This window comes from Schistocerca serialis, chromosome 3 (assembly GCF_023864345.2).
Source record: "Schistocerca serialis cubense isolate TAMUIC-IGC-003099 chromosome 3, iqSchSeri2.2, whole genome shotgun sequence".
NCBI lineage: Eukaryota > Metazoa > Arthropoda > Insecta > Orthoptera > Acrididae > Schistocerca > Schistocerca serialis.
This window is the reverse complement of record NC_064640.1, coordinates 673,600,990-673,852,577: the sequence shown is the minus strand read 5'-3', so window position 1 is coordinate 673,852,577 and position 251,588 is coordinate 673,600,990. Positions and strand designations below refer to the sequence as shown.

Genomic DNA, 251,588 nt, shown 5'->3' with positions numbered 1-251,588 from the left:
GGCTCTTGTAGAAACGATAACAATTTGCATTTGATACCTGGAATAGACTAGGCTCTTAGGTTTAAAGAGCAAAATGAGCGGACATTTCAGTTTTATGGACGTATCACAGCTCAGATGTCCCTAATTCCTTTCTTTTTTTTCTTGGGGTCAGCCACAGTTAGTTTTGATCTGGTCGAATATATTTTTTGTGACCGCAAAACAAAATGACAACAGTAAACCAGAGCATTTGAAACTGTCTCGAAAACACTGAATTTGGCCACAATGCGTGGCGATGATACATCCTACTTCTTCATTACCTTTTCTCGATTTTTCGTGTATTTTTTTCGTCGACTAAGTCATAATTTTGCCTATTGGTAGCTCTCTGATGTATATATTTAGCGCACTCTGTCTACAGGGTCCGACTACTCGGTAAAATAAGTAACAAATGGAGAAAAATCAAGCAGCCGTTCAGTATGCTACGAATATTAAAAATATGTATGACATGTTTCACTCGCCAGGGCACACGTACACGGATAGAGAGAGAGAGAGAGAGAGAGAGAAAATAGTTTACATGAATTTGCAATACAGTTAGTCGTCCCTTATAAAATTTATGTTGAGTGGGCAGTACGATATGATACATGAAGAAGTTAGCTGCCATCTATTGTGTTCATATTTTATGTTTGTTAATCAATAATGGTAGCCACAGTAAACAGAAGGCAAAACCCAACAAAGCAGCTAAATCAGCACTAAAATGTGTGCACTATGTGTTTGTGTGTTGTTTGCTCCTTTCTGTTCCCCACTGTTATGAAACATATTTAATCTGTTGACTTCCTACTGACTTATCTGTAAAACAGAATATAGAACCTAGGTCTGTGGCTGTTAGTGTTGTAACACAAATAAACAAATGCAGTAATCTGTACCCTTATCGTACAGAAAATGTATTTAAGATACATGCTCTAATTTCACTCAACACTGCAGTTCATATTTTGTATCTTTATACACTTCATTTCGCATAGCAATTAGCACATTTCTTATTTACTTTCAGTTCTCTGTAGTGTAAAGGATATACACACAGAATTGTGCCATTTTTCTTTTTTATTGTGAAAAACATCCCTTCAGACAAGATTGAAACATTTCTCTTTTGCATAAAATATATAACTGATTCTTCGTATTACACAGTACCATTGGTATGAATATTTCGGTGTCAAACAAACTGGCCATACATCACGCAGATGTGAGCTACAACCTAAATAATTTTTTTCAGATATCTGACCTCGTTTGTGCAAGAACAGTCAATGGAAACAATATCCAAGTCATCATCGAAAATCTGCCACGAAAACAAAGTATAATAATAAAATAAAAATTAAGAATACAAAAAAAGCATAAAATCCACAAGTATAACTGGAGTGGACGCGGCGAAAATTTAACTTTGCAACCTTCTTCCCTAGAAATCTTGACGTGCCGTGACGTGACGGTAATTGACGGCTTCTGTAAATGCTACCATTTGAAATGCATTTTGGAATGCTTGGCGTGACGTGATTTGGCGTGTGATGACGTGACGTGACGCGACGACCAATGTGAATTGACCTTACACAAACAGCTTCATCTTAGCGACAATTCTCCGGCAAAAACAACAGTTAGCGAAGAACAAGTTCTATGATTAGCTCAATTTATACTCCACTAAATATTTTTAATTCGTCACTACAGACATACCATGTGTGTCAAAGCTAAAACTTAGTTATGTTTCAGAATTATTCTAATTTTGACTATTTAACACGTCACAAATGTTTATGGGTAAAATTAGAAAATAATGGAAAAATGTTTGATCGTGAACCAAATGGTGCACGTCAGTGATAAAAGTATAAATAACATTAGGGAGAAGCAGGAGGTACCAAACTGGAATAATGTAATATATACTTTCAGCAATGGTGAGGAAGCTTTTGGTAGCTTTATTACTCCTCTAACTGAGATACCTCCTGATAAATTGTTACCAAACGAAAAGAAACTAAGCAAGCAAACATGGCCAGACCATTCTACATAGGTGGTTCACACCGCACTTACAGAAGCTAGGATTGACGGTTTTGATCAGCCATGATAAGCAAAAAGTGAAAGAGTTGATAAAACAGCATATACACAGAAGGAAAAAAATCCCAACATCTACATCTGAAAAACGATGTCTATTTAAACTTCGCGACACTCGCATAAGAGTGGCGCTAGTAGTGCTACTATGAGGATACAAATCAGGTTTGGTTTAAATACACACTGTCACATGAGCGTTAATTACCTTTGAGATTGATGTTGTTGAGTTGACGTTAGTCAAGACTCCCTTTAAGGCGACAAAGACGCCATTATCAATACCTCATTGAGTTTGAACTCTGTGAAGCAGGATGTTCCTTGTGCGAAACTGCAGAAAGACTTGGCACGAATGTAGCCACCTAACATGACTGCTGGTAGCAGTGATCACGAGAATGTACGATCGCTAGAAGGCAGGGCTCCAGACGGCACTACTGAGAGGGAAGACGATTGTGCTCGGTATGTGGCTCGAGAGCATCTTACTGCGCCTACAACAGCAATTTGAGCAGCAGTTATCGCAAAAGTGACGCTCCGAACTGTTACAAATCGGTTGCTTCAAAGACAGCTCCGAGCTAGACAGCCTGTAGCGTACATTCCACTGACCCGAAATCACCGCCATTTGCGACTTTAGTGATGACATGCGAGAGTTCATTGGAAGGCAGGGTGGAGGTCTGTTGTGTTTTCTGATGAAAACTGATTCTGCCTCAGTGCCAGTGATGGCTATGTATTGGTCAGAAGGAGGCTAGTTGAAGGTCTGCAATCAACCTGTCTACATGCTAGACACCCTGGACCTACACCTGGAGTTACAGTCTGTGGTGCAATTTCATATGACAGCAGGAGCACTTTCACAGTTGTCACACACACACACACACACACACACACACACACACACACACACACACACACACTGATTGCAAGTCTGTATATCAGTCTGGTGATTCAACCTGTTGTGCTGCCATTCATGAACAATATTCCAGGAGGTTTCCAAATAGGATAATGGCTGCCCACATACCGCTGCTGTAACCCAACATGGTCTACAAAGTGTCAACATGTTATCTTGGCCAGCTCAATGACCAGATCCGTATCCCACTGAGCACATATGGGACAAGATCTGAAGATAACAGCAGTGTCATCCACGAACAGCATTAGCTGTCCCTACATTGACCAACTACTAAGTACAACAGCCTTGAACTCCATCCCACAAATCGACATCTGGCACCTATACAAAGCAATGCAAGCATGTTTACATGCTTGCATTCAACTTTCTGGCAGTTACACTGCTTATTAATGAACCAGCATTTCACTTTTGCAGTGACTTATCTCATGCTTACATTAACCTATGATCTTGCAATGTTAATCACCTATGTATGTCACCTAGACAAATGCATTCCGAAATTTAATTACTCTATACTAATTATTTTTTTGTGTTGTGATATTTTCTCCATCAATGTATTAGCCTTAAAAGACAATACAGGTCATAAATCTGATCAGCCAAATGTAGAGCAAATGATAACTGCATCAGAAACTCCAATAATAAATGTAAAGTTGTTTGGAGTGTTTTTAAAGCAGAGTCAGGCATGGAAACACTCTGTGCAAAAATTACAAATAATGTTAATATCTCTTCACTTGAATTTATCAGTACTGTGAAACATAAATCCTCATCTCCTCATAAAAAGAGTTCGAAAACTGATTCACACTCTGTTTATACGAACCAGTGTCTACAAAACTTTGCTAATACAGTGTCAACCTTTAAGGGAAGAAAAGTGGAAGTATGTCATGTAATTAAATCAGAAGCAAAATTAAATAACTCAAGATCAAAAGACATAGGTACCGTCTCAAATTTTGTGATTAAAAATGTATTGGACTTAATATCAATATCTCTCTGCAATATTGTAAACTGTGTGTTTGTTTGTGGTATTTTTCCTGAATGTTTGAAACAGACAGTAGTTATTCTATTACACAAAAGGGTGAGACATTATAGTCTAAGAATTATAGTCCAGTTTCTTTGATACTTATATTCTCCAAAATATTTGAACATCGTATAAAAAAGCGAATTTAAAGCATTTGTCAGAAAACAATATGTTGACTAAGTCTTAACGTGGTTTTAGGTTCCAGTTATCAAGAGTTCAAACTATTGGAAATGTTATTTCTTTTGTGCAGCCTTCTTCTGAATCAAAATTATCTGCTGAGGACACACTAGTCTACTTGAGCAAGGCATTTCATTCTTCCTATCAAAGTATTGTACAATATTATTGGTGAAACTATGGTGACATAACATTAAGAACCTGGAACTCTTCCTCACTAAATCCTATCTCAGTAATAGACAGCAAATCATAAGCTACAATGATCAAAAGCCACAGATTCTGAATGTTCCCAAAGGGTCAGTTCTTGGACCATTACTGTTTATAATATTTATAAATAGCCTACTCAGCAATATGTCTTGCAAATCTGTGTTTTATACAGATGATACAACTTTCATCAGTTCTGGAAAGAACACATGCAAACTGAAGGTGGAAAGTAAACTACTGTTTATAATATTTTTAAAGGACTTGCTCAGGAATATGTCTTGCAAATCTGTGCTTTATGTATATGATACAGCTTTCATTAATTTTGGAAAGGACACAAACAAACAGGAGGAGCAATGTAAGTACTACCTCAAATTACCCAGTATGTGATTTCAAAACAATGAGTTAGTTATTAATTACTGAGTAATTGTGAATATTTCTTTCAGATTGTCCAATGTTTATGTTTAGTCTAATTCCACCAAACTTTTTGCTGTGCACCTAAAAGTTAACTGGAATTTCTTGTCTGCAAGGCACCATTGCCTTGCTCACACTGCTTTGTGTGCTTTGCTCCCATGCACGTAACACTGTTGCTAGAGTTTATCCTAATGGTAAATCTGCACACTGCTGGATTCCAGGTGTGGCTCGCTTTGTGCTGGCTGTAACTAGTTCTGCACAGGTGCCACACAGATCCTCTCTTGGGTAGCAGAGCTCGAGAGCTGCAAGAAAGTTCAGGCATGTGGGCAAGCTTGGCAACATGGAGTGCGATTCCAGAGCTCAACAGGAAAGCAGACATGAAAACTAGCACAGAAGTTAGTCCAACGTCAACGCCCCAGACAGACATGAATTTAAGTCCAGGAGCTGTGACAGACCAGTTACTGGTTAATGTGACGTGGTTGGTGGTGTACAGAGCTTGACTGGAAACGATTTCCCAATGACGTGTCCCACTGGAGACAGTGTCTCTACAGCAGGCAGTGTCTGGGGCACCTAATTCTTGTCCTTTGCTAGGGAGGTTCGCAAGTGGGCTGTGTCACATGACAGGACGATGTTATGATACAGCTCGGGCGTTTGAGCATATGTGGCAGCCAGGGCACATGACTACACTGGCAGCTGTGGTGGGGGTGGCCTGGGCACCTGGTGTGTCCACGGTCTGAGCTGCTGTGCTGGCTGGCAGGGCGAGGCGGGGTGGGGCTGATGTGTGTATGGCAGTGAGATGGAAGCTGATGATGTGCGTATGTCATAGGCAGCTACGGGTGTGGGCTCTGCCTGACCAGTTCGACATGTCGAACTAATGAATGGTTGCTGAGCAGTCAGGACAGTCGACGCCTCGACTTGGTTGATTGAGACATAGACTGGCTTGATGTTGCACTCAATGCCGAGCATTATCTCATCATGGGTGATCACATTGTGAGGCACTAAGTAGAGCAGCTAAAGTGATGGCTGTACTACTTGTGTGTGACACGACATGTGTACATTGCTGTAGACTGGCATATGCAAACACTTTGTCAGTGTCATGCCATGTCGACATGTGCAGTCAGAAGCCAGATGTTCTGCCAGTAGTGGGGCTGAGGCATCAGAAGGCACTTCCTCCACAAAATCGCCAGAGATGATGAGAGATTGGTAGGTGAGGTGCTGATCTCTTTTGTTGGTGTTAGTTGTTGGGCAAGGAGTACCACCAGGAGTGCTTTCACCCAGGTGGTGTCATGGCAAGTCAGGGAGGCATTCAGTGTCTGACTGAGCTGCTCAACCATGCCATTAGATGCCAGGTGGTAGTTGGCAATCCTGTGCAACTGCATACCACAAAGCTGGGCGATGTGTGTAAAGAGCACACAATATAAATGGCAGCTAAAGAGTGTTTTTACATGACTGGGGCAGACAATTCGCGCCACTCGGGTGTCAATGAAGGTGATAGCGACAGTCAAAGCTATAATTTCCGCTATGGGCATCACCTCCACCCAGTGAGTGAAGTAGTTCACCATCGTGAGCACGTAACCCTTGCCATGGGAAAGGGGGAGTGGGTCCACAATGTTCAACACAGACATGTGCAAAGTGGCGCGTCACATCTGAAAAGGAGCTGATGGGTGTGTGAGTGTATCTTCCAACTTTGGCTTGCTGACAAGGAGTGCAACTACGTGCTCACTGATGGGAGCCCTTTTGTAGCCCTGCATAGAGAAAAGCGTGGCCATGAGCGACACAGTGTTGTTGACCCCAGAATATGACAGTCAATGGATGAGGTTGGAAACAATGGACCAGAAATTTTTCAGAAGGAATGGGCAGTGTGTACCCATTGAACTGTCTCATAAGATCTTATGGGCAGGGCTGGGAATTGGCAGTAGCTCGAGTTGTAGACTGCTGGAGATGATTTGGTGGAGTGTTTCCAGTTATTAATCACTCCCTTGGCCTTGGGCGATGTCCTGAAAGTTCACAGAAGAAGAGATAATGGCACAAGCACGGGGTAAGCAGTTAATGACGATGTTGTCTATCCCCAAAATTTGGTGGATGCCTATGGAAAACTGTGACACATACTAGAATTGCCAGAATTGGAGTAGTGAAAACTTTGTGTGGTTGTTCCAAAAAGTATAAGTGACAGGCTTGTGATAAGTGAATATAATGAAGAGACAGGCTTCCACAGAAGGGCGGAAGTATTTCACCTATTGAAATACCACATGTCACAACCATAAATACTCCAAGCACGTTGCAACTCTGACAGCTCCTGCAGGAAGAACCAAAATGCCAGCCAGCTACTGCTTATGCATTGTTAAAGCACTGCACCTATGAGGGTCTGGCTAACATCCACAATCCTCGCTAATTTGGTGTCATGCACCAGGTAAGAGGGCAGTGTTGCTTCTGCAAGTCTGTGTTTGACCTCTTTAAAAGTTTTCTCCAGTGCATCTGTTCAGATCACTGGATTCCTTCCGTTGGAGGTGGAGCTGTGAAGAGTTGCGATCAAAGATGCTAGTGTAGCAGTGGCATTAGGCAGATGGTGCTGATAAAAGTTTATCATGCTGAGGTGTAATTTTTTGTGTGTCTGTGGACACTGTAAGCCTGTACCTTGTCCGTTAGTGGCGCAGATCCGGTTTGGGCGATTAAATACCCAAGAAATTCAATTTCAGTCACCTTAAATATGCTCTTCAAGGGGTTAATGATAATACCTGCTCTGTTCAGGTAGTGGAAGATGGTCGTTAGGTTGTGGTGATGGAGCTTGGATGACTTTGAACATACCAGGATGTACATGAAATGTTTTATGATTTGCGAATGTCGACAACCATCAGCTGTGTAATGAAAAGATGACAATGAAAATTTGTGCTGGAACAGGAGCTGAAGCCGGATTTCCTACTTATTGCAAATGATCACCTTACCACTAGGCTATCCGAACACAACTCACAGCGAGACCCAAACTTCCATATTTTGTCAACCGTGTCTACATTCTGCACTTGTACAGTCATTACATATATTCTTGTACAGGGGAGACATAATCCAAAGTCACTTGCCTGGTGTTGACAGATAAATATGATATTACAGAGCCAGTGTTGTTCAGAAGTACAATGCAAAGTTGCTTCGGACATACATGAATGCATACATGATTGCACGAGTGAGAGTGGTAGACACATGGTTGACAACATATGGAAGTTTGGATCTGGCCATGATCCATGCTCAGATAGTCTAGTGGTAAGATGACTGCTCACAATAAGCAGGTTCAAATGGTTCAAATGGCTCTGAGCACTATGGGACTCAACTGCTGTGGTCATAAGTCCCCTAGAACTTAGAACTACTTAAACCTAACTAACCTAAGGACAGCACACAACACCCAGCCATCACGAGGTAGAGAAAATCCCTGACCCCGCCGGGAATCGAACCCGGGAACCCGGGCGTGGGAAGCGAGAACGCTACCACACGACCACGAGATGCGGGCAATAAGCAGGAAATCTGGGTTCGAGTACCAGTCCAGTACACATTTTCACTGTCGTCATTCCATTACACAGCTGATGCTTGTCCATATTCACAAATGCAAATATATTTCATTTATTTCACAATGGATGTCGTCGCCACAGTGTCTATACCTTCAGACGTGCATGCATGTCCAAGGAAACTTTGTATCGTATTTCTGAGCAACACGGGCGTTGCAATATCGTAATATTGTACCAGGATGTGGTTGAGGTATGCAAAACACCAAGGTAGGCTACACATGATGCCATCCAGGAAATGCTGCCAGGTCTGGGCAGCATTCCAAATGTCTATACCTTCAGACGTGCATGCATGTCCAAGGAAACTTTGTATTGTATTTCTCAGCAACACGGGCGTTGCAATATCGTAATATTGTACCAGGATGTGGTTGAGGTATGCAAAACACCAAGGTAGGCTACACATGATGCCATCCAGGAAATGCTGCCAGGTCTGGGCAGCATTCCAAATGCCGAACGTCACGTACATGCTCCCAAAAAGCCCAAAAGTGTATGATAATGGCCATTTTATGTATGTCATCAAACGCCACATGAATCTTAGTGAACACCCTCGTGCAGTGTATTTTGTTAAATATGACTGAGTCTGCCAAAGTGTGGCTGCAGGTGCGGTATCAGGAACTCATATTGGTCCAGTACTGTTTGTGCAATAAGGTACAATAGATCCCATATGTGTGCCACAAATTGTCTTTCTTGGGGAATAAGTGCAAGGCAGAGGAACATGGGCTGCTTGATATTGAATAACGGCATGTCACAGCATGGCCTCAAACTCAGTCTTTGCTACTGAGAATCACTCAGGCGCAAGTAGACGAGGAGCGCATGAGATGGGTGGGTCAGTTGTAGTCATGATGTGATGGACCTTGATGCACCAGGTGGGCAAGTGAGTTCTAGAAGTTTGCCCACAACAGTGCAGGGCACTCCAGGAGTTATACTGTAGAAAGTGGCTTGCCATTGATGTCTCCCCATTTTCTAAGTTGTTACCGAATTGATTAGCTTAATGTTTGTGATATCGGCTAGCTGAGAAAGTCCACACCCAGGATTGGTTCATTGATGTCAGCCACCGTGAATGTCTACAAGTATGTGCAGTGTAGTCCGAGGTCCAGATTTCAGTGATGTGTGCCATAGGTTATTATGGTGGGGTTGTTTGCAGCTGAAAGAGACAGTGCCTCATTGGTCCTGTGGCCCTCTGGCGTGGTGTACGGCAATACTGAGAGGTCAGAAAGTGTATCAACACGGTAACTGACTCTGCCAGCCTGTTCTGCCATGAAGAGACACTATGGTACAGCACTGCAGCTGGGTGCATCTAGATGCAGTTGCAGCTGGCATTTGAGTGTGCACAGTGTAGCCGGCAATTAGCATGGGCATGGTACCAGCAGAATTGATGGCTGCTCTGACATTGGTGGTATATGAGAATGGCTGATGATGCATTGCAAGTTGTGCACACTTGGCTGCCTGTAGCTGGATAATCTGCTGCTATGGTGCCCCCTGTTATCTGTCCATGAGAGCACCAGCTGGTTGGCCCTGTGTGCTGCCACCTAGGTAGCCTTGCAGTAATATATAGTCTAAAGATGTATTGAATAGTAAGCTACATGCTACCACACTTTTCAATACAAGATCTGTAAATTAACTGCAAATGCTTGAGAAGCACATCATTTCACAATGTCTGCAATATTATGAACTATGAAAAGGTACATGGTTTATTAAGAATTTAAGATGTTACAGTACCATGTGTTCAAAATCAGAGTTTTTAAAGACATACTTTCTTCAAAATCGAGTGGGAAACGTAATGGAATCAAAAACTCATGACAACTGGTAAGTAGGTGCTTCGTTTTTTCACAAGAAAGGTACGGATTTTAAGGAAAATGTAAGTTCATAAAATTGATATGCATAACCTAATATGTCCTCAAGTGATTTTACAGTGTGAAAATTAGAGAAATGGATTTTCCCACTCTACCCCATCCTGGACTATAGTATCAACAACCTGGACAGCAACTTCAGCTAGCTACACATGCACCAGTTCAGTATGCCCCATCCTGGTGTGCAGTGTGAATGCAGCCTAAGGGTACATTTATGCTGCAGCCTCGCTACTGCCACATCGCTGCTCATATCTACATCTGCATATACAAGGATACTCTGCAAATCACACTTAGGTCCCTACAGAGGGTTCATCGAACCACCTTCACAATAATTCGCTATTATTCCACTTTCGAACAATGCACAGGAAAAACAAACAACTGTACCTTTCCGTGCAGGATCTGGTTTCCATTATTTTATTATGACGACTGTTTCTCTCTATGTAGGTCAGAATCAACAAAATATTTTCGCCTTTGAAAGAGAAAGCTGGTGATTGAAATTTCATAAGAAGATCCCATCGCAACGAGAAACACCTTTATTTTAATGATGTCCAACCAAAATCCTGTATCTTGTCCGTTACACTCACTCCCCTATTTCTTGACAATACAGAACACGCTGCGCTTCGTTGAACTTTCCCTATGTACTCCGTTAACTTTATCTGGTAAGGATCCCACACTGTGCAGCGGAACTCCAAAAGAGGACAGACAGGGAAGTGTAGGAACTCTCTTTAGTAGATCTGTTGCATCTTCTAGGTGTCCTGACAATACAGACTTTGGTTCACCTTCCCCATAACATTTTCTGTGTGTTCTTTCCAGTTTAAGTTGTGAGCCTTTTTACATATATGCAGTAGCCTCACCGCTGGCTAGGAGTAATTACTCTGCAGCATAGCCAGTGGGATGTTAGCAGAGTCAAACATGGCATGGCTGGAGTGACCTTGAAGCAGCCAATTATGACTGAAGTTTCAGGATGTATGGTGATGGTTGTGGCATGAAACAAGAACCAGCTTGATATCATCCCCTAGTGAGGATCACAATTGGCAGTGGGGCAAGCAGTGATGGTGCGGATTAAATCAGCCTGTAATACTTAGTGTGCTGCTTTCATCATCAGCAGGCCATGCCAGTGAGCAGCGAGGTGGCAGCTCGTAACAAAGAAAGCGGTATTCCCACACATATATTCGATCTGATGGAGACACTGAACAAAACCACTTTGCCCAACATAACTGCGCTTCACAGTAATCTTACAGGCAATGTCGTAATGGATGCGGAATATGGGCATGTGGTGAATGTTTGGCAGAAGCTTAACAGCTCTGATTTTAGGGGGCTATGCAAGAACTGTTATGAAAATGGCTGCATGCTTACTTGGGACATTTTGGAGAAATTCCGGAACGTGCGCATGGAAACATATACGGTGAATCCTGTGCTCTACTACACCATACCAGGGCTTTCGTGGGACACAATCTTGAAGAGCACAGATGCGAAATTGAACTTTTAACAGACATCGATATGCTGCTGATTTTTGAGTACAGGAACTTTGGCAATGTTTCAGTAGGTACGCTAAGGGAAATAAACAAACAGTTCAGTGCATCCAGCAATTTGAGTTACATCCAATATTTGGGGGTACACAATTTTAGTGGCATGTCATACAAAAATCCTACCAATTGGAGGGTTCCAGTTACTTTCCAACAAGGAAATCGTCAGATTAAGTGTTTTCAGTGATGTGGCAGTGGATTCTGATGTAGGATATGTAATGGAGGCGGACATGCATAACCTAATAATCTGCATGCACACAGCGATTTGCAGCTATGTTCAGAGTACCAAGTTCTACAAAATGGTTCAATCTCCAAGCTGATGAGGACACTGGGAGATAAAAAGGATAGATACTGCTTTATAAAAACCTCCAGCAATGTTGCAGTTTGGGAACAAAACAGATTAGAGACATCCATACAATTAAATTCGATCAGTCAGTCTGGTTGAGGAAATATATGAAGTTCATTGAGAAGGCTTCCATGACGTGTGATTTTGAGAAAGATTTTTACAAACTTATTAATAATGCAGTTTTCGGGAGAGCAATGGAGAATGTTAGAAACCACTGTGAAATTCACTTAACTGGGTGGGTTGGATGGCGCAAAAAGTTATGTCGCTATGCCAAATTCTAAATAGCTCGCAGTCTTCACCAAAGAATTCCTCACTCAGGAGATGGCCAAGTTCCTGGTAGAGATCACAAAATCAGTTTATGTCAGTATGTATATATTTGACCTGTCCAAGCTCCACATGTACCAGTTTTGTTATGAGTACGCAAAATTATATTTTGCAGACCCAAAATTACTGTAGATGGATACAAACAGCTTCATCTACTGGGTAAAAATTTGGAATTCATAAAAAGTAATAAGGCGCCATTCCAATACATTTGATATGTCTGGATATATAGTTGATGATTCTTATGACATATTACCAGCAAACAACAATGTTATTGGTGTAATGAAAGGTGAATGGATTGCAGATTGAGGCCTTAGATCGAAAATGTACGCATGCCATACAGTGAGAGGTGCCACCCAAAGTTGGGTGACAGGTGTGTGGCATGTGGGCTCAATTGCTCTCACCACTAACAATTACTTGAGCAGTGGTGTTGGCAGTGCTCCAACTCCTCTTTCACACATGGTTCACTAAGTTCAATATTCTACATCTACATAATTACTCTGCAATTCACACTTAAGTGCCTGGCAGAGGGTTCATTGAACCATTTTCATACTACTTCGTTACCATTCCACTCTCGAATGGCACGTGGGAAAAAGGAACATATAAATCTTTCCGTTCGAGCTCTGATTTATTTTATTATGATGATCCTTTCTCCCTACGTAGGTGGGTGCCAACAAAATATTTTCGCATTTGTAAGAGGAAGTTGGTGATTGAAATTTCGTAAATAGATCTTGCCACAAAGAAAACCACCTTTGTTTCAGTGACTGCCACCCCAACTCACGTATCATATCAATGACACTCTCACCCCTATTGCGCGATAACATGAAACGAGCTGCCCTTCTTTACACTTTTTCGATGTCCGCTGTCAGTCCTGGGTTTGTCGCATCTTCTAAGTGTTCTGCCAACAAAGTGCAGTCTTTGTTTCGCCTTCCCCACAATATTATCTATGTGGTCTATCCAATTTAAATTGCTCGTAATTGTAATTCCTAGATATTTAGTCGAATTGACAGACCTTAGATTTGTGCGATTTATAGTACACCCAAAATTTATCTGATTTCTTGTAGTACCCATGTGGATGACTTCGCACTTTTCTTTGTTTAGTGCCAATTGCCACTTTTCGCACCATACAGAAATTCTCTCTAGATCACTTTGTAATTGGAATTGATCATCTGATGATTTTACTAGACAGTAAATTACAGCGTCATCTGAAAACAATCTAAGGGGGCTGCTCCGATTATCACCTAGATCATTTATGTAAATCAGGAACAGGAGAAGGCCTATGATACTACCTTGAGGAACGCCAGATATCACTTCTGTTCTACTTGATGATTTACCGTCTATCACTACGAACTGTGACCTCTGTGAAAGCAAATCACGAATCCAGTCACACTACTGAGACGATACTCCATATGCATGCAGTTAGATTAATAGTCGCTTGTGAGGAATTGTATCAAAAGCCTTCTGGAAATCTAGGAATATGGAATCGATGTGAGATTCCTTGTCGACATCATTCATTACTTCAAGGGAATAAAGAGCTATCTGCGTTCCACAAGAACAATATTTTCTGAATCCATGTTGGTTACATATCAATAAGTCAGTTTCTTCAAGGTGATTCATAATGTTAAAGTACAGTATATGCTCCAAAATCCTGCTGATAATTGAAGTCAGTGATATGGGTTTGTAATTCAAAGGGTTACTCCTATTTACTTTCTTGAATATTGGTGTGACCTCTGCTACTTTCCAGTCTTCAGGAACAGACCTTTCGTCAAGTGAGCGGTTGTATATGATTGCTAAGAAAGGCACTATTGTGTCTGCATACTCTGAAAGGAACCTGAATGGTATACCATCTGGACTGGAAGACTTGCCTTTCTTAAGTGATTTGAGTTGTTTTGCAACATCTAACATATCTTCCTTTATGTCACTCATGCTAACAGCTGTTCTGGTTTCGAATTCTGGAATATTTACTTCGTCCTCCTTCGTGAAGGAATTACAGAAAGCTGTATTTAGTAACTCCGCTTTAGTGGCACCATCATCGGAAACATTTCCATCGCTTTTGCTCAGTGACAGTATTGACTGTTTTTTTGCCACTGGTGTACTTTACATACAACCAGAATATCTTTGGGTTTTCTGCCATATATTGAGACAATCTCATGAAGCCATGAGATGCATACTCTGTCTCAAAACTGCCCTGTCATCTCATGTTGATAAGTGGGTCATTTGTGAGGATGGTGTAGTGGATTGGGGATGCTGTGACTCCTACTAGTTGGTGGGTTGTGTTGATTCGTTGGGAGACAGGAGTGACATTGTGGGAAGCTGCAGTGAATATAAACAGTCCTTTATTAATCAGCTCAACGGTAATAGACATTAGAGTATTCCATCATATCTGATGTTGTTTCACATTGCAGTGAATGAGACAGGCAGCCAGTGGTCCTTTGCAAGCAGCTGAGAGACAATCTGGTTCCATGGGAAGGGAACGTGCTGACTCAACAGTGGCATCTGGCCACAGGGTGCGACTTTCGTGAGGACATGAGGTGGCCAGTGACATCCTCTAATGTTGTGGCATGGAGGTGAAAGTCCGTCATTTCGTGCATCAGACCAAGGGGTGGCAGCATATATATCGGTGAACAGTCTTGTGGAGACAGCAGTATAGTGTTAGCTGTCACAGGCTTGGACAGTTGGGCAGTGGCCGTTGGGTGAAACCAGGGTTTGGTGATGGTGGCTGCCTTGTGGTTACAGCATAAGCTCCAAGGCAGCAACCGACGCCGGATGGGTGCAACAGAATTGCCCAGCCAGTCAAGCACCAGACCTGACAGATAGCTTTTATACACACTTTAGCATACCTCGTTGCAGTGATCATGTATGTGGCCTGCCAAGGGCCATCACAATGTCGTAAAATACCAGTATGGCCTCATCAATGGACGGAGCTTCAGACATGGCGTAAGTGCTAAGCTTGCAGTGTCAACAAGAGTTGAGATTTCGCCATTGGGCCCAAGCTTGTGGCTCTGCAACTACATTCCTCCCCTCCAGGGGTATTTTTGGCCCACAGAATTCTTGAATTGCTAAAATTTGGCTGCAACAAAGGAGCTGCTCCTACAGTTCATATTTTAATACACTCTAGTCTGGAGTACAAGTTCTGTCAGCTACCTGTATGCATGTTTTCTTTGTTTGCCTACTTACATTTATACTGTTTTCACTGTTCCAACTTCTTGGGCTGAAATACAGTTATTAATGGTAACAAGTCTGTCTATATTTCGTGTCAATGGCTGGTTCTGTAAACTATAGACAAATGTCTGAGGCTACGACACTGCTATATCTGACATGTGTTACTACACTTGACTTGACTTGTTCCTCTTGTCCACACCATTCATGCTGCAGTTCCCTTTTCAGAGGCCACTCACTAGTTACTGCAAACTTTTCTATGGTGTCCCACTGAGTCTCTACGTGAAGCTAGTTCATAAAACACGCATGACCCATGACATTCACTTGTCAATTCTACAGTAGTGTTAAACTATCTCATACGGATAAGAGTACGGGGATGTGGGAGGCATCCTAATGCTTTAAGAAACTATGTACCCACTCTTATTCATGTGCTGTCCTCTTTGGCTCTTATACTTAACCTTAAAAACTTACCACTTATCCTGATCTACCAACATCACACTCCTAACATGACCAATATGTTACAATACACAACATCAATGCTTCCCTACCAAACTAAATTGAACATGCTAAAACACACACACACCAACACACCAACACACGAACACACACACACACACACACACACACACACACACACACACACAGAATTATATGTTCAAAAGAAGAGGTGAACCCAGCCTATTCACAAGAAGTAAGTAATCCATGGTAGAGTTACTACTATTGCATTATAATGCTCATTGGAACTGGAGAACTATCACTTAAACCTTAAATTGTATCTCTCATCCTGGGATACTCGTCCAGTGTATCATGTTCAATGAGCCTTGCAATCTCTCTGACACATTTCACTACAGGCACTTTCCAAGCTATAACCTGTGTCCCTTAATACTACTCAACAATACTCGATAATCCTTCTTCGTCATAACTCCCAAATAATCACCTTCACTGTCAGTCCTGAATACTTCACAATAAACCTCAATGTCTCAACTCACATTTATGTGAGAGACTAGTCCAGCATATTGTGATGCATGAACTCCTCTTAATACACCAACGATAGTTCAAAAACCTCTTAGTACATAATACAATCTCCCTCACTCTAATTCTAACAGCTATCCTATGCGGATTTTCTGCTATCGTGTGCACAGTTTCTTGCCAAACATAGAGTGGTTTTATTTATGAACTAAGAGCCATTGTCTTGTCTCACATTCATCTGTGGCCTTCTGTATATTGCTGCTTTGAGTCAGTGCCACATAATGCAAAGACAAAAACCCAAACCATAGGAAACTGTTGTGACACTGATCTATGTTTCAGCTTGTCGGTGCTGTTGTATAGTTTTCAAATATCTAACTAGAAAATGAAATAATCAATATGAGTGTGGCACAGGAACAAAAAGGAAAATGAATTCTGCTCATGACTCAGGCACTCTGTCGATGTGAACCACATATCTACTGGTGAAGACCACTGGACAAACCTTTACCTTGTAACCTACAAGGACATGCTGAAAAGTAATGCCTCCAAATTTCTTATGTGAAAATTCTTAAAGCTTTTCAAATAGAACAAATGTTATTAACATTATGCATCTTTATTCTTCATGTCAACAAATTTATTTCTCAATATAGGCACCCCTGGCGACCAACGCATTTCTCCCAATGAGAGACCAGTTTGTTGATACTGTCACTGTAGAATGTTTGACTCTGTTGACAAAGCCACAATGACACCTCTGCTTGCACTGCTTGGTCATTATCAAAGTGATGTCCTAGTAGGTGCTCATTAAGTTTTGGGAACAGTTGAAAATCGGATGGAGCCAAGTTGGGACTGTCAGATTTTGCAGGTGTTGCAGCGCTTGTATGTGGTTTAGAAATGTCATGCTGAAAATGAGGGTGTTCCATGTATGGATGAACTCTTCGAATTCGAAACTCCATTACAGCACGCTGTTTCTCATGCACTGAAATGGTTACGTTACACACCGCCATGTTACACAGTACAATTTGGAGCCTTCTAGCAGTAGAGATCTGCAAATACGTAGACGTAAATACACTCCTGGAAATGGAAAAAAGAACACATTGACACCGGTGTGTCAGACCCACCATACTTGCTCCGGACACTGCGAGAGGGCTGTACAAGCAATGATCACACGCACGGCACAGCGGACACACCAGGAACCGCGGTGTTGGCCGTCGAATGGCGCTAGCTGCGCAGCATTTGTGCACCGCCGCCGTCAGTGTCAGCCAGTTTGCCGTGGCATACGGAGCTCCATCGCAGTCTTTAACACTGGTAGCATGCCGCGACAGCGTGGACGTGAACCGTATGTGCAGTTGACGGACTTTGAGCGAGGGTGTATAGTGGGCATGCGGGAGGCCGCCGAATTGCTCAACACGTGGGGTGTGAGGTCTCCACAGTACATCTATGTTGTCGCCAGTGGTCGGCGGAAGGTGCACGTGCCCGTCGACCTGGGACCGGACCGCAGCGACGCACGGATGCACGCCAAGACCGTAGGATCCTACGCAGTGACGTAGGGGACCGCACCGCCACTTCCCAGCAAATTAGGGACACTGTTGCTCCTGGGGTATCGGCGAGGACCATTCGCAACCGTCTCCATGAAGCTGGGCTACGGTCCCGCACACCGTTAGGCCGTCTTCCGCTCACGCCCCAACATCGTGCAGCCCGCCTCCAGTGGTGTCGCGACAGGCGTGAATGGAGGGACGAATGGAGACGTGTCGTCTTCAGCGATGAGAGTCGCTTCTGCCTTGGTGCCAATGATGGTCGTATGCGTGTTTGGCGCCGTGCAGGTGAGCGCCACAATCAGGACTGCATACGACCGAGGCACACAGGGCCAACACCCGGCATCATGGTGTGGGGAGCGATCTCCTACACTGGCCGTACACCACTGGTGATCGTCGAGGGGACACTGAATAGTGCACGGTACATCCAAACCGTCATCGAACCCATCGTTCTACCATTCCTAGACCGGCAAGGGAACTTGCTGTTCCAACAGGACAATGCACGTCCACATGTATCCCGTGCCACCCAACGTGCTCTAGAAGGTGTAAGTCAACTACCCTGGCCAGCAAGATCTCCGGATCTGTCCCCCATTGAGCATGTTTGGGACTGGATGAAGCGTCGTCTCACGCGGTCTGCACGTCCAGCACGAACGCTGGTCCAACTGAGGCGCCAGGTGGAAATGGCATGGCAAGCCGTTCCACAGGACTACATCCAGCATCTCTACGATCGTCTCCATGGGAGAATAGCAGCCTGCATTGCTGCGAAAGGTGGATATACACTGTACTAGTGCCGACATTGTGCATGCTCTGTTGCCTGCGTCTATGTGCCTGTGGTTCTGTCAGTGTGATCATGTGATGTATCTGACCCCAGGAATGTGTCAATAAAGTTTCCCCTTCCTGGGACAATGAATTCACGGTGTTCTTATTTCAATTTCCAGGAGTGTAATAAAGACATAGGATGTTAATAACATTTATTTTATTTAAGAAGCTTTTAAAAGTTTTCACATAAGAAATTTAGAGGCATTACTTTTCATGACGCCCTGGTACATGACAACAATAAATAACATCTCCTCTCGCCTACTATTTACATGGTACTCTCCTACTTACACTTAGGTATACTTCATCAACATACCCTTACCTTAATTCACATCATATTATACACAGAAAGGAACAAAAAGGAATGGATACAAAACTAAGAAAAATGGAAACAAGAACCTCATGAGTGATTACAATAAACACATGTTTCTACTTAGTTGTGGTGCCAATGATCATAGCACTTTTTCCTGGCCCGCTGCTGTCATCAAATGTAGTGGTGCAGCAATATGGATAGTTGTGTGTGCGTGTATGCCCCATATTGTGTGCCAAAATGTAGCAGGTCGTGTTTGCAATGATCACTTCTGGTTGGTGGGTTCTCTTGATAGCTTGGCAGGCAGGAGTGACATTGTGGAAAACGGCAGGCAAACAATCAGTGAACAAAAACAGTTTGTTATTAATGCATTAAGCCCAAAAATCATTTGGGTATGTCCTCATCTCTGGCACAGTTTGTCACTGCCTCATAACATCTCCACTCAGTGTGGCAAATGAGGCAGGTGGCCAGTAGCACTTTGAACACAATATGGAGGTGAGCTGTTTAAACAGGAATGTGCTGATTCAGCAGTGACGTTTGAGCATTGGACGTGACTTTACTACAGACACAACGTGACCAGTGGACTCTTCCGATGCTGTGGTAGGCCACAGCACAGAGTTGAATACCCATCTGTTCATGCCTCAGGCCAGGAGATAGTGGCAGATACATCAGCGAGCTGTCCCATGCATACAATGGTATAGTGCTGGCTACCGTGGGCCGGACAGTCAGGTATTGGTTGTTGGCTCAGAGCAGTGTGCGTGTGTGTGTGTGTGTGTGTGTGTGTGTGTGTGTGTGTGTGTGTGTGTGTGTGTGTGTGTGTGTGTGTCTGTGTCATTTAGTTCTCACCCAACTTAATAATAGTTTTACATTATCTTAAGTACACAAAAAAGTTTGAAAAAATATTTTCGTCTACTTTTTTCATACTTCTGCTTAAACCAACAGAGGGATTGGCACCCGTACGATTCCAAAGTACAGCGTGATTGTAAATATTATGTATCCATAAAGCCTTCTAGATGCCTTTCATGTAAACAATTGTGTCTATATGATCAAATATATCTCAGTAATTTATCCTGGGATCATTCCAACGTATTCCATGAAAATTATGCATCAACCGTAATGCAGTTTCTTGTGTCTTGGCACACTTCATTTCTCTGTATGGTTACTGTCAGGTAATTATTTGGGGAGAATGTTATGATAACATGTCAAAAATTTGTGAATTCGATCAAGGCTGTATCCTTAAATACAAACTGTCTGCATTAATCACAGAAACCTTGATTGTCTGTAATGATGATTGCACCTTGAGGCATCATCTTGAAATGCTTCAGATGTGATGCAACACCTGTTCCTTCACTCAACTCGTTGCACAGTTCCAGTGAGACGTGAATAATTATTCACACTGGCATGTACTGTTAATGTGTACACTGCAATATCACTTTGGGGGAAATTTTCTGAAGATTCAAATTATCTATGGAAATCTATCTGTCCTGATTTCACAGTTTTATTCTGCTTTGAGCAATCCATGACAACAATAGGTGCTAATACCTTAAATTTCTGTGGGCTCAGCATGCAGCCAGGTTGGTCTTCAGTAACACTCTCATAGTAAGAAGGGTGAAACCTTGCATACATCTCAAACAATAAGCTGTAAACGTTATTACCACAGTTCACCAATTAATAATCATATGGGTAGGTCTCCGAATTGAGGTAAATTTGAGTACTGATTTGACTACAATAGTCGAATTTCCTTGAATCACATTTCGAGCTCAACTTCCTGTCAGTCTGCAGGGCTAGTATAATGAATCGATGCATTTCTAATTGAACAGCTGTTCTAATAGCCCATGTCTCTAGGGCTGTAGGCGGTAGTGTGGGGTATCCAAACACTTCCTATGAATTAAAAGTTAATGGCTGTTGAATGCTGGCATTCAAAACCTTTAAAAATTTTAAACAAACTTTGCCAACTACAGAAACAGGAGGTATTTTCCATACTGGTTTTGCAAGCACAATTGTATTCTCTTTAGGATCACTTTGTTGTATCTGTATGTATGAATTATTATCTGAAGTGGATGCAGAAACGATTGTTTTACGAGTTGATGTGATTCCAACATTTCTTACATGGTCAATGTCGACACAGTTCACGTGGTATCTTACTTTTTGAACAGGGAGATGAAAGCATTATGAGTCAGTTGTGATGTCACTGTAGGGTGTCAATCCATTTTCGCAAATTATCCTCCCAAGTATGGAAAACTACTGCTTGGAATTGTTAAAGCATCCTGGTGCTGAATGAGAATCCTAATCTCATTATTATTATTATTATTATTATTATTATTATTAGTCGTAAAGCTCCCAACATGGAAGACGCTAAGTAAAGATGGTTCACTTCTGGGGCTTCTTATTCTTCTTGTTTGCCCACCAGGTCTTCATTCTTTGCGAGAATTCAGCTTTTCTTTCTTCGCTCCATTTTGTTCCAGTTCTCGGCGCTTTTGTCTCTGGTTTGACCTCCCATTTGTCAACTTTAAGTTTGAAATTGTTTCTTTTGTTCATGTCTTCAGTAGTAATGTTGGCTAATTCCAGATCTTTCTTTACATTTTTGATCCATTCTCCTCCATTAACAAGGGATGCTACGTATCTTACTATTTTTTTTGTAAGTCTGTGATCGGGAAGTCTCATTATGTGGCCATAGAATTTTAGACGCCTCTTCCTCATGTCTATCTCTATGTTAGAATATTCTTCAATTTTAGAATTTTTCTGTAATCTATATCCCTCTTTGGTCCATCTTGGTCCCAGAATTTTCCTAATGATTTTCCTTTCCTCTTTCTTCAGGTTTTCCATATCTGTTTTCCTTTTAAGTGTCAAGGTTTCGCTGGCATATAGCATTATTGGTTTAATTACCGACTTATAATGTTTAATTTTTGTATTTATAGATAGTCATTTTTTATTGTAAATGTTTTGGACCAGCCCTAGACCCCTACGAGCTTTTAATATTCTTTCTTGTTGTGAGTATTTTTCAGAAATTATTATTATTATTATTATTAAATATCGTTACCACATTGTGTGTTCACTGGAAAGTGATGTACTGATGGCTGTGTGCATTTACATCCACCCTGCTCGTGCTTTTTATGTAGGTGTATTGTGATTTTTTTCGTCCCCAAAAGTCAACTACAAGCCCTTCCTGCTGTACAATATTCAACTCAAGTTGGTTTACTGTCTGGACAGGCACTAGAATGTGCATCAATGAGCCAAAAACGTTATGACCACCTATTCAATAGTGTATTGTTACACTTCTCAAACTCAGTACAACAGAGATTTTGCTTGGTATGGATTCTGCAAGTCCTTGACAGGATTCTAGAAGCATGTGGCACCAGATGTCTATGCCTAAGTCAAGCAATTCCTGCAAATTACAGGATGGTGGTTTAAGGGAACGCAGCTGGTGCCCAATATGTGTTCCAGTGGGTACAGATCAGGCACATTTGCTGGCCAAGACATTTATTTATTTATTTACATTTTCTTTGCGTGGAGCCATCATAATGATGGCTTTTGCAAACGTCAGACTTAATACTATGGTTATATTTACACTTATAAAATAAACTTTATTGTGTAGCTGTTGCTTCTTATGTCTATTTTTTTACACTTATCACATTACAACTGAATGTTCCAATCACTATCTTAAAATTCGTTGAAAGAATATAAATTTTTTTCTATTAGAAAAGATTTTAATTTTGTTTTGAAAACATTTCCTGTGTACTTTCTTTGAGAGTTTGGTAGCTTGATATACCAAATCAAGCCACTGATATATGGAATTCTATCAGTCATTTTTAACATTGTTCTGTTACGGAAATAGTTACACTTTGTTCTAGTGTTGTGATCATGTACATCACTGCCCTTGATAGATTCTGTATTTTGACTTATAAAAAATACAACTATTTTGAAGATGTTCAGAGAATATATTGTCAGATATTTGTGCTGCACAAACACTTCACGACATGAATTTCTATGTCCCATACCATGTATATGTCTTATTGCTCTTTTCTGTAGTAGTAGTATTCTTTCTAAATATACATCAGCTGCACTGCCCCACAGTTCAATTCCATAATTGAGAAAGGGGTAAAGTGTTCCATAATATACTAATTTCAGTGCTTGGCTAGGAACTATCTTTGCGTGCTAGATGAGGAGATATATGGCACTACTGACTTTTCCACATACGAAATTAATGTGGTTTGTCCACCACAAATTTTCATCAACATACACACCAAGGAATTTACAGTTACCATTTTCTGTTGCAGAGATATTACACACACTACTCATATTGTTGTGGTGAGAACTGCCTGTTTCAAATGTCAGTAGTTGAGATTTGGTGACATTCACCTTGAGCCCCCTGATCATTGAAGTATTTTGTTACTTCTGTTACACCACTAGTAGCAAGACATTTTAGCTCATTAGATTCACTCCCATAGAATAAGATTGATGTGTCATCTGCATAGCTTACAATATGGGAGTTAATGGGTTGTGCAATGTCGTTAATATATATAAGGAAGAGAAAGGGTCCTAGGATTGAGCCCTGTGGTACACCTTGTAATACAGGTTCACTGGTGGACTGTGAGTTCAGGATTTTATTATTTAGTTTGTATGACAATGTAGTGCTTTGCTTAGGATTCAGCAGATATGTGGTTAGAAGATTCATGGCTCGGTCCCCAATACTGTAAGATTTTAGTTTTTTAAGAAGTACCCTATGGTTTACCGTATCAAATGCTCTTGTCAGGTCCAAAAATATACCTGCAGTCTGCATCTTCTGGTCCAACAGACAGTAAACTTCATGGATGAACTGTATAACTGCTGTGGTTGTACTTAGCTCTTTTCTGAAGCTGTGCTGCAAATCTACAAGCAGTTTATGTTTTGTGGAAAAGTAATTTAGATGAGAAAGGATAATGGGTTCGAATATCGTACTAAAAGTGGGAATTAATGATATTGGTCTATAATTGGCGACATCTTCCTTACTTCCCTTTTTACACACTGGTTTAACTACACTTATTTTTAGAACCGTTGGATACATGTTTTCTCCAATGCTGCAATTAACCAGGTGAGTAAGATGTTTAGTGATTTCTTTTAAGCACTCTTTAGTAATGGCGCTGGATATGCCATCCAGTCCAGATCAAAATTTTTTCTTTTGCATGTATGTTGCCCTGCAAACCTTCTGCTCATTCACTTCCACAAATTCAAATTCGGTGAGATGGCATTGGGTCTCTACCTGTGAATCTACAATATGGGTTGATTGTTCACCAGAAATGTACCAGTTATTAAAAATATTACATATAGTATCTGGTTTTTTTTATAATGTTACCATCATGTCTTATGCTGAGTGGTTCCATGTTCATCTTGTTGGGACCTTTTCAGTGTTTGTCAATCAGCTTCCAAGATGCTTTGCTTATGTTGTCAGACTGTTATATTGTTTTGCTATTAATCTGCTTCCTTAGGTTAACAATTTCAGTTTTAAAAGTTTGCTTAGCCCTGTTGTGTTTTTCCTTGAAAACCTGCATAGTAGTAGCTTTGTAAAGCTGGTTTAGATCATGTACTTGCTGCCTAAGCCTAACCAGATTTGTTGGGAGTTTTAGTCTAGGATTACTTCCATTTTGACATTGTTTAACTACCTTCTGGTTTTCTCTGACTGGACAAGTATATTCATAATGATGCAGCAGGGTTGAGTAGAATTCATTCCATTTCTCATTTGACCCTTTTACCTGGTACACAGAATCCCATTTCTCCTTCGCTAGTTTCTCTTTAAGAGCATTAATATTTGAGGTATTCAGCATTCATTTCTGTAGCACCATTTTTGTTATTTTAGACACAACTGAATTTATGTATTCTATCACCTGACAGAAGTGGCCAGAATAAAGGAAATCTAAGTTACTGTAATTTACCTTATCTATAACATATTTGTTGATTATAGCATAATCTATTCTAGTGGAACATATGTCCGTCACTCTGGTGTCAGAGTTCACTATATTTACAAGATTGTATGAGGTCAGTACATCATTGAGTTTCAAGTTTACTATGCTATTTGAGTTTGCATCTGTATTAAAGTCGCCTAATATACACTCCTGGAAATGGAAAAAAGAACACATTGACACCGGTGTGTCAGACCCACCATACTTGCTCCGGACACTGCGACAGGGCTGTACAAGCAATGATCACACGCACGGCACAGCGGACACACCAGGAACCGCGGTGTTGGCCGTCGAATGGCGCTAGCTGCGCAGCATTTGTGCACCGCCGCCGTCAGTGTCAGCCAGTTTGCCGTGGCATACGGAGTTCCATCGCAGTCTTTAACACTGGTAGCATGCCGCGACAGCGTGGACGTGAACCGTATGTGCAGTTGACGGACTTTGAGCGAGGGCGTATAGTGGGCATGCGGGAGGCCGGCTGGACGTACCGCCGAATTGCTCAACACGTGGGGCGTGAGGTCTCCACAGTTCATCGATGTTGTCGCCAGTGGTCAGCGGAAGGTGCACGTGCCCATCGATCTGGGACCGGATCGCAGCGACGCACGGATGCACGCCAAGACCGTAGGATCCTACGCAGTGCCGTAGGGGACCGCACCGCCACTTCCCAGCAAATTAGGGACACTGTTGCTCCTGGGGTATCGGCGAGGACCATTCGCAACCGTCTCCATGAAGCTGGGCTACGGTCCCGCACACCGTTAGGCCGTCTTCCGCTCACGCCCCAACATCGTGCAGCCCGCCTCCAGTGGTGTCGCGACAGGCGTGAATGGAGGGACGAATGGAGACGTGTCGTCTTCAGCGATGAGAGTCGCTTCTGCCTTGGTGCCAATGATGGTCGTATGCGTGTTTGGCGCCGTGCAGGTGAGCGCCACAATCAGGGCTGCATACGACCGAGGCACACAGGGCCAACACCCGGCATCATGGTGTGGGGAGCGATCTCCTACACTGGCCGTACACCACTGGTGAATGTCGAGGGGACACTGAATAGTGCACGGTACATCCAAACCGTCATCGAACCCATCGTTCTACCATTCCTAGACCGGCAAGGGAACTTGCTGTTCCAACAGGACAATGCACGTCCGCATGTATCCCGTGCCACCCAACGTGCTCTAGAAGGTGTAAGTCAACTACCCTGGCCAGCAAGATCTCCGGATCTGTCCCCCATTGAGCATGTTTGGGACTGGATGAAGCGTCGTCTCACGCGGTCTGCACGTCCAGCACGAACGCTGGTCCAACTGAGGCGCCAGGTGGAAATGGCATGGCAAGCCGTTCCACAGGACTACATCCAGCATCTCTACGATCGTCTCCATGGGAGAATAGCAGCCTGCATTGCTGCGAAAGGTGGATATACACTGTATTAGTGCCGACATTGTGCATGCTCTGTTGCCTGTGTCTATGTGCCTGTGGTTCTGTCAGTGTGATCATGTGATGTATGTGACCCCAGGAATGTGTCAATAAAGTTTCCCCTTCCTGGGACAATGAATTCACGGTGTTCTTATTTCAATTTCCAGGAGTGTAGTAAGGTCGTTAGAACTGGCCTGACCAGTAACACAACAAAGTTTATCCCCTATATACTCCAATCACGTTATGCTTTGGTAACTTAAGATCATTACTGTGGAGTACAATACTTGTCATTTCAATTGATCCTTCTTTGGTGTGGTGTTCAAGAAAGGAAATTTTTTAGCTTCTATATCCTTATTAACATAAACTGGCACGCCACCACCTTTATGGTTTTGCCTACAATAATTATTTTCTAGTACGTAACCTTCTAATCTATAATATACGAGGGCCGTTCAGAAAGTAACCTCCGGTTGATTTAAAAAAATACACCAAGTTAAATAAAAATATTTTAATATATACATCTTACGACTACATCTTTGCACTATTTTTCTACATAGTCTCCATAGCGATTGAGGCACTTATCGTATCTCTTCACAAGCTTTGAAATTCCTTCTGCATAAAAATCACCCGCTTGTGCCTGGAGCCAGCCTGTGACCGCATCTTTGAGCTCTTCGTCGTCATCAAACCGCTGTGACCCGAGCCATTTCTTCAAATGCATGAAGAGGTGATAACCACTTGGCGCCAGGTCTGGGCTGTAAGGTGGATGGTTGATAACGTCCCACTTGAAGGACTCAAGAAGGGCCGTTGTTCCGCGAGCAGAGTGAGGACGGGTGTTATCGTGCAAAAAAACGATACCGGAAGTCAGCATACCACGGCGTTTGTTCTGTATAGCCCGTCGTAACTTTTTTATTGTTTCACAGTACATGTCTTGATTAATGATCGTACCACGTTCCATGAATTCAACCAACAACACCCCTTTGGCATCCCAAAACACCGTTGCCATCAATTTTCTGGCAGAAAAATCTTGCGAGGCTTTTCTTGGTTTGGTAGGCGAATTTGAATGTGCCCACATCTTTGATTGTTCTTTTGTCTCAGGGTTCACGTACTTAATCCAGGTTTCGTCACCGGTCACGATTCTGTTTAACAATGGTTCTCCTTCGTCCTCATAACGTGACAGAAAGTCTAATGCAGAGGCCATTCTTTGAGTTTTGTGGTGGTCGGTAAGAATTTTGGGCACCCATCGTGCACAGAACTTACGGTAACCCAATCTTGCTGTCACTATCTCGTACAAGAGAGTCTTAGAAATCTGTGGAAAACCAGTAGACAACTCCGACATTGAGAAACGTCGATTTTCATGAACTTTTGCATCAACTGTCTGAACGAGTTCGTCAGTCACCAATGATGGTCTACCACTCCCCTCTTCATCATGAACGTTTTCTCGTCCACTTTTAAATAAACGTACCCATTCACGGACAACTCCTTCACTCATAACTCTTGGTCCGTACACGGCACAAAGCTCACGATGAATAGCTGCTGCAGAATATTCTTTGGCTGTAAAAAACCTTATGACAGCACGCACTTCACATTTGGCGGGGTTTTCTATTGCAGCACACATTTCAAACTGCCACAAAAACTAAACTAGCGCAGGTACGACGTTCACTCGACCACGGCTTGATGCCGACTGACCTGTTGAGTGCGTGAACACACAGATGGCGTCGCTACTCCCCCCACAACCCGCACTGTGACCAATCGGAGGTTACTTCCTGAACCGCCCTCGTATTATTTCACTGCATTTTAGCCCATGTTCCGTTATTACTAGTACATGTGGCAAGTGTTCCTCTATGAATATTTGTAGAATGTCTAGTTTGTTTCTGAGATATTGCACATTTAAGTGCATTAACTTTAAGGGTGTTATCCATTCTTGTTTATTTACCATCTTGCACGAATAAAAATTGTTTGAGTTACACTTTTTACATACACTGTTTTATTAGAACTGTTATGCAATGACTGATCACTTATTTCACAGCCTGGGTTTTCTTTGCGCGAATGGGACTCAGTAATATCCGAAATACATCCCTGAAAACTATTATTATGGCCCTTTATTCTAAAAAAAGTCTCCTGGTTGTAGCCCAGAGCAATTGGAGCTTTCTCCACACTGTCTTTCTCGCACAGTTTGTTTATGTGGGAAACTAGCTTGGCCTTTCCTTTCCTATTTAAGTGGAATCCGTGTTTTGTGTGTTCATCATGACCCATCTTACTTAAGTCTATCAAATGTACATGGCTAAATTTATCACACAGTTTTAGCTCGGAATTGTAGTATCGAATCTCTTTGTTTACAGACGACCACAGAGGTAAATCATGTCGCACTAGCACGTTTGTGTTGACAATGTTCGTTTGAAATAGTTTTGGTAATATGTTCATGAACAGCATCGCAGGGCTGTCTTGCCTTCGTTTTTGTATACGTCGTTGCCTCCGCCAATAATCAAAACGTGAGCGTCTTTGTTCAATTGACTTGTTTCTGTTGTAATATTCTCCACCACTGCATTTAACAATGCACCAGGCTTGATTTTCGCAAAAACTGAATGCTTTGAAGGCTTACATTCGCGAAAACGTTTGGATAGATCTTTTCCATGACTGTCAGTCGGCATACAGGAGCCGTTTGGTGCATCTTAAGGTTGGCAAGTTCTTGGTTCTTTAGCGGGAGTTTTGTGATTACTTTCTGGTTCGTTTGTATCTGTTGTGTTACCACAATCAGCTACTAGTGCTGAGAATTTGTTTGATAATGTTATCACTGAGGCTGTACTTACTTGTAGTTTGTTTTTTTTTCGGCACACGCCACATTTTCTGCGCGGAATGACTATTAACAATGGGCGTTGTCTTGAGTTGGGCGATAATTCCGATCCACTGCTTTATGTTTAGTTTCCAGCTCTTGATATTTTGTGTTGATTGACACTAAATCTCCTGTTAACACGCTTATTTATTATTTTTTTTATCTTTAGCGTGTTCGTTATTTTGTTTTCCGCGACACTTACGAAGCACTGTCGGCATGTCCAGTCATGTTCGTCTTTTATGCATTTATCGTGGTACCAGTACTTGCAGTTGGCACACAGGATACCTCTTTTGATTTTCTTCACGCAAATATTACAAACCTCACTATCACTTTTTAAAGAAACTAAGACATCACTAGACGAAAAATGTTCACTCGACGCCATCTTACTCGAGTCAATGTGACTTCACTATAATGCCCCTCAAACCACTGTAGCACGATTCTGACATTGCAAACATGGATATTTATCCGAATGAAAGATGTCATCTCCATATGAGGAGACTTCAAGCAAGAAGCGATACAGGTTGTCCGCAATAATGTTCACATAGTTCACTGCTGTCATGATAGTTTCAGTTACCACTATAGATCCGCCGGGAGTCCAACTCAATGTACCCCATAACATAGTTCTGCCCTCACTGGCTTGCATCTGTGGGTGGTGCATGTTTTGTGGAGCCATTTGCCTAGATGACGCCATGTAAGAACCCAACCATCAACCTGGTGTAACAAGAAATGCCATACATTCGACAGGCAATGCGTTTCTGCTGATCCACAGTGAAAACTTCAATCATAACTGGCAATGTCACTGGGTCAACACAAGAATACATAGGGGCTGCGTAATGTGGAGCTCCACATTCAACAATGGTCTCTGAACGGTGTTCTCCACAACACTTGTGCCTGCACTAACATTGCACTCTATCATTAGATCTGCTACAGATCGCTGCCTATCCTGGTTTACACAGTGGGGGATCCTCTGACCTCTATGTTTTGTGATGAGACATGGTTGTCTAATACCATATGACCTACTCACTGTTTCACCATCCTACAACCACTTTCCATAGGTCCTCACAACAGCAGTACACCAACAGATGACCAGCTTCGCCGTTTCAGAAATTCTTGTATCCAGCCACAACACGACAACAATGTGCCATTTGTCAAAATCACATACATAAGTGCGATTTCCGCATCTGCGGTCCATATCTCCACTATAATGACTGCCAATTCATCCCTCTTTCGTTCACATTGTTTCTTTATTCCATCACGTGCCAGCAACACCACCTCTACCAGTGGGCGGTGGTCATAATGTTTTGGCTCATCAGTATATACGGCATCTCAGTTATTGTATATCCTGGACCCATTACAGGGAAGAATCCATATCTTGTGAGAGTCAGTTTACCACAGAAAAACCCAGTTGTTGCAATATTACACTTGACATGAGATGTGCTAAGCTGTATCATCTCTACTAGTTAAGTTGAACCATGAAATTTATTAGAATTCTTCTCCAAAAGTTGATGTCTTGAGGCACCTAATAGTTGGCCTATTGAACCTTTATATCAAAAGTCAGTTGCCTGTTCTGCTTTTTTTTTAAACTCTGTTTTAAATGTACAAAAAAAAAAAAAAAAAAAAAAAAAAATCGCAGCACCAAGAAAGAGCTGTGAGACATAAATGAAAGTTGGTAGGGTGTTTCTACATCTGAAAGATGATGTCGATTCATATTTTGTGTCACCCGCATAAGAGTGGCACTAGCAGCGACACTAACTGGATGCAAATCAGGTTTGCTTTAAACACACGCTGTAATGGATATGAGCATTACTTTCAGATTGGACATAGTGAATTGATGATAGTCAAGAATGTCCTTAAGGCGACAAAGACGCCATTACCAGCACCTCACTGAGTTTGAATGGGGTCATGTAACAGGGCTACAATGATTGCTGGCAGTGGTGGTCATGATAAAGTATGGTCGCCAGAACATAATGCTCTAGGTGGCCACATGGCTCTACCGAGAGGGAAGATAATCGTGTTCAGCTTATGGCTCTGGTACATTGTACTGCATCTGTAGTAGCAATTTCATCTGTAGTTTTCACCACAGTGACACAATGAAGTGTTACAAATCAGTTACTTCAAGGACAGATCCGAGCCAGATGCCCTGTAGTGTGCATTCCACTGATCCCAAACCACTGCAATTTGTGACTTCAGTGGTTTCAAGTGAGAACTCACTGGAGAGCAGGGTGGTCTGTGATGTTTTCTGATGAAAGCTAGTTCTGCCTGGGTGCCAGTGGTAGCCATGTGCTGGTTAGAAGGTCAGCTGAGAGCTTGTAACCAACCTGTCTTTGTGCTAGACACACTGGCATTGCACCTGGAGTTATGGTCTGGGGTGCAATTTCATATGACAGCAGGAGCACTCTCGTAATTATCACACACACCCTGACTGCAAATTGGTATGTCAGTCTGGTGATTCGACCTGTTGAGCTGCCATTCACAAACAGCATTCCAGGGGTGTTTTCCAACAGGATAACATTTGTCCACATACCTCTGTTGTAACCCAACATGATCTACAGAGTGTCAACACATTGCCTTGGCTTGCTCGATGAGCAGATCTGTATTCAATCAGTATTGGACAACAACTCCAGCTTCATCGATGAACAGCATTATTTTTTGTGTATTGATCAACGAAGTGCAACACGTGTGGAATGCCATCCCACAAACTCACATCCAGCACCTATAAAGCACAATGCGTGCACATTTGCATTAAATGTTCTGGTGGTTACACCGTTTATTAACATACCTGCATTCCACATTTGTGCAATGGCTTTTCTCACACTTACATGAAGCTGTGATCTTGCAACATTAATCACTTAGATGTATGACCTAGACAAATGTATTCGTGAAATTTCATTACTCTACATTAATTATTTTTTGATGTTTTGATTTTTTCCATCAGTGTATTAACGTTTGCACAAAATTCAAACCCTTTTACAGATTGTTTTATAAATGCATTTAAATCATTAATATTTTATCAGCAAGGAGGTATTCCCACAAATTTACCACTTTCTAGACTTAGTTTGTTGTTTGCCTCAGCAGTATTACGAATGTTTCCAGCCCTATGAGTGCAATACACCATTCCTCTATACTTAAGTCAGCTGATGTAAAGTAATTCACACACAGAACTAATTATTGTTTTTTTAAAAGTCAGTGTGTACATCACATCTAATCATCAAATGATGCAGTGACATGTATGGTGCTCGTTTTTATGCACTCATCAGGACGACGAGGCATAAATGTACACACAGATAATGCTGTGGTTCTTCAGGCAGATATAAGTACCTGAACGAATCAAAGTAACTGGCATAAGGTTGTTTTTTTTTTATTTTTTCAAAAAATAAAATATTCAACCTAGTCAGCTCCAGGTCATCCCACATTCTTAAATTTCCAGAGTCATAGGCATGTACGAGGGTCATTCAGTAAGTAATGCTCCACATCTTTTTTTTCTCAGAACACATTTATTGTTAAGAGTCAGAATTTGGTGACAATATACATCAACATGTCTTGTCCATGTCCTATTTTTCTATGTAGTCTCCATCACGTTCTATGGTCATACACCAACATTGTGGAAGAGCATATATTCCCTGCTGGTAAAAGTTCCTGTCCTGTAGGCATAGCCATATTTTCACTGCATGGCTGACACTCTCTTCATCTTCAAAGTGTTTTCGGCGTAGAGAATCTTTAAGTGGCCCAAAGAGATGGAAGTCCGAGGGTGCTAGGTCTGGCCTGTAGGGTGGATGAGGCAATGATGTCCAGTCCAATTTGGCGATGTGTTCCCGGGTTCTCATACGTGTGTGTGCATTATCATGTTGGAGCAATATTTCTGCTGGATTCTTGTCTGATTGAACATGTCAGAAACGATTCTTGAGTTTATTCAGAGTCTTCACATATGCCTCTGAATTGATGGCTGACCCTCTTGGCATTACATCCAAGAGAATGACGCCATCACAATTCCAGAAGACTGTCACTATGACTTTACCGGCAGAGGGGGTTGTCTTGAACTACTTCTTTAGTGGTGAATCAGGATGATGCCACTCTGTGGACTGCCTTTTTGTTTCCGGCACACAGTTTATATATTCCTTAATGAAATTTGTCATTAAAAATATATAACTTTTTCAAACCAACAGTTCAATTCATGGAATCAATACTGGAAATAAGAATAATCTTCACAAGGATTTAAGCGTGCATTATTCAGGAACACACATTTTCAATAACTTGCCAGCAACCATAAAAAGCTTAACAACCAATGAAATTCAGTTTAAGAGAAGCCTGAAGGATTTATTGGTGGCCAACTCCTACTCCATTGATGAATTTCTCAGTAGAACCAACTCGTTTGTGTGTGTGTGTGTGTGTGTGTGTGTGTGTAAGTACAATCTAACTTCTGCACCATTTCAGTGCAGTAATGTGTTCATTGTAAATAAGTGTTATAGTAGTTATATTACATGTTTATTACCTTCTAAGTAAAAAATAACCTTTTTTATTATAAATTCAGTGCATTTGTAAAATGATTCTTTCATACAGTGTTCATTAAAAAAGAATTACGATCATTCCACTTGGGACCTGTGGAATGGTACATAGCTTATTTGTTTGAGTTGTAAATATTTGTCATGTATTATTCCTTTTCTGACATGTTCTACATCCTGGAGAACCTCCTCACTATGGATCAATTTGAATGAAAGCAAATCTAATCTAATCTAAAAGTAATTCATTCATCTGGGGGTATTCTTCCTAAGTACGTTAGTCAAACTTAATATTTCAGCATCAGAGGTGTACACATCTCACTGTTAATCTGACCAAGCTTGTGCGTTAGCCACACAGGCAAGTTGCTGCACCTTATCAGCAGGCCCTCTACTCCCAACTGAGCCAAGCTGTGCCCAACCCCAGCAGGCTGCAGAAGTCTTGCTTGCCTGCCAGTTTTTCCGCTGTGGTACACTATGTAGCAGTTTATTCAGTATGCATTCATTGTAGTGTATGAGTGGGGTTTGAAAGCTGATGGAAAGTCTGTTTTTACCTAAGTATCACAAGACGAGGCTCAATGAAATACATATTAATTTTATGTCAATGTAGATCAGAAAATGGTGGATTTTATTTGTTCTTTTTTCCTTTTTGACATATTTCAGGATTATTTATTTATTTATTTCGATATGCACAGTTTTCTCTGCAACTTCACCCTCTTCTGACTAGTACTGGATATTCTCAATTTGAAACATCATCAGGTCATCTCTAATACATGTTTTCTGTAGTAATGAGAACCACATCTGAAAGTCGAGATACTTTGAACCTAAGAACCTGAAGATGTCTATTTTACTGCAAGGCTAACTAAAGTAAGGTTTGGAAGTCTAGTTTCTGTAACCTTAGTGTGATCCAGCCACATATGACTTCAGTTACACCAATTTAATAACTTTTTCTGGATGCGTATTGCGGTTTCTCTGAATTCATATTAAGTAGCCATTTTTAATTCCCCAAATGCATTTCAGCAAACACAAAGTTAGTCTTTCATATTATTGTACAGGATGGGCATAAGGGAAGGCGGTGGACATTATGGAATGAATAGGATAATTTTTAGATAAAGGCCATTTATTGGCGAAAGCATATTATAAAGGGGTCACATAGCCAGGCCGAGGGAGGTGAGGGTGAGCGAGTGTAGAGTTTGGCGAAACATAGTTCGCGAAGCTAACGAAAGTTGGCGTCAGCCAATCGAGACAGTCCGAGCGGCATGTTGGCTGTGAAAACTAAGTCCCCGGTGCCGCAGCACCGGGAGAAGCAGGAGATGTTCACTGCTACACGGCGCATATCCGATAGAGCGGGCCTGGCGACGGACATCTTCAACAAACCATGCGGCTTCCTCCGCCCTGATTGGTCAGGACAGAGAAACCCGCGGGGGTGGCAATGGAACTTTCCAGAGCAACGCCTGCTATGCTCCGCATAGTGTACCCTCGTCAACACACGAGAGAGGCGTGGTCAAGGTGCCCTTCCTCAGTGCTGACTTCCTGTTACTAGACCGTGGGATGAAAGAATTTGCAGGGAGCCGACTCTGCTGGCCGAGGCTTGGCCGTAATAGAAAAATGAAGTTACCTCTGGGAGCTAATAAAATAAATTAAAATTTCCCTACCAAATGGCTCATCCTTTATACTCCTCCCCCTTCCGTGGGAGCGGAGAATGTAATTGAATTCGCTCAATGTAATTATTATTTAAATGTAAACAATTTTAGTTTGCAAAACATAGTACACATTACTTGATTATGAAAGGACCTCACAGACGATGGCAGGGGTCTTAACATATGGGAGGGAGTAGAGACTCTAAAGACCTCCCAGGGGTCGCAAAGGGACTTACGTACTTCAACAATATTATATGTTTTCAAAAACAAGAACAAGTATTAAAAAACATCAAAACAAAATTACAAGTGTAACAAAAACGCAAAGAACAGGGTATGAATATTCTAAAGTAAATAAACATTACAAAGCATCACTTTAGCGTGAACCTGAAACAAGTGTCTCCGAGTGTGAATCAACGGATCTAAACAAGTGTCTTCAAGTATATTCAAAGATACACAGAGTTCACCACTGATGTCACACGTGAGAAATACGTTGAACAATACTAATAGTTTGTATGTAGCATTTATGCGAAAAAATGTTTTTGTTTTTCCCTTTTAAATGAGATTCAGAGATACATATCCCACTGGTGAGTCACTGCAGCGGCGAGTGGCGCAAGGCAGTGTTGCATTGTGTTGTCCTCAGGGGGAAGCGCACAAGCTGCCGGCGAGAAGGGGGGCATGGTTGTGGCCAAACCGGCTCACTGGAACTCAGTGCAGGGGGGAGTATGAGGGGAGATTCATATGTTTGCACACATTTAGAAAGGGAGTTATCACTAAGGTAACACTTCACTATGCTATGCTATACTAGTTTTTCCACATCAGTTGATATCAAAATTGCACTCTTAAAACTAAGGGAGGGGACATGATTGATAGGTTCTTGTTTTCTCTCTCTCCCTCTTTTTTCTTTTTAGGTTCATATCAGTACAATAATAAGAACAACAGTGACTGGGGTTACCGTGGCACAGGGTATAATGGTTGTATATAGTTTAGTGGCTGTTTGCCATTCATTTAAGTGTGCAAACAGGCGAACGTAAGAAATTTGTCCTTTTTCATGTTTTAGCAGGTCATAAATTGACAATAGGAGGTGATCATTTGATACATTAGACAAAACCAGCAAGTTAGCTGACAAGGAAATCATGAACAAGCTTCCAGGTATGAAAAACATGTGAATATTAGGTGAATAAGCCACAGTGGCATGAAAGGTTATTAGCAGCAGAATAATATCACAATAAGAATGGTTGTAACAAAGTAAGGCAAGTGTGTAACGCTGTGGTAGCATTAATAAGGCAGGTGGGAGTGCGGCAGCTGACTGCAAGGCTACATTGTGTCAGCCACGACAGCTGGCTATAAGGCTGAATCTTGCGCTACGTCAGATGATTTCCAAGGCCAGCGTGGCAGCTGAGAAGCGATGCTGAGCATCAAATGGGAAGCGCACGTACTGTGCTGTGCGAGGAACACAACACAACGCTGCACAAAAACTTCTGGATTGGAGTAGAGATTTATGGGATTCAGAATGGGTAGTGATGAATATAAATGTCACAAAAAGGGATATACATTACTGAATAAAGGGGAATAGATGTGCGTAATTGATATGGTTTATTCAATGGTGACCAACAAAACAATAATTATGGCGCTACGTCAGAGCGGCACGCGGAAGAAGTTGGATTATGTGTGACATCACACTAGACGTGTTGTTACAGTGGGTTCTGTTTAAAATCACATTATGCATTAGTAAATTGGTTCATAAGTGACAGATATGCCACAACAATTATGTAGTTAGGTGTTATGCATAAACATATTCAAATAAATTCAATATTTTCAATAGCGCAGATATGCTAGTTTGTAACCCGGATTCTCCTATATAATAGGCTGTAGTCACTTCAGAAAGGTGACACGGTAAATGGGAAGGCTCTCAGCAATAGAGACGTATGCATGTGGACAGAGGGAAGGATAGCTTGGTACTCTGACGAGAAGTAAGAAATGAAATAGAAGATTCGGAGTGTTGACGTTGAAGAACAAAAGATGACAGACCCCAAAGACAGGAAACCCCCACCCCAAGATCCCCTACTGTTCCAGTACTTCACTGTGGTGCCGGAGGGAGAAGTGTGTTCAGCATTCCCTGCAGAATGGACATGTCACAGCTTCACCTTCCTAGTCCCCGAAAATTTACCCCAACACTCCCTATTATCTGACCACTGAAGGGTGAACAATTAGAATTCTGCAAGACTAAGTAATTAAAGTTTTTAACATTATGTCATCCCGTAACAAAAGTTCTATGAAATCCATTTTAGCCTAAACATAATTGTTACATAAACATGAAAATATAAAAATGAAGTACACTAATATCATATTACATGGCTGCACATTGCTAAAAACTCTGTCTATCCTTGGGTATATCGCAGTGTCCTGAGACATGTCGTACAGTTAAATGTTACTACTTCAGTAGTCGGCATTCCCTCGGAAAATGCAACACAAAAACAATTTCAAAGAAGGCTCAAGGTTTTGAACGGCGATTTCCGCTTACTGGCGGTTTAGCTGCAGGCTAGACGCGGTTCATGTCTGATGATGCCTGATCAGCTGTTGTCAGAGAGCACAGAACACTATTCTCGTGAACTCTTCTTCAACATGAAAGATTAAAGTCTAACTGTGTTAGTACACATGGGCTGGGTAGTTTTGTGTTAGGATATGCCTGGATAATAAACTCTAAAAGGCGCTGTTCTGTTGAAAGTTGGCAGATGAAAGTGGTTAGGATAGTCTAGGCCGCGAAACTGAAATGTGAAGGAACATATTTAGACAGCTAAGGGTCCACACAGGCGCCAGTCGCGTCACGTAAGGTATGTGCCCCTGCGGGTGTGGTTCTCTTGTTCATCCAACAGAATAGGTATATGGCCAAAGCTTGCTCATTCTGTGAGCGTGATTCACTTAGTTTAAGTTCCTATCATGGGGGTAGGCATGTGGTATGTCCCTCCAGATAAACATTCAAATACAAATGAAATAAAACATGGTTACATCTTAAATTACTCTTCCAAAATAATTTATTACCTAAGGCATCATTACTACTAAATACTTAAATAATTGGCAATACTCGGGAACTTATTCTAGTGTACTTGAAATCCCACAAAAATAATTATCCTCATCATTCTAGTAACACATGGAAACACTAGGTTGATACAAATACTAAATGACTGGTGCTGGCGAAACTTTAGTACAATTCTCTAACTGCTTGGTAATAAAACTATATTCAAAATTAACAATAATAAAATGATACATGGACCTAAGTAATTGGACGCAAGTAATTAGACATAAGTAATTGGCAACTTGTCAGTGATGCAAGCGGTGGCAAAACCGCAACAGAAACAAAAGTACAAAATATCATTTCCTTTACACAAAATTCCCTTTTCCTCCAGTTGCATTTCATAGCAGAATAAGTGTAAGTATTCTCTGTTATTCCCTTATGCTCTTCTTTATATTTCCATACCAACTGATAGTCTTTGGTTCTCCTACCTACATGAAAACTGTCGTTAAGTCATGGTAATGTTATGTATAATGGTGTGGAATAGTGTAATGTCACGTTAATACTTCCTTTAATAAGATTCTGATGAAAAGTGGTTTTATGTCTCCTTTAATGAAAAGACCAATAATTATTAAACATGTGATATGCTGTTTCCTGTGTTGATTTGTATTTGCAAATATTGGTGATTATCAGTCTCCCAGTCAATCGTTCAAGGATATGATTGTTGTTCCTTTTGTTAATTCTCTCACCTACCTGCTTCCATATAATCATTATTGGTGGCTCGACGAAGCTAGTTGCACCTCGAAGACGTCGATATGACTTACCTGTCGGCGCTTTTATTTTTAATAAAATTAGAGTCCAATTGTCATGTGTAAAGTGTATAGGGAGGAAAGTAATTTTCTTAGTACTGCAAATGGGTGTAAAGTTTGTCAAAGTATTCATCATATAATGGTTAAGAATTCTGTGTTGAGATTCAGTGCAGCTGGAGGTGCTAAGGTGCGACAGGCGTCGCCCTCGTGAGATTGTAAGTTGCTGACACTACAGCTGACAGTACGGCTGCATCCGGTTTCAACTGGCTCAGCGGCAGAAATGGCGTTGACGCTGGGTCTGTCCTCTTGCTATGTGTGGAGTTTAGTTCCTCAGTATGGTCACAAAATTTCTTTCCAGAGTTAGCTCATGTTGTTCACGACAGTTATGCATGGAAGATGTTTTCAAGGAACTCAGATAACTCACTCGTTAAAGTTCACAAAACTATCATGATGCATTTATTCACTTAAATACTCTGTTCTTCTGAAATGTACCTAATTTATGAATTTTTATACTTCTGTATGAATTGTGGGGATGATTTTGGTCTCTCAGAGGTCACTTACTCGAAACTAGTGGCTAATAACTTCTGAACTAGACACTAATGTTAGGGTTGTTACTCTGAATTAACATTAACTTGTTTTTTACTGGTCTTTACTTTATGGTACGATGGCATCTCAAATTTGTTCCTTTTGCTGACGTGGTTCCCACACAGTGGTCACTTACAGAATAAATATCACGGCAAGGGCTGGCTTCCTTGACGCCATATAGACCTGTTTATTAACCGCGAAAGTGGTAATACAACACAGCTGGAGACCAGTTTGAAATTCCAATGTCTCCTACTTCTGGGCGGTGTAGGCAATGTTTTCAAGGAAAAACTTCTTTTCTCTCTTGATTTTGTTCTTTACTGAAAATTAAAATAAACGACACGAATAGATTTTCATAACTATCTTCCTGGATTTACAAGTTACGTTGCAACCGTAAGATCGCAGGTACGGGAACACAGCTGGGTAGCTTACTTCAGCGTGACTGAGGCACGAGGCCTGCTGGGCGGGTGGGGGGGGGGGGGGGCAGGTGGTGGTGGCGGCGGTGGCGGTGAGGAGGGGCGAGGGGAAAGGTGCAGTTGTTGCCCACGCCAACAGCTGAGGTGGTGGCCGGGGGAAGGCGAACTGTAATGGCCGCTCACTCATCTCCATCTACATCTACTCAGCGAGAAGACGTGTGGGGAGAGGAGTGGGGGGCGCGGCGTCGGTAAGCGGTGGGGAGCAGGGCTTGCTGTATGTAAACAAACTGCATTGACTGGTGTTAACCGAGTGACTTCCTCCTTGGCATTTAATATGCAGTAACATATATTATCATAAAAACTTACCTTGTTGATTCTCCATCATTGTCTTATGATAACATTAAAATACCACTTAAGGAAGATTCCTTCACTTTTAGAGTAACATATTTGTTGTTTAACTTGGACCTACCCATTCTTGTTATTATCGTTGTGTGATCATATTCTTGTTACTATCGTTGTGTGATCATTTAGCAAAACATACATGTAATGGGGCGTATTTCAAATGGCAGGTAGATGGCAGCATGTAGTCACTGATTTACTGGAAGTTACGGCTCTGAGCACTATGGGACTTAACAGCTATGGTCATCAGTCCCCTAGAACCTAGAACTACTTAAACCTAACTAACCTAAGGACAGCACACAACACCCAGCCATCACGAGGCAGAGAAAATCCCTGACCCCGCCGGGAATCGAACCCGGGAACCCGGGCGTGGGAAGTGAGAACGCTACCGCACGATGACGAGATGCGGGCTGGAAGTTACAAAGGCGTGTTCCTATTATGTTTTTATGGCAAAGTTTCATCAACTGTGTCAGTTCACTATTCTCTAAATCAACAGGTGAAGCGTGAATCCATTGAACATATACAAGATTAACTGATTCCTGAGTGTTCTTTTGACAAGGACAACTTCCCCCTTAATTCCATGATCAAAGAATATTTGTGTTTTTAATTCTCGACTGCTACGATAACATTACTGGAGACGTTAAATGACACAAGACACAATTATTACAAAACTTCAATCACTTCCATTAACATGTGACATCATCAATTACCAATTACCAATGGTTGCCAATTCTTATGTGTACTTATAACTAACATGCACAACATAAATAAATGTATAGTAACGACGGTGTTTTCCATCAATTAATTGCCTTACTTCACTCAGGAATTTTCCAGCTGATTACACGTCACGTTGGGCCTAGCGGCAGCGGCCGCAGATTTAGTGAGAAAATAGTGACTTTGTGGGGCGAACATTATTGGTATTGCTTACAGTCTGGCACCGTTGACCAATAGATCATCCGGCCAGGCATACGTGCGACCCACATCGTGAATATTCTCTAGGAACATAACCACATTTTCATGGAATTCCCAGAAAAGGTGGGAATGAAATCAGACCCAGGAAAATTGCTTACAGTCGCCATGTTAGTAGCAATTGTGACATTTGCATTAGAGACAGAATTAGTGTTGGCACTGTTTGAGCATTTGTTACAGGGGTGGAGCTAGCCACAGGTACGGAAGTTCGCACACTAGCTTCCAGCGTCTGTTTCAAGACGCAGTTTTGTTCAAGTAGCTCCTGATTTTGTGGGAACAACTGGTGCATTTGTGGCTTCAAGTGGGTCTTGCGAGGTTGGTGCCTCTGCGGGAGTGTCTCGTTCCATCACTCGTGTTCCCATCGGCATGTTTACAAATTTAAATATGCGAGTGAAAAAAAAAAATAATAATAAATATAAAATAATAATAATTGTTACAAAAAGGGGTGGCCACAAAGTTTCCTAATACAGCGGCGGACGATCGATGAAGTTAATGTGGAAAGCATCGCGGCGACTTACATAGTAGTGGAGTCGGCGCACCTGGCGGCGATGGTGTGATGGAGTGGCGGGTGACAGTGGGCAGTGGCGGCATCCAGACCCTCGTCAGCACACGAGAGAGGTGCGTGGTCAAGGTGCCCTTCCTTACTGCTGACTTCCTGTTACTAGACCGTGTGTCAAAAGAATTTACAGGCAGCCGACTCTGCCGGCCGAGGCTTGGCCGTAATGGAAAAATGAAGTTACCTCTGGGAGCTAATAAAATAAATTAAAATTTCCCTACCAATTGGCTCATCCTTTACATTATGTTAATCTAAAAAGTACATGTTTGAAAGAAGAAGATCTTCTTTCATACTAAGGTTTCTTTGCACTATGTTGCATACCACCAGAATATGGTTTTTGATATTCACTGACTCATACTTTTTCCATTTTCAGTCAATGTCTGCCATAATTCAGAAAGACTATATACTGCCAAAGGGTCTCAAGTCTTTAGCACAGATTTCCACACACTTGTAAGTCACAAAGTCTTTGTCTTCTTTCAAAATATTTATGGCTTTTAGGAAATTGCTGGTCAAATTTACAAACACGTCATTGGTCAAATTTACAAACACGTCATAACATACTTGAGCTTCCTGAATGAGTGTTTAGTAACTGTTTACAAAATTTACATTGTGAAAGACCTACCACTTTATCTGAAGCTGCGGCATTAAGACGTGACAACTTTTCCCCTGCGGGACTTGTTCTGTTTCATGACTGGTTTATATTCTCCAATTCTTAATTTCTCCTCAATCCCCTTTAAGTTTGGTTTATTCATTTTGCTGCTTCCGCCGTTATGATAAATGAGATGCAGTGAAACTACCTATGAAAACATACACCTGGCTGTTCTGCAGTCATGTTGGACTGATAGTGTAACCTGTTATCAGGTGCAGCAGGCTGAACAGGTCCTGTGATGCTTGCCAGACTAGTGGAAACCTGAGCTGGTCTGCTTCAACCACAGTGCTTCAGTACACATGCACTCTTGAGTTCCTGTTGCAGCAGTTTGAGCTGTTTTAATGGCTGAGGTGGAGACAGAGGTAGGCAGGCTGAGAGGAGAATTCCTACACCTCTGTTCAGCATACATTTATACCTCTCTTAGAAAATACTTGTTGGGGCTCCAAGTTTTTAAGAATATTAGATCCTTTAAACCAGTTGTTCTTTAATTCTCTAGTCCCAACCTGTATCGCATGCTTGGTTAAACTTACAGGTTACGTACCTAGCATATACAGTTCTTCCCTGCTGATCCCATATTTATGTTCTATCTAGCTCAGTATCTCTGTGATGGTTACCAATATCGGTAATACTATATGCCTATCCTCTTCCTTCTTCTCTTCTGCCTTCGCCCATCTTATCAGGTGTGTGCAGGAGTCACTTAGGGCTTTCACCTGCAAGCTTAAATGTTTCCTAGAGAGAATGAATCATTTCAACTGTCCTAATTTTAGCAGTAGTAATTTCTGCTGAACTCCATGCCTCAACAACTTTGCTCTGTTGTTTGTTGACATACTACTGCATACTGAACTCACTTGAGGTATAATCACATACACTCAGACTAACTATGTGGAAGGTCTTTCTTTATATCTTCCAGAATTTTTTCAATTTCACAAAATTCTGCATTTACTGAATTCATGTGAGCAAAAACAGCTCAGGTATTGTTCTCTTCTCAGTTTATAGCCCTAAATCTCCAAGTGATCAATGTAACCAAGCTAGAATGGGTTATGAGAATTTCAGTGTTGATTTGAATCTCCATATTATGATATTTAATATTTTTGCTGAGAGTTTCAGTGATTTGAATTTTTGTGTTACATTTTTTGATACTCTCACTCAATAGGTTTCAGAAGTTCACTTATTGAGTTTTTGGATTTTGCCTTCCAATAGTATAATTCATTATTTGCATTTCTGTAAAATGATACATTCAATTTTTGCATCAACATACAAACCCTCTCAGAATGAAACCAGGAAATTTGTGCATAATGTAATGAATAATTATGTAATTACCTTTTATTGTTAATTTCATATGTAGATTAAGGTCTGCAATATATTGATACAGTTATGCATTGGTACATTGAATTTTCACAAGAAACTCCTGGGAGTATAGTCTATATTGTCTGTCATTCAATTTTTATGTTTTATCACTACCCAGAAACCTGTAATGTGTGATTACTGTCATCTTCTCTTCACATACGGTTATAAATTAATTTAATGACACATCAGTTCCTACATGTGTTTGAAATTCATATTGTCTTGTTTGAAAGCTACAATAAAGTTCATATTATCCCTTACCAGCTGCTTCAGAAGCCTAGACTATGTCTGACTCAAATAAACAAAGTCAAACCCCATATGATGACTGAAACAGAAATATTTACTTAATTGATCCTGGTTTTCCACAGCAATGTCATGAAATATAAACAACATGTTTGAAGTTACTCTTTCCAGTGGCAGGATATCGCTGCTTTACCAGAATTTTGTGCATGTTACATCATCAATGCTGGACATTATTTCTTGTAATAGCAGGTAACTGGGCACAAGTAATGTTTTTGAAATTATACGTACATGCTCGAAACAAATGTTATCAAGGTGACTTAGCAATGACAAAATAACATTCGTCTTTCTGCTATCTGATGGATTAACAACTACTGATAGTATATAATCAGGAATGAGTGTACCATTCTTCTTCTTCTTCTTCTTCTTCTGCTTCTCCTCCTCCTGGTTTTCACTCGTATTGCAGCACCAGTCAGTTACTACAAAGTCCTTGTTGATGACTATATGTTTTCATAAGCATAAAAGTGATTTATAGAAAAAAAGCATGTACCTGTGGCTCATACACTTGATCTACGAACTGTTACATATATTTCGATATATGAACACGGGCGAATAAGAATGTAATTCAGTGCCTACATCTGGCATGGTAGGTTCACAGATATTTCCAAGTGTTAATGCCCAGCATTTGTCATAAAGTTCAACGACCATCTCTTCTGATGGATGTTTGATGCACTATCTCAAACAAAATTGGTCCTTAGTTTCCCACATAACCTGTACACATATAGTTGACGGATTAATCTTTTGTCTAGAGCATACTGGAATAATAACCAGCAGACATTAAATTTTGAACATTTAGTCTTACAGATGAGTGCAGTGTCTCTCTTTAAAAGGTTTAATTGATTATGGGAAGTTCCCTCTGAAGATCGTATGATCATATAGTTTCACAGAGGGAGTTTGAGCACTTCTGCTGAACATGTCAACAATATGCATTTAAGTATCACATAGACGAATTCACTCACCAAGGATAATGTCACTTTTGTATCACTACATTGAGGATTTTTGGAAACTACCACTGGGTAGAACTCACGACCTGACACCGCCACTGCAAACTATATGTTACATTATTTTCACATTAGACGGTTTTGAGGATTTTCCATCACCTGCACAAAAGAAAAAGAAAAAAAAAAGCAATAATGAGTTGAATATATACATACTACATACTACATTCTGCTACTATCACCATCATCACTAATACTTACATGATTGCTGTGTTTAGGAGGGGATCTATGTTGCTGCTGCAAGTCTCAATATGTTCACCCTTTGTGAGTTTTTATGTGACTGGAAAAATGCTTATTCAGCTATTGTTAATAAATATCATTCACAGCAGTTTATGCCACTTTAAAACACAGAAAATTTACAACTACACCTCTGATTTGGGTATCAGAGACACAGAGGCCAAGCTCTACAGCCAGTTCATTGCTATTGCTCCACTGTGACTATAGATACTGTTGAAAATGAATAAGGTTATGATTCTCAATGCCAAATGTGGGAAGCAGAGAGCAGTAGTATTAAACTGAAGCATGTTTCAGTATTTTGAACTCATTCATTAAGTCATTGCTAAAAGAGAATGATGACTGCAAGAAATTGGTGTTTTCATGAAATCTACTAAGACCCATCATCCCAAATATTCTGCAACAAATTATTCCCACATAGGTAACAATGCTGCAACTTGAAGACTATGGATTTTATGAGGAGGAGAGTTAATGCTTACTCGAGTGGTCTAAATCTAGGAATGTGTGTAAGCTGCATTTTGAAAAAATTATTAAAAAACTAACAGAAGATTGTCATAATTTGAATGTGATTGACAATTATTTGTTTCCTAAACAAATGATGCTGTTTTTGTATATTATTTCATGCAGCTTTCAGAAGTTACCACAAGTGTTTCAGAGTGATGTTCTTATTTGTAACTAAGATTACTGTTATAAGCATTATGATTTGAATGGAGAACGCCAAATTGGCAGATTTCCTCTTATTAAACTGCAGAGTGTGGGTTGTAAAAAATTTTTTATTCATTGTATTGTGAACGTTTTTCTTTCTTAAAATCCTTACAAAAGATAAGCAGTAGCTATAGCTTAGCCGGTGGGGACAGGATAGTAATGACACAGCCGTATTTTGAGTAAACATCTGCAGTTGCTTTACTGAATGAGGTGCGATGACTGCAACAGGATCACACAAACACATTGTCATTTGACTGTCACACACACTCCCACATGGAGAACATAGAAACAGGCATGCCTGACAGAGAGAGGCAACTGAAAGAGTTGAAAACAAGTAAGTCACCAGATTCAGATGGAATCCAAATTAGATTCAGATGGAATCCAAATTCGGCGACATCAACTCTTTACTTAGCCTGCATTTATCGTGAATCTCCTGCCCAGCCGAAAGTCCCAAGTGACTGGAAAAAAGCATAGGTGACTTCTGTATATAAGAGAGTAAAAGAAAGGATCTGCAAAATTACAAACCAATATCCTTAACATTGGTTTGATGCAGAATTATGGAACATATTCTCAGTTTGAATACAACAAATTTCCTGGAGGTGTAAACGCTTGTGCCGACACATCACAAATATGCAGCGATCTAGAAAGCATCACTCATGCAAAACTCAGCTTGACCTGTTCTTGTGATATCCTGTGAACCATGGATGAAAGTTAACAGATAGACGTTTCATTCCTAGATTTCCAGAAAGCGTTTGGCATGGACCCCCCATTGCAAACTGCTAACGATGGTACAAGCGTATGGAATAGGTCTCATATATATGAGTTGCTCGAAGACTTCTTAAGTAAAAGAAACCCAGTATGTTCTTCTCGATAGTGGGTGATCATCAGAGACAAGGGCATCATCAGGAGTGGCCCAAGGAAGGGTTATAGGATCACTCTTATTCTCTATATACATAAATGATCGAATGGACAGGGTGAGCAGCAATCTGTGGTTGTTTGCTGATGATGCTGTGACGTATGGCGAGGTATTATCATTGAGTGACTGCAGCAACATACAAGATAACTTTGAGAAAATTTATATATGGTGTAACGAATGGCAGATTGCTCTCAACATAGAAAAATGTAAGTTAATGCAGATAAGTAAAATACCTGGGTGTAACATTGCAAAGTGATATGAGATTTGAATAAGCACATAAGGACGGTAGTAGGGAAGGTGAACGGTCAACTCCATTTAATTGGGGGAATTTTAGGGAAATGTAGCTTGGCTGTAAAGGAGAGGGATACAGTGTATAGAATGCTAGTGCAACCCATGCTTGAGTGCTGCTCGAGTGTCTGGGATCCCCACCAGGTCAGATTGCATCAAAGGAATTCAGAGGCGTGCTGCTAGATTTGTTACCAGTAGGTTCGATCAGCACACAAGTTTGGAGGTGATTCGTAAACTCAAACTCAAACAAGAATCCCTGGATGGAACACGATATTATTTCAATCAGGCAGTATTGAGGAAATTTAGTCTAGTAATAGTTTGGCGAGACAGGCTCATATTTGAGAAACCATTTTACGGAGGAGTTGAGAACTTTTCAAGACAAATATTTTTTTGTGGAATATAAAACAAAAACCATATGTCTGATGTGTGGGCCTTGTTTTCAATCAACTGAACTAAATCTTTGTGTTTCCCAGCCATTGCTGGAGCACCATTCATTGTTAGCCCCAATAGGTTGTTAAGTTTCAACGAAAAGTGACTTAATGTCAATATAACTGTTTCCAACAAATCTCGTAACTTCATCGTATCCTAAGTGGATACAATACCACAATTCTTCTGTTTTATTAAAATGGCTGTCAATAACGCTGACATAAATCACCAATTGGCCGGCGTCCGCCATATCTGCGCATTCATCCAAAGTTAGAGAATAAAACAAACTCAGGTGCACGACTTGTTAAATTATCTTCAATTTGTCTTCTCATGTTGTCCACATGTCCAGTAATAGTATGGCGAGACAGGCTCATATTTGAGAAACCATTTTACGGAGGAGTTGAGAACTTTTCAAGACAAATATTTTTTTGTGGAATATAAAACAAAAACCATATGTCTGATATGCAATGAATTTGTCTCAGTTCCAAAAAACTTAATGTCAGACGGCAGTATGAGACTAAACACACAATTTCAACGACAGTCTCTAAGCATTCCGTAACTACTGATAAAGGTTTCTCGGGTCTACAGCCAGGTGGTAGTGTTGATATACTGCAACATTTCAGGAAGAGTTATACTACTCATCTTCTGGCAGAGATGGGTAGTATGATCTTCACCAGAAGATGGGTAGTATGACACTTCCCGAAATGCTACCACCCAGCTGGAGACCCGAAAACCTTCATCAGTAGTATATGCTGGGAAAGCCTAGTCACATATTCCTTAAATATTTCGCCATCTGAATATGGCTTTGATTTTTTTGCCAGTATCAGAACTACTGCGTAACTCACTTTGATACAGCATGTTGACTATGAATTTGCCCTTGTAAATATCTGCTATTCAGCAGAAAGCTTCCTTTTTAAGTTGTTTACCTGGTCTTGTTGAATTGACCCTTGTACTTATCAAACATACCTGCATGTTTAGTCTCATAATGCTGTCTGACATTTTGCTTTTTTGGAACTGAGACAAATTCATTGCATATCAGACATATGGGTTTTGTTTTACATTCCACAAAAAATATTTGTCTTGAAAAGTTCTCAACTCCTCTGTAACCTTCCTCTTCTTAGGTCCTATTTGTTTACTAATGGATACCACACCAAATTTATGCCTTGAACTGAAACAGACTTTTCCTGACAGAGAGACCACACGGTAATCAGAGTTTCATAATTTTTTATATATATGGCACATGAAGTTCAGAGTCAAATATCGGTTATCTAAAGTAGTTTGATGCAACTCTCAAAAATTCCCTAGAAAATCTACAGTTAAGTTTCCCGAAGTTGTTTAACACAGTAAAGCAAGCTGACTGTTTGGATGGGCCGTATGGCTCAGTTATAGGATGCCTGGTGGGCTTCGATTCCCAGTTTTGGTAGATTTTTAAACAAAGGTTCATGTTCCATGGGCATTTCCGTGTAGTGTAGCATACGATACATGACGATGGAAAACAATTAATTTGAAAGGTTTTTCTTTTTTTTTAAACAACCTTATATATAAAGGACCCATGATTCAGGATTTCTATCTCCAATGAAAAATGTATATTTCTGTATGATATGTAATTAAAAATAAGAAGACATGCACTTTTCATAAAATGACTATTAAATATGTGCTCATAAGCATATATTTGTATGATGTAGGTATTCGAACTGAATGTAAAAAAAGTAATGGCAGAAACTAGATCCGAACCAGCAATCCAGCAATACCAAGTCTCAAGTGCTGGCATTTTTTTCCCAATCTTTATGTATTGCACACTTCATGGAAATGCTTATAGAGCATGCGACTATGTTTAAAAATATACTTCACTATGCATCTACATTTAAAAATATAACCCACTTGGGAATTGAACCCTGACCCTCCATATGAAAGGCTAGCATCATACAACACAGATACACTGCTCATTGAGTTGTCGGTCTTTCATTTGAGTATTATACGCACTTGGAAAACTTCATAGGTTGTTCTCTTGAGAATTTTTGAGAGTGGTATTGAGCTGCTCTAGGAAATTAATATTTTACTTCTGGACATCATGTATCATATAAAATTACATATGCTTTGCTTAACTTAGCAGCCTAACTTTAAAATTTCAACCCTACTTCTTTCATTATGTTTATTTCTTAAAACTAGTCTACACTTCAGGTCGATAAATAAGAGAGAAAGACAGATGGATGAAGTTGCACTTTTATTTTATTTTGTCCTACTAAAATTAAAAGAAGGTACGGAGGCAGAAATCATTGCTAATGTCGATTGGTGTACCTACTCACCATAACTGAATACATAAAATAAATGCAAGCCTACTAAAATTAAAGACAACATCACAGATTAATTGTAAAATGATAAAAGCTGGCTTTACTTTGCTGAAGTGATGATATAGGTCTATTGCGATCAAATGTGCACCACATACACACATGAAGGGCTGTAACTTTATGGCCGGTAGTTTTTTGAGATTGCAGTAAAATTAAATAAGGAATATATTGTATATGCCTGCCACTCGTCTCACTCACGCAGTGCAACAAATGTATCCGGTTGCGCAGTCCATACTCCTGCTGATTGTTGGTTGCATATTGCCAAGGCAAACTGTATTTTCTTCAAGATGGCACGCGGGCTTTTCAAAATAAATCCAATACAGTGATTTTTTTCATACAGGAGTATAGACGAAAATTTAATGATAGCTGAACCAATGAACTGAGATATTCCTATTGTAATTGGATATTGTATGAAAGATACTTGATGGAATGCTCTTTTGGAGGTTTGATGTGAAATTTTTCTTTCATTTGAAACATATCCATGGGACAAAAATTAGTGTCCCGCGGGTCACAGCTTGGCCACTCCTGCTATGGATCATCTTACAAAATTTCAATTCATCATCAATGAACTGAACAAAACTTTTATGAAATAAATATTATGATCCTGCCAAAATACAAAGTATCGATGAATCTCTAATACACTTACGGGGATGAATTATATTCAGCCACTATTTGAAACAAAAGAGACACAAAAATGGCATCAATTAGCTAAACTGTGCAGTGATAATGGATACTGCTTTGTGGTATCCTTTCACTAAATCACTAACTAAATCCCAAAGAAATTGTAACAACGAAACTGAAACTTGTTATTTTAAACTGCAGGCAACCACAGCCAAACTTCCACATTTTCAAAGAAATAATTCACATTGGCTGTATAATACTTTTAATAAAAAGTTATGGATGGTTTTGCGCCACTAGAAGACACATCCTCAGATGATCGGTACACATAATAAGAAAAAATTCTTTTACAAGGAATCCTTAACAATGGTGCAAAGAACAAAACGATAATGAAAAGTAGTATTATAGAGCTGTGCTTGAAGGATACTCACAAAGATTCTTGTTAATAGGTCACTGCCTTAGAGCCACTACACAGCATTCATATCATGTTTCAAACAAATTGCGCTCTAAAAGCTACCCTTATTTAAAGCAAAGGGAGTACCAGAACCTATAAAAATGAAATGTGGATAAAAACTAGATGGGCCAAGCCAAGCTGTAAACTAGTAATGCACTGAGACAATATTAAAGTATGAACCCAGTAAACAAGAAGTGGTTTGCCACACCACAAGCAGGAAGGTCACTGAGCAGCAAGCAAGTCAGTACAGACTGCTATTAAATGGAGAACATCTTTACAGATAGCGTCAGAGGTGATACAGACAAAACCAATACTATAGAGGGTGTGAATGATGGGGTGGGGGGCTGCACATGTGCTAAACTAATTAAAAAAATAGTCACATTTACAAAAATACTGAAAGCAGACAATTAAAATGCAGCACATTGATAAAACCAGAGTGATGCTATAAATTCCCTCTTTCACAAATACAATTTATAAAATACTGAAAGTGATGAGTTAAAATGTAAAATACTAATAAAGCCCAAGTGGTAATACAAATTCCTTCTTTCACAACTACAATACCATATTAGCGGTCAAATGTAAAGGGCTAGTTTGGGAAACTAAGGACATGTGATTGTAAAATAGTGGCCTATAGCAATAACGTGTATGTGTCAAGAACTGGAGATAGTTTATTATAAACATTCTTGGATTGGGAGGATTTTTGTTTCTTTCCGCTCAAAAGTTGTTATCTTGTGGGAGACCACTCCCACGGTTTGTTGCTCAGTACCAGCCTTATTTCTGGCCTGACAAGAGTTGTCACTGTGAAGGACTGCTGATAAACACATACCTAGCATTCGTTTGCCTACAGTCCTCAACTAATGGGAGTGTGGGAGAATGATCAAGTGAGGACTTAGTAGATGGGAGCGGAGTGCTGGGCCCAGCTGGGCTCGCTTTCTCTGCAACCAGCTCCCGACCTAACAACACGTTTTTCTGCACCCTCTTGATCATTTAGCCATAATGGCTCCTGCCCAACTGTTGGTGTCTTTCCCAGGTGCACCCTATGCACCCCTAAAAATGAGATGCACATAGATAATTACTGAACAGTCTGCTCTTCAGCCTGACTCCTCCCATCCTGTACAATACAAAACAAGATAATATTGCCAAATTTTGTGGAATACCCAAATGTAGGTCACAATTTTTCATTTTGTGTGAATTAAGCCATACACAGAACACCTAAACTTTCAAAAATTGTAAAAAATACACAATACATATCCTAATGTCAGCACAAGGAAGGTCTGGACTCTGCTGGAGACAAATCTTTCCAATTACAGGCACAACTGAGTCATACAACTCTAATTTGATACAACTTACTCATAACACAGGGTCACAGTACAAGACTTCATAATTTCATATGTGACACACATTTAAAAATTGTAGTCTTCAAAATGGACATTGCCCATAACTTACACATGCATATTTAGGATATACTTTAAAATCTGAGCATTATCTGTATTTCATGCAGTACATAATTCAGTCTGTATCACTCTATAGCCTTGATACAATTTCATAGTCCTGCAATAAACTCAAGTCTCTATATGAGCAGGCAAATTTCGGTTTTTTCATTCATTTTTGTCAGATTACAATTACAGACAAGAAATTTCAGGACATTCAAAATAATGACATGTTTACTCAGGGTACTGAAAGATGGTGATAAAAATGTCCTGTACCAAGAATCATAACTTCAAAAAATTTTTGAGTAATGCTTTCCTTTGAGAAGATACATTAAAGCTGTACTCTTGCAGTCTTCTGGCAGAAGATTCATGCTTTCCTCTGAACCACTCACTGGGTGGGAAACATGACCCACAGATCCAGTTTGCATTTTTTGATACAGCATAACAGCCTCTGGATGCCCTGAAAATTGAAGAGAACATAATTTTCACACCACTGGCATTACTTTCTCTCTCTCTCTCACACACACACACACACACACACACACACACACACACACATATATATATATATATATATATATATATATATATATATATATATATCAGTCTGCAACACACAGAATTTGTACCAAATAATATGAAAGCTCATATAATATGGTGTACAGGCAAGCTTTGGCATCCAAAATTAGCTAAAGCCTCCTGGGTATAAATGCATGTAAATCCTGGATACAAGCCAATGGGATTTTTATATTATTTTCTACAAAGAAACTGTTTCAGTCCTTTGTCAGTTGTAAAACTATGACAATGAACCCTGATTGTTTTTGAAGTACAGAATTACAAAGTCTCCATACAATCAAAATCTGCTGATTATGGAGATCAGAGAAGATTTATTATTTTAGTGGTTGTCACAAAATCAGTCTTCGATATTTACAACCCTATGAGGAAAGGCTGTATCTTGGAAAATGCAAATTCCTACTGGGAAGAATACCACTGTCAAAAACAAACTGTTCACATAATATTGTTCAACAGACCTTTTAGCAGCAACCTCTACTTCCTGTACCACCATAAGATCAACAGACAAGATTGATATGACTGGTCAAATCATCAGAGAATAGCTACATTGTTTCACGATTGAAAAAAGGCAATCTGGATTTAATGCTTCATATGTAAACATACACAGCAGTAGATAACAATGTAGAAGCAGAGGTGCTGCTGTAGCGTAACCAAGTATCAAGACAATTACACCATGTCTCCTACCACTCACTTTGCAGGCAATCATATGTCGTAAGCAATCTACAAGCATAATGTTAGATTATTGTCAATATTATTTCTGTGTTTTTAAAATTAGAAATGTGTATTTAAATGGTTTGTTTTGTATCTGTTTCATGTCATGGGAGAGTGCAGTAACACAACAACAGCAGCAATTTTGGCGCAGCTGCCAAGTACAGAGCAGACTGTTATTGTCCCCCAGATGAAGGTCATCGTGCAGTAGAACATACTGTTGACATATGTTATCATCTTATGATTTAAATAAAATAAATATGTTTAACTGTAGGTAATTAACAAAAATGGTTTATCGATGTTGTTCAGTGTAGTTCAGTTCTTGTTCTGGTCTTGACCAGTTATGATCAACATTGCTGTTTTTATTGTAAGGGCTACGTTCTAATGGAACACACCATTTACTAAAAAAAAATAAAAAATAATGAAGTGAACATTTATGTGGAAGAAACTTATTCACTTTTCAATCTGGTTTCATGATAAGAAGATTGATTTTTCTTAATGATTGAGTTCTGTTGGGAATACTAGAATTAATGGAGTTTGAAAAGAATCAGTTATTAATATCTAAAGGCAAGAGCGGAGATAATAACCCAAATGTCAACTTTTAAGAAGCCATGGAACTTTTATGAAACTGATGTTACACAAATGATTCAATTTTGTATCTCCCTGCTTGAGGGTTAGCAGAAAGTTAATTTGACCAGTTCATTGAAGTAATTCAAATCTGTTGTGGTGCACGCTTTGGAAAAGAAGCTGGAACAGTCAAGCTCAATCATTACATGTACCTGATTGAAAGCTTTTGTCACTGGATGTTAGGTACGATGTCTGCTGATGTTGTCTATTTAAATAATAACATTTAAAATGGGGGTGTGGTGCTGCATGTGGTGACCGATACAGTGATGTGTGAGCATAAATTCAATGGATCGAAGGTCATTAGAAGAGAGAAAGCTTACGAAATGCAAGAATAGACACTGTTTGAGACATAAGTGGAGAGGAGTGAGTGTGAGTTCACGGAGAATGCTGCATTCCTTATGCGGCTGGTGAGTGATGGTGATGAGGTGCAGTGTCTTGGTGGTGCCAGCCAACACTGTGAACAGTGACCGAGAGGCACAGCGCCCTGGTGGTGGCAGCTGACATCAAGGGCAACTACTACAAAATGCAGTGTTTGTGTGGTGGCAGCTGAGTGCAGTTGATAGAGAAATTTAGCAGTCTACGTAGTAACATCTGGGGGTTGATGGCATCAAGCAGTGCATCCTAGTGAGGGCCATTACAGAGCATTGCAACTGGGTAGTAAAAACCAGTTGAACTACAGGTACTGGTAAGTTGCAGATTACACCATGAGCCAATTCACTGTCAACAGAAGTTTATTTGGTGGGTGCAATTCGTGTCAACAAACAAATGCAAGTGTTAGGTACTGTGTCAGGAAAACAAGCTTAACTTGGTTAGTTTGATTGAGGCATTATTATAACTGTAAGTCATACAGCGAATAGATTCAAGTTTGAGTTATTAGTAATCATGTTGGAAGACAGCATAGTGAATATGGATGACTGGCATTTGTGGGCCAGATTAATTAATCAAAATATAACCAGTTTAAAGACCTTTTATATAGAGATGAATCAGAAAACAGAGAATTTGAATACCGAGATTAATTCTGAATTAACTAGCTTCCGTAAGACAGTGAATATGCATTACAGGCTAGAACGCCCTATTCACAAGTCTAGGGAAGAGAAGCTGCCAATGAAACAGGATATTTTTAACTTGTCTTAGCAGGCTGGGAGTATGAAACTTGTAGTTCACGTGGAAATTAATAAAAATAATATTGTCATGTGCCAAGAGAGTGTGGATCAAACTGACCATGTACATGCTGAATTATTAATATGTATTAAGGATGCTTCTGCTGGGGATGCCGAATGCATCTATGAGTGGGGAGATAGGAGAAATCACTAATTATGTAGAAGAATAACACAGAGAAATTAAAAGCGTAAGTATCTGAAAAGTGTAAAGAATTATGCAAGTTAAAACATGATAATCATAGAGAGTGTTCATACAATGGTGGAGATCATGGAATAGAAAAGGCAGCATTGCTAGGATGAGTAGAATGGACAGAGGTGCTTTTGCAGGAAGTATGTAAACAGGTCTCAGACTTCACAGTATCTACGAACCCTTTTGCTATAGACAGTAGTATTAATGTAGAGAGGAGTGGCATTAAGTCATTTTTGATGGATCAAATGAAGTGACCGAATCAGTAGAACTTGGGATAAGCAAAATCAGTTCACTGGCTTAGCACAAACATAAAGAAGGTAAACCCTATTTGCCAAATGAATTGTGTCAGGAATTTAGTTTATCTAACATTATTCATGTGTCTCATCAGTTCCTGCATTTCAAACCAAAAGGAGAACTACACCAATAATATTTTTAAGAATTTGTGAGGGAGCTTTGCCATCTAGATGAGCTGACAGAAAGAAAACACAGTTTGTGATTGATCATGTAGAGGCTGAAGCAGCCGAATGGGTGGTATTTCATAAACATGATTTTAAGAATTGGTCAGATTTTGTACAACAATTTAAACACAAATATACTTGTCAGAAGATGAGCAGCAGAGGCCTACACTGAAGTTACTGGTTCCAGACCCTCACAGACAATGAGGTGAGTTTAGAAAATTCTTTGCATGGTATTGAAATACGAGTAAACTGATAACGAATAAGCTTTTGCTTCCAGCAGATATCTTTTGAGATGGAAATAAACAACTTTCAAAAAATGTTACAAAGTGTGACTGAGAGAAACAGTGTTTACCACAATCTATTGTTGGTATGCGGACACCGTTAAATGAATAACAACCAATCAAAAAAGGTTTTTCACAAGTACAAGGGACTGAGGGGGATGGCCAAACAACACTACTGAGGATTTGATGAGCTAAATGAAAGTTCCATTTAGTGTGAATTATATTTGTGAGTTTTGTGTATTCGATACCAGGAGAGAGAACTGATGCAGAAGTGTAATTGAGAGTATTGTGTGTTTCATGTGCAGTAGAAAGATGAAGTGCACTGATTTGATACGTTACTCTCTTATTCAAATGATGAGTGGAATGTGATTTTGGTTCATTTGGGAAACAGAATACTGGGAGTGTGCAAGATTACTAGTGAATTAAGACTGAATTAACTTCCACATTTGAGATGGGTTTATCCCCCTTAGAAACAGTAGGTAAATAGATAACAGATGAACCACTGTTATCAGCATTTCTCTGGCTGCCAATGGAAGAAGCAAATAGGCAGGTACAGGCCGAAGTATTACATAATACAATAGGATTTTTTTGAGGGGGTGGGGAATCAGGTTTCTTTATTTATGATAATATGCAGTCAAATCACAAACAAGTTTTACAAATCATTTACAACACACATAAATAGCATCATCTTGATCCACTTTACAATGTTCACGAGTCCTCAACACAAAAGGCATCACACAATGAAAACAAGACATACCAATGTCCTGTTTAAAAACTTCACCAACATTAAAAGCTTGGTAAGTAATGACATCACAGTTATCAAAACTTTCAACGCCACCAATACTCCCAACAACTCCAGAGTGATAAATAGCCATTGTAAGCCATCTAGTAGAATGACTACATTTATAATCCTTTATAAGGGAAAATTTCAAAATATCACTTGCAAAAACACAAGGACCATCTAGGACTGCATGGGAAGCAATGTCTTTCACCTCCACTTCATTTTTCTCTTTGGCCCCAGTACGGATTTCCATGTTATCAATGACCATTGGAGAAGTAGGTGCTCCCATGTCATTGTATTGTAATTATGTACATCATCATTTCTTTCGAACTGAAGTGGATTATTTACAACAAACTTCATGAGGGAATAAATATACTGTGAAGCAGTAGTCAGAATGCCCAACTCCTTAAACAGTTGTCTACTGCCACAGGCCATTGACACCCAATCTCACTGCACTGACCTAAGGGATACATTCGTTGTATGCCCCACGTTGATTTCTATGGTTATTTCAGGTAGTGTTGCTTGTCTGTTAGCACTGACAACTCTACGCAAACGTCACCACTCTCGCTCATTAAGTGAAGGCCGTTGGTCACTGCATTGTCTGTGGTGAGAGGTAATGCCTGAAATGTGGTTTCTTGGCACCCTCTTGACAATGTGGATTTTAGCATATTGCACTCTCTATCGATTTCTGAAATGGAACATTTGTTGCATCTAGTTCCAACTACCATTTCGCATTCAAAGTCTCTTAATTCCCATTGTGCAGCCATAATCATGTCGCAAACCTTTGCACCTGTGTACAAATGACAGCTCCACCAATGTATTGCCCTTTTATAACTTATGTACACGATACTACTGCTGTCTGTGTATGTTCATATCATTATCCCAAGACTTTTGTCACGTCAGTGTATGATGATATGATGCACAATATTGACTGAGCGTGGTTTAATAATCATTATAGAGGAAAAAGAGGTAGCCATAATTCTCAAATAAAGCAAAAGGAGATAGTATAGTCTTATCACCTGCCAAACTGAGCTAGCAAGTGGGGGTGTTGTGTAACCAAATATCAAGACAGTTACACCAAGTCTTCTGCCACTCAGCTTGCAGGTAATCATATGTTGTATGCATTCTGTGAGCATAATGTTAGATATTTAGTAAGATTATTGTCAATGTTATTTGTGAGTTTGTAAAATTGGAACTGTGTATTTAAATGATTTGTTTCATATCTGTCTCATGTCATGGGAGATCAGAGTAACACAATGACAACAGCATCTTTGGTGCAACCACCAAGCAGGGAGCTGACCACTATTGTTCACCAGGCGAAAGCCATCGTGCAGTAGAAGATCCTGTCGGGACATGTTATCGCCCTCTGATTCAAATAAAATAAATGTATTTAATTGTACATAACATGCAAAAAAACGGACAATCAGTGTTGTAAAGAAAAATGTAATGGTAGTTAGTTCAGTTCTTGTTCTTGCCTTGGCCACCTAAGATCAACTTCGATATTATTGTAAAGACTGTGTTCTAATAAAATACGTCATTGTAAGTGAGAAGTGATTTATTTATTTATTTATCAAGAAAACTGAAGTGAAAGTTTATGTGGAAGAAAGGTGTTTGCTTTTGAACAATGTGTTTTATTAGAATGCAGTCTTTATTACCCATTGTTACAGCTCTCAGTGACTCAGAAAAAGTGTTAAACATGCAGAAACTTGTTTTTTGATTATTTGCTCTATAACATCAAATGTCTAACAGGTAGAAAAGCATGTTTTAAATCTAATTTAAAATCATTTCTCCTGGTCAACTCTTTACAGTCCACTGATGAATTTCTGCTTAAAAACTGGTAGCCAGTAAAAAAAGTGTTGTTGCATGAGTAGGACTAAAAATAAAAATGTGTTCATTAATGGTAACACTGATTATGTACACATATCCTGTAAACTGACTGTTCCACATCATTTCGATTAAAGAATTGTTCAAATGATCTATGGAACACGTAACTAACTAACAATAACACTCATGATGATGATAAACAGTCAAGGCAAAAACAAGGACTGAACTAACTACCACGACATTTTCCTTTAGAACATTGATAGTCTATTATTTTGTTTGTTACATACAATTACATACATTTATTTTATTTCAATTAGAGGGCAATAACACATGCCACCAGCATCTTCTTCTGTGCAATAGCCTTCACCTGGTGGACAATAGCAGTCAGCTCTCTCTTGGCAGCTGTGCCGCAGATGCTGTTGTCGTCATGTTACTCTGCTCTCCCTCGACATGAAACAGATAGGAAACACACCATTTAAATATACAATTCCAAAATCACAAAGACATAAATAACATTGACAATAATCTTGCAAACTATCTAATGTTATGCTCGTAGAATACATACAACACATGATTACCTGCAAACTGATCAGTAGAAGACATGATGTATGTCTTCATATTTGGTTACACTACACTCACATGCAGTACTGTTGTGATTAAGATAATAAATAGATACTGCAATTAAGTAAGTGCTAAGTTCTTGTTTTAAGCAGAAACAATTAACTTTCTACATTATGTAGGGTGTCCCATTTATCTTGACCACCCTAAATAACTGTTTGTCCAGATGCAAATTACAAAAAGTTTCAAGCAAATTTTCTTTAGCATTCAGGGGGCATCAATCAGCAATATTGCCTTAGTTGTAGCTTTGTTTTTTACAAAGATATGAACAGCCGTATGGCTTTTTTAAATGGCACCCTGCATTTTTTATTTGGTAATTCATTTCCTCTCTTAAAGACCTATTAAAAAATGTATAACAGTGTATCATTAACTGAAACACAACGTTATTAATTACATAACACAATATTGACATTGACACTCCCAGAGCTTAGCGCAGGTACTGGGGATAATGGAACACATCCATGTGCTGACGTTGACAGAGGACAAATGTAAACATAAGTAGAATGCACACCCGACATTCCATCAACCATTGTCAGTTGCAGAGTTGTGCCAGTAGAATGTACACCAATGAAGAGAAGGTAGAAATGCTACTCATCTATGGGGAATGTAAGTTAGCAGAACAGTAACTGCAATAATGTTTTCTTACGTATGGGTACATTTAGTACAGTAGTTTAGTCCTTTTAAATACTGTTGTGTAGAGTAGGCCTACAGTAAAGGCTATCCTTCTTACAAACTGCATCAACATTACGTTTCTTTTATTGTAGTTCTTGTTGAAGGTAGGCAAAATGCTACACAGGCAGCGGAACTGTACAGAGCGATATCCTGACGAGAACCTACCTTCCCGATGGATGTTTTCTCATCTTGTTGCGACGCTTCAGGAAATGGGAAGTTTCAACCCACAACAACGCAATTGTCATAGTGCACAGACAAAGCTGTCGAAGACACTGTTCTTGCTTCCGTTGCTATGACTCCACATGTGAGTACACGACAGCTTGGGCATGAGATTGGCATTCCTAAAGCCAGCGTACATTGTATTCTTACAAGTCACTGGTTCCATCCTTACCATGTACACCTACATCAAGAATTGCATGGAAATGATTTCCAGAATCGTGTACAGTTCTGTCAGTGGGCAAGGCACCAAATCCTCGCCAACCTGAATGTCTTCTCCAATGTTCTATTTGCCGATGAATGTTCCTTCTCTAACAAACGAAAGGTAAATACAAGGAACATGCACTATTGGTCCAGCGACAACCCACGATGGCTTAGACAGGTGGAACATCAGCGTCAATGGCGAGTTAACGTCTGGCATGGGATGCTTGGCACTACAATTATTGGCCCTTATTTCATCAACGGTAGTCTAAACGGCACAGCGTACGCCAACTTCCTCAGACGAATTCTTCCTCCTCTTCTGGATGAAGCTCCGTTAAGAACCAGAATGCTTATGTGGTATCAACACGATGGATGTCCAGCACATAATGCCTTGCGTGCACGTCGTGTTCTGAACTGAAGGTATCCTGCCAGATGGATTGGTCGAGGAGGAACAGTTATTTGGCCTGCTAGGTTTCCTGATTTAAATCCTCTGGACTTTTTTCTTTTGGGATGCATTAAAGACATTGTCTATCGTGATATTCCAACAACTCCAGAGGACATGCAGGAACGTATCATGCTTGCTTGTAATTCTCTTCAGCAGGTAACACTGAAAGTAATAAATAATTCTTTCATTCAACGAGTGCACCAATGTATCAGTGTCCAGGGTCACCACTTTGAGCACCTTTGAATGTTCTACTCCTGGACAATGGTACAGGAGAGTCAAAGTCTTAATTAATAATGTTGTGTTTCAGTGAATGGTACACTGTGATACATTTTTGAATACGTCTTTAGGAGAGGAAATGAATTACTGTATAAAAAATACAGGGTGTCATTTAAAAGAGTCATACCACTGTTCATATCATTGTAAAAAACAAAGCTACAACGAAGGCAATTATGCTGATTGATGTTCCCCTGATGGCTGAAGAACATTTGCTTGAAATATTTTTTAATTTGCATCTGGACAAACAGTTATTTAAGGTGGTCAAGATAAATGGGACACCCCGTATTATAAGCCTGAAGCACAAACCAATAGGCCTAATTTTTGGTGCTCACAAATAACAAAAGTTTATGTAGGGTAAAGTGGGTACAGATTTAATTCATTTTTAAGCATCTACTCTGTGTTCCAATGTGTGATACATGTGCATATTGTTATAGGATGGTAAAAGAGGGAACGGTATGAGTAGACTGTAGATAGGAATTTCACTGGGGAACTGATTGGAGAACTCAACAAGGCTCTCCCTCATGAAACTGTAGGCTTTGCACGAAGGACAAGAGAATTACGGAGGAGGCGGCAAAGATTTGTGCCCTTCAGGCTGAATTAGATCATGCAAAATTTGAAAAAAATCTTGGGATCTTGGTAAAGGTAACAAACAATGGGCAAAAGGAAAAAAGCTCTTCAACTCCATCTACATTTGAGCTAACAATATCAAATAAATTTGACTTGTTGCCTGAAGTAGGAGGGGAAGAGCCTCATCCAGCTGTAGGTCACAGTAGGGTGCAGCAGACTTCTACAAAGAAACTCCATGTAGGTCGATACGAAAAGAGAGTGAGAAGAAGAGAGTCTTGCTGCTAGGTAGCAGCCATGGGACAGGTGTAGGCCATACGGTACAGGAGAAATTAAGAACAGGGTAACAAGTCACAAGTATTCTGAAGCCAAGTGCTAGTCTTAGCCAAGTGACAGAGGGCATAGGGAATTTGTACAAAGGTTTTGGCAACGAGGATCTGGTTATTATAGTAGGTGGAGCACAGAACAGCACAGCTAAGAGCAGTAATTGCAGCATTAGGAGTGACCTGGATGAAATAGGAGTAGCAACTACACACACAAATGTGAGTTTTGTGGAGGTCCTGCAGCACCATGACCAGCCCTGTGTCAACACTGCTGTGAGCTGTGTGAACACCAAGTTGAGCAGGCTGCTACTGACTGAATGCAGTGCCTGTTGCTACAACTGGGAGATGTAGATATACTGGATATGTCCTACATCTGAATAGGGGAGAGAAAGCTAGGGTGGCTGAACTTCTTGCACATAATATCTGGGAGGCCACCATCAGACGTAAGATTCCTGTAGTTACTAGTTTAAGAGAGACATCTTTTTTTAAGGTTAGAATCAGGATTCAGGCACTAGCCCACAAAATTGTTAACAATGCACAGAAAATAAAATTAGCTTCTTTCAGCAAAATATTAGAGGACTGAGTAAAAAGATAGGAAAGCTTCTTGTCTGTCTGGAAAATCCAGGGAGCTCTGAAAGGATAGGCATCATTTGCCTGTCTGAGCACCACATAACCAAAGGGTTAGATAAGTTACATAACACATTACACTCTAGCAGCTTACTCACGGAGAACTAATATGGGGAAAGGAGGAGTTATTACATACATTAAGACAGGAACAAGTTCAAAAACATTGAACAAGGAGATTTTCGTAGTGATCAGCACGTAGAAGTGTGTGCTTGTGAATCAATACTAAAAAATTGTTCACATTTAATTGTAACTTTATACAGATCCTCACTGGAAAATTTTGAACTGTTTGTGAGGAGTCTGGGTATCTTATTCTGCTATCTGTCAGACAGCAGCAAGCACTTAATAGTCTGTGGTGACTTCCATGTACATTTTCTAAAGGATTCTGATAGAAAAAATCATCTGGAACCCTTATTTGGATCCTACAATTTCATCTCAGAAATTAACTTTCCAACACAGGTGGATAAAGGCAGTAGGACTCTAATTGATAACATTTTCTTGGTTGGTTGATTTGGGGGAAGGGACCAAACAGAGAGGTCATCAGTCCCATCGGAGTACGGAAGGATAGGGTAGGATATCAGTAGTGACCTTTCAAAAAAACCATCCCAGCATTTACCTCAAGCAATTTAGGGAAATTACAAAAAACCTAAATCAGGATGGCTGGACATGGATTTGAAGCGTCTTCCTCCCGAATGCGAGTCCGGTGTGCTAACCACTGCACCACTTCACTTGGTTGTTTTCTTGGGTGAAGCTCAAAGTATGAAAATAACTCTTTACCCAGTAACAAATCCTCTCTCTAATTATTATGCACAATTAGTTAGGATCAAAAACGTAGTGCCTTACAGTGTGGGTACTGTTTTTAAGAATAGTTTACAGATGACCTGGTATGAAATTTATAGTGAACCAAATGTTAACATAAAATTTAATCTATTCCATGATAAGCTACTATATTTTACAGACTATATGACACTGCGGACTGTAAGATGCACCTTAATTTTAAAGCAATTTTTTAAAAAAGTAACATTTTTACCATTTTTATTATTAGACTGCACAGACCGACTACAAAACCAAAAAAGGAAAGAAATTGTAGTTTATAAAACCAAACTAACCTTAAAAGTTCCTGAAAAATCATCATCTGAATTTTCTTTTTCTTCTTCTTTCTCATCATTACTGTCATTGTCCTCTTCATATATAAGATGGTCTCACTACCATTGAGAGTGTTACTTATGCTGCACTTATGAAAGATCTAAAATTAATGTCTTCTCTCACTATAGATCTCGAATATTTTATCCACTGACACACTTGTTAGATTGTAGGTTGTTTTAAAGCTCCCTTCAGTGTGAATTCATGTTGGGTTTCATCCATTTGTTGCATTCCTCTCTCATATACACTTTACATGGTTTATTTATTGAGCTATCAAGAGGTTGCAATTGTGAAGCACGTGCTCCTGGAACAACAGCAAGCTCTCTGTTTCGCTGTCTTAATTTCTCTTTAACAGATAATTTCAAATGAGTGCGAAACTGATCTAACACAAGAGAACTCTCCTTCAATAAAGCACCTTTCCTTCTGCTTCACATTCTGTTAATCCATAATTTCATACCAGCCTTGTCTATACTCCCCTTGTCATGTACATGAACGACACCTGGCAGTATTTCAGAAGGTTTCGGCATTGCTTTGTGCTTGAAAATGATTATTGGATTAAGTTTAGTACCATCAGCACAACATGAAAGGACAGCAGTGAAGTGCATTTTTTCATGTCCACTTGTTTTTATAGTTACAGTTTTAGCACCTTTCATGGCAACAGTTCTGTTACTCAGCACATCAAATGTCAGAAGAGTTTCATTCGTACTGGCTAAATAGCCAGTTCCACAATGGTTTTCTTCCAGTGTTCAATAATAAGGAAATGGAAAGATAATATTCTCTCTTCATACTCTTGTGGCATTTTCTGAGACACTTTGGTTTTGGTTCACATGTTAAGTCCATACACTTCATAAACCAGTAGCACCAAACACCTCCACCCTTACATTTTGTTAAGTCCCACTGTAGTGCTAGCTTATGAACATATATTTGAATTTTTCTGTATTAATTCCAACGTCATTTTGACAGTGTCCTTGAATATATTTCAATATGGCATCTTATAGTTTTCGCCATTTTGCATTCAGTCCTCTATTTGCACATTTAGTCATCATTTTTTTCAGTTCTTCTTTACTACTCCATCAATCATGAACTGTTTTTTCCGCTGGTGGGGGGTCGAAATGCTGCTCAGCTGCTTTGTTTCCATATGCTTCTGCAGATGCTATTAATTTCAATTTACAGACCACATGAATAACTTTTATTTTTTTCCATTACAAAACTAACTACTAACAAAAATATTGCACTGTTACCAATGACACAAATCACTTTCAATTCAAGTTTACTGGCACCATAGACTGCAATGATGCATTATAGGTGAGACAGTGTTCTGCGTTTGCGATGGCAGGGCAGGAGGGCGACAGTGTTAGCAAACTTCTGAATCCCCATAACTTATTTTAGTCACGTTGGTGCATTGCTGCTGCCAGTTGAATCCAGTGTCGCCAGATAGATATAAGTTTCCTGTGACATCGAATATATGGCCATTTTTAAGACTGGTGAGAATTTTAAATCAAACACTGGACTTTTTTATATTAATTTAGAGTATAAGATGCACCTGAATTTTGAAGACAATTTTTTGAAGGAAAAAAAAAAAAGTGTCTTACAGTCCATGAAATATTGTAATCGAAAGGAAACTAAACAGACATGTAGGAAACTGTGGATCACTAGAGGAATCAAAGTATCTTGTGAAACAAAAAGGTAAATGTATCTTATGGCGAGAACAAGTAGAGATCCTGCTGCAGTTGTTCCACACTACAAAAACTACTCAAAATTACTGAGAAATGTTATTACAAAAATCAAGGATTATGTGAATAATGTCAGAAATCACTAATTCTGGCAAGAGATTAATGTTATATGGAATGTAGTGAAACAAGAGACAATACAACCAGCCACAGAAAAGGGTAACATCACTAATTACCCGAACGGAAGGCTATAACTGATGAGTCACAGGTAACAAATGTGTTTAATAATCATTTCTTAAATACAGTAGGAAGCATAGGGACAAACAATTGAAGAGAAAAATCACAGCAGTATGTTGAAAAAAGTAACACCCATAAAATTCTGTTATATGAATGTATCACCAACTTCTCCTGAAATTAAGAAACTTAGACATTCTCTCAAAAATACAAGCTTAGCTGGTTTTGGTGGTGTTTCCAATAGTGTACTAAAGAACTGTTCTCATACAACAAGCACTGTCTTACTGAAATATGTAATGTATCACTGACTGAAGGCAATTTCTAGAGAGACTGAAAATGCCATTGTTAAACGTCTCTTTAAGAAAGGTGATAGCAGAGATGAGAATAACTACTGACCTGTTTCGCTGTTCACATAATTTCCCAAAATTTTTGAAAAGGTGATGTATCACAGAATAATATCTCACCTTAGCGACAATAATGTCATCAGCAAATCACAGTTTTGGTTTCAGAAGGGTTACTCTATTGAAAATGCCATTTACATGTTGAGTCACCGGATTTACAAATGTTAAATAATAAAAGAGTGTCAGTTGGTATTTTCTGTGATCTCTCTGAGGAATTTGACTGTGTGACTCAGAGAATTCTCCTAGATAAATTGAAGTTTTATGGGACTGATTGTTGAGCCAAACAATGTATAATGCAGTATCTAAGCAAAAGAATGCAGGAAGTTGTACTTAGTAAGTCAACCAATATAGTCAGGGGACATAATTCTGACTGGGGAGAAATCACATATGAGGTCCACTACTGTTCCTCATATGTGTAAATTATCTGCCATCTAATATACAACATGCAGAATTAGTTCTTTTTGCATAAGACACTATTATTGTAATCAATCTAAGCATATATACAGAAACAGAAGAAATAGTAAAAAACATTCTTAAAAGTATGATTGACTGCATTTCTATAAATGGTCTCACCTTCAGTTTTAAAAAGACACAACATACTCAGTTCTGCACATCTAGGGGTACTACATTAATGATAAGGGTAACACGTGGTGGGGAAATAATAAATAGGGTGGAAACTTCAAAATTTCTAGGTGTTCATATCACTGAGAATTTAAATTGAAAAAACATTTTGGAACTTGTAAAACAACTTAGTTCAGCCACATCTCCACTAAGAATCAATGCAAATCTTAGTGAAAGACAAATAAGTAAGCTGACATATTTTGCATATTTTCATTCAATAATGTCATATAATGATCTGGGGTAATTCATCTTTCATACAGAAAATCTTCATTATGAAAAATGTGCTGTAAGAATAATATGTGGTGCTCACACACGATCATCTTGTAGACATCTGTTCAAGGAGTTGGGCATTTTGACTACCACTTCACTGTATATTTATTCCCTCATGAAGTTTGTTGTAAATAATCCACTTTAGTCCAAAAGAAATAATGATGTACATAATTACAATAGCAGAAGAAAAAATGATATTCGTTACTCCACATTAAGGTTATCTTTATCACAAAAAGGGGGTGCACAATGCTGCGACAAAAATTTTTGATCACTGACCCAATGATATAAAATGCCCGACAGACAAAAAAGTAAAACTTGAAAGCAAACTGAGAAAGTTTCTCCTAGACAACTCCTTCCATCCCATAGAAGAATTACTATTACTGTACATGTAAAAGGATAGGCCTTACTAACTCACAACATCTATATACCTTAGAAATGTTAGAATGCAACCATACATACAAATTAATTTGCAATGTGAATGTAAATGATTTGTTCCACATCATTAAGATCTATCATGAAAAATTATCCATGTAACATGGAACTAACTATGTCCCCACTTGCTAGCTCAGTTTGGCAGGTGGTAAGAATATACTACCTCCTTTTGCTTTATTTAAGACTTATGATAACTTCTTTGTTTTCTCTATAGTGATTATTAAACCATGCTCAATCAATAATGTACATCATATCATCATATGCTTCTGAAAACAGCATCCATTATCTCTCTCAGTTTACCTTAGATTCTTGAGCTTCTAGCTCATGTTTTAAGGATCACACTATATGTTTCCTACAAAGAAACATTTGGAGTTTCTGCATTCTCAGTCAAGTCAGTATCCATTACCACCTAGTTTTAATCAACCATTGAATTACACTGTTAATTAATGAAGTTATTCCAGATGTACTGACAATATTCCCTTCAGTTATAAGGTTTCATGTTACTCCTGTATCTCGTATTGGGACAGTCCTCTGTAGATTTATGAATCCAATACAAATATGATACTCTTTAATATTATAAGGTTTTCCTCAATTTTTAAAATGTCAGAACATGTAATTACGATTTTTGCTTTTACCTGGATACCCAGTTTGATCAAATAACTGTATCTAATCAGCTCTATTGAGATAGTCCATTAAAATACATCATATTACCTTCTATCTTCTTTCCACTTTTGCCATTTTAAGCAGTTGCTTCTTCACCTGCATTTCACCTACATATATTCTGAGCATTTATAATGTGATTTACAGTGCATGAAATCTTACGGTTCAACCTGTTGTTACAATTAACCTAAATAAAGCCTGGGTTAAGAATTGGTACCAGGAAACTCTACTCCCAACAATATCAAGGTTTCTCCCATACAACAATGACAATCAACTTGTAAGATCGGACGGCGACAACTTTCACATACACTTAGGTCTGACCCAGTGTGGTACTGCACTACTCTAGTACGGCTCTTAGGAAATGGGAGCTGTCTCTAAACATAACTATGAGAAACATGACAATAGTGCACAGACATTTACATCCCAAATCCCAGTGGTTCTTATTATTTTCTGCTCACCTCTCAAATTGCCTTTATAGTTTTTCATTTTGCTAAAATAGCTACTTTCCAGAACAGGGTCTTCAGACATTCCTCACCTTATGAACTAGACTTCATACCTGCATATGCCTTGTAATTACACTGCTCTATTGTATTTATTTACAGTTTATCAGCTAATACACATTTCTGATTAATGGTTTGGAGATCTTTTTCCTTCCTTTCATAGTTCTCCCCTACCCTTAAGCACTACAGGAAATCAGTTCTTACTCTTCTTGTATTAACTGCTTAGATTATTAACAAATTTTAATTATTGATGGTCAACTAACTTAAATCTATGAATAACTTTATTACTCTTCTTGCAAGGGGTATGCTTCGCACTCTTATTTGTTGAGAAATTGTTTAGCTTGGTCTACACTATACAGGCCTTTAATAACACTTAATACTGGGTCTTTCAGTAACAAGGCTTTTGGATGAGGCATCACTTGATCGAAGTTAATACAGTTAGCAGCTTTCTATTATGATTTTGGTGTTTTGGAAAATAAACTTGAGATGCAGTTCTGTGTTCCTCTGTAATGATAACATCATTCATTTTCACTGGTGGTTGGAATACCACGTCAGATACTATATTCTGCTCTCCTTTAATATACCTTATTTCATAATCAAACTCTTGTAGACAGAGCACGCATCTCAACAACCTATGGTATAATAATCGGCAATTCGTCAGGAATGTCAAAACTTGGTGGTCTGTGTATACTACTGTTTTCCTCCAGGCTAGTAGCCAAAAAACCTCTTAAAATCCCACACTATCATGAGTGCTGCTTTTTCTGTGATGTAATACACTCCTGGAAATGGAAAAAAGAACACATTGACACCGGTGTGTCAGACCCACCATACTTGCTCCGGACACTGCGAGAGGGCTGTACAAGCAATGATCACACGCACGGCACAGCGGACACACCAGGAACCGCGGTGTTGGCCGTCGAATGGCGCTAGCTGCGCAGCATTTGTGCACCGCCGCCGTCAGTGTCAGCCAGTTTGCCATGGCATACGGAGCTCCATCGCAGTCTTTAACACTGGTAGCATGCTGCGACAGCGTGGACGTGAACCGTATGTGCAGTTGACGGACTTTGAGCGAGGGCGTATAGTGGGCATGCGGGAGGCCGGGTGGACGTACCGCCGAATTGCTCAACACGTGGGGCGTGAGGTCTCCACAGTACATCGATGTTGTCGCCAGTGGTCGGCGGAAGGTGCAAGTGCCCGTCGACCTGGGACCGGACCGCATTGACGCACGGATGCACGCCAAGACCGTAGGATCCTACGCAGTGCCGTAGGGGACCGCACCGCCACTTCCCAGCAAATTAGGGACACTGTTGCTCCTGGGGTATCGGCGAGGACCATTCGCAACCGTCTCCATGAAGCTGGGCTACGGTCCCGCACACCGTTAGGCCGTCTTCCGCTCACGCCCCAACATCGTGCAGCCCGCCTCCAGTGGTGTCGCGACAGGCGTGAATGGAGGGACGAATGGAGACGTGTCGTCTTCAGCGATGAGAGTCGCTTCTGCCTTGGTGCCAATGATGGTCGTATGCGTGTTTGGCGCCGTGCAGGTGAGCGCCACAATCAGGACTGCATACGACCGAGGCACACAGAGCCAACACCCGGCATCATGGTGTGGGGAGCGATCTCCTACACTGGCCGTACACCACTGGTGATTGTCGAGGGGACACTGAATAGTGCACGGTACATCCAAACCGTCATCGAACCCATCGTTCTACCATTCCTAGACCGGCAAGGGAACTTGCTGTTCCAACAGGACAATGCACGTCCGCATGTATCCCGTGCCACCCAACATTCTCTAGAAGGTGTAAGTCAACTACCCTGGCCAGCAAGATCTCCGGATCTGTCCCCCATTGAGCACGTTTGGGACTGGATGAAGCGTCGTCTCATGCGGTCTGCACGTCCAGCACGAACGCTGGTCCAACTGAGGCGCCAGGTGGAAATGGCATGGCAAGCCGTTCCACAGGACTACATCCAGCATCTCTACGATCGTCTCCATGGGAGAATAGCAGCCTGCATTGCTGCAAAAGGTGGATATACACTGTACTAGTGCCGACATTGTGCATGCTCTGTTGCCTGTGTCTATGTGCCTGTGGTTCTGTCAGTGTGATCATGTGATGTATCTGACCCCAGGAATGTGTCAATAAAGTTTCCCCTTCCTGGGACAATGAATTCACGGTGTTCTTATTTCAATTTCCAGGAGTGTAGTTTCTTTCACGTTTATTTAGAACATGATTCACTAAAGCGTAGGATGGTGTAAACCTCTGTCATTATTTAGCTCTCTTTGAAATATGACACAGGACAGTCCGTAATCTAAAGCATCTGTCAACATACTGAAATACTGTTGAAAATTAGGGTGAAACATAATTGGTGCATCAACCAAGTCACATTTTATATTATTAAAGTGATCTCTTGCTCCTCACCCCACTGCCATATTGTTTTCTACTTTATTATATCTGATAATTTTGGGTGAGTGAGATCTGTTCCTGGTACAAAATGCCTAGAAGCCAACCATTCCTGAGAAAGATTTTAATTGTTTGCCACTCTTTGGGCTTGGGAACTGAGCAATTGCTTCTGCTTCTACATACAAAGGATCAGGTCTAATAAATGAGCTGCCAATTAAGTGGCCCAAAAACTTTACCTTTCATTTTACAAAAACAGATTTAGATAATTTAAGGGTAATCCCCTCATCCTTTAACCTCAAGAACAGTTCATCTAATTCATCAATATGTTCCTCCCAAGTTTTGGTTATAACTAATACAATGTCTATGTATAAGATTAATTAATCTAAAACCAGTCACACACTGCCTTGTGCTTTCTCTGCCACTAACAATGGACTATTAAATGCACTTCATAATCTCTCAATAATGCCCTGGTTAATCACTCCCTTGATTTATCTCACAGTTCTTCTAGTTCTACTGGTATAGGATATGGTCTCTTGAAGACTAGCTCATGATTCTTAATGTTCAGCTATGTAGGTCTTTAAAATTTGTCCCCTGTGAACACCTCTATGTCCATCATGATAGTACAGCACATAACCATGTATATCTTGGCAACTCATAACAATTCCACAGGTGTTTCAGAACAAGATGAAAATAAAAGACAATGCCATTGTGTTATAGATGAGTCAGGAAACAAGCCATAGAAACAATATGTTTACAACGGGCTGCTAGTATTATTTTGTCCAAACCCAATAAAGATATCAGATCTGTATTTTTTTTCCTTGCACAAAACAACACACTTCAATTTACTGTTATATAATAAGTGACAAGAAAATATTTGCAAATGACAAATAATGGTGTGTGTGTGTGTTCCATTTAAGCCATGAAGTGCTAGATCTACATGTCTAGTTCGAAAACCATGGAAGTATGTGGCACAGAGTGACATTAATTCTAACCAATACTGCAGCTTCTTTCCACTTTTCCACTCTTGGGACATGGGGAAAAATTAGTGCTTTCATGTCTCTGTGGAAGCAGTAATTAGACAAATCTTATAACCAGAGATTAGATGAAAGTGATATGTAGATGACTGAAGAATAATTCAAGATTCTATCCCAAATACTGGTTTTTGGGATTTTCTATATAGGTTTTTGTGAGATTTGTAAGAATCTTTCTTCAAGTGTCTACCAGCTGAGTTCTTCCGGCAGTTCTTCCAGCACTTTAGTTACTCTTTCCTAAAAGACAAACACTATTGAGCACATCCACATACCAGTCTTCTTTGCATATACTCTACATGATAGTAATATTCCATATAAGCTTTACATGTACTGTAAGAAATCCCTCATGTAGACAAACTGTAGTTGCCCAGTATCCTACCAATGAAACAAAGCCAGTCATTTAAGATCTACTAGGCCTAAGTGATTATTACACTTCATATTTCCATTATTGCTACTCCAGGCTAGTTGTTCTAGCTGCACATCAGTTGGAGAACAACATTCTGAGACCCTGGCATCACTGAGACTGAGATGTGTCAGCCTCAGATGATGCAGTGAGTTGATGGTACAGGTGCAGTTGGGATTAGAGTCCTGTGTGGGATGGGCCCTGCAAATGGGCATACAGGGAAAAGGAAAACATATTGCTGGAGACTTGGAGAGTGGTGATGTGAAGATAGTAGCCAGACAGCTGGCAACTATCAGCATGGATAGTGGCTTTTTAAAAAAAAAAATACATCATGGAGATGACATAGGGTAAGTTCAAGAGAACACCATCCATTGGGGCTGGACTGACAAAAACTACATGAAATTTTTTTCCCATGGCCTTGGTGGGACAAGCTATGCTATTGCTTGGCGCTAAACATGAATTTAACATTCTCAGGTCAGCCATTTGCACCATTATTATTGTGTGGCCAACACCAGCTAGCCAACTGCTTTGTATGGGTAACACCCAAATATCACTGATGTTTTCACTGAGTAGCGTCCCTTATAATAAAGGAAACATTGCTACCCAACACACACTGGAGGGTGACAAGTAGAACAACACTGTGTTGCATGTAAAAGTTAAAAATACTAGTCGACAACTACGTCTCTTATTTGTCTTTTTGACAATGGTCATTCCCAATGTACAAACTGGTGGACTTTCTACAGTGGTGGATTCTGATCTCTCTGTAGAGCAATCTTAGGGAAAATTTTCACACATTCAATGTTCCCTGAATGATGTGTTCTGTTCTCCCTACAGGAAAGACGACACATGAGATGATAACGAATTTCATAATTGTGATCCACTAAGATGACAGTCCACCACTGAAGATGCTAAGCCATTCATTCTGGTGCGTCTCTGACATGGTTAAAAACATCAAGCAGCAACTAGTTTTCTATGAAGAGATTAAACTCTACATCAGGGGTGATCTACCTTTTTACCTACTGCCCACTTTTGTATCTCTGTTAGCAGCAAATATTTTTAACCAGGCACCAGTTCTACAGTAATGATGACCTATGAAGTAAAAAAGTAACTTCATGTTATAAAATCCATAAAGCAGAGCTGCAGCAAATTAAAGCATATAATAATAATTATTTATCGAATATTTTATGTTAAAATTTTATGAAAAGCTCAACCCCAACTGCCTACCCTCCACCACGAAAGCTGGAACGCCGACTAGTGGGCAGTAGGGACCCAGTTGACTATCACTGCTCTATGCCATGAAAATGTCAGTGGATTTTAGTTTTGTGAGAAAATAATTGGTACTGTCTCTTTTTCAATTTGGGAATTAATATAGTGAGTCAGAGTATTTGAGGAGGAAGCAATATGGTGGTTTGATCTGTCCAGTTCACAATAGGAGACCACTACTCAAAAAAAAGTTTGTGGCTATATGCAGCTATGGATGATTTCCCAGATATGAAATGCACTAAATACAGACCTGAGAGAAACACTTGTTTACATCAGCTGTCCGTTTTTGCATTCTGTGAACCTCAAAGACAGAGCATCCTTTTAGCAGTAGCAGTTTGGTGGAGATGATGCTGTTCATGCAACTGGGATGAATTTAATGCAACTATTTGATTTGTCCATGAATGACAGGAGATCTTTTATGTTCTGTGGTGATGATTGTTTATGAGATGGCCCAGTGAGATCACAGGTATTTTCTTTGTCCGCTAAAAGAACTTATTTAACAGGAAATAGTGTCAAATTCAAATTATTTTTGTTTCGTATACTTGCTATAGTGTCCGTTCTTGTCACAAAACTGAATATTAGCATGCCAGCAGAGCTTGTTTTTGAAAAAGCTTTGTTTTAGCTGAAGTCCCAATAATCATGACATAATTCGAAATTTTGTGTGCCATAAACACAAAAAATTGTATCCAAGTTTTTTGATAGTGCAAAATTCGTTACAAAAAGACAGCTACTAGTTTCATCGGTGTCTATAGTCTCAATAAGAATGTAATTAAATGTTTCTAAATTGTGTTTAACTAACACATTTTGTATTGTTTACTAGTTAGATAGATGCAATCTAGGCCTACATTTTCCAAGTTATAAACATTTAAAAAGCTGACTAAACATGCTTGATAATGTAAATTTTCCAAAGCTGCACATAAGACCTTTGTGTCATTTTTTGTTTACATACAGCTAATCTCGCATCCTTGACACATTTAAACATTCTTTAAAGTTAATTATTCTTTTGAAACTGACAGTGAGTAAGAAATGTGGGAGCTGTCATAGTGTAGTGAGTAGAGGGATTTGTTGCCAATCTTGAAGGAAATATTTTCACTGGGGGGGGGGGGGGGGTTGAGAGAATGTTGGGAGAACAGAAGAGGCTCTCTCCTGGAACTGCAGAGTATGCAGTAGGAACATTTGGACTGGGGAACAGGAAAGGAAAATCTGTGCCCTTCAGGCACAGCTGGAGGAAGCAAGGAAGGAATTGATAAGGATCAATGGAGATAAGGGGAAGGAGGGAAGGAGGGTGGTTGGGAGCTGGCAGCTGGTAGGAGGACAGGAAGAAAGAGAATGCGATCTGACAGTTTCATCATCAATACCAAAAACAGGTATCTACCACTGTCAGAATTAAGTGGAGAAGAGCCTCAGGTAGAATGAGGAGCAGGAAATGTGTAGCACACTTCACCCGAGGCCAAGGAGCCTAGAAATGTAGAAATTGTTAGGAAGAAGAAAGTTCTGCGCTAAGTAGTAGCCATGGGCGAGGTGTAGGCCCTCAGTTACAGGAAAGTTTAGGGGCAACGTACCAGGCCACCAGTATCTTCAAGCCAAATGCACGCTAAGTCATGTGATAGGACTTAGGGTCTTTATGTAAGGACTTTACAAAAGAGGACCATGTAGTGATAGTGGGTGGAGTGGGAAACAGTTTGGACAGGGATGGGGCATATGACATAGGTGGTGACCTGGACAAGATAGCTTCCCTGACTCATGATACCAACATACACTTTGTTGAGCTGTTCCGGCATCATGATCGACCACACCTTGATGGAGTTGTTGGGTGAATCAATATGGGGTTAGGAATGGCTCTGAGGGCAGCCAACTTTGCTCATGTTTCTCTGGTGCCCACCGGGACTATCAGCAGATGGGGTTTCACTAGGCATGGCCTACACCTAAACAGGACTAGGAAGGGAAGATTGGTATAGCTGATTCATGAAAGTATATGGGGGTGGTTCTCGGGCCACACATGGTCAAATACCTGTCGTCATGGGTAGGAAAAGTAAGTCTTTTTTAGGATAAATCCAGACAACAGGTTCCCCTGCCTAAAGAGTATCTCCAGCAGTTTAAAAAATACTGAAACAATCACTCACAATACAGATTTTAACACTCCTAATACCACACATACCAGATGTCACAAAGAAAAACAAACCACTGGAAAGATTAACAAGAGGCATTTCACAGACTTAACAATACTCCATCAAAACATGCAATCAATAAAAAATAAAATACAACTATTAGAAGTTGAGCTCCAGTCTTTGAACTGCACAGTAGTTTGTGTTACTGCACACTGGTGTAGAGACACAGAAATCCAACATGTAGTATTAATATTGTACGAAAGAGCAAACTCTTACTGCAGAACTGCTTCAAGGGGTGGATGATAATGCATTTATATCAGAAAAGGAGCACAGTTTGTAACACCATAGCTTACACACTACATACCTTTTGTTGATTCATTTAGATTTCTATTTTGTTCAACATCCCATCGTTGAACTTCTGTAATTAGTGTATGATTAATTCGGTACTGTAATGAAGTGTAATCTCTGTAATATGTACAATATGAGCAAATGATCTTTTGTCTTCCTCATATAATCTCTTTGGTTATCTTTAAAATTAAATAATTTTATTTAAATAATTTTGTGTAGAACTACCAATATATGCAAATGTTCGTTTTATTTAAAATGACTGTTTGCTGTTATGTAACCTGCTGACCTTCACTTAGGGTTCTTAGTTATTTTGTATGTGAAAGGTGTTGTGGTTCCCCTTGGGAACGGAACTGTGTAGTGCGTGCAAATTGTGGTTGGCCTAGGTAGAAAAGGTGGAACAAAGAGTCAGTCGGGGACAAGCTACCAAACTATCAACTGCTCATGTAAAAGTTGTGTATTGTGCTGGTTCCGAGAGAGGCTTTTCCTGACGCTTTCCAATGCCTCGGATGGATAGATAAAGAGCTGGAACTATTCTGGAATTGGTATCTATCATCGCTACCAAGAAATGACAGAGTTCAGCAATTCTACCTGCAAATCCACCTACCAACATGCAATCGCCACCACATTGCACAATCACTGTAATGGAACACTATACTAATGTACTGTGAAGGATCAGCTCATAGGATGTTATAGTGTACCCAAATATAAGGTAAAATTTGACTGAACTCTTGTACCTACCATGATTTATCCTTAGTCACATATCCACTTAGGGTCCCTCCCACGCTACAGTGTTTGTCATGTGTCCTTTATTGAAGGCATATTAAAATTAATATGGCAATAGAGTGTGCTAAAATTAATATTGTTTGTTGAAAGGATCTTACAAATATCTCAAATTTGTGTTTCACTGCAGTAAAAGTTCAGAACTGCAACTGTTGAGAGTTATATGTTCATGCTTGCTAAGTACTTGTTTCTCTAGGGTATTGAAAATGTGTTTACTTTGCTCTGCTACAGTGGTCAAGATTAAGGGCCCCCTCCATAGAAAGTAGTTCAAATGCACCAAGTTAGTTAATTAAAGAAAGTTTTAATTACGCTTGCTATTCAAGTTAAATTCTGTACAATATTGGATTCCTCCTGTGTATTAAAAGTGCATATTAATGTTGTAACAGGATCAACAGTTTGCCTATTGTGCTTGTGCTAGGTAACAAGTAACAGAAAAACCACTATCTATGAAAACAGTAACTTCTTTATTAAAAGGACAGCGAGAAGTAATTTGTTAGTGAACTCCATTTAATTTTCATTCTAAGTAGAAACGTGTTTGGTAGTGAGAGAATTAATCTATGTGCAGTAACTAAATTTGCTGTGAACCATATCCATATTTCATGTCAGATAGGAATTTGATTCAAAAGTAATACTAAACCTATGTCCAATTTACAATTCTACAGTGAATATTAATAGTAGTGTTATTGAGACCATTCAGTTTGACTCAGTCCTCAAGGTAATAGTATGTTTTATCTGTTATATTTATGCAAATAGTTTGTTCTGATCTGTTACCTCCAAACTTAACGTGAACATATTGTCTTCAGGTGCCACAGTTCATTGCACTCACGTGTGGCAAAGTATAGGTTGTGTTTGTCCGTTAAAGTTACTCATATCTACTTTCTTGAACAAGAAAGTCAATCATTCTCTTGCCTAATTAGGCTGGCAACCATTTTCTTTATTCTTTGAACAATGTAGCTAGGTAAAATATTGTTTGTTACTGAAATATTTATGTAATTCTGACTTTCACTTCCGATAAGCCACCTCCGTTAGGTACAACACGGTCACCATAACAAAATTCCTCTCAGAGGGTAACACTGCTATGTTGCTTTATACCATAATTGCTTTAATAAGATAGTTTTATTTCACGACCCGACTCCAACTTTAAAGTTATGGTATAACAGTAGCAGACAGTAGTGTTATAAGTTCAAATCAAGACCTAACCTCAGTACAGTACGTGAAGACAAACACTTTGAAATATCAGCTATTGAATTAACAGGGCTTGATATCACCAAGAAATTAATCATTTTGTGTGTGTATTGATCTCCCAGTGGTAGTGTGGACACTTTTTTCAATAAATTAACAGAAGTTCTAGATAAAGTCTCAAGTACAAAGGTCAACATAATTCTGGGTGGGGAAATTAACATCAACACTAATATCATAAATGAATCCAGCAGCACCCTCATAAATATCCTTCAAAGTTTTGGCATGTCCCTATTGGTTAATAGTGCAACAAGGGTTACTATAATGACTGCATCAGTAATTGACCATGTCGCCACAAATATGGACAGGTAAAAATGTGATGTAGCTATAAAATAATAACAATAGTACAATCAGGCATCAAATCATTCCCTAAACTACAAGCCAACAAACGACATCTATCAGAAATCAAAATAAAAGATCTTTCAAAAGAACTAGCAAAACAAAGTTGGGATGAAGTGTGTAAGGAAACCAATGTGAGTATGAAATTCTCTAAATTATCCACATTATTTAAATTGAACTTCGAAAAGGCATTTCCAGAAGTATACATATCTGTATCAATATCTCACAAAAACAGATGGACAACAGCAGGCATTAAGAAGTCCTCAAAATGGCTCTGAGCACTATGGGACTTAACATCTATGGTCATCAGTCCCCTAGAACTTAGAACTACTTAAACCTAACTAACCTAAGGACATCACACAACACCCAGCCATCACGAGGCAGAGAAAATCCCTGACCCCGCCGGGAATCGAACCCGGGAACCCGGGCGCGGGCAGCGAGAACGCTACCGCACGACCATGAGATGCGGGCAAGAAGTCCTCCGAAACACTTAAATACCTCAGTTCCATGAAAAAGAGTCACAATGATCCAGAATTCTTAAATTTCTACCATAGATAAAAAAGATCTATAGGAAGGTGCTGATTGCAGCAAAAAAGTCATTTAATGACAAAATAATATATAATGCAGAGAATAAAAGCAAAGCAGTCTGGGATGTTATAATAAAGGAAATAGGGAGAGGCAAACAAACACAGAATAACATCTTGCTAAGGGAGTGCGATAAGGTGATAAATGATCTGCAACACTTAGCAAACTATGTAAATGAGCATTTTTCAAGTGTTGCAGAGAAGTTACAGCAAAAACTCCCCAAAACGAATATAACACCTGTAAGTAATGTTGCACTAAATACAATGATGTTATTTACAACCACAGAGAATGAAGTCAATAAAACTGTTCAAAAACTTAAAAATAAAAAGTCAGTAGGCTTAGATGAAGTACCGATGTGTGTACTGAAACAATGCATAGAGATTATACGAGGCCCCTTAACAACTATGATAAATGGATCCTTTACATCAGGGACATTTCCAGAGCTGTTAAAACAGGCAAGAGTTGTACCTTTGCATGAGGAAGGATATGCAGAAGACATAGAACATTACTGGCCCATTTCCCTGCTGTCACCGTTCTCAAAAATAATAGAAGCAATTATGAAAGACAGATTAATGAATTACCTGAATAAATACAATCTTTTAAAGTGAACCACAGTTTTGTTTCCGAAGTGGCAAAAATACGGAGTCAGCCATAGAAGAATTCAAAAAAGTTGTACTTGATACTCTTGACAAAGATGAATGTGTCACAGGCATATTTTTGGATCTGTCTAAGGCCCTTGATACAGTTGACCATAAGATTCTATTAAATAAATTATAAGCATTAGGCATAAGAGGGGTAGCTAATGACTGGTTTCGATCATACCTAGCAGATAGGGTACAAAGAGTAGAGATAACACATACTTCAAACAGATCTAAACATTTAGTAAAACACTTATCAGAACCAAAATACATTAATATAGGGGTTCAACAACGTAGCATATTAGGACCAATACTATTCCTGATATACATCAATGACTTTCCCAGTAGTGTTACTCATGGTGAAAAAATTCTCTTCGCTGATGACAGCAATATAGAGAAAGCAAATGAAACTCTCAGAGAAGTTTACGATTGGTCAATAACCAATAAAGTGACATTGAACATAAAGAAATTTCAGTTTGAAGAGGGAAAATGACAGACTGTGTACCAAATGCTAAATTTCTAGGAATGAATATTGATTCTCAGTTGAAGTGGTGTGAACACACAAAGGTACTTGCAAACAGAATGTCATCAGCATGTTATGCCTTTAGAATCCCATCATCAGTCTGTAACATGCAGTGTCTTTTAGTTACACACTATTCATATGTACACTCAATTCTTAGCTATGACATTCTTTTTTGGGGAACAAATGCACAAAATATGAACACAATTTCCAAACTCCAGAAAAGAGCCATAAGAATAATAACCAAAAATACTAGTTGAGCTCATTGTAAAGATCTGTTCAAAACACTGGGGATTTTAGCTGCTCTGTGTGAATACATTTACCAGTCAGTTGTACACATAAAAAATAACATTGGTAATTACTGCACAAACAGCTTCTGACCATGACCATCGAACAAGAGCTAGACTCAACTTACATTTACCAATAAAAAATAAACATAAAACAGCATTTTCTACCAAGGAATAAAACTGTATAATAAATTACCAAAAGAGATTAAAGAAATTGCAAAAATTTAAAAAGGCAGCTAAAAAGTACTTGTTATGCAATACATTTTATACATTGAAGGATTACTTATATAAAACAGAGTAGGGGTTTGATAAGAAAAAATGTTATAGAAATAAATAATAATAACAATTATAAAACATCCAACATTCCACATAATACCTTTACAATAGGTTATTTTCCTTCTTTTTTCCTTTTCTAGAAAAACAAACCCCCAAGTTATGCATAGCACAATACTAACATCTCTTCCTCTTTCTGAGCTCAACATCTCACTCATTATAGAGGGATGCTCACTCAGTTTTTCGGGATAGCAAATTGGAAGTTGCGGTGCAGAAAATGGCCCAGAGATCACCAGTGTGTGTGTGGTTTTGTGTGTAGTGAGTGAAGGGTTATGAAACAATGTGTATACGGCATGTGCAGTGACTGATAGTGAGATATGAGTGAACAGTGTGGCATTACATTACTTAATAGGTTATTTGCAAAAAAAAGTATTGTATACCAGGAGTAAATCTAATCATGTCTCAACTAGAAGTTAATATGAATACGAATTAGCTTATTTTAAATTGGTCTAAACCTGTAAATACTTTGACGTGTCCTATATCCTTGTAAAAAGAGATCTACGGATGAGTATAGCTACAACAACAACAACAACAACAACAACTACTACTACTACTACTACTATCTAGTTTTTTTTAAGTGTTTGGAAATTGGACAGATCCCTGTTGTGTACACAATGTGCCCCAACTACTTGGTTTCTGGGCACAAAAATGTGTTCTTAAATGGACTGCATTTCAAGGAGAATCTTGCAAGTTGTTGAAAACGTGTTCAAGATTTTCATTTACATTCTTCCTGATTGGCACTTGTGATGATGTCATTTAAATAATGTACCCAGAAAGGAACACGATGATGCCAGCTGTTTGTTAAAACTCTGAAACATTAATGGGGAACTGGTTATTCCAGCCGGCTGCTGCTGATTTGGTTTAATGGTACCCTGAGATAATCATCTGCTAGATCCAGTTTCAAAAAGCATTTTACTCTAGTGACCCCAGTTAACAGTTCTTCAAGTCATGACCATAAATCCTAAATGTTCCAAACTGTGTCTTGATAGTGGCATTCTTAATAGCAAACTGTTCGTCTTATATGTTGCTATGTCCCTTTGAGACCCCATCAGAGGTCAACAGAAAAAATGAACAAGTGTTCTAGGTGAGACATTCATGCTGACAACATGAGACAGACAAATGAATAAAAAGCAAAGAGATTCCACAGAGTGGTCAACTGAGTAACCAAGACAATCTAATATGTAGTACAGACAATCAGGAGTCAGTAAAGATGGCTATAAATATACAACAGAAACTAGCAACAGGTTGATGGATTGCTGACCATGGAGCCATATTTATCTCAGCCATGGTGAGAGATACTGGCTGCAGCATTCACATGAAGAAGTATGGATGGCATTATCTGGCCACTGTAACAGTTCACAGGTACTGCCATTACCTATTGGCCATCTCAAGTGGGCTTCCAAATTCACTGGACTGGGATACCAGAAACAGGCTGGACACTGCTTAATTGAGATATATGAATGGAAGTTCACTGTACAGTGCAGATCAGCATATGTGTTACTCAATTTGTGTAATTCTTAGAATGGAATGTTCCGAGGTACTAAATTTGCTGAGTCACAAAACGAAAATCCAAATGCTGTTAAGGCATCCATGTAAAGTGCATTCACCATATCATGTCCCTTTATTACTTAACTGCAGGCGTCTATTGAATGCTTTATACTCTGCATCTACACTTAAGTGCCAAAGAAACTGGTATAGGTATTTGTACTGAAATACAGAGATATGTAAACAGGCAGAATATGGCACTGTGGTCAGCAACGCCTATATGAGACAACAGGTGATGGCGTAGTTGTTAAGATTGGTTACTGCGGCTAAAATGGCAGGTTATCAAGATATAAGTAGTCTTAACGAGGGTGTTATAGTCGGCCCACCAGCGATGGGACATATCATCTCTGAGGCACCGATGAAGTGGTGATTTTCCCGTATGACCATTTCACGAGTGTACCGTGAATATCAGGAATTCAGTAAAACCTCAAATCTTTGACATCACTGCGGCCAGGAAAAGATCATGCAAGAACAGGACCAACAATGACTGAAGAGAATTGTTCAATGTGACAGAAAAGCAACCATTCTGCAAATTGCTGCAGATTTCAATGCTGCGCCATCAACAAGTGTCAGCGTGCGAACCATTCAATGAAACATAATTGATATGGGCTTTTGGAGCCAAAGGCCCACTTGTGTACCCTTGATGACTGCGTGAAACGAAGCTTTACGTCTCGCCTGGGCCCATCAACACTGACATTGGACTGTCGATGACTGAAAACATGTTGCCTGGTTGGAAGAGGCTCATTTCAAATTATATTGAGCAGATGGAAGTTTACGGAAGTTTACTCAATAGAGGAAAGTCCACTGGACCTGACGGGATACCCATTCGATTCTACACAGAGTACGCGAAAGAACTTGCCCCCCTTCTAACAGCCGTGTACCGCAAGTCTCTAGAGGAACGGAGGGTTCCAAATGATTGGAAAAGAGCACAGACAGTCCCAGTCTTCAAGAAGGGTCGTCGAGCAGATGCGCAAAACTATAGACCTATATCTCTGACGTCGATCTCTTGTAGAATTTTAGAACATGTTTTTTGCTCGCGTATCATGTCATTTCTGGAAACCCAGAATCTACTATGTAGGAATCAACATGGATTCCGGAAACAGCGATCGTGTGAGACCCAACTCGCTTTATTTGTTCATGAGACCCAGAAAATATTAGATACAGGCTCCCAGGTAGATGCTATTTTTCTTGACTTCCGGAAGGCGTTCGATACAGCTCCGCACTGTCGCCTGATAAACAAAGTAAGAGCCTACGGAATATCAGACCAGCTGTGTGGCTGGATTGAAGAGTTTTTAGCAAACAGAACACAGCATGTTGTTATCAATGGAGAGACGTCTACAGACGTTAAAGTAACCTCTGGGTTGCCACAGGGGAGTGTTATGGGACCATTGCTTTTCACAATATATATAAATGACCTAGTAGATAGTGTCGGAAGTTCCATGCGGCTTTTCGTGGATGATGCTGTAGTATATAGAGAAGTTGCAGCATTAGAGAATTGTAGCGAAATGCAGGAAGATCTGCAGTGGATAGGCACTTGGTGCAGGGAGTGGCAACTGTCCCTTAACATAGACAAATGTAATGTATTGCGAATACATAGAAAGAAGGATCCTTTATTGTATGATTATATGATAGCGGAACAAACACTGGTAGCAGTTACTTCTGTAAAATATCTGGGAGTATGCGTGCGGAACGATTTGAAGTGGAATGATCATATAAAACTAATTGTTGGTAAGGCGGGTACCAGGTTGAGATTCATTGGGAGAGTGCTTAGAAAATGTAGTCCATCAACAAAGGAGGTGGCTTACAAAACACTCGTTCGACCTATACTTGAGTATTGCTCATCAGTGTGGGATCCGTACCAGAGCGGTCTGACGGAGGAGATAGAGAAGATCCAAAGAAGAGCGGCGCGTTTCGTCACAGGGTTATTTGGTAACCGTGATAGCGTTACGGAGATGTTTAATAAACTCAAGTGGCAGACTCTGCAAGAGAGGCGCTCTGCATCGCGGTGTAGCTTGCTGTCCAAGTTTCGAGAGGGTGCGTTTCTGGGTGAGGTATCGAATATATTGCTTCCCCCTACTTATACCTCACGAGGAGATCATGAATGTAAAATTAGAGAGATGAGAGCGCGCACGGAGGCTTTCAGACAGTCGTTCTTCCCGCGAACCATACGCGACTGGAACAGGAAAGGGAGGTAATGACAGTGGCACGTAAAGTGCCCTCCGCCACACACCGTTGGGTGGCTTGTGGAGTATCAATGTAGATGTAGATGTAGATGTACGGGAATGGAGACACCCTCATGAATCCACGGACCTTCATGTCAGCAGGGGCTGTTCAAGCTGGTGGACGCTCTGTAATGGTGTGGGGCATGTGCAGTTGGAGTGATATGTAACCCCTGATACATCTAGATACAACTCTGACAGGTGAGACATACATAAGCATCCTGTCTGATCACCTGCATCCATTCATGTCCACTGTGCATTTCGACAGACTTGGGCAATTTGAGCAGGACAATGCAGCGCCCCACACGTCCAGTATTGCTATAGAGTGGCTCCAGGAACACTCTTCTGAGTTTAAACACTTCGACTGACCACAAAACTCTCCAGACATGAACATTATTGAGCATATATGGGATGCCTTGCAACATGCTGTTCAGAAGAGATCTCCACCCCCTCATACTCTTATGGATTTAATGACAGCCCTGCAGCTCAAAAAAGAGTTGCTGGCATCATAGGGGTGGTTTTTTTTTTGTGCCTCTTAGTATTTATACATCGAAATAAATTATGCATAAAAAATCTGAAGAGTAAAACTGAGATACGGCCAGTAAATGCAGGCAGTAGTGTAAATATGATCATTCAGCTAAAAATTAGACGTGTGCATGTTTTCCTTCATATTTCAGTAGTGGAGTATAATTTTCCAAGTCAATGCAGGAGCAACCATGTCTTTGATCAATATAGCCATTTCTTAAAAATTACACTGCTCGCCTCTGCAGCTTGATAGCAGTTCCCTCTTAGGCTGTTACAATAACACGAGTCCACCCTGAAGATCAGTCATTCTACGCTGAAGAGCCAAAGAAACTGGTACACCTGCCTAATATCGGTAGGGCCCCTGCAGCATGCAGAAGTGCCGCAACATGACGCAGCATAGACTTGACTAATGTCTGAAGTAGTGCTGGAGAAAATTGACTTTTACAATGTGTATGTTAAACAGCATGCCGACAAGTCGGAACACACGTGCAAGCAAGAAGTTAATCATTTGTGGAAGGAAGCTAGGACGAAATTCATCAGTAAGAATTCTCAGAGTGATTATACAAATCAAGATACTGAAAAACTGTGTAATTATATTGTTCAAAGGAAGGTACAAACATTCTTGTCTTTCATCTGCAAAGTAAGTAAAGGTTCAATGACATTAATGTGTATGATATATTAATAAAAGGTCAACTTTTTAAGAATCTGTCAAAACAGTTAATACCATTTTTGTGTAGCCTTTTTGTGCATCTGTCTCTGTTTGCATGTCCCTTTTCATACTACTCATAGTTGGTGTGTTAACAACAAAATATTTTTAGATATGTGTTAAAACATTTTTTAATACACTTTCTACATAAAATAAATTTTTATTAAAGTGTTTCAATTAATGTTTAAATCAAATTTTAAAAAGTAATTTTTACATACTGTTACCCGACTAAAGGGAAAATCTGACATGAGGGGTACAGAGGAGGGGTCCAACCACATGCCACCAATTGGGGAGGAGGGGCGGGGGTCCAAATGAAAATAAAAAACCCTTCATGTAATTAATGGACGTCTCCTTGTGAAAATGGATGCGCACAAAATAGCTGCGTTAACCCTGTTAGCAACTGTCAAAGAACAGCGGAGGAAATCGCGAAGATGATTCTGGAATCATCAATGCCTTGAACAGTAAGTAGTGCTGTGCAACGCATATACTAGTAGAAGTCATTCTTTAACTCAACTGAATCTTCATCCCATTTTTTGTTTTAAACTGAATGTAGTTATACTGTATAATGTCAGCTTGCACACACATAATACCCCTATTCTCAATGTTACACAGATTACAATCACTCTGAAGTAATGTACTTCACCATATAGATCGAGATTTGTTCCATAATTTCATTTGAGTGGGAGAGGAGATTTTTTCAAAGCTGTGCACCATAACAGAAAACAGACAAGATACAAATGCAATGAAGTCCTTAAAAAAAAATATAGCAAAAATTTTCAGTGCATAGCTTAGGTTTACTTTCTGACATAGATTGGCAGCATTTAGAGTTGTGGCTGCTGGGTAAATGTTCCAGTCAGTGGTCTTTGTAATAAGAATTGGAACAAATATATTATGTACAATAAGTAACATCAGATACAGTAATCAGAAATACCCAGAATCTTTTAGAAAACAAAATGAGGCAGAAGGAAGTAGATAGAAACCTACTGCCACATGCTTTACAGTTCACAATGCTATCAACTTAGCTACAAATTCAACTTGGCCTCTGTATATGGTATACACTACCTACGGATTATATCTATAGATGTCATTACTATGAGAAATTGTATCAAAATGACACACTTTTGATGTATCAGCATTGTGCCCTTGCTCTTAAATGGTATACTTTCATAGCACACAAATTACAACAGTAAAAACATCAAATAGAGGAAGCCTTTATGTGCTGATATGTAGTTGTCTTCATTTTATTACAACAAATCATAGCTAAAATGATGACTCAATTTGCTCATTTTTGAAACAGCTTATACTCACACCATGTGCTCTATGATAAAGAAATCCTGGCAGCTCGTATGTGCAGCTTGTGACATAAAACAATATCACATCTCCAGAATGAGATTTTCACTCTGCAGCGGAGTGTGCGCTGATATGAAACTTCCTGGCAGATTAAAACTGTGTGCTGGTCCCGAGTTCGAGTCTCGGTCCGGCACACAGTTTTAATCTGCCAGGAAGTTTCAATATCACATCTTGTTGGCCACACTCCTCTCCATGAGCCAAAAATCTGACATGCCATATTCTTCACTTCACAATCCAGAGTATAGTGGAATGCAGAATTCCATGATTGCTGTGACGTCACCAGCTCCTCGTCCATGTGTGTTTCCACATTCGGTGAATGGATGGCTTTTGGAAAATGGCAGCGTAGGATGAGAAGGAACACTATGTGCACTCAGTGGGTGTCCTTGTGAGCAGCATTAAACATGTTGTATAGGCTATTCCAGTAGTCATTGAGGGAACAGGAAACAACCATCAGCAGATTATGGCAAATGTAGGATAAACTATGCCTCTTGTCTGCACTACAAGGTCATGCAGGGATCATTCCAGTGCATGGCAGTGAAGGTTGAGAATACCAGACTTGCTAGAGTTTCAATGAATCTCACAATCTGCAGACTGCCCCAAGAATAGATCTGGTTCTGAGACGAGTGGAAGACTTGGACCAGGTACTTGAAATTCTGAGACAAGCTGGGCTGTGACTTTCCAGACTTATCCCAAATGGTTAAGATCTGTACAGCACCCCAAAATTGGTCAGGCGTGTACTACATATCCAGAACCTGTACTCAGGTAGCTGTATGTGGAGCGCAACAAGGTTTTTTTTATTTTTTATTTATTTATTTTTATTTTAATAATCGAATGGCAACAAATAGACCTGGTCTCTTTCAGAACGTCCACATCAAAACTGGTTATCAGCGACCCTGAGGCATTTATGGCACAATGATTACCGATGTAAAAAGGGCAGCTAAAACAAGCAGAAAGATATATCTGTTCAGTAAACTAGATAACAAAAACAGTAAAACAGTTATGTCGTATCATAATGAGGAACTTGAAACTTTTATCACAGGACAGGAGCATGTAGATTGTAGAGGAACTATGGCTCATGGAGGAGGAGGAAAAGGAGGAAATTAGTGTTTAACGTCCCGTCGACAACAAGGTAATTAGACACGGAGCACAAGCTCAGATTAGGGAAGGATGGAGAAGGAAATCAGCCGTGCCCTTTCAAAGGAACCATCCCGGCATTTGCCTGAAGTGATGTAGGGAAATCACGGAAAACTTAAATCAGGATGGCCGGACGTGACTATGGCTCATGTTTAAAAAATAGTTGACCATGCACTGGACAGATATGTACCCAGTAGAACAGTTCATGATGGTAGGGTCCCTTCATGGTATATACTCACTGTACAGAAACTTCTAAAGAAACTGACTACTGCATAACAAGTGTAAGACAAAACATAGGGGTACAGACAGAGAGATGCTGAACGAAATTTGTTTAGCTGTGAAGAGATCAATGAGAGAAGCATTCAGTGACTACTGCAGCAGAATACTCTCAAAATGTATTTCACAAAACCGAAAGAAATTCTGGTAAAATGTAAAAGGCTGTTACTGGAACTGAAATTAGTGTCCACATACTCACAAATGAGACAGGAACTGATATTGTGGGTAGCAAAGCAAAAGTGCTTTAAACTCCATTTTCAAATGTTCCTTTACAAAGGAAAACCCAGGAGCATTGCCCCAATTTAATCTTCATACCTGTTAAGAGATGGATAGATATCAGCGTCAGAGGTTCTGAAAAACTGCTAAAATTGTTGGAGTTGAACAAAGCTCCAAAGCCTAGTGGAATCTCTATCAGATTCTATACTGAATTTTGGGCTGAGTTAGTCCCCCTTTTAACTGTACTCTACCACAGATTCCTTGAACTAGGAAAACTGCCCAGCACCTGGAAGGAAGTACAGGTCAAACCTGTCTACAAGGAAGGTACCAGAAGTGATCCACAAAACTGCTGTCCAATATCCTTGACATACATTTGTTGTTGAGTCTTACAACATATTTTGAGCACAAACAAAGTTAAGCATCTTGAACAGAATGACCTTCATGCCAATCAGCATGGATTCTGAAAAAAAAAAAAAAACTGATCATGTGAAACCCAACTTGCACTTTTCGCACGTGCCATACTGAAAGCAACTGATCATGGCAGTTAGGTAAATGCATTATTCCTCATTTTTTCAAAAGTACCCCACCTATGTTTATTACCAAAAGCATGATCGTATGAGGTATCAAGATAAATTTGTGACTGGATTGAGGATTTTTTTTTGGGATGACACAGAAAGTTATCCCAGATGGAGAGTCATCAACAGATGTAAAAACTTAGGGTGTGCCAATGGGATGTGTGCTGGGACTCGGCCTGTTCATCTATACTACTATATGAAGAGAAGTTTTAACGTGGTTACCAAAAATCTTGAAAAATATGTGACCAATCTGCTTAAAATTTTTACATGATACTCTAATGAATATTCAGTTGTGTATAAGCTATAATATATAAATATGTATGTAACATATAAAAAGGAAACATTGTTACCAAAATTTCTGAAAAATACTTGCCCGATTTACTTCAAATTTCTACACAATACTCTAATGAACATTTGGACAGACAAAGGCCACATTCTTTTAATGATGTATATTATATAACTATGCGTGTAATATATAAAACGGAAAATTGTTCCGAAAAATCTAGAAAAGTTCTTGACCAATTTACTTCAAATTTTTATGGGATTCTCTAAAAAAAATTTATACAAAAATAGGGTGTATATTTTTTTTAAACAACAATGTATAGATTTTAATATAAAACAGGGGGCGTATTTATGGCTGATCAGCTTATGATTAGAATACAACAGAATCTGAATAGTCCAAATCTTTGTAGTCCTACCAATTCACTGATTAAAAATTTATTACATACTGTCAATGAAACTACTGCCCTCACAGATCCAGCAGCAGAAGAGGTGTGTCTCATACGACATCTACCAACGATTTCAATGAAATTTACCCATTCATTTTCAGTGACTTCAATTCCCAATCAAGGTTCGATTTGCAATAACAATAAACAAGGCTTGAGATCAGAGAGAGGGGTAAGAGGACAGAGAAATAGACATTGGGGGGAGGGGGGGGGAGGGGAGGGAGATATGGATAATAGACAGAAGGGAAGAGAGGACTGATATATACAGGAAGGAGGAGGTGATGGACAGGGAGAGGGGAAGGTGGTGATGTACAGACAGGGGGGGGGGGGGGGGGAGAAGGAGGGGATGAAAAAAAGAGAGGGGGGGAGCTTAGGATATTTATCAATTCCCATACACATTTAGCAATTGTGAAGCACTACTAGGTTTGCCAGTGTTGTACATTAATGACTTTGCAGACAATATCAATAGTAACTTGACTTTTTGCAGATGATGCAGTTACCTACTGTAGTGGCCTCAAAGGTTTCTGGTGATTCTGTGGAAGTCTAGTAGTAAAGCACTGCAGAGGACGGAGGCAGCTGGTGGGTGCAGTACGTCAGCATCCTGCTTGCAGCAACAGAACTATATTCATTCTGAGGCAGACCACACAGATGTTGCTGCAGCAGGGTTAGCCAGGGAATTACTACACTTTTAGGCCAGGATACTGTTTGTCCTGTAGGTGGCCCAAAGTGGTACAACATCATAACAACTGAGCTATTGACTTGTATACAAACTCATCAATTTCAGATAAAAGTATGAGCAATCCAACAGGACCTGTTGGGACTAGAGGACTACACTGTGTGACGACGGAACATGGACCAGCCAGCAGCTACCATCAGTTTGGGCCTTTGCCATTTCGTGGTCATCTTCTGGCACTTATCCTTCGCCTGGGTCTCAGTACTGTATCACTTATGGGGCCTTCTCCTACGCCAAAGCAGCAGCAGATTACTATCTAAGGGGACAGCAGGTTGACTCCAGGGCCACACTGTCGCTCACATGTCTTCATTGGTGGAGGTGCCATGGCACCTCGTGCTGCTGTTCATCAAAGTGAAACTTCTCACAGAGAGGCTGGCTTTCCCTGCCAGCATTCTTGTCATCTGCAGCACCACCGATGCCACTAGTTTGCCATCCGGTCTGCCGTACTGGGTCGCGTGTTGATAAGCTGGGCACATGTCACAGCCACAGGCCACGCAGACACTGCCAAGACACTGCACGCAGCAACTGACCACGTGCCGAGAGGGGGCGTGGTCACTGTACCACAGCGGCCACCTGTAGCTACATGAATCATAGTAAGGAACTTGTCTTATTACTGTTTCACTGAAGTCACCAACGAGCAAATGGGGCTCGAGGTGGAGATCAGATGATTAGATCTGCATGCAGCATGGTGTTGCAACTGCAGCAAGGAGTTCCATCACAGTGTAGTGAGTGAGAAAACTGTTGCTGTTCTTGTGGGTGCGGATATGGCAGAGATGGGATCTAGACAAGATGTACATCATAATTTGAGGGTTACTTAGTTCAGGCCAACAGAACCAGTTAATGTGTTGTGGTTTGTTGGTAGTTGTAAGGAGACTATTTACAGCCTGTTAGATGTATGCAGTTTAACTTTCTAGGGCATATAACACCATGTGCACTAATCTTCACCCTCCACAATTTCTTGTTTCTTGCAACTTCCTTAAGTTCTTAACAATATATTCCTTCCCCTGGAACTCTCGAGATGCCATATTTCCCTCTATGTGCCTATCTACCAACTGTCACTTTTCCTGTTTGTTTTGCAGGTGGACAAAACCGTTCTGTATCAAAATACCTGGTTTTATTTCCAGTGATCGCTGTAGAAAACAAGAAGCTTCTATCATCAAATGATTTTGTAAATAACATTCAGCAATCTGTAGATAAACTTTTGCTAATAATCCATTAAGAAGTTCAGTTGCTTTCAGTTTATAACAATCTGCATCTCTACTGCTCGTTAGATTCAGTATGCATCCAACTACAGCCTCCATGGACCTGGAAAAGAAGTAAATAAATGAGAAACATACCATTAAAATACTCGAAAATTATTTTTGTAATTGCTTGAACTATGAAATAACATCTAGGCTATTTAACTATTTAATAATTTCATGAATCTTAAGAGATTTTTATCTGCATTACTACTTCAGATCAACAAGAGTATCACGTGAGTTCTGATAGCTATGAATTACTGAAAGTAACCAATAAAGTGCATGCATAGTATGAGATAGTCTACTGCTTATCAGTATAAAGGAGAGGGTATAGTGTCTGGTGTATGTCAAGTGTAGTCACAAGAGAAACCCTTTCACACTTTATCCTTCTCTTCACTGAAGCTGCTCTTTTTGTAGGACCATAATTCCTTAGCTCACTGAAATTTTCTTAGTGGTGAGGTTATTCCTTATTTTTCACTCCTTTTCTTTCTGATCAGGTAACAAAGCTATGATAGAAGGGGTTTCAGTAGAGTTACCTAGTTTTCCTCACATGTTGGGCCATCAGCTGACTCACACTAAATGTTTGCTGGTGGTGTACAAAAACTAAACTGGTGGAAGGGGGTGGGGGAGAGGGGAGGAGGGGGTAAGCAGATGTGTTAGTTCTAGCACTGCTGGTCTCTTTCTCTGTGGCAGCCACACACTACAGAGTATGTGCACTGTAAATAACATAGTTCATGGGAAAACTGAGACTCTAAAATCCATATCCAGACCATACTCTGAGATGATGTGAAACATTAGTTTAAGGTACAACGGTGCAATGGAAGACAATAATAGGAATTTTAGTTATTAATAAATCTGGAAGTACATTAATATTCTGCAAACAATTGTGAAGTGCATGGCAGAGAGTGCTTCCCATTGAGCCAGTTGGTAGGATTTTACCCCATTCACATATGGAGTGTGTGAAGAATAATTGCTCAAATGCCTCTGTGAGCACTGTAATTAGTCTAATTTGTCTTCGTGATCATTGTGGCAATGGTATGTATGGTTTGCAATGGTATGTATGGTTTTGTAGCATGGGGTGTCCATTAAGTCCTGCTAAAATTTCAAAATTCAAAAAATCAGATCTTGGAAACTATCACATAGAGAGAATCATGGTTTGTTGTAAAGCACGTAGCAGCTCTTGTCCATTGTCCTTTGTTGTTGAATTGACTTGTGGTCGGCACCATCAGCAAAAACAAAGCACAATCAGGTGGTTCAAAAACTTTAGAGAGCGAAGCAGTGAATCAGAGTCTCGCACAGTTTAGTGACCGTGTAGGGAGCAGATTTACATCAACATACACCCTCCATAAGTCAGTGTATGGTGAGTGGAGAAGGATATCCCACGCCACAATTAATCATTTCCTTTCCTGTTCCACTCGCAAATAGGGTGAGGAACAAATGGCTGTCTATATGCCTCTGTATGAGTCCTAATTTTTCTTATCTTTGTGGTCCTTATGCAAAATGCACATTAGTGGTAGTAGACTTGTTTTGCAGTCAGCTTCAAATGCTAGTTCTCTAAATTTTCTTAATACTGTTTTTTGGAAAGAATGTCACTTTCATTCCATGGATTCCCATCTGAGTTCCCAAAGTGTCTCTGTAATACTTGCGTCCTGTTCAAACAACTTAGCAACTGATCTCGAAATTTCTTTTATGTCTTCCTTTAATCTGACCTAGTGCAGTTCCCCAACACTCGAGAATTACTCAAGAATTCCATATTAACGGATGTCGACCATTCGCCTTCCCTACAACAAGCTTTATGTGCTCGTTCCATTTCATATCACTCTGCAGCATTACACTTTGATATTTAAACAATATAACTGTATCAAGTAGATCACTAATGCTGTATTCGAAAATTGCAGTTTTTTTCCTACTCATCTGCATTAACTTACTTTTTTTTTTAAATTTAATTTAGAGGTAGTTGCTATTAATCACACCAACTAGAAATTTTGTCTAAGTCATCTTGTATGCTGCTTTAGTCACTTAGTGATGAGAGCTTCCCATACACCACAGCATCATCAGCAAACAGCCGCAGATTGCTGCCCACCTTGTCCACCAAATAATTTATGTATACAGAAAATAATAGTGGTCCTATCCCACTTCCTTGGGACCCTTGTCTCTGATGAACACTTGCCGTCGATGGCAACATGCTGGAATCTATTATTTAGGTAGTTTTCAAGCCACTCACATATCTGGGAACACATTCCATATGCTTGTAACTTTGTTAACAGCCTGCAGTGGAACTGCGTGTCAAATGCTTTTTGGAAACCTAGAAATATGGTATGGTAAGCTGAGTTTCGCACAAGCAATGCTTATTCGTGGACATAAGCTTTTTGGTCTCAAGGACATTTATGATATCTGAACTCAGAATATGTTCAAGAACTCTGCAGCAAACTCCTGTTAAGGATATTGATCTGTAATTTTGTGGGTCTGTTCTTTTACCCTTCTTATACACAGGAGTCACCTGTGCTTTTTTCCAATCACTTGGAACTTTGTGCTTTGTGAGAGATAAATGCACGCTAATTAAGGGCCAATGCAGCTCAGTACTTTTTGTAAAATGGAATTTGGATTCTATCCGGACCTGGCAGCTTATCTGATTTCAGCTATTATAGTTGTTACTCTATGCCGGGGATGCCTATTACTATGTCACCCAGACAGGAGTCTGTGTAATGGTCAAATGACAATATGTTTGTACAATCCTCCTGTGTGAACGATTTCTTAAACAGGGTTTTCTTTTTGTTGTCTTCTGCTGCCACACCAGACTGGTCAACAAGTGACTGGATAAAAGCCTGAGACCCAGTTGGCGATTTTATACAGGACCAGAATTTTCTTAGGTTATTGGCCAGATCTTGTGCTATGGTAGTACAGTGGTAGTTTTTATATGCTTCATGCATATATCTTTTTGCAGACACATGAATCTTACTAATCTTTGCCGGTCATCATTTGTGCATTCTTGTTTTAACCGAGAGTGCAACAGCCTTTGCTTCCTCAGCATTCTCCAAACTTCAATGTTAAACCATGGTGGGTCTGCTCTGTCCTTAATCCACTTGCTAGGCACATACTTCTCCAGAGCACGATTTACAATCTGTTTAAACTTTGCCCAGAATTCCTCTACATCACACATACTGGAACTAAATGATGCCCATCCGTTGCCTAAGGGAGATGCTAACAACTGCATATTTGCTCTTTCTAACAGAATTTTTCTCCTAGCCCCCTCGGCTAATTTATTAATTATAGTAAACATAGTCAATATGATGACATCATGATCATTAATGTCAGGCCTGTTTGTAGCTACAGAGTCTATACAATATTTCCACTGCGTGTGGGCTGTTGAGCTAGTTGCCCAAGACAGAATCTATAGATGTCTAGTCTACACTCGGTAGGTTAAAGTCACCTCCAACTAGTGCTGCATGATCTGGGTATTTACACACTACCGACCATACACTTTTTTGAATGACCCTAAAACTGTCACAGCAGAATTGAGTGGCCGGACAAAACATCCAACAATTAACTTGATTTCATGTAGACCTGTTATACAGAACCAGATAACGTCACTGTCACACTCAATTTCAACTTCAACAAAGACAATATTTTTGTCAATTGCAGTGAACATCCTACTCCTATGGCATCTAATTTGTCTTTCTGATACACATTTGATGACTCACTAAATATCTCAGAGCTTTTGACATCAGGTTTCAGCAGCTCTCGGTCTCAAGGATAATCTGAGCATGAGAACTTCCCTAGGGGGCAGTAAATTTGGGAACTTTGTTACAAACACTTCGACAATTCACTGACAAAATTTTGACAGTCAAAGTGTCTTTCCTCTGAACGTGGTCTGATTTTGCTATCTGCATATCGACGGGTGAGTATTCATCAGAGTACCTCAAACTACGGCCTAGCCTAAGAAACCACCATTGCACCTATTTCCTTTGTGTAGTGCACTCCTGATCTATCAAGGGGAATCCTACAATTCCCCACCTGATAACACAGATTCCATGTCTTGCGCCATTCAGTGGAGAGGTGTTGGGATCTGTTTTTTAGATCAAGGGTCCATTGCACAAAGCAGGTAGCCACACAGGTAGTAGGGGCTGTGCAGAGTGGACTGAGTGGTTTTGGAGGTTAGGGGTCTTTGGAAAATTGTTCAGTCACAAAAGATGCAAACCAAACACAGGACATGGGTTAACCTCAGAAACATCAGTATCATAGTTGAAAATTGTTTCTGTTGTGTTAGGATAGAAACAGAACTACAACTGCTCACACAAAGCATTGAAGTAGGAATCATTACAGATACTGAAAGTTGGTCAGGTTGCAAATAAGTTCAGCCAAAGTTTTTGCCAAGGAACTGATGGTTTTCAGAAAGGATAAATTAAATTCAGGTGGTGAGGTGGTGGTGGTGGTGGTGAGTTCATTGCTGTTCTTGTAGCGAAACTGAAGTAGCTGGTTGCTGTGGGTTAGTATGGGTAGTGGTAATACTCATCAATGCGAATAAATTCGTTTCGTTTACCAACTGTCAGACTCAGAAGATTTAATTCAAGGAAAATTTGGGTCTTAATTCAAAATGTAACCAACTCATACAGTTATAGTTGGTGGTGACTTCAATCTACAGTTGATATGTTGGCAAACATCTAACGTCAGAAACTGTATTCAGTGCAATGCTTTCTCCAAAAATCAGTTTGAGTAATTAGTTCAGGACCCTACACAAAGTGTAAGCATCGCATAATGACAGAAGCCATGAGAGTAATGGAGTTTCACCACCACTGGCCCCATGTCAGGTGGAGGTGCGTGAGATCACACAAGTGAACGACCAAGGACAATGAGATATTGCAGGAGATGCCCCAGTAGGGGGATATCACATATGCAATGTTTTTACAAACAATAACAAGCTCAAGACAACAGTGACCAGTACTGTGATGACCTGAAGTTGTCTAAAAAGGCAGACAATCGGTGTCTCCTCACTGAGATAGCTGTGGAAGGAATTAAGATGAGCATGACTGGACTCTGGATCAGAAGTGACAGCACTTTCGATGTCTTTCCATGCAAAACTGGGGGAAAATGGTAGTAAATTAGCTAGCTATCTGTACAAGGAACATCATTAATTCTCACTTGTGGGGCAAAAAGGAAAAAGGTAGAAAACCGAGTCTTAGTGTCGCTAAGCAACAGAAGAAGTGGCTTCTGGGTGAATTCAATTGTCATCGGATGGTTGTCGTCAGTTTGTATAATCTGTAATGACATAATCTCAAGTAGAATGTTGATCATGGACTGGACCACTAGAACTGTGGTCAATAATCCAATCGCATAGTGTGCAGAGAACACTAAGGGCACAATTAACTTAGTAACACGTAAGGAAGACAATGAAATTTTCACAGATGGGCCACAGGAGCTAAAAGGTGATTTAGCAGAGGGAAAATGCATTTCAGATGAAGTCAGTCTGCCATCGGCAAGTTGTGATGGTATTTCCATGCACACAGCTGATGAAAGAGAATCTGATGAACATGACAGGTTGTGGGTTAGTGATCCTCACACATGTACTTTTAGGATTTAGAGGGCAAGAGGCTGTTGGGGAGTATGCTCCCATGACACCCCACATTGCCCATGTGAGTGCAGAAGATACACTCCAAAGGGAACATAATAATATGCAGGGAGAGATCACAGTTAAATGCTGTGAAAATAAATGCACCTAGATGATGACAAAGGTTGAAGGTGAAGGTCCCACAGCAACTGATGATCTCATGTGGAGTGGAGTACACCAACACACAACAATGGAAATAGACGTAATCTGCTGAATTAAGGACCCCTATCACTGACACCTATTTTCACTAGGTTTTTGAAAAATACACTATTACATGAGAAGTATACCGACACCTCTAGATAAATGAAGAATTGTCCACTAGACATCACAAAAGGAGGACCCCACCAGTATTAAAGGATGTGGGGATTATTGTATTGTCTGTAGAGAAGCAGTAACAGCAGAACATGTTGTTTGTGAGAGCTCGGTGATTTCAAACATGGACTAATCATTGGACATCACCTGAGTAACAAATCCATCAGGGACACTTACCACAAGCCTTCCCATTAGGTTATCTGAGCACGCATCACGTTCAGACCCAAACTAACACACGTCGTCAACCATATGTCTAAAACATGCACTCGTACAGCCATTATGTATATTCCTGTACAGAGGAGACATTTTAATTGAAAGTCCCCCAATATTGACAGATAAATACAACATTACAGTGCTTGTGTTATTCAGAAGTATTATGCAATGTTCCTTCAGATGTGCATGCATGTCCGAAGGAACAGACACTGCAGTGACTACAGCTGTTATGAAATACAAGAAATGTATTCACAATTCCGAATATCGACAACCATCATTTGTATAATTGAATGACGACAATAAAAATTTGCGGTGGACCAGTACTCAAACCTGGACTTCCCGCTTATTGCGAGCAGTCACCTTACCATTAGGCTATCCGATTATGCATCATAGCCAGAGCCTAACTAACGTATATTGTCAACCACATGTCTACAACCTGCAGTCGTACACTCGTTATGTACATTCCCATACAGGAAAGACATGCATGCATTTCCAAAGGCGCAGGCACTGTGACGACTACAGCTCTTATGAAATACATTCGCAGTTGTGAATATGGACAGTCATCAGCTGTATAATGGAATGACGACAATAAAAATTTGCGGTGGACCAGTACTCAAACCTGGACTTCCCGCTTATTGCGAGCGGTCACCTTACCATTAGGCTGTCCAATCATGCATCACAGCCAGAGCCAAACTAACGCATGTCGTCAACCACATGTCTAAAACGTGCACTCGTACATCCATTATGTATATTCCTACACAGGAAAGACATGCATGCAAGTCCAAAGGTACAGGTACTGCAGCAACTACAGCCATTATCAGACACATGAAATGTATTTGCAGTGGTAAAATGGAATGACAAGAATGAAAATTTGTGATAGACTGGTACTCCAAACCTCAACCCGGATTTCCTGCTTATTATGAGCATTTGTCTCAGACTATCTGGGCACCCGTCATGACCACACCAAAACTGACATATATAATCAATCGTGTCTACAACCTGCACTCGTACATCCATTACGTATAATCCCGTACAGAGGAGGCATTTTGCAGCTTTCAGTTACAAGTGTCTCCTCTGTACAGGGCAACACATACTGGATATATGAGTGCAGGTTGTAGACACATGGTTGATGACATATATTAGATTGTGTCTGGCATGATGCATGCTCAGATAACCTAATGGTAAGGCGATCGGTCACAATAAGTGGAAATCTGGGTTCGAGTACCAGTCTGCCACAAATATTCATAGTTGTCATTCCATTATACAGCTGCTGCTTGTCAATACCTGCAACTGTGAATACATTTCATGCGCTCATAACAGGCGAGATCACCGCAGCACCTGTTCCTTCCGATATGTATGTTCAAACGAATATTGCATCATACTTCTAAAGAAAACAGGCTCTGCAATATTGCCAATAATGAAAGGTTACCAGGTGCAAACAGATAAGCAGGTAGGAGTAAATTACCCTCACTGAGTTTCCTTACAGGAGGGCTGTTCAATAAAGAATGATCATAATTTTTTTTACAGTCTTGCGCTTAAATTTAATCTTATGATATTCTGTTAGCTTAATGTGCAACAAACACGCTGTAGTAGTTTCATTGTTGGGACTCCTGGTTTCCGCCTGTGGGAGGTAGGCAAGGTCTGACATGTTCAGTATCACCTACCGCTGCAACGGAGATAAAAAGTGTGGCACAATTTGTGGATTTGAAATTTTGCTTTTATCTCAGCAAATCTACAGCTCAGGCAAATACAATGTTACAAGAGGCATATGGAGAGTCTGTTCTTCCCTACAGCACAGCTAGAAGATGGTTTAAAATGTTTAAAGAGGAGAGATAACCAATTTCAAAGGAAGGGGGACCCGGTCCTCCAGTTATTGCTCTTATGGAAGAAAACATCGACACTGCTGCTGTCATTGTGAAAGAGGATTGACGAATTACCTTAAGATAACCTTCTGAAATACTAAACGTTTGATTGGGTGCCACCCACACATTGGCGACAGAAAAATTACACATGATGTGTGTTTGTGCGCAATGGGTTCCTAGACTGTTGATTCCCGAACAAAAGGACATTGGCGTGCAGGCCTGCATGCAGTTAAAGTTGATGTAATCACTGCTGATGAAACATGGCTACATTTTTTTGATCCTGAGAGCAAATAGCAAAGCTCAGTGTGGAAATCTCCTTCATCACCACCCCCAAAAACGCAAAAGTGGTTGCTTCTGCTAGGAAAGTTATGGTTGTCTCATTCTTTGATATTCATGGAATGATTTATCTGCATGTTGTACCTGCACACACAACAGTAACTGGACAATACTACAGGGATGTCCTGAAAACATTGCAAGTCCATATCAGGAGCAAAAGACCACATTTCTCTGAAGCAGGTTGGATGCTGCTCCACGATAACGTGTGGCTGCATGTTGCCAACCCTCACCCTCCCTATAGTCTGGATTTAGCCCTACGTGGCTTTTTTCTATTCCCTAACATGAAGAAACACCTTCATGCGAGGCATTATCAATCATCAGAAGCAGTGGTGAAGGGAGACTAATTTGAGAAGGACCACCAGAATTATGAGGATGAATAAAAGTATGTTGTCAAAAAAAATTAGTATCATTTGTTATTGAACAGCCCTCGTACAATCATATATAAAATGTAGATTACTGTGGTATACGGTTGCCTTATCGAAAGTGAGCCTGTCTTAGGGTTGCCATGGGTTTCAGTTTCAGTAAATGAGTATGGGATCACTGCACGGCAAAGAAGAAATGAATCCAGAAACCTCTGCGATAAAGAAGGACACAGAATAGCTGCATGTGAGACAGTCGCCAGAGTAAAAGGGACTGGGCATGTTCATTTCTCCGTGTATCTAGAGTGTAAGATGATGAGTCACGAAACTCTCACAGTTTTCTTGCAACCGTTACTGCAGTGCTGCCAAGATCTAGCATATATAAACACACTACAAAATGATTGTATAGTGTATATGGAGTGTGGAAGCATGCTCAAAACACAAATCTAAACTCAGTGTTTCACATTTTGAAGAATGTAATAATTTTCACTAATAGTTATTCAGAGGCATCAGAAGTCAAAATATTGAAATCAAATTATGAGGAATTGTCATTATTACTATCCCTGACTGTAACCCGTAAAATTTCTTGAAGTTGTGAGTGTGTTTGGTCCCTTAGGATTGGCTTTAAATAGCCATAAATGTACCATCCACAAGATTCAGGCTGCAGTTTTACGCAATAAGGGTTGGTAGCATTAAGCCACAAATTTTTGTTTTAATGATTTCAAGTAATGTGGAAACATATTTGAATTCAAGCTTTTAATTTTTTTCATATACTGTACATTATCTTTTTTGGCTGAATCATTCGTTTGGGAAACACAAAACCTTATGTCATTAACACTTTTGTACTGCTTTATGCCACACAAAAGAGCACTAACTCCTGAAGCAACTAAGCTTTTTCCGTCAATGACAACGTCAGTGCCATCTGTAAATGACAGAAGTTTTTTTGTAGATTTTATTTTGAAACAGTCTGACTTTTCCCGTATTGCAGAAAGCCACAGGGGCATCACAGCCTGTAAATGCATGGAATGTTGGTACACTAAGACATAATGAGGATTCTAACTTTGATGCTAATTCTGTGCAGTTGATACAGTTAATTTCTTTGTTGTTTTTTGTCTGAGAAACTTTATGCATATTGGCCAGCAAAATTCTTAAAACATCAATATCAGAGGAATTTACTAAAATTTTTGAAGTTCGTGGCACATTGCTAACATAAAACATAATCTGTGTACTGACTTCTTCATGTTGGCATTCATAATTTCTTCAGTGTTTACAAAATGATTTTCATTACAGAATGAGATTTTCACTCTGCAATGGAGTGTGCACTGATATGAAACTTCCTGGCAGATTAAAACTGTGTGCTGGACCAATACTCGAACTTGGAACCTTTTGCGGGCAAGTGCTTGTGTGAAGTTTGCAAGGTAGGAGACGAGGTACTGGTGGAATTAAAACTGTGAGGACAGGTCTTGAATCGTGCTTGGGTAGCTGAGTTGGTATAGCACTTGCCACGAAAGGTAAAGGTCCTGAGTTTGATTTTCATTCATTTGATAAGAATAGCACTGACTTCCAGAGGTTATAAAGACTTCCTTACTTTGCATTATTGATGCCAAAAGGTCATTCTCTCAATAACTGGCTAAGAACTGAAATGATAATTCTTAAGACTTCCCAAAAAGCTGGTAGGTCTAAGTTGTTGAAGTCCTGTAACTGTAGAAGAAATATTAAACACTTGTCAATTTTAAGATTCAGTATCTTTGAAGGTGTTAAATAGCAATGAAATGTAATATGTATCTCTGCAGCTTACTTGAACAAAGTTTTATGAGAATAGATTCAGCTACTTTACCACAGCTTTGTAGCAAGGAGTATCAAAATCTGGTATAAGAAGTAAAATCCATCCACTGTTTCAAAGTTGATTTGTGTGTTCTGAACTACATGGACTTGACATTTGAATGTCTTGGCTAATGTGGACTTTGCTGTCTGCAACATTTCACTGGTAAACAAGAAAAGAGCAGGTGGCATCGGTGCTAGTGGAAATGTCAAGGAGTGTTCTATACTGATTTTTTTGTCAAGGCTAATTGTGAAATAAGACCAACAATTTCTCATTCTTTTTTCCATACCGCTCATTTATCTATATTCACCTGAACTCTGGAGGTGCACTGTGATGTGAAATTAAGAATTCTGTTTCGCGGTATCAGTTTCTCAAACATTCCAATAACAGAATTGCACTAAGAAATAAAACTTAACTTTTGTTGACTCCCAACTGACTTAACAGTACGCAGGAAATCAGTAACATCGGATGCTGCTGCTTTACCTGTAGAAATGCTAAATAAAATATTTCTATCGTTGCTATTATCATATGGGTTGATGGCATTTTTTATTTATTCTGCTATTATGTAAAGAATATGATTTAGTATCTTTTTGTGACAAACCAAGATCCTTCTTGATAGCAGTCAATATTTTTGTTCTCATACTACAGCTGAGAATCCATCTTTGACGTGCAAATGAGGAGTCCACGGTAATTTTATTAGCTGAGTGCAGATTTGCATTTTGAGCATACTTCTACACTCCATATACATAATACACAATCATTTCATAGTGTGTTTATACATGCCACTCACTTGGCAGCACTGCAATAATGGTTGCAAGAAAACTGTGGGAGTTTCACGAGTCATTATCTTGGACTCTGGTTACACAGAGAAATAAGAATGCTCAGTCTCTTTTACTCGGTGGCTGTCTCACACACAGCCGTTGTTCTCTGTCTTTCTCTATCGAATAGGTTTGTTCATTCAGTGTTTCTCCAGTGCACCACCCTCTCATACTCAGTTACTGAAACTTAAAACCATGACAACCCTAAGATGGGCCCACTTTTGCTAGGACACCTTTATACTATAACATTTGCAATAGAATCATATACATTTTATGTATGACTGTATAACTCCACGGGAATAATTTACTCCTCCACACTTGCCTATCTGCACCTGGCAATATTTCACTGTTCATTATTGCCTGGAAAAAGGTAGGCAACCTTATTTTGGCATTTTATTTACCTCTTTTACTCTTGACTGATGGTAATTTTTTACCAAAAAATGTAATTAAACAATATTTAATTAAAAATAGCTGTGCATGGATATGGGGCGGTAACCCTAGCAGTTATGTTTATTTATGCATTATAATGTATCACATATACATTTGATTAGGAAACTTGATGAGGGAAGGTCAGTTTAAGTCGGGATGTTAAGACTATTTCTGTAGGCCATGCTAAGCTATGCTTGTGATGGTGTAAAGACTGGATATGAGTGATTTGGAGTGATGAATCACACTACACCACATAGCAATCCGACAGAAGGGTTTGGGTACGTCAAATGCCTGGAGAACATTGCCTGTCAACACGTGTAGAGCAAAAAGTGAAGTACAGAAGAGGTTGCATTAATGTATGGGAGTATTTTTGTGCTTAGTGTGGAAGGATATGAAAACTTTTTACAGCACCATGTACTGTGTGAAGTACAGAAACAGTTCAAGGACAATAATTTTTATCAGCATGACAATGACCCATGTCATAAAGCAGAATATGTGAGGCAACGGTTTGTTGTCAAAAACATTTCTTACATGAATTGGCCAGCACAGAGTCCTGACCTGAACCCAGTGGAACAGCTTTTGGATGAATTAGAACACTGACTTCACTCCAGACCCCATGTCAAACACCACCCTTGTTTCAGCTCTGGGCTGCCATTCCTCCACAGACATTCAGATATCTGATTGAAAGTGTCTCCAGCAGAGTTCAAGCTGTCATAAAGGTGAAGGATGGACACTCCCCATATTACTGTCCACTAATAGAGGTCCAGATACTTTCGATCAGATAGTGTACCCCATCAGTCCGATATGTTTTGAGACTGGATTAATAAAAAACATGAGGAAAGTTAAGTTGGTGGTTGTAATGTTTCGGGTGTTTTACATAGTCTCTGTCCAGTTGAGTACACTGTATAGAATGATCATACAACCACGTGAAACTGCCAGGAAAGTCTTTCTTTAAGATGATGTGCATCACACTGACTTGAATGTTGGTAATGTTGTCGAAACAGTGACCCTTCAGGTGAATTTCTGCACTTTTGTCATTTGTGGTAAGTTCATATTAATAACACCAAGTTGCTTCCCCTGTGATCATTTTTTTGATAATACAATTGTCCGAGTTTAGTCAAGTTGTGGCAGGTGGTTCAGTGTTGTTGGTGATGTCTCTGATGCATTCAGTCAATTCATAACTTTTCTTTATTGAGTAGTTGGTTATAAATCTATAGGATTTACTGAAAATTCATTAAGTTTTTTAGTGACCTTTTACCTGGGACTATTTATTGAGTTAACAATTGGGCATATTTGGTGTCCATGTTAATGACTTTTGGGCTGTGATCTGAGCTTTCGGGCTGTAACTTATTAAAGAACAGCAACTTCCTTCCAACATCCACAAAAGCCAAATGCTGCATAATAATAAACCCCACAGCTCCAAAGCTCAGTTCACAGCCCAAATGTCATAAACATGGACATCATACCCAGATCAGGTAAGTTTACATCCATTGAGAAGGTTAATCTGTACACCAACATACTTATGACACAATCCGAATAATAAAAGACAATTTATTGCATCATAAGGAGCTAAGTAGTGCGGAAATCTACAAACTAATGAATTCACTTGAGTTAGTGCTGTCTCACAAATACTTTACTTTTGATAGCATTATCTGTATTCAGAATGACAGTTTAGCAATTGGCAGCAGCTTAATTGGCCAACTTGCTGACATTTATATTAATGATCTACAAACCAGATTTTTTAAAACCAAATAGAAAAAGACAAAGTCATTTATTAAAAACATTATGCTGATGATACCTTGATGCTACACAATGGAATGATCACTGAAACAGAGAGCATAGCTGATAAACTTAATAGCGTACATCCCAAAATACAGTTTACACTTGAACACCAAGCGCAACGTTGAATTATTTTTCTTGACTTAAACAGTAAATATCACACCTGTATCTATATGATTACTCCACAATTCACTGTTAAGTGCCTGGCAGAGGGTTCTTCGAACCACCTTCAAGGTACTTCTCTACTGTATGACTCTCAAACAGTGTGCGGGGAAAAAGAACACTTAAATCTTTCCATGCAAGCTCTTGATTTCTCTTATTTTATTTTGATGATTATTTCTCTCTATGTACGCGGGCACCAACAAAGCATTTTCCCACTCTGAGGAGAAAGTTGGTGATTGAAATTTCATGAGAAGATCCTGTCACAATGAAAAATGCCTTTGTATTGTAGCAAAATGGGAGAGAGTGCCAGAATTTCTGAGTTTAAAGACTTCAGCTGGCCATCAAACTGCCCAGACATGAACATTATTGAGCATATCTGGGATTCCTTGCAACGTGGTGTTCAGAAAAGATCTCCATCCCCTTGACCTCTTACAGATTTATGGACAGCCCTGCAGGATTCATGCTGTCAATTCCCTCCAGCCCTACTTCAGACATTAGTCGAGTCCATGCCGTGTTGTGCTGTGGCACTTCTGGGTGTTCGTGGGGGCCCTACATGATATTAGACAGGTGTACCAGTCTCTTTGGCTCTTCAGTGTATAAAGTAACTTGTAACAACTGCTCCTGCTACTACATAGGGCAGACGGGAAGAAAATTTGAAATCTTATACAATAAGTATAAATAGTTTTGCTGCCCGACAACCACAAGACAGTCATTCCACTAAAATTTTCATTCGCCGTTTTAACTGTGTTGAGTGTTCAAGTGGATGTTGAATTTTCGGTTTTAGCTTATAATTTTGTGAAGTTTTGTTGATATTTGTGTTAGCTGTGGTGTAGTAATATTAATGCAAGTAGTTGCTTTCTTAGTAGACAGAGAATTTCGAGACTGCTATTGTTAGTTCTATCAATAGTTCTACTGGTTTGACTGAACTTCAGTAATTTAGACATATAGTTTTTCAGTAACTGTAAAATTTTACCATGAGTGAGAAGTGTGGGCCCTGTCATAGGTTTGTGAGTAGTGGGTTATGGTGTGGGATTTGTTCAAAGAATTTTCATGGGCGGGAATGTAGTGGGGAAGCCCGTGGGCATTCTAGCGAGATCTTCTCCTGGGAATGCAGAATCTGTAGTAGAAATAAGTCGATAGAGGAGCACGTACGTAAGATCTGTGCCCTTCAGGTGCAGTTACAACATGCAAAGGAGGAACTAGTTAGGTTGAGGAGGGTGAGGGGTGGTGGGGAATGGGAACTGGCAGTTGGCAAGAAGGCAGCTAGGGAGAGGAGGTATTCAGACAGTTATACTTTGTGTATATACGTAAAAAGATTTGACAAACTGTCAGAGTTGAGTGGAGCAGAGCCTCGTGTAGCTGTAGATGAAGGGAACATGCAGCAGTCTTCAGCAGTTAGAAGGCCTAGAACAGCTGCAAAGTCTAACAGAAAGAAGAAGGTTCTGCTGCTACGTACTTCGCATGGTAGAGGTGTGGGCCAGCAGTTGCAGGAAGTGTTGGGGAATGAGTACCAGGTCATCAGCATTGTGAAGCCTAGTGCAGGCTTGGCTCGATTGACTGACATCATTGGGGAGTTATGTAGGAATTTTACGAAGGAGGATCAGGTAGTGGTAGTGGGTGGTGCAGGGAACAGTTTTGATAGGGATGGGGAATATGATGTAGGTGGTGACCTGGTAAAGATAGCTACTCAAACTGGTGGCACTAATGTGCATTTCGTACAACTTGTTCAGCGTCATTATCAGCCTCATCTTAATGTGGCTGTTAGGCGCATTAAACATGGGGCTGGTGAGAGCGTTGACAGCAGATGGCATGGGTCACATCTCAGTGGTGCCAGTTGGGTCTATAAGTAGATCGGGATTCACTAGACATGGCCTGCACCTCAATAGGTATAGGAAGGGGAGGCTGGCAAACCTTACAGGTGACAGTGTAGTGGGTGGTGGTGGTGGTGGTGGTGGTGGTGGTGGTGGTGGGATCACTCACAGAAAAATTCCTGTAGTAGTCGGTGTTAGAGATGCACATTTTTTAGATTGGAGTCAGCTGATAGGTATACCTGCATAAAGGAAGTCCCTCTAAGGGCTCACCTTCTGAGGCTGTAACATTTCCAAGTAGAGAGGGAATTAGCACAGCCGGCCGGAGTGACTGAGCGGTTCTAGACACTACAGTCTGGAACCGCACGACCGCTACGGTCGCAGGTTCGAATCCTGCCTCGGGCATGGATGTGTGTGATGTCCTTAGGTTAGTTAGGTTTAAGTAGTTCTAAGTTCTAGGGGACTGATGACCTCAGCAGTTAAGTCCCATAGTGCTCAGAGCCATTGGAACCATTTGAATTAGCATATTTCATCAAAATATAAGAAGTATTAGAGATAAAGTTAGTGAACTGCTTACAGATGATGACTCTGAAATAATTGGTAATCACAGCACCACTTAAATAATTTGACAATTCAGAGGCTTCCTTTACCAGGATACAGATTAGCTGGCTATTTTTCAAGGAGTTCCTTGAGGGGTGGGGGAGTGGCTACGCATGTAAAAAACAGTATTCCATTTGAGTCCACAGATGTATCGTGGCACTGCACTGAACAGATATTTGAATGTCGTGCAGGGCCAGCTGAATTTAGTGAAACTAAATTTCTAATTGTTGTTGTTTATAGGTCCCCTAGGGAAACAGTAGCACAGCCATAACCATGTTTTTATTCATTCTTGATTACTAGATGGGCATTCTGTTAGTAAAAGGGTGAATGGCCTTTCAGACAATGATGCACAAATTTTAACACCAAAGTCAGTTCGCAGTAAAAATATTTCTGTTACTGATAAATCAGATATATGTACAGTATTTAACAATCATTTTCTGAGCATTGCTGGTGAATTAAATAAAAATTTAGTTTCTACAGAGAATCATATAATTTTCTTGGCAAATGCCTTTCTGAGACTGTCTGAAATACTCCTCTGTGATACAGACAAGAAGGAGATTGAGTCAATAATTAAATCACTGAAGACTAATGACTCTCATGGTTATGATGGAGTGCCTAGCAAAATATTAAAGTACTGTGCTGCACATGTTATCCCTGAATTTAGCCATATTTGTAATTTTCCCTTTAGGAATGGTCAGTTTCCTGAACGATTACAGTACTTAGTAGTAAAGTCGCTTTACAAAAAAGGAGAGAGGGATAATGTAGATAATTTTAGACCTATTTCTATGCCATCAGTGATTGCAAAAGTTATTGAAAAGGCTGTGTACGTAAGGATAATTGATCATTTTATATCACATGATTTGCAATAAATTGTACAGTTTGGCTTTACGAGTCATTAATCAACAGAAAACGCTATATTCTCTTTTCCCTGTGAGGTACTGGATGGGTTAAACAAAAGGTTTCGAATGCTAGGCACATTTTTTTATTTAACTAAGGCATTTGATTGTGTTGATCACAAAATATTGCTCCAGAAGTTGGACCATTACACAATACGGGGAGCAGCTCACAATTGGTTCACTTCTTACTTTAGCAACAGACAGTAAAAGATCATTATTCACAATGTTGAGAATGGCTGTGATGTGGGGTCTGAGTGGGGTATGGTCAAGTGGGGGGTGCCCCAGGGATCAGTGTTGGGGTCACTCCTGTTCCTTATTCGTATAAATGATATGCCCTCTAATATTACGGGTAACTCTAAAATATTTCTGTTTGCTTGGTAGTAAAGAATGTTGTGTGCAACACTGGATCAGTTTCAAATAGTGCAGTTCATGACCTAAGTTCATGGCTTGTAGAAAACAAAATAACACTAAATCACAGTAAGACGCTGTTTTTACAGTTTCTAACAAACAATTCAACAAAACCTGACGTTTTAATTTCACAGAATCGGCATATGATTAGTGAAACTGAACAGTTCAAATTTCTAGGTGTTCAGATAGATAGTAAACAGTTGTGGAAAGCCCACATTCAGGATCTTGTTCAAAGACTTAATGTTGCCATTTTTATTATTCGAACGGTATCTGAAGTGAGTGATTGTTCGACACGAAAATTAGTCTACTTTGCTTATTTCCATTCGCTTATGTCATATGGTATTATATTTTGGGGTAACTCTTCCCATTCTAAAAGGATATTTTTGGCTCAGAAATGGGTGGTTCAGGCAATAGGTGGTGTAAGTTCGCGAACCTCTAGTCGACCCGTGTTCACTACTCTGGGTATTTTGACATTGACCTCTCAATATATGTACTCTTTACTGTCATTTCTTGTTAACAATATCAGCCTATTTTCAAGAATAAGCAGCTTTCACTCAGTTAATACTTGGCAGAAATCAAATGTGGATTTGAATCGGGCTAAACTCTTGTGCAGAAAGGTGTGCAGTATACCGCTGCATCCATTTTCAATAAGCTACCACTCGAATTCGAAAATCTTAGCAGTAATCCACACGCTTTCAAATCGAAACTGAAGTTTCCTCATGGGTCACTCCTTCTGTTCTGTCAAGGAGTTCCTTGAAAAATTAAGCTGATACTTGTTGTGTTGTTGATTGCGTTTACTTAAACTTATGGACTGACTTTTTTGGGGTTCATAAACATTTATTTTTATTTGTTATTACTTTTATTTTATAATTTCATGTACTGACACATTCCATGACCTTGGAGATTTGCTCCTCAATTTGGTCCTATGGAGCTTGATGTGTAAATAAATAAATAAAACATAAAACCCAATATCCATATTCTACACATTGTAGACAAGGGAATAAAACATGAACCTTCTGAAACAATTGGAGGTTTTAACTCATAACCGGTGCCCGCTCGTGAGTATACATTCTGGGTGTTCAAAATGTTTAGATTCAGATAAATCTGAGAGTTTGAAATTAAGAGCATCTGCTGTATTGCATTTATCAATAAGTTTATACAGCTACAGCCACTGCCAATAATAACAGCTGCAGTAATAATAATAATAATAATAATAATAATAACTTATCTGGCAAAAGAAAGAATTTTATTGTTTTGTACATAATTAAGTACAGTTTAAGACAGTAACGAAATAATGTGTAAGCTTTCACGACTCTCCAGTTCGTATTTTTGTTTAAGTGGGCAAATGTACAAGATCCCTAACATGTGTATTAATTCACGAATTTACTTCCGGGATGAACATCAGATATTCTTACGCTACACCCAAACAACAACTTGTGCTAACGGTACACTCCCTTGTTAAATGATGGCTTTTAGTCACACTTATTTGATTTTGTCACTATCTCAGTCTGTTCTCGGAGGCCCTGGTTCCTTTGAGGCAAACTTTTCCTGGTAATTTACTTTTCTGTTCCCAGAATGAGATTTTCACTCTGCAGTGGACTTCCTGTCAGATTAAAGCTGTGTGCCGCACTGACACTTGAACTCGGGACCTTTGCCTTTCGTGGGCAAGTGCTCTACTGACTGAGCTACCCAATCACGACTCATGACCCATTCTCACAGCTTTACTTTTCTGTAAGTATTTAAAATAGATTTAAAATAGTTCATGTTTACACTGAACACGAAAGCCGATTACCGCACAGCAAACAATCAATTCCAAACGCAAACTGCCGTTTGTGGAAATGATTAAACTCAAGTAGTGATGTCTACTAACATGCTCACCTGAGTAGAATACAAATGAGGTGCTGAGGTCCATAAGGCACACAGCCATCGGTCCCACATTTAAGTGAATACCAGAGAAACCAGTGATACAGCTTTTCGTGACTTTTCAAATATAGATTATGGGCCTGCAGCACAAAAAATCTGACTCACCATAAGATCAATAGATTTCAGAAGCGTGAATAAATGCAACATTCTAGCAATAGATGGTGATGAGCTTGAGGCTCTTATGATTCTCAGCGCCTCAAATGGACTACTGTATGATAACATTCATAACGTAATGTACTATAACTCATTCAGAAACCAACAAAATAGGTTTACTGTCAGTACAACTTTAACCTATACTGACATCCAATCTAATTTTAGTATATAGGGAGTGAATTAGTACATCTGAGGAATGTGCTATCATCTAGGAGGATCTATGCCAAGTGAACGGGGATAAAAATCTGCTGCAGTGTTCTACCGCCTGGTGGCACTGACGTAAACTTCTACATGAGTGGCCAGGGCTACCTGTGCACATTGTTTATCAGATCCATTTGCATTTGGCCCGTAAGGCAATTACATCACATGAGTTGTGCATGTGCAGAAGCTCCTTAAAACGTGCACAGCTGAAGGTGTGCTCACGACACTGTTGCTAAGTTTCAAGGAGTCTATAGGAGCGATAGCACGATAGATTATGTGCCATGTCTGTCAGATTGCAGCATCTGTTATGTTTAACAGCATTCAAAGAAAAATAATGAATAAATTCGCAAGGTGTCAAAAGTTGGGGTGTTCACGTGCTCCTGTGCTCTTACACAACAGCTGCCACTGATCATAACCATACATCACCTCACACCATCTTAAGTGAACAAATTGACCCAGCAAACAGCCCATTTTTTCAGGATTTTTAGGGAAAAAAAACACCTCCAAGCCCACTTCCTCAGAACACCACTGTCCATGGCGCCTCTACTTACCGCCTCCCTTTACACAGACTCTTTCTCTCTCTCTCTCTCTCTCTCTCTCTCTCTCTCTCTCTCTCTCTCTACACAACCCTCCAAAAAGCATACATACTTTAACATAATTTCAGTACAAAAAATTATAGAGGAAATATCACCCTAAACTTAAGTTTTATAGATTTTATAAGTAGCACATATTAATTTTCCAATAATGACTACAAAGTATGTCATGTTACTTTGGTAATAACAAATGTAATTTAAATCAGTATATATATTTAGTGTCATCAATGTGCAACTTTCGAAAATGCAAGTGTTGAGCAAAGAAAATCTCTGATCTAATGCAATTCCTTTGACCATCATCTTCAGCCACACTGTTTGCTTTGGTTACATATGTAAAGCACATGGGAGTTGTTGCTGGTGGCAAAATTTGTGTAGTGCTGAAGATGTAACATAAATTGTGTTTTCCAGAGTAATGAGTGCACTAGGATGAAACCCATGAATGCTAGCAAACGTAAGTAATGCCTTCAAATTAATCTTATTATGTAAATAATCCCAGACATCGCACTGTAGTTAATACTTATTTGATTTGTTTTTCCTATTTTGCCACAGCTACATGACCCTGCAAGGAGAATGGTACAATAAAAACTGAGCTATTACAAAAGATGACTGGTTGTAGTTTTTCTGAAAACCTTTATTGGTTGGCTCTGAGCACTATGGGACTTAACATCTGTGATCATCAGTCCCCTAGAACTTAGAACTACTTAAACCTACTAACCTAAGGACATCACACACATCCATGCCCGAAGCCCGATTCGAACCTGCGACCGTAACAGTCACACGGTTCCAGACTGAAGCGCCCAGAACCGCACGGCCACACCAGCCAGTAAAACCTTTATTCATCACGGTTACAGTGTTCCACATCCACAATGGATATAAGTTTTAAAGAGGCATATGTTCCCAGGGAGGAGACATAGTGCTCCAGGCATTCTTCATACTGTGTTTTTTATTAGATAGTGAGACTTACTACAAAGTCTCTTTAAAGTGAGGAGGAGGGTCTGTGAAATATGTCACTTGAGATGTTGCAGGGCTCTTTCGCAATGCTCAATAGCTGTTGCAAAGTCTTTTGTCCACTATGGCACCACCTGGTGGCAAATGGGGCAATGTGGATTATCACACTGAAGACATCTTCTGTAACCTTACTGACGCAGTCTGACAGAGAGGGGGCGAAGGTGACAGCAGAGGTATACAACTACCAGTTGGTTCTTTGTAGCATCAAATGGGGTAATTGGCCAAATGGGGTGGTGACAAGGAAGTGAAAGGATCAACGAAAAGTGGTCACTGTCACAAAGATCATCATGTAGCGATCATTGTACCCACGCCACAAGATTGGAGAAGTGATTGTAAGGCCAACAGCCGAAAAGGTACCATGACCTGCATTGAAGTCTGTGGAAGAACTGTCACAGAGGCAACACCTATCAAGATTGGAAATAAGCTGGTCATTCAGAAGGCCCCTACCAGACAAAGGGGTACTTCGGCACATTGTGTGATGTAAACTGAAATCCATAAGTAGGAGAAAATGGGGGCCAGGGAGGGGGTAGCAGGGTGTGGTGGGGTGAGGGCTGTTGGCTTAAGATAGTCATCTCAATGTAAGTAATTGGCCTGGCGGGAGGTAAATAAATGTTACAAATAGTGATGGCTGGTGTTGTTTGCGCTCGCTCTACTATTGTGTCCAACATGTTATGAAGAGGAATCCACTGACTGAAGACAATTGTGGGAAACAATGCACTGACCCCCCAGATGCCCTCTCAAGGTCAGTATAGTTCTGACAGAATGGACGGTAACCGCAAAGCATTGGGGAATAGTCATTAGTGAAGTGTGTTTGTTAAAGAGCAACATGGCAAGTGATAATAATATCCATTACAGTTCCAGTGGACCATCACACTGAGGTTTTCCTGGATAGGTGTGAAGGTTCCAGGAGGACAAATCACATCCCAGGACCACTGCCTGTCACTAATGGGGGCAGAAAAGTATCAATGAACATTGGTTAAGAACTCGATGGTGTGGGGGGTTCTGGACCTCATACCCTGAGATCTCCTCTTCTTTTTCTATTTTGCAGCTTTTGGTGGTCGAGATTCTTGTAAGGGCCTATCCATTGTGGGTGTAGAAATGGAGGAGAGGAGGCAGCCCAGGGACCCACAATCCACGGCTCTTTCAACCATGGGCTGGTATTGGGTCTCTGATCTATGGATTTCTAGAGAGAGAAGTCCTGAAAGGGAGACATTTCACTGATATGTGCCAGAGAAGGACACTGCTTCTCTGGTTGGGTTTGTGGAAGATAACTGGTCATCCTGTATTCAGAGTTTTACGTCAAGTGATGGTTACTGGTATGTCATCCACCTTTTAGTTGTCTGAAGTGCTTGAGATTGTACAGCAGAGGCAGCTTTAATCAAAAGTGATCTATTTCAAAATTTTCCCAAGGAGTCCACTCCAAATTCATGGTCTATTTCTTTCAAGAAAATTAATGATTTTGTTGCTGTAAAAGTATCTCCATCTGCTATAGTACACAACAGTACATTGTTTCATTGCCTGTATTCTGACTTGTCCCTCTTCCCATTGGGTAGTCAGGGTAGGGACTACAGTTGGATTGTAACTATCTGCATTGAAATATTTATACCTAGACAGCTGTTTCAGTACAGCCATCATGTTGGTTAATTTGATGTGTGAAATGTCAGCACTACTACCATTTACTTTAATTAAGGGCTCTCCCCATGTGCACCACCCAGTTGTAGCACAGGTTATTTGGCAAGACACCTGTTGCCAGGAGTTCTGATGCCCCACGAAGATGGGCACTGACTATCTGGCGAGCATGGGAAGCAAGTGGGGCTCAAGCATCAGAAGTGTCAGCACCGCATTGTCAGTGGGTACCATGGAAAAGGTACATAATGATCTCACCATGTAATATTGACTACTGTGTTGGCTTTTAAGTGCAGTTACTATACCCAGATAATCTTTAACACTGTATGCAGTTGGTGTTAGTTAAGGTGTTCTTCCCCAGTTGGTCTACACTACAGAAAAAAGTTTGGAAAATGAGGTCAAATGCAAAAGTTAATAGAAAGTACTTCAGCCAAAAAATTATGTAAGTGGATAAAAATGTAAATTAAAGAATGCGGAACCTAGAGAAGTAGGTGCTTCAACAACAAATGGTGCCACTACGAGAAAGAAAGTAACAGGAGTAAGGACTGCCAGAGATGGGACATTGCAGAACAAGGAAGGAAGTAGATGCTGCAAAAGCCTGGGCCCTCATGTTGCCACATACATACTCACAGAAATCATGAGCTCCCTGAGGGGGTACTCTTGTATTACAAGGCAGGAGCCTTGTGATGTAAGACATTTGTACTGCATAAATTTATGTCATAATCTGAATTTTTGAGGTCAACAGAATACAACAAAACTGGGAGACCCATCATCACAGAGTCACTTTTGATCACAATGCAAAATATCAGTACCAATGAAGTTCTATCAGTACATTCTTGTAGGTGAAGAGAAAATGAGAAATTGCCACACAGCTATGGATATTGCTTGCACAGCTCACCTTCAATTGAGGTTTTAAAAAGGGTTTCCTTGAGGCCATGTTGTAACCTCACTTCTGATACTGAATGATCCATTATAGATCACTGTTACACGTGGCGCAAATTGAGATGTGTATAGCGCGTGTGGCATGGCACAGTGCAGTGCGCATTTTTGTAACTTTGCAGGTTGAAAAGGGACCACGCAAATTGCGACGTGACACAACTGGGATGCGACACATGCCTGCATCAGGTCACGCGGCATTGTGATTATGGCACAGTTCCTTGTGCAGCGCGTCACGCGAGCACTGCGGGAGGGGTGAGACGGGGAGCAGGAAGGCACTTCTGCCACATGCTCACTTCGGCATGGTGCATATGGGTGGTGGAGGTATTGCTCATCTGAAAAATATAGCCTTACAGTATACTTAATTTTATTGTCACTGAGTGGTGTTTTGTTTCTGCCGTTTACATGCTCCATCTCTTTTCGTTAGTACATAACAGTACTGTATACTTTTTTGTTTTGTTAATTCTTCTGTCAAGGCCAATGCACAGTTCAATAACTGGTAAGCTATTAGCCACTGGAATTATAACTTTTGCCTCGACAGCGTTTTCTGATTGTAACAAGGGACAGATGATTCATTGTGAGGGTAGGGAATAATGAACTAAGGAATATTATAAAATCATATTGTCTAGAAGCAAGACAGAAAAGTAAAACAAGGTTATGCACTTGCTACTTAGTTAGTTAGTTACTTTCATATTCCATGGATCATTTTGCACGATAAATTGTCATGATGTGTAACGAGTCATTTTACATTCATGTTGTAAATTAATTTGTACAGCTACTTGTACTCTAAACATCACCATATAATTATTTTATATTAATTTTTTTGCTGCCTGTTATGCTAATGTATCTCTACGATATGTTACATAAAATCGAAAAGGCGTAATTTTCAAAGCTATGACCCCCTTTGTGCTCCTGGTAAAAAACTTCCAAGATATGAAGTACATAAGTTTCACAATCATTATTTGGATAGGGATGTAATAAGAGACATTATACTACATACAGGTGGATGACACATTTCCACTGCAAGCTAGAAGCAGGTGAGAAGCCCCCACGAATCATGATCTTTTAATCGGCTCGTCATGACAAGAGAAAGCATTTCTGTGGTTGCATACACACTATCAGCATTAATAAACTAATTATACAACAGGCTACACAAATGAAGTAATGGTCGGTATTATTCCAAACATGAACTCTTCCTCTCACAAAGCACACTTGGATAGCTTCTGCATTCCTGTCCCGCACACTGATCTCAGGTGCTGACGATATTCTGACCATTGTGTTGTGCCACGTATCAATTGTCGTACTTTTCTCAATAACAACTACTTTTTTCATGAATCACACGTTGTCAGTTTGGCAAGCCACAGGTGAGCAACCAGCATTTGACATTATGCCTGAAGGGTACGCTCGTCATTATTTTAATACTGCGAAGATGAAGAAAAGGAATAAAATCCTTTGGTAAGTTTCCATTCCAGCAGTTCAGTGTTAAAAATACGATGGGTTATGGGATTCAACCAAAATTCCAACAGAATTGGCAATTTATTTTTGTGTGGATTGTTAACCTTTTCTCATCGAAAGAAGCATCACCATTTATGAGTAATGGCCACATTTCTCTTGTTGACAGGTTTAACAGTACTTCACATTTGCCAAAACACAGTAAAATTTCCACAAACTCATTTTTGCAGCAGCTATTGTGAAAGAATTCTGGAACAGAGTGTCTCATTAAACAAGTAATTGGCGACCAGATAGCACAATAGCTGACAAAAAACCTCATTGTGTCAGTTTGTGGTAACATAAGAGAAGAAATTTCATGTTTATTTTCATACTAGGAAACTCTTGCCTCACTATCTTTTGATAACTCTTAAAGAATCACAGACACGGGAATGAAAAACATAAAATAGAAAGTACAACTTCTGATATATCGCCTCAGATAAAAAAGTTCAGTGTGTTTGCAAACTGGCAAAGGACTCTCCTCCCTGTGTGCCGTCATTCACCAAAATCTCGTTACAATGCCTTGAGCGGTTTAGGAGATATGAGGGATCTTCTAAATATTTCATTCCCATGGGTGTGAGATTGGGAGTGAACGTGCTACATAGGATCCATTTTCTCGAGATCGGAGACAGATAGAGACCTCCTCCCAAGTCTACACAAAAATTCAGTATGTTAGCTAAATTTCATACGCAGCGACATATGGTGTAATACACACCAAACGCAAAATTTCATTGCAAACTTTTCGAATTTTGTGTAGTGTCTTACTAAAATGTGTATATTACAATAAGTGTGACCATTGGTGAGATGATGGGCACTTTGCCACGAAGCTCACATATAACGCCACCAGTAAGGCACAAATCAATTATTTTCACTGAATAGTTTCTGTAAAATCGTTTGAGGAAGATTTCAGGGTGCATGCACTTCGGTTCTGTGAGCGCAGAGCATCGCCATCCGGCGGGTGCGAAGTATGTGTATGTGTTGCAATATGCACAGGGCTACCACAACATGTGTGGAACGTGTGCATCGCGCTGCAGTGTCATGTCACATCACATGTGCTATACATGCCTTAATTTGCACTTAGCCTTACTCTAGGGCTACAATATATAGCATAACAATAAGGGAAAGTCTTGGATGGAGCAGTACATAATATGGAAAGACAACCACTTCCCTACAGTGGACCAGTGTGTGAAGCATAGAAACATGTAACGGGAAATACAATTTACACTACCTTTTGAGCTCTTGGCTTTTTCTAGCAAAAGTATACACATTCACACATGCAACCACACATGTACTCAACCATAACCCATAACCATGGAAGTGATCATCTGGGTGCCTGTGTTCTTGTGTGTGTGAATGTGTGTACTCTTTCTAAAAAAGAGCAAGAGCTCAAAAGCTGTGGATGCTGTTTCCCTTTCGCTGGTTTCTGTGCTACAATCACACTGGTCAGCTATAGGTGAGAGATTTATTTCCTTCAATATGTAGCATAAATTGTGTTGTAGTCTATTTTTTTAACTGTTGCTCTCATGTTGGTAGTCTACAATACATTTATACTCACTGATGGCACTTCAAAACTCTGCCATTTTTGATAAAAACATTTTCTGTTTTACTTCAAGTCAGGACAACTTTATGGATTAACATATCATACACTGCAGCTAAAAATGACAGCCATAATGCCTGAATTAGTGTAACCAACTCAGACAGCTGTCATTTGTCAAAATCTAGATTTTTCTCGTTATTCCAATAACCACTAGTATTTATTCATAATATGTGATTATTTAAACTGGCAATGTACGAAGACTGAGTTACTGTTCAAATGCACCGCGAAATGGACGAACGAGGAATACTGTTATAAGATGAGGTATTAAAAACTGAAATTGCCCAGGAGGGCGAAAACTTGTATGCAATTGTCGGAGACAGGAGGAGGCGGAGGAGAAGTAGGAAGAAGTGTCATTTGCAGAAGAAATTCACGATGACTATTATGATGATAGAATAATTGGGGCACTCAATAGCAATGTTAGCAGTGCCTTTACTAAAATATTTTAAGATGCACATGGTTAAAATGTCAAGAAATCACACATCCACTACCTTCATGAAAACCTGGCATTACCTCACATTTTAATTTACTTGTTTCTCTGTTGGGTACATGCTAGGTTGAGTTACTTGAGAGGTACTCAAGAAGTTGGAGATGATACGGAATTTCGGTGTACACTATGTGATCAAAAGTATCCGCACACCCCCAAAAACATAAGTTTTTCATATTAGGTGCATTGTGCTGCCACCTACTGCCAGGTACTCCATATCAGCAACCTCAGTAGTCATTAGACATCATGAGAGAGCAGAATGGGCCACTCTGCAGAACTCATGAACTTCGAATGTGGTCAGGTGATTGGGTGTCACTTGTGTCATACATCTGTACGCAAGATTTCCACACTCCTAAACATCCCTAGGTCCACTGTTTCTGATGTGATAGTGAAGTGGAAATGTGAAGGGACGCGTACAGCACAAAAGCGTACAGGCCGACCTCGTCTACTGACTGACAGAGATTGCTGACAGTTGAAGATGGTCATGATGTGTAATAGGCAGACATCTATGTTCTCTTTCACTCTCTTGGAGTCCCAAAAATAGTACATTTAAAGACACAGTTCACCTGCAGGTTATATACTGACAGTTACAGAATATAAAGACATTAATATAAACTACAGAGTATAAAGGTGGTAGGCTGAAAAGATGTCTAATGTTACCTGAGGCACAGAAAGAAGGAACAATTAAAATTTAGTGTCACTGATTATCAATATGTCCAACAGAAAAAGCCTTTGTAAGTATTCATAACAGCAATACACGATGTACACTTTCAGTGGAGCAATACGACATTGTATTTACTAATTTATTTTAACTGTCATGCTACATTTTAGTAGAATGTAAAAATACAATGACATGAAGTAGCAATTAGAATATGCCAACACATTGACATAAAGAAATGTAATAATGATATGAAATAGAAATAAATGTGACACTGGGCTTTTCAGAATCAGAACTAGAGTCTTTGTACCTCATCAAGATGTCCTTCGCTTCATTAGTTTTCCCCATAACCATGTAGACTTCAGCAGTCAGCATCATTGCAATGACATCATCTTTCATATGCAATATAAAAGCTTCTGCAGATTCTACTCTTGTGGCAGGGACCGATTTCTGATCTGTGCACAGCCTGCATAATAAGAGGGCAGTCTCCAACTGTGAACTCTTAATATGCACTAATATTGCATCATGGATGATCAAACGAATATTTGTAAAAATATCTTGTTTCTGTGAGAGTCCACTGGCATTATAATCCTTTGTCAAGATACTTCCAAGCAATGACATGTACTCTTCCGATGCAGACAGATAATTCTGTAAAAAAACAACTTACTGCTCTCAACTGAAAAGCATCAGGACAAATCAAAAGTCATTAAGTAGTAACTGTGTTATAGCACAGTGGCAAATAAAATTCTATGTAGGATTATACTTCTGTAAGTGGATCTCAACTGTAAACAATAAAATTATGGTGCATGCAAAAAATATGGATATTATGGAATCAAACAAAGAGTTTACTGTTACCAGCCACTGTGTGTCTTTTTAACTGATAACAGTGAACTTGTTTCATTTGATATCAATAACATCACAGAAAAGCATTAGCTAAAATGTTTGCATTTAATTGATGTTATGATCATACAATACAATAGTGGAAAAGGAAAAAAAAAATAGATTGTGGCTTACTATACCAAAAATTTTTTTCAGGCAACTGTCAACAGCGTTGATATACACTACGGGGTCAAAAGTATCTGGACACACCCAAAAAACAAATGTTTTTCATATTAGGTGTATTGTGCTGCCACCTACTGCCAGGTACTCCATATCAGCAATCTCAGTAGTCATTAGACATCATGATAGAGCAGAATGGGCCACTCCGTGGAAGTCACGGACTTCGAACGTGGTCAGGTGATTGGGTGTCACTTGTGCCATATGTCTGTACGTGAGATTTCCACATCCTAAACATCCCTAGGTCCACTGTTCCCAATGTCGATTAACTCTCTACAGTAAATTAATTTCTTAGGATGGATAGGATGTGTGACTGCTGTGTACGGACGCAGGAGGAGCTGGCCACTTTTCGCGAACAGCTGAAAGTGTTGATGGCCGCGGTCAGGGAAGAAGGCCAGTGTTCACTCTGTCTGCTTGCCGGAGGGGTCTCATCCAAGATGTGGAGGAGGCCCTGCTGGCGGCGATAGAGAGCACTGGGTGCACCCAACTGTAAATTGTTGCTCATGTCGGCACCAATGACTCCTGCCGTCTGGGTTCAGAGGTCATCCTCAGTTCATACAGAGGGTTGGCGGAGTTGGTGAAGGCAGAAAGCATCACTTGCGGGGTGGAATCTGAGCTAACTATTTGTAGTATCGTTCCCAGAACCGATCGCGGCTCTCTGGTTTGAAGTCGAGTGGAAGGCTTAAACCAGAAGCTCAGATGATTCTGCGGAGATCTGGGGTGCAAATTTCTCGACCTCCGCTATCGGGTGCTGAAATGTAGGGCCCCTCTGAATAGGTCAGGCGTGCACTACATGCAGGAAGCAGCTACAAGGGTAGCAGAGTACGTGTGGAGTGCACATGTGGGTTTTTTAGGTTAGAGAATTCCCTCCCTAGGCCCAACAAGACGCCTCCTGAGATGCGGCAAGGTAGGAGTAGGCAAAATGCAACAGGGAATAACAATATTAATGTGCTAGTAGTAAACTGCAGGAGTGTCAATAGAAAGGTCCCAGAACTGCTCTCATTAATAAACGGCCACAATGCCCACATAGTACTAGGGACAGAAAGTTGGCTGAAACCAGATGTAAACAGTAATGAAATTCTAACCTCAGATTGGAATGTATACCGCAGGGACAGGCTGGACAGTGAAGGGGGAGGCGTGTTTATAGTGATAAGAAGTGCAATAGTATCGAAGGAAACTGACGGAGATCTGAAATGTGCAATAATTTGGGTGAAGGTCATGGTTAAAGCAGGCTCAGACATGGTAATTGGATGTCTCTATAGGCCCCCTGGCTCAGCAGCTGTTGTGGCTGAGCAGCTGAAGGATAATTTGGAAAATATTTCGAGTAGATTTCCCCACCATGTTATAGTTCTGGGTGGAGATTTTAATTTGCCGGATATAGACTGGGAGACTCAAACGTTCATAACGGGTGGCAGGGACAAAGAATCCAGTGAAATTTTTTTAAGTGCTTTATCTGAAAACTACCTTGAGCAGTTAAACAGAGAACCGACTCATGGCGATAACATATTAGACCTTCTGGTGACAAACAGACCCGAACTATTTGAAACAGTTAACACAGAACAGGGAATCAGCGATCATAAAGCGGTTACTGCATCGATGATTTCAGCCGTCAATAGAAATATTAAAAAAGGTCGGAAGATTTTTCTGTTTAGCAAAAGTGACAAAAAGCAGATTTCAGAGTACCTGACAGCTCAACACAAAAGTTTTGTCTCTAGTACATATAGTGTTGAGGATCAGTGGACAAAGTTCAAAACCATCATACAATACGCGTTAGATGAGTATGTGCCAAGCAAGATCGTAAGAGATGGAAAAGAGCCACCGTGGTACAACAACCGAGTTAGAAAACTGCTGCGAAAGCAAAGGGAACTTCACAGCAAACATAAACATAGCCAAAGCCTTGCAGACAAACAAAACTTATGCGAAGCGAAATGTAGTGTGAGGAGGGCTATGCGAGAGGCGTTCAATGAATTCGAAAGTAAAGTTCTACGTACTGACTCGGCAGAAAATCATAAGAAATTTTGGTCTTATGTCAAAGCGGTAGGTGGATCAAAACAAAATGCCCAGACACTCTGTGACCAAAATGGTACTAAAATAGAGGATGACAGACTAAAGGCCGAAATACTAAATATCTTTTTCCAAAGCTGTTTCTCAGAGGAAGATTGCACTGTAGTTCCTTATCTAGATTGTCAAACAGATGACAAAATGGTAGATATCGAAATAGATGACAGAGGGATAGAAAAACAATTAAAATCGCTCAAAAGAGGAAAGGCCGCTGGACCTGATGGGATACCAGTTCGATTTTACACAGAGTATGCGAAGGAACTTGCCCCCCCTTCTTGCAGCGGTGTACCGTAGGTCTCTAGAAGAGCGTAGCGTTCAAAAGGATTGGAAAAGGGCACGGGTCATCCTCGTTTTCAAGAAGGGATGTTGAACAGATGTGCAGAACTATAGACCTGCAGGGTGTTTCAAAAATGACCGGTATATTTGAAACGGCAATAAAAACTAAACGAGTAGTGATAGAAATACACCGTTTGTTGCAATATGCTTGGGACAACAGTACATTTTCAGGCAGACAAACTTTCGAAATTACAGTAGTTACAATTTTCAACAACAGATGGTGCTGCGGTCTGGGAAACTCTATAGTACGATATTTTCCACATATCCACCATGCGTAGCAATAATATGGCGTAGTCTCTGAATGAAATTACCCGAAACCTTTGACAACGTGTCTGGCGGAATGGCTTCACATGCAGATGAGATGTACTGCTTCAGCTGTTCAATTGTTTCTGGATTCTGGCGGTACACCTGGTCTTTCAAGTGTCCCCACAGAAAGAAGTCACAGGGGTTCAAGTCTGGCGAATAGGGAGGCCAATCCACGCCGCCTCCTGTATGTTTCGGATAGCCCAAAGCAATCACACGATCATCGAAATATTCATTCAGGAAATTAAAGACGTCGGCCGTGCGATGTGGCCGGGCACCATCTTGCATAAACCACGAGGTGTTCGCAGTGTCGTCTAAGGCAGTTTGTACCGCCACAAATTCACGAAGAATGTCCAGATAGCATGATGCAGTAATCGTTTCAGATCTGAAAAATGGGCCAATGATTCCTTTGGAAGAAATGGCGGCCCAGACCAGTACTTTTTGAGGATGCAGGGACGATGGGACTGCAACATGGGGCTTTTCGGTTCCCCATATGCGCCAGTTCTGTTTATGGACGAAGCCGTCCAGGTAAAAATAAGCTTCGTCAGTAAACCAAATGCTGCCCACATGCATATCGCCGTCATCAATCCTGTGCACTATATCGTTAGCGAATGTCTCTCGTGCAGCAATGGTAGCGGCGCTGAGGGGTTGCCGCGTTTGAATTTTGTATGGATAGAGGTGTAAACTCTGGCGCATGAGACGATACGTGGACGTTGGCGTCATTTGGACCGCAGCTGCAACACGGCGAACGGAAACCCGAGACCGCTGTTGGATCACCTGCTGCACTAGCTGCGCGTTGCCCTCTGTGGTAGCCGTACGCGGTCGCCCTACCTTTCCAGCACGTTCATCCGTCACGTTCCCAGTCCGTTGAAATTTTTCAAACAGATCCTTTATTGTATCGCTTTTCAGTCCTTTGGTTACATTAAACCTCCATTGAAAACTTCGTCTTATTGCAACAACACTGTGTTCTAGGCAGTGGAATTCCAACACCAGAAAAATCCTCTGTTCTAAGGAATAAACCATGTTGTCTACAGCACACTTGCACATTGTGAACAGCACACGCTTACAGCAGAAAGACGACGTACAGAATGGCGCACCCACAGACTGCATTGTCTTCTATATATTTCACATCACTTACAGCGCTATCTGTTGTTGAAAATTGTAACTACTGTAATTTCGAAAATTTGTCCGCCTGAAAATGTACTGTTGTCCCAAGCATATTGCAACAAACGGTGTATTTCTATCGCTGCTCGTTTAGTTTTTATTGCCGTTTCAAATATACCGGTCATTTTTGAAACACTCTGTATATCTCTAATGTCGATCAGTTGTAGAATTTTGGAACACATGAAACTTCCTGGCAGATTAAAACTGTGTGCCGGACTGAGACTCTAACTCGGGACCTTCGCCTTTTGCGGGCAAGTGCTCTACCAACTGAGCTACCCAAGCACGACTCATGCCCCGTCCTCACAGCTTTACTTCTGCCAGTACCTCGTCTCAGTTGGTAGAGCACTTGCCCGCGAAAGGCAAAGGTCATGAGTTCGAGTCTCGGTCCGGCACACAGTTTTAACCTGACAGGAAGTTTGATATCAGCGCACACTCCGCTGCAGAGTGAAAATCTCATTTGGAACACATATTATGTTTGAGTATAATGACTTTTCTGGAGACTAGAAATCTACTCTGTAGGAATCAGCATGGGTTTCGAAAAAGACGATCGTGTGAAACCCAGCTCACGCTATTCGTCCACGAGACTCAGAGGGCTATAGACACGGGTTCTCAGGTAGATGCCGTGTTTCTTGACTTCCACAAGGCATTCAATACAGTATCCACAGTCGTTTAATGAACAAAGTAAAAGCATATGGACTATCAGACCAATTGTGTGATTGGATTGAAGAGTTCCTAGATAACAGAACGCAGCGTATCATTCTCAATGGAGTGAAGTCTTCCGAAATAAGAGTGATTTCAGGTGTGCCATAGGGGAGTGTCGTAGGACCGTTGCTATTGACAATATACATAAATGGCCTTGTGGATGACATCGGAAGTTCACTGAGGCTTTTTGCGAATGATGTTGTGATATATCGAGAGGTTGTAACAATGGAAAATTGTACTGAAATGCAGGAGGATCTGCAGCGAATTGACGCATGGTGCAGGGAATGGCAATTGAATCTCAATGTAGACAAGTGTAATGTGCTGCGAATACATAGAAAGAAAGATCCCTTATTATTTAGCTACAATATAGCAGTTCAGCAACTGGAAGCAGTTAATTCCATAAATTATCTGGGAGTAGGCTTTAGGAGTAATTTAAAATGGAATGATCATATAAAGTTGATTGTTGGTAAAGCAGATGCCAGACTGAGATTCAATGGAAGAATCCTAAGGAAATGCAATCCGAAAACAAAGGAAGTAGGTTACAGTACGCTTGTTCGCCCACTGCTTGAATACTGCTCAGCAGGGTGGGATTCATACCAGATCGGGTTGATAGAAGAGATAGAGAAGATTCAATGGAGAGGAACGCGTTCATTTAGTAATCGCGAAAGTGTTACGGAGATGATAAACTCCAGTGGAAGACTCTGCAGGAGAGATGCTCAGTAGCTCAGTACGGGCTTTTGTTGAAGTTTCGAGAACATATCTTCACTGAGGAGTCAAGCAGTATATTGCTCCCTCCTACGTATATCTCGCGAAGAGACCATGAGGATAAAATCAGAGAGATTAGAGCCCACACAGAGGCATACCGACAATCCTTCTTTCCACGAACAATATGAGACTGGAATAGAAGGGAGAACCGACAGAGGTACTCAAGGTACCCTCCACCACACACCGTCAGGTGGCTTGTGGAGTATGGATGTAGATGTAGATGTGATAGTGAAGTGGAAATGTGAAGGGACATGTACAGCACAAAAGCGTACAGGCCGACCTCGTCTGTTGATTGACAGAGACCGCCGACAGTTGAAGATGGTTCTGCCTGCCATTCCCCAAGAAACCTTCCAGCACCTGATGGAATGTATGCCTGTGAGAGTGGAAGCTGTCATCCAGGCTAAGGGTGGGCCAAGATTATATTGAATTCCAGCATTACCAATGAAGAGCACCACGAACTTGTAAGTCGTTTTCAGCCAAGTGTCCGGATACTTTTGATCATGTAGTGTACATGGAGAAATGCAGGATTACTGGTTTTGATCATGGCTCATGTTTGTGTCAGCTTCACATGTCATACATGCCATTTACTCAGAAAAGTATATGCCACTGCTGATTTGAAAACACAAGACAATTATACTTACTGTCATAATACCAACTTAAGCAAGCAGAAAACACTGAAAAGATAAAAAGATGTAACTACATTAAGTGCACAGCAGCACTGCTTAAGCAATGCTGCAACACAGTTAGTAAAGTATACTACTTAGGTGATTTCGCAAAAATCACAAGAGAAGTTTTGCATATCTATGATGTACTTGTGGGTTCTGTCACAGAGCACAACATGGTGGTGGTCATGTGGTCAGCATTCCAGCTCTACGACTGGCGGGTAACTGGATCAATATCCCGCATCCTCCTCCTCCTCCTTCTTCTTCTTCTTCTTCTCTCTCTCTTTTTCCTTTCTTTTGTGTGTGTGTGTGTGTGTGGGGGGGGGGGGGGGGGGGAGGGGGGAGGAACCCCTCGTCATATTATTACATATATATTACATCCGAAACGTAATATATTGAGGCAACAGATGTATCAGCATGAATTTTCACTGATGTTACAATGTTATTTGGTTGTTTACTAATTTTCATTAATACAACAAATATTATATTTATGATTATCAACCAGTAAATGATCAAACACAGAAAGTTTTCCTGAAAATCCACACCTGGTGTGATTCACGAACTCTCTTTCACCTGCAACGAGGTAAGGTTGTTTTTCCTTAGAAACTGTGAAGATTCCTTGTGCATGCTGGAAAACTGCATTCATTCGACGTACTAGATGTCACGTTAATTTACGTGTTCTGTGTCTGCGTGAAAAATACCATCCAGCAACATGTAATGTCAAAAGCATGTCCACTGATTAATCATACATTATCTACATATTCTGTCATATTGTGAGTCATTGTATTAATGAATCAAGTTATTTGCTCCTTTATTTATCTATGTTTGACTTGGGCTTTCCATGCCTGTCCCTCATGCTTGAAACTTCAACACCTACATACATACTCAGAAAGCCACTGTATGGTGCGTGGTGGAGTTTACCGTGTTCCCCTACTATAATTTCATTTTCTGTTCCACATATAAACAGAGTGAGGGAAAACTGATTGTCTACATGCTTCCATGAGCCCTAATTTTGCTTATCTTATCTTAGTTGTCTTTACACAAAATACATGTTGGCATCAGTAGAATCATTCTGGCTTTAGCTTAAGGTGTAGGTTGTTTAAATTTTCTCAATAGTGTTCCTCGAAAAGAACTTCACTTTCCTTTCAGGGATTCCCATTTTCGTTCCCAAAGCATCTTTGTAACACTTGCATGTTGTTTGAACCTGCTGGTAACAAAGCTAGCAGCTTGCCTCTGAATTTCTTTGCTGTCTTTCTTAAATTGACCTCGGATCCTAAACACTTGAACAGTACACACAAGAATAGGGCTCACTATTGTCCTATATGAGGTCTTCTTTACAGATGAACCGTACTTTCCCAAAATTATCCCATTTATTGGTCAACAATCACCTTCATTACCACTACACTCACATGCCAGTTCAATTTCATATCACTTTGCAGCGTTACACTCTGATATTTAAACAACATCACTATGTCAAGCAGGAATCTACCAATGCTGTACCTGAACATTACAGGTACATTTTTCCTACTCATCTGCAGTAACTTACATTTTTCTGAATTCAGAGCTAGCTGCCATTCATTGCACCAACTTGAAATCATGCCTAAGTCATCTTGTATCCTCCTACAGTCACTCCACTTCAGCACCTTCCACAGCATCATCAGCAAATAACTGCAGATTGCTGCCCTCCCTGTCCACAAATCATTTACATATGTAGAAAATGTAGACTGCTTTTGTCTTATGACACTTCGCTGGGCCACTCCTACAGACACCCTTGTCAGTAATAAACACTTACCACTGAGGATAACATACTGGCTTCTATTACTTAAGAAGTCTTCAAGCCACTCACATATCTGGAAATGTATACCTTACGCGTACCTTTCTTAACAGTCCACAAATTCTTTCTGGAAATCTAGATATAAGGAACCTGCCTGGTGACCTCCATCCGTAGTTCACTGTAAATCATGTGAGTTTTGTACGAACAATGCTTTCTAAAACTATGCTCATTCAGGGACATAAGCTTCTTGGTCTCAACAAAATTTATTATATTTGAACCAAGAATATGTTCAAGGATTCTGTAGCAAACAGATGTTAGCGATGTTGGTCTGTAATTTTGTGGGTCCTTTCTTTTACCCTTCTTATAGAGATGAGTCACCTGGACTTTCCTTAAAGTTGCTTGTGCCTTTGCACTGGACAAGTCACAAAAATGCAAGCCTGCAAGGGGCCAATGCCGTAGAGTACTCTTTGCAACATCAAATCCGGATTCGATCCGGACCTGGAAACTTATTTGTTTTCAACTCTTTCAGTTGTTTATCTATGCCAGGGATATTTAATACTGTGTTGTCCATGTGGGAGTCTGTTCAATGGTCAAGTGATGGTATGTTTGTATGGTCCTCCAGCGTGAATGATTTCTTAAATGTGAAATTCAAAACTTCAGCTTTCATTTAGCGACTTCACATAAAACCAGAATTTTCTTGGGTTCTCTGCCAGATCTTTTGCTAAGGGGTGGCTGTGGTAGCTGTTGAATACTTCACACACAGATCTTTTCACAGATGCATGAATCTCTACTAACCTTTGCTAGTCGTCATTTGTACATTTGATTTTGAACCACAAGTACAACAGCCTCTGCTTCCTCAACATTTTCTGAATTTCTTTGTTAAAACTTGGTGGCTCTTTTCTTTCCTTAATCCGCTTACTGGGCACACAGTTTTTCCCACCTTGATTTACAATTTGCTTAAACTTTCCTCATAATTTCTCTATGTCCTTTATACTGGAACTAAATGATGTTGATTCATTGTCTAATGAGGTGCTAACAACTCCGTATCTGCTTTTCCAAACAGACATTCTCTCCTAGCCTTCTTGACTGATTTATGAAGTTTTATAACCACAGTTGCTATAATGACACCATGATTACTAAACCTGTCTCTATACTGACATTGTCGATAAGGTCCAGCCTATCTGTACATACAAGGCCTAAGATATTTCCACTGCATGTAGGCTGCCAAACTAGCTGCTCAGACAGTTTTCGGAAAACATGTCCAAACATACTTCACACGACTGTCTGTCCATACCAGCAATGATTCCATAGACATCCCAGCCTATGCTCAATAGCTTAAAGTTACCTCCAACTGGAATTGTATGATCAGAATATTTACAGGCTATTGACTGCAGACTTCCTTTTAACGACTTTAGAACTATCAGGAATCAGGTGGCTGGTAAAAACATCAAACCATTAACCTATGTCTGTGGGTCAAAGCAACAAGGTGCCAAGCAGTTCTGGGTACCTTACCCGACTGCAGATCTAAGAGGTTTTGCAAATCATAATAAACATACATTTTCACAAAAAAATTATGTGTTTGGTCATTTACTTGCCAATTATAATAAATATAATATTTGTTGCAATAATAAAAATTATTAAACAGCCAAATAACATAGGAAATTCAATAAACGTTCATGCCAACACACGTTTTTTCATTGCATTATCTTTCAAATGTAACACACATGAAATAATATGACTAATGTTGGAAAAATATAAATTTAAAAAACACATCAAAAACAAAAGTAATGTGTGGCACACGATCTTGTGACCCACCAATTATGGAGCTTGGACATTAACCATATGGCTACCATCATCTCATGCTGAGCAAGCCAATACACCAGTACATCATTGAGGCATAAAACTTCTCTTGCAATTTTCTCAAAATAGTCAAAGTAGTACACCTTACTATTTGCACATCACATCGCACTAAAGGACTACTAAAAGTTCACGAAGTTCAAAGATAATACATGATCCAAAGTTTTGACCAACCCTTGTTAAAACTGGATTTATATACTTTATGATATTTGTCAAAGTGAAAAACTTACCTGACACTTTGTGTAGGCCCTGGCCAAATCATACTGTAGGGAATACTCTGAAAACTTCGGATCTGCATACAAATAACTGATAACTGTGAATTCAAAGTTCACATTATGTTTCGTTGAACTTATCCAACTTCCACGCAAAGCCTGAATGACAAAAACATTAAATTGAGGGACAAACATATATCTATTTCAAGAGTAATGCTATTTGTCACTTCATTAACAACATATTTACTATCTACAAGCATAACTGTAATTTTCTTTGTGATTACAATAGTATAACCAATTTAGTGACTCACACTTTTTGATGTTTTTAACAGTTGAATGTAACAATCTAAGAATCCTGAGGGGCTGCTTCCAATCTTGTCTTTAATTTCTGTTATGAGAAAACTGTAATTAGAACAGAGAAGTTGAAGAGCTATCATCATCCAGGTACTTTCTATTGATTTGACATATTGCTTATGGGCAGATGAGTAAAATCCACTGTTCTGTAAGTAGTAGCCATGCAGGATGTGAACTGCCGCTTTCTGGCAATCATCTAAATTCAACTGGGTAATGGCCCATAACTGAACTGAACTCTGCTTCAGTTCTGCCTGGCAGATAAATGCAAATGCTGAAACAAAATGTTTGGTGGGGAACATGTTACATTGGTTACGTGCATTACTAAAAACAATATAAAAATCTTTTCAAGTTAAAATTGAATGACTTGTCCTCAAACATTACAGTGGCTCTTTAAGAAAAAATATCATCATCAACAACTATTATGATGAAAACGTGTTGATTGTGAAAGAAATGTACAGATATAAAGAAACAACAACAGTCAAAAGGAAAAACAGGAGGAAGCACTGCACTGAAAACATATAATTTTTTGACAAAATACACACTGTCTGATGATGAGCAGATAACAACACAGGAGGAGCTAACAGTGTTTTTAGTTTGTAAATTTTCTTAGCATTTGATCAACAAAATGACCAGTTATAAGAATACAAGCAGTTGACAATTTATAGTAACAGTTGACATATAAAAGAATTTCTAATAAATACTGGCATTGTTAACACAAACATGAAAAGAAAAATACTAACAAAGACGTTTTAAAGAATCGTTATTATGATATTTGATGAAAGCAGCATACAAAATGTGTTTATCACCATGCTTGCAAAAACTATTTTAAACTTGAAATGTTAACACACTAGAACCAATGAAAATAATTACAAAACTTGTTATATATAACTCATACAACACATTGTGTAAAGATAAGCATTAACTATAAAGTGGATGTATTGAGCAGTGGACAGGTATCGAAATCAAAATATGAACATTTTAACTAAACACTCAAATTTGTGTTGTTATTCAGACAGTGAACACGTGTGCACGTTCATGACAATCCCCCTGTCCCCTCTTACACACACTCTCTCTCTCTCTCTCTCTCTCTCTCTCTCTCTCTCTCTCTCTCTCTCTCTCTCTCACACACACACACACACACACACACACACACACACACACAAACCAACTGACATCCACAGGTGTATATATTCTACAACTAGACTTTCCCATGCATAAGAATGTTCAATCTGAATGTTTTGTACTTTCATCTGTTACTCTCCATTATAATGTATCAAACTGGTCCTTTTTTATCTCTTTGATTCTAACAAATAGCTGCCTTGGTCCATCTAGCATCCAGACAATAGTTTACATGACCACTTCCATTTCATTGTCATCACACTTGTACACACGTCGCCTGATTCAGTTTCTTTTCTTCTCCGTCCATTTTTTTGTTCTCTCTCCTAGCAGTAATTTCTATCGTACACCTTTCCATTCACTGAAACATAATAGGTTTTACAGCAGTTTTGAATTCATTGCTGCAACTCAAAACTTGGAACACACACAGATTATTCACTTTCCTTTTCAAATGCACAACAAGCTTAGTACTGAATACCGTACTTACTGTTATATATTAAAAGAATAGATAAATAAATAAAAATTACAAAAGAGGGGAAGAGGGAAAAACAGTGTGGATGAAGGAAGTAAGATTAGGATCTAGCATTTGATTGACAACAAATCCATTACAGACAGACTGGAGAAGAAATCAGCTGTGCCCTAACAAATGAAACTTACCAGTATTTACTTTAAGCACTTCAGAGAAATCATAGAAAACCTGCATTTGGATGGCCAGACATGGATTCAATCCACTGCCCTTCCAAATACAAGTACACTGTCTCAACACTGCGCCACACCGCTCTGGGTGTGTCGATGATCATTTATAGAACTGATTTATGGATCTAACTATAGACAACTGAGATTGAGGCCTGGATGGTCATACGACTGAAGGATTTACATTGTCACTGAAGTTGACCATGTTGTGATAGGATGCATGCTTTGCCACTGTTGTTGTTGTTGTTGTTGTGGTCTTCAGTCCTGAGACTGGTTTGATGCAGCTCTCCATGCTACTCTATCCTGTGCAAGCTTCTTCATCTCCCAGTACCTACTGCAGCCTACACCCTTCTGAATCTGCTTAGTGTATCCATCTCCTGGTCTCACTCTACGATTTTTACCCCTAACACAGCCCTCCAATACTAAATTGGTGGTCCCTCGATGTCTCAGAACATGTCCTACCAACCGATCCCTTCTTCTAGTCAAGTTGTGCCACAAGCTCCTCCTCTCCCCAATTCTATTCAATACCTCCTCATTAGTTATTGATATACCCATCTAATCTTCAGCATTCTTCTGTAGCACCACATTTCGAAAGCTTCTATTCTGCTCTTGTCTAAACTATTTATCGCCCACGTTTCACTTCCATACATGGCCACACTCCATACAAATACTTTCAGAAACGACTTCCTGGCACTTAAATCTATACTCGATGTTAACAAATTTTTCTTCTTCAGAAACGCTTTCCTTGCCACTGCCAGTCTACATTTTATATCCTCTCTACTTCAACCATCATCAGTTATTTTGCTCCCCAAATAGCAAAACTCCTTTACTACTTTAAGTGTCTCATTTCCTAATCTAATTCCCTCAGCATCACCCGACTTAATTCAACTACATTCCATCATCCTCGTTTTGCTTTTGTTGATGTTCATCTTATATCCTCCTTTCAAGACACTGTCCATTCCGTTCAACTGCTCTTCCAAGTCTTTTGCTGTCTCTGACAGAATTGCAATGTCATCGGCGAACCTCAAAGTTTTTATTTCTTCTCCATGGATTTTAATACCTACTCTGAACTTTTCTTTTGTTTCCTTTATTGCTTGCTTAATATACAGATTGAATAACATTGGGGATAGGCTACAGCCCTGTCTCACTCCCTTCCCAACCACTGCTTCCCTTTCATACCCCTTGACTCTTATAACTGCCATCTGCTTTCTGTACAAATTGTAAATAGCCTTTCGCTCCCCGTATTTTACCCCTGCCACCTTCAGAATTTGAAAGAGAGTATTCCAATCAACGTTGTCAAAAGCTTTCTCTAAGTCTACAAATCCTAGAAATGTAGGTTTGCCTTTCTTTAATCTTTCTTCTAAGATAAGTCGTAGGGTCAGTATTGCCTCACATGTTCCAACATTTCTACGGAATCCAAACTGATCTTCCCCGAGGTCGGCTTCTATCAGTTTTTCCATTCGTCTTTGCCACTAAGTGGTCTAATTTACACTTGGCCATTGTTCGGCAACTAGGTTGCGACCGTGCTCACAAACCACATGAAACCTGGCAATCTGCAGCACAATATAACTGAACTGATCAACAAAAGTAAAGTCTGTGGCACAAGCCTATAACCAGGCTACTGGCCTGACTGTAGTTACAGTGAAGCCTTTCTTCACCATGGCACAAGGAGAGGGAGGTGGCAGGCTCCACCACCCAGGCCACCTTTTAAATGAAGGAAGATACCTGGGACTCATTTCATAACAGACCGAATGTGCCTGGGGCCGTCCTAGAGGAATTGGAATGAGGAAAAATTCTGCTACTGTCCAAGATCGAACCTGAGCCATCCAGGGGTGGAGTCAAGTGTTCTACCCACTAGATGAACACAGCCATGACTGGATCAATGGAGGAGGATAAAAAGTGAATTCCGAAACTGAAATTCTTGAGGTTGGTTCTATACAGATCACTTAGCTTGGATTGTGCAGTAATCTAGTACAGGCTTCAAAAGTGGGAAACCACAAGATATGTCTGACAGTGGCAACACTTTTAATAAATAACAAGCATGAATCGTTACATTCCATGGTTCCGTATCATCAACGAATAGAGTGTTACACAGAAGCATGTAATAAAGAAAATGCATGGTTGTTACTCTAGAATCTCTTGCAGAAAGCTCCTTAAACTGATGGGCATACTAACAACAGCCTAACAGTGTATTTATTCCCATATGAAGTTTGATGTCAAAAATAATTACAATTTGAAAACAACAATAACTTTCATAACCATCATATCAGAAGAAGACATACAGTGGATTGTATTTGAGCACAAATGGAACCTGTGCAATCTCTTCAATATATTTCAAGTTGCAGCTTGAACAGTTATGTCGGAGTTCTGTGCATTCAAATGCTGGCAAATTGTTGGTGCTAACATGCTGGGTGCTTCTGTAACCAAGACAGCCAAAGTATTTGGTATTTCAATAGGCACCATATCAAAGATTTACACTGCATACATGGAAAGAGGAAAAAGATCATCTGCTAAGTCACAATGTGGACAAAAGTGACAGTGTAATTGTGACAGACAATCACTGAAGAGGATTGTGACAGAAAATACGAGGATGACAGTTCCAAAAGACACTGTGGAACAAAATGTCTCACTCGTTAGCACTCAAACAACATGAAAGGAGTAACATAAGCATGGAACAGCAGGGTGAGGTAGAATTCTAAAGTCCCTCTTCAATGATGCAAATGCGAATAACAGGAAAATGTGGTACTGAAGGCATGAAACCTGGACTATAGAGCAATGGAAGAAAGTGATTTGGTTTGATGCATCTTCTTGCACACTGTCTCTAACTTCTGGCTAAGTTTATGTTACACGAGTGACACATGGCGGGGCTTTGGCCATGATTTGAGCTGCCATATTGTGCTATTTCTTGGGCCCCATTGTTCCTCTGCAACATTGCACTACTGCCAAGGTGATCATTTTGGCTGATTAGGTCTATCCCATGGTAAAATGTTTGTTCTACAATGGTGATTCTGTATTAAAAGACGACAGGGTCCCTATTCACACAGCCTGCATTATCCAGGACTGGTTCTGTGAGCATGAGGATGAACTGTTGCATCTCTCTTGGCCACCACAGGCAGCAGATCTTAATATTATTGAACCTTTCTGGTTTACTTTGGAGAGAAGGGTGAGTGGATGCTACTCATGTCCATCATATTTACCTGAATGTGCCTGTTTTGTAGGGAGAATGGTATAAGATTCCCCTGAAAACCATACAGGACCTGTATTTATCCATTCTGTGATGACTGGAAGATGTTTTAAATGCCAACAGTTTTCCTTTGCTGTATTACGCATGGTAACGTGTTGCGTGTTTGGTGTTTCCATATTTATTTTTGTCCAACCATTGCATATCAGTCAGTCTCAGTGTGGCACAGGAATGAGTGAAATATTAATCCACAAAAACCTTTGGACACTTACCAAGTGATGTAAAAAATTTAATAATCACAATCAAGGAAATGGTCAGCGTGTTGTCATTTTTTCTTTCAGAAGTGTATCATAATTGTAAAATTGACTTGTTCCACTTCAAATGTTCAAATGTGTGTGAATTCCTAAGGGACCACACTGCTGAGGTCATCGGTCCCTAGACTTACACACTACTTAAACTAACTTTTGCTAAGAACAACACACACACAACCGTGCCCGAGGGAGGATTCGAACCTTCGGTGGGAGGGACCGTGCAATCCGTGACATGGCGTCTCAAACCGTGTGGCCACTGCGCACAGCTGTTTCACTTCACAGTGAGATGTCAAAAGTATGATCCATGAAACATGGAAATAACTAAACTGTACAGATTCCAAAGTAGAGTAAAAAATCTCATTTTAATTGTGTGCTTCACACACGAGCACGGTATCTCTCTGTTTCTGTTAATATAAACTGTGAAGTTCCTAATTTGTGTGGGCTGGTAACCGAAAGACCTTTCTTCTGCTGAATTGCTTGTAAAAATATGATCTACAGCATGTCAAGCCTTAGTTCTCAGTGTATAGAGCCTATCTGCAAACTAATTATTTGACACCGCAATTACACAAGTGTTATCACAGAATTACACAAAAATATGAATGTGGATCCATAGCTTTGCATGCTCAATGAACACCAGCAACCCATTCTTTTTTAATCCCTTTTATAAGGCCTTTACTGCTCAATTTAAGCATACAGTCCAGTTATGCTGTAATGGTTTGGTCATCTCAAAAGAATGTACCCTTCAATAACAGCTAGAGTGTGGTTTGATAAAGAACTCTAATGCATGAAGCCAAGAGGGTGTAAAACGAAGAGATGGATCAAACACACAAAAAAACAATGGATCAAACACATAAAAAGCAATGGATCAAATGCATAAAAAACACTTTACCAAGCCAAAGTCTGGATTTGCAGCAGATTATGAATGCAGATACCTAACCAAACTCATGTAATTGGAGCATGTTACATGTTATTGACCACTCCTGCAATATTCGACTTGTTCAAGATGAGGAATTGTTGCTCCACAGTAGTACAAGAATATACAGCTCTGAAGTGCTACAGTGCAATCACAGTAAACTGAGACTTGAAAGTTCAGCTTGATGGAGGGGACATCATGCCACTGCCTAGGTAAAACCAATGACGAGCCAGTTTCTCTTCTGCACCACAGAGAGATCAACAGGTATAGTGTACCATGCTGCTGCACCATTAGAAAAGAGTAGTATGTGATGTTAAGCACCAAATCTTTCCATGTTCCCCAGTTCTTGTCGTGAAGTTTCGTGTTTTCGAACAATGGAGTGTGTTGCATGTGTTAACTCTGATTGTGAACTAGTGTTTTTGTACTGGTGTTGTTCTAGGAACAATGTGACATGTCTTAGCTCAGGTTTGTCAGAAAGGAGGTAATCAGTGAATATGTTCGTGGCATTAGAAGGTATCAAAGGTTGAGAGGGGATTTGTAACCCACAAACATGGCCGTGAATGTGTGAGCCTGTTGGCAAGCACATTGAACTCTACTGCAATTATGTGGCTATGATTTTAGATGTTTCAAGAGTGGTGGACAGTTGACACACTAAACATTCATAGAATTATGGTGCTGAGGATTGGAAAACAGGAAAGAAAGGAAAACGAGAAACACCAGACAACAAAGAAGTTATGACAGATTGATATCCAAAATGGACACATTCCAACAGGATGCTGTAAAAAGACATTTATATCATTACTAGCTGTGCACTGTTACCCATGTTAAAGAGTTGTTTATAAACATATGCCTGGCTATGTATTTATTCCAGTCTTTTAATAGTCCATATCCTCCTTTGCTCTCTCTCTGTCCATACCCCACCTGGTCCATCTCCACCTCTCACTCTCCGTCTGTCTCCTCCTCCCTCCTTTCTTTGTCCATTTCCTCCTCCCCCTCTCTCTGTCCATCTCCTCCTCCCCTTCTCTCTCCTCGTTATCACCCCTGTCTCTGTAGGAGGCTCTGGTGGTTCTTACCCCCCACAGTATTTCTTTCCAGATTGTAACTAATATTAGAACCAAATTTGGTTGAAATCATTCCAGGAGTTTAGGATGAGTTTTTTAATCATGCCTTTGCCCATGTACACATGTCAAATACATTTCACATGTATTTAACATATTTCACATGTATTCATACATGTATTTCACATGTATATCTAGTGAATTTCATCTGGTAGTTTCACTTTTATGCAGCTCAATGTTTATAACATCATATCACCTGGACTATGTGACAAACAATGATATATTTTTACATGTGTGTTCAGAGGCATATGTGGACACTGTCTGCAAAATGTATTGCAAATAGAATTAGTAAAGTAGTAATACATGAAAATTCTTCATTTGTGTGGCCATACTGTCCATAGTTGCTTTACAGTTCCTGAGGTTATTTTTGTTCTGTCGTTGCAACTACAAGAAAATGAGTGTTTTTTTCACCAGAGACATTTTGCTTTATTGAGGTAAAGCATCACCAGTGGTTTGTAATTAAAGATACAAACAATATGTTAACATATTGTTAATGAACTGTTTTCCAATCTTAAAAACAAATCAAACTGTAAATATGTTTAATTACAGGCCACTAATAATGCTTTAACACAATAAAGTGAAATGTGTCTGGAAAAAAAAAACCACACATTTTCTTGTAGTTGCAAAGACAGAATGAAAATACCATCCGGAATAAATCAAAAGGTCATGCATGATATGGCAGCTTTTTCGTATCTCAGATCTCAGTGTTTGACATCTTAGCTCCCAAACTGTGTGTTGTAAAATTGTAAAATAATGTATTTTTGTATGTATGTTTAGTGGAACTAAGCATGTGGATGTGGATACTGTCTGCAAAACGTGTTACAAATAGGGTTAGTAGTAAAGAAGTAAAAATTAAAACACCACGCATGATGCAACAATTTTTCATGAATCTCAGTATTTGACATCACATGTCCTGAATGATGTATTGTACAATGATATAATTTCACTGGTACAGTCAGTTGTATATGTGAATATTATCTGCAAAGTGTGTCATGAATACAGTTAGTAGTACAGAAATAGTAAATTAAAATTTCATGCTTCATGTGGCACATTTACTGCACGAACAGCAAAAATGTAGTAAGCAAGAAACTTTTACCCTTTTCATCATTTTGTTGGGGTTGTCAATGAGAAAAAAGTTTTGTAAAGGTTGGATATTATATGTAAAGTATGTTGCAAGTCACTAAAGGCTCTCATTCTCAAACACTGGATGAATAACGTATGGGTATTCGCGTGTCATGGGCTACACTTCTTTTTTGCCCCAACCCCAACCCCTTTGACATGTAGGTATATACAGGGTGCGGCAGCGTTCATAGCGTAATTTGACTTGCGTAGTACAATGATGTACTGCAGGAATGCGCGCCAGCTCGTGCTGCATTCGTGTACTAATGAGCTGCCATTTCGAATGTGACAGTGATATGGAGCAGTGGAGTGCACAGCATCGTGCCTTTGCTGTTGAAAGTTATTTAAAGAATAACAACTCTGTTATTGATATCCAGCATCTATTTCAGCAACATTCCAAATTGGGACGGCATGGGAAAGTTCCAGATGGACGGACCACTGTGAGGTGGGAACGTGCATTTCAAACAACAGGTTTTGTTTGCAATGGCAAACTGGGAAGAAGTGAAAAAACTGTACGGACACCAGAAGCCGTGGAAGATGTTCATGCTGCACTATTGCGTAGCCCAAAAAGATCTGCTTGTCGTCATGCGCAAACTGTGCATATGTCCGATCACCCATTCAGGAGTATATTGCACGAAGATCTCCATTTTCACCCATATAAGCTGCAGATTATTCAGGAAATTAGGACTCACGATTGTGTTGCACATGAAACATTCTGCTTAACCGTGTGTGATCTTCTTCGCCAAAATCCACAAATGTTGCACACCATCCTGATGTCAGATGAAGCTCATTTCGAGTTATGTGGTTCAATGAATAAACGGAATATGGGTTATTAGAGTGACGTAAACCCGCATGAACTACACAGCACAGTTCTCATGTCACAGTGTGGTGTGGAGTTGCTTCCTTTGGGGTTATTGGCCTTTACTTCTTTGAGGATGATAGCGGTGTGGCTGTAACTGTCACCAGTGAACGCCACCTAAAGATGCTGCAAGACTTCGCTCTTCTGCAATTAGGTATGGTCGATGTGGATGTGGAACAATTATGTTTTCAACAAGATGGAGTGACCTCGCATACGGTCAGAATTTGCATGGATTTATTGCTACAGACATTTCCCGGTAGAGTAATTTCCCATTTTGGTGACATTTCCTGGCCGCCTCGCTCAACTGACCTTTCAAGTGCAGACTTTTTCCTTTGGGGCTACCTGAAGCAAGAAGTGTTCTGAACACGTTGTGCCACCATTCCTGAGTTGAAGGATCACTCTCAGAACTGCCGTCGGCAATGTCCCATGGAATACGTTACGCCAAATTATGGAAAGCTTCCAACATTGCCTAGATGAATGTGTGGTGCAGAGGGGGCATCATTTGATAGGAGTTATATTCAAAAAGCAATCCACACAATGGACAATGACTTACACATTAGTAAATGGCATACCTTTAACTATTAATTGACATAAAAGGTAATAAATAAATTACAGTTACTGCCTGATGGTGTGTTTTTAATATCCAACTATGAATGCTGCTACACCCTGTATAGTATAAGGTAGCCTATGTGTTAACTCAGAGTACAAGATATCTCCATTTCAAATTTCGTCCAAAGCCATCTCTCTCTCTCTCTCTCTCTCTCTCTCTCTCTCTCTCTCTCACACACACACACACACACACACACACACACGCGCACACGCACACGCACACGCACACGCGCGCGCACACACACACACACACACACACACACACACACACACAAACTTTCGCATTCATAATATGTCCTCAGCTGCCGCCTATTCACATCTCCAGAGTGGAAAGTTATGTATTTAGCTTTCTCTGTTTTTCCTAACAGTAGACTTTTCAAATTTCATGACTGTTTTTCTATTTAAAAAGATTAATCTGGCATTTTGTAACTGTAAGTGCAAATTCAGGCCCTCTGTAGTGCAGTAGTTGTTCATTTATTTTGTTTCGAAGTGAAACATCTGTTCATTTAGTAAACCAGTCAGTCAGGCCCTCAGCTGTTGCCTGTTCATGTCTACAGGGCAGTGAGTTACATATTTAGTTTTTCCTGTGCTTTGCTAGTAGTATATTTCTTAAAGTTTGTGCAGTTTCCCTGTTTATGAGGTTTAATATCATGTTTTTAATTGTAAGGGTAAATTCTGGCAGTCCGTAGTGCAGTTTTCATTCCTTCTGAGCAGCCAGTTACACAGCTCATTAAGGCTTCAATGTCCATTGGTGACACATCAGGAGGGTAGCAAGTTGCATATCTACGTTTCTGTCTGCTATTACAGTTTGAAGAGTCTTTCTAGGATGGGTAGGGTGTGTGCATGATGTGCATGGACGCAGGAGTTTGCGAAAAGCTGAATGCCTGTTTGGCTACCGTCAGCTGCCTTCAGTCGCGTCACATGAGACACCTCAGATTTCACTTTTTTTGCCCACAGGCTCTGTTGCCGAATCACCTTCTAGTGTACATGATGCGGTAGATCTCCCTCTCCCCACAGCTGAGTGGGAGGCTGGTGGTAAAGAATCTGCATCACTCAAGGCAGAGGGCCAGTGTGGAGGCTGACCATCTGGCCTTGTCTATTTACTTTCTGAGTGAACAGGTGGCCATTCCTTCAGCAGTGCTTGAGAAGGCACATGTGGGCGGTGGTTTGCTAGTTATTGGGAGCTCCAACAGTAGGAGTGTTTGGAGCCCCTAAGGAAGATTGCATTCAGGGCTGGAAAGAAAGGCAATGTGCACTCGTTAAGTCTGTCATGGGACCTTGCCTGCAGCTATCGAGCATTCAATGCACAGTTGCCTGCAAGCTGTGGTTCATGTCGGCACCAACGGAGCCTGATGCACGCATTTTGAGGCTGTTCTCAGCAATACAGGTGGATGGCTGTTGGCCTCCTGCACAGGGCACATGCAGAACTCACAATTTGCAGCTTTGTTCCCAGAGTTGATTGGGGTCCTTTGATTTGCATCTGAGTGGAGGTTCTCAACCAAAGGCTCTGTCGACTCTGTGACGGACTTGGCTGCAGATTTCTGGACCTGCATTATTGAGTGGAGAATTGTAGGACTGTACCCGGTAGGTCATGGGTGCACTACACAAAGGAAGCAGCTACTCGGGTAGCAGAGTACTTGTGGAGTGGACAAAGGGGGTTGTTTAGGCTAGGCAGTAGTTGGAGGTATTCTGATAAACACTCACCAGTTGATACGCAGATAGCAAAATCATACTGCATTCAGAGTAAAGACACTGTGACCGTCAAAATTTTATCAGCAGACTGTCAGATATTTGTAAGGAAGTTTCCAAATTTATTGCCCTCTATTAAAGTTCTCATGCTTAAATTATTCTTGGTACTGACAGATGGCTGAAACCCAAAGTAGAAGGCTCTGAAATATTTAGCTAGACATGGAACGTATATTGGAAAGACAGATTAGATGCCATAGGAAGGGGAGTGTTCATTACAGTTGACAAAAATATTGTCTGCACTGAAATCGAAATTGAGTGTGACAGCAAAGTTATTTGGTCCTGTGTAACTAGTCTAGGTGAAATCAAGTTAATTGTTGGATGATTTTACTGGCCACCTAATTTTGCTGTAACAGTTCTAGAGTCACTGAAAGAAAGTCTACAGTCAATAGCACATAAATACCCACATCACACAACACTAGTTGGAGGTTACTTTAAACTACCGCGTATAAAAAGGGATGTCTATGGATTCATTGGAAGGGGTATAGACATACAGTCTTGCAAAGTACTTTTGAACAAATTTTCTGAAAACTGTCTTGAGCAGGTAGTTCGGCAGCCTATACGCAACGGAAATATCTTAGACCCTGTAGCTACAAATAGGTTGGACCTTACTGATGGAGACAGTATAGGGACGGAGATTTATGATCATGATGTCATCATGGTGACTATGTTTGTTGAAGTTAATGAATTAGTCTAGAAACCTAAGAGAGGGTTTTTGCTGGAAAGAGCAGATAAGCAGTTGTTAGCATCACTTAGACAATGAGGAGACATCACTTAGTCCCAGCATGATGGACATAGAGGAATAATGGACAACATTAAAAAGATCATAAATCATACTTTGAAAAAGTACCTGTATGTGTCTAGTAAGTGGATTAAAAACAGTGAAGACCCTCCAGGGTTTGCCCATGAAATTCAGAAATTTCTGAGGAAGCAAAGGCTGTTGTACTCTCACTTCAAACAAGAATGCGAAAACAAAGAGAGCAAAGGATAGCAGAGATTCGCGTGCCTATGAAACGAATTATGTTTGAAGTGTACAACAACTATCACCGTCATACCTTAGTGAAAGATCTGGCCAAAAGCCCAAGAAAATTCTGGACCTATGTAAATTCACTGAGTGTGTCTAAGACTTCCACCCAGTCACTCATTGACCAGTCTGTTGTGGCAATAAAAGATAGCAAACGGGAAGCCAAAGCTGTAATTTTCTCAGTTAACAAATCATTCAGATAGAAGAATCATACAAACCTACAATTATTTGACCATCACACAGTCTCCTGTACAGACGATATGGTAATAGGCATCCTTGGCATAGAGAAACAACGGAAAAAGTTGAAAACAAATAGGTCATCAGGTTCAGATGAAATCCAAATTCAGTTTTACAAGGAGTACTCTGCGGCAATGGCCCTCAATTAGCCTGCATTTATTGCGAATCTCTCACCCAGTGCACAGTTCCAAGTGACTGGTAAAAAGCATAGGTGACTACTGTATGTATGAAGGGTTAAAGAATGGACCTGCAAAATTGCAGGCCTACGTCCTTAACATCAGTTTGCTGCAGAATTCGATAATCTAAGTTTGAGTATCATAAATTTCCTTGAGAACAAAAAGCTTATGTCTATGAATCAGCATGGTTTTCGAAAGCGCCACTCCTGTGAAACTCAGCTTGCTCTTTGCTCATTTGATATACTGCAAACTATGGATGAAGGCCAACAGGCAGATTCCATATATTTCCATTACCGTAAAGCATTTGACACAGTGCCCCACCGAAAATTGTTACCAAAGGTATGAGCATATAATAACAGAAGCCAGTGTGTTGTTCTTGACACCGAGTGTTCTTTAGAGATATGGGTATCATCAGCAGTGCCTTAGAGAAATGTGATAGGACCACTATTATTTTCTATATACATAAATGATCTTGCGAGACCTTAACTTTTCCCAGCGAACTGAATGTTCAAATAACTTACGGGTTTGCTGCCGGGTGACATCCTCGAACACTGCCGATATTTCGACAGGAGCACACCCTGCCATTCTCAAGGCACAAATGGAAGGAAGAATAAATGTGCTAGCAAATTTAATACCTCGGTCCACAGAGGAGAAAAAGGAAGACACCACACACAGAACAAGTGTCAACACAAACAAAGATAACCAACATCAGAAAAACCGATAGTTACTATTAATCAACAGGTGAGGTAGCACTAATTCTGTCCCTCTGTTCATCAAAAAACAAGTTCAGGTAGAATCAATGTCGAATTCATACACAGTCCTGCAGCAACTGTCCTTGTGATAATTGCTATCAGGTAGCAAGAGAGTAATGTCAGTCTGGAGTAAAAAGATTGGCTCTATGGCCTGAGATGACCATCTTTATACGAAACTTGTAGTTCAAGTACTGGTGTTGCTTGACCCAAAGAGTCCAGTTAATACAGAATGTTGTGTCACAGGTGGTGGTCATAGTGCCATGACTGGTGAAGCTTGGTGACCTTATAGATAGCACACTACCTGTATCAGAATAATATGTAATTTTACTTCTGATTGCGATGATAGATAAAATAAGAAACATATTATGATTTGCTCTGCTTCACTTCAGTAAAACATTAGTGACGACATCTATCGGAAATTTTTAGAAGGGAATTTAAATAGCTCAAATAACTACAGGTTTGGAGTTTATAAGTTGCAAAAGGAGGAAAATATTAGTCACTTGTGATGTCAACTGAGAAGCTATTTAAACGAGAAGTAGTGGCACCTGCAGTAACCTGCACATTACTCCACATCTGCCACCACTACTGTGGTGCATGCCAATGACCATGTCTTTTATTGTATTTGGAGTTAGAATACAACTGACGATGAGCAGAACTCAACTGAAGTCACTGTTTTTATGTGTAACTTATCCATAGAAGCAGTACTTCAATCACTTCTCCAGTAGCAGCAATTTACTATGGCCACCTTGGAAAAACTCGTGGTTACGTTGACATTCCAGGCTTTACTGTCTCATATGCACCCGTTGCCGTTTCCATCACACAATGACTCTGCTGAAGATTGGGAAGCTTCTGAAAAATGGCTCCACCAGCACTTTGTTGCATTTAGGGTGACAGATAAAGAAATTTGAGAGGCTTTGTTTTTATCATGGAATCCTTCTTACAAGTACCAGTTGTTATGTCAATTAGCCTCTTTGCAGGAATGGGTCTCACTCTCTTTTGATGAAACATGTAGTTTGATATCTTCTCTTCATTACACGCACATCAATTTGTAGGAGCTCAGGCATTCCTTGATAAAATAGCATACTATCACATGTTCTGGTTGCAGCCACTCTGGCTTGCATGCTGCATCAGTTGCTTGATAGAATTGTTCATTTCCAGTGGTCACCCGCCTGTGAGCATACACATGTCCAACTTAAAAAACAAATTACACTCTGTACTTTGCCTTGTGGCAAACATTTAGTCTTGGCCACAGGTACATCCCAGTATGAGGTGGAGGCAGGTATGGCACATAATCATATGGATGACTCTGTGAAAACTACTGGTGTTGTATTAAAATGCTGAATGCAGCTTGGCAGCACTATTTGCAAGTAGAAAACAAAGCCCTTGAGATCGTTTATCCCCTAAAAGAATTTCATGCATTCTTATATGGTGCAAAATTCCCCTTAGTCACAGACCAATAACCTTCAGTGTCCTTGTTTCGCCCTTCAACTGCATTACCTAACAAAGCCACTCATTGTCTTCAATGTTAGGCCTTATTTTTGTTGAGATATAATTATGAGATCCACTTCTGTCCCACACTGAAGTACTCAAATGCATATGCATCATTTTGGCTGCCCATGGAGCCCGATTCATTGTTTGATCAGGAAGAATTGTTTTGTTTTCAACATGACAGCAAAGCAAGACAGGTCCTTGATAGTTTCCCCATTACTAGCTCCAGGATTGAATTCGCAGTAGCTGCAGACACAGCACTTAAACAAGTTGTGTGGGTGATCCAACATGGGCATCCAACCCATTGCGGAATTTCTGTGCTATCTGTCATCATCTTTCCCCATTAGATACTGCCATTCTCATGACGATCGAAGGGGGTACACCCATATTGTGATTCCAGTAACGTTGAGTAGAGAGGTCCTCAACCTGTTATATCTAGGTCATTGGGGAGCCTCCTACACTAAATTATTGACACGTCAGTACATGTTCTGGCCTGCTACTGACCATGAGGCAGAGCACCTTGTTGTAACTTGCCACAAGTGTTCAAATCAACAGGCGGTACTACACACTGTTTTTCCCCTTTGCCAGTGCCCACACTATCTTGGGAATGAATTTATATCAACTTTGCTGGTACTTTTTAGACAGTTTTTGATTATTGGGTTTTGATGCCTTTTTAAGTATCCTTATGTTGTTTGTTGTCCATCTACCACAGCAGTTGGGAGTGCCAATGCACTGTCAAATTTTTTTTTTTTTTTTTCAGTTGGAGTGCTAGAACATACAGTGGTTTTGGACAATGGTCCTGAATTTTTGTCTCAATCCTTTACAGATTTTTGCACCCACCATGGCATCTGCCATGTCATGGGGCCCTCTTTCATCCACAATCCAATGGTGAGGCAGAATGTCTTGTGCAAACTTAAAAACGCAAATATGTCACGGAATTTCCAGTGTAAGAGGCCCTTATGTTCTTTCTCAGTTCTTACAGAACGACTCCAATTGGGGACAAGAGCCCGAGCGAACTCTTACATGGCCAGCAGCCACAGGCTCTGCTCCATCTCCTGCTACCAGACAACTACCCTGAAGCACCACTGATATCATTGCACTTTGAATCTAGAACTCCAGTCTGGGCTCAAGGATTCTGATAACACAGGCACTCGATTCCAGGCACCATCAACAGCCAGTGCAGGTGTCTTGTGTCCATGGGGCATATAGATGAGTGCCCTGTTGAGCGCGCTCAGTTGACCTTGGATGGGCATAGGCCTTCCTTCCACCATCATAGCAGTTCACAGTGGGCAGCACACTGCCTGGGCTCTGCTTGTCCACCCTCCCAAAGTGGTCTCTGGTTTCTCCACCAGTGGATCAGCCCCACACAGACGATGTTGCTCAGCCTCGTGATGTCCCTGCAATGCCATCTCTTCCAGGGGAGGGAATACTGGGGCTCTATCGGTGTGCCCACAGGTGCCTCCTACACTAATGACACCCACTTGCTGGCATCGCACATGCTATCTTTGGACAACGTGACTCTCTAGCTCACAGAACCTAGAGAAGAGTCCGATGTCAACATGACTGCTGCCGATAGGGTGTTGAGGTCATCCGCCTGCTCTCCTTGAGGGGTGTGAAGATGTGCACATCCATGCTTACACCACTTCGATCACCCCTCGCTGGTTCACATGGACTGGGAACTGTTTGCATCCAGGATAATCGCTTCACACAATATGAATGTATCAACCATCAATGTACCGTGGAGGAGCCAGCATTTGTTCACTCATCCTCCCACAGAAGGATGTGTGAAGTAAACCTCACATTACTGCATATCCGCCACTACGGTGCATCTCGATAGGGGCACTCATTTGAGCAACATACCCTTCAGCTGCTCTGGGCTGCTACGAAAGACTGCCGACCTCGTTCCAGCATCTGTATCACCTAAATCCGATAGCAAGCAGCCCCTGGTACGCAAATGCTTCTTATACGGCCATATACTAGCTCCCACCAGCAGTCTTCTGTATGTTCTCTAAACTGTACTGTACTGTACTTATGCTGTCATGCCATGATTTAATAAATAGTTTGTTTCTCACAACTGTGCCTTTTATTGTATTTGGAGTTAAAACAGCTCCAAAGTCTGGAAGGCTGACAATGGCAGGGACAGCAGTGTGTTCACCCTATGCCCCTCAATACTGCACCCAAATGATGCCATCTGCAAAATATGGCATGGCAGCTGGCCACCACTGCATGGACCTCCAGGTCTGATCACTGAATTTGTAATAGACTCTATGGCTGAATCTAAAGCCTTTACAGAAGAGCAGAATAACAGTAAGAGGTCATTTCTTCATTGAAAGACAAATATGGGACAGTTACTGGTTACATATAAAGCATTACAGTCTTTTCTGTATCTTTCACTTACGGGATAGATACAAGTTTCACATTTATGCAACTGAATGCTGCTCTGGCATTCACTGTCTCTACATGATTTACATTATTCTATGTATCAGTAAGGAGCATGATTAGGTATCATACCCTATATTATTTTATAAAAAGCATATTACAAGAAGTTATAACAAATATAAAAAGAGCATAACTGTAAAACTGCTTCTTTTTTCAATGAGACTAAGCAATGTTCTGTCTTTTCTACATGTCTGCCCACTGCTCAGAAATTCTTCTGTTTGACGAGTAGCACTCTATGCTTATATATACATATTATATTCCATCCTGGAATTTCCAACAACGCACATTTGCTTGAGATCTGGCATTTTTCACCCATCCAATCAAGAGCTTTTCTTCCCACTCCATTTGCCATTATTTAAAGTGGAAAAAAAGAACTTCTCTATTCTTTGCTATTGCTGTACCAAAAAGTGTGACTGTGACTAAACTACTACCATTTCATCTAAATTGCATTTTGATAGTACAATAAACTGCCAATGTTGTACATCCAAGTTTAATCATGTAAAAGCAGTATTAACTGAAGTCTTCATGTTGTCTCATCAGATCAACAGATTTAGGTATTTTTCTTGCAATATTTGTACGTACATTAAAAAGAACAAAAGATTTATATCACTGCATTCTTTCTGATCGACTTTCCTGTCAAATATACAGCTAGAATTTTCCTCACACTGTAAATTTCAGTTACACATTGTTCCATAACTAGCATTTCCTTTACTATGGATTCTTATCTATCAATTTTTTTTTGTCACAGCACAGCATCTTTAAAATCTTCATCACATGGAAGCTATGATTCGGAAGTTAAGTTCCCCAGAAATGCTTAAAATGCCTATAACAATCATTAATCAGGTCAGTATAGCTTTTATGTTTCATTCTCTTTCTATTAACACTGAACATTCTACAGTCATTGAAGCCTTCCAGGGTGGGTGATAAGACTGCTTCTTCATAAAGATGTGGAAGGAAATTGCTAAAGTTTTGTTTAAGGAAACATTACTGCACCTGGAGCAATTTAGGAAAACATTAAAAATGATCAAGAGAATAACTGTAACAGAATTAAAATCTAACACCTCCTAAAGAGACTATAGTCAGCATAATTGTCTTGAGTAATTCACCCCCCGTATACAAGTAGATACTCAAGACAATTCTTATTCATTGTTCTGTCTCAGTTGCACACTTTTATAATTTCATTACGTGTTTTGATCTCACTGTATCATCTGATCTAAAACAAACTAAAACTAAATACATACCATCTAATACTTTATAATAGCAGAAAAGAAAAGAGTTATACATAAAAGAAGAATTACCTAAGTAATTACATCTTGTCTATTCAGAAAAACATATCAGAGTACCGTATTTTGCTATTGCAGTTGATGTTTTAAATGGGTAGATGTCATTGGAGGTACAGGGCAGGAGGGGGGAGGAGAAATGGAGTAAGGCTGATTGGAGGAGGTGAAAGGAAGCAGGGAGGAAGTGGTGAGGGTGTGACGTAACAAGAGAGGTAATATTAAAATTAAAGCACACATAATTATTTAAAAATTCTCATTAAAACACTAATAGTGTAGAACAATGTATCTGTAAAATGTAAGCGGTATAAAATAATGAAGTCATAAAATGAACTGAGGGGAGATTGACAGTGGGCAAAGAAGGCAAGGGAAGGGGTGGGAGGACAAGGATTCTGTGGGATCAATAAAAGAGAGTCTTACACAAAAGTTCTAGAAAGTCAATACGTAAAAACTTTCTGTTAAGATACCAGAATGGATGCATAAAGCTGTAAAAGGGGATGAAACTGAATAAGCCTCTAAAGATATTCAAATTGAGAAACTTTGGAAATATGAAGTCATAAGTTCTTACTCTGAACGTATATAAACAAAACTGTATAAAGATTTTTTTTGTTAAAATATTAAAAGTATAAGCCTAGAAGAATGGATGTATAAATAGTGAAAGACTTGTCTACTCAGAACAACATATTAGAGTACTGTATTTTGCTTCTGCAGTCGATGTTTTAAATAGGTAGATTTTGTTCGAGGTAGGGGGCAGGAGGGGGGAGGGCAAATAGAGTAAGCTGATGGCAAAACTACAGAAATGGAATTATGTAGAGGACCTAGAATTGTATGAAGTGTCATTAAATGTTATGCGTTAGAAAACGGAAACAAGCTGTAAAAAATTCAACAAAATTAATAATAAAAATGAAACTACATTCAGCAACTGAAGTTATAGGGATGGAATGTGACAGTTATGGTTAACTGCATTTCCTTCTGCTTGGTGGCATTGTATGGCACACAATTTCGCAGAATTTACGGAAACCAGTCTGCATGCCGTCCTGCTGCTAGGACATTGTCTGAGCCAATGCACTGCTGCTGTCTCTTCTTAATGAGTGGAGCTGTTGATAACACATGGGCTGCGGTGAGGTGAATAACTGGAAGAGGCTTTCAAAGTTTCTAAAAACTTGATGCATTTGGAAGTGCCACACAATGAACCTAAGGGACACCATGTGAGAATATTGGAAGACATTGAGACTTTTACACAGTGTCTGCAAGAGCCTGGCATCACATCACATCAGCACAATTAATTTATTAACAGCGCATTTTTCCAGATACTCTGAAAGCCTGTCAGTACAGCTACATGAGTAGGCGGGATGACTGCTATCATCAGCTGGCTGCATGTCATGAATCAGTTTTCACAAGATTTACAGGGTAGTGCAGCTATAAGTAGTCCACCTCTCCTTTGAATGTGAATGCAATATTTTGACTTATGAAATAGAATAAACAGCTACAACAATGGGCAGTTTTAATGAATACTCAATTGTTCGCATTCTTCTGTCAGCATTTCAGTGCATTTCATCAGTAAAGTTAGATGTTTCTCTTTGCAGTATGCAAAATTACATTCTCAATAGAAGAAAGAACTGAAATTGTGGAAGCATATGTGAAAACAGTTTTGATCCAGGAAACTCCCGAAATTTTCAGGGTTAGGTATCCAGGTAGAAGACTACCAGCAAGGAGAGCAATACAGAGTGTGTATAAAAATTGGCACACCTGTGGATTTGTGTAAAATGTAAAATGACAAAGAATTCCTTCAGTTTGCAAATGCCAAAAGTTATGGTAGACATTTTCCAAAGAAATATTCAGAGCCAAAATAAGTCTACAGGTAAATTGGCCCAACAGGTGCCTTAAGTAGGAGGAGTTACCAGTGGATATTGAAAAGTCTTAATCTGAAGCCACATTGTGTGTTGGTTGTGCAGCAATTATGGGAGGATGAGAGTCAGAAATATGTACATTACAGCAAATAGCTTTTGAATAATATCAACGATGGTTTGTTAGACCCTTTGCATTACATCATCAGTGATGAAGCATGGTTTCATCTTTCAGTCATGTGAATTCACAGAACATGAGGTACTGGGCAAAAGAGAATCCTAACACCGTGTGTCAGCAACCACTCCATGATGAAAAAATTGGCACTTGGTGTGGTGTAACAGGAATGTGCATCATTCGACCGATATTTTTTGACACTATCCTCAACATGGTTGCGTATATGGAAATTTTGGATACAGGATGGGGCAACACGCTACACACCTATGATATCCCTGGAATTAGTCCATGACACTTTCATTGAGGAATGAACTGTTAGTAAACATTTATGGCCACCATGTTTGCTGTGACACTTGACGAGCAAGGTCTACGAAACAAATCCACACACAATACAGGAACTGAAAGACATCAGCCATGAAGTTGCCGTCACGTTTCCAGACTTTACACTGGATGTATCTGAATATGCTTAGACATGCACAGCAGTGTATTGATGTTGCTGGGGTCAGTTTCAACATCTTCTATAAATGCATATTTCATTGTAAATAAATAGTAAGTCCATTTCAGGTCTATGTTTCTATAATTTCACTGCATTTCCTTTATACTTACACGGTCTACTTTTATCAGCATTATCTTGTATTAGCAGAAGGATTTGGTTTCCTGTACTGCAGAGCTTTTACCATAACCCCCCCCCCCCCCCCCTCTCTCTCTCTCTCTCAAGTGTGTGTGTGTGTGGGGGAGGGGGGGGGGGGCAAGAACAAACATATGCAACTTCTCTTTCTACAGGAATAAAAAGAGACATCATAGCAAAATATTTTAAATTTCTGACTCAGTGACTAACAATAATAAAAACACCCAAAATAAAATCATGCTTACCTCTTACATATAAATTGATGTAGTGGAAATAAGTCATATTTTCAACAGGCAATGTTAAGAAGGCCACAGCATTCTCTCTGTTTTTCAGTTTAGTGCAACACAAGTTCCGTAGGACTTGTAAGGTCTCACTTAAAACTGTACAGAAACTCTGGTGATGAGCAGCACACTGGAGAAAATCAAATTGTGAAATAGGTAGTTTCTTCTTGTCATCGGTCCCAATTACCTTTGTCTCCTTGGGATCAGACCCCAATGAACAATGAGCTTTTTCTGAAAGTTTTTTTGATATGTTCCATGAAGTAGTAACCAAATTAATGCATTTTTCTAATAGATCATCTCCTGGATCAAATTTCAAAATATACAAAACACTTAGTATGCACAGTTGCAGTACCTTCCTGGCATGAATGACTGGTAATGACAATATTTTCTCCAGAACAAGTTCCATGTAACTGATAATAAATGTATTTATTCCATTTAAAGCGTCAGGCCATACTTTAATCTCACCAAGCATCCCTATGCCTGGAAAACAAAAGTAATGTACAATTAAACTCAATTCCTTCATTTTCATCATTTATTAAGACGGGCGAAAACTACGAATAGGTAAAAGTAAGCTAAAGCCCATTTTACACAATTCATGAATGAGTGAACAAGAGACCAGATCTCACAACTGTGTTCATTGGAAAGCTAATTGGCCAATAAGCATGCAAGCAAAGCTATCTTCATGATTATTGGCCAGTCTGCGGCATATAACACCCTACTATGAGGTCTTCTCATTGATTTACTGAAACAACCTTAAGGAAACTTTATTGCATGAAAAATTCACAGTGATGATTTATTTACTTATTTTTTTGCTCAAGAATATCCTATAACATAAATAACAATATAAATTCAAAAAATCTAATGGATAAATATTCAGGTAACTATTTCCATAGTTTTTATTCAATTTGATTTTGAATGGTTTTGAATTCTTCATGAGCAACTGCAAAATCAGTTATTCTATTATGGTTCTTTTATCATTTCATTCATAATAAAAGCAAAGATTTGCATAATAATTCACTCCATCAAAACTCTACATTGCCATAAGTATCCAGAAAGTCCAATCAGCACAGCACCTGTCTTACCTAGAGACATCACGGTAACCCCTGGAATCATGTATGTCCCATCAGACTGTTCAAGTTTTGAAAGGTTGCTCTTAATGTGCAGGGACTCACTAGATTCATGTCCATCTCTGACAGTCATAGCAAGGCTCAGCAAGGGTGTCAATTTGTTCACAGCGAACAGACACTGGATTTGTGGAATAGTTACAAGTTCACTGAGGACTGGTTCTTTACCATGAAGAGTAATTTATTCACATCTAAATCACGCTGTCATTCATGGTACCAAATAGAAATTCTGTTCAAGTCATTCTGTACCCCACTAACACCACTCAACATTTTCCCACTTCCAACAGCATCATCAGCAAACGGTCTCTGACTACTATCCCCATGCCAAGAGAAGTAACAGCAGCTTGTAGGCACGTCAATTGGTGCCAACACTATAGCCTTAACCGCTAACATTGACCCACTTACCACACACATAATGAGAAGGCAAATTTTTGTTACCAGGGCCTGGCTACTTGTGTTGCCCATGTGCACAAGGCACATTCCTCTTACTGTGCCCATCACTCATCTGAAAGTGGACATCTTGTATCACGAGCATAGTACTGGCCACCCTATCCAACAGATAGTTTATGCAGATGGAAAACAAGAGTTGTTCTATCACAGTTCCCTGGGGTACTCCTGGCACTACCTTTGCCTCTGATAAATGCATTCTGTTCAGGATAATGCACTTGGTTGTATCAATCAAAAGTCTTTGAGGCAGTTACATATTTGAGAATTTCTCTTGTACACAATAATTGAAGCTGTAGACCTCAAACTTCTGAGACTGAGTGCAGATGGGAACTTCTTATGAGAGGCACAGATTAATAACCTCATGCAAATAGTTCGGTGTCTATATTGTCACTGTCAGAACCTGCAATAAATTCACCTGGTTTGCTTTGTAAATTTTCATTTCTAAATATCATTTGCATCAATATTTTGGGGCACCTCGAGCTGCACAAAAAGTTTACACCCAGGGTATATATGGTATCAAATCATGAACATCGCGTGTACATCTACTCTCTTATAAGCTTTGTTGTTTACAACATCAACTTGTTTTAAGGGAACTGCTGCATACATTGACAGCGAGAGTGAATGAGCGAGCGAGCGAGCGAGAGAGAGAGAGAGAGAGAGAGAGAGAGAGAGAGAGAGAGAGAATCTATGTGCAGAACATGACCACGCCTGTGGTTCAGAAAAGTGTGTGTTACTCAGCAGTATGCATTTTCAACAAACTTTCCCAAGAATTAAAGATGCTCTGTGATGAACTGCACATTTTCAAGCTCTATTAGAAGGTTTCTCTCTTTGCAAGCACCTTTCCCCTAGCAGCAATAGATGACATCAATTTAACTGTGATTGTTTTTATTGTAATGTACTAAAATAAATGACACTAAGGAAATATTGTTTTTGTACTGTAACTTAAAAGTATAAGAACCTGAAAAAGCAAACTATGGACCTGACCATAGCGATAATCCAATCACATGACAAGAAAAACTCACTTTCAGCTAAAAGTTGTCCTTATCATTATCTCAGCTAAAAGGTGTCCTTATCATTATCTTGCAGTGTAAATGAAAACTAAACTCTAAAAAATCTTCACGGACAGGTAAGACAGCTTAATATTAACTTCATTTCATTTACTGATGATGAGAAAGGGGTGATGGTGTCAACAGCAATTAAACAGAGGCCAGGATTATCTCCTGATATAGTAATAAATCTTGAAAATGTTACATATCACAACAATAAGAATAAAACACCTTTCTCTAGTTCATAAAAATATACAAATCCATTCTTGGTTGGCTATTAATCATATGCTTTAAATCTAAGAAAATATGAGACTTTGGCATCAGCAAAAGAAATTCAACCTTACCTTCTCCAGCTTAAGCTTGGGCTTCCCAGGCTTTCCCAGTGAATCAAACATTGTCCATCTGGGTGCAGTCATTTTCGTAACAGGATATTTTGGCAGTGTACCTTAACATCAGCTTTCAGTGATACCTGGAGAATGAGTGTCTTTGCTACATCCCACCTTCTTTATACTCTTATCCCCCCCCCCACCCCTTCCTCCAATGCCACTTGCATGCTGCAATGCGTGGAATGGTAAGGGGAAGGGGGGGGGGGCGGAGGGGGACGTGCTGCTGGATGCTGGGTACGGATGCTCATTCCTCGCTATTCCTTGGCCTGTGTCAGGTGTGGAAGTCTCTCTAAGCTGACACTGTGATTTTAGCTGGGTAAGTGCTGGGTCCCAAGCTTTGCTGAACACAGTGTTTGTGGATCAGCCACTTGTATTTCAATAGCCTCCTTCAGAACACAGTCCCAATGTTACGAGGCCTTTCTTAGCACTTCCATTTTTTTGTACTTCATGGAGACCCCTGTAACCATACAGTGTTCTGCAACTGCAGTTTTTGTTGGTTGCTTAGGTTCAGTGTATCTTCTGTGTTCCTTGCATATTTCTTTGATTGTATGTACAGTCTCCCCAATATACGCTTTACCACATTTACATGGAATATGGTAAACTCCTGGTTAACAGAGCCTCAAGCCATCTTTCACTGTGCCTAACAGGGCATGCATTTTTGGAGATGGACGGAAAATGCATTTAATTTCGTGCACAATATTGGACAAAGAAAGCCTACTGAGGGAATTTAACCACCTTAAGCATGTTTTCAAGAAGAATGGATATGATGAGAGAGAAATCCAAAGTGCTTTCAGGTAGAAAGTGCCAGCCCAGCAGACAGGAAATTCTGACTCGACATAAGATAAAACGTGTTTTTTGTCCATCTCCAAAAACGCATGCCCTGTAAGGTACAGTGAAAGATGACTTAGAGCTCCATATCGTATTCCGTTTGAGTGTGGTAGGGCATATATTGGGGCGACTGTACAGACAATCATATAAAGACGCAAAGAGCACAGGAGACATACTGAAGTTACACAACCACAAAATCTGCAGATGTGGAACACTGCGTGGCTACAGGGGACTCCATGAAGACATGGCAGTTGAAAGGCAGACCTTGTCATTTTCAGTTGTGTTGTGCGACTGGCAGTAGAGGAAGGGGTGGGGGTCGAGGGGGGGGGGGGGGCAGCAGGGGGTGTGATAAGAGTATAAAGGAGCCAGGATGTAGCAAAGACACTTATCTACAGGTATCACTGGAAGATGACAGCAAGGTAAAGACACTCATTCTACAGGTATCACCGAAAGATGATGGCAAGGAACGTTGTTGAAATGTCATGTTAAGAAAATGACTGCACCTGCTAGACATTTGACAACAGTACTAACAGTTACCTTTTCCTGTTTGCAAAATTTTGCAAGAAAATGAATTATACAAACGTGATGTAGAATGTTGTAAATAACAAAATATGTAGTCATAACATATTACACATCTCAATCTCAGAGCTGAAAAAATAATGGCTGATACTGTGAGGAAAGATCTGTCATTATTGGCTGTAATTTAAATGGCAGATCATGAATTCACACACACTGCAGGTGAAAGCAGTGATATTGCTTTGGAAGGTAGTTGTATGTACATGGCCAGCAAAATATCATGTGCAGTCCATAAAAGATAACTATATACCTATTCTTAATTTTGTTACAAATGAGCATTTCATTCAGTGAGGGCCATCTACACACTTTGTATGTAATGGTGCTCTACTTGTAAGTATGCTGAAGTGTATTCAGATACTATTTCTCCATTTCTCTCTTTGATGTAAACACAGCAGTGATGCTACTCTTGTCACATCTTCAGTTGGCTTTGTTGATTCAGCTATTCTGATTTCCATTTTTTCAAATAATTTGAGGTTAATGCTTCAATAACTTTTGAATGACTTCCATGCTTCCTGAACACAAGTTGATTTGATGCAGTTTGAGTGGCATGTCATGACTCTATTGAATCACTTATCTTGAAATTCTGTTGCAGATGTCTGATTTCACAGGTCTCTCATATTCATAAAACTTGAAACAATGTGCCATAATGAACCAGGAAATGGATAAGTTCATCAAAAGCTAAGGCAGGAGTGTTATAAGAAGTCCAAATCCAACAAAAGTCCAGTGTCAGAGAATACACATGAAGTATGAATAGCAAAATAAACACAGTCCAAAGACTGCATAGTGTGTTACAAAGGACACTCTGAGATCACTGCAGAACGCTGGCAGAGGAAAACAGTGAAATGGCTTACAACATCCTGTGGCTGGCCTTTTACTAGTAACAGCAGCTAGCACATGCAGTATGGTGCAATCAGTATTGTACCATGTGCTTGCAGTGTCCCAGCCAGACATTGTAGCAGTGACACAGATCAATGATGTATTTTTCATGCCAATTTCTGTTGGGACTACTACAATTTACATTGCTTTTTACTGCACAAAGCTTCCAATGCACATTATGTCATCATTCCCATGCTTCTGCTATTACCCTGTGATACAAAGGCCTCTCCCGCTTTTGCATTAATTTCATCATATGCCACTACACTCTAAAAATCTGTAATATCATATACAATATCTACAAGTCACTTTAGGCAGCAGCACTACTTCACAGTGACTATCAATAAAACATATGAAAAACATTAGACTGCAATACTTACTAGACAACAATACCATCTTCAAATTTTCATCAATTTTGGTCAAAAGAACAGAATCATACAGTTCGTAAAATTTGTTGTATGTCCAGCATAGCCACAAGATATTGCACATCACCCCTAACTTTAAGTCAAGGTATTCTTTAGTTACTTCTTTCTTATTCTGGGTTCTCTCGTGGACCTTTAATCTGTCCAGCAAACATAGGAAACCATTTAATTTCAAGTTTATTTCCTGCTGTTCAGTAATAACATGGCTATATTTTTCCTGAAAGAAAATAAATATTTTAACTGTGAGATATTAAACCTTCAGTCAAAAGAAACTAAGTCAACATGATATACAATGTTTCCTAAAATTAAGAACAAAGATTAGGGTTTACTGTATTCTCAACAACGAGGGCCTTAGAGACAAAGCACAAGCTCAGATTGGACATGGGCAGAGCAGGAATTTGGCTATTTTCTTTATAAAGAAATTATCCCCGCATTTGCCTTAAGTGGGCCCAACATTACAAAACCAGGCTCTGCCTTTCACAAGCCTGGATAAAATGTCAATAATAGGGGAGTAACACCTCTCTAAAAAACCTGGTCCAGCTGCCTGGCTGGCAGTATCTTGCGAAGGGCCCTTGTTACAGGCATGAATGGTAAACGTTACTGAAGACAGAAAAGGACCCTGCATTCCATTGATGAATAAAGTGGATGAACTATCTTCATCTGCTTTCTTGCTGGTTTGATGGGGGACTATCAAAGGCTAAGATAAAAAATCCAACAAAAAATCAAATGCTGGTCTGTATAACAAATCTGTAGTACAGGGACTTCTATTCCAAAGTAACATTACAAGAAATATCATATACATGTGAATAATCCATGCCATCAAATAATCCCCACACCCTAATTTTAAGAGGACAGAGAGAGGGGGGGGGGGGAAGAAATATTGGTTTTAATTTGTGTTTGTATATGTACACCATCTATTGCATATATTGCTGTTTACATGTACCTATGAATGACCGACTCATATACACATAGTAGTTGCAGGACAGATGGTAGACCTCCAGGGATAAGACTAATTCAGTTTTCCCTTCTTGTAACATGTCTCACACTTCCTCAGTTATTATGTCTGACCGACACATTACATAAATTCAGTAATGCACTAAGGCAATGTTGCCAAACATGTGTCACCCAGTCAACCATAAGGTCACTCAAAGCAGTCCATCCAAGATTTCGGATTCACTGTAACCAGTATCTAAGGCTCTCACCAATATTCCTTTCACTGATATTTTTGAAACAGTTTTCCTTCTAAATATCACATAAGGTGGTAGATTTCGTGCATCGCTAGCTACACACATCGCTCTACAGCTTTGCCTTTCACTACCGCCAGTTTGTATCATGATGCTGGATACCTCTTTTGGTCTGCATTACCAATTTGCGATAAAATACAGAAATGTCCGTGCCATAAATTTATCACAGAGCAATGAAAATTCACTACTTTCTCCTTTTAATTGCCTGGAATCCATTGAGAGTTTTCCTCCAGTAGCCAAATCCATTTTGACTGAAAAATCTTTTATAGCCAGTCCCAGCTAGCTTTGAAACGGGTGATGCCTAGTTCTTTGGCTAAAGCTAATGCTTTGAGTTGGCACATTTCACTGGTCACCTTGTACCCATACTGTCGCTTCTCATTTACATCATCACACAGCCTTTTTTCGAGGTCTGGATGCTTTGCTTTTTGGCTGTGAAATGCTTGGCGGTTATCATTTATTTCTTGAAGTTGTATTTTTTTTTTCACCAGTCGTGAATACAACACTAGCTCACACTGCACTTCTTCCTGCTGCACTGTTTCCAATGTCCTCTGCCTTCGTCAATAATCTGAAGTTTTTCTTTAACTGTGTATGAGCAATAAAGAGAACTTGTAGCCATAATTAACAAGCTAATACAAGGTTAATACATCACTTATATCGTGTTACTGACATATCACAGACTGAGACTGCAACAACGCTGTAGTATAATGCGATCTGTTGCTGGAGGTGGAGCAGTACCCAACATTATTGCAATTTATCTATGCACCCCAGTTTTTTGTCCTTAAATTTGGGAAAGAATATGTGCAGATTATTTGCATGTATATGGTATTGTGATTAATGAAATCTACAATTCAATCCATTTTTCAACTCTATTTTTTTGAATATTTCAAATCTCATATTCAATAGTGAAACCTTTGGTATCAACGTTTTGTATATGAACATTTATTTGAAATTTCTTTCTTTTTCATATTTTCTGCAATATTTTGGAAATGCATCTTCATCTTTGACTTTTAAAAATGTTAACAATCTTTTAAATTTTAATTATTTCTTTCTACTGAAACTGGCACATATTTTACATTGTGAATATATAACTCTGAAAAATCTATCGTATCATTTCACTGTTAATAAAAATAAAAACTGTTATAATTTAGCGCAAATACCAGAAAAACTGTAATGTTAATATTGAAAGAGTATGACTTAGAAGCTTAGCACCAATGAGTTGTGCTATCTTTGGTTAGTTTCAGATCAACAGTAGTCTTTGAAAGTAATGGAGAGAGGATAGTTGTAAAAAGTCAAGTGTTGGACTAATTTACATGTGAAATGGAGTGAAGTTATATTTTTGTGAACTGATAACTGTGAATATTGCAACCAAGAAGAACAATCTTTTTTTAAATTCTACCTCATTGAAAAGAAATATAATACTGTCGCAGAAGAAGTCGAGTAGCACCATGGTGTAGTGGTTATGATACTAAACTGTTGCATGAAGGGTTGTTAGTTCAAATCTCATGTGGACTGTATAATTTTAATTTCTATATTCGGTTCGAGTACATTCTAGAAGTACCCACAAATGTCAAGAATTATTGTACTCGAATGTTCTGTAGCTGCATATATACTGTATGTGTTCTGGCCGGGGGCAGTTTGCTCCGTGCTCTTGTATGTGTAAGTGCTGAATAAACCATCATTAAGTGAAGTTAGTGTTGGTCATTCATCTAATTACACCTTCTTCTACATGACATTATTCTGGTGGAGGCGCTGGGTACTGGAGCTTGTGATAGCGCACATTACCGACGACACAGTGGCTCCCATCAGGCCATGACAGAGCCGCGGTTTACATGGCGAGAAACCCGAGTTCATATTCAACATATCGCAATCTATCAGAGACAGAAGAAGAGGAGGACGTTACGATGACAGCAATTGTGTGCCATCACATGAGATATCCTTCCGGGTTCTCTAGTGATCATGGCCAAGATCAAAACAAGTGGCTGAAGGCATACGAGTGTATAGCCAAATTTAACAAATGGGATGACACCGTGTGTTTGGCTAACGTGTTGTTCTACTTCGAAGGCACTGCCGAGCAATGGTATGAGAACAACGAGGAGAAGTTCACAAGCTGGGAAGTATTCCAGGCAGAACTGAGCATGTATTTCAGAGACACACAACGACAGAAGTCCAACGCTGAAGATAAACTAAAGTGCAGGGCACAGCATCCAGGAGAAACTACAGCATCCTACATTCAAGACGGCTTGGAGCTGTGTAAAATAGTGGATCCTAGAATGAAGGAGGAAGAGAAGGTTGCAAATCTCATGAAGGGTGTTGCTGAGGACATGTATCAAGCCCTACTCCTAAAGGAGGTTTCGACAGCAAACAACTTCATAAAATGGTGCCAGTATATCGAGACAAAGCATCAAAAAAAGAATTACATGCAAAAAGTTTGAACGGCTTCCAAACGTTGTATTGATGCCTGTGATGGAGGACGCAACTCAGTTCACAAGAGTTCTTCGTCAGATAGTGAGAGAGGAAGTTCAGAAGGCACTTGGATTGCACGGCGAGCAAAAAAACCGATACACTTCAAGAGGTCATAAGGGAGGAAGTGTAACAGACATTGAACCCAATCTCTCATCCTTCATTTCCCTTTAAAACGGTGGAAAAGTCAAGACCCAGGCGATGTTATGTTCCTACAAAGTCACATGAGGAACCTGTTTGGGCACCAAGGAAGACTGACATCTGGAGGACCCAGGATAACCAACAAGTATGTTTCCACTGCGGACGACCGAGACATGTGGTGCGCTATTGTCGAGAAAGGCAGTGGATATTTGATGATGCCCGCTCCAGAAGACAGCAGACCGATCTTAGACGACGCCAACTCCTGGACGACGAAGATGAACAAGAAGATGTGGGTGCAGGATGACACAGGTCACCATCGCCACAAGGTAGCCACTGGAGAGGATGCTCCCCAAAATACCAAACAAGGTCTCCATCACCGTTTAGAAGCTCCAGCCAATCACCTAGCCGCCGCAACCTGGGAAACTGAAGGGTGTGATCTTTCTTGGAGGTGAGGCCGCCAAAGAGAAAAATCCTCCACCATCGATCACTACAAAGATGATAGGAAACTACGTCGATATCCTCATGGATGGCCGACCAGCCCAAGCTTTTGTGGACTCTGGAGCATCATATTCAGTCATTTCGGAGAAGTACTGTCACCAGTTGCAGAAAACCGTATTTGTCGACAACAAAACATCTCTGCTGAAGGTGGCTAATGGGAAATATGTGAAACCTACAGGAAGATATGTCATTCGTGTGGGTATAAATTAGATTAGATTAATTATTTATTCCATAGACCCATAAAAGAGGGAATACTCCTGGGTGTGGAACATGTCAGATAAACACATTACAAAAATGTAATTATAAAAATTTGAGACTCATTAATTTTAATGATCCTCAGTCAATAAACAGTAAAATTATGTACATGAATGAAATTTAAACTTCTAATATTTACTGGTTTAATACTTACATCTGCTTTCATTAAATCCATCATTCAGACATTTGCTTGTTTCTTGGCTATTACAACCAAGTATTGTCAAAAATTAAAGTAAATTATTCATTTCAGTGATCCTCAGTTAAGAACAGTCAGATTATGTAGAAGATTTAAAATTAAACTTCCACTATTTACAGACTTAAGACTTACATCTGCTTTCCATACATCCATCATTCACACAGTAGGTAGTTACTTGGCTGTTACAATCAAGTATTGTCAAAAATTAAAGTGTAATAAATTTTCATTAGAATGGTCTACTGCACTTGTTGATAAGCTCATGGATGGAATAGAAGGAGTTGGCCACCAAAAATTCTTTTAAATTACGTTTAAATTGTGCCTTGTCTGAAACTAAACTCTTAATGGTTGTTGGTAACTTATTGAAAATATGTGTTGCTGAATACTGGACTCCTTTCTGGGCAAGAGTAAGTGATTTTAAATCTTTATGCATATTGTTCTTATTCCTAGTATTGATACTGTGTACTAAGCAGTTAGTTGGAAAAAGAGATGTATTATTTACAACAAACTTCATTAAGGAATAAATATACTGAGAAGCTGTGGTTAATATGCCCAATTCTTTGAACAGGTTTCGACATGATGTTCTTGGATTTACACTACTCATTACTCTTATTATATGCTTCTGTACTCTAAACATTTTTTCTCTGTTTGTGGAGTTTCCCCATAATATGATACCACATGACATAATGGAGTGAAAATAAGCAAAATATGCCAGTTTTTTTTATATTTATACCTCCTATGTCTGACATCATTCAAATTGCAAACACAGACTTGTTTAGGCGCTTTAGCAGTTTGTTAGTATGTTGCTCCCAACTAAATTTATTATCACATTGTAATCCATAGAATTTTTCACTTTCAACTTCTCCTATTTCCATGTCATCATATTTTATACACACACCAGAAGGAAATCTCTTGGAAGTTCTGAACTGCATATAGTAGGTCTTTTCAAAGTTTAATGACAGTGAATTAGCTATGAACCACTTATTAATGTCAGTAAAAATTTGATTAGCTGCCCTTTCTAAATTTATATTTGATTTACTATTTATTGCAATGTTTGTATCATCTTCAAATGAGACGAACTTGGCATCTGGTAATGTAACAGATGACAGGTCATTAATATACACAAGAAACAGTAGTGGGCCTAGTATAGAACCTTGGGGAATATCACATGTAATTTCTTCCCAGTCAGATGATGTCTGATTGCCTACTGCTGAAATGTTACATAATGACACCCTTTGTTTTCTGTTAGTAAGATATGACTGAAACCACTTTGCAGCACTACCAGTGACCCCCTAATATTCTAATTTACTTAAAAGAATGCTGTGATTCACCCAGTCAAATGCCTTTGACAGGTCACAGAATATGCCAATTGCCTCTAATTTGTTGTTCAATGAATTAAGGACATTTTCGCTGTAAGTGTAAATAGCTTTCTCAATATCGGAACTGTTATAACCTGTAATCACCAATAATTGCGTGGATATTCACACACACTCACTTAGAAACAATAGCTGGTTACATGATAACAACTCAGTATCTCTCATTCGACTGCCGTGCCGTGACATGCGGCCGGCGCCGTTCGTAGCTAGGTGGCGCTCCTGCACTCAGCCGAGTTGCGGAGTGCCTCTATCGCCGTTTGCGTATACTGTCGTGGCGGCACTGTTAAATGTCGTGGCACTGTCACAACACTTTTCTTTTCCCCCCTTGAGGGGAAAAAAAAAAAAAAAAAAAAAAAAAAAAAAAAAAGCACTCACTTCCTCGGAGACATGGACAGTGCGGAGACATCCATGGCCTCTTGTGAGGCCCCGAGAAGATCCCGCGGAGAGACACGAGAGTATGGTCGAAAATGTCCAGGACGGAAGCTCGTGCGTGGAACGTGCCTCCTGGACGAGATGATGGGTGAAAACTCTGGAGGAGCATCTATAGGTGTCGTGGACCTGGGGGTGTGCTCCAGCGAGATGGGTCCTGGAGAAGGCAGCGTCGCGACTGGGGCTGGTTCCGGCATACCCGGAAGCGTTAGCGACGTCCGCTGCATCAACACGTACAGTAGATCGGCAGCAGCGACAGGACTGGCTTCTCGGGCTGGTGGAGGCGAAGAAAGGGGCGGTGGCACCGGCGTGGCCACCACTCGTGGGCGCATCTGGTCGTAATGGCGAACAACCATGCCGTCGTCCGTATGTATTTCACAAAGCCGGCGGCCGCGAAGAGCCTTGACCACCCCTGGAATCCATTTAGGGCGAGATCCATACCCTCGTGCCCACACGTCGATGCCCACCGAGTATTTTCCCGCACTAGGGGACACAGCACAAGGCCTGACAGGGTGAAGCAGGTGCAGTAGAGTGCGCGGTTGGCGGCCATGCAAGAGCTCAGTAGGGCTGCGATCACTCAGAGGCGTGAAGCGATAAGAACTCAGAAATTGCAGCAGAGCGTCATCTGTGGAAAGATCACTAAGGAATTTCTTCATCTGGCTTTTGAAAGTGCGGACAAGGCGCTCGACCTCCCCATTCGATTGCGGATGGAAGGGCGGTGCTGTAACATGATGAATCCCTTGTCCAGTACAAAACTCATGGAAGGCCTGCGAAGAGAACTGAGGCCATTGTCCGTGACGATCATGGATGGAAGACCTTCTAGCGCAAAGATTTTGGACAAAGCCAGCGTCGTTGCCGCAGTGGTGGGCGACGGACATCGAACAACAAACGGAAACTTCGAGAAGGCGTCAATCAACAGTAGCCAATAAGTACCGAGGAAGGGGCCGGCAAAGTCAGCGTGCACCAGTTCCCATGGCTGTGCCGGATCAGGCCACAGAGAGGGCATTGTACGAGGTGCAGCCACTTGTTGAGCACACGGACCACACGCAGCAACCATGTGGGCGATGTCCGAATCAATACCGGGCCAATAAACGTGCCTGCGGGCCAGGGACTTAGTCCGAGAAATCCCCCAATGGCCTTCATGCAACAGTTTGAGAACATCTTTGTGAAGAGAGGCTGGCACCACGACCCGTGGAGATGCGCCATCCATGGCCAGAAGAACAACACCATCACGAACAGACAGACGAAGGCGCAAGGCATGGTAGTTGCGAAGGGGATCCGATGCCCGGCCCTTGGTCCTGTCTGGCCAACCCCGTTGAACAAAACCGATCACCTGACATAGGACCGGGTCCCGCGCAGTAGCCGACGTGACCTGCGAACCTGTAAGTGGAAAACCCTCGACCGCACGACGTTCTTCCTCATCAATGTGGAAACAGAGTAGTTCATCACGATCGAAAACCGGGTCGGGGCCCATCGGCAATCGCGACAATGCGTCAGCGTTGGCGTGCTGGGCCGTGGGGCGATAGTGAATCTCATAGTGAAAATGAGACAAGTATAAGGCCCCACGTTGCAGGTGGTGAGCTGCCTTATCCGGAAGTGACAGCGATGGGCTGAACAGAGAGACCAGCGGCTTGTGGTCGGTGATGAGGTGAAACTTAGAACCATACAAAAAAACGCTGAACTTTTTTAGAGCATAAATGATAGCGAGCGCCTCCTTTTCGATTTGAGAGTAACGCCGTTGCGCATTGTTGAGGGTCTTGGAAGCATAGGCGATGAGACGTTCCGACCCATCCTCATACCGATGGGCGAGAACAGCCCCTAGGCCATACTGCGACGCGTCAGTCGCCAGAACCAAGTGCTGACCCGGACGGAATGTGGCAAGACAAGGCGCCGACTGCAAATGAGCCTTCAGGCTGACAAAAGCCTGCTCACACTCATCGGACCAACAGTAAGGGACGTTTTTGCGGAACAGCTGATGCAGAGGATGAGCTACTGCCGCCGCGGATGGAATGAATTTGTGATAATAAGCAATCTTGCCTAGAAACGCCTCAAGATCTTTGACTGTAGACGGCCGGGGTAGATCGTTAATGGCCGCAACGTGCTGACATAGAAGACGTATACCCTCACGGGACAAGTGGAAACCAAGATACACAATGGAGGGTTGGAAAAACTGTGACTTGTCCAGATTGCACTTCAACCCAGCCGAATGCAAAACCCGAAACAGTGAATGCAAATTGCAAAGGTGCTCCTCAGTGGAGGCCCCCGTGACAACGTCATCCAGATAGTTTATGCAGCCGGGAACGGAAGCCGTGAGCTGTTCCAAAAACCGCTGAAAAATGGCCGGCGCGCTAGCGAGGCCAAATGGTAACCGCTGGTACTGACACAACCCACAAGGAGGGTTGATGATGAGAAATTCCTTGGAAGAAGCATCCAATGGCAACTGATGGTACGTCTCCGATAAGTCAAATTTGGAAAAGAACTGGCCCCCAGCGAGCTTGGTAAATAACTTCTCAGGATGGGGAAGAGGATAAGTGTCAATGAGGCTCTGAGCGTTGACAGTGGCTTTAAAATCACCACACAATCGCAGACTCCCTTTTGGTTTAGAAACCACCACGATTGGCGATGCCCATTCGCTAGAGGTAACAGGAAGGAGAATCCCTGAAGCTGTTAACCTGTCTATCTCAGCCTTGACAGGTGCACGCAACGCCACCGGAATAGGGCGTGCCCGGAAAAACTTAGGGCGAGTTGTAGGTTTAAGAGTAATGTGGGCTTCAAAATCCTTGGCACGACCAAGACCAGCAGAGAACACGGACGAAAATTCAGAACACAATCCATCCAGCTGTTGATACGGAATATCCACAGATATGAGGTGCACATCATCATCAATGGAGAACCCGAACAACAGGAAAGCATCATAACTGAACAGGTTTTCAGTGCCCGCATGATCCACCACATAAAACGCGAGGGGCCTAACAACAGACTTGTAGGCAGTGGAAGCATCAAACCGGCCCATGATAGGAATTTTCTGTTTATTATAAGTTCTCAGATTTCGCGTAACTGGAGACAAGGGAGGGGAGCCCAACTCCAAATATGTGCGAGAATTAATGAGAGTTACTGCAGAGCCCGTGTCCACTTGCATGCGAATGTCTTTATCCAGAACACGAACAGTAACAAACAACTTATTTGTTTGAGAAAGCACACAGTTAACATCCATGTCCGATGCCTCGTCCTCGTCAACAGGAACTTTAGGGGACTGACACACAGAAGCAATGTGGCCTTTTTTCCTACATGAATTACACGTGGCCCAACGTTTTGGACACACGGCCCTGTCATGCTGTACAAAACAACGTGGACAAGAAGGAAGTGCGGAACGAACCTGCTTCTGTGGTTGCTGTTTTCACTGCGAGTGTTGCGGCCTAACGCGACATTGTTTACGCGAATGAACCGCCACCACATCTTCGTTCTCCTGTGAAACAGGAAAATTGTCCGTGTCGAAAGTTGACTGTACAGTGCCTACATCACACCACGCGTCTATTTGCGTGCCAGCAGTGTGAGACACTTCAAAGGATTGAGCGATGCTTAGAACTGCCGACAACGACGGGTTTGGCACTTGTAGGGCACGTTGCCGAACTTCTTTATCAGGAGCAAGCCGTAGAATAGCACCCCTAACCATTGAATCAGCATAAGACTCATGATGAGTGTCCGTGACAAACTGAAATTTCCTACTTAGACCGTGTAGTTCTGCCGCCCAAGCCCGGTAAGATTGATGGGGCTGTTTACGACACTGGTAGAACGCCACGTGGGCGGCAACGACGTGGGTGTTTTTGCAGTAATAGTTAGACAATAAGTCACACATTTCTTGGAAGGACCGGGAGGCAGGTTCCCGCAGAGGGGCTAACTGAGATAGCAGCTGATGGATCCGTGGGGAAATCCAAGATAGAAATAATGACTTACACATAGGAGCGTCGACAACGCCGAAAGCCAAGAAGTGTTGCCGCAAACGCTTCTCATAATCCTCCCAGTCTTCAGTGGCCTCGTCGTAAGGAGGGAATGGAGGCGGAGAAGAGGAAGACAGACGATGAGTAAGTGACGTCGACAACGCCTGAATAGCAGCCGTCAGCTGTGTTTGTTGTTCAATGAGCACTTGCATAAGCTGTTCCATGTCTGCCCCGTCACGAACACACAAATCCACAACACAGTGAAAATATCCGACCTCGTCGACAAAAAGGGTTATAACCTTTGATCACCAATAATTGCGTGGATATTCAAACACACTAACTTAGAAACAATAGCTGGTTACATGATAACAACTCAGTATCTCTCATTTGACTGCCGTGCCGTGACATGCGGCCGGCGCCGTTCGTAGCTAGGTGGCGCAGGAGCCGAGTTGCGGAGCGCCTCTATCGCCGTTTGCGCGTACTGCCGTGGCGGCACCGTTAAATGTCGTGGCACTGTCACAACAGGAACCCTAAAGAAACCCAAACTGTGACTTTGACAGTATGTTACTTTCACTAAGGTGCTTAAGTAAACACTTGAACATAACCTTTTCAAAGATTTTTGAAAAAGCTGGCAAAAGTGAGATCTGTTGGTAATTTGATGGCATTTCTTTGTCCCCTTTCTTGTGGAGAGCATATTTAAGCCAGTCCCTGGATGTTCCTCTGACAAGTGATTGATTACACACATAACTTAAGATATGACTAAGCTCACATGAACATTCTTTTATTAACTTTGTTGATATGTTATCATAACCACTAGAATGTTTTGATTTCATGGACTTTATGATGGATTCCATTTCTTTGGGTGAAGTAAGTGTCAATTCCATTTTACTGAGATTGCTTGTGTGCAGTGATCTCAGATATTCCATTGCATTATTTACTGAACCTGACAACCCCATGCTATCAGTAACAGAGACAAAATACTTGTTTAAATGGTTTGCAACACACAACATGCGTTTGTTACCAGGGTTTCATTTATTTTTAGAGCTATTTGTTCCTCCTCATTTCTGGTCCTACTTGTCTCTGACTTAACTATATCCCATATTGTTTTTATTTTATTGCTGGATGTATTTATCTTCTTCTCATAACGTAGGTGTTTAGATTTCTGGATAACCTTCTTCAATATTTTGCAGTAATTTTTGTAATGAGCTATAATGCTAGTATCAAAGGTGTCCATACTTATCAGATAGAGTTTTCTTTTTGTCTCACATGATATCTTTATCCCTTGTGTGATCCATGGTTTCTTATTAGACTTCTGCTTAATTTGAGTTACCTTCAGGGGAAAACAATTTTCAAATAAGGTGCTAACTTTATTAATGAATTTTTTGTATTTTCCATTTGTGTCTTGGATGCTGTACACATCCACCCAATTAATTTCTTTGAGCAATCTCCTAAATTTCTCAGTTTTTGACTGTTTTATTGGCCTTCTGTACTCACTTCTAATAAATGTTTTACACTGACAATTTTCAAACTCTAATGTTAGGTGTAGCATGTCATGGTCAGATGGTCATTTACTACTGGTTTTGTAACGTGGCTTAGTTGCCTAGAATTGTCTATAAATATATTATCAATGGCAGTCTTAGAACATTTGTATACCCTAGTTGGGAAATTTACAGTAGAAATTAAATTGAATGACAATGTAACTGATTTCAGTAACTGTTCACTGACAGTGTTTTTCAGGATATCTATATTAAAATCACCAGCAACCAGTAGTTCTTTGTTTTTTAATTTTAGATGAGATAAATCGGGCAGGTAGGTTAGAAAATTTAAAAAGGGAAATTGATAGTTTTAAGTTAGATATAGTGGGAATTATCGAAGTTCGGTGGCAGGAGGAACAAGACGTTTGATCAGGTGAATACAGGGTTATAAATACAAACTCAAATATGGCTAATGCAGGAGTAGGTTTAATAACGAATAAAAAAAATAGGAGTGCGGTTAAGATACTACAAACAGCATAATGAACGCATTTTTGTGGCCAAGACACACACGAAGCCCACGCGTACTACAGTAGTACAAGTTTATATACCAACTAGCTCTGCAGATGACGAAGAAATTGAAGAAATGTATGATGGGATAAAAGAAATTATTCAGATAGTGAAGGGAGACGAAAATTTAATAGTCATGGGTGACTGGAATATGATAGTAGGAAAAGGAAGAGAAGGAAACATAGTAGGTGAATATGGATTGGGGGTAAGAAATGAAAGAAGAAGCCACCCGGTAGAATTTTGCACAAAGCATAACTTAATCATAACTAACACCTCGTTCAAGAATCATAAAAGAAGGTTGTATTCATGGAAGGAGCCTGAAGATACTGAGAGGTTTCAGATAGATTATATAATGGTAAGACAGAGGTTTAGGAACCAGGTTTTGAATTGTAAGACATTTCCAGGGGCAGATGTGGACTCTGACCACAATCTATTGGTTATGACCTGTAGATTAAAACTGAAGAAACTGCAAAAAGGTGGGAATTTAAGGAGTTGGGACCTGGATAAACTGAAAGAACCAGAGGTTGTACAGAGTTTCAGGGAGAGCATAAGGGAGCAATTGACAGGAATGGGGGAAAGAAATATGGTAGAAGAAGAATGGGTAGCTTTGAGGGATGAAGTAGTGAAGGCAGCAGAGGATCAAGTAGGTAAAAAGACGAGGGCTGGTAGAAATCCTTGGGTAACAGAAGAGATACTGAATTTAATTGATGAAAGGAGAAAATACAAAAATGCAGTAAATGAAGCAGGCAAAAAGGAATACAAACGTCTCAAAAATGAGATCGACAGGAAGTGCAAAATGGCTAAGCAGGTATGGCTAGAGGACAAATGTAAGGATATAGAGGCATACCTCACTAGGGGTAAGATAGATACTGCCAACAGGAAAATTAAACAGACCTTTTAAGAAAAGAGAACCACTTGTATGAATATCAAGAGCTCAGATGGAAACCCAGTTCTGAGCAAAGAAGGGAAAGCAGAAAGGTGGAAGGAGTATATAGAGGGTCTATACAAGGGCAATGTACTTGAAGGCAATATTATGGAAATGGAAGAGGAGGTAGATGAAGATGAAATGGGAGATATGATACTGTGTGAAGAGTTTGACAGAGCACTGAAAGACCTAAATCGAAACAAAGCCCGGGGAGTAGACAACATTCCTTCGGAACTACTGACAGCCTTGGGAGAGCCAGTCCTGACAAAACTTTACCATCTGGTGAGCAAAATGTATGAGACAGGTGAAATACCCTCAGACTTCAAGAAGAATATAATAATTCTAATCCCAAAGAAAGCAGGTGTTGACAGTGAAAATTACCGAACTATCAGTTTAATAAGTCACAGCTGCGAAATACTAATGTGAATTCTTTACAAACAAATGGAAAATCTGGTAGAAGCCGACCTCGGGGAAGATCAGTTTGGATTCTGTAGAAATATGGAACACGTGAGGCAATACTGACCCTACAACTTATCTTAGAAGAAAAGGCAAACCTATGTTTCTAGCATTAGTAGACTTGGAGAAAGCTTTTGACAATGTTGACTGGAACACTCTCTTTCAAATTCTGAAGGTGGCAGGGGTAAAATACAGGGAGCGAAAGGCAGTTTACAATTTGTACAGAAACCAGATGGCAGTTATAAGAGCCGAGGGACATGAAAGGGAAGCAGTGGTTGGGAAGGGAGTGAGACAGGGTTGTAGCCTCTCCCCGATGTTATTCAGTCTGTATATTGAGCAAGCAGTAAAGGAAACAAAAGAAAAATTCGGAGTAGGTATTAAAATCCATGGAGAAGAAATAAAAACTTTAAGGTTTGCCAATGACATTGCAATTCTGTCAGAGACAGCAAAGGACTTGGAAGAGAAGTTGAACGCAATGGACAGTGTCTTGAAAGGAGGATATAAGATGAACATCAACAAAAGCAAAACGAGGCTAATGGAATGTAGTCGAGTTAACTTGGGTGATGCTAAGGGAATTAGAGTAGGAAATGAGACACTTAAAGTAGCAAAAACGTTTTGCTATTTTGGGGGTCAAATAACTGGTGATGGTCGAAGTAGAGAGGATATAAAATATAGACTGGTAATGGCAAGGATAGTGTTTCTGAAGAAGAGAAGTTTGTTAACATCGAGTATAGATTTAAGTGTCAGGAAGTCGTTTCTGAAAGTATTTGTATGGAGTGTAGCCATGTATGGAAGTGAAATGTGGACGATAAATAGTTTAGACAAGAAGAGAACAGAAGCTTTTGAAATGTGGTGCTACAGAAGAATGCTGAAGATTAGATGGGTAGATCACATAACTAATGAGGAGGTATTGAATAGAATTGGGGAGAAGAGGAGTTTGTGGCACAACTTGACTAGAAGAAGGGATCGCTTGGTAGGACATGTTCTGAGGCATAAAGGGATCACCAATTTAGTGTTGGAGGGCAGCGTGGAAGGTAAAAATCATAGAGGGAGACCAAGAGATGAATACACTAATCAGATTCAGAAGGATGTAGGCTGCAGTACATACTGGGAGATGAAGCAGCTTGCACAGGTTGGAGTAGCATGGAGAGCTGCATCAAACCAGTCTCAGGACTGAAGACCACAACAACAACAACAACATAAGGTAATATATCTTCAAGACTGTTTATAAACTTGTTGAAATTTCCTGAAGGTGCTCTGTATATAGCTACTATTACAAAGGATCTATTATGAAATTCTATCTCTGTTGCACATGCTTCTAAGTGCTGCTCTAAGCAAAATTTATTGATGTCAATATTCTTAAATGTAAAACTGTTTTTAACAAATGTGGGAACTCCTCCTTTCCCCATATTTTGTCTACAGAAGTAAGAGGCAACGTAAATTCTGTAAGATTTAACATATCTATACCAGTGGTCACATGATGTTCAGAGAGGCAGATTATATCAACTGGGTTCGATGACTCTCATTCATCAATGCACATAAGTAGTTCATTAATTTTACTTCTAAGCCCTCGAATATTTTGATGCACTAAAGAAATGTGGCATTTCACATTTACCTAGATGAAATAGGGTGGAAATAAAATTTCTGCCGTTTGCTGTAAATTTTTAACCAACAGCTGTGTTCACTGATCCAATGTGCCAGGATTATGCTGTCTGATTTCTTTATCAAACTGAAGGCTTCTTTCAATCTTTACTTCTCTCAGAACTTGACTTCGTTCTGTCCTACTTATCCTAAAAAAGGTGCTGCTCCAACACCTATGACCAATGGTATATTACCACTCATGGCAGTGCTTCCCCCCTTTACATTTACTTCTATAAGCCCAGCCAGTTTACCCTTCCCTTTCCCGTTGAGGTGTAGGCTATGTCTAGTATAATCCCACCTACTGAGAGAATCAACAGGAACCAAACCAATGTGTGACCACGCACCCAACCCAAGCAGCCGTTCCAACTCCAAATTAACTCTCCTGACAGAAGAGTTAAAATGAGGTTGGTCATGGTGTCTCAGAACAGACACAAACTCAACACTGGTATGTCTCGTTGCTGATGCAATCTTTGCCAGGTCACACTCTATATTGTACCCAGTATCTCTGTCAATACTATTGCCCAGCCCACCCAGAATAACCACAGTGTCTTCCTTGGTAAAATTTTGCAGAGTGAACCTAAATCCTCTGTTACCTGACCCAGACCAGCACTTGGTATAAAAAAATTTGTGACCTGGCATTCTGATCCTAACTGGTCCTACAAAAGTTGGCCTACACCTCTGGCATGTGAACTACCTAACAACAAAACTTTCTTGCTCTTTGCTGACTTCCCTACATTCTTGTTCAATTTTCTACTGAAAGTGTGTTGTGCCCTCTCTACACCTACATCTGTCTGAGGCTCATCAGCTTCTAACTGAAGCAACAGGTCAAACTTATTCATGGCCATACACAGCCCTTAGAATTCATCATCTTACAAGAGTGCAGTCAGGACATCATTCTCAGATGGGACTTTTTGAAAGCTTCTGAGGCAATAATAGATTGTGGTCGCTCGAAGATTATGCTAGACGACATGAGATACTGTGGACAGGAAGATGAGCATCCGAGTTTGTGGAGACTATGTGTGCTGGATGAAGTGATCATTCCTGCAGTCAGCACTAGAAAGGTAACTGTCACGTGTCATGCCATGCATCAACCCATGGATCTTGTAGTGGAATGTAAGAGAAGCAGACCACTGACGAATAACTTGGTCATCCCAGCCTCTGTCGTCTTGTTTAAGAATGGAATCGGTGAATTGTGGATAGTTAAATGTCGCCGAGAACCACCGATCCTTCCAAGACACAATGAGCGGTTAATTGAAGAACAGCTGAGCATAATAGAAACCTCCCATGCCGAGCCTGTGGGCGAAATTAGCGCTACCACTATAAGACAAGATCTTCTAGCTCGAGTATCACCAGATCTCACTAAGGAACAACAAAAGAAGCTTCTTGCCATTCTTCAAGAGCTCTCTGAATGCTTCAATCCACAGGTGAAGAGCAAATTAGACAAAGCGGCAGTGAAGTACCGGATTAGCACTGGAGACCATCAACCGATAAGCCAGAGAGCATACCATGTGTCGGCAATGGAATATCAAATAATTCGCGATGAGGTACAGAAAACGATGAAGAATGACATCATTCAGCCTTTGCAGAGCCCGTGGTCATCACCAGTGGTCCTTGTCAGGAAGAAGGGTGGCAGTTGGCGCTTTTGTGTTGATTACAGGAAGCTTAATAAGATAACTAAGAAGGATGTTTACCCTCTTTCACGAATTGACAATACTCTAGATTGCCTGAAGGGGGCTAAGTTTTTCTCAACCATGGACATGTACTCAGGGTACTGGCAGATCGAAGTAGATGAGGCTGATTGTGACAAAACTGCATTCATCACCCCTGAGGGCTTGTATGAGGTTAAGGTAATGCCGTTTGGTTTGTGTAATGCACCAGTAACTTTTGAACAGATGATGGATAATCTTCTAAGGCACCTGTAGTGGACGATGTGTCTTTGTTATTCAGAGACATTTGATGAACATATAAAAAGACTGAGGGCGGTTCTTAAGTATCTCCAACAAGGCGGACTGAAACTTAATCCAAGAAAGTGTCTCTTTGGAGCAAAAGAAATCAAAATACTTGGACGCCTTGTGTTAAACATAGCTGTGTGGTGAGATCCAGAAAAGGTGAGGTCTATAACGGAATTTCCTATTCCTAAAAGTATTAGAGATGTGAGAAGCTACCTCGGATTATGTTCTTATTACCGTCATTTTAACAAAGACTTTTTTATCAAAGCCAGGCCACTCCAAGAGTTGTTAAAAGCTGATGCTAAATTTATCTGTGGTGGTGCTCAACAAGACTCTTTTGATGTGTTGCAAAAAGCCCTGATGACTGACCCTGTACTTGGTCTGTATGATGAGAGAGCACCTACAGAACTACACACAGATGCCAGCGGGTATGGCACCGGTGCTGTTCTAGTGCAAATTTCGAATGGAAAAGAGAAGGTTATAGCCTATGCTTCTAGGACACTTACAAAAGCCGAGAGAAACTACTCAGCTACAGAAAGAGAATGTCTTGCTGTGATCTGGGCCATGTGCAAATTTTGACAGTATCTCTATGGAAGGCCATTCACAGTTGTTACAGACCATCATTCACTTTGTTGGTTGACAGGTCTCAAGGATCCAACAGGACGACTCGCCAGGTGGGCACTATGTCTTCAAGAGTATGACATTACCAGTATAAAAGTGGAAGAAAACACCAAGATGCTGACTGTCTCTCACGAAACCCTGTGCAAAGACCATCAAGACTTTGATGAAGATAGTGACTGTCTCGCTGGACTCCAGGATCTCTCTGCTGAGCAGAAGGACGCCAAGATATCTCAAATTATGCTTACCTTAAATCGGTCAGAGGATGTGAAAGGACAATCAATTTAAGGTAGTTAATGGATTACTTTGCAAGAAAAATTTTGATCCGCTTGGAAAGAGGTGGCTTCCAGTGATTCCTAAACACATGCGCTTAGATGTTCTACAGAAATTCCATGACACACCTGAGTCTGGACATTTAGGATTTATTAAGACATAAGATAGAATCTGCAAGAGATTTTTTTGGCCATGGTTTATTTAGGAGTGTCCATCATTATGTGTCGCACCGTCAAGAGTGCCAAAGGAGAAAGGCAGTTCCTCAGAAACCACCTGGCCGACTCATACCAATTCCACCAGCCGAAACGCCTTTCCAGCGTGTTGGGATTGACCTCCTCGGACGATTTCCAATGTCTGCTAGTGGCAATAGATGGCTTATTGTCTGCACAGATTATCTGACCTGCTACGCCATTACAAAAGCCGTGAAAACAGCCGAAGCATCCGAGGTAGCCAAATTCATCGTGGAAGACATTGTATTAAAACACGGTGCCCCAAGGTCGTTAATTACGGGTCTACGGAAAGTTTTTCAATCGAATCTTGTGACAGAGATAAACTGTCGGTGCAATGTAACTCATCACATGATGACTCCTACCATCCGCAAACTAACGGGCTTACTGAACGCCTTAATAAGACCTTGGCTGACATGCTATCAATGTTCGTCAATGTTGAGCAGAGCAACTGGGATGAGGTGCTACCTTTCGTGACGTTTGTCTACAACACTGCCAAACAAGACACCACAGGATTTACACCATTTTTCCTGGTGCATGGGCGTGAGGTGACTACAATGATGACACTGTGTTTCCGTTACATCCCGATGAAGTGGACGACGACTACATCGGCCAGGTGTTAACCAGAGCTGAGGAAGCTCGGCAGTTAGCTCGAGTCCACATGCTGCAGGCTCAAGAAAATGATCGCTGAAGGTATTACGCGAGTAACTGCCCTGTTGTCTACCAGCTTGGTGACCTCGTCTGGATCTTCACTCCTGTTCGGAAGGTTGGTCTCTCTGAGAAGCTCCTCAGGTGCTACTTTGGACCTTATAAGGTTGTAAGACAGTTGTCTGATGTTACTTATGAAGTTGAAGATTTCGACCCCGACACAAGACGACAAAAGATCAGAGATAAGATCCACTATCTTCGAATAAAGCCCTATAAGGATCCTGCAACCCAGGGTAAATTCAAAGCTCCAGCGACAGGCAACAAGTGGAAAGTGATGAAGAGCGTAGCAGCAAAAGAAGTTCTAAGAAGATCACTGCCAGTGTGAGAATTAGTCATCGGGAGTCCAAGCATGCAGGACCGATGACTCATTCCCGGACTAGAAGGATGTAACACCGAGGCGCTGTTCCCTTGAGGAGGGAGCAATGTCATGGAAGAAGGTGAGTAGCACTGTGGTCTAGTGGTTAGGTTCAGTCCGCTGTTAGCAGTGGTGGGGCAAGGTCGTCGTGCCTGTGTCCCCCTGTTAGCGTACCGCGTGCTCGAGTGTTTAGTCCTTACCTTCCGCTGCGGCGAGTGTCACGCGTCCGTGTCTCGGTAGTGCCATGGCGCACTCGTACCGCAAGTCCACAATTAAGATCACATTTCAAGCGGACTACGCAAGACCTCAAGCACTTGACATTGAACGTTTCATCCGGGAAGAACTTCATATTGCACCTCAAGACATCATTGGGATCCACTTTTCTATAACACAAAGTGTCATCTACATAAAACTGATCAATGAACAGGCGTGCACTGATGTTGTGTGCCGACACACTCATGGACTTAAATTTAAGCATCCTGATGGTCACATAGAAACTGTCACGATCGACCACGCTGGATTAGGCCTTTGCACTCTGAGGGTCTTTGAGCTGCCATTTGAAGTCCCGCAAGATGTTTTGATGACACCTTTCAAACCATACGGCAATGTGCTAAGCCACTTGGCTGAAAAATGACAAATGTTTGAGACGTACCCCGCCTTAAACGGAGTGTGACAAATTAAGATTGAACTGACGAAGCATGTGCCATCCTATTTAGTAATTGGCGGCTTCAGAGCCATTGTCATGTACGACAAACAACTGTGTACTTACGGTGGCTGTGGCCAGGAAGGACATGTCCGATCGGCCTGCATTCAGCGCCGACTGACTCAGACACTGGTTGGTGAAGTTCCATCCTTGGTGACGCCTACTTCACTCCCCATCACGTATGCAGCGGCTGCAACCGCAACAGCTATTCCTGCCCTGGATTGTAACACCATATTGCAGTCAGTGGTCGATGACAGTGTGGTGGACAGCCCCCTCTACGACGTCATCGGCAGACTTGCCTCAAGACGGCGATAAATTGTGCCACCAAGACGAGCCTAAAGAGAAGATGGAAGTAGAAACGGAAATTGTCCCGGCTTCTGCCTTCCTACCAATGGAGACCGCATCAGATGATTGCCGCCCGCACTCTGACACAGAAAAACAAGTCCGGAAACAACGGTCCCCTCGAAAACGCAAGAAATGGCGCCATACGCCATCTGATGATTGCCTGCTTCGGATGTGTGACCCGCCCGAACATCCAGCATCGGACGACACTCAGGACTCAACCACCGCAACTCACCCTTCCCATCACGATGCTACGGCAGATACAATTTTTGAGCCTCGGTCTGACAACATCACTTCTGCTACTGAACATGCGCACAAGCACTCTACTGACAGCACTAATCAACAGCTACCAATTGCTGCATCTGATTCTTGGGCGGATGATGTCGAGGATGATCCACAGCACCAGGAGGATGCTGAAGGCAGAGATGCTTCCTCAGCTGTACCCAGCAGCGACCAACCAGTGACTACGGCTGTATCGTCAGCCTCTGTGGGGCCGCCTCTGCTGCCCACACCTGGCCTCCTAAACAACCCAGTTGCCGTCCTGGCTGACCAAACATACCGTCTAGCAACTATTAACATCAACAACATACATGCCCGTCATAAACTAGCAATGCTACAGGATCTGCTCAACACAGCAGATATCGACATTGTGCTCCTTCAAGAGGCGTATGTTGCAGACTTCAAGGAACCCTATGGCTACAAGACTTGGGTCTCACATGCGTCTGCCAATGGCAGTGGTGTGGCGATCCTCCTCCGTGAAGGTATATCCACAGAAGTCGTCGAGTATCTCCCTGATGCCAGAGGCTTGGCTCTTACTGTCCAAGGAGTCAAACTTATTAACATCTATGCACCGTCAGAATCTGGTCGGCGTCGCGAATGATACACCTTTTTCGCTCATAAAATCACGCCCCTCTTTATGGGCTGTCAGGACGCCTTGATAATCGGAGGGGACTTCACTGTAGCCAAGCACCTAAGCACCACATCATTCTCCCTGCGCAGAACTTGCGACAATTATAAATAATCTTCAATTGGTGGACTCGTGGGAACATGTTTGTGGCGATTGGCCCGGATTTACTCACTACACCAGCCACTCCTCCAGCCACATCGACCGCATTTACATCTCGCACTCCATAGCTGTGGGAACAAGAGCTGCCGAAGTTTGGCCCACAGCTTTTTCTGACCACGAGGCCTACATCTGCGATATTACCCTCGGCCGCCAGAAGGGTATGGCACAGCTGTGGTCCTTGGAAGTTTAATGTCGCCCACCTAGCTTCTCAGGAATGCTGCCGCCTTATAGAGAACACGTGGGACTCTTATAGCCGCCGGCATGGCACCTACTGGTCTGGACTGTCGTGGTGGTTACTCTGCGCCAAAACAGCCCTCCGGAAGACCTTGATAGGCTACAGCCGAGATGTTGCAGCATGGAAGATACATACCATGGACTTTTACTACAGCATCTTAAGGGAATGTACAACACTGCCGTACTCACCTGCATGGCAGGTGACGGTGAACCGTGCCAAGGCACAGGATCATCAGATTAACACGTTTCCACCTTGGGGGTGCGATAGTCAGAGCGCGAACTAAAAGACAGAGCGGCCGAGGAGGAACCGTCCATGTACCACATCATTGCAGAACGCCGACGCAGGACACTGATCCAAGCTATCACGATAGAAGACGGACGACGCCTCGATACCCAGTGTGACATAGGAAACACCCTTCATGCTCACTACACTAGGCTGTACTTGGAACATCGACATCCCCTAGAGGTGATCGCCGAAGTCTCTCAACTCACTTATGGTACGATCTCTCCGACAGCGGCAGCGGATTTGACTGCAGATGTAATGGAAGAGGAAATCATCGAAGTAATACAGGCTGGGGCTGCTCATAAGTCCCCGGGACCCGATGGCCTTCCTCTGGAATGTTAACGGACATATCAACAATTGCTGGCACCAGCATGGACTGACATTTGCCACGATCTTATGTCTCCCACGCCGCAGATCCCTGGGGCTTTCCTAGAAGGACTGATTGTGCCTATACATAAACCACGAGGCGGATCCAGGATCAGTGACTATCGGCCCTTGACCTTACTCAACAGTGACTCGAAGATTTTCACCTGGCTTCTGGTGGCACGCCTAAAGCGATCGGTACGATGTGTTGTGTTGCAGGACCAGGCATCGTTAGGTGGTGACCATAATATTCGCACTGCACTGTGCCGATATCGAGATATGATCGCGCTAGCCAAAGCTCACCAACTGCCAGGAGTTTTGGCCTCGCTCAACTTTAGCCAGACCTTTGACAGAGTTGACCACACATTTTTGATGGAGGTACTGCAACACATGGGGTATCCGGACATCATAGTTAAGGTACTGATGCGTCTCCTACGCGGCGCGGCGTCCAAGGTGTTATATAATGGCCGTCTCATGCCACCGATACAGATCCAGTGATCGGTGCAACAAGGCTGCCCTCTTTCGGCGATATTGTACGCCCTCGTCTTGGAACCTCTCCTCTGCGGCCTCCGACAATGCCTGACTGGGATGTCCCCTGGTGGACACACTTTTTGCTGCACTGCCTATGCGGATGATCTGGTATTCCTTCTTCGCAGTAATGACGATGTTCGTGCAGCACTGGCGTGAGTGGCGACCTACGGTGCGGCATTGGGGAGCCATTTCAATCTCCACAAATCACACGCCCTGTCTATAGGCAGAGGTCTACCCGACGAGAGCGTCGCACCGCTACGAATCAGTGACACAATCCGCTGCCTTGGCATTGAATTCACATCTGACATGAAGCGTTCAGCAGCCCTTAACTACAGGCGTTTATTGAATCAGATGAGAGCAGGAATAAGTGACCACCATCTTAGACGTCTCGACCTCCTGCAACGGACACTATATGCTAACGTCTATTTGGCGTCATGTGTCCCCCATTTTGCACAGATACTCCCGATACCACCTACCCTGGCTCATCGCATGTTGGCGGTTTTGGGATCCTTTGTTAATACAGGCATGTTATTTAAGATTCGTTACGAGTCCCTAACCCTCCCGAGGAGCAGAGGGGGTTTAGGCCTTTGTCATGTTCAGAACAAAGCGAAGGCCCTGTTCGTCAGCTGTCACCTGCAATGGTGGCGACAAAGTCCGACGTGCCTCACAAGTCTCTTACTGGAAGCCTTATGACCAATCTCACTCGCACCCCCTGTGATGATATCGGACATCCCAGCACCTTTCTTCTACATTAGCCAATTCTTCCTTGAATTAAGCTACATCCGCACCGCACTACTACCCACACCCTTGATGACGAGGGCGATATATGCTGCCATGCAAATGAACAGGACGCCGAATGTGATTGAAAGCAAATACCCCACTACAAAGTGGCGCGCTGTGTGGCAGGCAGTGAATGCCACCACCCTTGATACTGACATGCAATCTGCATGGTATGTCACTGTTAACCGGAAACAGTTGTGCCAGTCCCATCTCAATCACATCCACCTTGCTGATTCACCCTTGTGTGCCACATGCCAAGTGATTGACACGGATGAGCATTGTTTCGAATGTGGGTCGGCAAAGGACGTTTTGTTTTGGTGCGTCAGATATTGGCTTTTCTCACACGCATGACTCCCGACAGGATAACTACCCGATCACTTCTTTTCCCCGATGAGATGTATTTCCCAAGAGCAAAAACAAACTCTGTGACGTGGATCAGCTGCCACGCTGTTCACTACCTATTCGGTAATGGTGAAAAGACAGTACCCGATTTTTGGTATTACCTCAATGAACGACATTGTGCGATCGTCAAGAACCCTAAATATAGGGAATATTTTTCTAATTTTCTTTGGAGCGCATTCCATAATCCGCCTCGCAGCTGGATTATTGATGACATGAGAAAATAACCACAGCACCTCTTCCCAGTTACTTTTTTTATGAGATTGAACAAACAACGGAAACAACACAGCAACGAGACGACAGTCATCAAAAAATTTGCAGCGGGCTATAGCATGGAGCATCCTTTGTCGTAACGGGACGACTTCCTATTATTCTGTTTATGTAGCCAAAGAGGAACGGTCTTCCTTTTATCCATTTGTATAAAAATAAAAAAAGCAGAAAAACAAACCCTCCAAAATCCTTGTTCCTTTTTTTTTCATTTTTGTTAAAAAAAGTGGCTAGGATAGTTGGGGGAGGGGGGGGGGAGAAGTGGTTATGATACTAAACTGTTGCATGAAGCGTTGTGAGTTCAAAACTCACCTCGATTGTACAATTTTAATTTCTATTATTCGGTTCGAGTACATTCTAGAAGTATCCGCAAATGTCAAGAATTATTGTACAGGAATGTTCTGTAGCTGTATATATACTGTATGAGTTCTGGCTGGAGGCAGTTCACTCCGCGCTCTTGTTTGAGTAAGTGCTGAATAAACCTTCGTTAAGTGAAATTAGTGTTCGTCATTCAGCTAATTACACCTTCTTTTACATGACATTATTATCTATTACTGAACAAGTGTTAATCTGAAAGTGACTCTGTGTAACAGGACTCCATAGAACTGTTGGATATAATGAATCTGGCAATAAATGACACTGATTTACTGTCTATAAATTAATATCTTCTTTAAAATCAGTAAAAACTGGGCTCTTGAAGAATCATAACTCAAAATGTATTTGACGATGAGCTAAGCCACAAGTTTCTTCGAATAATCCGGATGAGTATTCTTGTTATTGTTTTCTAGCATATGCAACAACCACCTTCACAACATCTATTCTACAGTGGCATTTCCCAACATTTACTTATATACATTTACAAATCTAGTTGTTCAGAAAAAGAAATGTTTATATTAAAATTACTCTTTGATTGGACAGTAGGGACAGTACTGTACAGTTTGGAAATGGAAATGAGGCAGCCCACACTGCCAGACTTGCTACCTTTTGGCTCGCAACCAACTGGTAGGACTAAATACTTTGCTTTCGAGTCTAAAAGAAGTAATAACAGGATCAATACTAATAATGATAACTATGGCAAGAAAAGGGACAAGCACTGGAAAAATAATAAAAAAATGTTTGATACATGGAACGTGCAGGCAATAACACATGTAGATGAGCAACTGGATGATAACGTGGGAGGGAGGGGGTGGGGGAGTGCGTGTGAAGACAGCAGTCATATCAGAACCCAAATGTAAACTGAACGGCACAAAGGATAAAAACAACTATGTTCAGGCACTCAATAGAGTCAACAGAAATATCAAAGCACAAGCAGGAGTTATGATCATGGTACACAAATCAATAAAACCAAAAATAAATCACTTCACATTTTGGAATGAACACATTGCAGAAGTAAGACTAAAAGTGCAACAAGGCTTCCTGACAGTCATAGGTGTATATGCCCCAGAACAGCGTCTAAATGAAGATACTGATAAGATGTATACAAAACATAAGAAATCCTCTATCTACCTTCTTTTGATCGGTGATTTCAATACGAGATTTGGTAACACACAAATAGAGAACAAAACAAGACCATACAGAGAACACGTAAAATATAGCAAAGGACAAAAACTGATTGATACGGCCATTTATAACAAACTCTTCACATGCAACACATATTACCACACAAGGACTTGCACAAATACATTATACATCTGGTCTGCATGAGGACAGGCGTCAATCACAGACTACATGGCAACTGTGACGCTTGACCCAAGAGTCCTTAGGGCCAAAAGAATTGAATCAGATCATCAACTTTTGGTAGGTAAAACCAGATTTTCACCCCAACTGTTGAATGAAAACACAAAGAGAAGAGATCCACGTAAGTCAAACCCTCTGCACTATAGAGTTGAGCTCTTAAAAGATCAAGTGTCAAATATGTGTATCAGAGAAGATGATGAGAAATTGAGAATTAGTATGAATTAGAGGAAACTGTTGAATTAGAATAATCTGACCAAAATTTTGAAAGAAGCAGCAAACAAGAGCATATGAATGAAGAAACGTTTCAGGTAGGACACAAGGATTTTGAGTTTGGGAAGAGGATACCAAGACAGAGATAGATACAACAGAACTGCTTATTATAAGCAATATCTGGTAACAAAAAAAGCAGAACATTTTACTCAATATAAAAGGAAAAGTGGAATAACTATACGAGAAACTAGAAAAAGGAACAGAGACGTAACAAGACTGACACTCTCAACATTCAAAATCAGTAAGAAATTAAACAGAAAATTAAGATGTGACTCTAGACATTCAAGTGGTAAACAAAGACACCTGGCTAAAATATTTTCAAGAGCTACATACCCAGAATCAAACCAGAGATCAATCAGAGGAAATATACCTCACAGGTAGTAACATACCAAATGAAATCCACCACAAAGAGTAAGAATTGGTGTTGAAATCCAGTGACAGTAGCTGATCTCCTGATGATGGCATTAATATGGAACTTTTTTAATTCAGTGACAGGACATTCAAGTAACAATAGCTGAAATTTACGAAAAACTCTACCATAAAAATTCAGAGAGTAACTATCATCCCAATCCATAAAGAACAGAGATGTCAGGGACTGCAGTAACTACAGAGAATAACCTTATTCAATACTAGTTATAAAAATTTACTCCTGCATCATAAAATGAAAATTACAAACATTCTGTGAAAAACTCTTGGGAGAAGAACAGAATGGATTCTGAAAAGACACATCATGCATAGGTGGCTACTTCACACTCAAGATTTATAATGGAAAAATGGAAAGAATTCAGTCTGAAACACAACTGCCATATACTGATTTTAAGAAAGCTTTCAATACAGTTGACAGAAGAATACTTTGGAAAATCCTGGTAGAAAGTAACACCCAACATACATCATAAAAGCAATTCAGAACACATACAAACAAAATGTGATTGCATACAATAACAAAAAAGTACAACTTTGAGGTCTCCCTCAACAAAACCAAAGTTATGGTCTTCCTCTGGAAAGACACAAGAGGACCAAAATTCCAGTAGAAAGCACTGATCTTGAGCAAATATCAGCATTCGAATATCTAAGGTACAACCCCAGCAACATTCAAGAAAGTGATAAGCAAAACAAAATCACAAACTTCACAAAACTCACAGGATTAATGAACAGCATCTTCAGATCATCTCTTGTTCAATGACACACTACAGTCAACCATACAACACCCTGGCCGAACCTAGCCTCTTGTACAGCAGAGCGAAGCTTGGAGAGTCCGTAGAGAACACAAACAGACTGATGAGTACTGAGATGCAGTTCAAGAGAAGAACAGCTTGTTACACGCTATGGGATAGGGAAAGATCTACGGACATCCTTACTGATTTCAAAGTTAAATAAAATCTCAACACAGTACAGAACTTCTTGGAAAGATTATGTACTATGAATATAGACTGATTGGATCCCGAAAAAGTTCTCAAATAACAACCCAAAGGAAAAAGAGATGTAAGATCAGCAAAGAGATGGATTGACATTACACGAGGGGGAGATGGAAAATAAGTTTCCCCTGTCAACTGTGGTCAGAGTTGTGTGTGAAAGGAAAAAAAAGAGAATGAGACATTAAAGATAAGACATATCTTTATTTTTCTACATAATTTCCAAGTACATTGAGACATTTGTCATACTGCTTTATAAGCTTCAAAAAGTCTTCCAGGAAAAAATCAGGGCGCTGCATATGGAAGAAGCGTTGAACGGCTTGTTTGATGTCAGCATTGCTGCCAAAGCACCTTCCACCGACAGTCTTCTTCAAAGAAGGAAACAGATGGAAGTCACTTGGTGAGAGATCCAGACTGTAAGGTGGATGGTGTAGGTAGTCCCAACCAAGAGTTGCAATATGGTTTTGCGTTGACGTCACCTTGTGTGGTCCTGCATTGTCATCCAACAGCAGAACAACAGATCTGAGGTCAGGCCGCTTTTTCAAAATCGCCTCTTTCAATTTCGACAGAGTGGCACAGTACCGCGCAGCATTGATGGTTGCATCCTCCAGAAAGTCCAGCAGCAAAACTCCTTTGGCGTCCCAGAAAATGGCAAGTAGCACTTTACCTGCAGATGGAGTGCTTTTGAACTTCTTTCGGACAAGTGATGATGGATGTTTCCACTCCATGGATGTGGCCTTCGATTCGGGTGTGTAATGGTGGACCCACGTTTCATCCCCGTCACAATCCAAAACAGAAGGTCACTGCCAGATTCATTGTAACACATGAGCTGTTCCAGCTGAATGCCATGCGTTGTTCCATGTGTGTCGGGGTCAGTTGGTGGGGTACCCATTGTGCTGACACCTTCCGGTATTGAAGAATGTCGTGGATGATCTTGTGACCTCTGCTGCTACTCCATTGATGGTGATACGCCGGTTCGCTTTAATCATGTCATCCACCTTCCCGACATTTGCATCTGCAGTGGCCGTGCGCATCCGTCCAGGTCTTGGTATGTCCTGCACTTGGTGACATCCGTCACTGAATTGCTGGCACCATCTCCTAACCATTTGCCTTGATATCATACTTGACCCATACACCTCAACAAGATGTTTGTGAATTTCTGTGCCTGATACTCCATGTGCCCATTCATAACGGATAACAGCTCTCATTTCCGCCTTTGACCACGACTCAAAAACGCACCTTCTCTCCCCAGCTCCGAGAAAAGACAGAGCAGATGGCCTCCGCTTCGCGCAGGCACTGCGACAGGGCCATCTGCTTGATCGCCGTTGACCTCTGCCCAGTGGTGTATCGGTGTCTTGCACGTGCATGTTCACCAGCCATATCGTCTTTTGCCCATATCACACAACTCTGCCCACAGACGACAGGGGAAACTATTTTCCAACTCTCTCTCGTAGTATGCCACTCGGCCTAATACTGGATAACAACAACATGAAGAAGAAGATACAGGGAAATCACAGAATACTGAGAACTGGATGGTTGAATCAGGATTTGAATATTATTCCTGCCAAATGAACCAATATGGTAACTAACTCAGTCACTTACAGCTACAGTTTTGTACTCTAACTTGGGATAAACATTAAAAAAACAACATAAAAGACATACACATTTATCCCTGAGAATGCAGGAAAATCAGAATTTTACAGCTATTCTGTAAGATACTTCTGTTCATGGCAATAAACAGTAATAATTTATGTAAGTGACTTACTTCCAACAAGATCGTTATGGGTATACCAGCTATAAAAATGTTTTAAGTGATGAAAGTGATAAAAAGACAAAGGTTAAAATTTTCACAAAAGTCTCTCTCTCTCTTAACTTATATTTTTCTGCATATAAAGCAACTTGCCATTCATCACACCAAATAGAAATTTTATCTACATCATCTTTTATCCTTCTGCAGTACTCACTGATGACACCTTCCCGTACACCACAGCGTCATCAGCAAACAACTGCAAATTGCTGCCCATCCTGTCAGTCAGGTCATTTATGTATATAGAAAATAAGAACAGTCCTATCACTCTTCCCTTTGGTACTCCTGATGATATCCTTGTCTCTGAGAAACACTAACCGTTGAGGACAACATACTGGGTTCTATTACTTAATAAGTCTTTGAGCCACTTAGATATCTGGGAACCTATTACGTACGCTCGTACCTTCATTAACAGTCTGCACTGGGGTACCGTGCCAAATGCTTTCCAGAAATCTAAGAATGTGGTATCTTCCTGTTACCATTCATCCACGCCAGAAAAGGGCAAGCTGAGTTTCACAAGAGTGATGCTTTCTAAATCCATGTTAATCTGTGAACAGAAGTTCTTTTGTCAAGGAAATTTATTGTATTAGATTCAAGAATACGTTCAAGAGTACTGCAGCAAATCGATGTTAAGGATATTGGTCTGTTATTTTGCAGGTCTGTTGTTTTACCCTTCTTATACATAGGAGTCAACTACATTCTTTTCCAGTCACTTGAACTTTGTGCTTGGTGAGAGATTCATGATAAATGCAAGCTAAGTAATGGGCCAGTGCCATAGAGTACTCTCTGTAAAAGTGAACTGGGATGCCATCTGAACGTGGCGACTTATTTGTTTTCAAATCTTTCAGCTGCTTCTGTACACCAGGGATGCCTTTTACTATGTCCTCTGTACAACTGTACATTTGTGGGATCCTCCTGCATGAAATATTTCTTAAATGCAATATTTAAAACTTCGGCTTTCCTTTTGCTGTCTTCTATTGCCACCCACACTGGTCAGCGAGTGACTGGATAGAAGCTTTCCAACCATTTAGAAATTTCATGTAAGGCTATTATTTTCTTGGGTTCTTGGAGAGGTCTTTTGTTAGGGTATGATGGTGATAGTTGCCGTACTCTTTGCGCATTTATATTTTTATAGATACACGAATTTCTATAAACTTTTTCCTGTCATTGCAAAAATCCCAACAGTGCTGAAACCAGACATACAGGAAGAAAACAATTACATATATGTCAAACATAATACAGTGGTTAAATCACATCCTCAAGTATAAACCATTACAAACAGTTGGGAATGAACGACAGGTAAGTGCAACATGTCAAAATAAGAAACTTCAGCATGATTAAATCATACAGACTGGTATAAAACAATTACATGAAAACCAGTCAAAATAGTGGTAAAATCACAGTGTCAGGTATAAAACTATTACATAGAATTGGACATAAATTAAAGGTAATGAACAAATATTAGAGATACTTCTGCCTTTGAGCTCATGGTAACAATGCCCTATATTTACAAGGAGCATATATTCACACAAATCACAATTTATCATACAGTTTCTCTTTCTTTCCCATTGTGGTTTCAATACTGCTGGGGTTTCTTATCTTGCCATATTGTATTAAGCTGTGTGTTTAAAAAAAAAAAGGCTATGGATCTATTTGTTGGTGTTTCAAAAACTTGTTTTTGCATTGCTAGTATCATCAAGGTGTTCAAAATTTGTTTCATCGGCATGTTGAGTATAGCCATGGTATGATAAGGGACAGATACCTTTTTGCACATTAAATATCTTCTTGTAAAGATTTTTGTTGTATTTGAAATATGTATTCCTGTACCTTCTACACTACAATGTCTTTATTAGGTGAATGAAGCTCAGCCCTGCACTAATTTACAAGATGTGTTTAATTGGAGTTTATAAAGCATGTCGCTGTTGTAATTAATGTTGTTGCATAGCTTAGTGGTATGTACAAGCTGTCATCAGTTAACATTGTATTGTGGTAGTGTTTGTGTAATGTACAAAGTACTTACTATTTGGTTTCTGTTTTTTAGGATTATTCGATAATGAACATAGACTCTAAACTAGTCATCAAGTAACAAAGAAAGGTAATATTGCTGTTTGGGTGGTGCTCTGCAGTTTATTGCACACTTCTGTAACAGTAGCCATCATTACTATGTTGATATAATGATCACTAAATCCTGTCTCTGTACAGACACTGTCCATCCGGTCAGGCCTGATTGTAGCTACAGTGCCTAAAATTTTTCCAATGCACATGGGCTCTTGAACGAGCTGCTTAAGACAGTTTTTTAAAAGCATTTTCTAAAGCGCTTCACAAGACTGCAAGTCTGCACCACCTGTAATGATTCCATAGATATCCCAGTTTATACTTGGTGGGTTCTACATCTACATCTACATCTACGTATATATTCCGCTAGCCACCAAGCAGTGTTTGGCAGAGGGTACAATTCGCGCCAAAGTCATATTTCCCCCCCTCTGTTCCACTCACAGATCGCATGAAGGAAAAACGACTGTCTTAATGCCTCAGTATGAGCTCTAATTTCCCTTATCTTCGAATGGTGATCATTGTGTGATTTGTAAGTTGGTGGTAATAATATATGCTCTGCATCCTCGGCAAAGACTGGATTTCGGAATTTAGTGAGCAGCCCCACTCGTTTAGCGCGTCGTCTATCTGCAAGTGTGTCTCACTTCAAACTTTCACTAACATTTGTAACACTCTCGCGATGGCTAAATCTGCCAGTCACAAATCTTGCCGCTCTTCTTTGGACCTTCTCAATCTCTTGAATCAGACCCAACTGGTAAGGGTCCCATACAGACGAACAATACTCTAAGACTGGATGAACTAATGTATTGTAAGCAATTTCCTTTGTTGAAGGACGGCATCGCTTCAGGATTCTACAAATAAACCGCAATATAGAGTTCGCCTTGCCCGTTACTTGTGTAATCTGATCATTCCATTTGAGATCATTTCGAATAGTCACACCCAGATACTTGACGGATGCTACTGCTTCCAAAGACTGAGCGTTTATTTTGTACTTGTACATCAATGGGGATTTTCGCCTTGTCGTATGCAGTAGGTTACACTTACTAATATTGAGAGATAACTGCCAGTCATTGCACCACACATTTATTTTCTGCAAATCCTCATTGATTTGTTCACAACTTTCATGTGATACTACTTTCTTGTAGACTACAGCGTCATCGGCAAACAGTCTAATGCCGCTGTCAATACCATCAACCATCTCCAACTAATACTGGACGATCAGGGTATTTCTGCGCTACTGAGCAGAGGCATGGTGAAATTGGGTGCCCAGTTAAAGCATCTAATAATAAACTTGAGTTCACCTAGATTTGATACGTGCATCCAGGTAACTTCAGTCAGACTCAATTTTGACCTTGATAGGCACAATATTTTTGTCAACTGCAATGAACGCTACAACTCCTATTGCATGTAATCTGTATTTCTGATATATGTTCCATGGCCCACTAAATGTTTCACAGGTTCGTACTTTGGGTTTCAGTCAGCTCTCAGTTCCATGAATAATCCGAGTGTGAAAGGCAGTAAATTCAGGAATTTTGTTACAAATACATCAACAACTTACTCTTAAAATTTTGAGAGTCGAAGTGTCTACTTTGTATATGGGATTTGCCTCTCTGCATACTGATTGGTGAGCATTCATATCAGAGGATCTTGAACTATTGCCTAGACTTAAAAAAAAAAAAAAAAAAAAAAAAAAAAAACACCCCCCCCCCCCCCCCCGTGCACCCTAAAAATAATCTGGTACCTGACCAACTGCTTCCTTTGTGTAGTGCAGCCCTGAACTACCAAGCTGAGTCCTAGAATTCTTCTACCCATAATGCAAGTCCAGAAATCTGTAGTCAAGATCATCACAGAGTCAACGGAGCCTTTCTTTGAGATCCTCCACTCAGCTCCAAACCAAAAGACTGTGATTAATTCTGGAAATGAAGCTGCAAATTGTGAGGTTTCCTTACAGCCTGTGAGCATGCCCAGCAGTCTTCACCACTTCCACCAGCTGCCCGTATGAACTGAGGATGTCCTCAGAATCCAAGCAATAGACTTCACTGGTGTTGACATGAGCCAAAACTTGCAGATGACTGCACCCAGCTTGATAGCTGCAGGCAGGACCTCCTCCACATCTTGGATGAGATGCCCCAGCAGACATACTGAGCACACATTCAATTTCTTTCAGGCCCTCAATGTTATTTCTCTACGGAGCTCCATAATGTGTCTAATGTAGGAGCTCCCAATAACTAGCTAACCCCTCCCGGTGTACATGCTCAGACCCTGCTGAAGGGGCAGCCACCTGTCCACTCACAGGGTGAATGGGTGACGCCAGATGGGCAGCCTCCACACTAACGCACCACAACGAGCGACACAAATGTGTTACCATCCACCACACACCTTGTGGTGAGGGTAGATCCATCACATCAGGTACACTGCAAGGTGCCTTAGTAGCAGAGCCCATGGGCAAAACAGGTGACAAAACAGTGTCCCATACAACACACCATATTGTCTGCCATTGCTACACCCTAAGGCAAGTGTCCAAAAGTGTCTTCAGCTGTTCACGAACTGTGGCCTGTTCCTCCTGCATCCACATACAGCATTCACACATGCCATACATTCCTAATATTACTAACTTAAGAAGTAACTACAAAAGCCTACGCAAAAAGGTAAATATGTAACTTGCTACCCTGCTGACATGCCAACATTAGAACCTGATGCCTTCCTGAGTTGTGTAGCTGGCAGTTCAAAAAGGAATAACAGTTGCATTACAGATTGCACATATCTATACTTTATAGTTAGTAAAGCTCAAGATTACACCTCTTAAACACAAAACACCTGCACAGAATTTAATAACTAAAGCAAGAAAAACACAGGAAAAGGTAAATATGGAACTGGCTGTTCTACTGGTGTGTCAGAGGCAGCAGTTGGAAACTAACTACTGTAGTCTGAAATGGTGGTTGCAGGCTCCAAAACAAACAAATTACAAATGCCACCTATGCTTTACAGTTACAGTATAGGTATCCAGATGAAAACATCATTAGGTCAGTTGACAGGGGGGGGGAAGGGGATTTACAAGACTAACAAGTGATAAAGAGAAAGTTCAAGAGACAGTCCACCTGAAGATAGTGACATCAGCTACAAATTTGATCTAGTTATGATAGCATGTACAAGTGATGAAACAGAGGCACTGAAAGCAATATTAATGACACATATGATAAATAATTTAAAGAGAGATAAAAGTATATGGATCGGGCCGGTATGCAGGTCAGAGGACAGATGGGATCCTCCAGGCCTTATCTTTGCTGAGAAACATCTCCTCCCCCTCCCCCATCGATCTGATGCAGCACTAAGGCAGTAACACAAGAAATAATGTCTTATAGGTCAGGAGATTTGCAACAGTAAAGGTGAGAAAGCTGAAAATTAAATCAACATAAACAGGACTGACAATAGTAAAATAAATTGAGAGAAATAATCACATTAGTTGGTGGGCGAGCACAGCTGATCGTCCACTGAGGCTCAGTATGCAGCAGGGGACATCTCTTACACAACTGTCTCACCTCCAATTCATTTTGGACCAAGTGTTACAGATGGGAATAGAACACTCTCTCTCAGAGGACGCATAAAAACCAGTTCAACTGCTCTTTTGTCATCAGCTAGTATCAAGGATAAGGAATTCTTAAGGTCTTGCTTTCATTGCAGTACTGTATGAAGGGACACTCATAAAAAGTAACATAGCATGTGGCAGAATAAAGGGCTAACTGCAGCTAAAAGCAACTAAAACAAAGTAAAAGAGGGATGGTCACAGTAGCTGGCAGAGCAGGCAGGGTTAAGAGCCCCTTACACCCAGCACGTGGCGGGAGACACTCTAACCCCAATCACCCAGTCCTTGCCTTGAAAGCAGTTTAAAATGTCATATCTGAGAAAAAAAGACCACAATCAAGGCTGAAACAAAGAACCAGTTCACCTGTCGTATGTTGTCTGCCAGTATTAGAGGTAAGGAATCTGGAAGACCATGCCCAGCGTACAGCGCAAGAAGACTACATTATACAAGAATGTGAGCTACTGTTTGTAAAGCCCCGTGGATGTGGATGAGGTGGCTCATTATATAAGCTAAAACTATCAGTTAATTTGGTGCGATCAATTCAGAGGCAACATAGAGCGGTGGATTCCTTTCAGGGGGAAGAGGAGGAGGAGCACCATAGTTTCCTTGATAATATGGAGTTTATTGGAGGGTGGCAATAGCTCACCAGATGTTGTTCTATCTCCGAGTGGCTAGAGGTCTTATTTACACCAACAAATCTGCTTCTGGAAATGTCAGAGTGAATGTTCTGTAACCTTACAGTCGGCTAGTTACTCCCCAGGGTATCCATACGACCTGGAAACCTGAGAAATACAAATGGGCAGATAATACTACTAAGGTCAGAGATATTAGATTAGATGTACTTTCCATTCCAATTGATCCACAGTGAGGTGATCCTCTGGGATGTGCAGCACGTCAGAAAACAAGAATACACAATAAATATTTACAAAATAAGAACAGATATGCTAATGTACCTTCCACAGATCCCAAATAAAATGGCCCTTGTGGAAGTGGAACCAGTCAAAAAAATCTTAAGTTATTCATCAATGGACTAGAAGGAGTTGGTCACTAATAAATCCTTTAGATTCTTCTCAAACTGCACTTTATTATTAGTTAAACTTTTTATGGCTCCTGGTGTGCTATTGGAAATGTGTATTGCTGAATACTGGACACTTTTCTGAACCAAAGTAAGTGACTTTAAATCTTTGTGAAAGTTATTCTTATTTCTAGCACTGAATCTATGAACTGAGCTGTTGATTAAAAAAAAAGATACTATAATGAAAAATTTCATTAAGGAATAAATATATTGTGAAGCAGTGGTTAGTATCCCCTGTTTCTGAAACAGTCCTCAGCTGGGCATTCTTGAGTTCACACCACAAATAATTCATATTGCACGGTTTTGGGCTCAGAAAACTTTAGTTTGGCTTGATGAGTTACTCCAAAATATAACTCCATATGGCATTATAGAATGAAAGTAAGCATAGCATGCTAGCTTTTTTGTTTTTACATCACCAGCTGTAATCTCTAGAATTTAGCACTTTCAACATCTTCTAACTGTTTGGCATCATATTTTACACATATACTGGCAGCAAATCTTTTAAAAGCTCTGAAGTTCAAGGTCTAGTAACAGAGGATTAGGTAGGAACCATTTATTAATGTCCATGAAAAGTCTATCGGCCGACCTTTCCACAGCTACATTTGATTTGCTATTTATTGTAATGTTTTATCATCTGCAAACGAACCTTGGGGGAAACCACATGTTACTGGTTCCCAATTGGATGATACCTGATAGCTTAATACGTGTCTCTTTCCTATTGACACCCTTTGTTTTTCTTTAGAGGTATAGGATTTGAACCATTTTGCATCATTTCCTGTTACACCACAATACTCTAATTTACTTAAAAGAATATTGTGATTTAAACAATCAAATGCCTTTGACAGATTACAAAATATATCAGTAGCCTGTAATTTACTGTCTAATGAATTAAGTACATTCTCACTGTATGTGTAGATAGCCTTCTCAGTATCAGAATGCTTTAGGAATCCAAATTGTGACTTGGATATTATTTTATTTGTGGTTGGGTGGTTACAAAGAATCTATCTAAAATTTTTGAGAATATGAGCAAAAGTGAAATTGGACAGCAGTTTGATGGTATTTCTTTATCTCCTTTCTTATACAAAGGCTTAACTTCTGCATATTTCAACCGTTCAGGAAATATTCCATTGATAAATGACTGGTTACACAAATACCTTGAAATGTCACTACACTCAGAGGCACACAGTTTAATCAACTTTGTTGCTATATTATCACAGCCACTACAATTGTTTGATTTTATGGTGGACATTACTTCTACTGGTGTTGTGAGGGTAATACATTACCGCAGTTATTTGTACTGACAGGTTTGACATAGTCCATGGCAGCATCTACTGAGCCTGACAACCCCATCCTTTCAGTAACAGTTGTGAAATGCTTACTGGAAAGTACCGCGACACTGCACACATCTGCTACCCATTTACCATTTACTCTTAATGTTATGTGCTCCTCTTCATCTCTGGTTCTACAAGTCTCTTCCTGCACTATATTCTATATTGCCTTTAGTTTGTTATCTGATGTGACTATTCTTTTTGATAATGCATTTGCTCTGATGCCCACATTACTATCTTCAATATTTTGCAATATGTTTTGTAATGATCTATAGCATTTACTTCAGAGCTGTTTCTGACTGACAGATACCGTTCCTTTCTGTCTTGCGGGGATACCTTTCTTGCTTCAGTAATCCATAGCTTTTTTATAGACCTTGGTCTAATCTGGGTTTGTTTTGGGGGGAAAACAGTTTTCAGATAAGTTAGGGACATTTTATTAACAAAAGTGTGGTATTTCTCATTTATGCTATGAGCATTGTACACTTCACTCCAATTCATGTCTTTGAGAAGTTTCCTGAAACAATCAATTTTTGGCTTAATGACTACCCTCTTGAACTCAGATTTAGAAGATTTTATATCCTTATTAGTATTAACATTTAACAAAAGGAACTGCATATCGTGGTCTGAGGGACAACTTATTATTAATTTTGTTACATAATTTTGTTCATTACATATTTCTATAAAATATTATCAATGATCCTCTTTGAGCCCTTAGCTACTGTAGTTGGAGAGAACATCGTGACCAGCACAGTTCACAGGGTGACGAGAGTAACATTGATCAACAGCCTGAAGAATTCTCACAGAGTCACTACACATTAAGACACATTTGAGGAAGGTCTGTTTAGTAAAATGTAGGGCTCTGTTAATGGTTATCAGCTCCACCATAAAAAACTACACAGTGGCAATAAATGTTGTTCCTGATTTGCGTGAGATGTACAGACATATCCAGTCCTATCCATGGTTTTAGAGCCACGGATGTAAATGACACTAGCACTACAATACTCTTGAAGTACCGAGAGACAGAAATGCAGGAAGGTCATGGGGCCAACTGAAACTTTAAGTCCTTGAAATATATTGGTCGTAATTAGAGGTCTGGTTGTTAACCAAGGAGTAGTGTGTGAGACTATACAGGGAGCACGTTCTAATGAGGAACGGTGTCGGGGTCGATTTGGTTAAGTCGGATGATGTACAGCAATTGTATAACTGGGCACACACTCATACCGTCAAAGCACACAAGCAGTGCTCTTGCTCACATGCCATAGTTCTCTCGCCAGGCTGCACACTTCTCCCACTGCCACACCATACCATCTAGGCGTGTGGAGGGCGAAGGGGTGGAAACTGTGAAATCACTGCATTTAAATGGCAATGCAGTCGCACAGCATATGACATGATTTCATATTTCTCAACAACATAGATCACAAACAAAGAAAATCTGCACTATTATTAAATCATTTTTGACACACTGAAGACATATTATAATTTTTATCTGATACAAATTGTAGGCATACAGACAGATGCAGAAAATTTCACAGATTTTTATACTCAGGTTGCCATGTAATCTGACTTATTTAGTTTCATAATCAAAAACAGCCTGTCGCACACAGATGTTGATCAAAATATTTATCACGTTTGCAACCTCATTATGGAGACGTGGAAACTCTTCCAGCCGAAAACAACATAGACCTCCTGAACAATTTTAATGTGTCAGAATTTGCCTTTTAAATTTGAATTATATTGCAGATCAATCACTGCCATCCACACATGCACAGAGGCTTTCAGTTGAAACAGCAAATGGTCTTGGAAACAGCTTGAAAACAGATGTAAGATTAGCAGTATCCTCAGAAAGCTTAGAAAAGTATCCTTGTAATTCAAGGCCACAACAAATTCTTCAAAATTTGAATTTTCTTTAACAGCAGTGAGCTTCGGGAAATTGAGAGTGCTTTTTGTCAGAATTTGTCCCTTTCACAATGGGATTTTCTTTTTAAGTTCATCCCCATCAAATCAGAAATAAGTTGCTTTTCACCTTGCAATGTCTTACTGGGTAGTGTTCACTCAGGTCCACTTAAAATACGAGTTCTGAAATCCATTCCGGATGGTCTACTTTTTGTTCCTCCTCTCCTTTTCCCTTCATAAATTCAACAATAGAGTTTTAAATCAAAAAATCATCCCAGGCATGGGTCCTGACTAAACTAATGTACTCTGAAGTAATATATAGTCTCCATAGTCTGCAGTCAGTTCTATCACAGACTGTTGCAACTGACACTGGAATAATGTGTGCAACATCAGAAAATTTACTATTTATACCACCAATTTCTTCATATGCTCCACACCAGCAAATTTAGCATAAACTACTTCTTCATTACTGAACTCTGAATTCTGTCTGTTGATCATTGTAATTTTTTGCTCTTTGTCAACTAAATCTTTATAACTTCTTTCTGAATGGTAATGTAATGTCGTTCTACAACAAATTTGTTCTACCCGCACATTATGCATCTGTATATTGCATAATAGATATTGGGAATTCTTATCCTTCTCTTCTGTCATTACCATTCATTTTTAAAGGTCTGTGATGATAGATCACTAGATTGCCTCTTTTTGTGCAAACAGCCACCAGACCTGTGAACTTCTTTGTACCACAAACAAACAGTGAAGGGTGAACAGTGCTGGTACCACAATTCTGCCAAACTGAAGGAAGTCATGCTGGCCGAAAAATGCTGCACCGCAATGCTAAATGAAATGTCATGCTGTACGGAGTACTTCCAAAACGTACGGAGCGAAGCTACGACAGGTGAAGCCTCAGTCCGCACATCGTGCTCACGTGCAGTGTGACACACTGTGGTTGACCCTGGTCTAAGGTATTTGTCTGGAAGAAACCAGTGGCCAGTCTTAGTCCACAGTGATATACTGGATCCAATAATTTCAATGTGGAAGGGGCCACTGAAACATAAACCTGACTAAATATGGAGTAAAGTAGCACGGTCTGAACCCCAGTAGGTGTGGGCAAGTAAGTGGAGTGCATTTAGCTCTCACATGCAGCTAATCTTGAATTGACAAACACACAGGGCATCCTTGTCAGCTTTTTATCAAAAAAGAGTCCCAAAAAAATCAGGACTGCACAACAATGCACAAGTTGGGGGGTTGTTTGGGGAAGGAGACCAGACAGCGAGGTCATCGGTCTCATCGGATCAGGGAAAGATGGGGAAGGAAGTCGGCCGTGCCTTTTCAGAGGAACCATCCCGACATTTGCCTGGAGTGATTTAGGGAAATCACGGAAAACCTAAATCAGGATGGCCGGATGGGGGATTGAACCGTTGTCCTCCCGAATGCGAGACCAGTGTCTAACCACTGCGCCACCTCGCTCGGTAATGCACAAGTGCTTGGTACTTAAGTCGAATTCTGGGTCAGGATGAACCATGTTATGACTGATACACAACTCCATATTCACGAGAAAAAATTGGAACCCATGGGAAAGGATCCACACAGAGGCCCTTCTGATGGCTCTTTGGAGCTGGCATTCAGCCAAGGTTACAGGTTGGGAGCTATACAAAAAGAAAAAAGCATGGACATTGAGTGTAGGGGTAACCAGTGGTCTGATGGAGATCACTATCTCATTGATGGTGAGAAGGACAGAACCTTGATGAATATGGTTCTCTTGGATCCGTGGGGAAATGTGTGATGAACCACCTACAACTCAAAATAACCAGGAGTTATTGGATTAAAGTAGCCATCTCAAGCTTTAAGTCCCTGCCCAGAAGCATATAAATGTTACAAATGGTGTCACTAGGGTTGTTTGCACTTGAATTGCTGTTGCTTCCAATGTAGTACACTCACAGATAACATCTGTCCATATCAGTGTACAGATCCCTCCAGAATCTCTATCGGAAGCAGTACGATTCCAACAGAATGTACAGTAGCCTCAAAGTGCTGGAGAATGGTCATCAGCAGAATGCATTTCTTGAAGAGCAACACAGATTGCAGAATAGATGGACAGTGACTGATACAGTTCTGGTAGGTGATAGTAATATTCTCTGTAGTTCCACTGAATTAGCACATTAAGGGTGTCCTGGTATAACATGAAGGGGGTCAAGAGAGCAGGTCGCACCTCTGGATCACTACCTGTCACCAGTGAGGGTGGAACAACATCGACAAATGTTGGTTCAGAGAACAATAGTGTGGAGGAATTTGGCACTTCTAGGATCAATGAGGTAGCATTCTCGCAAGATTTCTTCTTTTTTTCTCTCTCTCTCTTTAGCTGCTTTATACAGTCAGGGCTCTTGTGATGGCTTATCTGCTGTGGGAGTATGAACTGTAGAGAAGTGGACATCACTGGGAGCTGCAGTTCAGTCCGCGACTCCCTCAGCCAATGGCTGGTGAAAGGTGTGACTGCTCCATAGATTTTTGGGGAGAGGGTTCCTTAAAGGGAGGCCTGTTCTCACTCCAGAGGATGATGCTGCTACTTCAGCTGCATGCACGGAGTCAAGGTCCCTGAAGATGATGATTCAGGAACCCTAAGAGAGGAAGAAGGGAGGGCTTATATCCCCCCTCCCCCTTCCAAGGGCTAATTTACTTGCACAGCTACCAGAGCGTGACTTTGAGGGAATGGAGGGATAAGTACTAGATGTATTACAGATGGTCTGGCCACAGTAGAGATGAAAGTTGATGCCACTACCAAGGAATATAAGCAATTGTACTTTTTCTGAGGTTCAAAATACGAGAGGCAATTAGCAACCTTAAATTCCTGGAGTATGTAATTTTTCTTCAAGGACGTGGGAGGGTGGCGGTCTGAGCAACTGATGCAAAAAGATTGTTGCTCATATGGTGAGTTTTATGTAGTAGCAAATCACAGTCTCCACAAATTGTGTCGTTCATACACCGGGAAGACATAAGCCCAAAGCGTTGGCATTAGCACGGCATTGGAGGGTGGGAAACACAACTTCGTATTACAACAGTATACCATGATTTTCACTTTCTCATGAAGCAAGCTCCCTCAAAAGCAAGAATGAATACTCTGGTGTCAACATTGCTGTCAACACGTGTCAGGCATCTACGTTCATATGGCACATGAAGTGGACCCATTGCTTCTCCACGTTTTTGCATAGTTCTTCATCCTTCTGCAGTGTTAAGTCCCAGTACAAATTAAAACCCTGTACCATGTCCAGGGTCTTATTACGTCTTAGGGTAACAGGTACAGTCGAAAAACAAAACTGTTCACACAGAAAATGGCTGAGTCCCATATTATTCATTCTTGTCATGTACAGCCATGTCATGAATTGTGGCAGTACTTTTGCCTCGTTAATGCCCATGTTGGGTTGTAGCAGTAATGTATTATTATATCAGCAAGACATACTATACACAACATTGTAAGTTAATAATAATTCAACATTATACATGGAAGTATAGGATGTCGACAGCAATTGTGAAATATGTAGTGATTTGACTGGCAGCAACAAAGGAAAATTAGTGGGAAAAATTGTGCAGTCTCAACTTTTTGTGCAGTGGTAGGAGGGAGTGTCCTGAACAACTTACTAAAAATCCTGTCTGGAGGGGAGTGAATATTGGAGTGTGGGGGTTGGGAGGGGTTTGGAGGTCACTTTTTTACGTTTTTCTAAAATAACTCTAAACCTGTGGCTCGTATGGCAAATGTTTTCCAGTACACAATCAAACTACATCACATTTCCTATAAAAATGGTGCTATTTATTTTTTCTCTGGGACTAGTACTTTCCGCATTGCAGGAGATGGAATAATTGCAGATTATTAAATTTTTTTTTGAATGGTAGAAAATTAATGTTCATCTATATATGAAGTGGATTAAAAACAAATATTAAATATGTACCATATCTAAGTGCAGGAGAGTCAGATTAGGAGTGTAATGGGGTGGAGGGGAGAGAGGTGTGGTGTAGAATCACAGGTGAAGGTAGTTTGCTGGATTGCATTCATGCACTTCCCTCCTGCAAACTGAAGGTTGAGCAGTTGATTCCCCGCCCAGTCTAGCTCACTACATCACAAGAAGCAACTAAAGTGTGTTTCATAAACTTATATGGACCCTCCGTAGTGCACTCTATGAATTACTGGCGAAGTAGTGTGCAGACTTGCCCGGGGAGTGTTTATTTCGAACAAAATGCATTAAAACTACATACAGTGCACATATGAGTTACTAATAACATAACCCAAGTAATGCAAGTAAATCTCTGCACACTGTTCTACACTGCTTCTATTTTCTTGGTCATCTTGTACGGCAGCTGCAGTGTTCTTCCTGGAAAAGGAACTCCCCCATCATGAGTGCACTTTTCAGTTAGTTCTGCAGTTGTTAAGTGAGCTATTATGGGGAAAAAAGGCTGATCTGTCCACCACAATGAAGAGCCTATTCCACGTGTAACATGCTCTCAATATGTATTCGATTTATTCGACAATGTTGATTTCATTGTCTCCACAATCAATGGCTGGAAAACTTTTTGCAGCTTGAGGGTAGCAAATGCTTTACCCCAGCCTCAGCTCTCCCAAAATCTGAAGAGGCACAGAGGCTTAAACTGTCTCCCTCTGCAACAGAAATAGGTTACCAATGTGTTATAGAACTTCAGGTATTTCAACATCTATCAAGCAGTGCATTCAACAGGTTACCATTCTAGACTTAGACATGATCAGTCTCATTCCATCGGACATATTTACGCCCATCTCGGAAGATATACTGTGGCTTTAGCCTGTGAAGTAAGCACTACAAGTGCCAGCAATTCCTGAACAGAAAATATTTTTTTCAGTCTATCAGTAACACAATTAAGGGTGAGAGAAGTGCAGTAACTTTCCATTTATTCACCATCAAGTGACTAAAACACAATTACAGGGCTTTACAATACATAGTCGGTGACAGACAGCTGCCAAGATGCCACGTTTACAAATTCAACCCCTTTCCCAACAACACTACATAGGTCACTGACAACATCACACTTACAAATTAAACACAAAGGAATGTATTTTACATGAAAGCTCTCTTAAAAACTGCAAATTATAAACTAGTCATTCAACAAACTGAAAATAACTCCACTACTAAAACATGTGATTTGCAAAGTTGTCTATTCACATACGACGACCGGACAGGAAATGATGGGGAGATACAGTCTGTCAGTAAACTGAAAATGGAGCAGCAGTTGTAGTGAAAGAAGTCACTTTTCTCAGAAGCACACTACAACTGCCACACAGGATGAGCAAGAATCAATTTCAACTCTAGCAGCGTAGAACAGTGCGCAGAGATCCACATAGAGTCTGTTCATACACATCTCTTGCATTAGTATTATTAGTAATTTATACCTGTGTTCCATGTGGTGTTAGCACAAGTTGTGCAAAATAAACACTCCTTGGGGACGTCTGCACACTGTGTCATCAGTGATTCATAAGGCATGCAGTAGAGGGTCTGTATAACTTTGTGAAACACGTAATAGTTGCTTGTTGTGATGTAGTGGGATAGATTCCACAGTGGGAATCACCTACTCGAATTTCAGTTTGCACACCTGTAAAGGAGGGAAGTGCCTGAACACAATCTGGTGGCCTACTTTCCCACACACTTCTATCCTGCACCCCCCCCCCCCCCCCCCCCAATCCACCCTGTTATGCAATTGGAACACAATTTACCTATTAATACAGGTCTACTGCACTTAGAAGTGGCACACAGAATTAATATTTGTTTTTAAACCATTTCATTTAAAGATAAATGTTAATTTTATCCTGTTAGAACAGTATTTTTAATAATCTGCTATTTTTTCAATCCGCGGCAATGTGGAAACTATTAGCCCTAGAGAAAAAATGTATAGGATCTTTTTTGTTCGAAATGTATTGTAGTTTAATTTTGTACTGGGAAACATTTTTCATAGGAGCTATGGGTTTTGAGTTTATTTGGGAAAAACATAAAAAGGTGACCTTTAAACCCCCCTCCCCCAATCCAACACTCGCACCCCTATGGTCAAGATTTTTAGTATGTTGTTCAGGACACTTGCTCCCAGCACTGTGAAAAAATTTGTGACTACATGATTTTTTTCCCCAACTGACCTTTTTTGGTCTATGTTAAATGGGCTAAAGAGGCAATCCAGAGAAGGTGATAGCATCGCTGTGCAAGTAGCTCACCATCAAAGTGCCTGGGCATCATTTGTTGAATCAAAAGTTCAAATCAGTCGTCTGGCCAATATTCTTTCTATGTCCCTGCTGTGGTAGGTCCCAATGGTCATTCTGTGGTAGCTTTTCATCTTGATCAGCACACTGCTGATACATACTATATGTAGTCTTTAATTGAATAAGTATTCAATTCTTTTGTACAAATATAATGACTTTTTTTTCTCAAACTGCATACTCAAATGTATCTCAATGTCAAAAACAATGAGGTCTGAATTAAGTTGCTGAAGAGAAAGTTTTGTCTGTATGCATAAAACTATTCACAGAAGTAGCAAACAAAATGGGAGAAAGTCAATGGAGCAGAAGAACTCATTAAAATGCTATTGAGTAACAGAGAATAAATGCTTATTGATGAGCTCTCAAAGTAAAATTAGAAATATGCTGGGAAACATAAGTTCATTATTCATCATAATGGATCTAAATACATTGTTTAAATTCTGTTACACAATAATTATTAAATTCCGGCTGGACATGTACAATGGTCCAAAAGTGGTAAGTAAGTAAGTATGAAACTGCATGACCTTCCAATTAACAGATAAAACATAGAACACAGTTTTCTGACAAAAATTATGGTTCATTTCTTCGCAATTTTAAAGGAAACTAGAACTCATTAATTTTGTGGTCTGCAGGCACAAAATTACAGCACCAGATGATGGTATACACTATGCTTTGCCTTATTGCAGTTAGAATTTAAATTGGGAAAATGACTATTTGTATTCTGATCTGATGTCATTTTTAAGCTATGCAACAGATACTATCATTCCTGAAAATTATTTGAATATAGAGGAAAGGTCCTTAAAGTTCCTAGCTCTGTTGGGAACTATCAGAACTTAGTTCTTGCAACACATGAGGCATAGAACAGTGACAATAAGCTCATTACTGAGCTGGACATTGTCGACAATCCTTGATTTTAAAATTGTTGAACTTCAAGTTTTTTGATTGTATGTGCTTGCATGGCTTTAATAGCCAAAGTCGAATAGTCATAGCAATGATATTCATATAATTGTATTCTTCACAAGCTACTCTTTCATTTGCTACAACTATGCAGTATAACTATGAGGCTAGGTTTCTATTACAAGATGACTTATTACTAGTATGAGATACCACGAGTATCCTAAAATGTGACAGTATCACATGTTAAGACACAATCTCTCATATTAGGATAACTTCATCTTGCCACCATAGTAACTGGGTTCAGATTCGTATTTTTACTAAGAGGTTTGACAATTCTGTGAATTTTGTGAAGTTGTTTGATGATGATTCTGTTGAGCTAATACTTATTGGGTGTATCACGTCACGTTTGAGTGATAGTCAAATCAAGAGAAAACTGTGTTCACATCATTTGTTTATCGCCACATTACATGCATAAAATGCTGTCTCTTGTGAGGGCTTCATGGGACTATTATCCCCAAGAAATATAAATCTGGTGTGTAAGTAGATCAAGTAGTAACTTCAGTTTTGATTATGAGATTATTTGGAGCATCCTACTTGAGAGCAGTAACAATGGAAAATGCTGTAAACAGCCTCTGCAAGAGGCGACTCTTCACATGTAACAGGCATATACTTGGAGACAACAATGCAGCAGTATACCAGGAGTCTGACAAACAAGACACAAATAATGGAGTAAATGTGATTCCAAATAGTATCCGGCCAGTTTCCAAAATCAGTAATCCACACCAAGAGTCAAAGAGAATGTTTGAAACAATTCAAAGAGAACAACTCTCTAGTAGACTCAAAGGAGATAGAAGTAAAAGTTTTATTCTTGAAAAATAAAAAGAGAAAAACATCAAAATCTTCCATTCATTTGGAATCTGATACAAATTTAACTGAGGACAATGCTTTAGATGTACAATTTGAAGAAGAAAATGCTTAATGCATATTCTGCAGTGGTCATGTGTCTGAAGATTGACAGAGAGAAATAAGCACAGTGCATGAAATGCTATCCTTTGGCTTCCAAAGAAAGTAAACCTGAAAGAGCTCCTGGATGCCCTGACTGCACTTTTTTTACACAATAAATGCAAAAAATGTCAAAGAGGTAGTAAGGAAAAGAATATTATTATTTGAGGGTTTACCGGTTCTTATAGCGATTGATATTGTGTGTTCTCTCTGACTATCTCATATTAGGACACCATTTCTATTTTGATTCAAACTGACTTGTTCGGTTTTTTATTTACATGTTTTAGGTGGCTGGTATGAGAACCAAAACCAAGGCCAATTCAGGTATTATGGAGCAACTACACTTGTTATCTTCAATGCCACTATTTCCCTGCCAATTGCATGGTGTAGCCTGCGATGTGCCATCCCCGCTGCCACCACCTGGTCAACTGCGAATGAAGGTCACTGAACCAGTATTATACTGGATCAATGTCACCCCCAACACATGACAAGGTCATCGCACCATGGCGAGAATTCCAGGACAGATGAGGTCCGGCCCCCATGGGTCAATAGAAATCAGTTTCCCCTCCCCCCATGTGCCACATTAATAAGGTGGGAAACCCTCCTTCTCTCTGTCTCTCTCTAGATCAAATCACCCTTTGTGCTCAGTAGTGAAAGGATCAGGGTCTTTCTTCATAAATAATAACTGGCACATAACAAAATCTGGTTTATTAACAATAACGGCCTTAAATTTTTTTTTTTTTTTTTTTGGGGGGGGGGGGGGGGGGGGGGCAAGCTGCTGGAAAACCATTCTGGAGTGTAATTAGCAGTCTTCAAAAGGGAGGTAAGAAGTAAATGACACGCATTTTGGACAGGTCAGGAAAACCGCTGGTGAATCCTGTGAATTCCTTGGGCAGATGGAGGGAATATTTTGAAGAGTTGCTCAATGTAGGTGAAAATACGATCAGTAATGTTTCAGATTTCGAGGTACAATGGGAAAGGAATGATGATGGAAATAGGATCACATTTGAGGAAGTGGAGAAAATGGTCAACAGATTGCAGTGCAATAAAGCAGCTGGGGTGGATGAAATTAAGTCGGAACTCATCAAATACAGTGGAATGTCAGGTCTTAAATGGCTACACAGGATAATTGAAATGGCCTGGGAGTCAGGACAGGTTCCATCAGACTGGACGAAAGCAGTAATCACACCAATCTTTAAATATGGAAACAGAAAAGATTGTAACAACTACAGAGGTATCTCTTTAATCAGCGTTGTGGGTAAAATCTTCTCAGGTATAGTTGAAAGGAAAGTGTGAGTATTAGTTGAGGACCAATTCGATGAAAATCAGTGTGGGTTTAGGCCTCTTAGAGGTTGTCAGGACCAGATATTTAGCTTACGGCAAATAATGGAGAAGTGTTATGAGTGGAACAGGGAATTGTATCTATGCTTTATAGATCTAGAAAAGGCATATGACCGGGTTCCTAGGAGGAAGTTATTGTCTGTTCTAAGAGATTATGGAATAGGAGGCAAACTTTTGCAAGCAATTAAAGGTCTTTACATGGATAGTCAGGCAGCAGTTAGAGTTGACAGTAAATTGAGTTCATGGTTCAGAGTAGTTTCAGGGGTAAGACAAGGCTGCAACCTGTCTCCACTGTTGTTCATATTATTTGTGGATCATATGTTGAAAACAATAGACTGGCTGGGTGAGATTAAGATATGTGAACACAAAATAAGCAGTCTTGCATATGCGGATGACTTAGTTGTGATGGCAGCTTCGATTGAAAGTTTAAAAAGTAATATTTCAGAGCTAGATCAGAAATGTAAGGACTATGGTATGAAGATTAGCATCTCCAAAACGAAAGTAATGTCAATGGGGAAGAGATATAAACGGATTGAGTGCCAAATAGGAGGAACAAAGTTAGGACAGGTGGACAGTTTCAAGTACTTAGGATGCATATTCTCACAGGATGGCAACATAGTGAAAGAACTGGCAGCAAGGTGTAGCAAAGCTAATGCAGTGAGCGCTCAGCTACGATCTCTCTTCTGCAAGAAAGAAGTCAGTACCAAGACTAAGTTATCTGTGCACCGTTCAATCTTTCGACCAACTTTGTTGTATGGGAGCGAAAGCTGGGTGGATTTAGGTTACCTTATCAACAAGGTTGAGGTTAGGATATGAAAGTAGCTACGATGATTGCAGGTACTAGTAGATGGGAACAATGGCAGGAGGGTGTCCCCTACTTATACCTCCCGAGGAGATCACGAATGTAAAATTAGAGAGATTAGAGCGCGCACGGAGGCTTTCATACAGTCGTTCTTCCCGCGAACCATACGCGACTGGAACAGGAAAGGGAGGTAATGACAGTGGCACGTAAAGTGCCCTCCGCCACACACCGTTGGAAGGCTTGCGGAGTATAAATGTAGATGTAGATGAGGAAATCAAAGAAAACATGGAATGAACTCTATAGATGTAGCAGTCAGGGCGAACAGGCTTAGATGGTGGGGTCATGTTACACGCATGGGAGAAGCAAGGTTACCCAAGAGACTCATGAGTTGAGCAGTAGAGGGTAGGAGGAGTCGAGGCAGACCAAGGAGAAGGTACCTGGATTCGGTTAAGAATGATTTTGAAGTAATAGGCTTAACATCAGAGGAGGCACCAATGTTAGCACTGAACAGGGGATCATGGAGGAATTTTATAAGGGGGACTATGCTCCAGACCGAACACTGAAGGGCATAATCAGTCTTAAATGATGATGATGATGATTGTTTTACCACCCCAAAATTATTACACAGTACAAATATTTTATAGTTAAAGTGGAAAAAATTTGTACACATAAATACACATAGAGATGTTTCCAAAGGGTTATTTGCATAATTTTTCTTTATACAATTTATTTTTTTCTACAGACAATACAAAGGAAATGAGACTACTGGTGCAGCAGGTGAATAAAGGAAACTGACATGTGCGAGCAGGTCTAGTGCCCTGAGGGTTCCGTACAAAATTAACTACACTGATCAGCCAGAACATTATGACCACCAACCCAATATCGATATAAACCTGTCCAGGCGACAGCAGCATCACCTGGCGAGGAGACTGCAAGTCAGACACACACATGGTGGTGCATTTAGTATCAGTGAGCGTGCTGTCCGTGTGTAGAATGGGGAAGGCAGGCGATCAATCTGAGTTTGACCGAGAGCAGACTGTGATAGCCTAGAGGCTCAGCACGAGCATTCTAGAAACCACACGACTTCCAGATGTTCGAGGAGTGCTGTGGTGAGTGTCTTAAACATGCGGTGAAAACAAGATGAAACCATATCCAGACATCACGGGGTTAGATGGTCATCCCTCATTACAGATGTTGGACACGGTAGGCTGGGCAGGTAGGTAAAATTGGACGGGTAGTAAACTGTGGCAGAACTAATATTAGACTTTAATGCTGGGAAGAGTACATGTGTGTCGGAACACACAGTCTGGAGAACATTCCTAATGATGGGTCTCTGCAGCCGATGACTCAGGGATGTGCCAATGTTAACACCATGACATCGGCACCAGACACTGGCACAGTGTTGCATGGCCCAGTGAATCCCAATACCTTCTTCATCATACCAATAGGATGGCACGAATTCATTGTCTTCCACAGGAACACCTCCTTGCACCTGTACTGCAAGTTGGAGACAAGCTGGTGGTGACTCCATTATGCTCTGAGGAACATTCACATAGGCATCTATGGGTCCAGTGGAGCTGACGGAAGGTACCATGACAGCCAAGGAGTATTGTACATTGGCTGCAGACCATTTACACCCCTTCATGACGATCATGATTCCCAATGGCAGTGGCAGTTATCAAAAATATAATGCACGATGCCACAAAGCCAAGAGTGTGATGGAGTGTTTTGAGGAACACAGTGGCAAGTTCCAATTGATGTGCCGGCCCCGCAACTCACCGGCAGATCTGAACTCGATCGAACACATCTGGGATGTGACTGAATGTGGCATCAGAGCTCACAGCCCTCCCCCCCCACCCCCCCCCCCCACCCCACCCCCCTGGAATTTATGGGAATTATGTGACTTGTGTGTGCAGATGTGGTGTGAACTCCCTCCAGTGAGCTATCAAGGTCTCATTGCTTCCATGCCACTGTGTGTCACTGCTGTTATCCATAACAAAAGTGGACATACAGGCTATTAGCTAGGTGGTCATAATGTTCTGGCTGATCGGTGTATTTATACAGATAATAGCTTGGTGTGGCTTAATGGCCTGGTGAAAGTCTTTCTACTGCATGCCACATCAGCGACTTGCATGTCCCTAACCCACCCCAGTTATCCAACCAGGGATAGGAGACCTACAGTTTAACATGGAATCCAAACCACATGTTGTTTCTGGCAGCTTCTCACATCGTTGAGGAGAGGTCAAGGACACATTAAATTAAAGTCTGAAAAACTTGAGGACCGATAGATTCAATCCAATGGCCTCCTGGTTTCCAGTCACACACTTTACCATTAGACCACAAGGCCTGACATTTATATAGGCAGCTCATCTGTAAGTTTTCATAAATGAGTTCACATCAAAATGTGTGACTGCATTCACACAGCAGCCAAGGGACTCCAAATCTTACTATTTTACACAAATTTCAACATGATATCTCTTCCTGTTCCTGAGAAAAAGGGGTCTGAACAGAGAGAGAGAGAGAGAGAGAGAGAGAGAGAGAGAGAGAGAGAGTCCAGCCGAGCAGAGAACAAATAGCAAAACATATTTTTTTAAATGATAGAATTACAAAGTAACAGTTTTTGAATTTTTTCCTATGAAACCTTGCTTCTTGTAAAATTTCATGACCATAGGCCAATGGGAAGTACCCTACACATTTTCATGAATGAGTTTGTGAATATCTGAATATGTGGCATAAATGGCCATACCTTTTGAATAAAATGACTTAGAAACTTAAATTTTTCACAGCCATGGGACCATAGACCTTAGTGTGTGGCATAAATTTCAACTTGATACCTCTACCCATTCCTGAGTACACAAACAGTCAATACTACTATGCCCTTCACACACACACACACACACACACACACACACACACCACTGCAAATACATTCAGTCTCTCACTATCACTCAATTTATTTTATTTAATCATATGGCTAGGGCCCCCCGTTGGGCAGACCGTTTGCCGGGTGCTGGCCTTTCAATGTGATGCCACTTTGGTGACTTGCAGTCGATGAGGATGAAAGAATGATGATGAGGACAGCATAACACCCAGTCCCTGGGCAGAGAAAATTCCCCGACCCAGCTAGGAATCGAACCTGGGCCCAGAGGATTGACAATCCGTCACACTGACCATTCAGCTACCGGGGGCGGACACTATCACTCAATAGAGTACTGTGAGAAGAGGAGGGTGCTGCTCACATCAGTGCAGATGAAGCATTTGTCATCATGGTGCCACAGACAACATATATTACATGACCTCACGCTCGAAAGACTACTTGGGGCACTAAGTGTTGTAACTGAGGCACAGCATCACCAACACCTTTGAGCAGACACTCCTTGAAATCTTGAATTGTTAGAGCCAATGAGAATAAACTATTGACATCCTTAGCCAGTCTTTGGCGGCACATGTATCTGTACGGTATACTTCCAGTTTCGATTTGAGCTCCACAAATTCCACAATCTGTGACCTGTTCGGCTCATCTTTCATCAGGATGATAACCTTCTTGTTTTGATGTGTAATACCATAAGGATTATCCAGATGTGTCAAATGCGTTGGGATGGAACTTTATTACTGAATGGATCACAGACTTTCATCCAATAGATGAAACTGACTGCATGCATATAAAGTAATTTAAACTGTATCCACATAAAGTAATTTGACATCAGTGAAGTTTGGTTTTGCACACTTGTAGTGCAATCGGTATCTGTGGAGTCTGGAATGGTACAGTATACACATACCAACACAGACAGGTTTAATGAAATGTACTGAAACCTTAGCAATCTCTAGAATTTCCAGTGCGACTAATCCTTGATACAAGATAGACACCCACTTAAAATTTGGCCTCACAATGTAATCTTTTGTGCATTAAGGTCCCTCCCAATGGCAAACTAAATGAATTTCATGAGGCTGTCTAAAATCTTCCAAAGTTTTTCCATAAATTGAACTGTTCTTTAAACTAAAAAAAATTCTTTTCGAAATCACACATCACAGGAGCCCTCTTTTCGGTACTGAAATCTAATACTGCTTCAACCAATGTGACTGTTTGAAAGAGATGGGCAGGTGGCTACTAAGCTTCATCCCCAAACTGAGGCACTGCTGGAGGTTCCTATAGTGCACTTTTATCTCCCAGCAACATCACCAGCTTGGGGATAGAACCACTGTGTGGGACTACTTGTCCCAGATATATGGCAAGTTGCAGGGTTCGTCATGCAAATGGGCAGGATATGCCATATCTGCCTCTATGACATATCCTTCATCAGAACCCACAGCCACATCTTGGAACTCATTCAATCTGGTGATTTCCTTTTCAGACAACCCTCAGAGCCCTGCTATCAACAGAGATAGCTGCATGACATGCCCATGTATATTGTGGGATGTAACTCAAGCTGTCTGATGCTTTGAACTTCTCAACCATTCATCGGTTATATAAAAAGAGTAAGATGTCCACATTGGTCCATGGTTCGATGTTGACATGTGTCCTTTTTAACACTGCATCCCGTTAAAACATTGGAATGGTGTAATAAAAGAGAGGAACCAGAGAGTTTTTGTTTATGCATAAACTCCTGAATTTCTCAAAAATATCTACGAGCAGGTGTGCAAAGAGCAGGGATGCCAAACTCCTGCCAAACATTCACCACATGCCCATATTCCACATATTCTGTTATTGGCAGTGCCTGTACGTATACTACTCAATGGAGCTTTGACATGCACTGTGGTTTTGTAAAGCATCTCCTTCAACTCCAGATATTCAAAGGAAAAACCCCCTTCTTTGTAACAAGGCGAAATTTTTCATCATCAGGATGTGCAGCTCTAGTGATATGCATGTCGTCCTGATACATTGTCTCACCAAGTTCCTGAAGAGGTGCACACATAAAACATGGTGAGTACAGGCAAAGGAGCATTATTTTGGGTAAAGTTATAATGCTTGCAAACATTAGATGTAAGGTATGCACTCATACACTTACCATATTTCAGCCAATCCTATTGAATGGCAGAAGCAACCATCCAAAGCAAAATTCATCCCTATCTTCAAGATTCTGGACATTAATACAGGCACGTTGGCAGAGTGGTAGTGCGTTTGCATCAGTCATCGTGGAATGTCACTGTGGAGGTTGGGGGTTGGGCCTCAACCATTCACCCTGTGGGTGGTTCAAATGGCTCTGAGCACTATGCGACTTAACTTCTAAGGTCATCAGTCACCTAGAACGTAGAACTAATTACACCGAACTAACTTAAGGACATCACACACATCCATGCCCGAGGCAGGATTCAAACCTGCGACTGTAGCAGTCGCTCGGTTCCAGACTGTAGCGCCTAGAACCGCACGGCCACTCCGGCTGGCCCTGTGGGTGGACAGATGGTCACTTCTCCAGTAGGAGCCATGCAACTGCAGGGGGAGGGGAGGGGGTTGTTAGGCATGTTATGCAGCCCATTTGGGAAATAGCGTCCAAGGACAGACAGAACATAGAACATAACAGCAACCAGCCACGTTTTACAATGCCATTTATTTATTTAAATAGCACCGTTACCAGTTTTGAACTGACAGGTTCATCTTCAGATAGTTATTTCACGTTACGATCATTGTACATTAGCTTTCACTTTTTGTTTTCACAAATGATGAAATTTCCTTGTGTTGGTGGTGCCCTACAATCAAAACAAGATGTGAAACAATGCCTCTTTAACAGTAATTGTCCCTACAACGATTTTAAATGATGCAAACAAAAGCAATGATGTTTTGGTTACTTACTTTAAAAAATCTGTGCCATTAGGTTTCAGTGCTGACTGCTTGTGATCATGCAGCAGCACCGAGCGAGGTGGCGCAGTGGCTAGCACACTGGACTCGCACTCGGGAGGGCGACGGTTCAATCCCGCGTCCGGCCATCCTGATTTAGGTTTCCGTGATTTCCCTAAATCGCTCCAGGCAAATGCCGGGATGGTTCCTTTGAAAGGGCACGGCCAACTTCCATCCCCGTCCTTCTGTAATCCAATGAGACCGATGACCTCGCTGTCTGGTCTCCTGCCCCAAACAACCCAACCCCATGCAGCAGCAAAGACTGTATGATGAACTTTTTTTATGTATATGTATACACATAATCTAAAGCACCACTCACACACCAAGAAGTTTCACCACATGGAAGTATGGATACAAAGACGGTGATATCGCAACTATAACAATACCAAAGACTTCCACTCTCTGAGATATTTCGATACATACTTATGTGTGACAGTAGGAATTTACAAATTACTAATGTTCCATTACTTACTATTTATATTACAAGACAAATGATTAAAATTAGGATAAACAAATAAAGCAGCCGGTTTGTTCTAAAGCATTACTACAGTGATATTATGTAAATATTATGGTATAGACTGGAACCAAAGTAAATGATAAGGGATAGATGTACATAAACAAATATTACAACTGTGGACATCATACATCAGAAGTAAAGTAAATGACTTGGGATGAATGTATATCAATGAATATTAGAAAAGTGGACATTACATTGAATTTTTTTAAAGATATAGCTAGTAGTAGGTATTGTATGACAAAGCAAGCTGTTCACTATTTCACGTTGGGTTAGTATCGGCATGTTGTTATTGTTAAAGGGAGTAATGTTAATTTAAACTGGAAAGCAGGTGAATCAAATTTTGAAGAAAGGCTGCACTGGCTAACTCAGTCTGTTCATTGAGGAGATTTTGTGGCGATTTGCTTTTATGGACAAATATTTCAATCTCTTCAAGCAAATTCATAAAGTTACCTTTCTCAGCATAATGCAATACTTGTACATGGTCTTCAATGCTCTTTAATCCATGATACTTAGTAGTTAAGTGCATGGCAAATGTGGATTTTGACACGTTGTTCAAATGTATGGCATCTATATGTACTTTGAGCCGAATCTCAATGCTTCTCCCAGTTTTTCCAAAATAGCAGGAGGGGCAACTTTGACAACTGAGTTTGCGTATGTCAGATTTTTTTGTATGGAGGGTTACTGTTCTTTAAAGGTTGAATTGCTATCTGCTGAAGTTTGTTTTTTGTGTGGTTGTTGTTGTTGTGGTCTTCAGTCCTGAGACTGGTTTGATGCAGCTCTCCATGCTACTTTATCCTGTGCAAGCTTCTTCATCTCCCAGTACCTACTGCAATCCGCATCCTTCTGAATCTACTTAGTGTATTCATCTCTTGGTCTCCCTCTACGATTTTTAACCTCCACACTGCCCTCCAATACTAAATTGGTGATCCCTTGATGCCTCAGAACATGTCCTACCAACTGATCCCTTCTTCTAGTCAAGTTGTGCCATAAACTCCTCTTCTCCGCAATTCTATTCAACACGTCCTCATTAGTTATGTGATCTACCCATCTAATCTTCAGCATTCTTCTGTAGCACCACATTTCGAAAGCTTCTATTCTATTCTTGTCCAAACTATTTATCGTCCATGTTTCACTTCCATACATGGGTACACTCCATACAAATACTTTCAGAAACGACTTCCTGACACTTAAATCCATACTTGATGTTAACAAATTTCTCTTCTTCAGAAACGTTTTCCTTGCCATTGCCAGTCTACATTTTATATCCTCGCTACTTTGACCATCATCAGTTATTTTGCTCTCCAAATAGCAAAACTCATTTACTACTTTAAGTGTCTCATTTCCTAATCTAATTCCCTCAGCAACACCCGACATAATTCGACTACATTCCATTATCCTCGTTTTGCTTTTGTTGATGTTCATCTTATATCCTCCTTTCAAGACACTGTCCATTCCATTCAACTTGTTTCGACTTAGGTCTTTCAGTGCTCCGTAAAACTCTTCACGCAGTATCATATCTCCCATTTCATCTTCATCTACATCCTCTTCCATTTACATAATATTGTCCTCAAGTACTTCGCCCTTGTATAGACCCTCTATATACTCCTTCCACCTTTCTGCTTTCTCTTCTTTGCTCAGAACTGGGTTTCCATCTGAGCTCTTGATATTCATACAAGCGGTTCTCTTTTCCTCAAAGGTCTCTTTAATTTTCCTGTAGGCAGTATCTATCTTACCCCTAGTGAGATAAGCCACTACATCCTTACATTTGTCCTCTGGCCATCCCTGCTTAGCCATTTTGCACTTCCTGTCGATCTCATTTTTGAGACGTTTGAATTCCTTTTTGCCTGCTTCATTTACTGCATTTTTATATTTTCTCCTTTCATCAATTAAATTCAGTATTTCTTCTGTCACCCAAGGATTTCTACTAGCCCTCGTCTTTTTACCTACTTGATCCTCTGCTGCCTTCACTACTTCATCCCTCAAAGCCACCCATTCGTCTTCTACTGTATTTCTTTCCACCATTCCTGTCAATTGTTCCCTTATGCTCTCCCTGAAACTCTGTACAACCTCTGGTTTAGTCAGTTTATCCAGGTCCCATCTCCTTAAATTCCCACCTTTTTGCAGTTTCTTCAGTTTTAATATACAGTTCATAACCAATAGATTGTGGTCAGAGTCCACATCTGCCCCTGGAAATGTCTTACAATTTAAAACCTGGTTCCTAAATCTCTGATTTACCATCATATAATCTATCTGATACCTTTTAGTATTTCCAGGCTTCTTCCATGTATACAACCTTTGTGTGGAACCTTATGTTAATATTTGTGTTTTTAAATAGATTGCTTATTTTATAGGATATGCTCCCTAAGAAAGGTAGTGCAACATATTTTCTGCTGTTTTCTACTGTGTCTTGTGTTAACTGCATGGTTGTCTAGTGTGCAGCTTTGTTGTCCGATGGTTTTTGGATTTTTTGTGATAGTTTGTCTATCACGAGAGGGTTGTTCCATTGTTTGAGGCTATGGTTTTAATGATATTGATTTCTTTTTCTTTTTGAACGGGTTAAAGTGGAATTTTTTGTAGGCAATTTAATGAGGATCTAAAATATGGCATCTTATGCTAGTTTGGATGACAAGATGAGCTGTTGATACATTCATTAGTGGATTTCGGTTTTCTATAAATCTCAAAATGATGTTTATGGTTTTTGTTGATGATTTTTATGGCTAGGAAATTGATGCTGTTGCTGGTCTCATGTTCAATAATGAATTTAATGTTTTTTGTGCATGCTGCTCAGATTTGCTACTAATGTGTATATTTCCTCATTGCTGTTATCTTCTCTGTAAGAGTCAGCCTATAGTTTGTACACATACATGTGCTCAGAATATCAGTTTTCGATAAAACAGCACAAGTCAATGCTATGTCTGATTTGGAGGGGGGGGGGGGGGGGCATGCAGGGTGCAGTCATCTGCAAGTTGTGGCTCACATCAGCACCAATGATATCCATCACTTGGTTCTGAGGGCACTTTGCTTCATCCAGGCAGGTGGCGGAAGTGGTGAAAACTGCTGGTCTCACACACTGGTATGAGAAGAGCTCCCTATTTGCAGCATCATTCCCAGAATTGATTGGGGGCCTTTGGGTTGGGGGAGAGTTGAAGATTTCAACTAAAGGCTCTGTCAATTCTCTAACAGTATTGGCTACAGATTTCTGGACCTGCGATATGGGGTGGAGACCCGTAGAACCCACCTTCGCAGGCCAGGGGTGTGGAAATAACTTCTTGGATAGCAGAGTACTTTTGACATGCACATGGTCTTTTTTTTTATAGGCTAGTTGGTAGTTTTGAGGTCCTCTGATAAACAGTCACCAGTTGATATGAAGAGTAAAATCACACTATGTACAAAGACACTTCAAGTGTCAAAATTTTAACAATAAATTGTTGAAGTATTTATAACAAATTACTGAGTTTACTGCCCTCTATGAAAAGTGTCACACTCAAATTACTCATGGAACTGAGAGCTGGCTGAAACTCGAAGTAGAAAGCTCTGAATTATTTAGTGAGACACGGAACACATATCAAGAAGACAGACAGTGATAGTGTTTATTGCAGTTGGTAAAAATATTGTGTCTATCGAGGTCAAAATTGAGTCAGCCTGTGAATGTACTGTGGAGGAAGTGGGGTCACCCTCACAATGCGACACAGAAGGTAGCAGGCACTCAAAATCTGCATATATGAACGCGCAGCACTCCTGATGGTGGGCATTCTTAAACTCTAACAACCTGCTTGCCTCAGTAGGCATTTCCACACCTATCAGTTGCTTGATAGAGCAATCAATCAGATACTTTTATAAGCGCTCACTCTTCATAAATGAGTTTAGACATTTATGATAAAAATGTCATGCACTTTTTCTTGTACTCAACTGGGTGTAAAGAAGACTGGACATGCTTTTGATCCAGACATAGTGTCGCATTTCACCCACAGAAAATAGCTACAATCTACGTGTTTGAGGCACTGACTGGCTACTTTTGAAAAAGAGGGGTCCAACTGCTTTATGCTTTACATCTTTTTGTTCTGCAAAGTGTGCTCTTTATCATCTCCTGACTTACTTTTATTTATGTGCAGGTCATAAACATGAACTGAATAATTTGGATTCTACCTCTGAAATTTCAGCAGATTCTCAATTTTAATGCCAAATGTGATGCTGGTGACATTATAAAGCTTGCTGATGTTACATATAAGTTATGTTCTCACACATTCTCCATATTTCAGGTAATTTCTATTGCAAGCCAGAAGTGACCATGCAACGCCAAATTTATCCCCTTCTTCAAGGTTCTGGACATTAAAACAGGCATGTTGGTAGGGAGGTGAAGTTATCTGGATGTGTAACAAGTCTAGGTGAACTCATGTTAATATTCAATTGCCCACACGCCATGGAAATATTTTAGATCTTGCAGCTACAGTCAGGCCTGACCTTATCAGCAGTGTCAGTATCGAGACAGGGATTAGTGATCATGATATCATTACAATGATGGTGGTTATTATATTAATAAATCCATCAAAAAGGCTAAGAAAGTATTTTTGTCGTGAAGAACAGATAAGCAGTAAATAGGATCCTACTTAGACAATGAATGGACATCATTTAGTTACAGTATGATAAACATAGAGGAATTATAGCCACAGAGTATGTTGCAGAATCAGAGACTGGCACTCTCGGGTCAAAAATGAACACGCTAATGACGAAAGGCTTAAGTCAGTAGAAATTTGTGCATCTGTAAAAAGAGTGATACACAAAGCATACAGCTACGGCTGTCATATGTTAGCAAACGATCTTGTCGAGAACCTGAGAAAATTCTGGTCCTATGTAAAATCGCTAAGTGGGTCGAAAGCTTCTATCCAGTCACTCATTGATCAGTCTGGTGTGGCAATAAAAGACAGCAAAAGGAAAGCTTAAGCTATAAATCTTGCATTTAAGAAATCTTTCATGCAGGAGGATCACACAAACATACCATCGAATTGAGGACATAGTAACAGGCATCCCTTGAATAGAGAAGCAACTGAGAGAGTTAAAAACAAATAAGACGCCAGGTTCAGATGGCATCCCAGAGTACTCTACAACATTGGTGCCTTACCTGGCGGAGGGAGGGAGGGAGGAGGGAGGGAGGGGGAAACCAGTTGACTCCTATGTATAAGAAATAAAAGACCAATATTCTTAACATTAGTTTTCTTCAGAACTCTTGAAAATATTCTCAGTTCCATTATAATAAGTTCCCTTGAAACGGAATAACTTCTCTCCACAAATCAGTAGGAATTTAGAAAGCATCACTTGTGCGGAAATCAACTTGCCCTTTCCTGACATGATATCCTGTGAAACATGGGGCAACTGGAAGATTCCATATTCCTAGAGTTCCAGAAAGCATCTGACATGGTACCCCACTGCAGACTGTTAATGAAGGTATGAACGTACAGAATAGGCTATCAGATATTTGAGTAACACAAAGACTTCTTATGTAATAGAAGCCAGTACTCTGTCCTCGACGGCAATTGTTCCTCAGAGACAAAGATATTGTCAGGAGTGCTCCCAGGAAGTGTGCTAGAATCACTCTTATTCTCTGTATACTGTTTGGTCCCCTCCCCCAAATTGATCAATCAATCAATCTCTGTATACATAGACGATCTGACGTACAGGGTGAGCACCAATCTGCAGCTCTTTGTTGATGATATTGTGGTGTATGGGAAGATGATATTGTTGAGTGACTGTATGATGGTTCAAGATGACTTATACAAAATTTCTAGTTGGTGTGATGGATGGCGGTTTGCTCCAAACGTCGAATAATGCAAATTGCTGCAGATGAGTAGGAAAAACAGTTATGCAATGTTCAACTACAGCATTCGTAGTGTGCTGCTTGAAACTCTCGCGTCGATTAAATGTCAAGGCCTAACATTGCAAAGATACAGGAAATGGAGAGAGCACTTACGGATGGTTGTAGGGAAGGCCAATGTTAAACTTTTGTTTATTTGGTGAATTTTAGAAAAGTGTGATTCACCTGAAGATCACATATAGAACACTACTGTGACACATTCTTGAGTACTGCTAAAGTGTTTGGCAAACCATCAGGTTGGATTAAAGAAAAACATCAAATCAGTTCAGATGCTTGCTGCTAGATATGTTACCGGTAGATCCGTTCATCACACAGGTGTTCTTGAGATTCTTTGTGAACCCAAATGGGAATCCCAGGAGTGAGTCAACACACTTTTTGCGGAACACTATTGAGAAAATTCAGAGAACCAGCATTTGAAGTTGACTGCAGACCAGTTCTACTGCTCTCAAAGTAATTTCACATAAGGACCACAAGAATAAGAAAAGCGAAATTAGGGTGGCATGAAGGCATATAGACAATTACTTTTGCCGCTATCTATCTGTGAAGAGAACTGTGAAGGAAATGACTAGTAGTAGTACAAGGTACTGTGTGTCTTGCACCATACTGTGGTTTACAAAGTCTGTAGATGTGGATGCTTAGCACCTATATCTTTTGGAAGAGGTATAAATTGGACCTCCCCCCTACCCAAATTCTAATTACTCCTTAGTAGACATGTGAATCCACATTGAGGTAGAGTACATAGCTGAGTGCCTTTACTGTACCTCCTTTTCTGCATTTCGGAAAAATGGCCCAGAATGACAATCTTGGTGGTAAAAATTCTGAACAAATCTGAAATTCAGTCTCCCAGTGATATCACACCAGTTTTCCCCTGAATGTAAACAATTGACCTTTTCTAACCACCATTACTACCCTTTTTTTTGGGGGGGGGGGGGGGGTGCAAGAGTTTGCAGCATAGAATTGTGTTGTGCTTAGTGGCAGGATACTGTGGGTAACTGAAAATTCTGGGGAGCTCAAATCCCAACTCACCAATGTAGGTAGGCACATGTTAACAAGGAAAGTAATAGGCTCTTGTAGACTGTCTGCAATTGGCTATGGGAGCATGTGAGATGTGATGCTCAAAAGTGCCAGCAAACACAGAGTAGTCCAATGCAGGCATGTCATTTATCTGGTTATCATTAACAGGGTGGGCTGATGGTTTGCTGATAGATCCAGGACAACAAAATTGACATGGTCCAGGGTGCAGGGAGCATGTCTGCATTGTACCAGACCATGGCAAATGTGCTGATGTTGTCAGTCCATACCAGGATGACACTGCTGGGTCCACATGTGGTGATGATAGCCCAGATGCTGAAAAATTCTCCAATGTCGTCAGTTTGTACCACAATAATGATGACAAAGGGTCTACACACAGTGACTTAAGGCCAGACCACAGTCAACATGCCAGTGTTTTCAGTCTGCACCAGGATGACAATGTCGACAGGCCTGTGCTCAGTGCTAATGATGACAGCATCACCGAAGGTGTTGGCACAGGCCCACCTTCCAATGGTTCCAGTATTCCTAAAGAGGAAGAAGTGATGCTGATAAGTATCATGTATGTGTGTAAGAGACATATGCGGGCATCAATAATAATAATGATAATAATTCCTGGTACTTAGATGGAAAATCATTGGCATTGGTTAGTCACATAGGGATTTCCACCATTCAGAATGATAATCAGAAAATTGGATTTTAATATTTATCCATCTTTGCATAAATATCGATCTCAATGTGAACAGGGGTGGCATCATTTGGAGTAATGGCTTTCAATATTTTACCCAGCTTGGTAGTAACATCCCCATCTGTGTGAGTGGTCTATTCAGGCCTCACATCATCATCCTTATTCAGATTAATAGATTCCAATATTTGATCTAACTTGGCATAAGCATTGATCTCCCTGTGAGTGCGTGTGGCATCAACAGCACCTAGAACAGAGAAAAGAACATCTCATAAGTAATGCATGCAAGTGTGAATTAATACTGAGAAATATAAAGTACATACTTGTGATAGGAGCCCATTCGTGTGTAGCAATTTGTGTACCTATCCTTAATTATTATTATATCTAGGTCTCCTAGAAAAACCACATGTCGTAAGCACCATATGCATGTATAAAACACTCTTATGTGAAATATCATTTATGGAAGTCAAGCATCTGTCAAGTCCTTGGAGGTCACATGAGCAACTTGATCAAGCCCAGGTATTTAAAAAAAACATGCACACACACGGAAATGGGCCACATATAACTTTATTTTTGTACTAACCTTGATGTGTTGCTGCAAGCAGAGTGGTGGGTGTCATAGGCTGCCGTTCTTCCATTCCAATGGGTGCAATCTCGGTGACCTCGTATTGAGGTCATCTGCCTGCAGCAGCAACATCCATGGCACTGTGTTTCATCTTTGGAAATGTTTTCTCAATACAGACTGAAAATTAAGTCATATCTCACGCCACAATGTATTATATTTATTAGCACAGAGATACCATCATCTTGTCAGTGGAGGCAATGATACAAGAAGACAATATTAGCTCATGTCGTCTCAGCCACTGCATCACTATCTTATCTTATTCTCCATGCCACTGTGCTGGTTCTGGATCTTGGGCAAGATCAGCACATCATACCTGGGCACGTGTCTGGCAGCTGCAGTTGGTGCATGGTAGGGACACTCCCCACACTATTGCGAAGAGCATCTGGCTTGCTCCATGGAGGACTCGCCTCCATCAGTATAAAGGAGGACTGGGAGAGAGGTGGTTTATAAAGTAAGTCTCTGACACACACACACACACACACACACACACACACACACACACACACAGAGAGAGAGAGAGAGAGAGAGAGAGAGAGAGAGAGAATCCTACATCAGTCAACTCTTAATAATATGATTAAATTCTGATCTTAACACTTCCTTTGACAAACTGGTCAACAGCAGGGAGTCATGACCTTAATGATCTTAGTGCTGCAGTTTTGTCAATGTGGACACTCCTCCGCAGGGTTTTATTCCATGCAGTGTGCCACTGGTAAAGCATTCGGGTCTGTACCATTTGTTAACAGCTGCATCATGAACTCGGTACAGCACACCAGAGAAATGTGTGCTAGGGGCAACATAAAGGTGTAATCTCGATTCATTGATTTAGAGGTACACTCAGAAAAGCATTATACAGAGGGAGTAATCAGGATTTGTAGGACATTCAATGCCATCACTAGACATAGGAGAAAGAAGACAATACAGGGTGAGACAGCTAAGACAGGCGACCTCAAATATATCCAGAAGGAACAAATATAGAAATGTGCTGTTTTTGATAAGCTACAGTGGACAATATGGTGAATTTACTGATGTTTGCAACTAATTTTTATCATTTATAGTTGCCAAATTACGACACACACTTTACTTTCTAAATGGAACTATATGCTGTTTTTTTGTGACATTTGAAAGAAGTTTTTGAGAGGACTTCAGTGAAATAACATGTACGGAATATGATCAAGTAGTATCATGATAACAGTGCTGCAAACTACTGTCATACTGCTAGGAGAAGAGGTTCCACAAATGACTGTCCCATTATACCAAATGTAAGCAAGCACAGAACTCAGGTACAGTTTGTGTATTTATTATCACAGACACCATACCAGGTACTCAAAGTGTTGACACTGAGCATTCCTACATGCTATAAAATGATTCTAGAGAAACAATACTGCACATTGAATTACATAGAGTTAACGGGAGCATAAGGCATTTCATGCCTTCAGAAGTAGTCAGTGTTTCCTAACATTCTTGTTTTAATTTTCACCGCAGGTAAAAGTATAGAAGTGTTAAATTCGGTGAGTTTGCAAACTGTTTTGAGTTTCTTGAATGACCATTCCAATGCTCTCAAAATGTTCTCTTAAGAGAGTCTGTCATTACACGTGTGGAATGGGGGAGACATCTGTGATGTTGGTACCACAATGACTGGCTTATGTCCAGTAGGATGCCTCCTAATAACTGCAAGAGCAGCATATTTTAGGAAATCACGATACCTGAGTGTATTTAGATCCCCATTAATCATACAGGGACCAATCATGCAGGTCTGGAAATCCAGCACCAAATGTTGATAGACAAAGAGTGTTGTTATTATTCACTTCGTTGAGGCAGTGCAGATTTTTGACTGATGATTAGTGCATACTGCAAAGACTGACTTGCTCATAGTATATAAACAATGCTTCTCCCTTAAACAAAATTTTGCATAGATATGCAGCATCAATTTGTGCTTTTCACAGATAACATTCAGAGGACAGCAACTAATTTTAAAATAATTGTCGTGAAGCTGTAGATACAATTAAATGTGAAGAGGATGAAACACGGTGGAATGTGTTTGCAGAACACTCATTTGGTTAACCCCTCTCATATTTCGAGTTGCCTCTTAGTGAGATTTGCAGTGTGTGTTACTGCTGCTGTGCACGTACCTTTATGATAGGCTAGGTTTTTTGCTGAACGGTTGGCTAGTTTAACATCACACGGGGAAAGTTAGATGGGTAGATAGGTTGGCACATACAGATTTGTTCACCACTGTACCCTTTGGGTGTTCCCTGGTGACACAATGGTTTATTTGATTGATATTAGACTTTAAAGTTCTAGCACTTTTAATGTTTTGTTTTTTGTTTTTTAAAAAATCTAGAGCTCTCCAGTATCCCGATAGCATAGGTAGGACTCGGACAATTGTCGTGCCACTAGTTTATATAAGGAATGTATGACGAGAGTGTTTTGGGATTTTATGAAATGCTCTTCCTCTCAATATTAAAGTCTTTGTTTGGGCAATCATGTCCCATGAATATCACTTGGCTGTAATTTGATAGGCGGATGGCTGCTGCCGATGTGGTTGTTGTTGGCTTTAACAGATAGCACCTAAGATGTTTGCGTACGCGAGCTGATCACAGGTTTTAGTTTATGATGGATAATGTTGGTTATATTTAATTTGGTGTTATTCTTTTAGAGATTTGATAGGTTGAAAGATTTAATCATGAAGGAACTCCCATCCCTATTATTTATTTTATACTGACACATGGTTTGAGTTGTGTTTAGTGCCACTACTGGCTATAGGCACAGTATGGCAATGTAAAAAGTTTTGGAATTTTTAAAAAATATTTTAGTGTTAACGTATAGGAAATTCTATTCTGATTGCTAGTCATAACTGATAGGTTTCAGATAGATTATATAATGGTAAGACAGAGATTTAGGAACCAGGTTTTAAATCGTAAGACATTTCCAGGGGCAGATGTGGACTCTGACCACAATCTATTGGTTATGAACTGTAGATTAAAACTGAAGAAACTGCAGAAAGGTGGAAATTTATGGAGATGGGACCTGGATAAACTAACTAAACCAGAGGTTGTACAGAGTTTCAGGGAGGACATAAGGGAACAATTGACAGGAATGGGGGAAAGAAATACAATAGAAGAAGAATGGGTAGCTTTGAGGGATAAAGTAGTGAAGGCAGCAGAGGATCAAGTAGGTAAAAAGACGAGGGCTAGTAGAAATCCTTGGGTGACAGAAGAAATACTGAATTTAATTGATGAAAGGAGAAAATACAAAAATGCAGTACATGAAGCAGGCATAAAGGAATACAAACGTCTCAAAAATGAGATCGACAGGAAGTGCAAAATGGCTAAGCAGGGATGGCTAGAGGATAAATGTAAGGATGTAGAGGCGTACCTCACTAGGGTTAAGATAGATACTGCCTACAGGAAAATTAAAGAGACCTTTGGAGAAAAGAGAACCACTTGCATGAATATCAAGAGCTCAGTTGGAAACCCAGTTCTAGGCAAAGAAGGGAAAACAGAAAGGTGGAAGGAGTATATAGAGGGTCTATACAAGGGCAATGTACTTGAGGACAATATTATGTAAATGGAAGAGGATGTAGATGAAGATGAAATGGGAGATATGATACTGCGTGAAGAGTTTGATAGAGCACTGAAAGACCTAAGTCAAAAGAAGGCCCCGGGAGTAGACAACATTCCATTAGAACTACTGACAGCCTTGGGAGAGCCAGTCCTGACAAAACTCTACCATCTGGTGAGCAAAATGTATGAGACAGGTGAAATACCCTCAGACTTCACGAAGAATATAATAATTCCATTCCCAAAGAAAACAGGTGTTGACAGATGTGAAAATTACCGAACTATCAGTTTAATAAGTCACAGCTGCAAAATACTAACGCGAATTCTTTACAGATGAATGGAAAAACTGGTAGAAGCCGACCTCGGGGAAGATCAGTTTGGATTCCGTAGAAATGTTGGAACACGTGAGGCAATACTGACCCAACAACTTATCTTAGGAAATAGATTAAGAATAGGCAAACCTACGTTTGTAGCATTTGTAGACTTGGAGAAAGCTTTTGACAATGTTGACTGGAATACTCTTTCAAATTCTGTAGGTGGCAGGGGTAAAACACAGGGAGCGAAAGGCTATTTACAATTTGTGCAGAAACCAGATGGCAGTTATAAGAGTCGAGGGACATGAAAGGGAAGCAGTGGTTGTAGCCTCTCCCCGATGTTATTCAATCTGTATATTGAGCAAGCAGTAAAGGAAACAAAAGAAAAATTCGGAGTAGGTATTAAAATCCATGGAGAAGAAATAAAAATTTTAAGGTTCGCCGATGACATTGTAATTCTGTCAGAGACAGCAAAGGACTTGGAAGAGCAGTTGAACGGGATGGACGGTGTCTTGAAGGGAGGATATAAGATGAACATCAACAAAAGCAAATCGAGGATAATGGAATGTAGTCGAGTTAACTTGGGTGATGCTAAGGGAATTAGATTAGGAAATGAGACACTCAAAGTAGTAAAGGAGTTTTGCTATTTGGGGAGGAAAATAACTGATGATGGTCGAAGTAGAGAGGCTATAAAATGTTGACTGGCAACGGCAAGGAAAGCGTTTCTGAAGAAGAGAAATTTGTTAACATCGAGTATAGATTTAAGTGTCAGGAAGTCGTTTCTGAAAGTATTTGTATGGAGTGTAGCCATGTATGGAAGTGAAACATGGATGATAAATAATTTGGACAAGAAGAGAATAGAAGCTTTCGAAATGTGGTGCTACAGAAGAATGCTGAAGATTAGATGGGTAGATCACATAACTAATGAGGAGGTATTGAATAAGATTGGGGAGAAGAGGAGTTTGTGGCACAACTTGACTAGAAGAAGGGATCGGTTGGTAGGACATGTTCTGAGGCATCAAGGGATCACCAATTTAGTATTGGAGGGCAGCGCGGAGGGTAAAAATCGTAGAGGGAGACCAAGACATGAATACACTAAGCAGATTCAGAAGGATGGAGGCTGCAGTACGTACTGGGAGATGAAGGAGCTTGCACAGGATAGAGTAGCATGGAGAGCTGCATCAAACCAGTCTCAGGACTGAAGACTACAACAACAGTCATAATTACACCCTGTTAGATGTTATATGCTAAGTATATTATTATTAAATTACATGGAGCACATGACCATGCAGCGCCCCCTACCGAGGATGCTTCGCTGCTAGTTGACTTTTTTAGCATCAGTATATACTCTGCTTGAAGACTGCTTGTGTCGCAGTCATATGTTATTCGACACTTCCTTTGAGTTGTCAAGGCTGTACGCCTGGTTGGTTAGGAAGAAGTTGAAGTTTGTGGTATGTAACTCATATGACCTGATCTCATTTTCTGTAACGTTGAGACGTGTTGAGTGTGCTGTTCACTTATGTTTTGTACTATTTTGTAACAGATGTCTGAAGATGGGTGTAATCCCGAAATGCGTAACGTGTTCTAATAAAAGAGTCAGTTGAACATCTCATGACTTTATTGTGATTGTACAGCACTGGTTGCCAATTATTAACATAAAAATGATCGCAGGCCTGAGACGGTATTTTATGTCCTGTATACCAAATTTTCATTGCCTTCATTCCATTCTACAGTTGATGGTAGTCACTATTCACAATTGCGAATTCATCTGATGTGTTTAGTAATAGCTGTGGTCGCCGCAGTGCGTCGTCACCAGAATAACACTGGCACTACAATATCGTATTTATCTGCCGATACCAAGGTGTGCGACTTTCAAGCACAATGTCTGATCTGTACGGGAATACACATAAAGGATATTTGAGTACAGATCGTAGACGTATGGTTGACAACATAGGGACATTTGGGTTTGGCCATGAGTCACGCACAGGTAGCCAAATGGTAAGGTGACCGCTTGCGATAAGCGGGAAATCCAGGTTCAAGTCCCGGTCTGGCACAAATTTTCATTGTCATCATTCCATTCTACAGCTGATGGTAGTTATTCTTTGCAATTGCGAATTCACCTGATGTGTTCAGTAACGACTGTGGTCACCACAGTGCATCATCATCATCATCAGAATAACACCGGCACTACAATATCCATGGTTCTTCACATCTGATGAGGAAGCCATGCAAAAGGGGGCTGTGTCCTATTCAACGACGTGTTAAGCAGATCTCATCAGTTGTAACTAATCAGAAGGAGGTGCGCCACAGCCTTACAGTCCTTTCTATTGATCTCAATGTGTTACCCATCATGCCCAGCTGCTCTCCCTTCCAGAGACACATTATGAGCCTTCTCAGACACGACATCAAAGCACGCAGTGAGATAGGGCAGTGGATTACATTTAGAAGGGCACATCTCCCTGGCTGTTGTATCGGCTAACTCACTCCCATGAATTCCCAAATGTCCTGGTACTCAGTAGAATGATACCTCACTTCCCCATCTTTGTAGCTGGAGAAGAGAATCCTTGTTGGCTTTATCTGCTGGACAAATATGCTGGGTGGTCTACAGGATACTAAGAGAATATGAGCAGATCAGGAATTTCAAACCATGATCATGTTTCATCTCAGCCACAGTTTTACGAATCACACAGAGTTTAGTGTCAAATACAGTAAACTCTCTGGGCAGGCAAACTCTGAAGACACAGGCAGGAGAAACAATTGAGTAACTAGTAGTCTCCCAATTTTGAAGCCATCTGTATATACTGTGTCGAATTATGGTGCTCAGTTAAAATGGTAAAAAAAAAAAAAATTATTCCTAAAAACAGTCTGGAGTGAGCAGTTTGTTGCAGACTGTCATATCTAAAATTATCCTGGGCTTCATTAACAACCAGGGTGGTGCTTTGCTCCAACCCTGCCTCTGTATGTTTATTAGAGACACTCCTATATATGTTAAATGTTGCAAGTAGGATCTATCTTGCAGCACAGTTCCTCCTATTTGAGCATTTCATGATGTCCAGTGCTTAAAGGGCTCTTATTTTTAATTCTGTGAGATGCGGCAGCCAAGTCAATTCTCTATCAAATATGAGTCCCACAAACATTACCATGTCATTAAAATGTAAAACAGCATCCCACACACTTAGTTCAGAGGAAGTAAAAACAGCATCCCACAGTATTAGTTCAGGGGAAGCAAAAAGAGAACAATCACAATTAAAATCAACACACACAGTTTTCTCATGAAAAAAATTAAAACCTGTTCTAGCAGACCATACTTCTTGTCTCATAAGTGTCAATGGTATGTAATTGATGGGAAGAATATGTCAGATTACAACAGAAGCAGAAAATGAAGCAGGCACTCAAAAACAATGAGCAATTCTCATAAAACTCACAACAGATGATATGCTCCTGATTGTAACTGTGACTGAAGTCACGAATAAATTCTTCCCTGAGAAATACAGTTAACTAGAGACAATCTGTTGGAAAGAGCATTCCTGACTCTGAATCTAAGATGATGTTCGGCAAGGAAGGGTAATAGAACAATGAGGAGACGAACACAAAATCCCCATTTATGTAATTAACAGATGATATTGTGTCTCCCTACAGTGTCACTTGCCTTTTCAGTGTCCAGAAACATTGACAATAAATGCTGAATTTTTTGGAATGACTCCTGTATAGCAGTGTCCAATTGGGTTGGGTTATGAAGAGTGGAACAACATCTTCTGGAAGTGACTTACAAGATTTCTGGATTGTTGAGTCTACACCATGCAGAAGTTGACCATCCACTCTAGCATTTATCTAAATTTAGATGCCTGCTGAACATGGGGGCAATGGTAAATTTTTGCACAGCAACATGGGGTCTTTCTATGCCATTGACATGAAAGCTTGCATTCATGTTCTTACAGACTCTTTACAGTGGAAAGTGGTACACGACTTCCACTTTAGCAATCGCTTCCCAATTTCTATTCACCTTATACAAAGAGCAGAACTAGAATTAAAATCAACCAAAAACAGGCAGCATGCAGAAGACTCCAACGTAATCCACACATCTGGAGGTGGCAATGTGTTTGGAATTGTGAGGGTATTTCAAAATCAAATGCCACTGGGACTGGAAACAGGAAGCAATAAACCTTCATTGAGTCAGCAAATGTGGGATCTATGGTGTTCAAAAGCACATATCCAAACTCGCTGCAACAAAAACATGAGCACAGAACAAACATGTGAATTCGTATCAGCAGCAAAAATAGAAAGCACAGAAGTGACAAATGGAGAAAGCGAATTTATCTTTAAGTTTGGGTTCAAGGAAAGGTTAGATAATGAGGAAATTGAGCTTTTACATCTGCAGACTGGGTAGGTGGAGGCCCACTACATGCGTGAACTGTTGCTTCATGGCAGACTGCTTAGCGAATTCCCATGTTGGCCAGTAGGAAGAGTAAAACAAAAGCCTGCCCTAAGCAGCCCAGATTTTGATCAGATGGCCATAGTTAATGGCCTGCCAGTTCCCCTTGCTGCCAATGTAGATCCTACTGCAGTAAGTATAGGTAGTTTGAAAAGTAAATTATTAGTAGATATCGGTTCCGAGATTTTAGTCATTGCGGTAGAGTATCTGCAGGTCCACCAAAGAAAAATATGGCATTGTGGAAAGTCGCTAATGTGAAAATTTTTCGGGCTACTGGAAAGATATCCAAAGTTATTCATCATGAAGTGACATTATCTGTGAAAATGACAATGGAGCACACACACTTCTAATAATTCCTAAACTCAGGGTAAACCAAATGGTTGGCGTCGATTTTCTAAATGTATATTACTCTAAGGTAAATTCTGAACTGTGCTCTATGAAAATGTAGAGTGGAGGTAAGATTTCAGTGGTACCATCCTTACAGAAAAGGAGTCAGATAAGGGAACCTGTGAATGTAAGAGAAAGGCCAAAAGTAATTACAAAAAATATACTCAAAATATTAAGTTGTATAGCTTGAGAGTTCAGAGAGCAGCAGGAGACGTATGTAAGGGCTTATCACAGTGAAAAGGTTATCAGAGAAAGAATGGAGCACAGTGGGCAATATGTGGTTCCAATGGAAAAGGGTAGGGGGGGCTCTCACACTTTGAGACTTCACAGCCTTGCAACTGTGCATACCTCAGCTAGCTAGAGCCATTCTTCCTTTCTCGTTCTAGGCTCTTCTGTGATCTATTTTCTGCATTTTGCTCTTAAAAGTGCAAGGAGCTTCCCACTTGGTAATCTATCTTGACATTCGGGGGAAATACGAAACAGGGGTGATATGAGTCAAGCTGTAGGTGTAAAGATTGACATGTAAGCTGTAAGCAACAAACAGTTGCCAAAATTCTGAGATACAAAACTATGAGTGTAGTTAAACCAGTATTTGGGCGGCATAAACTGAAGGAGTGAGTGAGTGAATAACTTTGGGAATATGGTTTAAAATTAAATGGTTGATGGTGTTGTAATGAGGTAAGAAATGTGCTAATGCTAAAGTAGAAGTGTTGATGAGGTGTATGTACTGTAATGATTTTGAATTTAGTGCTTGAAAGTGCTGAAGCTATGTGATAAAGAACTTGTATATAATGTGAAGTGAGTAGGTAACAGAAGCTGAGGTTGGCAACAGGCCAGCCAATATTAGATTAAGTATCTGTGCGAGCTGGACGGAGATGCCACTAGTGAAAAACATACAAGTTAAGTGGAGTAAATTGTCAAGGTTACAGAAGGCCTATGTGTTAACAAAGACTGAGCAGCCATGAGCGCTGACCTAAGAATTGGTTAGACTAACATACAATATCATACAATATACCGATGCATGTACACAAAGGTAAGGTGGAGAAATGTCACACTCTCCAAAACATGCAACATACAGTAGTTAGGAGAGCAATCATTACAAACATTAAATAATGAAGTTCATGGCAACAAATTGTACAATTCTGTCCATGTAAATAATATGAATGATACATAGAAAAGTTTCCAGTGTTTACCTGATGTGAAGGAAAGTGAGCATTACGGCACAAATTACAGAATAGTTTAAACAAGGAATCTGGGTCACGACTACTGAACTTGGTGATAGGTTAAGATGGTAGGTGGTGATCTGACACCATGGAAAAACTGATTTAGATATTGTACTGCCAACAAGTTGGGAACAAGAGCCAACAAGCAGACAACAGCACGGAGAGAGTGGGAGGAGTCAATGACATCACCTCAATGCACTGATTGCCATTGTTGTCCTGTATCCCACGAGTATGGTGGTCCTCAAGATGAAGGAAAGACTACTTTCCCAATTATTCCCAGTGGTCAAAGTGATGACGTGTGTGAGAAAATGAACAGACATGACTGTAGGAAATAAAGCGTGCAAAGTGCTGAGCCTTAGATGTGAATACTTTGTGAACAATGTTTATGGTGTGTATGATGCAGTACTGCTGTGTGTGAAGGTACATGAGCATGGCATACTGTGGCAAGATGTTGATCACTCAATTGTTGTGGTATTATCATTGCTGATGACGCTCTGGCTGACTTGGAGAATATCAGATTACTTAATTGCAGCTGTCCTAACTATCATGGCAAGTTGTGAGAAGTCTCACATGGCAAAGAGCATTAATGGTATCTTTTCAACAAAGACTAGCTGTATTGTGGCATTTATAAAACATAAACCCTTATGCAAGTCATGATGTCTGAGCGAGCTACGTCAATTCTGCTAGGTGCCATCTCTGAACTTGCTTTGATGTAATGACGAATGTACAAACACTTTAATTTGAGGACACTGGGCCTCCACAATATAGTTCAGTTCTCTATCAGAACTATTTGTTGGTAGTCATACTCAAGATTCATTATGCAAATTCACATGTTGGAGTGCAGTATGTGGATAACTGTACTAGAGGTCAGCTCAGGTGATTTGTACAGGTTGAAGCAATGTGACTGACTGGCAAAGATGCAGTACTGGCAGGTAGATCAGTACTAACATAGTGCTATGCAGCCTTGTAAACTGGCATCTATTGTAACAGTGAGTTATGTATAACAGTACATTGTCAAGTACGGTAGGGTTTGCCATCCCGTATTCTCTCACAGATGGCCGACGTAACTTTGTTGTATTCTGCACCAATACAACTGTTAAATTCACTGTGTAAATTAATCTGGTCGCAAGAGGACATTACAAGTGCTACAGGTTGCCCACTAATGATTGTTTCACCTCAACAGCCACTCATTAAATCAGTGTGCAGCACACCTTGATTCTGAATTGTTCTATATATATTTTTGCCTGTTACGTACAATGTTCCACTGACATTGGTCACTGAACCATACCCAGACCTTACGGTGTTTACAAGAGCCCAGCTCAGTAAACTGTGGTTCTCCAGACTTGTACCCAGCCAACCAAGACTAAGCTCTCTAAGGCGTTTGCCGTTTGGCATGACTCAGGAGGTACATATGGTTTATCAAATTCCATAGAGGCAGTGAGTATTACCCCCCTTCTGGTAGAGATTTACCTTTTATTGTTTATAATTTTACTGACAGACACTAATTGCTCTGTACAGAACTCGCCCATCCATCTCTTTTGGATGAATGTTAAACATCAACCAACAATCTGTTTGAACCAATGGAAGTTTTTTAGTTTAAAGAATCATGAGCCATTTCGGTCCCATGACAGGAAAGAAACTTCCACTAAAACTGAGCCTTGGATACCCAGCTAACCTCTATAAACAGCACTTAAAAAAGTGTCCCAGATTGTTACACGAGATGGAGAATAAATCTCAGAAATACATGACCCAAAGACTGGAAGCGCAGTTATTAAGGTAACACAGACTTCGTAGTAAGACTTTTTTTATAAGTAAACCAAAGATATTCCACAGAAATCATTCAAATATATGTATTAATGTGCTCGCTTTCTGAAGAGGAGGTATAAGATCTCTATACAGAATCATTCCCTGATAAATAACGGCAAATCCCACTACGAGATGATACTGGAGAATTTTAATGGTGAAGCAAGACAAAAAATAATAAATGATTCTTGAGTGACTTTGCTGAGAACAACATGTCTGACCTCGACAAATTATTCTAATAGAAAAAAAAAAAAAAGATAAGGGGAAAAAATTAAATTCACAAAGACCAGATGGCATTAAAGATCAAATCGGTTACATTTTGCTAGTCATAAAAAATGTATCATTCTTGATTTTCAAGTGCTTACAGAGAAGTAAGGTATGAAAACTGAAAACAGATACATATCTGGGGCAGTGTGACAGGCAGTAAATGAGAAACACAGGTGACAAAATTTTATTTAATGCCGAAGAGACATACATAATTAACCAGACACAGATGAAATGAATACGTATTTGACAAAGATATGTACACAAAAGGCAACAGAACCTACCAATACCGAACACTGACTTTGTCCCATAACGTTATGATGATGGGGCATGTGACATCACATGTGTGCAAATAGCAAGAGAGCAGAACACTGAAAATATTTCATTTTAATTTGTATTAATCTTTGGTACAAATGTTGTGGTGGCAGACAGTTCTGCAGCGTAGGCCAAGTCCTAAAATACATTGTAAGGTGACAGTTTGGTTGTGAGTTGGAAAAGCCAATGCACATGAACAACAAATCTTGCATGTGCTGACATAATGACCTGTAGTGTAGCCCAAAATCTATGTTTGGCTGAAATGTGATGATGATGATGATGTTTGGTTTGTAGGGCACTCAACTGCGTGGTCATCAGTGCCCGTACAAAGTCCCAATTTTTACACAGTCCATTTTTTTTTCACAGTCCAATCTAGCCACTGTCACAAATGATGAGGACAACACAAACACCCAGTGCTTGGGTAGAGAAAATCCCCAACCCAGAAAGGAATCGAACCCAGTACCCTGCGATCCGGAGGCAGCAATGCTAGCCACTAGACCACAAGCTGCGGGCAGGCTGAAATGTGACAGTACGGTTGCAAGTTGTAAAGAAGTAGCAAACATTTCAGCTAATAAAAATATTTTGCAGGTAGAGAGAAAGCAACAGAATGACAACAATGTGAGAGATCAAATCAAACAATAACAGGAAGATGAAAAATTATGCTGAAGTAAACAAAACTATTCAGAAAGGTCTTTGATATGAAACTGATGAGAAACTTAATTGGAAGAAACACACAATTGATGATCTGCTGAAACGGTTAGATTCAGCTACTTAAGCTATTAGGGTTATTGCAAATTTTGTTGATAAACATATCAGTAAATTAGCCTACTATGCCTATTTTCATTCACTGCTTTCATATGGGAACATATTTTGGGGCAATTCATCATTAAGAGAGAAGGTATTCATTGCACAAAAGCGTATAATCAGAATAATAGCTGGAGCAGCCCACCCAAGATGACCTTGCAGGCATTTATTTAAGGAACTCAGGACATTCACAGCACCTTCGCAATACATATATTTGCTTATGAAATTTGTCATTAATAACCCACCTCAATTTAAAAACAACAGTGAAGTGCGTATCTACATATACATCTACATACATACTTCGCAATCCACCATACAGTGCGTGGCGGAGGGTACCTCGTACCACAACTAGCATCTTCTCTCCCTGTTCCACTTCCAAACAGAACGAGGGAAAAAGTACTGCCTAAATGCCTCTGTACGAGCCCTAATCTCCCTTATCTTATCTTTGTGGTCTTTCCGTGAAATATAAGTTGGTGGCAGTAAAATTGTACTGCAGTCAGCCTCAAATGCTGGCTCTCTAAATTTCCTCAGTAGCGATTCACGAAAAGAACACCTCCTTTTCTCCGGAGACTCCCACCTGAGTTCCTGAAGCATTTCTGTAACACTCGCACGATGATCAAACCTACCAGTAACAAATCTAGCAGCCCACCTCTGAATTGCTTCTATGTCCTCCCTCAATCCGACCTGATAGGGATCCGAAACGCTCGAGCAGTACTCAAGAATAGGTCGTATTAGTGTTTTATAAGCGGTCTCCTTTACAGATGAACCACATCTTCCCAAAATTCTACCAATGAACCGAAGACGACTAACTGCCTTCCCCACAACTGCCATTACATGCTTGTCCCACTTCATATCGCTCTGCAATGTTATGCCCAACTATTTAATCATTTTGACTGTGTCAAGCGCTACACTACTAACAGAGTCTACAAACATTACGGGGTTCTTTTTCCTGTTCATCTGCATTAATTTAAATTTATCTATATTTAGATCGTACATACAAACACACACATTAATCCTTGTTCCATAGATCATGAGTATGACATTTTTTAATGATGTCGAACATGTAACTTTGACATAAGTTTTCTTTACACAAAATAATTAATTAATTAATTTTTTTACAGTTACTAGTTTTTATCTAAGAATTCATCTATTGAGCAGAAGGAGTTGTGATCCAGAAATTCTTTTAATTTGCTTTTAAATGTTGGTTGGCTATCTGTCAGACTTTTAATACTATTTGGCAAATGACCAAAGATTTTGTGGCAGTATAATTTACCCCTTTCTAGCTACAACACTAGAATAAAGGATGACCTTCTTTAGTCTGGATTAAATCTCACTTTGGCACAGAAAGGGGTGAATTATACTGCCACAAAAATCTTTGGTCATTTGCCAAATAGTATTAAAAGTCTGACAGACAGCCAACCAACATTTAAAAGCAAATTAAAAGAATTTCTGAATGACAACTCCTTCTGCTCAATAGATGAATTCTTAGATAAGAAGTAGTCACTGTAAAAAAATTAATTAATTAATTAATTTGTGTAAAGAAAACTTATGTTAAAGTGACACGTTCCACATCATTACAAAATGTCGTATTCATGATCTATGGAACAAGGATTAATGCATGTATGTACAATGTGAGAAGACAATGATACGATAAAACAAACAACAGAAAACAATAAGTGTGTGAAGAAACTTACGTTGGGTGGGCACTATGTCATTGTTAAGATGCTAGATAGTAAGTGACAAGAGAAACGATATTGTAAAAATATTCAAAGACTTCTTTCATCGTTTGTGCAGATCAAGAGATGAATCAGAAACATGTACTGACAGCAATGACACATATGACATTCCAGAGGTATGACATGTATGAAGCCATTTGAACACAAATGATTCAAATTGGAAGCGTAGTACCTTGCAAAATTATTTAAAGATATCTGCAGTGATCAGCAATTCCTCAAAACTGGAACAATCTTATAATCATCATATTTCATAACATAGAGAAAAAACTAATACATATTAGCCTCCGACTCGTAATTTTTTGATCTATCAATGTTCAAATGGCTCTGAGCACTATGGGACTCAACTTCTGAGGTCATTAGTCCCCTAGAACTTAGAATTAGTTAAACCTAACTAACCTAAGGACATCACAAACATCCATGCCCAAGGCAGGATTCGAACCTGCGACCGTAGCGGTCTTGCGGTTCCAGACTGCAGTGCCTTTAACCGCACGGCCACTTCGGGCGGCATCTATCAATGTGCAAGGACTAGAATACAAATACAAATGTTGGCAGAATTCAATACTCCATCTGTCTTACAATTTTTTTTCTGTCACTTATAACTTCATTCGCCTCTGTCGAAGATTTGCTAGTTTGGAAAATGCCATACTGCATCACACTTCAGAGTCTGTGTTAAACTGTGGTACCCTCTATAACTGACTGGGAAAGTCAGTTCAAACATCAGACAAAGGAAAAGGCATTTCACCTCCAAAAGAACCATGCATTGTAAAGAGATGCAATGTTCGCAGGAAGGGCAGTGTCGCTAACACATATACAATAATATATTCACTAAAATCATCATCAATTTCATAGGAAGGGGGTGGGGGAAGGATTTTAGTCAATCAAAGTGACACGCTGGCTACCAAAGTGGATATAACTCAATGGATTATTTGCTAGTCAACAACAAAATTATGGAAAAGGACAATGACAATGAAATACTAATCTTTGGACTCAGATTGTGAAACAGCTTTTGATCGTAGTTCAACAACATTTTTAGAAACAAAATACCAATTCAATTTATGTTAACATACTGAAGAATACATATGTCAATGATACAGCTTCCACTAGACTTCATCAGGTTAGTGGGAAATTAATAATTGAAACACGAGTCAGGTAAGGAGATTCCATATTACCAAAACTGTTTGCAGCACCCAAAGAGGAAGCTTTCAGATCCTTAAACTGGCTGAGAGAAGGAATGTGTGTAAATAGAATACACCTGAGACATCTCTGTTTTGCTGATGATGTGTCATTTGCCTCTAGTGCACAGAAATTATAGCAACAAATAAAGAAACTTACAAGCAAGGTCGGCAGTAGACCCAATAATCAGTTATAAAAAGAAGTCACTACAATAATGCATAACCAACATCTCAAAAGGAAAACAGTATGATATACATTAACAATGAAGTGTTAGCATCATCTGACCTGTTATAAAAATTAGGTGTTACTCAATGAGCAATGGAGATGCATGGTGGGAATTACTAAGTGAGATACAAAAACACACAGATAGATCAGGATAGAGTGTGAAATGGATGATGTAGTTATGATTGTAATGAAAGTAAATGGAGACTGGTAGGACACACAGCTAGAAGAATTGGCAGTGGATGGACCAAGATAGTTCTTCACTAGCTTTTAGGAGATAAGCAAAAACAGAAATGTTTACATAATGGAAAGTGGGTTGATAGAAGTGCACAACAGGCAGTAGAAACATAAATGTGTATGGGTGAAGACCATAATACAAGGAAAATCTAAACGAAGCCTTTTCATGATTATGAAAATCAAGTGACACATTTCATATTGATCAGTTTCTTTGTTTTGTGATGGAAATTTGTGTATGGCAGCAACAGACTTATTGGCATTTCTTAACTGCGTACCACCCAGCTACCAATTGCTTACGAGATCTAATAAAACAATTTCTTATGCTGCTATTAACAGGAGTGGTTGCATGGAAACCTGTACATCTGTCTATTAACAGGAGTGGCTGCATGGAAACCTGTACCTGTCACATAACCTCATACATGCAGCGTGTCTCATTCAATTTTTCATATGTTTAATTCTATATTGGAAAGAGAGACACACAATGTGGCTAGGATGAGTGAACAGAGTGTATTTCAAACAGAAACTGCGATACGTCTTTCTGGGTTGTCAGTACTAACCCAAGAACAAGAGCAAATCCTCCAGTTATATCTTATCTATCCACCTGACTAGTACATTTAACTGATTTATTCTTCCCTTGACCATTTGGCACAACTGTATAGGACATGTCACATACATTACAGAAATAATATATACACATACAAATGTATACAACGTATGATAGGATTAGGCAAGAATTGAGCAGGAAGTGAAATGGAACACGAAATTTAAAAATCTGAAACTTGATGTAACCAGTATTCCCAGCAATCATGTAGGCCTAGGTCTATTTCGTATAGTAACAGATTGAAAATTCGCTGAGTACAAATACATTCAGTCCGGTTGATATTATTAACACATGATATCTGATATATTACAAAGATATAACACTAGATAAATAACAATTTCTTCACTCCTCATCTACAACAGGAAATGGAAGAAGCCCTTTCACACCCTTCAGCAGCAAAACAAAGACAGGAGCAAATAACGCAATAGCAATGGTAAAATAAATGTAGTTTTCTATATCACCTCAACAAAGACATAACTGCAAAATACAGATGTATTTTTTTGCAGGTATGATTACTACAAATTTATAAATAGTATTAACATAGAGCTTCAATTTGCATATCAGTAAATAATTCACTCCTTAATACTTGAATCTGGGACTGAATATAGAGACGTTCAGAATACGGGGATATAACTCAACTGGAAAACTTCTCACAATGATACCCGAATAAGATACGGTATAGTCTTCAAACGGATTACTATTCATATGTCTGACAGATGACTTTTATGTTACATGAATTGCAAATATGAGTGGCCTTTCATTTCTATAGGATAACTCTTAGGATCCATTATTCCCATAAAAATGCACAGCTAGCCCAACCCCACAAGGAAATAAAAAAATCAAGCTGCTGTCCAAAATTAAAACTATATGAAAAAAAGCAAAATTTCGATGAAATACTGAAATTTCATGTCACGTAGTTACACTTACTTTTGTTTGAGAAACCAATGCGTTGTTTTCGGAAATAAGAGCGTCTATTTCCTCGCACATTGCATCCATCGAAACATGTAGTGAGGAGCTACAGCGCAAATGTCACCGAAGGTTATGAATTTTGTCAAATTCCTCGTTACTGCAAGGCAATACAACTATTCAGGATTTACATCACAACAGACTCCATAGAATCCATTATACGGACTGACATTCACAATACACAAACAGTACACTAATTTTCTTCCACTGACACATTCTCGATAACAATAATATTTACAAACGCTCAGTTTCTACATGGCGCCAAATTTTCCAGAGATATAACTGCAAATTTCCTCGACCATAGAGAAATCTATATCGAAGGCACATACCATACCCTTCTTACACTGGGCAACAAAAAAATAATTTTTGAATGTTTCGAGCACTTCGTGAGGCAATTCCTACTAATGAATAATTTTTATTAGCTCTAGTTTCTATGATATACATAAGGCGGAAGTATTACATATTAACAGATTGAGAGAAAAGGATACATTTTAATTACATACATGATAACAACAATGAAAGTGCATTTGATTTTTTAAACTGGTAATTACATGCTAAGAGTTCTAAATTGCTGAAAAATACTTCGCAGATGGTCGTGTCTGAAAAGAATCATGTGGAGGCCTGTTGGCTTCGTCGCCTTTTAGCTTGCCTCTTGTAATGGAGTTCTGCAGAATCCCTACACAAAGACCTACAGTAATCTGCACGCATTACTTCATTCCAACGTCCCTGATATCTTTGTTCCATAACAGAAATGTCCTGATAGAATCTCTCACCATGATCATCACTAACAGCTCCACAAGTAGGAGGAAAAAGTCTAGGTGGGAGCGGGGAAAATGGATCTTAAGGGACATGTTGCATCCAAGGTTATGGTATTTTTGCAGGAGCTCTGTCACCAAATGCTTGTAGTTGTCATCTCTTTTGTTGTCTAAAACCCCATGAACAACACTCTTGAAGGCTTCCCAAGCTTCCTTTTCTTTCCCCACCTAAACTTGGTCAAATGCAGGATCCTTTACAAGTTCTCTTATTTGTGGTCCGACAAAAATGCCTTCCTTAACTTTTGCATCATTTGATTTCGAAAATTTCTCTCTTATGTACTTAAAGGCCCTTCCATCTCGATTCATAGCTTTGACAAAGTTTTTCATCAAACCCAGCTTGATATGTAGGGGTGGAAGAAGAACGTCTTCTGGGTCCACAAGAGGCTTGGCAACGACATTTTTCTCGCTAGGGTGAAGATTTCTTGCAGGCCAGTCTTCTTTAATATAATGCAATTTCCTATCTCTACTGTCCCACACACATAAGAAGCAGCAATGCTTTGTGTAGCCCAGTTGCAATCCTAAGAGTATGGCAATGACTTTTAGATCACCACAGAGTTTCCATTTCATGACCAACAGGAATAGATGAAAGAAGGTTCCTGTTGTGAAGTAACACAGCTTTCAAACTAAGCTTGGAGGAGTCTATGAATATCCTCCATTCAGTTGGATCATGGTTCAAGTTCAAAGATTTCATCAAGCCATTAATGTCGAAGCAAACAACAAGATTATTTTTCTTCTCAAACAAGGGAAGCAGTTCCATGTGACGTTTTCTGTACTGTGAAATTCTCACATTACTTTGGAGAAGATTCCTTTGCTATAGTCGAGACCCAAGAACTTGTGCATTCTCCTTTGACAGGCCAAGGTCTCTACTAAGATCACTCCATTCCGCTACACTCAGTCTGTGCGGTTTATCATCTTTTCCCTCAAAATCAGGGTCATGGGATGTGTGGTTCTTCTTGTTTCACACTGTCTTCACTTTCGATTTCAAACACACTATTTTCGGGTGGAGTAGGAATTGGTAAACTATCCGAATGTGGAATGGCTCGAATAGCAGATGGAAGATTCGGGTACTGAACTGTTCTTCTTTTCTTCATAGAGAATCCTGTCTTTATAGGTGGAGTCAGGCAGAAAAAGCAGTCATCTGTATGGTTTGGCCGGCCGAAGTGGCCGTGCGGTTCTAGGCGCTGCAGTCTGGAACCGCGAGACCGCTATGGTCGCAGGTTCGAATCCTGCATCGGGCATGGATGTGTGTGATGTCCTTAGGTTAGTTAGGTTTAACTAGTTCTAAGTTCTAGGGGACTAATGACCTCAGAAGTTGAGTCCCATAGTGCTCAGAGCCATTTGAACAATTTTTTTGTATGGTTTGTAGCCTCCCGCCAAATCATAGGCGCAGCGAAAGCCATAGATCGTTTCTTCTTTTTCAGCCATTCTCGCAGTATAACTGAACATGCGTTGCAACATATATGTGGAGCCCAAGACTTATCCTGGTCTCCTACTTTCATACCTAAATAATACTGACAGGCAGTCTTTACGAGAGGCGTCAGATTGCGTTTCTGTGAGGAAAATGTTATTTCAGCACAAATATAACAGAAGTTCTTCACCATATTTACACATTTTCGTGGCATTTTTACAAATTTTACACTAAAAAAGCACTCGCAAATCAGAAATTTTGCACTAAATTGAGTAGAAACTGCATGTAATTCACAGTTACAGCAACTATATCTATGTTCATGACTTAACAAGCAGCTGAAGAGCATTTGTGTTTTGTTATTTGACAGGAGTGTCAACTCCCCCCCCCCCCCCCCAAAAAAAAAAAATTCCCACAAATTTAAAATCTTCATTCTAAAAAATAAAATGTCACTTTATTTTCAAAACAAGAGCTAATCTGTCATTTTTCCTGGTGATTTTTGAATTCAGCAGATGGAAATACGTGTAAATGTACTATTTTTAAGCCAAAAACATTTTCACCGTTGTTCTCTGTTATTTGTGCGATTTAATTTTAGTAATTACGTAACTGACACAATAAAAAAGTTCGAACACTTTTTTCGTGAACTCGAAATTGTTATCACATATACACAGCCTGAAATTAATGTGCGCTACTAGTTCAAGAGACATACGAATAGTCGTTGTAAGGGTCAGACCACATGATGCTTTTTTCGGTACAACTTTGAAGACGCGCTTAGATCGTTTCTTCTTTTTCAGCCATTCTCGCAGTATAACTGAACATGCGTTGCAACATATATGTGGAGCCCAACACTTATCCCGACTAAATTAATAACCTTCGGTGACATTTATGCTGTTTCTCTTCGCTACTTGTTTCGGTAGATGTTACATGCTGGGAGGCAATAGGTCATTTTCCGAAAACAACACATTGATTTCCACAATAAAAGAAAGTGTGAGTAGGCCTACTTATAATTAAAATGCAGCGTTTCCTCGAACCATTGCATTTGTACACATGGTTTTAGTTTTGTACAATACCCTTGAAATCAATTTCTTGTAGAAACTTAGACCATTCTGAGCTGAAACCATGGCTCAAACGTAATGAGACATCTTGGACAGAATAACCTCTTCCACCCCAATCAGCATGGACTCCGAAAACAATGATCATATGAAACCCATGTAGCACTTTCTCGTGTGACATACCGAAAGCTTTGGATGAAGGCAATCAGGTAGCTGTAGTATTTCTTGATTTCCGAAAAGCGTTTGAAATAAACGGGACATTTTAAAAAAGTTTAGAAAAAGTCATGGGAAATTAAGGGAGAAGTCTGAGACCTGTCTTGTTCAGCACGCATGTACCGAAGGAACTTTGCATCGTACTTCTGAACAACAAAGGCACTGCAATATTGTATTTATCCTCCGACATTCAATTAAAATGTCTCTCTTTACGAGAATATGCATAACGAAGGTACGATGCAGGCGGTAGGCAAGTGGTGGATGAGATTTCTAAGTTTGAGTCTAACCATTAGTTGTGCACGGATAGCTTACTGGTGCGGCGCCTGCTCGCGCTAAGCGGGGAAATCCAGATTCGAGTCCCCATCCAGAATGAATTTTCATTGTCATCATTCCATTACACAGGTGATGGTTGTCCATATTCGCAACTACCCACACATCTCACAAATTGTATAGACAAATTTTAATGGACATAGAAGTTAACGTTTGCATTGTGCACTCAGACTATCCTAAATGATATTTTACAGTTATTCTGCTGCACTGCAACCGCACCTTTTACTTTTATGTACTTTATCAAGAAGTGCGTTTTTTGTTTGGAGTCTCATGCGGAAGTTCGTTCGAGAAGCTGTCAGGGGGCTCATGCGCATGTGAACAGCTGAAGTCGCGTTTGATCAGTGTCTTCCCCGTTTCCCGTTACTTGGTGTATGTCTGTCAGCTCTTTGAACATTGAGTAGCAAGCAGTCAGAATCCATACGGTAAATTTTTTCTGGCGCTCTCAAGATGCCAAATTTGCGAGTGCCTAGAGCAGTCTCAGACTGAACCATAATCGGAGATAGTCTCCACGTGACCCATGTTTATGTTTCATGATCTTGCTGTTTTCTCTGCATGTACAACTCTCATATCGAATGAAAACAAAACGGATTTCTTTGTCTGAGAACTGTTAAGCCAATTAAAGTGTATTCACACAATCGTGGAAGACTAAAATAATGTTTTGTTACTGACATTTGTTTCAGTTTTCTGATTTTATTTTATCTCCACTTTTTAGCAGATCAGACATTAATCGTCTTACGGAACAATGAAGTAATTTTTCTCGGCTTACTAAAGGAATTTTTCTTTTATTAATCAACTAAAATAAAATATTATTTCCTGCAGAGACAGTCAATTTATTTGAAACAAAGTATTTCTTTCCACATTATAGCTGGTTTCAACTATTCGCTCAATTGCACGTGCACATTTAAATTTTGTGGCACATACAGCACTATGCCATAACAAAGATCCAAAAATGATTTAACACCATACCGATACGCCAAGGAAATTTGCAACTCGAAAACCACAGTGAAAAGCTTAATACCAGGCACTTCAGTGTGAATCTGGATATAAGAATGTGCACTTTAAGCCGAATTATTCTTTTTAGTATGGTTTATGAAATGCCGATGCTCTTGGTGTTTTCTCCACTGTGCTGTTTTTTTTATGGCGTAATGTAAGATCTCTTAATGTTATACATACAAACATAAGTGAATGTTCACATGAAGATAACTAAGCAGGCGAATTTTATCAGCAGTATTGAATAAAATATTTTCTTTCAAATACACTGATAGCTTTAGCATATTAAATGGTTCCTTTCACAAATCTGACTTGCACGAAACACAATGCTTTCGATCACAGGACATGTTTCGATACTCGTCTGGTTCTTCCTCTAGGGTTGAAGTTATTTTTAATTTGTGTTGTTTACGTCTTAAATTTGCATATTGCCATTCTGTGATAAATTATATTAGTGTAGGTTAATTCTTACAAAGAAGAAGACAGCAACCAGACTGGTAGCACAACTTGTTTCATCATTGTAACTCCCCACATAGCTTTATATTTATTCCTAGAGTAGAATATAAAACGCCAGTTGTGCAGTTTCTTGGGGTCACAGATAACCTTGTTAATATTTTAAAAACAGTTTGAAATAGTCACAAAATATCCTAATGTATTTAGTTCTAGTATATACAAGCAACTGCTGGTCTTTTATATTAGCAAGAAATATGTTTTCCTTCTTATTAGCTTTTTGTAGTACTGTGTACATGTAAAATGACTGAAAATGTTACATCATAACAATACTGCAGAGCACTAATAAAAAAACCTGTGTTAGTCACCACGTAGCAAAATATTGTAGTATAGTACTTTGAGCTACAGAGTCTAGATGGAGTGTCATCTACAGATGTAGAAATAACTTGTGGTGTGCTCCAGGTAAGTGTGTTGGGACCCTTGCTGCTTATGTTGTATATTAATGACCATGTAGACATTTATCAATAGTAACTTCAGGTAACCTGAGTGTAACAGCTTGTAGGGATATGAAATGGAATGATCACATAGGCTCAGTCGTGGATAAGGCAGGTTAGGCTTCGATTTATTGGTAGAAAGCAATCATTCAACAAAAGGAGATTGCTTAGACATCACATTTGTGACCAATTCTAGAATATTGGACAAGTGAGTGGGATCTGTACCAAGTAGGAATAACAGGAGATATTCAACCTTGTACAAAGAAGGGGGCATGAATGGTCACAGATTTTTTTGATCAGTGGGAATGACATAGAGAAATTGAAGATATTGAACTCAAACGTAAACTACCGCGAGAAAGCCTACTTACAGGGTGTCAAGAACTGTATTTAAGCGAGGACTCTAGGAATATACTATAACCAGCTACGTTACATCTCATAAGGATCGTGAGGACAAGGGTAGATCCGTTACAGCACATAGGGAGGCATTTGAACAATCATTCTACACATGCTCCATATGTAAATGGAACACAAAAAATCCTAATCACTGGTACAGTGGGATGTACCCATTGCCATACACTTCGTAGTGGTTTGTAAGATTTCCAACAGTGTAAACATGCATGAACATGTGTGCATGCATAATTTCCTCGAAATGAAGGCTGCGCGTAACTATGCATTGCTTACATAGTTAGGTGGGAAACTCCTGTACTGTGTAGCACCTCTCTCTCACCTTGAGCCTCGTTTCTGTTATTACAAACAAAACTTTGATTGGGAATTGAAGTCGCTTAAAATGAGTGGGTAAGTCCGTTCGGATCGTTGGTATAAGGGGCCCGAATCTAGGTGGTGGTGGGGGGTGGGAGGGGCAGACCGGGGTATTTGCTCTGGGCGACATTTTCAGGAGGAGCCAAATTCATATTCTTGAAGAAAAAAACCTTGTTTCACAAAGTGCCTAGCAACCAGCGAATGTCTGTCTATCGATTATTCATATGATTTTGAAATGAATCCCTGTTGATTTTGAACATTTTCGAACACATTCTAAGTTGATTTCTGAACGAATCGTAAGTTGATTTTTGAATTCGTGCATAGTGTAGGCATACGTGATGTCTCTGCCAGGGGAATCCCCCCCGCATAAAAATAAAAACTTTTCCACAGACAAAAGGGGACAGGGCTACACGAGCCGAGCCGAAGAAACCCGAACGGGTGAATGCCAATCGCTATTTGTTTATGTGGTTGATTGGGTATGCAAATGATCAGCGTTGTTATAATTATTAGCGAAATCCATAGATCCAGACTAGCTGAGTGGAAATAACGACTAACAGGAATAACAGGTAAGAAATGTTACATATTAATCTTCTCGGTGTATCCAAGAAAACGAAATTTAGGCAGAAAATTTTTGCCATGTCGCTACTCTACTAAAGGCCAGCTGTATAGTTCCCAGTTAGCAGCCGCTTAAGTTCTATTCTCGGAATAGCGCGGAAACGCGTTGTACGAACACTTTTAACGCCTAACCGGAGAATAAGCGTGGGTATCTAAACTAATGATTCTGGCAGGGTTAGTGAAGTTAACTGTAGAATAAGTTTTGACAATGGCAGGGACAGTTATAGAATTAGTGATGACAAGATTGTTTCTTAGAATGAGGAAGGTCAAGAACTGGGAACATCACACAAATTATATGGAAGACGATGACCATTCGAAATTTATATAAAAATTTCGCACTACTGCTTTTCGACCTCATGCTAGAGAAACTGGAGCGTATGAATGAAATTTGAAACTATTTCCTAACACAGAACCTCGTGCCTGTAGTAGGCCTAATAGGCATCTGATACTGGTACCTCGTGAATTATATTTTGTCATGTTATTTATATAAATAAGGAAGATAGAAATGACTATTTGTGTCAAAAGAGTCTCCCTTATTTGGACTACCTTACAATTATTGCAATATTAAAAAGGCCTATTTCTTTTTATGTAGCAGACAGTGACAAAATAGACGTAATTAAATCGAGAAACCACACCTGTCTTGAGTAATATTTGTATTAACAGCTTTTTCAGTATTAGACAACGACATTTTGATTTTTCATGTAGCTAAACGTTAACGAACTTTGATGAACTAATAGATTCTTTCGCTGAATGGAAAGGATGCCCTGCAAAGCTGTAGCAAGATTACAAGGAAAAAAAAAAATGCTGGGACCTAATGACTGAAGAAATGTGTGCTGTCTTGTTTGTCTCTTGTTTTTACTGGTTTTATGTTTCCTTTATTTAATTTTATCTCGCGCAAAACAGAAAGTTATTAGCTAGTAGGCTATAAAGAGTGCAACTTTTCTCCCGGTTACCAATAATCGCATCCAGTATTAACAATGGGTGTTTTTTTTTTAAATTTTTTTCTTACAAGGGGTTGTAGAATGTCAAACCGGCCGACTGGGAGCAGCAGAGCACAAGAGAACGTTTTATTTTCCACTGTCCTGAATATAGGTTTGATGGCTTCCATTACAAAATACACACGTTTGAATTTCACAGAGCGATGTTTAGTGACGTGTGATAGAAGAATGCTGTGTGAAGAGGTGTGACACTGCACTTTGGCACATTTAAGGGCAAATAACATGTCTTACATGTCCTCGAACATACATGTATTATATATCATACTTTTCAGAAAGATGTGCACTACAAAATGAACATATTTTTGAAAAATCAATTTTTAAATTTTTTTTGACATTCTATATCCCGAAAGCGGGGGGTGGTGGGGGGGGGGAGGGAGGGCACTACAAAGTTTTTGCCCCACTTCGGATATATCATAGAGCCAAGGCTGGCGAAACTGGCAGTGCTTCACAATTGCTGAACACAATTTGGAATTGGTTATGATGTCGTAAACTCCTTCTCCCCATCTCTCTGTATATCTCCTCCTCTTCCACTGCTCTTCCCATCTCCTCCTCCCCATCTCTCTCTCTGTCCATTTCTTCAGTCTTCTCTCTTTTCATCTCCTCTGGCCGCCTCTCTCTGATAATGAGCCTTGCTTCTGTTATTACTAAAAAAGAAAAACCTTGATTGCCAACTGAAGTTGCTTAAAATGAGTAGATAAATCCGTTGGGAACGTTGGTGTAAGAGGTATGAGAGAGGCGTCTCCACTTGATAGATCTGTGAGGACAGTAACTTCAATGAGAGTATTTTGCATAGCTTTAATCTGTGAATGCATAGGATTAGGAAGATTCGGACAATTCAGATTCCATATTAG

The 251,588-nt window shown here is 40.3% G+C and overlaps 1 protein-coding gene across 6 annotated transcripts; it reads right to left on the bottom strand.

Annotated features, from left to right (window-relative positions):
* Positions 1 to 50,225: 50,225 nt before the first annotated feature.
* On the bottom strand, positions 50,226 to 242,879 carry LOC126470547 (uncharacterized). 6 transcript variants are annotated; one of them, XM_050098482.1, is made up of 10 exons: positions 242,581 to 242,879; positions 224,541 to 224,699; positions 224,058 to 224,204; positions 159,826 to 160,084; positions 154,130 to 154,645; positions 132,134 to 132,447; positions 131,841 to 131,981; positions 121,241 to 121,578; positions 92,725 to 92,921; positions 50,226 to 53,330 (listed from the first exon to the last, which is right to left on the bottom strand). In XM_050098482.1, the coding sequence occupies exons 3-10, from the start codon at positions 224,079 to 224,081 to the stop codon at positions 53,161 to 53,163; spliced, it is 1,959 nt and encodes a 652-aa protein (XP_049954439.1). In that variant the 5' UTR covers positions 224,082 to 224,204; positions 224,541 to 224,699; positions 242,581 to 242,879; the 3' UTR covers positions 50,226 to 53,160. The 6 variants fall into 6 exon arrangements, with proteins under 6 accessions (XP_049954439.1, XP_049954438.1, XP_049954440.1 ...); XM_050098481.1 differs by having other exon boundaries at positions 224,541 to 224,639; XM_050098483.1 differs by lacking the exons at positions 224,058 to 224,204; positions 224,541 to 224,699 and adding an exon at positions 190,193 to 190,336.
* Positions 242,880 to 251,588: the final 8,709 nt, after the last annotated feature.

Excerpts from the sequence above, each read along its gene's own strand:
- LOC126470547 (XM_050098480.1), bottom strand. The coding sequence starts at position 242,649 with ATGGATGCAATGTGCGAGGAAATAGACGCTCTTATTTCCGAAAACAAC. Across the intron at positions 154,646-159,825 it reads GAAGATGGTATTGTTGTCTA|GCATAGGGATGCTTGGTGAG; the intron begins GTAAGTATTGCA and ends TTTGTTTTCCAG. Across the intron at positions 132,448-154,129 it reads CATCAATTTATATGTAAGAG|CATTTGCATTTATCTGCCAG; the intron begins GTAAGCATGATT and ends ATTTTGTTTCAG.